The 263,249-nt window shown below is 40.2% G+C and overlaps 4 protein-coding genes across 7 annotated transcripts in view; 3 read left to right on the top strand and 1 right to left on the bottom strand.

Annotated features, from left to right (window-relative positions):
* Nucleotides 1-5,584: 5,584 nt before the first annotated feature.
* aff2 (AF4/FMR2 family, member 2) lies at nt 5,585-174,020 on the top strand. Its single transcript, XM_073487330.1, has 27 exons — nt 5,585-5,637; nt 54,486-54,606; nt 63,016-63,226; nt 63,263-63,700; nt 65,281-65,714; nt 99,740-99,784; nt 103,685-103,771; nt 106,161-106,197; nt 108,595-108,658; nt 115,638-115,692; nt 128,621-128,658; nt 147,264-147,381; nt 148,791-148,896; nt 149,008-149,155; nt 149,323-149,538; nt 151,356-151,563; nt 155,974-157,011; nt 157,161-157,276; nt 161,447-161,684; nt 162,313-162,443; nt 164,058-164,121; nt 164,723-164,859; nt 167,172-167,243; nt 169,397-169,490; nt 171,682-171,734; nt 172,624-172,853; nt 173,899-174,020. The coding sequence occupies exons 1-27, from the start codon at nt 5,585-5,587 to the stop codon at nt 174,018-174,020; spliced, it is 4,674 nt and encodes a 1,557-aa protein (XP_073343431.1).
* Nucleotides 174,021-197,941: 23,921 nt separating this feature from the next.
* Nucleotides 197,942-210,346, bottom strand: ids (iduronate 2-sulfatase). Its single transcript, XM_073487233.1, has 13 exons — nt 210,135-210,346; nt 209,448-209,584; nt 209,169-209,346; nt 208,833-208,921; nt 207,651-207,851; nt 204,303-204,473; nt 204,086-204,212; nt 203,416-203,589; nt 202,915-203,021; nt 201,012-201,128; nt 200,556-200,666; nt 200,233-200,358; nt 197,942-200,153 (listed from the first exon to the last, which is right to left on the bottom strand). The coding sequence occupies exons 1-13, from the start codon at nt 210,208-210,210 to the stop codon at nt 200,073-200,075; spliced, it is 1,695 nt and encodes a 564-aa protein (XP_073343334.1). The 5' UTR covers nt 210,211-210,346; the 3' UTR covers nt 197,942-200,072.
* Nucleotides 210,347-211,263: 917 nt separating this feature from the next.
* dcps (decapping enzyme, scavenger) lies at nt 211,264-214,158 on the top strand. Its single transcript, XM_073487182.1, has 6 exons — nt 211,264-211,475; nt 211,715-211,865; nt 211,970-212,115; nt 212,200-212,313; nt 213,016-213,126; nt 213,489-214,158. The coding sequence occupies exons 1-6, from the start codon at nt 211,269-211,271 to the stop codon at nt 213,753-213,755; spliced, it is 996 nt and encodes a 331-aa protein (XP_073343283.1). The 5' UTR covers nt 211,264-211,268; the 3' UTR covers nt 213,756-214,158.
* Nucleotides 214,159-216,152: 1,994 nt separating this feature from the next.
* LOC141013065 (uncharacterized) overlaps nt 216,153-263,249 on the top strand; it is a 49,904-nt gene continuing 2,807 nt past the window's right edge. The window contains exons 1-16 of one of the 4 annotated variants that reach the window (XM_073486603.1): nt 216,173-216,259; nt 238,085-238,134; nt 243,204-243,286; nt 248,609-248,783; nt 249,695-249,821; nt 252,218-252,358; nt 252,461-252,520; nt 257,107-257,262; nt 257,580-257,682; nt 258,461-258,752; nt 258,842-259,361; nt 259,567-260,911; nt 261,092-261,195; nt 261,904-262,066; nt 262,182-262,300; nt 262,618-262,714. In XM_073486603.1, the coding sequence (XP_073342704.1) occupies nt 238,085-238,134; nt 243,204-243,286; nt 248,609-248,783; nt 249,695-249,821; nt 252,218-252,358; nt 252,461-252,520; nt 257,107-257,262; nt 257,580-257,682; nt 258,461-258,752; nt 258,842-259,361; nt 259,567-260,911; nt 261,092-261,195; nt 261,904-262,066; nt 262,182-262,300; nt 262,618-262,714 (3,535 nt within the window). In that variant the 5' untranslated portion in view covers nt 216,173-216,259. Of the gene's footprint in view, nt 216,260-227,306; nt 227,920-238,084; nt 238,135-243,203; nt 243,287-248,608; nt 248,784-249,694; nt 249,822-252,217; nt 252,359-252,460; nt 252,521-257,106; nt 257,263-257,579; nt 257,683-258,460; nt 258,753-258,841; nt 259,362-259,566; nt 260,912-261,091; nt 261,196-261,903; nt 262,067-262,181; nt 262,301-262,617; nt 262,715-263,249 lie in introns of those variants that run through there. The other 3 variants (XM_073486601.1, XM_073486602.1, XM_073486604.1) reach the window with 3 other exon arrangements.

Below are 263,249 nucleotides of genomic sequence, written 5' to 3' on the forward strand. Positions count from 1 at the left end.
GGATGATCGGGATAAAAGGCTATATTACAAAGCTACTGGGCACAGTGACAATCAAGAGCCAAGGCCAAACTGTTCTGTTCTGGCTCTGCTGACGAAACTGAAGCAAAACTCTTGGAAATATAAACGCTACCAACACCCATGCTCCAATTCCCAAATTGTTTTGTCGAGATTGTATTCACACCATGGACACCGGGTCAAGCTTGTGCACCCACTTCAGATTCTGGCTTTAAAAACAAGGTGTTAATAACATCTTTTGAAATCAATTTGGGATCTCGGAGCTTCCAGCTTACACCGAAGTCTCCATCTACTTCAGTTGCATTGGAGAATGCTGCAACGCTGTTTTGCTGTGAAGCTCCAGAAATAGTTTGCGGACCACGAAACTTCCCCCGACTTTCCTTCGGCATGGAGGTGAGCAGATAATGCCTGACTTTTCATTTGAATGTAATTTTAACTTAAGCGATCTATCCTTTTTAACTGTATCGTGCATGGTGTAACCTATGCTTAGTAATTTGGAGGATCCAGATACAATGTAAGCCAATATGACTGAATTCAATAAGAATCGGATGACATATGTTTGAGTAATAAAACTTTTTTTTTTACTTGCCTCCAAAAAAAGGAAGATTTAAAGAACGGTGACACGCTTCCCAGGCGTCTTACGTGCTTTGCCCTGGAATGATGACTCTGCTGGTCTCCTGTCCAACAGCACAGAGGAGAACCAGAACACAGGTGGGACTGGAGATAAAGAGCAGGGTGAAGGTAACGGTTAAGAATTAAATGTTCCTAATGGTGTCATGAAAAATAAGACCTCACTGAAAGTTTCTTTCAAAGCGTACTACTTCTTCTGGGCCACATGGGGGCGCTGTGGTACTGTGCTGATTCACTGCTGCTTCATGTACCAGAGATAGATAGAGGGAGAGAGAGAGAGAGAGAGCCTGGGCACATATTGAAAATTCATGACACGCACTTCACAACTTCTGCAAGATACACAGCAAGTATAATGAGCTCAAATCTGAGAACTTCCTGACTATTTTATCAGTTTGTATTTCTTCTGGGCTCCGTGTCTGTGTGTGAAACTCTAACTCTCTGTGTCATCAGTGAAATATAAATGACTGGCACAGCTGTGGCTTTAACAATACTGCAAACGACACTAACGAAGAAGAAGATGACAAAAAAAACCCAAAAAAACAAACAGCCTCTCTGGTCGCGGTAAAGACTGCGTAATGAGTTGGAATTGAATTCACGCGTGTCGCTCTCTGAATGTTTGCCCTTAATTACATTTTATCTTAATGCCGCTCTATCTCCCCCTGTCATCTCACTCTCCATCAGCTCATCCTGCAATTGCTTTTTTTAAAAAAAATTCTGCCATATCTGCCTCTATCCTTTCCTCTCCCTCTCTCTCTCCAGTCATTCTCTGTCTCGCAGTGTCTGACCTAGTTTTGGACAGCCTTTCTTACACACACACACACGCACACACACAAAACCACACACACACACACACAAAACCACTGTTCCCGCAGGTGCTTAAAATCCTTGAAAATTGTTTGAATTTCTGTGTGGTGTTTTTAAGGTCCGGAGATGTCTGGAATTTTGATTTGTGTGAGGCTGAAATGGCTGGAATTGATCAAGGTCATGAAACAGCACTTTCAGACAATATTGCTCATGGCTGGCAGTGTTTTATTCCCATCATGCACTCTGGTTAACTCTCTTCTCTTCTCTTCTCTTCTCTTCTCTTCTCTTCTCTTCTCTTCTCTCCATCTCAGGCTGCTGTTTGTACTTGTGGTTGTGTGATGCAGAGCAGTGCTGGCATGTTGCCCCAGACCAGACCAAAATACCCACACACACACGCACACACGCGCACGCACACACACGGCTACACACCATCCAAAACAAAGACACACATAGAGCCCGCAGTGTATCTTCAAATGTTACTTCCGATACATTTGGACTTGTCGTCTTCTCCCATCACGGGTATAAACATGCAGCCTTCTTCTGCGTGGGAGGACTTTTCAAAAAAAAAGGAGAGGACGGTGATGTCACAAAGGAACCACAGTTACAGCTACAGCACATGCTGAGTGAGAAGTTTCAACCATCTGGTCAATCATTATTCATAGCGAGGCGTAAACAGCAAAACGTGCTGCTGGGCATGTGTTGCAGCAAGTGTATGATAGAGAGCGAGGATGGTGGGCTGCTAAACTGTTGTTAACACGCCGCTACCTCGGATGATCTCACACAAAGGTGAAGTGGCAGGAGAAAGATACGGAGGAGGGTGAGGGGTGCAGTTTGTGAGGGGTTCAAAGATCCAGAAGAAGGAAAAGACAGATCACACGCTGCTGTTCAGGAGGCTAAAGTTTAGAAGGCTACAGAGAAGCAGCTGTTTGGACATCCAATCCTATATTTAGGCCAGGTGCAGGGAAGCAGATTCAGTGATGGGAAGAGCAGAGTAACCACACGCTGGATTATAGCTCCTGAACTCTGCTGGACTGAACCGGCAACGTTTAGACACCGGCCAGCTGGAGCTCAACTGGTTCGCACTCAGAGTGAAAAACTGTCTTTTGCAGTGTCATTCTTCATCCAGGAGATTAGTAACAAGCACTAATGTGTCTGCTGATGTCATTTTCACAGCTCAACCTGCCGTATGGTTTAAACAGATGAGGAGTTTCGGGTGATCGTTATTTAAAACAAATCAAACACTATCATGGAAACAGGGCTCACAGAGGACATTACAAGGCAGAGATGTGACGGTATATGAAACCCGAGGGTATAAAAACATGATCTGTCAGAATTAATGAGTGGAAACCAGGTTACGGACTGCAGATTTCACTGGTTTAAACACACAAAGAAAAGAAGGGTGAGAATGGTGGTAAATCATGACATCGTGCTGGCACGGACTCCACAAGTTGGATCGAAAACCCTGATGACTCATGTTGTCCCAGCGTGATCTGACAGTGTTCCACAAAGCTTCTTGTGATGTCACAGAACGCTTGGCTGTCGCAGTCTTCAAGTGTTCCCGAAAATGTTCGATATGGATGTGACTGTGGAGGAAAGTCCATGAAATCCAGGACTACTTGTGGAGTCCATGCCAGCTCGAGTGAATGATTTCATTAAAGCCAAAAAAGGGGGCATTTTAAATACTGAGATATGTTTTTAAAGGAGTCAACTTCTCACTCAAATTGTTAAGCTGAAATGATCACTCAACACAGTTTATAGTCCAGCGTCCTTGTCAACTTTGGCCCACTTTACTTGCCGTACTTGTGAGCTCTGATTTTCTGTGCATTTGGTGCCATCTATTCCAGTTTAACCTACTTACAAAGCAGCAGCTCATTTACCAACATTTTTCATTCTTCCTTTCAACTTGTATGTTTTTCAGACCGTGTGTGGTTGCTGCCCAGTTGGACCTATTTTTGGCAATGTTGCCGCAATCTCAGATCTCAGCAGTTACTTTGGTGAGTTCAGATTCAGTGGAAATGAGGCACAGAGAGTGATTCTTTTCAAGGAAAAGTGTGGAAATGTAAGTATTGCAGATGACCAGCCACATCACAATACCGAGCAGTATTTCAACACATCTACTATCCAGAATCCAGTAGAAGGTTAAAAACAAATGTAAGACCTCAGGATGACTTCCTTCACTTTTGACGAGAATGTTTCTGTGCATGGAAATATGTCACAACCTTATTTCCTCAGACTATAATGTTTGTGCTGCAGTCTTACTTTGATGTTTAAACTGATCAGCTAGACGTAGATTTGCCTCCACAGCTAAAGAAATTATACTCCTCTATCAGGGCCACAGCCTTCACAAAAGGACACAAATATCACGTCCTCTGTGTTGCTTCTGTGAATTTTGACATCCTTAATTTACACATAAATTACACAAGGTGGATTTTTAGGGCTGTTTCTGGTCCAAAGTTGGCCTGTGAGGTAAAATGCTCTTAAAATATGTAGGATCCCAATTTAAGGATTATTTTTTGATTATTTATTTTGATTTTTTCTTTACACTTTGGGTGGGGTGTCAGTACATTTAAGGGAACTTGGGATCCCAGTACCATTTTGTATCTTAACAATACGATATAAAACTAGAATGGCACTCAGTAGAGCACATACCTTCACCAAGGCCAAACTGTCCCCTTTAATTCAATTTCAAACTCGATAATACTGTATCACTGTATGATTTGTTTTCAGTCAAGAGCCTTGCATTATTCCCTGAGAAATTAAAGAAAATGTCAAAAAACATCATATCTCACAATGTTAAAGCAACATTATGTAACTTTTTTTACAACATGTTGCTGGTACATTATCTTGTAATAGGGTGAATGGTGTCTCTGTCTCAGCCACTCCGCCCCCCTATCACTTGTTTCTGCACTATGTAACTTCAGTGAGAGGGTAGGATCACAGTGTTACATACATGTTCACTTCAACACATAACATTGTTATGTTAGAAACTGTGGGGGGCGCCAAATCACACAAAATGCTAATTTCTACATAATGTTGCTTTCAAGAAAGTGAGAGAGAAATTCCTGGATCTGTCCCTTTATCAGCAAAAGTTATTGTGGTCTATTCTGGGCCGAGATCCATCCTACATCCAAGTTTCATGGAAATCTGTTCAGTAGTTTTTGTGTAATTCTGCAGACAAACCAACCAAATGACAAACGTCTCCTTGAGACAACATTAATACAGGTATGGAGATGAGATTTAAAGAAAAGATTAATGAAGAGATAAATTAATAAATAAAAGGAGGATTTTTTGTGCGGTGGCCAGTCCAAATTTTGTTTTTTGGGGTTTGCGCCTTCTTCCCTCTAAAACCTCGGCTACGGCCCTGCACGGTGCCCCACACCATATACCAACAGAAACCCTATAACTGAACAAGGACTCCTCACACAGCTCAGTGAGTGAGCACACTCACACAGGCTGCTGTCTGAATCGACGCAGAGAGAGACGGCATATAGTCTCATCGGCCCGTGACTCATGAGAACATATAGCACATGAGAGACGATGGTGACTGACTGAGCCCTCGGAGCAGAAAGGTCAGATCACTGACTGAAACATGTGGCTTCCTGATTATCCTGATAACAAGTCATCTCTGACAGACACTGAAATCCTTCTCCAGCTGTTGCAAAGTCACAGATTCACATCCAGAAGCACATTTCTGTATATTCCTGTCAGACCCCTGCAGTATAAATAGCTCCACTTGTTATGAAGGAAAATGTTTGCAGTGACTATCTCAGTGTGACTTGTCCTCCACAGTGTGTGTGTGTGTGTGTTTGTATATGTATATGTAAGTGTGCTCTCTCTCTCTCTCTCTCTCTCTCTCTCTCCTCTCTCCCTCTCCCTCCCTCCACCTCTGCCTGCCTGTCAGCCTGCCTCCACCACGTAGCAGCTTCCTGGCAGCGGCAGCCGCTTGTGTCTACTCTCCCTCCTCTCTGACACACACTCACACTACTCAGTAGCCCATGTAGAACCACGTAGCACCAGCTTTGGATTTTAACCACCACCAACACCACCACCACCACCAACGGCACCAGCAGCACCAGCAGCGGCGGCAGCGGCAGCAGGAGCAGCGGCGGCGGCAGCAGCAGCAGCCGGAGCGGCTATGGATCTCTTTGAATTCGACTTTTTCAGAGACTGGGAGCTTGAACAACCATGGTAAGTCCTGCACACGCTGCTTTATCATCCTCTAATGTGCGTCTTTAATGTGGACTTGCTTTAAAGGGGGGATGAGCGGACATGGCATCCCAGCTTTTTTAAAAAAAAAAATTTTTATCATTGAGATGTAGAGGCAGTCAAAGTGAGTCCGGGAGAGATCGTGCAAACCGTCTTTCTTTGTCACCGCTGATGCTTGAGACGTAGCCTGCACACGCACACACACACGCACACATGCACATACACACGCGCAAAGACACACACGCACGCATGCACGCAGCGCACAGCCGGCTCTTACTGTCTCATTGTGATATTAAGGAATGTTTGATTCGACGGTGAGGGCGCACCGGGTCGTGTGACGGAGCGGTGACACGGTGATGTAGGGGGACAGAGCAGACAGCGTCGGGGGGGGGGGCAGCGCAGACAGAAGTTTGACAGCGCCTCAGAGGCTCATCTGATCCTCTCGGTAAACAAGAGTTGAGGTGAGCTGCACAGATGCTGCCGGTCGGGCTGGTTCACGGGGACGCACGGTGGAGGAGAGAAGTTGTGTGTGTGTGTGCTGAGCATGAGGCGCTTGAACTTGACGTGCCTCCTGTTGTACGATGATGCTGAGTAACTTCATTTAATGAGTCATGGGCACTGTGCTGTAGTGGCCCCTGCTCAGGCTGACATGCTGCTGTCTGCAGGCTGGTACAGTGAGTGGTGTCTTCTGGAGTTGGTCAGATGATTGGTGGGTACATCGATTTGTTGACTGGCAAAATTGATCAGTCAGTGTTTAGGTAATCTGCCGATTGTCATATTTTTAAAGGGGCACTGTGTAGTTTTTGAGAGGAAATTCAAAATCGGAATTTTAATATTTACAGTATTAATGAGGTGATAATACAAACTTATTTATTTTTTCATTATCTGAATAAACAAGCTGTTCTCAGAGGAAAATGAGGTCCCCAGAACACTGTTTGAAGCTTGAAAGGTGGCAGGGTCCGCCACATGTAAACAAAGTAAAACAGAATGAAACTGTGTTGGCCTTTAAAGGAGCACTGTGCAGTTTTAGGGAAGACATTTTAATCAGAAGAGAAAGATCTTACTTTACAGATTTTTTTGCCTAAACAAACTAAAAACACAAACTATCTTTGTTTTCATGACTGAATAAACAAACTGACTTGTTTATATGTGGTGGACCCTGCCACCTTTCTAGCTTCAAACAGTGTTCTGGGGACATTATTTTCCTCTGAAAACAGCTTGTTTAATCAGTTATGGAAAAATGGAAATTATTGGTTTGTATTATTGCCTTGTATTATAGAGTTTGTTTATTTCGTTTGTTTAGGCATAAAAAAAATAAGTCAATGCAGATCTTTCTCTTCAAATTACAGTTTTTTTTCACATAGTGCACCTTTAAGTTAACAGTTGTAGATCACAGTAAACTGATATCTTTGGGCTCTAGACTGTTAGACAAAACAGGACATTTGAAGTTGTCACCTCGGTCTCTTAGAACTTGTGACGGGCAGTTTCCACGAGAGCCCGGCCGATATAGTGGTTGGCTGATATTGCTATTGATTCCCAGTGACATTTACTGTTTTAGTGCAGTGATGTCATCTTGGACAACAAATGTTATTGTTAAAGTATCCCCTATTTGAGGTTCCAAAAAAATTTTTTATATCGGCCGACAAATATCAGTATCAGAATCTTTTTCTGATATCAGCCTCCAAAATTGAGTATCACTTGGGCTCTCATATCCACTTTTTTGACATTTTATTGACTAAATTATTCATCATAAAATAAAAAAAAATCAGCAGATAATAGCTTGTTACAGATATATCTCTATCATGCATATGTTGGCCGATAAGTAACAAGGTTTCAGATCATTTCACCATTATATATTTTGTCCACCAGAGAGCTCTGACAAGGTGATTGTTACTGTGTCAAACGTCCCACCAGTATGTATCATGGTCACGATAAAAACTAGAGTGGCGCCCAGTAGAACGCGTGCACGATGAGTTATGCACGATACGGATTTTTTTCAGCTGACCGATAACCGATAATTACCTGCTTCTCATGGCCGATACGATAAGATAAATAATACTGATTCACATTTTTGTGTTGTAAAAAGATGCTTCTAAGCTGTAGTTTATGCACACCTGAGGGTAAGAAAAGGCTAAGTTGTAGTGAGCAAAGATGGTGGACTTGATATTCCATATTCTGCCTCTTTTCCTTCTCTGTGTTTACTGGCAGATCGCAAACCAACTTTCACCTTGCAAACAGCCACCTGCTGTATCAGAGTTTGTATATGCTTCATATTATTGGCTAGAATTTCCCCACAAATAAAGTATTATCAAATTTTAGCCGATAATTTATTGGTCTGATATATGCCTTGCATCCCTACGTTTAATTCAGTCAAGCCTAATCCAATATCAAACTCAATATCCCTGTATCGTTCTAAATTTTAAACCTCCCATAACTACTTAACCATAATTTAAACTCACCAGATCGAGGATCAAAATCCATGCATTATTCCCGGAGAAATTAACGAAAATGTGGAAGAAAGTGAGAAAAAAAATCCCTGGATCCGCACTAAAAGTTAACTGGGTCTATTCTGGGCCGAGACCCATCCTCCATCCAAGTTTCGTGGATGTCCGTTCAGTAGTTTTTGTGTAATCCTGCATACAAACCAACAAACAATTGGCCACGGGTGAAAAGATAACCTGAAATATCTCTGGGGTCCATATCAAGATTGTTTGTTTACGTAGAAAACAATTACACTTGTCCTTTATATCGGTATCAAACATTTTTTCAGTATCAGCATAAAAAAAATCAGTATGAGTCGGGCTTTGTTCTGTAACTAAAATAATTGTTAGTTGCAGCTATGATCCATACGGCACAATCTTACATTTTCCTACATTACAATGTGTGAGAGTGAAGTCGCTTCACATGCAGCAGAGGAACAAAGACTCGTGTGGAGAGAGATGCTGTTTAAGGCTTTTAACACCAGGAGGCCAAAAGACGACCGAGAGGCTGTCAGCTGACAGAAGTCAGATATAATTTTGTTTCTTCACATGATCTGGACTTTATTACAACATTTGTACAGAAATTAGACGTATTGAAGGTGAAAAAGCAGAGCAGCTGGTCAGCAGCACCCTTGGTTGTTACTGTCTAGCTCCCACTGTTATATACTGCTTCAATCAAATCCCTTTACAATTCAGCCTCTCATTCAGCCATTTACTGCCAACGCTGAAATCAGTGGACGACTCATTCTACCTGCTCAGCCACAGCCACTTTACTGTGTGTGTGAGAGGTGATGGGGAGTCCATGTATGCTCAGGTATAAATTCCCTCTGGAGGAATAGAAATGAGAAAAGGGCAAGGCATGACTAAAACCATTCAAACACGGAGCATGAATGTGATATAAAGTGATGAAAAGTCCTCAGGAAACTGCTCTGTATTCACTGAATAAAAAAATCCACGTGTCATGTTATGAAAAACATTATCAGACCTGTTTCCTTACAGGGTTTACATGCTGTATAAATACTGTATTGAATATGTTTTGGGGCTGTAAGCTGACTAAATAATGACGAGGATTGTAGGAGCAGCCTTTCTACTTCAGCTATGTATTATATTGGGAGCACAATAACTTGGCAACCGTGTTGCTGTTTTGAATGCGTATATTCCAGCGGGGAGAATCTGACACACACTGCTGTCCCTCAGCAGCCACCATGGAAGGGCCCTGGAGCAAGGTACTTAACCCCCCGCTGCTGGAGCTGAGCTGCACGGGGCTCAACAGCAAGCTCAGGGTGTCTACACATGTAACCCTCCCCCTGCCAGCACTCCATCACACCGCTGCTGTCAGTTGGTCCAAAACATAAAAAAAAAAAAAAGAAGCTTTATTACATAAAAGAAAACACAGAAAAGAAACAGCTGATTTAAAAAGAGAAAACAATAAGCAGAGCTGCTGTTGGCTTGATCAGCTGAAAGGTGAAACCTGAAGACACGAAGACCCTCCTTGACCTATGATTACAAGGGTCTGGCATAGTAAAACAAGGTCTATCTCCTTTAGCTGTCCTGAGCTCGTAGGGACACCAGAGAAATAGAGCACTGCCAAGTTCAACCAGCTGCACCACTTGAGACCGTCCTCTTCAGAAAAATGGTAGCATTGGATGTTTGCTCAAAAGCCTAAAACAACCTGTGCTTATGTAGGATGCTGAATGATGTTTTTCCACACTGTTCATAGCGTGGAAACCATCTCTTTTATATCTCTGGCTGTCCTGGATCATTGGATCTCAGGCTAGGTTCAGGACTTCAGGAGTCACAAGATAAATCCAACACATCCTCATAACTAAACTACTGAACAGATGAATTGTCAGTGTAAGTGTAAATACTTGGTTAGGTTAAGTCAAGAAAACTGTATGGTAAGGTTTCATGAAAACATTGTGGTTTTGGTTAAAATCACTACAGTCTGTAACTATTGTTACCTATGTTACCTAAATAATTTACATTACGTTATTTAACTCCCTATACCAACTTTTTTTTCTTTATAGTTCTCCTCCTCACTTCCTCCTTTGCAGCTGTAATCATTACTACAGCCTCTAGAGGTCGCTGCCTAACAACAAACGTAAATATGGGTCAGAATGAGCTGCTTTCATTTGAGATATAAGGTTGTTTCTCTGATGAGGACGGGCTGAACACTTGTAACATTTCTGGAAGGAGATGACAAACACTGTAGTCCAAAGAGGCACCAGATCATGAAATGCTTACATTAGAAGTAAGAAGTTGCCAATTTTCTGCCCAATAAAATGACTTTTATTGTTTTATCATGGATGATATGGTTCATGAAACTAAGGGCTTTCCGTTTGCTTCATGTCTAGAGATTTTTGGATCGTCAGATTGTCTGCCACCTGCACCCCCGACACCTTTCTGACGCAGTTTTTTAAAACTTTCAGCAACCGACAATCACACCCACTTCACACAGAAAATCAGCCAGGTATGCAGAAGTGTGAAAGACAAGTTTGAGCTTCTTTGTCAAGCTCTCTTTTTACGTTCTCCACTCAACCACCTCCGTCACATTTCATGCAGTATGTGCAAACAAGTGCTACACCACAAAAGCTTTGGAGTGGAGTCTGTCTGAGACTTATCTTTACTTGTATGATCCATTGTGTTGAGACCACAAAGACTTGTGAAAGAAAGATTGTGGAAGAGTCTTTGAGCGCGGCCCTCCGGAGAGGGTACAAACACTTTCTCCTTTAAATATGGTCGACTTGAATAAACAGATTCATTTCAAGCATACTGAATCCTAAAACCAGCCAAATAGGAATAATACAATAAATTCAGCCGTTCCTCCACGGTCAAGGCCAAAGGAAACACGATGAAATGTATTTGGTCGGGAATGGAGCCAGTTCAGCACAAGATGTTGCTGCTCCAAACCGTCTGCTCTCATCCAGCGTCTTTTAGCAACAGCTCTTTGATGTAGCTGACACCTCAAAATGGACTCAACTGTCCAAGATTATAAAGAGGAGAGCACTTCTGCTGTAGGAAGAACACCAGAATTAGAGAGAGAGAGTTATTTTCAATTGGACTTATTTTTCTTAGATTTTACAGGCACAAAAGCTGACACACACCTTCAATAGAAGCCATGAAAATCAGTCAGATTGGAGTTAAAAGTCTGTCACTCGCCATTGATGTGCGGCTCCGGTTTGACAGTGGATTTTCCCTTTAAGGGAGAGCGAAAACAATCTTGAAGCTCCCCACGCCTTTGTTAAATCTGAACGAATCCAACACTGTAGGTCTCCTCCTCCTCCTCCTCCTGAAGAAATACCCTTTCATCTCCTCTCCTCTTTGTTGCTCTTTCTCCCTCCTCCTCCTCCTCCTCCTCCTCCCATCTCGCTCCTTGTTTCATTCTCTTGCTCGGAGATCTGAAGGCTTTGTATAATTGTAATAGGGCTTGCATTGAATGTTGCGCACTCCTCGCTGTAATTGCCCATCATGTAGCCGGCTAATCATGGCAGTGGAATCTGGGGGAGATCGCTTTGAATGTTAATTGACACTGATGGTGATTGGTTGAACCATTTAGGTAGTTAATTAGGGAATTGATTACACATATCGTCAGCGTGGAATTGTAAGATTCCAGCTGCGCGTTTCGGAGCTTAAAAGTTCACATCTGCGGGAAGACTATTATTATTATTAGTTTATTTTTAATTTGTTTGGTTTCTTTTGTATGCTGCTTTAAAATGTACAAATTGGATTAAAAGTGTTGCCGTCGCAGTCAAAAGATCTGCAGGAAAAAGTGGTGACAGAGTCAATTTATAGTCAGTGCATTCAGTGTTCAGTCTCACGGTCCAATATTCAATCTGCCCGTCAATCCTCGCAAGCTCTCAATCAGCGCCGTCACACATGTGAGCTCTGTTCGCACAAAATCATTCATCACACAGAAACGTCCATCCTCGCCAAACCAGCTCCGCTCGATGACACTTCACACCAACATCATCAACAGCTCACAGGCTGTGAAAGGAAGCTGTGTCTCATCCCAAGCTGGAACAAACAAATGCTCCAAAACCAACAGCAGATAGCACTGAAGGAAGCTTTCTATCTGGAAGAAATCCTTTTCATCCCTCACTGCTGGGACAATTATCCCTCAGGGCTGTGCAATGGAAGCTCTGTCAGCAGGTGTGAACCACGGTGAAGAAGCTGGGAAAACCAGTCCGATCAACTGGAGGCCATTTGGGAGGAAGCAGGAGCTGTCCGTGGTCATGCAGCCTCAAAACAAAATATGCATACATTTTTTTATTTTACTTTTAGCTGTATTGTTGTGCTTTTAGTCCTAATTCTACCTTAACTAATTATAAAGAGAAACATATCAAAAACTACCATTAAATGAATATGTTCACAACTAAAATGTTGCTAGATAAAAAGAGGTGATAAACTCAACGGGTTGGAAAAAACTTGGAAAAACACTAACATTTTATGAAGGCACGGGCAGAATGAAAAAGGCTGAATAAACAAAACAGAAAAAAGTGATCCTGGGTGTCAACCCATGAGTAATTCAAGATGTAATATGTAGGAATTCTGAATTCAAATGTGTAAAAGCGACAAGACATTTGTTATGTATTTGGTTACTCGTGTACTGACATCGTCCTAAATGTTTCCAGCAATGTTCAAACCAGAGAAATTCACAAGTTTGCTCAAGGTGTGTTTGCTTTTGTTGCCATCGCTACTTCCAGGATAGGGAAGCCAGCGAACAAGACTGAACAAAACTTTAAAACATTAACCTTGTTCGTGAACATTTTTGCCTGAGTCACATCAGATAGAGTTTCATCAGCAGTGGTGGTTGTTTAATTGGGTATTCAAGTTTGACTACAGGATAGATAGATAGATAGATAGATAATTGTGTATTGTAATAGTTTGTGTTACTCACGCAGTGGTTATCTGTCCCTAAAAGCCAGATTAAGGTGTGTGTGTCTGTGTGTTTAAATTCAGGTCAACTCTCAGTGAACTCAGCACTCACCAGATATCCTTGTTCTCTCTCTTCTTTTTCCCGTTTCCTCTCTGTAACGTTACGTCCATGAAGTAAAGTACATTCAGTGGTGGTTCCTCATATGGGCAATATGGGCAGACGCCCAGGGCGGCCTTTCTGGAGGGGCGGCATGAGCGCCAGCCAAAAAAAAAAAAAAAAAAGCGAGCGGACATTCGCCCACAGTAATCGGCTCTGTAGCGGCCGCCTCTGGGCTTATCTAATCTCGGCGGATGCCAACCCGTACCGGCTGCCTTAAATTTGTTTGCATTCATTTCATCCGGTTTTTGTATTGCTCCTCCTGTTGGTAAACAGCTCTGGATCAGAGCAGAATCAGAGGTGACTCTGGGTGTTTACTCCTCCAGAAGGTCTGGCTCTGCATCCGACTCTCTAGCAGGCTCTGAGTGGCTGCAGCGGTCGCACCGCCCAGCGGTTTTGTTTTGTTCTGATAGCACCCTAGCCGCAGAAGTTATATATTGTATATTTAAGAATAGGGCTGCAAAAAAACAATTATTTCATTAGTGATTAATCTGTAAACTGCTTTTCTGATTTAAACAATGCGTTGTTGAAAACAAAAGTATATAATTCCAGAATATAGTGACAATATATGTCAACATTGCTCAGAGCCTTTAAAGCTTTCTTGCTATCTAACAGCTGACAGCTACAGATAAAAACGCAGCTCACGAGTACTGTGAGAATCAACCAAAACGACATTTCAGAAAGTAAAACAAAAACAGTGAGCTGAAAGATGCTGCAGATGCTGGTGAGTCTCTGTGGGTTCATCACACAGTTGTTTAATTCCTGGTCAGTAAAAAGAAATTGATTGGAGCTGCTTTGAGAGAGTGTTTCCAGATTTAAAAAAAAACAAAAGAAAACTGTCCGGTTTCATGTGAATTTAATGTATCCCAGAAGTATTTATTCAATTCTGTGCCAAACAGCAATTGTGAGGGATTGTCGGTGATCCACTGCAGACTTGGACTGAATGTTTTTCCTCGCTACAAAGGATGTAATATTATACAGATGTGTCTTTCCAGCTGTTTATACATTTTAACAATCAAGTCTAAGTAATAATGAGACTGGATCTCCAAACAAACTTAAAATATTTTTTCAGTTTCTTTTAGGATTTAGATCCAGTATCACCACAACATGACACGAGGCTGTAAACAGTCGGTTCAAGTATCACATCTGTGACACATTAGGATTATAAAAGGGTAAGCGGTGATGTCAATTGTTCTTACAGATGTCTTTCACATGTCAAAATCACTCGGCAGCCTTCGTCGCAAAAGATATCCGTAGAAACACAAGAAGTAAAACAGCTTCATCAAAGCAGAGGAGGAGATAATAAAATGCCTCAATTTCTGGAATCTTTAGAAATCATAATTAAGGAGTCGGAGCCTTTGAGGGAATTGTTCAGCAGACACTTATATTATCACATCACACACATTCAAAACGCTTTTTATCTTCATGCTTTAAAATCATTTTTGATAATTAGGGTAAAAATCAGTTGTAGAACTCGTTTAAGACAGAGGTCAACTGTTAAAACTTTATCATTGAGTAAATCCAGAGCCTATGTGTGGATGAGAGAGTTTGCACTTGCTCCACATAAAGAGCTAAGCCATCTGTTCACTTTCCTATAAGAAAATGAAATATCAACCATCTGGATGGGATATAAAATCCTCAGCAGAACATTTATCTTCATCAGTAAAAGTTTGCCCAACCAAGATATAAGGAGAGTGCATCCCCTCCCCCTCTACCAAACTTCAGTTCACATGTTAGCGTGCAGATGGCCTGTGTGAGGATGTGATTTTGAAAAAAAGGAAACAGTGGGCCATTAACGACAAGAAGAAATGAGTGATTATACATATAATAAGAGTTTACTGCTCTGTATGTTTTCTATAGCTTCATTAATTGCAGGCAGAAATAAATGAGTATGAAGGGAACTAAACATAGCAGTTATATCTTCATTTTACTCACTAAGCACTTATAATTCATGGTTTATTCGAAGGTTTTGTCACATTTTTCCCTGCTGTACCACCACGTTCATAGACGTAATAAAGAAAGAGCTTTTTCCTTAACATTTCTTCAGCAGATGTATGGTAACCTTGCATAATATAAGTGATATTAAATACCATACCAATGTATCTTTGATAGAATAAAGCAATAAAAAGGGCAACCTGAAACGAAACCAAACCACCAATAAGAAACTGAGCATTTCAACTTCAAAAAATCTGAGTTTGCCTTTGATAATTCAAATAATAAAAACTATCCAAGCCCAGAAGACTTTATCTAAAACTGAATGTGAGGCTGATCCACCCAACCTCAGTCGTCACATCACAGTCATTCCTAAACTAGCGTATGAATATAAGCGAACCATATTAAGGAATAAACGATTCAAACCCATGTCCGAAATGTCCAGAAACATGCAGTCAGCCATCTGTCTCATGCAGGGAAGATTTGAATTCTGCGTCTTCTTAAGGGGTGTCGAAGGTCTTGGAGGCTCCATCAGCCATAATTTGCACCTCAGCAGGATACAGTAACGCATATGTTCTGTTATATGCTAGGCTCCCAGAGCATCAACTTCACCTTGTCAGACTTTACATGGCCCTTGTTGCAGAAATGATGAAATCTAATTATCACTGGCCAAGGGCATTGACTGATCTGATCTAGCTGTGGGTGTGATTTACCCGCTCTAGCATAATGTGCCCTCATTTAATCTGGTAACCAGTTCTGAATGAACTAAGAACCCCTTTTACCGCTTCAGAAATCCCAGTATTGTGAATACCGTGACCGAATCTGTAGTCTTGTGAAGTTTCAAGGTTCAAGGTGATCTGTTTGTCATTATACAACACGCAACGGCTTGATATGGGATGATGATGAAAACAGGTCTCTGTAAAGATGCAGGCGGAAGCTTTCACATGGCTTGGCCAGCCTGAGTCCCATTTTTACATTTCATTTTCCTGTGACCAGACTTTTGCCAGGAGCAGCCTCAAGCTTAAACTGGATTAGCATGACTCCCATCCTGTATGTCTTCCTCTCCTCCCTTGGGTGGTCTGGCTGGTCAGGTTGGATGGTGGAACAATACAGTGGGCAGTGATGGGTCCACTGCTCTTAATCCAAAATCCATGCATGCTTACTTTTCCAATTCTTCAATTTCCAGAAATGACTTTATTATCAGTGAAATTCATGCTAGCTTTGGCTGAGGATATCATGTAGGGCTGGGCAATATATTGATGTTATATCGTTATCATGGTATGAGACTATTTATCATCTTAGATATTGGATATCTTTATATCCTGATGTATTTTCCTGGTTTTAAAGGCTGCATAACAGAAAAGTGATGTAACTTTCTGAACTGACCAGACTGTTGTATGTTCTAATACCCTTTGACAGTGCTACTGCCTGACTGTTTTTAAAAATACACATCATCATTCACCGTTGTCAGTGACACACATTTCACTTTTAGTTAAGCTAGCTAGCAAAGTTTAACAACATGGACATAAGGAAATGGCTCAAAACCACATCCACACCTTCAGAATCGACTACAGGATTTACTCCATCAAACTCAGAACATCCATCAGTTTCCAAAATCCTCCAGGCTCCATCAAGGGCGACCAACAATGTTTCTTAGAGTTTTGTGTTGCTGTTTAGGTTAGGTTAAGGCAACAAAAATACTTGGTTATGTTTAGGTAAGAAAATACCTGTTTAGGTTTAGGCAACAAAAGTACTTGGTTAGGTTAAGGTAAACATGGTTTGGGTTAAAATAGACTCTTTCATAACGTTAAACATGAAAGTATAACTTCTCCTATGTGCATAATTTTTTGGCCCTCAACCCTTGCAAAGTTTGACATTATAAAAACTTGATTTGTCAGTTTCAGTGATGGTCCTGGAGCAATACAAACACAGTGATATCAGATTATGCCAATATAGCTATAAGCTATATCACCATTATTATGGATAGGAATTTATTTTAAATGATTGCATAAATTGGATCAGTTACAATCAATAAAGTTACAGTTACAGTTAGACTGTAACACACACTTTATTATTTATAGTCAATAAAAAAGGGTAGATTTTGATTTTGATTTATTTGTAGTGTATTAAAAAAAATTAAATGAACTTAAATTAAGGTACATTTTAAACATTTAATGAAGCTACAATTAAGAAAAATCAACATGAATACACCCACAGCAAATAAAGATGACAAACATCAGACTAAAAGACCCAACAGGCACTCAGTGGCTCAACGAGGTGCAATAAAAAGTCACTCATGAGTGCAGCTCGAGTACTTAGACTGAGGTATGTCTCTCTGAGCTGCAATATCTTTATTAAAAACGACTGATAGAAGAGAAGACAGAGTGTTCCCTGGATCAAAAGCTGTTTAAAACATTTCACTTGTTAGCTGCCAGTTTACCAAATAAACAGGAGTGGAGAGGGCTGCTCTGTGTTGAGATATTATTTTCTGTTAATGGTGTGCAAAAATGCAATTGCCTTGTCAATAGATGTGACTAAAAGCCTTGTAAGTACTAATTAGACCATAAAGCAGAATAGCTGTACTGTGCCGGATCTTCCCCAAGGGATCAGATCACCAGGCTTCTGTTGTAGCTGCTGTTCTAATATTGGCAGAGTTTCCCACCTTTTAATACTTGTATTCATCTGTGTAGTTATTGCTCCAGAGTCCTTTTTATGTCTTTTTTTTTTAAAGATTACTTTTGGGGTGGTTTTCTTTATCAGAGAATACACAGTGGAGAGATAAGGGGAGGCTTAGCTGTTGGAGAGTTTTTGAACCACATTCAAACCCACAAGAAGCACAAATATGATGTGGAAATTGGCAAAGATTGTAATATTAATCAAACATGTATCAGCATACAGTAGCTGGATATTTATTTGGGGGATTTTTTCAATGATATTTTATTTATGTGGTAATGCATGTATTTAATTAGTAAACTATTTGTCTCAGATGATGGTCCTCATTTACTGTGAGAATTGAATTAGGAATGGGTCAGATTAAGTAATGAGGAGCTTGCTCGAAATTACATTCCTAATTTGTTGTTAAAACTAATTAAGAATTACTTTAATTAGTTAATCAAGTATTTGCTTGAAGTGCTGTTTCTTTAATTTGTTGTGAGACATTAATTAGTGATTAGTTTAATTAGTTAATGAAGTACAGTGTTTACTCTGTAACACTAATTCAGACAGCAGACATGTGTCATGATGATGTTAATTCATTATGATGTGATTGTGCGTGATGATAACTGATTTATTGACCAACCACTTTTACAACCACTGCTACTCTTTCTATCACTGATATTAAGATCATCGTCTTTACTACACTATCTTTGAAAAACTCTCTTAACTGCTGTAACTTATTAAAAAACAACATTCAGTCTCATACATAATAGAAGTCGTGACTGGGCAAGGCATATCAGCAAGACTGTGTGTGCGTGTGTGCGTGTGTGTGTGTCTGTGTGTGTGTGTGTGTACGTGTGCGTGTGTGCGTGTGTGTGTGTGTGTGTGTGTGTGTGTGTGTTGGAGGGTTTCGAGAAAGAGAGAGCACAAGAGAGCGAGAGACTTGGCAGTCAACACCAGGTAGCTTCTGCCCTCGTGCCCCCAAGATACCAAGACAATGCACACACACACACACACGCGCACACACACACACACACACACACACACCCCAGGTCCCGAGGATGGCAGAGCCATCTGCCAAGAGGAGCATGGTGCTGAGGAATGATAACACATGCACATAAAAACACACACGTGCACGCACACACACACACACACACACACACACACACACACACACACACACACACAGTCTCTTTCTGTCTTTCTTTCTTTGAAACACACACACAAACACACACACATGCACACACACTAGTTCTCTCCTCTCTGCAGCAGTTGGCAGTTGATACTGCTGATACCTACTTTGTGGCTGTATATCTGTATAAATGTTCACAGACATATTGGAAAGCTGTCAGGCTGTCTGTCAGAGGGATGTTTTAGCCTTCTGAACTCAAACGTTTGAGCAGGTTCATTTAGTCCAACATCATTACGGTGAAAACACCAAGAGGTTGTGATGTTTCTAGCACAGGAGTGCTGCACATGTCCCCCCATGCCTGTCCTGGACCTGCAGTAAATATTTACAAATAGATAAATGCAGATTGCAGAGGGAAAAGCTTCCTCAAGGTTTCCATCAGACCAGTGTGCACACGGCATGCACAGGTCAGGTACCACTGAGGACACTGAGGTCATGTCCTCCACATTTATTCGTGGGAATTTTAAAAGGTTGTCTCCTGGCGGTGAATCTACAGTGGAGGTTACAGTTTGTCCAATAATAAACTAAACTGTAAAGCTCCTGTGTCTTGCGTTGCAGCTGCTGAATTAAAGTTAAGGTGACGTCTGTGGGACACAATCTCACACTGCTCCATCAGCAGTTGCAAATGTAGATAAACTGTGCTAGTTGTGTAAGCACCGACACTGCTCTGGTAGTCCGGCTAGCTGCACAGCTAACTGAGCTAACAAGCTAACAGAAGCTACAGTCATGGATGTTTAAAAACAACACAGTCAGCAGCAGTTAGCAGTTACTCTGTTAAGTATTGATTCAAGGTGGCCAACTCTTACGTATTGCACCTTTAATAAAAACATTATGTTAAACCTTATGATAGGACTTAGACCTGAACTTCTGATCAACCCAGTTCTATCGTGGTGAATTTTCATCATTGGGATAATCGTGAATTTCCTCACATGAATAACTTGAAAAAGCCCTCTACCTTGCTGTCATACAGTCCTATACTGTTTTTTCTTGTTTATTTTGAAATCCCTGTCACCATGGCTTGCACATTGTTAAAGTGAAGGTGAGTAAAAACTGTGGCTCCAAACTAAAAGACGACAGATAGATGGGGTTACCACCATTCATTTAGCCTTCATCTGTGCAGGAAGACCTTATGATTTATGATTACTTATTCAGGATTCTTTGATTGTCTTTCACTTAAAAATCTGTGAGGCCATACAAATATTTGTTTCCAAACAGTATGTAAGGTTAAAGTGATTCCAGTATGTTTCAGTGCAAATTTAGTTTTATTTTAAAGTTGTAAGAATATTTTGATAATTATTAAGAGGCTTTGTCTTTTTCCAGGCCACCATTTTAAATAAGAACTTGTTCTTAACGACATACCTGCTTAAATAAAGGTCAAATAAATTACATAAATAAAATAAAACTATCGAGATGGTATTGTGAGCTGTGATGATGTTGGACAAGATAATCATGACATGACATTTTAATATTGTCCCATGCCTGGTACAGATACAGTACAGATACAGATAACGCTGTACTCGCTCATCTCTTATAAATATATTTATTCAGTTCTGTATATCGCCCAACAACCTCGCAATTACATGCGTATCGTTGAAAAATAGACTTGAAGCTTTATAAATGCTTCAGGTTGTGGTCACACCAGTAAGACGCATCTAAGACGCAAGACTGCACAGAGCCGCTGCACACAGCTGCAGTGATTTGAAAGTGAAAAACGCGACTGATACTCCTACAGTTTAGGCATGGGGTTGTCAAATATTCAAAAATTTGAATCCCGGCAGCGCTTTACGATTTGGCTTGTGTGTGTGTCTGACTGGACTGACTAGAGTGAGTTGGCCTCACAGAACAGCAGATTAAATGCTGAATTCAAAATTAAAGGGAAATAATAAAAGTGACTTTGAAAGCAGGGAGGCACTGAGGAAGTGAGAGCGAGGCGGAGACGGAGAGGGCTAATGACGTAGCTTTTCTAGCCGAGGCCAATTTACTGTGAGGTTTCCAAAGGTCATCTCCTACATGGAGGCCTGTCTGTGACAAATTACATTATTTACAGCGGGTAGAAAGAGGCAGCGAGACCCGGAGAAACACAGAGAGTAAAGAAAGAGGGAGGGAGGGCGAGAGTGTGTGTTTGACTGTAATTGGTCTACAGTGTTAACACGAGAACCCTGAAGACATTTGCTAACTCTTTGCCTAATGATGCTCTTATCAAAGAACAACACCTGCATTTTTTGACACGGGACTGCTTCGTCCTACTTGCCATAAAGGGGTGTTTTACAGCAACATTTTGATGTTTTAATTTTGAGCGCATGTTGGACTGTACACTGCAGAGTCAGCTGATTCAACCGGCTCCTGTGGGACCGTTAAAATGACTCGTTTCAAAAAGGAATTTCAGGTAATTATCCGACAGCATCATTGCTTAAACCGCCGTCTCTTTTACCTTTCTCTTTCTATGAGACAGAATCTTTTTAACTGGCTGCCAGTTCATCAAAGCTTTATAACTTACTGCCATAAACACTTGATGTCATGCAGGTAAATCTTTTCAGAGAAAACCCCTGTGGAGCGGAGGAAGTGATGTGTTTGATGTTTCCCATTAGCTTGTCTTGAGGAGCGGTGGGTATTAAGCATGAGCAGCGTGGCTGGACAGAAAAAAAGGAAGCGGGCGCCACCTACAGAAACTCCAACGGCAGAAAAACCAAAGAAACAGAGATCACATGCACTTTTTGACTGACAAGTGAACTCTGGAAAGTGCAGAGCAGAAGCTGTTTGATTGACAGGGAATCCATGGAAGCAGCCACAGATGGAGACAAAACCTGCGTCAAACCCTGAAATTTGTGAGATGATATAACATTTACAGTCTGTTACATTGTAGTGCAAGATGACGACGTGTTAATGCGTGTTTTATCTCGCGCTCCGTAATGATAATTCCTTTTGTTTCATTTTCTCACTACATACAACAAAGTCGACCACCAGCCGGTGAGATGAAGACATTTCAGTGGTTCTTATTCCCCCTGAAGGAAAGGACCCAGTTCCCCAAAGACCAGATTAGTGTGTATGTACGTCTGTGTGTCCCCTGGGCTATCCAGAGAAAGGAAGAGCCAAAGGGATTAGTAGTTAAATGGTTTGGGACTAGGGAATGAACAGAAATATTAATATTTAGATTTAACTTCTTCAAGGAAATGTCTTACATGAATAAAGCATAATATTTGATTAACGTCCCACTGTAAAAGCACCAAAAATTTACTTTTTTGTTATTACCACTGCAGTACCCGTTTAAAATGTGCCTGTTTGGAACAGGCAGGTTGGCTTCAGTTGAAGCAGTTTTTCTTTTCTTTTTTTGGTAAAACTTATTTACAACACAGCAATATTACAACGCGTTTTAGACGTGTTGGACTGATGATAGCTGTTTTCTCTCTACAGACAATAGCTAGCTTAATAATGTTTTTCGATTCTAGCTAGCTAGCTTGCTTAGCTTAGAACAGTAGTAACCATATGTGCTGCTGTTCTTTTTTTTCTGCAAAAATGTTAAAGGAGTGGTTTAGATATTAAGTCTGCACCAACAGAAGCTCCTGGAGGAAAAAACTGCTCCTGAAACGCCTCGTCGGTAGTCCCGCCTTTAATTGCGTGACTTTGTGACATCACACTACGTCACAGAGTCACACACTTGCACTTGCAATTTAATTTATGCCTAGCAGGTAGTTTGGCACAGAATAACTGATTTAGCACAGGTGCTCTGTTGTTTGTAGCGGTGCTGGCTCAGGCGTATGTGAGCTGACCAATCAGAACAGACTGGGTATTCAGGAGGGGGGCCTTAAAGAGACAGGAGCTACAACAGAGCGGGGAATATAGTGCAGACTCATGTGTTCTTTCAGCATTAAAACATTTAAACCTATTATAGTAGGAACCCAAAATAAAGGAACCTGAAAAATATAATATATAATGAAGTAATTGCATAATGAAATATGTCTCCTTTAACTCAACATTTCACACGGCATTACATTGCTTATATCCCTGCAGGAGAAAATCAATTCCGATCTAATGACAACACTAAGCTTCTTAAGTGTCGTTCACTAAGGTTAATAAATAAGAGAGCTAATACCTTTTTATTGATACTCAAAGTTGATTGTCAAAAGGATCCCGGTCCTTATTTTCTCCTCCACTGCTCCTCTGTGTCCTCTGTCTCTGTCACTCCTGCTCTCCTTCAGGACATTTAGTACCTCTTTATCAACTAATTCATAATTATCCCGTGTCTCTCTCTGCCTTTTACTTCAGTGTCTCCCCTCTCTTTCCTCTTTCTGTTAACCTTTTCCTATCTCTCTCACCCCTCTTCCTCTCCCCTGCCTTCCTTCACAGGCCTGCTAATACATTTGTTATCAACCTACTCCCTAATTAACATGCCCCCTCTCTGTCTGAGGCGCTCCTATCTCTATTACTCTGTCGAGATGTCTTATTCACTCCCTCCTATTTCATTCTGACTTTTTTCTCCTTTCCGCATTTTCCCTTTCTGTCTTTCTCATTTTTTTGAATAGATGAATTTCAGGACGGCTCCTCACCTTCACTTCTGAGGCTCTATTATCTACAGACAGACAATTTGTCTGTCTGAAAGCCAGCAGGACACAGAGATCCATTTTCTGTGTGAATGTGGGAGCTTGTGTATCTCGATCTCTCATGGCTTCTCTTGCTTTGGCGGTGTCTCTCAGTATGTCTGTGTTTTTTTGTGTGTGTGTGTGTGTGTGTGTGTGTGTGTACCAGCCTAGTGGTTCTCAAGCTGTGGTCTGAGTCTCAGAGTCCTTGGCAGGCTCCCATGCTGGGTTCATGGGGCGTCTGTGTGATAGCTATTAGCATTTGCTTTAAATGTTGACCTATGACATCTCCTCCCCAGTGGTATAGCTCTTAAAGTCCTATATCTACCCTTGAAAAGAAAGGAAAATCTCATTTGTTTTGTACATTTGACATCAGGAAACAGCTCACAGCAGAAAACACTGAACGTTTGTTGTAGAGGAATTATTTTTACAGCCTTTAACTGACATCAACATTGCTAACAGTGCTACAAATGTATGCTTTCTTCCCTACACCCCCCCCCCACACACACACACACATCCAGTCTACACCTCCAAGCATGCCTGCAACTATAAACACACACACACACACACACACACACACACACACACACACACACACAGACGCACACACACACACACCCTCAATCGAAAATTCTGGTGTTTATCCAGCACATGAACAACAGTATTAAATTACAATAGAGCCATAGTTCATAGCTGTGAGTACAGACTGGGAGTGTGTTGTTTAGTCTGCTGCCATGCTCTGGACTTGTCTACAACTGCTACCACATTGTGTAACTCTTTATTACTCTGCCAGCGTAAGTCAGGCGTGCCAGTCCATTACTTTCCAAAATAAAGTGAATATATTCTGGAAAACAATAGAGCAATTTAGTAATAGTTCAAACCCTTTTGGTGTTAGTGTTTTGTGGCAGTGCCATTAAGTATTATATAGTGCAGTGGGGATGTGTTGGTTCTGATGTTGAATTGTGGTATAAGGCCATGTTAGCTACAGCTATTTCATCTAATAAGACCATTGTGTTGCCATGGTGGGGTGTCAAAATCAAAAATCTAGGGTCGTCCTGCAGAAAAGCTGCTGTCTTAAATTTTGCTGCTGTCCAGTGTGATGTCATCCGGCAAGCGCCCGAGTTGGCCAATCAAACTAAGAGTATACGAACATGCCTGCTTGATTATTTGTAACGTGAATGCGCTATAGTTCACCATTAAATGACCGTCGAACTGGACCTTGTGTTATTGAAACAGTATGTTCTTTTGGTAATTTTATGATATATCATATTTTTCTGGGTCCTTTCCTGACAATATCTTTTGACAAATAACTTAACTTTGTGCCCAAACTTTAAAAAAATTAAGTGGTTTTTGGTTGACTCTGGACCATCCTGACCAGTTTTCTCTCAGCAGCACGGGATAGTTTGTGTTTTCTTCCTGATTGTGGCAGTGACACAACCGTGCCATGCACTTTATACTTAAACAGCTGTTTGTACAGTTGATCTTGGGACCTGTAACTGCTTTGAAATGGCTCCAAGTGACTTTCCTGATCAAATCGATACTGTGCTCTTTCAGGTCAATACTGATTTCTGACTTTCCCATTGTGGTGTTTGTAGCTGAGTCTAGTGGGTGAATCAAACAAGCCCCATTAAAATGGGCCCAGAAAAGTCACCAAGCTGTTATCAATCAGAATCACTCAGAAGAAGTTCAGAGACCATGCTATAAAGAACATTTGATTCACAAAACTTTCTATAATCACTAAAATTGACTGTTCAAGTTACTGTATGTATACTTTTGATCCAGCAGATTTGGTAACATTTTCAGAACACTTATAATAAATTCAGGTTTGAACCAAACTTCATGAATGTTTTTTATGAAAAAGCAGTGTGTGTTCCTCTCTTTACAAGTGTAAATAAACTTTTGACCACGACTGTACATGCATTTGAAAGTCCTGTGCTCCATCCATCCCTGACCTCCTCCCTATAGAGAGGTGCTGTCCATGCGAATGATGTTGATCTTGCTAAAACGGCTAGCTGGTTGCCATGGTAATGGATTACGTCCAACTATTAACTACGCCCCAGTTGTCTGTTTGGAGAAAAATGTCAACTGTTAAACAGGAAGTAACATTGGCTGGAGTGGGGCTATAACTCTGAACACCTGCTGAGCATATAGAGAGCCAAAGTGAAACCAGAACTACCAGGATCTGTCCCATAAGTGGGAAAACTTTTTGCAAAAACAAAATTTACTAAAAAAATAAACCTTGGACAACAATATGGTTGACTTTGCAGCCTTTGACAAACACGACTTAAAAAGCCCTAGACTATCGCAGATTACATATTGTATTGTCCGTGGCCAAATCGCGGGGCTGCAGTTATTTCAGACATGTTCATCATAACAAACAGAGACGTGCTAACAGTGAGTTACAGAGGCGAGTGGAACAGAGGCTGACCTGGACCTGACAGCTGGGCTTGACTCTCAATGTTTTTGACATTGGTGTCCCAGGTTCATGTCCCAATATGAACCTTCATCACACTTAAGCTTCAACACATTGTATTTATTTGTATTATTTGTATTGTGTTTAGGGATAATTATTAAGGCAGTGAATATTCTGCAGATATAGGTTTTGTGTTATATCACAAAGGAAAACTTCAATGTTGCCTCGTAATTATATTTTACTAACGCAAAGTAGTTTATTGCCGTAACTTGAACGATAATCCTAAACTATCCCTTATTTATAAGTTAAAAAAACAATTGTCGCAGTAAAGAAAAGAAGTTAACAGAAACTTTTTTCCTCCATTCTTAGTTTTGTTTCTCAGTGAGGACTGAGCATCATTAGATACAGTATTTGTTATTCTACCATCCTCGACAAAGAGGTGTATTCAATAATTGTGTGTAATCCTGACTACACTACTGCTAAGCCCAGTAGAGAAAAGAAAAACAACCTTAGTTGAGCCTCATTAACCTGTGGATAGATGGCAGTGGTTTGTTGAGGACAGACTGTAAGCTGTAAGCCTTCACTCTGCCTGCACTGCTACTGGAGAAAATGGCTAACAGGGAGCTCAATCAATACGCAAAGTGTGTGCGTGTGTGTCTGGCTCGTGTGTGTGTTTGCATTATGTGAGTCTGTCTTGTGCACGAGGCTGTCTAAATGAGTATTGATCCCGAGGTGTTGTTTTGTGTATCTGATGGTCTGCTGTGTTTTAGTTTCATTAAGTTTGCCTCACACACACAAATGATGACAGATGAAGTCAACTGAAGCATGATTTTAAAAAGTAGTCTCGGGACATTTTTCAGCTCTTGGGAATTAGAGACCTGATGCATTTTGGGTAGTGTGTGGATTCCCAACTTGAGTCTTTTTTAGTGCTTCAAGTACTCTCACACACACACACACACACACACACACAACAGGACGAGGAGAGACGGAGAGACGGGTCTGTGTCAATACTTGTACACACATTGAAGGCTTGTATTCAACAGAGATTCGATCGCTTTATCCTTGAGCTCACACACACACACACACACACACACACACACACACACATACACACACACACACACACACACACACACACTTGTGCGCTCAGTTGGTCTGACTGTTTGTGTTTACTGTTGTCCAAAATCCCACGTCTATTCACTGGTTTTTCTTAGTTTGTCTTTCAAATGATCTCTTCGATGTGCTCTCATCATTATTTTCCTCTCATGTAGCTCGTCGTGTGTTATTCAATAGATGTCTGGAGGAGAAACACAGATCTTTGTTATGCTTTTTCGGTTCTGCTCTTGAAATAATTAAATATCATTTGTCTCACTCAGTCTCCTGAGATGTGTTTGATCCTGATGAAATAAATTCCTTAACCAGTAACTGCAATGTACTCTGTTGCCACCAGATCAATATCTACTCAATACATCAGTCTAATAATACCCTTGAATTGCGATTGTAGTATAATTGTATGGCAAAGTATAGTGAGAATACAGCAAGATGCATCCGAGGGGCCATTTGTTTTTTTAAAATTTTAAATCAAATTTTCCGTTTATTTTATTTTATATTTATCATCATTTTTATTGCTTGTTTTTATCTTTTAGTATTTTAACTATTCATTTTATTGCAATTGGTTTGCCTGTTTTTATACGTTACATATATGTTCAGTCACTTGTAAAGCATTTGTTTGAAAGCTGCTATATAAATAAAGTTGGTTTGATTGATTGATTGATTGATTAAAAGGAAGTTAAAATTATGCTAATTTTTTCATTTACTTTTGAGTGTTACGCTGGATACTTTCTAGACTTTCTAAAATTTTAACTTTCAAATGACACAATCTCCTTAGGACTTCCCAGTAAGTGTTGTAAGTGAATGTCCCTCCAGGCCCCTTGTTATAATAGCCTGTGCCTCAGGAGACATATAGCACAAAGGCACATATTGCAGATTGATTGCTAAAAAAAAAAAGTGTTACATTGTTCTTAGGCGTTTAACTAAGTGATATGAGTTGTAACAGAATTGTGTTATTATAACAGAGTACCACAAAAATATCACTGTTATGTTTTTTCTATAATTGATTGATCCTGCTTTTCTGAAAATATTGTAAAAAGTAATTTTTCTTTTCTTTTTTTCTTCACTATTTTATCACCACACTGTTTCATTTAAATGATCGTTTCATTTGAATTGTGTATTTTTTATGTAGGAGGTCATATGTCAAAGAATGTTCCGCTTTGTAAAAAAGAAAAATTAAATAGAAAAGTTTTTAAAAAAAGAAACAAGTTTTCATAAAATCTGAGAAGGAACTGATCACAACTCGTGTTCACAGTGAGGCTACAACCTGTGACCAGGTAGACTCTGTTTCATTTTAAGGGGCCACAGATGAAAAGGTTGGCAACACCTGAGATCAAACACGTTGAAGACTAAGGGACTGTATTAAAATTAATGGTGTGTTCAGGGGTCCGACTTGAAGTTTGACTTTTCAAATTCGACTCAACCCAGAGTAAACGTCTTTGAGAAAAACATGCAACACCTTACTTCAAATTTCACAAACAAGTACAGCAGTACTGAATTAGTACCATTTAAGGTAACACTTTACTATGAATATCAGTATTAAATGATTAATTCATTGTTAATTAACTTTAGTTAATAGTTATTTCACTGAAATGTTTTATAAAAAAACATTTATTAAACAATTGTTGCAAAAGTTGCAACTGATTTTAATACTTTGTAATACTGTGTATTGTGTATAAACATTATTAATGTTGTAACTGATGCTTATAAACCTTTACAATTGCTAAATAGTCTATAAAGCATGTGACTGTTTGTTAAGAGTGAAATAACTATTAACTTAAGTATGATTAACTATAAATGAACTATTTATTAATGATTCAGAGTCAGACAGCTTCATTAATCCCACCAGGGGCAATTTATTTGATCAGCTTGTGCACACAAGAGAAAACACACAGTAACATGTAGAAAAATAAATAAATAAATGAGTGAATACATAAATATGCAGAGGAGCTCATTGGAATAAAAAATAGATAATGTTAATAAATAGTTAGATCAAATCATTAAAATCAATAAAAATGACTACTGAGCCTTTAACAGAAGAATTGCAGAGGCTATAAAAGATTTCTAACAGGCAACAGAGAAAAGTCACCAGCAGGGAGGTAAATACTTTTCGCTGTCTGGAGGATGTTTATTATAAAGTGTCACTTTTTTAATGAGTATGATTCGTCCAGTATTTTAAATGGCGTACCCCGCCTCCACTCATAATAATTTGTAAACAGTCCCTAAGCAGGTCTTATGTATTACTTAGGTCTGGGTCAATAATAATTACCACTTAATGTTAAGACATCAGAAGCTTAATAATCACCTACTGTCTCGAAGATAATCCCATAAAAATGAATATTTAAGTCGTACACATTTATATTTGGTGGGTTTTGGGCTCTCAGCATTATTTTTAGCGCCACCGTTAGACAAATAGGAGCAACATTTGTTTGAAGTATTTGCACATCATTATTAGATATGTAGTCATACACAAGTATCCAGGCTCCCGGGGGGGAATTGTGAAACAGCTGGAGGAGAATAATAAGGATGATAAACCTGAGCAGAAACAATGGCGCCTCACACCCTGCGGGGCTTCAACCTCAAAAAGAAAGAGAGAGCGAAACCAGGTCAAATTGTTAATGCTACTGTAAATAACAACACATAAACACAAAGCCTAACATACACATCGCCTCCCACAAGTTCTCGCATAAACACATAATTCCCACCGGCTCTCTATATGCTGTTAATTCACTCCTTTCTCTTCCTTTATCCGTCTCATTTCTATGTCTTATTCTTCTTCTCTCAGGTTTTCTTCTTCTATCGCTCTTGTTCTCTCGCTATAATCACCATGTTATCAGAGTAAATCCTTCAGACTGAAGTCGTTTGGCTTCATGGGGATTTGTAATATTTTCCTCATTTATTTTATAATATCATGCTTTAGTTATTTTAGTCAGAGATAATGTTCGACTTTCCTGTTTCCAGAGACTAAAAGGAGATCTCCATAATGTTACACAGCGCTCTGCAGAGACTCCAGCTGTAATTACTTTTGGAAGACTTTTTTCTTTATCATCTCGCCGAATTTTTAAGAAGTTGTTAGCGAGCCCTAAAAAAGTCAGACAACCCATTTTTAGATAGTGTGACACGTGTGGTTTTACTTCTGAACTCATACATTGTGTTTAACCAGTGCTCTGTAGGTGATACAGGGATTGAACGTTCAAGTTTCAAAGTTCCTGCTATTTTTAAGCTTTAAAAAATTCTGAATCCTTCAATTTCAACAAAACGGTCATCAGTCCTGCTTTGTCTTCTCTGCCTCTGTTCCCACTCCATCACTGAGACAAACTGTGACCTGTGGCCGGTGCTTTGAAAAAGCCGGGGCTGTTGTTTAGCCGCTGCCAGATTCACTGCTGCTTTGTAGCCTCTCAGTAACCTTTGAGATGTGTGGGGTACTTGCAACTTGCCCGCTCACAACTGTCAACAGCTGTCTTGTCGTGTAGTAGTCTGAGTGATATTTACACTGATAACCTCTGGTGTGAAGTTCCAGATAAGTAGTTTGTGGCAGTGTTCAGTACCTTAGAGATTAGAAATGTTAAGCAATGAAGCCAAATCTGAAATCAGCACTGTCCACCTTCTGTAAAGGGTTTCTTTGGAAAAACAAACTGAGGGTCTGAAGATGGAGGGTGCTGTATGCTGAACACATTGTGAAGTCCTGGAGGCAAATTTGTGATTTGGGGCTATATAAATAAAATTGACTTGAATTATCAAGCTGCATTTAGATGAAGTACTTGGAATTAAGGATCATAAAATTAAAATGGTAACACAGAATCTTTTTTTATGAAATGCTGTGAGATAGTTGCATTTGAATTAGTTAATGAAATAATTTGAAACTTTAGGAAAACACTGAAAATTGATACCCCTCTCATTCAAGGATGTTACATTAAAACCTGGAGACAGTGTTGGAGGCAGAGCCCCATCCATGTGAAAGCTGTTCAGTGGCGCAAAAAGCCAAAATGGTTTGACTTCCCGGCTATAAAATGACCTGGATCTTCTGTGTTGTGGGGCCCATAGAGCGTTTGGACTAGCAACTTGACTGAATGGAGATAAAATCATTTAATCTAATGGCTCTTTTAGACTTACTTAATTTTATTGGACTCACCTGACGCTGTAACCACTGTTCCTACAGTGGCACGTAGTCATCATTACTAGTTAATGTTAGCTAGTTGTTTTGAATTGACAAACTTCATATGTGTGATACACGGTACTATTCAAAAGGGATCCAGAAATAATTTGTCTCTTGCTGCTCATTATTTCACATATTTTGGATTAAAATAAGGTCCGATGGTGGTCCACCGGCAGGGGTATGATTTGCTTGTCTTACATGAGAGCATTATCACTCTTCTCATTTAACTCTCAGCAAGACAGTGAATAAACATATTTCTCAAAACTTGAACTAGTCCCTAGAGATTAAAATCCTCCCTTTATAGCATGGATCAATCCGACTCCATCGTGCCAGAGTGATCACACTGACTGGACGGTATCCAGCTTGTAATAGCAGGACAATGTCTGCCCAGTGTATTGACAAACTGATCTTTCAGTCTGACTCCACACTAGTGCTGTATTTTTTTCGTTTGGAGCTGGCTGTGTCAGTGTGTAACGCCACATCACCATGAGCCAGCCTGTGCCTGCAGAGGGATAACAACTGAAAACAGATTCCAGGTCCCGTCTGACGTTTTCACACTGACAGAACACAAAGTCCCTGTCTGTCTGAATCTGCTGAAGAACGAGGCCTCTCAAAACATCATATCCCCGGTGTAGCGACCAGGTACGTGGGTGGCCTTGATGGTCTGCCATGCAGGGAGAACTGACCTAGAAAACAACGGCTGTCCTGTCAGGCCCTTTTCCTGGAGCCCCCAGATACTGCTCCACTAGACAGACTGACAAAGAAAAAGAAAGAAAGAACGAGTGTTTGTTCCTCTGAGATCCCTCATTTAAATGTTTTGATGAGATGAAGCACATGTCTGAGTCGTCGTGTTTTCACCTCAGCTCATATTCACAGTTTTTCATCGTATTTTGACATTCTTTTAAAAGGTGACTTTCTGTTTTCTGTTACTAAAAGTCTTTTATCTTCAGGTCAATAAAAGCAGTTTGAGCCTTGTACTGAGGTTACTGAGGCACATTTCTTCTAAAGCTGGGCTGCGTGGGAAAAGTCTAAACTCAGGAAGAACCTGTTGTACAAGAGATTTATATAATTTTATCACACATACTGATTCTCTGAAGTATTTTCACTGCTCTTATTTTTAGTCGTTGTAGTAACTGATTGAAGAGAGTGTTCATCTTAACACTTTAAACTTAACAGCTCATTTTAATGCAAGGTGTTTAGCTTGCGTGAGCTAGTGGAGGGAGCTGTGAAAGTCCTTGAAGATGAGCAGGAGGATTCTGGTGGATGTACATTAGCTCTGTTAAGTCAGAAACAAACTGCTACAGGGTCGTGGTTATCTTTATGCAGAGATATCTTCTGAAGTTAGCATGCTAACTAGCCATCCCCGGCCCGCCTAAACCTAACCTAACACTGTGACAAGAGAAAAAATGAAGCGAAAGAAACATAAAGTTTTAACTTATCTGAGTAAGCTCTACATTAGCTGTGTGTTAATTTATAAATGCCCTGCAGTGCATCTGACCCACCGTGTTCTCTGTTGCCCTTCTAATTAATTTGCTTATAGGTAGAGATGCATGATAAGGATTTTTTTTCAGTCGATATGATAATTGTTAATTAACTGCTTTTCATGGCCAATAACAATAAGATTACTGATAATTTCACATTTTTATATTTTAAATGAAGTTCATGACCTCTAGTTTATGCACACCTGAGGGTAAACAGGCTAAGATGTAGCGAGCAAAGAAGATTTAATATTTCATAGCTCTACTAAGACTGATAAGACTGCAGCGTGCAGATGCTGTGCTTGTTAAGTTGTTAAGTGAAAGCTATTTGGCTTTATCATCTACAAATCTTACAGATACCGAGATATGGAAAATAATAAACATTTCCCAATACGGAGCCAATATTATTCCATCTTTATATCCATATTTATATATCGTGCATCCCTACTTATGGGTGTCTGTTAACGTAAATCAAGAAAACTAGCAAGCCATGCTCTATAAAATATAACTAATAACTAATATGTGGAAGAATTTTTCAATCAACACCATAGATTGAAAGCTTGGATTGGTCGGAGTCCAACATGTAATTTTTGACTGGATGTGATCGCCAGACTAAACTAAGTGATCACCCCAAAGGCAAAAATGTTGTATACTTTTTTTTTTCTGGCATTACTTGTACTCAGTTTATAATATGTGGTTTCAGTCCGCAGGTCCTGTTCAGTCTTTTCGCAGAATAATTTTTGGTAGATTGCTGTAAGGTTTGGCAGATCTTGTCTGACGATTCTTCCACTAAATGTCTTGTTTGTGGCTCAGACAGAGATTCAAACCAGGCTATGATGTCAACCCTCAACGCTATTCTGGTTAAACATCTGTTGAAGGCCTGTGGCACAGGAGTTTGCAAATATAGACACCTGCATTTTCTCAAGAAGAGCCTCTTCTGGCATTTTGAGAGGATCTGTTCATCATTGCTCTTTAAACTGAAGCCCTTGGCCAGTTACAGCGCTGAAGTACCGACACTCATCCACCTGTTCGATGGCCTGGCTATCCGCTGTCAAATTTGATAGGGGTGTTAGGTTACACGGGAAGTCTATAACCATTCCTTTTGTTTTGGATGCTTTCAGATGGAGGTGATTGCTTTTCCTCCAGGAAGCGAAAGCACCAGCGGCACTCAGGAGCCTCTTAAATGAGTCCAGGATTACAGTGTCATCAGAGTATTTCAGAGCGAACACATCGGGCTCTGTACTCCTGCAGTCATCTGTATGCAAAGTAAACAGCGCCGGTGATAACACAGAATCTTCAGGGCTTTTTCTGTAGCAATAGATCTGATAGTGATACAGTGTGTAGAGTCCATTAAATCTGACCTGCTGTTAGCAAAGACAGAATCCACAGGATCAGCGGAGGGTTTACATTAAGCAGCTCGTGGCCCACAGGACGGCTGCACACTACATTTTGAGTGCACTTGAGAAGTCAACAAACACCAGCGTGGCCTTGCCTTTATATAGGCAGTAAGCATGGTGATACCTCCAGCACCCACACAACACCATCTTAAATGTAAATACACTGAAGTGGGTCTACAGAGACACCGGCTTTGTGATGTGTGTATGATTCTCTTTAAGAAGTTCATCGCAGCTGAAGTTTGTGCCGACGGGTCGGATTGCTCCTGGGAGAAGAGAAATGATTTCCATGCATGGTGTGTTTCACATGCTCACACAAGATCCCCGACAGCTGTGTGTGTGTTTACAACAGCCACCTGATCAATCTATCTGGATTCAGGCGCTTAATTGAGGTTAATGTATTTCAAAACTATATATTATAATATTGTGACAGATAAAAAATGATATATGTCTGGTTGAAATGACAGGAGTCCTGGTGTTTCTACGTCATACTCAGTCTTGTATTTTGAGTTCAGCCGCCTGATGATGGGAGGCTGTGTTGTCTCCAGGGTTGACATAATAGGACATGAATGTCTTCAATTGAAATGAAAAAGCATTTTCTGTATCCTGCTGCTCAGTCATAATTCAATTTAAGCTTTTAAGGGTTTTTATTACTGCGTCTTTAAATTAAATTCATATTTATATTACATCTTATGCTATGTGATAATTGCACTGATAGAGATGACAGCTGAAAATGAAATCAAGCTTTAAAGCTGATCCTTTTATTATTTTATTTGACATTAGCATCATATAACTGTGTGCAATGTTAAAATTGTTGGTCATAGTTACAAACTCACAGCAAATGATGTGCTCTGTGGAACGTTTTGGTGTCTTTCAGCTCATTGTTTTGATTTTACATCCGTCCAGCACAGCCCACCGACAAGGTCAGCGACTAGCTGGAGAACATGAGGCACCGACATTAATAAGCCAGATTTATTTCCCTCAGGAGTTGGTGGAGACCAAATCAGAGCTAAAATGAGTGCTTTTACTTATTTATTTATTTATTCTTATTGAGAAAATTTCAAAAATCTTTTAATTTATACACCACAGACTTTTCTCATTTTATTCTTTAACATATAAGTACCAGCTATACAAATTACAAAAAGATTACAATGGAAAAATAAAACATACAAACAAACAGTACGAAATAAATGAAAAAAATCAGCTGAGGATAAGTGGGAAATAGACAACTAGTCCACAGCATAAAATCATCACTTTAATGAAATTCCTTTAAATGACATTATTTACACCAGAATAATACAAATAACTGGGTTCAGAGGCACTCAAGTATTGTCTCAATTTAACCCAATATGACTGAAATATGCTTGTGTATTAATTTGAATTAAAAACCTCAACTGGCCAAAAACATGATACCAAATAAATGCTAATAATCTTATCTTATCTTGAAGACCAGTATCTATCCAAATAACAAAGGAGCAGGATACCTCAGTCTATTGAAGTAAAACTTAGCTGTTTGCTTTTGTTGTTGCTTTTGTTACTAACAAGAATAAATAGGCTGCTGCAGCTTTTGGTCAACAACTTACTGACTGCAATGTCAAATAATGGTGATAAGGTACTTTTTGAGATGTTGAGAAAATACTTAAAATTGCTTGAGCGGCACGGGCGGCACATAATGACAAATAAACACACGCCGACCAATTCTCAGAAAGTTTGCCAAAAGATGTCGATATATTGATTCTGAGCTACTGTAATAAACCCTGGTTTATTGATTCTGACACTTCATGATATATGAGTGTTGCAATAATCCATTCATCCATTATCTTTAACAACTCAACCTTTGGAGGGTCGTGGGGGGCTGGACAGGTTGCCAGTTTATCACGGGCTGACATATAATGACAAACAACCGTTCATGCTCACATTCACACCTTCACAAATGTAGAATCACCAATTAACTGGCTTGCCTTTGGACTGTGGAGGAAAACATGCAAACTCAAGCACAGAACATCCTCGCTGTGAGGTGAGAGTGCTAACCACTGTCACCTAATCAATATTGCCATATTGTTCTACCATAATGACTCATAAATCAAAAATAGTAGGAAGTGTTTTACTTCCACAACATATATTTACTCAGAGCCAGTGAATTATAACACGCAGTGAAATATTAACTCTGGCTCATCAAAGACATACAAATTAAATAAGTCAAATTAAATTAAGAGTCACGCAGATATCGATCCAGAGTCAACATTAATACAGTGACAATGAGCCCCAGCATGGTCAGCTGGTATGTGGTTAGTCAGACTGTGTCACACTGCTGGCATGTAGTGTGTGTGCGTGCTGGGACGCTGTTATTGCAATTTCCCACAATGAGAGAATGCTATTTCACATAGTTGGCATACGTGTAACGCTACAGAATAGTGTGCAGCGATTACAGCCAAGACCAAATGGCTCGAGGTAAAATCTCTGTGGTACAGACACCAAGCAGCTGTTAACCCTTCATGTGCTGGGACCGGATAATTGGCTGGAAAAGCCTTTGTCTGAGACTGAGAGCGAGCGAGAGAGAGAGAGAGAGAGAGAGGAAGGTGGTGTGGAGGCATGTTTGCAGTGTGTGTGTGTGTGTGTGTGTGTGTGTGTGTGTGTGTGTGTGTGCGTGTGTGTGTGTGTCCTTGGGGGTCTTTCTATCCATCTTTCTCGCTCTCACTCTCTGGTCCGGAGCTTGTTACCATAGCAACATAGAAGAAGAGGTACTGCTGCCGGAGTCCCAAAAATTGTATTATCTTTTTCAGACACACATACACGCACACGCACACACGCACGCACGCACACACACACATGCTGCTCCTTCGTCTATCTTGCATATATACAAGCTGGCAGGCAGTACTGTGTGTGTGAGTGTGTGAGTGTGTGTGTTTATCTCTGTGTCTGTGTGTGTCCAGTACAGCTTGCTAATGCTGGCAGGCAAAAGCATCCACACGCATACACACACACTCACACACACACTGAGAAAGAGAGAGATTGGTTGAAGGAAAAGGAGGACAGGCGGAGTGTTGCAGCAGCGTAGACGAGGTCATATACGAACAGCAGGGTAGTTTATTTACACAGCTGAAGGGGGATAATTGGCTTTTGCCCATTCATTATTCCTTGTGTTTCGTCCTACAACTACAACAGGTAGTTTTCACTCAGCAGGGTGCCATCAAGCGTCGTTAGCCTTATGACAGTTCTGCAGAGAGTACCATAAAATACCACAAAGCTATCTGTGGCTTTACTTTGGGGTAGTTTGTTCTGTTGTTGTACACGGCGCAGTGTATTAGGTTTAATGATACCAATGGGTAGTTTTAGCCAGTAAAGCTGTCAGTAGGTGATATTTTGTGCCAATGTATGATGAACCACTATAATGCTTCCAAATTAGAAATATACAGTAGAGCCCATACTGTTTGCAGTTTTTAGGGCAGATGCAGATACCGATATTAGGGAGTAAAAAAGTCCTATATTGATATATCAGCCAGTATATACCAATTTTGTGCAGTGATCCCTCAAATGTGGTTAATAAACACCGACAAAGATATGTAATATTATTTTTTTCTTTGAAACCAAAAAGTTTTCATATTGGCCAGTATGTACGCTGATATATTTGTAAATGGCCAAACAATATGTTGGTCGGACTCTAGTATTGCAGCATTTAAATGCCACCCTCTGCCCAATTAGGGCTGAAATCAGCCTTGCAAACATATTTAAGCCTGTACAATATCCAATTTTATACATTTTTTTACAATATGCAGAAATGTTGGCCTTGTCTGAGTCCAAGTAAATTGAAATTTCAGACAGATTATTTTGCATGATCACAAAGGTGTAGTGGTCGTGTAAATCATTTCCCAAGATTCAAGTTTATCCTTAAAGCTGCACTAATCTGTGTAAACAATGGAAAACATGGGTGTGTGAAGACTTGAAGAAATGAAACATATTCTTTTATCAAACCCATTTCCAGCTCTCTTCAGAACAAAGGTCAGAGCTATCACCAAACAGCCGACAAAGTTAGCGACTGGCTTGTGAACATAGTGGAGCATTAGCAGCTAAAGAGCAAGATATTTCCATCAGGAGGTGGCGGAGACCAAAAACGGAGCTAAAAGGAGAGTAAATATTGGACTTACAAAAGAAAAGATTACTTTTACAACACAAAGTTATGATATGTAGTCCTTTTATGATACAACTCAAGACAGAAATGAAATGGATGGATTAACAATGAGTCATGAAAAAAAAAGAAAAATTAAATTTGAGTGTTGAGGATGAGTTCAGGAGTCTCACAGCCTGGAGCTGCTCTGTAGTCTGGTGGTACGGCAGCGGATACTTAGTCTTTTGTCAGATGGCAGCAGGGTGAACAGACTGTGGCTGGGGTAGGTGTTGTCTTTTAGTGTCCTTTGGTCTCTGTACAGACATCTCACTTCACTGATGTCACTGATGCTCTGTAGATGGTACCAGTGATGTTCTGGACAGTTTCAATCACCCGCTGTAGAGCCTTCCTGTCCTGGGCCGTGATGAACCATGTCAGTCCTATGCTTTCTGTTGCTCCTCTGTAAAAGCTGATGAGAACGCTGAGCTTTCTTAACCAGACTAGAGATGTTTGATGCCCACGACAGGTTCTCTGTGATGCTAACATTTACTAGGTGGCCAGAGACAACAACTGCAAATTAATGTTGCTCTGTATCTGCTGGATATGTAAACAGATAAACTGTTCGCTTATACGTTTGCCCTATCAACTTTATAACCGAATAATATGTAGTATGTTTATGGCTCATTGTGTTGCCTCCACTGCTGCCAACTAGCTGCCATTAGCTAGTTAGCTCAGTTAGCAGTGCAGCTAGCAGTCTGGACAACGAGCTAGGCGCAGGGGGAAGTGTTTTGTGTCCACTGCTGGCACAGGAACTTTGGGCTGGATGGGGCTAGCTGGTTAGCATGCTAACAACGCTTTTCAACCAAAATTCTTACATGTCGTACCCATACAGACATGATCATCAGGTGATACCTGATCTCTGACATGCCAAAATGTCAGACTTAGCAATATCTATCTAAAGTTTGCTAACCTTACTAAACACTGGCTGTCAAGTGGCTACTGGTCGTGAGGATAAATTGAGCTAGGGTGTGTTTTGTCACATATAAATTTAACATAAATTATACTTAAACTATGAATTACAGTTATTTCTTCTTCCTCTAAGTAGTTCCACTTTAAAGCTTGAGTCTACCAGACTGCATGGCTCATATAAAATTGGAGTGGATAGTTCAGGAGGAATTTGAAAACACATCCAGAACGGTCACCTGGAGAGAGCTGTCAGTCATCTGCGTACTACCCACATGAAATGACTAGCAAAGAGTCTCACAGACCGCAGTAACAGAAGCAATAGTGTGATTTGGCAGTGCAAAATGAGTAAACGCCCTTTAAAATGAAAATTGAACACAGGCATATTCATGCCTACCTTGAATATTTTATCAAAACATTGATCAATTTTACAACAACATCAGAAAGTCAATAAAAGGTAATTAATTATTCTGCTTATGAATCCACTTTTCCACTACCTGCTGGGTTACAGACATCACAACACAAAACAAATGTATGCATCTACGTGGCCATGTACACACATGTAAATGAGTGAGATTAAAGCGTGAGGATTACACGCCTGTCTTTTCAATTACATTTTCAGAATCTCATAATACCTCGACAAGAAATGTCAACAGCGTGTGAACGGCCGGTGTGTTACAGGAGTGAAGGGGACACTGTCAGAGGATCCCAGCAGCATTGACAAGCATGTGACATCAGCGAAAATGTCTGCGACAGAGATCATAAGCGTGATAATGGCTGTGATTACATTAGTAAAGCTATTATGTTCTAGATGACAGATCTCATTAACATATAAACAGCCTTAAACACTGCATTCACTGTGGAAATTAACGGGCCCACACACACACACACACACACACACACACACACACACACACGGCCAAAAATGTATACATGCGGGGATATAAGTGAAGGAGATTAAAGCACAAGGATTATATGATACAGATATTAACAAACATAATGTCATTAGATCTGGAGGCACACACACACACACACACGTACACACAAAAAAACGCAAAGTTCATGTCAACCTAATCTAAATTTAATTCCCCCAAAACCTTTTTTTCCCTCTGAGTCATTTTCTGGATATCGTGCTAACACACACACACACACACACACACACACACACAGTGTTTATGTTCCTGTGAATACCGGGATGGTCTCTAATCTTTCTCTGTCTCTTCCTGCCCTTATGATAAACTGCCTGTCCAACATTGTTTTCTTATCGCACTGTGTGTGTGTGTATGTGTGTGTGTGTGTTTGTGTGCACGCCAATGCAGGCTTGTTGCATGGTTGCGTGTGGGTTTGTGCAACTGCATGCCAAGTGTGTGTGAGTGCATGAACACCTAATGAGTGTTTTGGAGAAAGACGTTGAGGGACACTCTCTGTGTGTGTGTGTGTGTGTGTGTGTGTGTGTGTGTGTGTGTGTGTGTGTGTGTGCGTGTGTGTGTGTTTGTTTTAGCCAGACTATGTCTCCAGAGCTCGGCTCTTGGAGCATTTGGAGGCAAACATTAACGTCACCAGATGCCTCTGCCTGACTCTCCGTCTCCCCCTCTCCTCCCCCCATCTCTCTCCATCTTTTGTCCTTCTCTCTGTAACCTCTTATCTGATAATTTGCTGTGTCTCTCTCTCTCTTTCTCTTTTTTTCCCCCCCGCTCTGATTTCACAGAATACAGGATGTAGTGAAGTGTGTTCATTCATTATCTAATTAACTAAATTACCAAGCGCTAATTCTTTCTCATCAGTTAATAGTCTGCAGATTAAGTATGGACGTGTGTGAGGAGGGGGTTTGCTTTTTGAGTGTGTGTTAAATTATTAACCCCTCATTATCAGGTGAAAGTCAGGAGAAAAAGAAAAAGCCCTTATCAGTGATCCGGCTAATCAGGGAATAATCAGTTTTCCTTTCAAAAGGCAACAGTGAGCAATCAGGTTTGTCTTCACACCATCATTTATGATTCTGTGTCATTTGTTGTGTTGTCAGCTGGAGAAGCAACCTGTAGCCTTTCAGCATGATTCATTCCTGTGGAATACTGTTAGGAATACAGTGTCATTGTTGCCACTGCACACCCATATCCCCCGGTGATTCACATCGTGCTGTTTTTCCTTTTTTTCGGAGCAGTTTGGAAGTCATTGGGCCTGCTGCCACATGAAAACACCCTTCAGGCAGGCTTGGGAGTTGCACATCAAAGGCAGAGCGGAAAGAAATCTTGAAATCTGATGATGGGAAGGAGCACTCTGTAGCGTCAAAACATTAGCACTGCTGGGTGTAATCAGAGTTCATTGAGAGTCTGTGCGGAAATCACAGTGAAGGCAGAAGATACTGTGAGGGAGTGCACAGAAAACTTTAGTAGGGCTGGTAATTCACTGATAATTATTGGTAATTACATCAAATCTGTTTTTGATCTGTAAAACTATGTGTTCTACACACTGCACTGCAGGTTTAAAACCACACCTACAACAATTTCAGCTTATCCTACTGAATAATTATTGGGTATGGAAAAATGTTGCGGGTGAAAGTAACAGTCCCAAAACCCAAAAATATTGAATATGTGACGATACCAAACAACAATTGAGTAGCTGGAAACAGTAACTGCTTAGGGACTGTATGGATGTTATCAGAGGGGGAGAGGTCAGCAGGAGAGGGGGAGGGTTATGTCTATTTTTTTTTGTTTGTTTACTGACAAGCATGGAACGGTTTTATTTTCAAAATGTTTCTCTCATATTTTATGTTGAATTTATTGCGACTTAGCACGTTTGATTTATGTATGACAGACATTCATGAAATCCACGGCATCATGTGATCACATTCATATTTATTTCATTAACAAAATATGAGCATGTGATGTGTTAACGTTTAAACTCACATTTTTGCCCACTAGGAGCGCTATAGAGCAACGTTTTTACACTTGGTGTTCCTGTTTTGCATACACATGAGGACGCAGGGACATGACTTTTAAAGGGGCTCTGGAGCTTTGTTGTGCTGGAAGCTGGTCGATAGTTTATATTAGCGGACTCCATTTCTAAGCTAACGTTAGCTGTTGTTGCTCTCTGTTAGCGCAGACAGGACCGCCTCTTTATGGAGTTCTCTGTCCTGATTGGATAAAGTGGGCAGGGATACAAGAAAATTGATTTGGGTTACTGACCAAACACTGTAACAGTGATTATTGTTGGAATAAAGAGCTATTTAACACTTTAATTTAAAAAAAAAAAAATCACCCACTGCAGCTTTAATACATGTAAATTGCCCCTTTAAACAATGCACTAGATCAACTGCTTTTGAGTACACGATTAGAGATATCGTCAAAAATCTGCTCTGGAAATGTTTCATGAGGAAGGAAATGCATCGAGCACGTTTTGTTTAAATAAATATTTATATTAAAAAAATATTTATGAGGCATGAAGTCCAGCTCTTGTCCCCACACAAATCATTTTTATGCAGTCCCTTAGCAGTTTTGCTTTATAAATTACCTAAACAGTTAATCAGTCATGAAAAAATTTGGTTGATCAGCTAATTGTGTCAGCACCACTTGTTCTGATCAGCATGAAACACGTCCAGCGATCCATTTTACATATAGATCATTTTCAGCAAATGTAATCCTCAGTGATTGCTGTCCTTTGGTGTTATCAAAAAGTAGAGGATGTAGAAACAGATGTATTTTAATATTGATCCGTTGAGTGCTCACATTATAGAGGCAACACCAAAGAGCTTTCAAGCCAAATGCAGGATATTGTCTCACGGGTACTTTGAAAAATGGTCATGGTCTCTAATAATTGAAAAACTGAAATCATGTTTTAATCCAAAATGATGTCAGTTCATTTTAGTCATCAATCATCTGAGTAAAGGGATGACACATTGAGCTTGTTGTGTTTTAACAGCAGCGCCACAGTAATCCAGAGGTACAGTCAGAAAGACGCCTCTCTCCGCTCCGTCTTAGTGCATCTTTGTTTTTCTTAAAAACCTGTGAAAATCCTTTCCTACATTTCATCTGGTTATTTTTCAGCAGCGCCTAATTAATAAAAGGGAGTACATGTTCCATTATTAATGAAAACAGTATGAATCTTCACACCTTAGCTGTGAATTATCGCACATCTTTGACAATGCTCTTCTTGTAGTCTGAAAGAAGAACAGGTCATCATCACAGATGTGCAATTGGACTAAGCTAAAAAAGACTCTTAAGACAGATTCAAACTTTTTTTTTAAATCATTACTTTTGCCTCCTACCACTGGAAAAACTATGAAAAATATCCATCACGCACACCTAAGGCCGAATAATTGAAGTTGTTGATATATTTTAGAGGGCATGTCATCGTGAATTTAATCAGTTAGGGGTCATTTCAGACATTAACAGTTCTGGTGCGTGATGGCTGGAGAGAGATGAGATGGCGTGAGAACGGCCTCTGGAGTCACTACAGTCCGTGTTTGCCCCGACAATCATTCTACTCAAAAGTGTTTGCACTCAGAAATGTGCCTGAGTGGCCTGTTTCCATTGTATCACACACACTCCAACATCCCTCTCTCCCTCTGTCTTCTCTCGTTGGCGCTCTATCTCTCGCTCTCTTTAATCCTTTGTTTCACCGGGCTTCAAAAAGCCATTATGTTAGAGTACCTAAATCGAAAGAGGCAAATGATTTAATATATGCTCACACACACACACACACACACACACACACACACACACACACACACACACACACACACACACACACACACACACATTTTTAGCACTGTGTTAAGATATTGGTGTTCTCCCTTTACCATATTGCAAACTCACTGAAGAAATGGTAATTTACCGTCATGATAGATTTAATGACAGAACTTTGGTCTGTGTCTTTGTGACTGTGGTCACCACTGTCCAAATGAGCGACGATCTGAGATGATAGAAATGTTAATACAATCATCTAACTCGCCTTCAGTTATTACTGTTCGCTCAAAAGCTTAACGAGCAAAAGTGATGACAGCTTTTAAGGATTTTATTGCCCTGGGTCCAGCCTCTCAGGCTACACACAGAGAAACACCACAGACACTTCTCAGGGCTGAAAAAAGTTATAAAAAATATTAAATATATATTTAAATTTACAGCTTGTATTGTCCTAAAAAGAACTTAACATTGGTAAAATACCTTCTTGCATTGTCTGACATTATCATTCTGGCAGAGGCAAAAACATGCTCTGGTGGCTGGTATCTATGAGTGAGCACAATTGGATGCACATCCAATTACAATCCAGATCTGGAGGATTTAGATATGTTTTATCTGATATTGGATTGGACTTGATTGAATTAAAGAGGACTGTTAGGCCTTGGTGGAGGTATGCAATATCAATTTTTGTCTTGCAAACTTCTGCAGTCTGTATTTTTTGTCCCCAAACAGCCAATGAACCAACCGTATAGACATTAGCTGTGGCTAGCTAGCAATGTACAAATTGCATCGACAACATCTATATAGGCAAATTCACATTACATCTTTGCATTAACGTTAAATGCCTCTAAAATTTATTACGGAATGGATTACATAACTCAAGCAAGTTTCATAAGATTATACGGAGCCCGGGAGGTGACGTGGATGTGTTTATTTAGTAAATCGGTGTATGCTAGCCATGTTGATGGACGAGTTGTGGAGGTAACAGTAGTTTGGTAATAATTAGTTTATGAAATAATGTTGCAGCAGTGACTACTGCCAATCAGGACAAACAATTAACAATGAATGCAAGTGCATATAGTATCATATCGACATGAAAGTCGTGACAGAAAACATATATTTAGTAAAAGACCTTCGCAAGTGCATCGTGTGCACACAGAAAGCGTGCACGATAGGATTGGGATTTTGTGCGTGCGATTAAAAAAAACAAACAAAAAAAACAACACATCGATGTCACCTCCCGGGCTGCTTAAGATTATCACATTTTATGTAAAATTAATTTAAATCAATGGCTACTTGTAACAAAGTACATCCAAACATCTAAAACCCACCACCATTGTTTGTCAGACGTATAGTTGTGATGTAAAGTGTATGGTGCCTGTAGTAAATTTCTATAACTTGCCAATCAATGTCACCAGACTTTAAAGACATTACATCGATACTCTTTAGTATTTCTGACTCTTAACCTGTCATGTTTTTGTGCCGTTTCTGAAAGACAAGGATATCGGACACATTTTTCACCGAGTAGATTTGAGATCGCTGTTTTCTAAGCACAAACAAAAGACAAGAAACAAACGCAAAGAAAATATGTACATATGTAAATGAGAGAGCTCTTTCACATACTGTGTGATTTCTTTATGTTTGCGTGTCATTGTTAGCTCTCCTGCAGTATGATGTGACACACAAAGCTGCAGAGTCCTCTCTTCTTCCTGCCCTGTCCTCGCTCTCGGTCTATTTATCTATCCATCATTGTCGAGTACACGGCTGTGTGTGATGTGCATTAAAACAAAGCTGGAGGTAACAATGTGTTTGAAGGCTGTGTCTCATTATAATACCTGCTCTCGTGTCAGACAACAAAGACACAAAGCAGTGATTTCTGATATCCTCCTTCTTCTTCCCATCCACCTACAGAAACCTAAAAGCTGTATATTTTCATATTGAAGCCATCCTGGATCTTCTTCTTCTCCTCCTCTGTCTATCCAGGAATGCCTGCTGATATTTCTCTGATGTCTAATGCCGTCTGAATGAACACACCAACCAGAAAACACACACAAACACGCACCAAATGCGTCGTTGAACTGACACTTCAAACAAAGCTTTTGTCTGCTGCCTGACAGCTATTCCTCTCTCCTTCCCCCTCTCCTCCTCTTCCTCCTCCTCTCATTATCCCCCTCACTTCTCCCTGTCATTCCAAAACACTCGTTCTACCCCCTCATCCCTTCGCTCTCTCCCACACGCACACACACACACACACACACACACACACACACACACACACACACACACACACACACACACACACACACCGCGAACGCGTTCAAGGGCTTATTCCTAATTGAGCTGCCTGGTTAAATGCAGGTTAAATAAAATACAAAGATTGAAAATATGAAAGGCTTATTATAACACCACTTCAGCTAACGGTATAATAATCAGCAGTGGTACAGTTTTTAGAAAAAAATGATTAATAAGGTGATTTATTTTGAAAGCAATCGTCATAATGGCTACATTATTGGCCGAGGTGTCACTAATTAAAGCATGGGTTACATGCTTACAGTTTTGTTTCTGACGCTGATGTAATACTGTCTGGAACAAAAGCACCAACGGGCCGGATCCATAAAACTCTGTTTGGAGTCAACACCGAAACTGTGTGTACGCAAAAAGACAGGTTTTCGTGGTAAGTAGGACGTAATTATCAAGCAACATATTTAAAATTTGTTTGAAATTACCCCCAATTACCACAATAGTTACTTAAAATCTTATTGAAAATTACCCCGATGTGTTTAATAATAATATTCTGATATTTTCCAATAAGCAGTTAATAAATAGCTGGTCAGGTCTTTAATACATTTCCAGGAAACTTCCAACTTTCTGCTTCTTATCTGCTGAACCTCTGCTGACTATGGCATTTTAATTTCCTAATGTTTTGTTGTTTCAAAATTCAAAGAGTGACATTTAACTTAAGTGGTGTGACGACTGTATTTGTGTACAATTCTGAGGTGTTTTTCCTCAGTTAATCCATTTTCTGCTACTTAATACTTCCACTCCCACATTTAGCCGATAACTTTAGCCACTAGTTACTTTGCAAATTCAGATGATTCGGTGCTGATCGGCTATTACTTTGGACATCAGATGGTGTGATGGACACTGAGATCAAAGAGTGGTGACCATTAACAGAGAAAGGATGTTGCGTCAGAACCGAAGCACTGCATTTTTAAAATGTATTTATTTGATCGGCAGTCAGACCCAAAAAACACAGATACTGATAATCAGAGAAATGCTGAATATTGGCCCTGATAATCCGCCAGACCGATAATGGGTCTACCCCTAATGTAAATGGTTATAAGAAATGTACTTAAACTTTCAGACCAGCAGAAGTTAGACAGAAACTAGTCAAGCTGGACCAACTCACTGCAGTTTAGTGGTCTGTTGAGGGGAAGTTAGAAGTTAGACAGGTGCATGATCAGCAGAAGTTAAGCAGAAACCAGTTGGCAGATTCCTGGAAATGTGTCAAATAAATTAGGCTACCAGTTACTTGTTAACTGCTTGTTGGAAAATTGCCAAATATTACACTAAATCATGTTGTTGTTTTCAAGAATTCATTATTGTGTTAATATGGGGGTAATTTCAAATAAATTTCAAATGTGTTGCTTGGTAATTACCAGCTTGCACACTGAGCTGAACGTGTCTTAGTGTTCCATTGTGTTTCTAAGTGTAAATCAACAATACCAAACATACGACGTAAGGATGAGGTTAGGGTGGTGGAGGGAGCGGCGTTGGGATGAACAAAGGAGGAGTGTAAAGTTATAACGGCTGCCTGTACACCTACATGAATGTGATTGGAAGAAACCTGTCAGCTGGTAGCCACACAGCTGAGAACGAGCCTGTGATTGCGAAGCGTGAATGAAGCAGCTGATGTTAATCAGCTAATACAGGCTTAACTCCAGGGCTGTGCCTGAACTCATGCTACGCTACACAATGTTCTCATTTGTTTACAGGGCGACTAAATCTTTGTTGCACATGAGCAAAAAGAAGACTCTTGCCTGCTCATCTTGTTACAGTGCAGGTGACCTCAACATGTGGTAACGAGCAAAGTAATTTACAAAATTAGCTGTGGAAAAAGTAATTGCCGCAGGTCTGAGGTAACGCCAGTATTAAGAACTTGTTATTGGGAAGCCATTAGTTCACCACGATTCAGATACACAGATACAGGAATGGTATATCTTGAGTAGAACTTTCAACTCTTTGAATCAGATCTTACCAGCATAATGTAAATCAATGTGTTACCATTACTACAAAATAATTTAAGGATTTTGTTTTTACGGTCGACACTTTGACTTGTCAAAGCAGCAAATGCACAGGTGGAATTTATTACATTAATGACGGCTGCATTCCATTTAGGTGAGCTACTTCCAGGGCTGAGTCTTAGCTTAGTGGGACACTTGAAAGAACGGAGCCATCTTTAACATCTAATTTCCGCCGTGAAAATGCTTCATTGGCAAACACTGGATTAACGGAAACGCTCATCAACTCGCATGGACACGGATAGAAAATGAGCTTGCTGCCCCCTTTGGGCGAAGAGAGTCATTGTCACATAAAAATGTACTAAGAAGTTTACCAGCAAGCATGGATGCAAATCAGGTCCTGGATCATTCAGTGGAAGCAAGGATATTTTATTTTCTGAGACAATCCATCAATTTAAATAGGAAAATAACTATGTTGTGGGAGTAATGGTGGGATAAGAACATATTAAAGTAAGTGATTTGTATAAGACATTGAGCTGAAAGGGACTAGAGGGAATTTTAGCGACGTATTTATGATGACAGCTGAATTCCGTTCAGGTGTTTTTGGATCCTGTTATTGCATGTGCTGGCTCACTGCCACAGTTAATGTTATTAGTAACACCTGTGCGGCCTATTGGGACAGTTTGCAGCAACATAAAAGCCTCCATTTAACATGTTCATCTGAGCTGCTTCTAAAAAATATACCCTTTTAAACTACACATTGTGTTATTTACAAAACATCAGTTTCAGTAAGAAGCAAATGATGAGTTCACTTCAGTTAAAACATGCTTTGATTTAATCTATGACTGTAAAATGCCACAGTAGCGTGAGTGTCTAGGTTGGAGAAGCCGATTGCACATGACCAAAATGTAGAGAAAGCTTTGCTCAAAGTGTCTTCATGGCTTCAAATGAGTTAAAATATATTTCCAAGCGGCTGCCTTGAACTGTTCTGACAGTTATTCCCATAAGACACAAATGCAGCATGAGTCCACAAAGTCAGGCTCCAGTTGATTTTCAATGAAGCAGCTCGAGAAACTCTCTTGATGACTTACACAGACTGGAGCCTTTCTTCCTACTGACGACAGAACACAGAAACTTCAACATGTTCAACTCAATCCACTGACCAGCTTCAACATCTGGCTGCTGCTGCCGCTGTGTTGGGAACAGCTTTCCGTTTTTACTGGCATGAAATATAAGGCTTCCCGAAAATTAGAAATTAAATGAAACCAAATATCATAATTTCAGCACAGTTCCATAGATGTTAGTATTAGAACGTATAAATTGTAATCTACCATTGCACTCTTTTATTTCTCGTATCCTAGTACTATATAGTCTGATTTCCCACAATAACCCTCGCTATTAACCTTCATTCATCAAAGATAGGGGTCAGCTGCCTGCTTCCACAGCCTGCTCAACATGATATCACGGGATGCTGTATGATTAGCTCGCTACTTTTAAGGACATTTTGCATGTCATGTTGCGCATTTTAAGCTTCTAACTTGCCATCTAACGCTGTCTGTATTTTATATGTTTTGGACACGCAGGAGAGGCTGTCGAGTGACCTTAATCATGAACATCTTCATGGTAACAATCAACATAATGATTATTGTTGTGAAGTGGTTGCTGTTCGGTTAGGTTTAGTATACGACACTACTCAGTTGCAGGTTTGATGCCTTGCTAATGGGCACCTGAATAGCAGTTGTCGGGGAAGAGAGAGAGTGTTACTGAAGTTGTGTGCGGTGAAAATGAATGAGAGGGTGATGAGGCTGTGTGAGAGAAGCTGGTGTGTGTGTGAGCGTGTGTGTTTAGTTATCAGGGGAGCACAGCATAGCTCTGCTGAGATTAAATTCCCAGAGCTTACTCTGGCTATCAGCATTACTTCAGGACACACACACACACACATTAACACACACAGAAGGAAAGCAGAGTCGTAGGAAAGAAAGCTGCCATTGCTACATTTTCATTCACATAAAAATATCAACATCGACAGTATGCCGGCTGCTGATATCACCACTGCTATTAATCCTCAGCAATCCATCCATCTGTCCGCCTATCTGTCCATCATCTTTCTTTCTTTCTTCCTTTCTTTCTTTCTTTCTTTCTTTCTTTCTTTCTTTCTTTCAAAATTGTTCGTTTTACCACAATCTGTCAGAAGTGCAGAAAAACTGACCGACCCAGGTGCCATCTCTGAGCTATCAGAGGTATAACATCAGGTGAAAATGAGGTCGAGAAAAATATCTGAAATCTATAATGTTGACAGTTCAGGGTGCAACTGAAATGTATATGTCCTTCACTGTTGAGGGAAATATAAACTTTGATGATAATGTATTTATCATATCTATCCATCATATTTTAACATATTTCTAAAATGGATAAACCTGTTTTTGGACATATTTTTGAAAGCATCAGGCGTCTGGGTAACGTTTACCATCACAGCAGCTGACAAGACGTACAAGACCCGCTTTTCCCTTTTTTAACAAGCACACATAACGTTATATACATAACGTTATATACATAATGTTATATACATAATGTTATATACATAATGTTATATACCATTTATGTGGCACCTGCACAGTGGACGCTAGCCAGCTGTGCTACTAGCTCTAGTTTGCTAGCATGCAAGCATTCTGTGACATCACAAGACGCTTTGTGGAAAACTGTCAAATGTTTTTTTTGCAGTATGATATTAAGTTTCCCTATAATACAACTTATAACAGTTTATCTCAAAAACCTTGATTTCATAACAGAGAAATTCTGTTTCGCAGCATTCACGGCAGTACAGATTCTTTCTGACCTGGCCGACCACGGCACCGTGGTTCAAAAACTTGTAAAGATAAAAGAAATAAAATCAGTGAAGTGTAAAAAGGCCGAGTAGTGGTGTAACCTGTGTGTGACAGGTAGTGTCGCTCTCTGTTCCTGCCACATGCTGGGAAATAAATCCTGGATGTGTTAATTACCTCGTCTGACCTGGTTCCCTCCGTGTGAATGTCTGCGTGACAGACGGAGACAGAGACAGTGATCTGTGGCATGGGACTGCAGCGCTGTGTGTGTGTGTGTGTGTGTGTGTACTGTATACGTGTGTGTGTTTGTCGTAGTGACAGCTCTGTCAGTTATCTTTCTGCACTGACAGACAATGCACATGTCATCCAGCAGTCCCAGCGCACGCAATGATCACATCGATGTATACTGCTATAACACGCACACATACACACACAAACGCCTCACCTGTCAATCATTTTGTCTGGTATTCCCACTGCTCACACTGCTTTTTGCTCCTCCCTCCTTCCTCTTCTACCTTCCTCTCCCTATCCCTCCACTCTGTCTTTCATCATTCTGTTATTTTTCTTTCCTTTTTAAAGAAACTGTCTGTTGCCCTGAAACTGGGTCTTTTTTTTCCTCCCATGGGTCTCTATGATCTCCCCCCCTTTCCTCTCATTGCCTCTCCACTCTTTCTCCCTCCCACTCACATCTTGCTGACGGATTAAGTGTTGAAGGCGAGGTCTGGTAGAGGAAAAGAGAAAGTCTCTTTTAATTGTCTTGATCGCTAATTAGCCGGCCTGTCTCATCTCTCGGCAGTGGATGTGGTAAAACAGGATGCCCTTTCCTGGGTCAGCAGGCCACAGCCTCATGCATAACTCGTACTCACACGCACCCGCGTTACTTTGTACTTCTGAGATTCGAGTTTAGCTGGCAGCTTGTAGATTTCTCAGAGGAGGCTGGTGACTGAAAAAGTTTAAGAGGGCAGGGTGAATCGGTAACTCTGCAGTAAAAGGGGTCTTTGCTAAAAATACATGGTTATGTAAGGAAAAATGTTCCAAAAACCTGGGTTTCACCACCACTTTATTCCCAACAGAGCACTCTCCCTCGCCTCCCATCATTCTTATCATTGTTTACCGTCAGCTGTCTCGTATTTTAAATGCCACAGAAAACAATCTTGAATCATATCCGCGAGCAATAATTCTGACTTTCACGACGGAAAGCCACAGTATAAACACTGTGAGTATTTGTGTGTGAACGTTGAAAGATTTAAGAAAAATGATTGGGATCCATCCGGGGACACTGTGACAGGACGTAAATGCATCTGTCCTTTGCAGTCTGTTGTGGTTCATTGGGTACAGCATGTCATAAACACTGCCTGGATTAGGACTCCAATTCCCACTGGGCCCACCTACGTAAAAAATGAACGCACTCATGAATGAAAGTACCCTGCTAATGGCATATGTTACATCATATTGACCTTATTATAAATAGAAAGAACTGTAAAAGGCTTGCCTTCAGAGCCTCGGCTAATATTGTAGGAACAGAAGATTTATTGTCCTTGCTGTGTTCAGCCCTTTTTTGTGAGTTGTTTCCCCTCATAGATATATAAAGACTTATTCATCATCCCATTCATTTGATTTCATTATTTACTGTTGGACCATTGAGGATGTACAAAGGAACAGATAATATCTTTAAAAGATAGAAATAGGCTTGTTTGGTGTCTTTCAGAGAGTTAGATAAGAAGATCAATGCTAATTTTATATCCTTGCAATAAGCATTGAATGCAAGGAGACTGGAGCCAGGAAATGATTAGCCTAGCTTAGCGAAGGGGAAACAGCTATGGCTCTGTCAAAACGACAACACATTCTGACAGCGAAATGACTGAATAGGTTGTCAGTGTCTGCCAACACAACATATATCACCAAACAAAATGGCCATTGCAGCTTAACAGTGACCTCACTTCCTCCTTTGGAGCTGTAATAACTAATACAGCTGCCAGAGGTCGCTGCCTAACAACCAACGTAGCAAAGGGTTGTAATGACCTGCTGGATTTTTTTTACCTATATGGTTGTTTTTCTGAGGAGGACAGGCTTCAAAAATACATCTGTCAACACCTCTAAAGCTCACTGTTTAATAAGTTCAATTGTATCATTTTTGTTTTATTGGGGACGTGCTGAGCGGATGGAATACTTTTTTGTCAGGATATAGGCTAGTTGCCCGCCATGACTTAGCTTAAAACGTCAAGTTGAAATGCCATGTTTAAATTTCTGTTTTGTACAGAAATGAGATACAACATGTTGTAGTTTTTGGTTGCATACGTTTAACTTTAGTGAACGTCAGGATAGCTGTCTCCTCCTTCTATTCTTTATGCTAAGCTAAGCTAACTGCCTCCTAGCTCCAGCTCCGTGCTGAACACAGACAGTGGTATTGAACTAATATGTGGAAAGTAATTATTTCCCACAATTTCTTTATATCCCATAGACACATCAGACCTTTTGCAGCAGATTGGAAGACTAGCTTCAAATAAAATCTTTGTTCTATTCCTCATGAAGTTTGAAGCATTGGCCTTGGCTGATCTTGTTTTGACAATGAAAGTATTTTCTTTTTAAGTCAAAGTGTTTCCTGCAGTTAAAGTCACAGCAAAGCTATGGGTGGAAGCTTTTAGTAAGTTCTGGATGACATAAGGGTCAGTAGTACTGTAGCATGGGAAAAGCATTTTATGGGAGCTTTGAGATCAAGCAGCCTTTGCAAATCAAATTTAGGTCCAGTCCAGAGTAAAAATAAGTAACTACTAACCTCAGCGGTGCGCTGATGCAGAGACAGAAGATATTTATTCATATAAACTGTCAGTGCAAACACTTAGGTCACAGTTTATTTGTTCAATGGGGAAGGGGTTATCTGGATATTAGTTTCAATGGAAGACGGCGTGACAGTAAGACAGATTTGATAAGTAGCCTTTGTCTAACAACCATTCAGACTGCAATATGTAAGAATTTAAGATTACAACATTCAAAATAATTAATAACTAATTAGAATTATCAACATAAGTTGAAGGGAACATTTTTTTTAAATTATATCAAAGCTGTTTAGTGTTGCAGAGATATATACTGAAGTTAGTATGCTAACCAGCTAGCCCAGGCCCATCCTATTCCCTAATACCACTCCAAACATGCAGTCTGGACCACTAGCTGCATGGCTAACTGAGATAACTGAGCTAACTAACCAATGGCAGCAGTTAGCGGTTGCTCTGGTGATATGCTGCTCCATTTGTATGAATTGAACAGATGGCTAATTCTAACATATTGCACATTTAAGTTTCTTATCCTCAGCATTCTCAGTACATTCAGTTTTTCTCTCAGTTTTCCTCTTTCGTCCTGGCCGGTGTGTTCAGTGGAATCTGAGTCATTTTTGACAGTGCAGTGACATGATTTACCCTGTTATTTTCCTTTACCAGCTACCCAGCGACTCTAATCACACTGCAGGAAGAGAATTTCTGCCAAATGCTCTTTGCAGATCCAAAAATGACTTGTTAGCAATACTCATTAGAAACCAGCAGGTCTCACTGGTGCCAGGCAATGTGTCTGCCTCAGTGGGGGATGCTAACAAGCTTTTCTCTTTGTGTCCTTGCAGTCATCTGGAGTCAGAGCGCAGCGCCTTGAAGAGGAGAGAGTGGGAGAGGAGAAACCAGGAAGTCCAACAGGACGAAGACCTCTTCTCAACTGGATTCAACCTGTTCGGAGAACCTTATAAAGTAAGACTGGTTGACTAAATACATTGTTCAACATTTTGGGAAATATGCTTTTAACTTTCTTTCTGATGCTAAGATGAGAAGATTGATACCGGCCTTGGACGTGTGCACTCAGTGAGCTTGATGCCGATTAGCCTAAAGTTGGCATAAACTAAAGATTGGAAGTTTGTCAATATTTACAGCTGAAGCCGCATTTTTACATTTCTGTTCATGTTCAAATCAAATAAATGAGATACAACATTTTGATTATTCCACTTTAGATGTGTTGGGAGGTGCAGTAGCCATGCTAATGTTAGCTAATGTTTCCCCGCTTTCATTCTGAAGCCCCACTCGGACTGGATTTATTTCTTTAGGAGAGACGAGGTCATTTTGACATTACAGTTGCAATTAGCTACTGTTTTTTGACGTCCTTTTATTTTCGAGTTTTCACACGTTTCTGTATGAAGAGCTGCTTGTCCTTTTTGCTCAGCTCAGTGTGAAAATTGGCTTTTGTGTTAGTTATAGGAAGGTACCTGTATTTTTTGATGATATGGCAAATTGGCACCATTTATTAACCGAATTAGCTATCCCAACATAGTCTGGGACTAAAATACACAGTGGGAGTATACACACACACACTTTAATAGTTTTCTAGTCATGGTGGGGACATCTCCGTCACATTTTCATTAAAACTCCCCTGGGTCTTGACATCCTCAGGTGGAAGTAGTTTTCTGTTCACTCCTGCAGCCAACAATAGAGCCGTTTACGTGTTTGGCTCTTAGCTTTGTACTGGCCCTCCGCGGTAACATTGTTTGACATAATGCTAGTGGGAGAAAAATAATGGCGGACCATTGCAAAGGTATGCTCTCAAGTCGTGGGTGGACATACTCGGTCAGTCTGGTGGAGGTATCATTTAAATAAGCCTCCCATTTAAGCAAGAAGGAGGGCAAAATCTGAGGCAGCCTAGCAAATACTTCATTCCCCTCTTCCCCCTGTAATGTTAAACTCGTCCGAAACAAGCCACCAGGAGGAGCGCCAGGCTTTGGTAGTGGCCAAATCGTGTAATTACGTCACGTGATGCACGAGGGCCCTAAAAGACTTTTTCCATAAGCTTACATTGTGAAAGAAGCAGATTATTCTATCATTTTATTTCTATTCAAGTTAGCCAGGCGCTAAATCGGAAGATAGCCTGCTCAGTCGGCTGAAGTCTCTAGTGCGAACGCTTCGTGGGCCCCACAACACTGAAGATCTGGGTAATATAGGTATAGCCAGGAAGTCGATCCATTTTGGCTTCATGCGCCGCTGAGCATCTTTCATAGGAATGAACGGGGCTCAGTCTCTGACACAGTATCCAGATCTTAATGTAATGTCCTTGGTCTGAAGGGGGTTAAAGGTCTCGCTCTGTGTAAAACAACAGCTGACTTCTCCTCTAAGTCATTAAAAAGAAAAGAATGAGCATATTATTAACTATTTCTTAAACATTCTGGATCTAAAACAACCAAAAAATTAATTGTTTAATCAATTGTTAAATGGTTTAATTAAGTGTTTGCCTATCATTAAATGCTAGGCAAACAATAACCTTCTATCTGTTCAGATGTACGGACTGAAACACAAAGCAATCCTGTAAGCTAACATTAGTAAGTTGCACACTCTTCTACAATCTTTACAACCTGGCTGGGCTGTGATTGTTTGCACTGAATGCTGTTTTCTGCTCACAGAGTGCTCTCTCAGTGCTGTTAAGGAGACAGTTTTATACTTTGCTGGGAAGTTTTGATTGATCTGTGGAGAAGAATGGACATCCCAAGGATTTCATTTGGGCAAATGGAGTGAATTTACGACATCTTCATCAGCGAGGATGGCAGAGTCTCCTCTAAAGTGGCCGTGCTTTGTTACTCGGGCTCATATGAAACAGTTTTGCCTTGTGCAAGCAATTAATTTAAAACTGTTATTGCTAAGCAACTATTATCCAAACAATTTTTTGTTCCATAATGCATTTTGAAGATAATCAAAGCTGATGACGGCCTATTGATCGTTAGTGTTGCATCATCCAGCACAAGGTTCTGGTCGGTTCTGATCTGAGGCGCTTGCGATGCCATCATTTTGTTTCTTCTTTAGCTGAAAGTAAACTAGCCATGCATGAAATCCATGGCCACTCTCCGGCCCCTGTGTATAAAATTGATTTTGGTTTGTTAACTCCCATTTGCTACTGACGGGCACTTCACCACTTGGTTATGCCGCCAAGTGTATCGACCTTGGGACAGACTGGCTTTGAATCCTGACGGAATGTGTTTAACGGCTGCTGTGTCTGAGCGCAGAGGACAACGGGGCTCCTCAGTAAGACGCTGCTCGAGGTTCGGGGGTGATGGCAGCACATGAGAGGTTGTTCCCATAATGAATCTAATCCGAGGTGCCTCCATGCTCCAACTAATTGTTTCCAACTAATTAATGGTGCCGAGGTGAGGTCAAGATGTGTGTGCGAGGAGAGAGCGAGGATGACTGTGGACAGGGCTGTGTGAAGGGGGATATTTCAAACACCACTGGTGCTATTTTGATGAATCCTGAGGATTTGATGCATTTTAGCATTCTGTTTAACTTGAGAAAGGAGCCAAAATGAAAAGATTGTTCACATTTTTTGTTTATTTTTGCATTTTTTTGGGTACTGAAAGAACAAATACTGGTCATTCCATGACAACTAACCAAGGGCCTCCCAGTTCATGTCATGGATTTTCTTAAAAAAAACAAAAAACAAAAACATTTTAATTCTTAAAAAGTATTTGGCATACAGCTATATTATTTTGCAAGTTCCCATGAATTTAATAGAAGTCTCAACATGATTTTGAGTTTGAGTTGGCGTTGAATGACCCATACCGTGTTTAAGGTGTACCTCATCACGCTCGCTCGTCAATATATAGTTTTCACGTGACGTCACGCTCCCAGGGGAACGCCCGCCAGCATCACAGGAAGCAGGTGATACATTTCGTTTGGAACAAGTTTCGCAAAATAAATGATTTGGAAATTCCTTTACACCTTTAAGCTTGTGTTTAGACTGCTAAACTTTTTTTTTTGGTGATGTCCAGGGTACATATACAATATTAATATTAACACAATAACGTTCAATATCTAGTGTTAGTTCATTAGTACTCACCTTTGCTTTTACAATGAAGAAGACCGAGCATTCAATTAAAGACGTATTTCGGCAGTTTTGTGGCCTCGAAAACTCCTTCACCTCAGCTTTTGTAAAACATCATTTTATATCACTATATATACTGAGAGTGCTGAAACAAGCTAAAAACAGACTATATATATTCCAACCCTGAGTCTCGACTGCAAGCTTGTCAGACGCGTTTTTAATTTGGACGTCCTACGCAACAGATACACTCTTATTTTAATCCATTCATGTCTCTGCAGCAGCTTCATGCAGGCTCACAACGCTGAGCTGTGTCTCAAGGGTGCAAATGTGGCCTGAAGCCTTGAAGGCTTTTTTTTTGACAATACTTGAGCAGTTGCAACGTTGATGCGTATGTGGTTGATCTCACTCTCTCAAACACACACTCACTACGACCTACGGTACTCAAAAGCATCAATCATATCTATCAGTGTTGATGGAAAAATATATCAGGAATACTGGCAGGAAAACTTCTCACTGCACAAAAAGTTTGGCCGCTCCTCGACACATTCTTGGACCAGATAAAAGCATGATCTAATATAAGCTGTGTTGGTGTTGGTCATGTAACATCATTAAAACTGACAAGTCACGTTTTTTGTAATGTCGTAGCCTTGTGACTTGAGAAAAAAGACTGTGAAAATCCAACTGGAACCTAATTCAAACATGTGTTTAACATTGCGAAAGGGTCCATTTTATCCCAAACCATCTTTTCCTAAACCTAACAAGTATTTTTGATGCCCCAGTCCAAGAATTTTAGTTCCCAAAACCTAACCAGATAGCAACAGAAAAAAGACAAAAAATAATAAGTGAACAATAAAGCCTATTTATATGTTCCAAGTGGGATACAAACCCCAGTCTTGTGAGTGGGAGTCCTGTACGTAACCCACAAAGCTACGACGGCTCGCTGCAGAAACGGTCTAATGTTTCAGGAATGACACCAACACGAGTCGCAAATCTATGACACGACAAAATCCTGTGTTTGAACTCCTTCTCCAAGATGACTTAGTGGCTCTTTAATACATGAAACAAATGGAAATGTTGTATTAATTTGTGTTTTCTACATCATTTTTCCCTGTTTGACGTTTCCTCTATTGCAAGGGTATAATGGTTTTCAGACTCATCAACCACTTATTTTAATACACCGACTCCTAATAGTCGCATTAAAGCAGTCATTTGCAGAGTTTCTCGAAATGTGCGTTAAAATGTGTGATACATTTGAATAGAACCCTGGATAAAGTCATTTTATCCATCGTCACTTTATCCAATATAATAATGTTTATTGTGAGTGTACAATCTAGACACGGTAGAGTCATATCTAACCTACGCTCACTGACAATTAGTTCAGTTCAGAATTAATTTCAGATCTCATTTTGGATTCTTTCAAATAGCAGCACCTGACTGTGCAGAGCATTTCTCCATCTCTCTTTAATTACAGTGATTAACTTAACAAGGGAACCATAATTGATAGTAGAAATTATGAAGATATAAAACTCAGAGTGATGATACTTCTTGTAAGTGACTGTATAGAGGACAACATGTTTTGCTTGTTTTATATTTCAGCTCTGTCCAACTAATCTTTTTCCTCCACTCCTTCCACTTCCCCAGTTTATCTCTCAGCGCTGCTAAACTTGAAAAACAGCTTTGGCACACCTTGCCACTTTCTTCTGCTGATTTATTTGCCACACTAACAATTTCTTTTTTTTTTTTTTCTGAGGTTGTTGCTTTACTTCATACAATTCAGTGGATTTACCACGGCCTCCTCGACCTATCTGCACTCTCTCTGTGTTTAAGTGCTGACTGAACTTACTGAACTGCTCCTTTACAGATCTATATCAGCCGCTTTTCATTATCACATAGGATTTATAGAACTTTTATCATTCCCCGTCGCTCTCTTCCTCGTTTTTTCTCCCATCTGTCTCTCTCTGTACCTGTATATCTATCATGTGTCCGTCATTCTCCTTCTCTGTCTTTCCCTCTTGCTCTCCAGTATTCATCCTCTCTGTCAGCTATTAGCTAATCCCTCTTCTAATCCTGTTAAAGAGCGTTATACTGTTAGCAGCTATTTGGGATGATCTATTCACACACACTCATACACTCATACACACACATAGGTATTCATCCTCTCTTTCTCCTCTGTTTTCCATTTTGCCTCTCTGTAAATGTGTTTTCTGTTCCTCTTCAGCCACCAGATCTTTTATTCATGAGCCTGAGATGGAGAAGAGATGGGCTAATTTATTCACAGCTAACTTTGGCTCGCCACAGTGTGTAGTGTGTGTGTGTGTGTGTACACACAGAAATTACATCTGTTAAGATTATTTGAAGGCAATTCTCTCCTTTCTTATATGAATCTTTTGTAAATAAGGCTTTATTCCTTGTTCTGTTCGTTTTTTTTTTGCTATTTTCATGGTTTTCCTGAGTTTACTAGAGTGTAGAGACGAAGGATACAGTGAAGAGAGACATGGTAGAAGAGATGCATGTTGTAGATTACGTAGATTTGAGCTGAGGTTTCTGTAGACCACACGACCACAAGGATCTCTCATTTTGAAACCAGGTCTACCTGGGGCTCACAAACAAATCTGTCCACTCCAGTTTAACATATTTTATACTCGTCTATATTGGAATCTCAATAATTTGAGGTTGCCTTTTCTTCCTCGTACAGGCTGAAGATTGTGTAAATTGCAGTGTAAAGCATCAGTGAGAGCTTTTAAAGCATATTAGGTGTAAATTCAGAAGACTCATCTGGTGCTTGAAAAAACAGCACTTGAGAGGCAAAGTAGAAGTTATATCTCAGCCACTAGATAATCTTTTGGGGTTTGGTTCGTAAATTTGAGTGAAACACAACCGTCCATTATCTCACACAAATGCACTCAATGTAACATATTGCCTCTATGGGGGGAGTGAGATCATTTAAATCACATGAGGTCCCCGAGGAATTCATCCAATGAATGGGGCTTTACTCTCGAGCTTAAACAATTAGTCTACATAATATTGATGCAATATTGATTGTGTCTATTTTATAATTCATTAATTGTTTCTGTAACTTTTGGCCATGCCTGCACTGTGGCTCCATTTAAAAGCAATGTCTCTCAGGGGACCACTTTGGTCCAGACTGAAATACTTTATGAAAACATCCATTGTATTGATTGCTTGCTGCAGACATTCATGAATTCAATGAATTTGGTAACTCCGTGGATATAATAGGGAAAAGTCTTGATATGGCGCCAGAGGCGGAGCTCCATTCATTCCTATGAAAGCTGCTCAGTGGCACATGAAGCCAAAAAGTTCAACTTCCTGGGAGTAAAAATACCCAGACCTTTGGCATAGCTTCCTAATTGTTTAACCCTCCGCTAACCTGAATGGAAAAATTAGAAAATTTGAAAAAGGTCAAGGTCATGCTATTACGCTAAACTACTCACTAGACATGAATATGTTAACATTGTTAGTGTTTTCACATTTCATAGAATAAACAAGAATGGTACTCACTCTCTCTTTAATTCAGTCAAGCCGAATCCAATATCAAATTAAACATATTTAAGTCCAGCAGATCTGAAATTTGAGTTGGATCTGCATCAGATTGTATTCCCTGAGAAAATGTCAAAAAATGCCCTCAAATCTCACAATGTAAAAGAAAGTGAGATAAAGTTCCTGGATCCGTCTCTTAATCCAGATCCACAGCAAAAGTTAATGGGGTCTATTCTGGGCCGAGACACATCCTCAACCCACGTTTCCAAGAAATCTATTAAGTAGTTTTTGTGTAATCCTGCTGACAAACCAACCAACCAACCAAGTTACACGTGAAAACAAAACTTCCTTGGCGGATATAACGATTAATCAGTTAATCTAGAAATAAATGGCAGATCTCATTTAAGATCACTGATACTTAAATGTTCCTGATGGTCAGTTTATAAACTATCAAACCAGTCTGATTGTGAAAAAGGGGCATCACCACATAGCAATTAGCATTGAAAGATGCTTACATTACCCTCAATCAGAGCAAAGGAAGGCAAGGGTGGTGTTATACTAATGTGTAAGGTTGAGAAGCCTCTAACACACACACACACACACACACACACACACACACACACAGTCAGCAATCGGACCTCTCCACGGATCATTGCTTGTTATAACAGTATTACGTTGCTTACTGAAGTTGTTATACACAGGAACACAAGAAGTGACGTGCAAGTGATTTAATTCTTCTGACCGCTGTGAGAATAAATGTAGTGTAGGGATTATTCATTATTATTACATGTAACTTCATCCTCTTTAGAAACATTGCCTAAGATTCGTTAAGCTCCTACTTCCTATGGACATACATTCATTATTCATGACTTCATTAACCTCTCCAAATACAGCCAATTTCACCTCGTCTTGAAAATTAGAAAAGGGTTTTATTCACTCCCTTTCCTGCATTTAACCTTTAAACCTATCGTGGCTTCATTTGACATTACCACTTACCACAGGGGTGATTAGCAGAGTATCGACTGTCAAACACCTCGATCTATTGACCGAAGCACAAAAGTTGTGTGCATTTAAATTACAGTCCGTGGCTGCGTTTCACATCGATCTTACTCAGTGTTTCCAGTGTTCATCATTTGTCTGTAACTCTTGATGAAATGTCACGATTAAATTATAGGCTGCAGCTCTTGCATAATTCAGACTTGGCTCATCATGATTAATATTTGCTTCACAATTTGTTGCTCAGGTAGAAAAGAAATGTCAGAGAAGTGGATAGAAATCTACAGGTCCTCACTTTTCCCTCTCCTCTTTCATGCCTCCAAGAATAGAACCACTGAACCCACTGCTGATTGCTCTTGTCCTTTCAAAAATGCCAAATGATCAAATCATGTAGTTTCATCATTAAAGAAGCTGTCAGTGACTGACACAAAAGGTACTCTTGAGCTATTCTGAGGAACATCTCATGTAGCAGCTGTAGGTGGTATACCGTCATATATCAGTAAGGCCCGCACTGTCCTCCAAGCGATGATTGCTTGAGAATCTGGGGTCAGGGTAATAATGATTCCTGCCCCATTAATTTTACTGCTGCAGCCGGGACTGGACCCTCTTAAGGGTGGCATGTGTTTAATTAATCATCTCATCCTGATGTCTGGTCAGTGGTCACCCTATCCGTCTCTCACTGTTCCTCTCCGGATGAATAAAGAGGGCTTTTCATCAAGTGCAGAGAAATGGAAAAATGGAAGACTTAATTAATACTCTTCTCTCTCTTCCTCCCTCTTGTCTTTTCCTTCTTTCTCCTCTCATTTCAGACTAATAAAGGTGATGCATTGGCCAGTCGCGTCCAGAACACGCTGGGCTCCTACGAGGAAATGAAAGACCTGTTAACCAGCCACTCTAACCAGAGCCACTTGGTGGGAATCCCCAAAGGCAGCAACAACCTGCAGACTCCGACCACTTCGACAACAGAGAGACCCGCCATGGAGTCGCAGCTTTTCACCGAAGCCCTGAGGGGAGGACCAGGTGGAGCAGGAGGAGGTGGAGGAGGAGGAGGAGGAGGAGGAGGAGGAGGAGCAGAGGGAGGTGGGGACAAGAGGATGGGAAATGCACCCTCTGCATCTTCAACTTCCATGCAACCTCCTGCTTCGACCACATCGTCATCAAGCGCCACAACGATACAGCATCAGAATTCCAAAAAGTCCCGAAGCTCCATGGACTGGTCAAGGGCAGGCCACGGACAGAGTACCCAGGGAACAGGCCTCGTTCTGGGGTTAGGTCAGAACGGGCAGGGGCAGGTCACAGCAGCTACTAGTGGACGAGGAAAAATGTCTTTATCAGAGGAACAGAGGCACGAAGAGCTGTTTAGCTCACTTAAAGATGAACTCGGTCTCAAAGGCGACTCAAGCCCTTCTTCCTCCTCCTCGTCCTCGTCTTCTTCTTCCTCTTCTTCACGGAGAAGGCACTCCTCCCACACCTCCAAGCCCGTTCCTCTCCCAGGTGAGTCCTAGAAAGAAAAGCTACAGAGGAATGAGTAGACATTTTGGAAAATACACTTATTTGCTTTACAATCTAAGGGTTAGATGAAAAGTTTGATACCACTCTCATGTCTGCATACTAAATTTAAAGCTAGAGGCAGTTAGCTTAGCTTACTCAGAAACAGATGCATTGGTGAGCTCATGTTTTATCTGCTCTGGCAGATGCGTCTGTTATTCCTCCCATTCAGACAGATTTTCCTCCATCCTGGTTTCTGTATATTAGATAAACAAGGCCTGTTGAAAAGTTTGTCAAAAAAGTTTGACTTTCTTAAGGCAAGGGTGCTACTGCACTGCCAGTGATTCGATTCAACCATTAGATTGCGACATTCGGCTCAATGCATTCTGTGGTTACCATGAACAGAAGCTAATAGATCAAGTATTAAGCTGACAACATTTTAAAAATGTCAATCCAAAGCAGCAGGTGTTGATTCACACTGCTATTTGTATTACTGTAGTTAGCTAGCTTCCCTAAACTGTGCTAACAAGCTCACGAGCTAACAAGCTTACAGTTCTTCTTTGCTTCGAGATGTACTAGCTTAGAGCTACTTCATAATTTCGTTGCTCTGAATGGTTGTAGGTCTATCGAATTGTACTTGGGCGTTTTGGTCTTTGCTAGCAAATGATAACATTCCTAACACTCGCTAGCTAACGTTAACATTGCTAATGCTAATATTAATGTTGCTAACGCTAGCTAGCTAATATTTGGACAGTACAGTATGATGGGCACATACTGGGCCATTTTTAAGTTTTTTTCCACAAACTGGAAACTACCAAGACTCTTGATCGCTGATGAATCGCAGATACCACGTGATACCAACACCGTTGAACTATCGGCTCACAAACCTTGTAATCAGCTGGAACCAACTGTCAGATTTCTTGAACAGAGATAAACAAACAATTATTTTGGACCAGAGAACATTTATTAAAATATTCATCATAATATTGTTTTGAAGGTAAATTCTTGCAGCTCTCTACAAGCTCTGTAGATGTATTATTTTTTATTCTTGATTTGTCTACATAAAAATGTTATCAATATGACCTTTGAATGTTGTTGTGTTTTCTAAAATGCGTCCGTAGATATCTGTCTTTTCATCCAACTCTAGTGGAGAAAGAGAATATGCAGTGTAGAACTACTAGTGGGGACTATCTCACAGTTTGGTTGATTAAACCTGCCATTCACACAACAAAAGGGGACTTCTCATATTTTGATATTCATGGAAAATCATTGTATTTGCTGGAGCCCTAAGTGCTCATGAATAATTTCAGTGCAAAACAGACTCTATCACCTTTTGGGCGGGTTTTATGAAAATTAACATCTGTATCCGATGATAAACACATCTTTCAGCTGATTTCTAAACCACCAAGCAACACATAATTTGCTTTGATTGTGATGGGCTCCATCCATCTGGGAGAGGGAATTTTTGGCATTCAACCTTCATTAGATCTGACAGCACAGAGCACAGCAATATTCCAAAATACCAGGTGCTGCTTTGGTTTTTTTTCACTTTTTTGTTTTATATCCTTTCTCCTTTTCTTTTACAGATGGTGGTAATTTTCGATCCTCCACCATGGACGGTGGCCATTTTAAGTCTTCCACTAACACAGAAAATGGTGGACATTTTAAATCCTCCCCGTTTGAGAATGAGACAGGTTCTCACCTGTCTACGTCCTCCTCCCCGCTGGCTTCCACATCAGTTCTGACGACGCCTACTCCTGGTCTAACCACTCCCACATCTGGACTGACTACCCCGACCTTCCCGCCTGGCAGCCTATCAGGGAAGCCGATCGCAGTGCAGCAGAAGCCCACAGCGTATGTTCGACCAATGGATGGCCAGGACCAGGCGCCTAGTGACTCTCCCCAGCTTAAACCCCCTCTGGTGGCCACAGAGGGATTTAACAACAGTCAGGCTTACGTGGGAAACTCCGGGAACGTGAAGAATAAACTGCCAAAACTGAGTCTGGGCCATACAGGGGAGGTAAGAGAACAACCTGCATGACTTGGTATTTATATCAATGAACACATCAGCTGCAAAATGTATTCAGTTCAACAGAGGACCAAATACGACCATACAAGTCGTTTCTATTAATAATAAAGTTTAGCAGAGTGACTGGCAGTGATCAAAATATCCTCAAATAAAAAAGAAACTAATTCTCCACACCCAATCAGTGATGTAACAACATTGTTTTTGCTTTTGACTCGAGATCTCAGCTTCTGCAGTGACATCACTAATCAGGTTGTGGTCAAAATTACAACACTTAAACCCAAACAGAGGAGTGCCACAGCACTTTTCTATGCCTTGATTCACAGTAGGAGTGTCAGCATATGCCAGTATTGACAATAACTGTGATGTTAAAAAATTAAATATTGATATTGTGTCAATAGCACACCAGCGTAGATGTTAGACTTGTGGATCCATATGTGAAAAAAAGTAGTATAAAGCCTTTTGTGGCTCCAGAGGAAGCTGCATGTAATCTGATAAATTTGGGGTTTTGAAAAGTAGTTCTCTGGTCTAGAATTTGCTTCCACCTTTGGACAGTAAACCTGACGCCTACATCACCCACAATGCAATTTCGCCACTGATGTCACTGGAGGCAATTTATCAGATTACTTTCAACTTGCAAGTGTTTATACTACTTTTTTCACATATGCAGTAATTATCCCAAAATCCCATAAACACACTTTAATGTGTAAAGTTGGTGGAGTTACCCTTTATGCGTATTGTTCCTTTGTATGATGTATTAGAGTTCTGGCTACAGACTCACTCCACCTCTCCGCTCTACTATTTTAAGTGCAATTGATTTGCCAAAAAAAGACAAAACACACGATAAACAACATTCAAGATGAATTTGACTGATGGCTTCGTTTTTTTTTTAAAATATAGACATCACAACGTTATCATTAACACAAATGATAGTCATGGAGTGAAAATCTGTTATCGTGACAGCTTTAACTCACCGTTTATGTACATTTCAGGAAGAATAAAAACGGAAAGCAAAAAAAAAAAGTTTCATATATTAAAAGTTTAGACACTGTTTGGTGATCTCATACTGCATCGGCAGAAATAACAACTTCAACCGACGGAACAATTGATTTTTGCACAATCCCACATTTACCATCAAGTGAACTTTTGTCCACATATCTGATCAGTTTGCACTGAACGATCCCGCCTGGCATCATTCTTTCACTGCAACAACTTTTAACACAGAATACATTACATTTAAAAAAAAAAAAAAACTCTTCCGATTCTTTTGGACGTAAACACCTCATGTAACTTTGTTAATTAAAATGAATAAAAATAAATAATGCCTTATTTTGCATTGTTTGATTGACAGCCAAGATATAGTTTAATTGTAACCAGCAGAAAAGATGTAATTTACAAATAGATAAAATGCATTATTACAACTTTTTTCGAAGGAATTAGTACTTAAATGACTGAATACAGTGTTACTTATGGAGACATGCATTCTGAAATAAAACCCTACTTTCTTACAGGCACCAAACATTACTCTGAGGATATAAATAACACCTAGCTGGTAAAAATAAACCAAAAACGAATGTCTGGTTGGGATCGTTAACTGTGACACATACTGTCTGTGCCTCTGATGTCATGGGTGTGAGTGCATGTTTGCATTTTTCCATAACAACACCAACTCCCTCTCTTTCAAATCCCGCACTCTGCATTGCATCGTTAAATGATATCATGGTGAATATTCACACATTTAGCTAATTGTAATGTCAAATGAATCTGACAATAAAAACTCCTCCACACGTCCCTCGCTCGCTCTCTGACTCACTCACTTAACTCTCCGACCTGCTCCCTCTCTCTCCATCTATCTCTCACTCACTTTCATTTTCAAAACGGCAAGAAACACCAGGCCTGATGATGTGTGTGCGCCTGTGCACTGCATGCGTGTGCGTGAAACTGGTTGACAGGCGAGTAGTCATCCATATCGAGCAAGCCAGCTGTTCCTGTGCTTTGATAGAGCTAGTGTGTGTGTGTGTGTGTGTGTGTGTAGCACTCCAAATGAGCCCGAGATGGAGCTTTGAGCATATGGCACCGAGAAGGAGAAAGCAAGGGAGACAACGGAGACAGGGACAGAATTAAAATACACTTTACTTTCAACACTTTCTTATGGGGAGTGAGAAAAGAGAGTAAGTACATTCATGGCCGTGAGTGGTTTCTTTCACTTTGTTTCACCCACACATCCATGGATGCTCCGTTATCGCCTCCTTACCGTTTAGTTTTCACTCCTCTCATATTTATTCCGGCGAGAGTTTGTTGGAAGGAAAACGTAAACTCAATACTGACTGAGGGGGTGGAGGAGAGGGGATACGGGAGGAAAAAAGGGGAGACTGATGATGAGAGATGGAGTGGGGGAGGAGGGGATGAGGCAGGGAGAGTAAGGAGGGATAGAGGAAGACAATGACTGACTGATTACAGCACCTTATCATCGCTGTATTTGTTCTGGTTAGATGAGTTATTGGATGTGTTCTGCAGCTTAAACAGCAAACGGCAGCAAGCAGACCGGCGCTCTTTTTATGCCAGCAAACAAGGATAAAATGTGCACATTTTACCCTTTGATTCGAATGAATGTATGAACTGAAAGTTTAGCAACACAGTGAGAGTAGTTACAGCGGTAGTCCGAGTGTGTCACGTGAATCCGAAACCAATGAAATTAATTCCTGTGGAGTGAATCAGCACGATTGATTTTCCATTTAACGGTTTTCAAATTAGTTCAGGTGCCATGAATGTGTTTGAAACACTCAATATCTGGCTCACAGTTCTGTTGTTGAGTGTTCAGTGATTTTGTGTGTGTGTGTGTGTTAAGACTGTGTGTGAGTGTGTGTCCATGTGTGCAATAAGCCTTTAAACTGCTGTGGAAGCTTTCTGTTAGCACTATAGAATTATTGATTCGAGCCCATTATTCCCGAGTGTGTGTGTCTGTGCGTGTGTGTGTGTGTGTGTGTGTGTGTGTGTGTGTGAGGGAGAGAGAGGGGCAGGGAGAGTGATACTGTAACACTATTGATCTTTTCCCAACAGTTACACTAGGCTTGAATTTACTGCTGCACGCACACACACACATACATCCACAACATTTAGTTGTTGTCAGCAGCTCAAAGTGTGAGGTGCTGCAGGATTTTACTTGATCCAGTTTGATATATTATGATGTTGAGCTATTACTACTCCAGTTTCATTACACATACAAGTAACCAGCAGCATGTCGGTATACAAAAAAACCCACATCAGGCAAGTATAGACTGCTGTAAGGCTAACCCGGAAGTGAGCATTGCCCTTGTTCCCTTGACAAGAAGCCTCTGGGATTTTACAGTTGGATTTTGGATTATTGCAGAAAATAAGCTCTGTGGCAAACACAAGTTTTTGATTTTCTAGGCAAAAAATGCAATCACCAGAGGTGAAAAGCCAGCATTAGGCTATAAACTTAACAACTAAGTGATCAATCTACATTTTGTATATTTAGAGTTAGAATAACCAAAGTGTAAAGATGGAGTATGAGTAGATGAGTCTCTGTTTGGTGTAATGACAGTTAATGTCAACAACCTCTGCAGTCTCATTTAGCCACTTGTTGGGAAAATCCTTTTTTCAAGACACGTAAACGCTTTACAATTCAAACGTGGCGTCTTAAGCTTGTGTTAACCAATGCCCAAAAACCCATTCATCCAGTACGCTCAAACACAATACACTTTAACTCTCTGTTAAAGTCAAAAATCAATTTTGCTGATTGTAACTTCACTGTGGTGTTTGTGCTTTACTGTATAGAATGATGTACATGCAGAGTTTAACACTTTATCTGCTGAAGTCTGATGGTTTCTCAGTGCTCACCTTAAATTCAATTTCAATTCAATTCAAACCTTTATTTAAGTCTCAAAAATCATTGGGGTTTCCCTCATTTACAATAATGTCAAGAAACACAAAAATACACAGAAAAATACTCAGTGAAGACAATTGCACAGTGTTTTAAAATCATCTTTAAATCTCAGTTTAACACCTGAACGTACCACCAGGATGTATGTCGTCACTACTTGGAACCAATCATGGTCCAGTATGATTTATTTTTTGGTGTATTTACAGTAATAAGTATTGAATGACTTTGCTCGCTCGTGGTGAACTTGATCTTGATGTCAGCTGTTGCATGTAATTGTGAGTACGCCTCAGCTATGAATCATCATGTAATTGTGGGCTGTACTTGAGCACTAAGTCACTTTGTGAGTGTTGTGTCCTGAGAAAGGTTTTGCTGACCAAAATGTGTGCAGGAATTCAGATTTTTTGTTGGAATTCAGTTTTTGGTGATTTGATTCGTTGTACCATAAGACAACAAGTGGTGTGTGTGTTGCCTTGACCATATGAAACTTCAACAAGTGTGACGTGGGAACTTGAAACCTACAGTGCTCATAAACTGTGAATGGAAACAGGACACGAAGTAGGAGACATCTCTAGTGTTTAAACTAAAGATATTTGCGTTTTTATGGATTGTGGATTATTTTAATGAAGGAAAATGAGAAGATTAATGAAACGTTTTTGGTAAACTATATGAGACACAAATTATTGTTCTGAGCTGAATATTTTTATGTCTTAAAATATGTCCAGAGAGGATCTTTAAATTATTTATTTAGATCATTGAATATGCATTACTACACAACTTAAATCAAAGCATCTTTCCTTATTATTTATTAAGAGTTCAACAGTCGAAACTCAGCTAATCTGTTTCATCAGGACTGTGTGGGTGTGGGTTGGTCGGATTTTATGATCAGCTGTCATCAGTTCCTGATTAAAATGTTCTAAATCCTGATTGGTGTATGGAAGTACTTTATTTTTCTAAATTAGTTCAACGTGTTCATGTTGGACCCCTTAAATCATAGTTCATAGCTGTTTGTGAGAATTGGTTGACAGGATCTTTTTTACTTTTTCTGCCAATTGGGGACTGTGGAACAACAATCTGTCAAAACAAAATCTACCTTATAAAGCAAATGTGTTGGAAAACAGTTGCATATGAAGACCTTCAGCAGACACAGAGCAACATTATCATCATTTGCAGTTGTGTTTCTGGCCCCCTGACGAATGTAAGTCTAATATTCACTCTCCTTTTAGCTCTGTTTTCTGTCTCCACCAACTCCTGAGGGGAATATTTAACTCTTTAGCTGCTTAGTGTTCCACTAATGTTACCAGCTAGCTGCTAACTGTGTCTGTTTTCTCATTTAGTACTGGTCAGGTAGTGTATTGTAGCTTTTTCACTGAAAACTTAAGCAGTGAATGAAAACAGGGATGATGTGAACAGTAAAACTGAACCGAAACAGTTTAACTTTGGGCTATAAAACCAAAACAATGAGCTGAAAGACACTCAGCTGGGAACTGTGGAGTTGTAACTCTGAGTGACCCAGTCCATATTACATGATTGATCCATTGTTCACATAGAAATATTACTGTTTAAATGAACTAAAACATTAGGCCACAAAACTATAAACAAAATCTATTGTATTGTCTTTGAAAATTCACCTACCATGAAACAATCCTTTCTAATTTATTGACTCATAAGGTTTCACAAAGTCACATAAACTCAATAGGTTTATATTGATATTGTAATAAAATAAAAATAAAAATCTTTCATCCTCAAAGGGGGAAAAGAAACAGAAGAAGACTCCAAAGCACTTCAGAGAAACGTTTATGCTAAAACAGAAACACTTGCTTCAAGCTGTCACTAAGATTTTAGTGACATTCAATTGCCTTCAGTCTGCACTGCATTGCCATTCAGGTAAACAACATTCTAGTCAAGTGGATGTACAAGTATATTTGTGAGGCCCTGCCAGCGACGCTGCCAGAAGGTAAACATGGAGGTGACAGGTGACATTTCCAACAGCACTGTGACAAGTTTCATTTACATGTAGTTCAAAGTATAGAGCTGATGTAATTTCACAGTGATTTGAAGGCCTGCTGTGGTGTTTCCGTCAGGCGCGTGTAGAGGTGCACACAGCGCTTCGCCTCTAATGTAGCGGTAAATAAGAAGCAGGGTAGACTTAGACCTCCAGTCAGTAATCACCACGAGGCTAACACCAACCAAATCAATTCTGCTCTCAGAGAAAGCATTCTTTCATGGCTTTTTGCATGAAAAGATCCTGCCTTTATATAACACACTGGTTTGATAAAAGTGAACGTGGGAATATATGTTTCTAAAAATTGATGTCGGCCTGAGAAACTGGTTAAACTGAAATGGGATGGACGTGCTGTGTATGACATATAGCTTCTTGCCCTGTGAGGGCTGTTGAAAGTCTATGTTTCAGCAGCATTGGGTTTATGTAAAACAGCAGAATACTCTTATGCAATATTACAGGTTATGTAGGGAAAGCTGGCAAGAAAAAATACCTTTACAAGGCGGTTTGAAACCTGAAAGTGATGCTTAAAATGCTTAAAATTGTTAAAATAATGTAGAATTGCCACTCCCTCAGTCAAATGCATATTCCAAAATGTACTTTTTGTATTTTGTTCCTACTTTAAATGATGAAAGACAGTTGTGCCTAGATTTAACAAATCCCATGTCTTTCAGTTTTTAGACACCTGAACAAAATAACAGATTGAACAAAGTGCAAAATGATGCGAATGTTCCCCGAATTTTCCTGGAATATTTTAGCTGCTAACTTAAATTCTGGTAGGTAAAACCCATAATATTGAGATCTGTGTCGCTGACACTTGAGGGAAAGTAACTATGAATGTGCTGAAAGTTGCCAAATGATGTCATATGCTAATTTGCATATTAATGTGCTGAATCAAGTATCTTTCAGTTAGACAAGGCGTAAATCAGCATCAGCTGCACTGATTTATTGGCAGATGTTTAATTTGTTGAATTAAGATTCCTCTGCCGTGGTTAGGAAAAGACTGGTAGGAGTTCAGCACCAATCCAAACTGCACTGCAAGCTTTCTGGAATGAAGGGTCATTTTAAAGATATTAATGTGTAAAAAATTCTGCATTAAGATTTAGAAGAATGACTGGACCTTTGGTATATTTTGTTGGGTTGTGTACCAACTAATTATCCCAAAATTTTGCCAGCAATGCACAAACCCAGAGGTGTCTGTAATTCTTAACGGCGATTAAACAATAAATGATTTTTATTAACATCCTTAGTCAAAGAGTTTGCTTATGACAAACCCACAGAATTATCCCTCAACGTCCTGTAGTTCCTTTAAGCACCTTTCAGCTCATTGTTTTGGTTTTACAGCACACATCTTAACTGTTTTGGTTCAGTCTCACTCTCACATCAGCTCTCTTAAAAAACAATTTCATACAGATGTTTTTAGTGAAAAGGCTCAGATAAAAACTTCTGTGTACAGCCACCAAGCACCAGGCAGCAGACAGACAAAGTTAGCAACTAGCAGGTGAACATAGTGAGTTAAAAGAGCAGCTAAAGAGCCAGATATTTCCCTCCGGAGTTATTGGAGAGCATAACAGAGGTAAAAGGAGAGTGAATATTGGATTTAAATTCATCAAGTGGACGCAAACACAAAACACAACTTTTTGATAACATGTTAGCAATAGCATCTTTATACAGTGATATTGTGTCAGTCAGCTTTCTCCAGCACTCCAAAAAATTAATAACACTTAAGATGATGTTTTTCACGCATAATTATGAGCAAATTCCACTAAAGAATATTAAAACAGAGGATAAAAATAATGTATTTAGATGCTTTACCTACATGTTGATGAAGGCTCTCAGTCATCCAGGTCATGGTATTTCTAAGTGCTGTATCGTAGGCAACTGGACTAACTAACTGGAGGGGAGTTGCAGGCTTTTAAACGCTGTATGGGAGTGTCCTTACAGAGTTTACCTACTTGCTAAGGGAAACACCCATCAGGTCATGTTTGGCACAGATTTGAGATCATCAGAGGAGAAGAAAAAGGAAAGAAAGATAAATATACATGCATTTTATTATCCTAGCTAAGGCTTTTTGATTTGAAGTGTAGGGCAGAGTCAAAAGTGAGAGATGAAGGAGATATTGGAGAGAAAATGCAACAATACGGACAGAGGGTTTCTACTGACTGACTGAAATAAGGTTGCTGCAGTAAATATCTGAATTAACATGAGACCTATTCATGGAAAACTGTTTGTTTTTCAGGCAGCCTCAGAATAATTTACTCCACACTGTAGAAGTCAACAAATGCTTAAGGAAGCTTTCCTTGTTCGTACATTCATTACTGTAACAGTGCAGATGGATAGTCAGGCAGACACGGGGGGATAACGCTAAAATGCGGAGAGGAGGGTGTATATAAAATTACTGTGTATAGAAATACCTTCTCTGAGGAAATAAAGAGGAGGCGAGAGAATGTGGCGACGAGGGAATCGGGGATAAAATATTTTCTCACTTGCAGCAGAACTAGAAGAGAGTTATGAGGAGTCTGCCAATGCAGCAAACAGCTGGCTTCATTTGCATAATACCCATCAGGCCTCTCTTTCCCTCAGGCAGCCTGTCAACTCACGACCGAGACATACACGCATATACACACTCATGACACCACCATTCACTCTATCAGTACCTATATATGCATAGCACCTTCTGGAAACTTACTATTAGAGTAGTGATGCTGTATCGGTGAATTCAACGCTCATCTGTGACTCAGTGGAAGCTTTTTAACGCTTTAATTTATTTGATTTTCATAAAGCAGACTAATTGCCCCTGCAGAGAGAAGGAGATGAGACGATTTCGCTTTTATGCTGATAGTAAAAAGATCATAAAATCGTCTTTTAGAAACAAAGAATACACTCCAATGAATCAAACCACTCTTGAGCGGCTGCAGTACGACAGAGAAGAGGGTGCTTGGGGAGAAATGTACTTTAGCCGAATCACAGAAGGGAGGTGTCCCATCAGCAAGGTGCTGCTGGGGTGTCATCACAGCAATGCGAGAGATGACAGGGGAGCAGCCCGGGCAAGTCCCTGTGGGGTTTAACAGCTAAGATCATGTGTACAAGATGACGTGGAGATGGCAGTGCTCTGTGATAATGACTTCATGTGAATGGTGCGGCGTTGTTGTGTCATGTAACATGACGACAAACAAGCAGCAAGAAAGCAAATAGTCTGTCAGCATCAGCCGAAACATCGCTGACAAAGTCTAAAGTACATGGCTTCATTTCTCTTTAGATGGCTTTGTCCTAAGAGAGAGCAAGTAAACACACACACACACACACACACACACACACACACACACACACACTTGTACGTACATACTTGTGAGGAACCCTAATTGACATAATGCATTCCTTAGACCCTTACCCTGACCTTAACCATCACAACTAAATGCCTAACCCTAACCTAATTATAAACAGGGGTGGAAGTAATTAATTACATCCACTCAAATTACTGTTATTAAGTCAGTGGGGTAATTAAGTTTGGGGTACTGCTATTGATAATGCATTGAACATCAAAGATTAAAAAGTAACTTATACTCTGAGTAGCATTTGAGAAGAATACTTTGTATCATTTTAAGTAGTTTTACCTGTAATTGAGTGACATTTCAGTAATATAACTGTACTCGTACTAGGATACAGATTATCAGTACCCTTTCCACTGATTATAACCTAACCCTTAAAACCAAGTCTTAACCTTCAAAAAGCCCTTTATAGTCGTGACAATCGGCCAAAATGTCCTCACTTTGTTGTTCAAAACCTTGGTCCTTACTATGTTGCAAGTACAAGAACACACACACACACACACACACACACACACACACAGTATGGTGGTTTTGTATGATAGCCACAGAGCCGTTAGTTATGAAACAGTGCTGTTTTTTAAACAAAAGATGATTCCAGATGACTGTTTACCCCGAGGATTAACAGTAGCCTATAGCTTTGTTGACTGGATTAGTCGTAATGATCAGCATTGATCTCTGCCGTCACTAGAAGAGGCTGATTGTGTGTTTTATCGCCCCTCAGAGTGCTGTCATTTCGCTCTTAAGTGAATCCTCCTTTAACACAATCTGAATTGGACATTTTTCAAGATGAAAATTTCCAGCCACACAGCGCTGGTGTATCTGAGGTCTGCAGTCTGAGCGGGGGGCAGGACCGAGCTCTTGACACACTGCGGCTCCCGGTGATCGCTGGCCGGGGGTCACAGCAGTCAATCCCTGCACTTTAACTGCAGCTTCCTCTTGGTCTGCTGGAGTGATTTGGGGGCTTAGTGTGCCGGCAGTGGCATGTACCTGATGTCATGGGTTCGCACAGTCAAGACTTTAATTCATAGTTTAAAGCCGGAGTCTGTGACATTTTAATAAAGAATTCTGAGGACATGGAAGAAGTGTTCAGTAAAAGTAGAAGTCCTGCATTCATAATCTTAATTCAGTAAAAGTACAGAAGTATTAGCAGCAAAATATACTGGTGATACAGAATGGCTAGTTTGGAAGCTTATATTATCATTTAAAGCATGTGATTGATTTATTATTGATGACTGGAACATGTCAGCAGCATTTTATTGTTGCAGCACGTCTAGCTCATTTTGCTGTGTATTTATCCTTTTGCCTCCAAATCCCCATTAGGCCCAGTTCAACCAGGACTCATACGCCGGAATAATACTTCATTTGTGATAGTTTTGATAATTTATGCACAATGTGAGCACCATAAAAAACAAAATAATAACGCTCTTACATTTAATATTGACCCATGCCTTGTCTGCGAGACAGGTCCACAAAATGATGTCATTATGCACCTACCTTAGTCAGGGTTGGGCACTGTTAACATTTGAACTGATAACGGTACCCATACCTGGAATTCGGCCTCGGCACCCAACAGTACCTTTCTTAGGAACTTTATTCTCTAATAACATAAAAGGTAATTTCAATTGTTAAAACTAAGTCACCAACTATGACCGTTGCTGCTTCAAAACTGTTTTTACTCTTTACTCTTACTTAACTCAACCTGGAGAACTGGACTAATATCAGCACAGGACTATATAAATAAATAGTGTCAAATATACCGTCGTATACTGTCAAAAGGACTGTCTATTCTGTCTAATCCAAATAAGAAGAAACACCAGCATTTTTGTTATGTTGTTGTTAATACAGCAGTGCTTGCATACTGTAATATTAATAATATGCAATTCACATACTTTAAGTTTCATAGTGAGGTTTCAGACATATTAAAAAAAGCTCACATATTGTTTGAGCGTACTAAACAGCATGTGGCTGAATTTTGGCTAACAATAGTAAAAATGCTAAATATAGTTTCAAGCCCAGTTATCTCCAACAACAACTTCTCCAATCAGCTAATTGATTACATAAAGGTGTTGCTGAACACGATGATGCCTCCTCGTCCATGTAGGAAGACATTCTGACCTGGTCAGCTTCGTATTTCCCATTGTTAATATTTCCTTAACAATTTTGCAATTTTGAAACTCACCAAAACCAATCGTCTTTATGTCGGTCTTTAGGTGAAGTTTCCTACTTTGCCCCGTTCATAATCCAACCTTGACGATAACAATATGATTTGATTGAAAACATTAAATCTGTAACTTAAAACTGTGAATAAATGTAGTGAAGTAAAAAGTGCATTATTTCTATTTGAAATGTAGTGAAGTGGAAGAATCATTAAATTAATAAATGACCTCAAAATGTGCTGAAGCTTAGTAGATTCTGTGTTGATTGTGGATAACAGCTAATATGACGTGATACATAGTGAGGCTTTGAGAAAATATATATATCCACATTTCTAGCATTTCTTTCTGGCCCTTTATGTTCATTATACTCCACTTTATCATCTCCTCTGATCTTGCTGGAGCTGCCGGTCCTGGAAGTACATTTATTCTTTTATATGCCCACATGGTGCCAAATAAAGTGGATTGCCCACTCTCCTCTAAAATATAGCTGTTTTATATTGTTCCAGTGGTAAGTCCATGTATCATGCTCTTATGAGGCCTTGAGGCCACTTCACATAATTCATTGCTGAAATTAGTGTTTGATTGAAACTCCTTATGTAGTTTAATCAAACAGGGATGTCTTAATTCCTCAAGATTACTCCAGATTACTGCCTAATTCAAAGTTCTCTTATGTTGTTCTGTGCACATTGCTGGTATGTGATAGATAGTGACATAATAAATATAATAAAATAAAATAAAACATCAATAATAAAACATCCTGGTTAATACTTATATATCATGACAAGTAAAATATAATGAATTACTATGCAACTTCATTTTAGACAATAAAAAACTGGTCCCAGTATTTCGTAGCAGCTTATGTCTGCTGCCCATAAAAATATGGTAATAAAAATCTTTATTGCTCTTGGCATTACAGAACAATACATGGAGAACCCCTACTGCTAGCTCTTTAGTATTATTCATTAGGTTCTGATACAGGCCAGTGGCTGCTCCTAACTTTGTGTATGTGTTTGTGTGTGTGTGAGAGTGTGTATATGACTGTGGTAGGGCCTTTTAATAAAAAATGCCCCGCTGGGCTCTGCGTTGCCAGTTTGCCAATCAGAGCATAGCCACGATATGCAAATCACACACACACACACGGAGGTAAACACACACACACACACACACACAGGAGCGCACACGCACACACACACATACAGGCACACACACACACACGCACACACACACTAACACACACAGTGGGAGAAGGAGTGTTTTGATCTACCAGGGCCATTACAGACATTTTAAAATCCTATGAATATAAAAAAGAGAGAGAGGGAGAAGGATGGAAGTGAGAGGAAGGAGATGAGAGAGATGGGCGAGAGAGCATCAGAGAGGGAGGGAGGGGAAGAGAGAGGGAGGAGAGATACGGCCGGGGAGGAAAGTGAGAGGAAACAACATTTTCTGTTCTTTTTCTGTTTATTATTAAGTTCTCGGGGAGACTGAGCGAGAGAATGCATCAGAGAGATTACACGGGAGATAGACGATTAAATGGCTCCCTCAGTCGTTCTTTGCCAATTCCTTTGCATTTTTCAGGTTTGTATATTGTTCCTTGATATTAAAGGAGTCTGGCAGCGAGAAATGAGCCTTGCCACGATCAGCACAGAGCCTGAGATTAATGCAAAATGCTACGGTATCAATAAACATGAAACGCGATTTGCTGATTGAACAAAAGGCATTGTGCAATCAGAACAAATGCCTTGTCATTGTTAGTCATGTGTGCAGCAATTGACATTAACATCAGGAGAAACTTACGAAGTCAAACAACCACGACTGACAACTATCAAGACAGTGTTATTTGGTCCATGTGATATTAGACTGAAGGCACAGAATCAAAAACAGTTTGGTCTCGGACCTTGACTTTTCCTTCAGAGAGGAGAGGAGAGGAGAGGAGAGGAGAGGAGAGGAGAGGAGAGGAGAGGCAGCTAATAGGGTGATTAGGGGGGAGGAGAGCTGCTGTTGAGAAAAAGACTTTGTGTTGGATTATTTTCTCCTCTTAGGAGCTTACAGAGAACCAGCCGGTGTTTTACACCTCAGCTCTTAACACCCCCAAATCCCCTGATTTAGACTTAAACTGCACAGAGAGGGAGGAGAGGAAGAAGGGAGCATGAGGAGGAGAGGAGGAAAGAAAGAAAAGTGGGGGAGATAAAAAAGAAAGAGAGGGGGAAACAGAATAACAGGGCCACACTGATGAGACAACAGAAGAGGAGTCGAGGAGGGAGATTAAAAGAGAGAAGTGTTCATTTACAGTTTATACTCGAAGTAATCACACGTTTTCAAGCACACAGGAAACAACATGTTTGGAATAAAAAGAAGAAACAGTCAAAGAAGAAACTTTCATTTTTAATGAATTTTAAGCGCTCAGGTGAAAGAGGGATTTTCAAAAAGTGAGAAGTAGATGAATATTTAGGTGTTATTTCCTGCTGGTGAAGGAGAGAACCGAGGCTTTGAATGACAAAAGTGTGTAGTGTGTGTCATCCTGCGAGTGTGTGTGTGTGTGTGTGTGTGTGTGTGTGTGTGTGTGTGCACCACTATGGTGTGAAATACTGCAGCAGTGCTTTTGGCTGCAGTGTAAACACACACAGCTTACCTGTGAAGTCACACGGGTCTCACCTCATTTTATAGCTCTGTGGTTGTCAGCGTCCGGGCTGAGGGCCAACGCTGGCACCTGCGATGGTGCTGAGATGTCTCTGCTGGGTAACCTGTGCAGCTGGAGCCTGTTCTTTAACACGTTTTATGGTCCTTCTAGCAGACAGTGGAGAGAGAGAGAGAGACAGAGGAGGAGGAACACAGTAAAGATATCAATGTGGGACCAGGACACTGCAAACATCATGTATAGATTATGATTCCTCCTTCTTTACAAAATCCTCATGAAAATAAGGCATGGAATTGTATTTAAAGGTGCAATATGTAAAAATTCTAGTTCAAAAATTTACCAAAATTATCAACAAAACTGTAAGACACTATGAATTCAGTTAGTGTCAACACTAACCTTGGTCCCTGAGCTCCCAGTCTGGACTGCTAGCTGCACGGCTAACTGAGCTAACAAGCTAACGACAGCTACAGTTAGCAGTAGTTAGTGGTTACTCTGTTGATATGCTGCTCCCTATTTGTTTGAGTATGAATTCATCAGGTAGCCAACTCTTACATACTGCACCTTTAAAAGCCAGTAATAACAAAAATCTAAATAAACAAATCAATAGTAACAGATAAAAGAGCATTTAAAAGACAGTAAAAACAAAAGCAAACAAATGAAAAGTTACAGAAAAAAGAAAAAGAAAGTTAAGAATCTATTTATTGAAAAGCCAAAGTAAACAGGAACATGTGAGCCCTGATTTAAATGATGTAACAGTCTCAGCAGACCTCAGGTATTTGGAAAGCTTGTTCCACAGGTGCGGAGCATAGAAACTAAAAGCTGCTTAACTTCACTTGGTTTTGATCCTGGGAACATTGAGTAAAGCTGTCCCAGATGACCTGAGGGTTCTGGATGCTTCGTTATGTACAAGTAAATCAGAGATGTGTTTTGCCCCGAGACCATCTAGTGCTTTATAGTCAAGTAAGAGGATTTTAAAATCTATCCTGATTTAAGGAACAGTGTGGGACTCTCTTTCTTTTTACTGAGACCTGTAAAGACACCATTAAAATAGTCTAGCTCTTGAAAATAAATTCATGAACAAGTTTTTTTCTGTATCTTCTTTAGACAGAAATCGTTCGATTTTTGCTATATTTTTAAGGTGGTAATAGGCCAGTTTTATCATTGATATTATGTGGCTGTCAGAATTCAGGTCCATAACTACAACAAGATTTCTGGCTTAATTTGTTGATTTTAGTGCCACGGATTCCAGGTGCACTCTGACTTTTAATATTCCTTGTTTGGGGACAGAGACAACATTTGCAGTTTTTCTCGGTGTTCAGTGGTAGAACATTCTGGCCCATCCACTTACTGATTTGTTCCATGCACTTACTCAGCAACTGTAAGGGACTGTAGTCATGTGGTGACACTATTATGTAGAGTTGTGTGTCATCTGCATAAGTGTGGTAGGAGATGTAATAGTATTACATACTCCGAGCGAGGGGAGCATGTTGATGTTGAAAAGAAGAGGCACAGGAATAGAGCCTTGAGGAACTCCACATGTGATTTTTGTTTGCTCAGATTGATGATTAAAGACAGCACCATTGTTGAATTTAATGGGCTCTATCTTACACTCAGCACAAAGCATCGCACAACGCAGCACAAGTGTCATTGGCTAGTTTCAGACTGACGCAGTTGTCCTTTTCACGCCCAGCACCAACGTTGAGTAAATAGCAAATGTACTTGCGCCCACCTGTGCACCTCTGGGCGTGTTTCTTAAAATGAGGTGTGGTGAGACGCACTGATTGCGGATTGCTATCTTGAGGCAGCAGAAAGTGACCAACAAAAAGCTGGTCTAAAGTCAAAAGCGGAGTCTGATTCCTGCTATTTAAAGGACACATGAGATGCACCTACACAAGTGGGTTCACACCGTTTATACGCTCTGATTTTATGATTAGAAAGGCTGCTTTCAGTTAATTTATTGTTACTGAGCCATTTAATAATGGCTGACTTCTTTACTTGTTCTACTGTAACACTTTGTTTTAACATGTTACGGATAAAAATTCAATGACGAAAACAAGCGATAGACAGAAAATTCATGACCAGGAGAAACACTTACTGCTTGTGGCCACATTTCTCTTCCTGTTCGTCAAGGTATGATGATGTCTTTTGAGCCAGCGGTTCCCAACCTTTTCAAGTTGAGACCCCCCCCATAACAATCGGGTTGATGTTCAGAGCCCCTAGCACTGGGATTTCTAACTCACAACACCCTGAAAGTGCCAAAATGAAAGAAAGAGGGTTTTTTTGGGTGCCTGTCCATCCAGAACTCATGTGCACACACACTTTGACTCTCACAAACACACTCAATAGAATATATATCGTTAGATGTAATGTAAAAACTATTCCCCTGTCTAAAATATGTTATTTTATTTTTTTTCCACCCTCTGGCAACCCCTGGAAATTAACCTGCAAGCCCCTTGGTGGTTCTGATTCCAAGATTGAGACCCAATGTTTTAAGGGACTGACTCAAGAGGGCCTTGGGAAATTGAAGGAAATTCAAGCGCCTTTCCACTTGTGTCCACACTGGCCAAATCCTCACTTTAAGATATTTGAATTAAAAATGAATGAAAACAGTTCTTTATCTCACTGACATTTTTATTTGACTATGGAGATATCCTGTATTTTCATGCTGCTCATTCCACCTCAAAACAACTTCATGCACTGTGCTCTGCATTTTATTACAGGAGACAAATATCAAACTCATCGCTTTTTACTATTTGAAAGAATAGGCTGGGTCTCAGTAGCAACAAGAAGAGAACTACAGTACAGGCTATCATCTTTGATTTTAAACGTCTCAGACTAAAGCTGCGTCTGTATATCACATCTCCTGTCAAATGTAAGCTGCAGTTCATCCGAGCAGATCCCAGGACAGGTGAACTCTTAACCCACCACTAAATGCTGATCTTGGGAAGACTGTCTTCCAGTACTTTGCACAGCAAAGAAGGACATTGAAGTCTCATCCCCTATTAATTTTAAACATATTTAGATAGACATGTTTATGTGAAATGACACATTTTTCAAAAGCTCTCTCTTAAATATTTGTTTTAAAATGCAGCCCTGATTTTTATTGAAATAATAAAATAACATTTATTCATTATTAGTGTACGTACCTGTTCTCCCTCCAGTTCAATGTGAAAACTGACAATGAATATTCAGCGGTGGAAAGAGTGCTGAATATTTGTACTCAAATACGAGTACAGTTACAGAGCAAAAGTACAAAGTATTTTGCTCAAACACTACTCAGAGTTTTAGTTACTTTTTAGCCATTGATGTTTAATGTATTATCAATAACAGGCATCAATCAAAGGGGTTTCTGTTTCTCCTAATCTTCAGTCTAAATTACTCCCAGCTCCTGCTCTGTTCTGCTCAGTGGTCACGCTCACCTCTCCAAACCTGCTGCACAGTTTTTTGTTTTCTGTCCATATGTCAGGGTTTTCATTGGCCCATTTGTGATCGCAGAGCCTTATTGGCTACAAAAGTGCAGATGAAAGTAACTAAGCAGATTACATGGTGCAATCCATACTTAATTATGAGTAAAATTACAGACTTGAAAAAATACCCAAAAGAATGACTTAATTACAGTAATTTGAGTAGATGTAATTAGTTACTTCTGTCCCTGTAAATATTCTCAAAATATTCTAGAATTGGACTTGAATTTAATTTGACTACATTCAGATGTTGACACAACTATGAGGCCACTTCAGCACACTGTACATACCTGTAGGACTGAATCATAATACAAGTTAGACATTATGATGTTCTGGACCTTCGCTTAAGGAAATTGAACTTGACTCCTTTGAATTTAAATTGATTACCCAGCTCTACATGTGCACTTAAATTAATTTAGCACGTTGAGCATGTGTCTTGTTATTTATCAGTCAAAGATTAATGAGCCAGGTGTTAACTGGTTGCTTGCTAGCCACTTACTAACGAGGAGGATAAAGAAGACGATGAGCCAACAGCTTGTCTTCTGCTGCTGAATCGTCGTCTAAATAAAACACTTCATACATCCTGATTTAAACAAGCTGCTTTGTCTTTGTCTTCTATTCGAGATGAGACGCTCCAAGGTGAAAACACTACGCATGTCAAGAGAGACAAAACCTCCAGAGATACTGGTGGCAAAAGTTCCACTTGTTAGCAAAATGCTAGTGGAACCCAACTAAAGTACAATAAGCATCAAAGACGATGCTTTGAATCAGAAATATTTTATATTTGTCTATTACGCTCCAGAATTACCATGCTGTTAATTTTTTTCATGAGGCCAAAACTCCCACACTGCGTTTCAATGGGTTGTTTTTTTTAAGATGTGTAATCTGAATAAAATGTCCCATCACTGTAAGAAACAATAATTTTGTTGAAGTGATGCCATTGATTTTGCAGACAAAGGGATTTATTCAGTCCTCTGGGAGTTATGTATGTGTGTGCGTGGATAAACATTCAAATTGTCGGAGGAACACACACACGGACACGCACATCTGATGCCCTATTGTACTGCGGAGGAGCCCTCCACCCTCTACCCGTCGTCCCCCCTCTGAAGAGGCACTTATTTAGTTGGTACACAGACGTCATGCTGAGAGCCACACACAGACAGACCACACACACAGCCAGCACAAACACACACACACACACACACGCACTCAAACACATCCTGCCAACAGAACAAATCAAATATACACAGCTTGAATTTTGCCTCTGCACACACACATGCACACCCACACACACGCATACCTGTCAATCATTCTCTTTTTATTCTCTAATTAAAACAGAGTGTGTGTGACCATATAAAGCCCTTTTCTTTCCATTAATATGGCTGTGTGTGTCGTGTGTGTTTTTCAAAGGGGTTTTCTTTTTCGATGAATGTGTGTGTATGCGACATAGAGAGAGAGTGTGTGTGTGTCCATGTAGGAGGTGTTGTGTTCACAATTAATCACAGTACCGGATCTCCCTCCCCTTGTCCTATAATATAGATGTCATCTACAGCAGTAACTCCACAGGGTGGTTACTTGGCTGCATAAGTGGTCTAAGCAGTATTGTTTATCTTAATAGAATTTAATTAAAATTTCTTAACATTATTATACTGTACCATATTACAGCCGTAGATTGTATTGACAGTTTTACAGTACGGGATAATAGAACAGCTCACAAGCCTGCTGGGTACCAAACTGAATGCAGCTTTCAGTAGTTTCTTGGAGGCTGAGCTATTCAGGAAATAGAGGGCTGAAGGGAAACTGGAACATCCAGGATCTGTTCCAGAAGTAACAAAACCTCATTCAAAATCACATTGACATTTGTACCACACAAATGACTGAAGATCCAGTCTTAGAACATCACATTACTCAACAGTATTTTGTGTGGTTTACTCTACATGTCAACACAATGTTGGCCCAGCTACAGATGTTATTTACTACTCTGATGCTTGCTTTTCACTGTAGTTTGAACTATTTCACTTTTGTCTATGTTCACAAGGCAAAATAGAAAAAATAACTAGAATGCCACCCAGTAGAGTGCATACCTCTGCCAAACCCCAATAATTCCCTTTAATTCAATCAAGCCTAACCAGTATTGAATAAATATAAAATAAATATTTAAAGCAGCTACATCCAGATTTGTATTTGGATCCACATCAATCGTTACTCACACATGCTCGAGATTAGGGGTCGACCGAAATAACTTTTTCAGGGCTGATGCCGATTATTAGGAATCGAGGAGACTGAAAACTGATATTTGGGACTGATATTCATTTGCAGTAAAAATGACATTTTTTGTGTCAAAATTTCGAACAACCACTGATGGAATGAACCCAAGTACGATTTACTCAAGTACTGTTCTTAAGTACAATTTTCAGCTACTTTACTTGAGTATTTCCATTTTATGCTACTTTATACTGTATATTTACTTTATACAGCTCCACTACATTCATTTGTACAATTAGTAACTAGTTACTTTGCAGATTTAGATTATTTAATTGTTTATAGGCTATCAATTGTGACGTGTTACCAATCAGATATTGTTGTGAGTGGGACATTGTGTGAGAGGATGATGCATCAGAGCCAGAGTAGAACATTTTCAAATTAGTTAGAGACTAGTTCTTGAGGTTAGGCTTTGATACGATACGATACGATACGATACGATACGATACGATACGATACGATATATGATGTGATGTGATGTGATGTGATGTCAAGTCAAGTCAAGTCAAGCTTTATTTATATATAAGATGTGATGCGATACGATACGATACGATACGATACGATACGTGATGTGATGTGATGTGATGTGATGTGATGTGATGTGATACGATACGATACGATACGATACGATATGATACGATACGTGTGGTCTATTGGTGCTAGGAGAGGCACTTGGCCCGCTTCATATGGCACTGCTGCAGCAGTACATTTTCAGCTTTACACCTAAATCATTCCAAATATGAGGTTTGGTGAGGTAATACTCACATGATTCTGGAAAATGCTATGAGAAGAGATCTAATCACCCAGAATAATAAATAACACCTATGTGAGAGTGAACTCAATTAAAGACAATTTAGCAGTTATGAAAAACTACACTCAAAACAACAGCTGTGCAATATAGTCGTGCAATATAAGCATGCGCTGCTAATGTAATCTAATAAATACAGAAACAATGAAGCATGATTGAACATGGGCAGTTAAGAACTGACAACACACAGCAGCCAACCGCGTGGTGAAATGTCCACGTAACAGCGGGGACTAATGGTTCTTGAAGTGGATGTTTTCACTTGTCACAGATCTGAAGTATTTTTCAGAGGAGAGCAGCCAGAAAAGATGCTGTGATGTGGAGAGAGTGAGCTGGAAACTCTCGTCTTGGCACGCTTGATGGTGCGCTAGGTGAAGAAATGACTCAGTGGAAGGTCAGTGCCAGTTATTGTTGTTGCTGTGGGAATAGTGCACTGTAGTTCAAATCGATGTGTGGAATCGAGCTAAGAGAAGAAAAAAAGTCTGTTGAAAATGCAGCGAATTGAGTCGGTTGTATTTACTGAAAAGAGTGACTTCTGCTCATAATATCAAGAACAAAGAAAGAGAAGGCTTTAAGTATTTTGAGGAGGTTAATGCTATTCACCAGTTGTTCTTTCTTTAAACATAACATTTTAGTTATCAGTCTATCAATCGTGTAGAAAACTTTTGCTAATTTAAGTGGCACGGCTCCAGTAGACGGATGACTCTGGGTCGTACTAATACAGATTGAAGCGTTTAGCTTGGCTAGCCGGCTCCAGGATGTGATCCATCAGAAAACAAGGCTAATGTTTTCAGCTAAACCACTCCTGGTGCAATTATATGGTCCACTGGCATTGATCATAGCTCCTCTTCTTCAATCTATTCTCCTCTATCCCTCTCTCGCCCCCTTTAATGGCTAAGTCAGTGTTAAATGTTTGATAAATGAGTTTTGAGACCGCTTTCCCATGGATTTATTAAAATTCTATAAAAACCCTCTTTTCAGTGTGTGTGCGCTCGAGAAAGAACGTGATGGGGAAAGGTAGACTATTAGACTCTTTGTGTGTATGTGTGTGTGTGTGTGTGTGTGTGTGTGAGAGAGAGAGAGAGAGAGAGAGAGAGAGAGAGAGAGAGAGAGAGAAAATCAAATACTCTGGTTAGAGAACAGGCTTTTTCAGACATGCAGCCCTGAGATATCACAGTGTTTGTAGCAAACAGTTGTCTATTTTCACAGACAGCAGACTTAGAGCAACACTTGTATTAATTATCGTTAATTATTTAATCAATCATTTAATTTTTAATATTGAGCAAAGTAATGCTTAAGTACTGCAGAGCATTTGTACTCCTGGTCTGATTGGCTTCAGTTTTTAAAAGTCAAACCACTTCAGAACAGATTCTTTTTTAAAGCCTGGCTTTTATCCAGCAGCTGTAAGACAGCAGAGGAGCCTGACATCACAGGGCTGTGTTTGACGTCAGTCAAACTGCGCGAACGCGGGTCAAGTGCAGGTTAACCTGTCACCGTCTTTGCTGCCTGCTACACCCAACAGGGAATATTACGAGTCACCACAAAGTCACGAGCAGATTAAGGTGGAATATGATGGAAACGGCACAGTACGTGAGTCTGTGTGCTACTGAGTCAATCATATTCTGTTAAAGGGCCAGAGTAGAACAGTTTAGTTTCTAAGTTAGATAGACATTTTAACTGAATTTTACACCAGGCTACATCTCAGCCGTGCTGATGTGTCCCATAATGTACCACACACAAACATACTCTGTGTCCCAGATTTAGTTTGTTGGTATCTGGTCACCTTATCTGTCACGTGACAAATGTAAATTCAATACTCAAACTCCTTTAAACTCTGTTTCAGCCACTAACTCCTGAGAAATGGGCCTGCTTCATTAGCTATTGGCTAGGTGTTCAACTGTCTTGACAAGTTAGGTGCTAACTCTGTCTTTCTGCCAGTGGAATGAGTCCTAAAACCCAAATAAAGGCAGCATTTTTGCACTTCTGGTACCCTCGTCTCAAAGTCAATGAGTTTTTAAAATAAGGTCTGTGGTTACCACAAGCTTAAGAGATTTTCACATTTTGTTCTGTGACATAAAATACGCCAGTAAGTATCCCACGCTTGAACTATAAAGTGTTTTGTGTCTTAAAAACAGTGGTTGCTAACACGAGGCTAAAGACTCATCTACTCACTAGTCCGTCTTTCCAGGTCAACTTAAGTTGTAAACTATTTTAACTCTAACTTTAGAACTTTAGAGTAGATGTGCGTTCTCGAGTGGTTGAGGAGCTGGTTCTCAGGTATGGTCCGGTCACACTGGAAGAGGAGGAAGGCAGGGTTAAAACGCTGGCGATTGAACACAAGAAGGCTTTCTAAATACATAAACTCAAGAGATACTGAGAGTGATCAAGTACCACTGGAGCTGGCGACAATAATCTGGCACCGTGCAGAGGGAAGGTCCGGGTATGAGTGCAGGTGCTGATTATACTCAATGTGCTGCAGGTGTGTGGACCGGCACAGCTCCGACCAGCAGCAAAGCCTCGCCCAGCCTCACCAAGCACCTCTGAAACCAAAAGCACAAAACAAGGACCACAAACAGGCCACCATAAAGTCCAAATCATAACATTCTGGCTGCGAATGGCTGCCTGCAGCTGCTCGAAACACGGTTTATGTGAGAGGCAAGACTAAAGCGAATAGAAGGGTGCTTTAAAACCATAACAGTGAGCTAAAAGGGGGGATAAGAGCTAGCGTTTTAGCCTCTAAAGAGCTGCAGAGTTTGGTGATAACTCTCTCTGGGTTTGTGACTTTGAGTGACCCCTTTCATGTGCAGTGGTTCAGTTTTTATAGAAATAAAAAAAACATTAATTACCGGAGCTTTGAGCTGTTTTTAAAAATAAAAAATGATAACTTGGCTCAGCTGGACACTCGAGTGTTTAGAAAAGAGAAGAAAGGATTGGTGGGAGGCACAGTACGATGGCAGAAGAGACAAAAACAACCACACGTACAACTTAGTTTGAACTTAAAATGACCCTCTTTTAAAGTGGCGAGCAACCACAGTCTGAATCTGCCGGTCCTGAGTAAAGCACAAGATACACACAGAAAGACAAATGCACACACGCAACGGCACGCACACACATCCTAACACGTGCACGTGCTAGTGGAAGGCCAATTAGCGCAGGGTGAAAACGACAGGCTTTTTTGAAGCAATGTTTCAATGACGACATTTAATTGGATGGTAAATCAACTCCTTATCTGCCTCTCCACAGCTTGGTGCGGAGAGAATGAGATGGAGGAAAAGAGGGAGAGAGACGGAGGGAGAGAAAAAGAAAGAGAGATGGAAGAGAAAAAAAGGGGATTTGGAGGAAGAGGGGGACAGTGAGTGAGTAAAGAGGCAAAGAGAGGGAGAGGGAAACTGCTGCATGTGTATGTATGTGTACAGTAAGGTAACTTTGCCAGTCACTTATGCTAGAGAGGCAACTCTGGGACTTCGTAGTGGTCACATAGGAGGCTATTAGTTTAGCTGACAACATCAGACCATGAGCACAGTGATGGATGGGCATCAAGGAAACCTACAACAAGTGACGCTAAAGTCAAAGTAGAAGACTAATATTATCAGCAAACACACTTTTTGCCACAAACAATGTCGACATGCCACAGCAGGAGAAGCATATGGATCTAAAAATGGCGTCATTCTAGTGAAGTGTCACAGTTAACCACTGGGCAAGGCAAACAGGTTAACTTATACTGAATGCATCACATCTTAAAAACCATTACACATGTTATAAACCCAATCACATTTTGGCACATGTTATACTGGACGTTTGACATTACATGAAGATGGCAAATTTGTTTGTGACATTATCCATAAAATGTGTCACATTATTTTCATTATCAGTTTATCACCTGTGTTTCATGTCGGGATGAGGGGGGGAGACGGTGGAGAGGTTCAAGTATGTGTTTCAACATTTGTAAGTGTGACACTACTGGATTTTTTTAAGGAGGCCTTGGGACAATTTCCAGCCATGTTCGTGGCAAAAAATATATATTTTTAGTAGTATTTTAAGCCAAAACATGATGTTTTCCTAACCCTAACCACGTGGTTTCTGTGCATGAACCTAAGCACAGCATTGTGACAAGATAAAAATTGAAAATTCAACATAAGAAGAGTTAAGTTGTAACATATAGAGGCGTAATGTTTTAACCTATCTGTGGTTCTGCTGAGACATATTTGCTGTTTTCATTTATGTTGGCAGATATGCAAATACTCAGAACATTTTGGCCACCGCCTGAGCATCAGTGTTTCACAGCTCTCTCTGAACTGTGATGTGGGTGAAGTCCCAGTGTGCTGACACACCCACACCCTGTACATTACTGCAGTTAGACAAGCAGAGATAGGCAGATTTTCAGATGGTCCTAAGTTTCTCTGTAAAATATCCTGTGTCCTTGTACTATCTGTAAATTTGAGAAAATCTAAAGCTCTGGCCTCGAAAACTCTTATTTTCCCCTGCAGGCTATAAAAGCAGTTGATATAAGTTTCAAGAGCAGCCGGTGTAAATTCATGTTGGTTATGTTGGTTGCGGTGGATTGCACTATACTGTAGTGACAAAAGAAAAACCGCCCCTGAAGCAAAATCCTCTTCCTGCTCACTCACCCTTATGTTCCATTCAATTACAATGTCAAGAATATATTGTCAAATACTGTTCGTCCATCAGAGCTTCAAGGCGATAGCACAGCAACACACACAGCTGTAACCATCACTAGTAAAGGCCAGCATCGTACACAATAGCGTGAGTGCTGCAGACAATGTTTGCTGTTCAATCACAACTGAGTGACTGAGTTGTATTAAAGTCCTTGTAATTTTGCATTAAAGATAGACTAGTGAGTACACGAGTCTCCGTGTTCGGTGTGATGACGTTTAATGTCCCCAACAATTTCTGTAGTCTCATTAGCCACTTGTTATCAACCGCCGTTTTTAAGACACGTAAGCACGTTATAACTGAATAGTGGGACATTAGAGATTATTTTATGTCGTGGAAGAAAACTTATTTCAGGCGTTTAACCAAAAAACAAATTCAAAAACCCATTGACTTTGAGACTGAAGTGCAAAGATGCTAACTGATTCCCAGGTTTGAGGGCTCATCACTACACCACTCTGTAAGCACTTATCACAAAGACCTTATTGTCAAGTGTTACCAAGATTAGAAAAATTGTGTCCGACATATCTTCAACATTAGAGTAACGACTATAGCACTAACAATATGAAAACCACTTTAGTGACAAAGACTTCTCTTGTAGAAATAATATGTGTATAAGTGCAGTTTACTTGAGCACCACAGGACCTAAAATACAAGCCAGAAAACCAGCTGACCTTTTATGTAAGAGATGTCAAGTCATCTCATGTCAAGAAAAAGTGTCTGAAGAGGCCACATGAGGTGACAGATGTACTCAACAATCTTTAGATTATTGGGCAGACTCATACACAAACATGCGCACTTATCAGTGTACACACTGAGTCACACCGCTGCACACACACACACACACACACACACACACACACACAGTCTCCTCTGAGGGCAGTGCTTGTGATCTATCCAGCATGCTGGTAATCCCAGTGATGGCGGTCACTCCAGCTCTGTAAACAGCTGAAATATGGATGATAAAAGGAGCAGATGAAACTGAATAAACGAGAAGCCTGTGGACAAAAAATCCTTGAAGATTTTCCAAACCCTGTTGGACTTCAGTCTGAACCGTACACGACTCGAAACTTCAATCGCGCCGGACTGGATGATTGGCAGTATTCATTTGACTTTGACATTTTTCATGACGGCAGAGCAACAGATTGCTCTCTCTGGTGTGGAGGAGGGCCGTGTTAAAAGATGAAGTTCACTTACTCTGTGTAATTCAGCCAACAGAGTAAACCTTCTCCTCATCTTGCCGAGGAAACGGTTCTAAAATAAAACAGAAATGGGAGCGGATGAGTTAATAGCTCTCAGTGGACAGTGCAGGAGAATGTGTTTACATTCATCAGGCTCTAGATTTCATTCTGTTTGACTTTGTCTTTGCACATCGCTCTGTTTCTTTGCTCATTACCATCTCTCATCCTCTCTTTGCATCTCTTCTTTTCTTTCTCTCATCGTCTCCGTCTGCCGATCTCCAAGTCAAATGTTACCGTCTCTGTGTTATCATATATATGAATAGACTGTATTTCTTCCAGGGTGTTTTTATTAATGCATATTTTGTCGTCCCGCATGCTTTCACTTAGTCATCCATCTCCCTCACACACACACACACACACACACACACGCACACACAGAAAGAGAGAGAGAGATAGAGAGAGAGGGAGAGGAGCCTGTTTCTGCGGTCTCAAACACATTACTATAATTACCTCTTAATGATTTTTAATTCCAGTACAAAAGAAACAAGACACTCTGGTGGGTTGGAAACATGAAAAGACACAGTTATAGAAAAGGAAATCATCTGAGTGGAATCACATTAAATGTGTTTGTTGTGCAATTTGAGAGGTGGCTGCTTGTGGAGTGTAAACTGGCTCCTCGCTAATAGGACAAATAGATCTAACGAGGACTTATTTAGCCAATCAGAATGGAGTGAGTGGCCATAATTCATGCTATCTGTGGGACATGTTGCTTGAGACAGATATCATCAATAAACCACTGTTGTTTATCTCAATGTGTCAGATTGTTATCAGCTCTTCAAGGATTCAAAGCTCAACAATTAAACATTTTTTTAAAAATCAAGGTATTTCAAATGTATTTATTGTAAAACCACAGTCAGCATGAGCATTGAGCATTTCCCAATGTTTTGTTGCTCCTGTCAAAATGTCTGAAACATGTTGCTGCAATCAAACTATTATTAAACTACTTTTATTATACTATCCACCTGCTGGTCAAACTGTTAAGGTAGAGATCAATATAAATTGCAACATTTACGGGTAACACAGGTGCACATGACCACAAGAGTGTGGGGATTTTCCCCGACACATCAGGAAGTGAGAATGAGATAAAACATACAACTACCGCTTCATGTATTTTAGCAGTTTCCATTAAAACTAAAGGCAGTGTAACGACAAAACACGAGTGAGCTGTCAGTCCATGCGACTCCAGGCTTGGATTTCATTCAATCAGGAGCTACTTCTTTTCAGTAAAATTACCATTGTTTTTGATGAGTCCTTCTCAGTGCGTTATTATAAAAAAACACTGCTGACAAAGTGCTTTGTTACCTCCGCCAAGAAGGGTATGTTTCCAACCGTGTCCATTTGTTGGTTGGTTGGTTTGTCAGCAGGATTACACAAAAACTACAAAACGGATTTCCACTAAACTTGGGTTGAGGATGGGTCTCAGTCCAGAATAGACCCCATTAAGTTTTGCTGTGGATCCAGATAAAGAGACAGATCCAGGACTTTTTTTATCATTGCGAGGTAGGGCTTTCTCAACATTTTCGTTAAATCTCAATGAATATTGCGTTGATCTTGACTGTTAATTGACCAGTTTGAAGTGGATTCTAGATCCGGTGAGCTTGAATGACGGGTAAATAGTTATGGGTTGTTTAAAATGTTGATACAGGACTGAGTATGACATTCGAATAGGCTTGGTTGAATTAAAGGGGACCGTTGGGCATAGTTTCAGGTTTGCAATGTAATATTCTGTGTAAGAAGTTGTGTTCATCATGTCTGACAGAGGTTTCACCACTGCAGTAGAGATCAGGCTCGGCACTTGTGCACGACACAGTTATAAAAGATACATCTGCCATGCGAGGTTATTATTACAGTGCGTGCGTGTGTGTGCAGGTGTGTTTATGCGTGTAGAGCTCAAATGATGAGTCGATCAACAAAGAAATAACATGCAATTATTTTTGTTTTCTCATCTTGAAAAAAATAATCATCAACATATTATTCCATAATGGAAGTAGGTTAGTTGCATCACCGTGTGTGCGACTGTGCTTTTGTGTGTCCCCATGCATCCACACGGACCTGTCTGCGAGTGACTGAGTGTATCCGCCTTTAGGTTGGCACATGTGTGTGTGTGTGAGAGAGAGTTGGTGTGTTCGTGTGCGTAGACGTCTATCTATCTGAGCAGCTATTTCAGAGAGAAAGGATTTCTGCCTCAGTAATTGCCTCAGCTATATTTTCCACCCCAATCTCTCTCCCCCCTCCACACTCTCTCTCTTTCTCATTTTTCTTTGGTGTCTATTTTCTCTCTGAATTCTGTCCTCTCTCCTCTTGCAGACTTCCTCTCCGGCTCTCACTCATCGCTCGTTTCTCTTTTATATTCCCTTCATTTCTTAGTCCTTGACATTAACCGTGATCTCACATTCAGATCAATTAGGGACACACACACACACACACACACACACACACACACACACCACACACGGGGTATATGTAAGTCTATTAAAATCCATTAAAGTCAGGTTCTATTCACTGAGCTGGGAATAGACATCTATCTATAAATGACTAAATGGTGCGATGTTTATTATAATACAAACAGTGTGCCATCTGGTTTTGAGGTCCACACAGCAAACAGGAGTCTGACACCCAAACCCTGGTAGTGTCAGCGTGATGCTCCAGTGAACTAAACACAACAGTGATGGACAGGGATGGTTAAAGTGAGGCGGGGAGAGACAGATGTATGGACGGATGGATAGAGACAGAAATAGACAGAGTCAGCGAGCCTGAAATCATATGAGTGTTTCCATTTTTTGTCTGTCAGCTGTGTTTTATACTGAAGTGGGAAATCACATTTAAATGTCCTCCAGCACCTTATAGTGTGAACCCATTAGGAATGTGACACAGGAAGAGTCGAGTAGTGCACAAATGGCCTAATTCTCATTGGTTTGGTACGCAAGTGTTTTTTATTAAATAGCTGGTACATTGTTAATCATTAATGGGTGACACCTTGGTATAACACTATAATGTATATAATGTTTATTCATTTCTATTTAAATGTACAATTTAAAATGTATATGTATTTGTAATGCGTATATAAATAATGTAACGTCATTAGCATATCCAGGTGTTATCAGAGCAAATCCTTCAACATTGATTAAGAAAATCAAAGTAAGACTTTTAAAGAGAATAGATGTCACATTTACTTTCTTCTTCTATCGACACTGACTTCACTATTCTGAGGAATTATTAAAGCTTTTATTCTCTTTCAACTGGAAAACACTGTCAACTTCCTGGTTTGTGCTGTAAAGCTATCTCCTTTTGTTCCATAATATATTTCTTGCTGTATACAAACCATGCTATGAGTACATGGTGTTATTGTAACATGATTGTACTGATGTATTGAAATGCCACAATGGAAACAAAGTTTTAATGCTACACGAAGCTCCATTGCTATTTTCTATTTTTATATAAAAAACGGAAAGCCAAAATAGGCAGCTGTTTTGAGTAACAAAGCTCTAATAAACCCTGTCCAGCACCATCAGCAGATGCTCAACATTAGCAACTAGCTGGTAAACATAGTGGAGCAATTAGCAGCTAAAGAGCCACATATTTAACCTGAGAAATAAATGTTAATCCTCAAATTAAATGGTAATGTTGCTTGGAAATTGTTCGGTAACAAATTCGCCCTAACAACTGTACTGATAATATGTCAATGTTTTGTGGCCAAAAAAATCAGTTATGGCAGATTCAGAGTAACACACCGTCTGTTTACTCAATAGGCCACTGTTGTGTTTACCAGCATCGGCACATGTCAACTCTTAAGAAGGCAGATACATTTATCACATTTTTTTCCCAAATTGGTTTTGTGATACAGACACTCTTCACTCTTCCTGCTGTGCGCCCTGTATTTGTTGCACTATAAAGGGATCCAGTGAGCGATTTGTGTGTTCCGCTAAATAACATCACTGCAATCACTCCAGTGGCAACAGTGACAGCAGGATGGATAATTGGATTAAAGATGTTAGACAGTGGTCCCCAGTTAGTGACTAAGGTACCTTATACTGATGGTGATTTATCATCATTCAGATTCTACATATCAGACAATGATTATGACAATAGTCCTTTAATCAATAATGGGGAAATACGGAAAAACTTCACTCTCTGCCACATTTTAAATGATGTAGAAGTACAATATAGAAGTACTGTAGGTAAAGTTAATGTATGAGCTAGCTAGCATAATCCAACAAGAACTACATTTTATCATTACAGACCAGTTGTAATAATAATACTGTAAAACAAACTAGGCCTTCTCATAAGTAGGGTGATTTTTTTTTACGATTTCTGAATCGACACTTTTATTCCTGAATCGATTTTGCTAGCGCTTAGTCCGTTAGCTCAGTGCTAACACGGGATGGGAATTACCATTAAAGCGCTTAAGTTAGTGTTTCGACCGCAATAACACTATCTTAACAAACAGTCCATTTTACTTAAGAGTCACCCCAAGTATCCTGACAATATCGAATCAGTAGATAGTAGATTTTTACATGATGTAAACATTGTATTTCTGCTTTATTGTGTTATACTGTGTACATTTTATACATTTTGGTTAAAAGTAGCCTCAAATCTTTTATTGGAAAGCACACGTTACCATCCTCCCGATATGGTTTTCCTTCGACTGACTGTCCTTTTAACATAATGTCGACGTAGACTAATGAGCTCATGTGAAAGTACAGCTCATGTCTAGAAACCATTCAGGTGGATGTTTTGTTGTTGAGCTCAGGCAGGTTTGACTCTACCACACACACACGAGCCGACTGGGATCACTTTTATTGTTCTGTTGTTTTAACGGTCAGTGATTGAAGGCAGAAGATGATGTCATCCTCCTCATCTTGGTTACTAAATTGTTCCTCTGCTCATGTTGGTGCTTTTACTAATGGTGTGTGACAGAGGTTATGGTGCTGTAATATGTTAGACATGAGCTCTACAGTGAATTGCTCTCAGAGTCTCTCAGTCTTCCTCCAGCTGTTCCTCGCTCTCTTTCTTCTTCTTTAATGAGTCTGTTTGTTGGATTGATCTAAGCTGAGATCTGGCCCGGCGAGCTGCTTTATTATGTTTTCAATTACTTTTTGGAAGCGATAATTTGGCAATGGATATTTATTCATGTGTCTTGTAGGTCTAGGCTAACAAAATCATGGGTTTCCAGCAGCGGCAATAACGGTTTGTTTGGAATAAACAGAAGAATAGCTCCGTAGTTTGTATTAGCAGCAAATATGCACTTTGGCTGAACTGACGAAGCAGAGTTCCAGCAACAGAGACTTCATTTTCTGATTAGTGTTTGATATTTGAAGGTTGAGCGTTCACCGTTTGACATTGATATTTTATTTTGGTTTCACCTTCCATGACTGGTTCAGATAGTGTCGTGAGAGTTAAACACCTGTCTGAACTGACAGTCCAGGCATCTGGGGTAATGTCACTATAATGTTCAGTCCAGATCACTGCAGTTCAATAGGAAAGACTTTATTGACAGGGACACATGTTAACACAGATTAGCAGTGTGTAGCAGCTGAACTGTTAAATTCAATCAGAGTAGTTGCATATGTTTAAGGTCAAACAAGCCTGTTTCTTTCTCCTTGAGTAAAACAGTCAGTCCCGTGCTGATTTGTGGAGCTGAAATGACCCTGTGGTTAACATCACACAGGCCAGACCACAGGCATTTTATGGCTTTTTTGAATTTGAAAACTAAAACATGTCAGCTGTCTAAATGTCCCTCCATTACTTTTCTCTGCCCACACACAAGCCAGTTTTTATAAATCATACTAAGGGTAAATATAATCCTAACCATTTTATTGCATCATCTTAGACAGCCAAATGTGCAAATGTTCTGACCTTGACGTGTTAATATACGTAGATTTACAACACAAGCTGTAATTCTGCATTTTAAAATGAATGTTTCAAGTTTGATGAATGTTTTGACGTTGACCCAACAGATCGCCCGATCATAACTTAGTAACCGTAACTTGGCATGACCTGGCAAGCTTTGGATTTGTCCGCATACCAAAGTACTGTGGGCTGTAGCGAGAGCAATCCTTGGAATATGAAACATTTGGACGGGGATGTCTGCTTTTTCTAACTTTTCCCCAAACCAAAAACATACAAGTAAAATTCTAAGGAACAGTTTAAACAGTGGGTTTTTCTGCTCTCACGCGAGAAGCAATCCTCAGACTGGCTGGCTAACTAGCTTACTACATAACCCAGAGTAGTAGCTGATGGTTACTTGCATGGCAAAGGAGAAAACACTTTATTAACCAAGTAGGGGGCATTAGTTTTGGGGGTAGCAGGTTACATTAAAATAAAGTCCCTTCCACAATAGCTTGTTTGTGGTTAAGTTTAAGCTAAGCGATGTCCGGCTCTTTAAACTCCAACAAGCCCAGTGACATCTGAAACAACCAACATTTCACTCAACAAATACATATGAGTGTGAAGAATACACTGTGTTGACAATATGCCAAAGATATCTGTGTATTGTGTTGTAGAGATGTCTACTGAAGTTAGCATGCTAACCAGCTAGCCCCAGCCTGTCGTGTCTTGTAGCACCAGTTTGTACCGCAAGAGGCAATAGTCCTATCGCCCTCGTGGCTTCAGCTGGCAGCTGTTAGCGTAATAAATGAATAAAATAAACTCAAAAAATGTCAGTGTCTTACTTCTATTTTCCTTACTAAAAAGTAAAAGACAACCGTACACCTTCTGAATCCTAGTTTCTCTCTTTTACTGAACTAAGACGAGCTCAGTTGCCTCTTTAACTCATCGTAAAAACACACTGCATTCAAACTGAACATAAACTAAATTAAACTCACCAGAACAGTCTCGGGTTTGTTTTTCCACAATCACCTCTGGTTTGGTTGAAAACTCAATTCACAGAGTATGATGTGAAAATGTTCTGCATGTCGTTTTCACCCGCTGATTATGCTCCACGGCTAACTGAGCCATGAGCTATATTAGCTAACTGTAATTGGCTACATCAAAGGATAGCTAGCAAAGAGCAGCAGTTGTCGGTTCCCCTGATGATACACTCCCCCCGGTGTTTTTAGAGCTACCTTTGAATTCTGGCAAATTACACCTGAAAGACCTTTTGAAAGGGTTCAATCGTTTAAAGTTGTAGGCTAAACATTTAAAAACTGAGCCGGAGACAGCATTTTTAACCGAGTCATGGAACGAATGTTAGCTTAATTAGCTAGCAGGACACAGCTGATAAAGACTGCCAGTTGCAATCATCGTTACAGCGGCAAAACAAACGTTCACTGTCTGGAAATGAGAAGTCTGCGTTTGTCTACCTCACAGAGCCATTGTTTAAGAAGTGATTAAGGAATCTGCCTCAGATATAACTGTAAACTGTACTCGTGCTGTGCGAGAATGTAAAGCTCGACATGCACAGAATTGGGCACAGCGAATGGTCAATTGTTGTGTATTAATCTGCTTTACTTTTTCATTGTTTATAACTTTCTCTGTTTGCAGTTTCACATGGAGCTATATTTAGTGTTTAAGTCAGTGTCTCTCTCTCTCTCTCTCTTCTTTGTTTTATCCAGGTCAGCCTACCAAATGACTCCAGCTGTGTTGAAGAGATTTTGCGGGTATGTTGCTTGGCACACACACACGCACACACACACACGCACGCACGCACGCACACATAATTGCACTGATTATCAGCTGTTTTGTGTTTGCTCACAAAGACCTCGGTCTCTCTCGAGAGTCTGGTTTTAAGGAAAAAAAGGACAGGAGGAGGAGAAAGGCAGCGATGGAGAGAAAAGCAGAGGGAGATCTGTTGGCTCAGGTCAATGATTATACAAGTTTTTGTTTTTGTAGGATGACTTCATGCAGAAATCTTTTCCACCATTTTCTCCTCTCCTTTACCCTCCTTTTCATCTCTCTTTCTCTCCATCCTCGTCTTTTCCTATCTGGATGTCATCGAAATTACATCGAGCAACACATTTTTTCCACAGTTCCCCTTCCTTTGTGTCCCATCCTCTCTTTTTTTGTTTTGTTTTGTTAGTGTGTTCCTTCGGATTGATGTCAAAACAGAAATGTTTTCCTGCAAATCTTCTCTCCAGTCAGAAGATTTGCAGGGACAAGGACCTTCTCTGACTGCTTTATGTCAAGTTATCTCTTCCCCTCACTCTGTCCCCCTCTCTGTATTTGTCTCTATCTCTTCTCTCTCCTTTGTCAAATCGCTCACTGTGCCAGCTCTCTTTTTCGCTCCCTGTCTGTCTTCCTCTCTTCATCCCTCTCTGCCCTTCTGTCATTCACCTCTCTCTCCCTTTCACAAATCAATATGCTGGCCAACAGGCTGTGTGACAGATAGTGTGCTGTGAGCTGCATGAAAAGCCTTTGTCAATAATATCGGTGCACTATTGAATTCAGTCTGTGGTTTTTAGCCGTGTCAAGTGGAAAGATCAGGGAGTTCAAAATGTGAGGCGAGGTGAATCGGAGCGTAGGCCTGCGGTTCATTTTTCCCTTTCTGTGACGGCTCAGCTACAAGACGGTTGTAACAGGAGCATTGTTGTTTTGGATGTTTTCACAATTCGAGATAACAGCGTGGATCATAGATATTGTGTACAAAAGAAAAGCTGCACGAAACCGACTTCAAACCACCATCCTTCAAGCATGCAAGAGACCGACTCCTCAAGTATTCGGACCACCTTTGTCTCTTATACATGTATCCATGCCAATACTGTAACATGTGGCGTGCTGAACGTTAATGCCTCCATTGTGTCTATTATTTTCTACATTAAGACACCTCAGTACATGTCGCTGCTCATTTACCTCTAGTGGTATCCAGCCATGCAGATGTGTACGTCGAGGTTTCAAGATACGATGCTTTGCACAAATTATGTTCGCAACTTCAGGTTTTTTTACACCATGGCCCTATATTTATATGTTTCTGTGTACACGTACCAAATGTTTTGGAATCGGTCCACGGCTGCAGTGTAATCTTTTGGGGCAACTCCGACTGTCAGAGTCACGTCCACTAAAAGTGTTTGTTTTTGCCACTGACAGGCTGATGTGTGAAACAATTGCCACAGAAAATTTTTGTTAAAAAATACAAGAACTTTTTTGAAACCAGAAACACAAGTTTTGGTGAAAAAGCAGTCTCACTCTGGAAGGAGGGAGCAGTTTAACTTGAGGAACTGCCAGAAAGAATTTATTTCCAAAGTCGTCGCTGTCTGTTTAACTGATCTGACAGTTTAACTCTCCAGATTTCAGAGCGACAGTTCGCCTTGAATGTGACTTGTGTTTCTGGTTACAAAATGGATCTTTTGTCTAACAAAAAGGTCTTTCTCTGCATTAATCATTACTGTCAAGTTGTCTAAGCAGTAACAGTAACAACCTCAGCCTGTCAGTGGCAAAAACAAGCACTTTTAGTGTTCATAACTTTGGCGGTCGGAGTTGCCCCGAAGGATTACATTGTGGCTGTGTGGCGGCTGCCAGCTGAAGTGATCTGCTGGACCAATACCAAAACTTTTAGTACGTATGAATCATTTACACACCACAACATGTAGACATGGGGCCCAGGTGTTTCTCATTCGACTTTATCGAGTGAATGCTCCTGACACTATTATTATTGCTTAGACCACTTGCTTTGTTTCTTACACTAGTTCCACCGAGCACCGTGCTTGAAGTATTTGATAGAAACCTACCAACCGATCAGAACTGAGAAATATTTAGTTATTGTGGACAAATTTCAACTCTAACTGTCCACTGGATGCGACTTTGTTGCACTGTGTCTTGGAGACATTTGAGAAGTCTCCTCCTCTTCAGAAGACACATTTAAATAAATACACGTTTGCTGCTCATTTATATTCAATTTGCTTATACACACACTGTGCTTATACCTTCACAACAAGAAAATATAGTTTTGCTACATTTCCTCAGGGACAACAAATGAAAAGCATCTTTAAATATAAACTCAGGCTGCTCTGGCATAAAATAGACCCAGTGTGTAAAGATAGTGGAGAGAAAAATGTGAGAGACCACAATGTGGACATTCAGGGTAAATTTACATTTTGTGTATTTGTGTTAAGGTGTAATTATGGTTAATACGACTAGTAGATAATAACTGTAAAACACAGTGACATGTGGCTCTGTGTTAATATCTGTGTGTGTGATAGGGTGACAGACTGAGCTAATCACATACAATGGCAGCAGCAACACATTTAGAGACACACATACACATATTCAAATACATGCACACACACACACACACACTCACACACACCATCAGGGGTGCCGTCTGTCAAAACACAGGAACTCTTCTAAGAGGGACGTGATGATGTCAGAGAAGCGTTGCCTAGCAACGCTCCGTATGTCATCAGGCCAAGTGTGTTACAATTGCAGAGAGGGAGAACACACACATGCACATAGACCTTACTCATACTCAGGAATCTTCAATAGGCTACACAACTCACTAAAACACACTCTTAACCATGGAAACATGAGTCATCTGATGAATGTGAGTCATCCACCCCTGAGGGGGTGAAGAGACGCATGATGGGAAATTGTGATGTCAGTGACCTTTGAAGCCCTCTGACCTAGTGACCTGCTGCTGTACGGCAGCTGTGCGAGTGTGAATCAAAGTAAATGCAACATTTACCAAATAATTAATTCCGATGTTGGAATTGTGTTGCAGATATGTACAACTATTTGCAACTTACAAAGGATTTAACTTTCGAGTGAGTGAGTGTGTGTGTGTGTGTGTGTGTGTGTGTGTGTGTCAGTGTCAGTGTGTGTGTGTGTGTGTGTGTGTCTGTGTTTGCAGAGAGGGCATGAAAGAGAGAACCCGAGTTTATGCTTACATGAAAAATTAGCTGGTGGCTTCACTTTGCCTTGTGAGCAGATTTCCCATACATGCAGTCCCTCTCCACTGTTGGTGAGAAAGAGAAACAACCTATACCTAACAGATCACGTAGCTATGGTACACACAAACACTAACACACAGGCACACACACATATGCTTATCTTGTTAACTAATGGGAGCTTGAAGCTACATATTGATGCTGGAATTCAACTAGGGAGACTGCGCGATTAGAATAATTGAAAGGCGATGCTGCTGCTGCTGAGGAGCCGAGCTTTAATGCAGCCGACTGGACTCAGCTTTTATTTTGGTAATTCAACAACTCTGCACTCAGTTCACTCTCAGTACAGTGATCCCTGGTGTGCCACTAACTCCCCGTGCTCCTCTCAGTTCAAACTCTAATAAAGTCCTCTCTGATGGGGGACGCTTCAGCACAACCTTGATTGAATGCTGACTCAACTCCTCTGCATCAGAGATGTTGCATAAGCAGTCCCTTTGCTCGAATTTGCTCAACTTTAGTCATCATTATTATTCAGAAGGTACTTATCCCAGGAGGGCAAAACTACAGTTACCGTGAAGCATGCTGTATTGTGTTTGGACTGGAGCCAAATATGCAAAAATATCAGATTATTTGTGTAATGTTATAAAAAAGGGGTGTTTTTGTGTGTGTGTGTGTATTTAGGAGATGACACATTCCTGGCCGCCGCCTCTCACAGCTATACACACTCCTGGGAAGGCTGATCAGACCAAGTTCCCCATCCCAAGCAAGGTGAGTATGAGCTCTCTGCCTTCGTTCCACTCGTCTCTAATTCACCAGAGTAAAAGCTCTCCGCTCACATTGAGGTGTAAAAGTGCAAACTAATGTCACGTATGCTTCCTTAAACTTTGTTATCACGTTCTCTACTTGAGCTCTGACTCCACCGTTTCTCTTTTATTTGTGCATGAGTCAGTGAGTGGCGGAAAAAGATGTGACACAGATGAAAAACCTTCACTTAAACTCCTACACTTATCGGCGGCTCATCACCAAACTAACTGCAGTCTGTCACTGAGAATCTTCAGTCTGCTAATTAGATCTGATTCATAAATTCACTGCGGCGCTGATTGCTGTGATTGAATCAGATTACTGTTGCCTCATCCTGCATAGTGGCACAAGTGACAGCCAATGAAATTAAAATGTTAATTAAGTATTGCATGTTTAATTCCCTTCCTGCGAGGAAGTGGACATGAAGAGAGCCACTTTCAGTCTGCAGACGTCTGAACTGTCGCTGTTAATATTTTTTATATTAAATCTTTGGGTAGAATTTTTCAAACATGACACCTTTTTATAAATGTTTTTGTAAATTGTAATTTATGACTTTATTCATTAGTAATAAATCTAATGCTTCAAAGTCAGTTGTAAGCCATTAACAAAAGCACATTTTGGGTTGCCAGGTTCAGAAACCTCTTCGGCTGGTTTAACTTTCTTTGTGTTTCAGTGCCCCAGAGTCCATTTGGTAGTAAATTTTCAACATTTAATTTAAAATTGTATGATTAACATAAATCAATCACACACAATGTACCAAATTTTGCTGTAAGATTATTGGAACATAAGAAACCTGTGTTGTTCAAATTTATGGCTTATTTGTAATTTCCAATTTTCCAATGAAATTTAATAATTCCTCTTTTTTTTTGCATTGATTTAATAAAAAAACGGTTGATGACTCGTCCTCAAGATCTTTACTCAAGACACAAGACTCACAAAGTGACTTAGTGTGTCAATACAGCCCACAGTTACCTGACGGTCCACAGCTGTGCTGGAAGTGTGTTCACAATTACATGCAAGAGGTCACCAAATCAAGATCACCCTGAGCTAGCAAAGTCATACAATATCTATAAAAATAAAATTCTGTACAAACATTTTTCACTTTCAATATTATATACACATCCACCCAACCTTACAATTTCCAGAGTACGATATTTCCACATTCTGTTTGGTATGAAAACCTCAAATCATGTAAAAACATCAAACACTTTTGTTGGCAACCAGTGCAGCATACAAAAGTCTCACCATGATTGGGTTGTAATTTTACAAAAAGAGACATTTCTGGAACTTATCCAACAAATACGTTCATCCTCCTCTTGCTCTTTCTTGTATTCATTTATTAGAAGAAAAAAAATGCCTCTCAGACGGGAGCTGGCTTCCATTGTTCACTTAAAGGAGCCGACTCAGAGCGACCTTCACTGATAAAGGACACCATATTACAAAGTTGCACTAATAATGTTTGGCTCCTGTCAATCTTCTCCTAAAGAAAAATTTCAACCCACTTCAAGCTAAAGAAGGCTTTTTCATTTTCTATTTTTTAAAACCTCTGATTGGTATCTGGTTGCTGTTATGTTGTTTCCTGAGAAGAAAAAACCTGCGGTAGGCAAGAGATGATTTCCTGTTGATAATAAACAGAAATAAGTGGGTTTTTTAACATGAACGGTGATAACAACCAACAAAACATCACTTACAGAAACTTCAACAGAAACTTCAAGGAAATGACACTGTAGCACCACCCACACTGTTTGTTTGACAGGTTGTGTTTGAGGAGTGAAGTGCAGAAACACACAGTAATCAGCAAAGACCGAGACACAATAAAAGCGGGGACTAAAGAATCGCCGCTTCAAAAGATGGATGGCGGTAAAGTTTCTCCTGCTCCGACAAAAATGCTTTATGACAGCTCAAATGTAAACGGTGGGAATATTTGTCACATTAAAAGCAACATAAATGTTATATTCAACATTTATCTCAGATATGGCAGTAATATTCTGACTGAAACAGCAGATGTGTTTTCTTCTTCTGCAGATTGCTTTTATGAATCGCTTTTAATATGCACAACATCACACTGGTGCTGATGTCGAGAGAAGCAGCAATGTAAACACTGAGGCGCTGAATCTGACCCGGTAGTTAATGAATTAAGAAAGACTGTTGTGGCGCTTTCAGCCCTAAGCGTCACACTAATCCTGCCAGGGAGTTTTTAAGAATGAGGTGCGGCGCCGACGCGGGGAGATGAGAGGATCTGAATTCTGTTTAATGGCATCGTTGTGCTGCTGTGAAATCAATAATGACATCTGTTGGTTTATTCATTCAACTCATCGCCCTCTGGCTTTCTCTCTCCCTCTCTCCCTCTCTCTAGGAGTCACAGCATGTGACCTCGGGCTACAACACCCAGAGTAAGTTTCCCAGCATCAACACTCACCTACTGGCTCCGTGATAATTAACACTGGTGAGGCCATAAAGGCAACACCGCTCAGAAGTGATGTGAGAAAAGCAGCTGATGTTCAAATGAATTCATAGCCCCGAGAGCATCATAGTCAGAAAACCTCTCCTTTATCTTTCTGTGTTCGTCTAAACAAGTAATCAGACAAACATGATTGTACGCACGCAGCTCAGTTGGTTCGATTGATTGTGGAGGCCATGTCTTTTATTATTAATAGCAGCGAGGATGCTCACACACAGGAACACAGACATTTATTAACAAACACACACTCAGCACAGACTGGTTTTAAAGGGGCACTATGTAGTTTTGGAGAAGAAATTCAAGCTCAGAATTTGAGTATTTACAATATTAATGAGACAATAACTGGGGCTGTCAAAGTTAACGCATTTATGCTAATTCCTCTTAAAGCTTGTTATGACCCTCGGCCCGCCCCGTAGTTTGGGAAATAAGAAAGCAGTGTCAGTGTCAGCAGTAACATTGCGGATGCCAAGCAGAAACAAACCTCCCTGAGCAGAAATGGATAAAGGAAAGGGTCTCTAACTGGCTTATTGAGGCGGAGGCAGGCAGAATATTGAAAATGCTTATTATCACCAGGTGTAAATGCAAAAGGCCTGTACATCATAATTCATTATACAGATAATTCATCCAGATACAGATCTTGTTAATACCTGGTGGAAACAGTTCAAATCAGTTAATTTAACTCAATTTTTTAATGAGGCCCTCCCTGGCTGGTTATCAGCCATGTCTTTTTTTTCAAGTTTTCAAGTAAAAGGCCAGATAACAAAAAAAAAGCATGTTTCTCGCACAGCAGTTGAACAACTGTTTTTACAGGTTTGGTGGAGTTACCCTTTAAAATGACAGTATGTAATTTCTACCACTAGAAGCCTCTCAATCAAAACAATAACGAAAGATGTAGTTTGATGATGTCGTGAAGTAGTGTGGGATCATTGAGACAGTATTGTTGTCTTCATTGTTAAACAATCACTATTGCTGGTGAAAATCTATCTGACGTGACTCAGACATTAATGTTCCCAGACGAGGTCATGTCGCGTTATGTTTAACCACGTTCCCCAACTTCCTTCCTCACTTTCGGACTCTCTCCTGTAAGTGACAGACGATAAAACATTTGGGATAATGTTAGTACACAGCTTAACCAAATATATAACAACGGTCAAGTTGTTCTCAGAAATCTTACATATGAGCTGAACACAACTAGAGCCCGGCCAGTGCTGGATTTTTGGGGCCCATGCCGATATTGGGAGAGAAAAAAATATTGATACACACAGAATATTTACATAAATGCACTTTTTTAGTATTGATCCCTCAAATCAATCAAACACTTATGAGAAAGATGCGTAAGTACTGGACGCAGGATGTTTTACAGTTTAACAATTAACTCTAATGTACAAAATAAATATGAAGAATATAGAAGAAGAAGAAAAGAATCATTCATATCAGCACATACTGGACAACATATAGACCAATACCTATATATCTGTGCCAACATCGGCCAATTATATCGGTAGGGCTCTAAACAAAATGTATAACAAAGTTCTTGTTGTTTTTTGATTTTGTTTTTTAATGCTGAAATGTCCCATTTTATATTGTTTAAATACTTGACAATTGAAGATAGTTCATCACATTGATGCAAAAATACTGAAATCTGCTCACTGATTTTTGCAACATTCCCCATGATTGTCTCACACAAGAGGACATATTGAAGGGATTGCTGCCTAAACAGTCATACTGTACATGTACTGTATCTAAATGTAGACCACTTGAAAGAATCTCATTTGTTTCATCATATATATCATCACATTGCCCAATACTGGATTTGTACATTACAGTAGTTCTGACTCACACCAGATCTTCAAAAGCTCCTCTGAACTTGTGCTCTTTTGTTAACCCCATCGTGTAGTCTTTTGAGATGTTTGTGATGTATATAAAGCTGAAATGTTTCCCCACTGGCAGCCTTTTCTCTCTGAAGAAACGCCGCTGACTAGAATATAAAATACAGTGAAAGGGTTCTGAAAGTCTGTATATCTGTGTTGGAGGAGAATTCATCACCTCAAGTTGTTGTGGTTGCACAGTGTATTTCAGTTTGAATTTTATTGCAAAGGGACATTTGCTTTGTGTTTACACCCAAACTCCTGTTACCACAGTGAAGAAAACACACACATGGACACACACTAATTTAATAACACTGGAGCAGGGTGTCATGTTTTCCAGGGTGGCACAAGTACCTCACATCTACAGTGATTTGAGTCTGGCTGCTTGTCAAACAGTAATCACTCTCAGCCAAAGACGCATGCAAAACAGTGATACTTGAATGTCCTCTGTTGTGTTGCAGAGCGATGTACTGTATCAGCTAACAAGCCTGCTGCTGCTAAACCACCAACTGCACCACAGAAGTCGTGAGTATCTCCCTCTCTGACACACACACACACACACACACACACACACACACATAAACAGAGAATTTCTGACCCGCTGCTGCGCTCGCCTCAAGGTAAAATTAAGCTTGACTCTTGGATGAAATTCACTGCTGGTAGGAGGAAAAAAAGATTGTGTGGATCAGAGCGGGAAAGTGCAGCTACATTAATTTAACGTGAGCCAGGAGCATATTGCAACATCTCTGGCTGCAGCCCACTCCACTTCACTCACAGAGCTGTACAGCAGGATTCATGGCGGGGGGAGATTGGAAAGGCAGAAATCTTGGCTTGTAAATCCGCCTCACGGCCCTGATTCATCCTGAGCCTGACCGAGACAAGCATAATGATTTTGTTTTAGAAATTGACAGTTCGCTGAAATGTCTCTCCGCTGAACAGTGATTGTCCACTCACAGCTGAATTACTGTAACTACGCAGCAACGGCCTTTAGCATTTACAAAATCCAAAACACAAGAGGAAGAGTGCAGGAAGTGGATTAAACAGTGTGTTTATCTGCTCAGCTGTAAACTTCAGCATATTCAAGTTTACCACTGACAGAAGTGGTCTAACGTGACCCAGCATCATTAGGAGCTTTATTATCTTATAACATGTTGTGGGGTTAAGCAAAAACAAGTCTCATTTATAAAAGTAAAGGAACTGTGTTTGGAAACTGGAACCCAACGCTTGCCCACTACATCAGAGTGTGACATTAGCAGCTTTGTCCAGATTTTTTTTTTTTGCTTCAGCCCCTCTGAGCCGAGCTTGTTGCCAGAGATAGCGCTGCATTAGCCAAACACTGGTTAGTACTCAACCTAAGTGCCTTTTGTCTTGCAACAATAAAAGTGACACATACTTTTTAAAGAATGGGGGAATGTATGTAAGCTAAGCTGCTAAACAGTTTTATCGTATCGTACTTAAAGCTACACACTGCAGTACAAGAACAATGGCGCTCTTTTATCTCCATACCATCACTAGTATCACAAACCTTTTTTTCTGGGACCTCTAGCTTTAGCCACAGTCTTGTAGCACCGCAAGCGTGTCACCATCGAGGGCATTTAGGACTCCTTCTGTTTTTTAAAAAGTCATGCTGTCAACATTAGCTTTTTTTAGCTAGCTAGCTACAGCTGTCATTTCAGTGAGCAAAAAAGTGTAAATAAATCGAGTCCTGCAGGAATGAGTCCCAAAACCCAGAAATCAGTTAGCATTTTTGCACGTCAGGATCCCTCATCTCGAAGTCAATAGACTTTTTGAATGGTCTGTGGTTAACGTAAGCTTAAGAGAGTTTAATATCGACATTAGACGTTACTAATAATATTTCAGTAATATATTATGACAGTTATGTCACGTAATGCGTTACAATCCGCGTTTCCGACCAAAGTGAAGCGTTTATTGTTGCTTTTTTAAGAGCCTGTACACCACGACCATATTAATATAGGCTGTGTGTGTTTAATATGGCCGAGCCTATAAGTTCTTTGTTCAGTCTCTGTGTGACTGAAATGAGTCATATTTCATAGGACAGATGAAGACTAATCCTCCGAGTGCACTTTAATTTACATTCTTGAATCACACCATGCATTCCTTGTTCTGTGGACAAAAATGTAAAGGCATATTTGTCTTGTCATGTCATTATAGGCTACATTATAGAAGGTAGTTTCATATGACTGAGCCTACAATTAGAAATATTTATTCCTATCTCATAATATCTCTCTTTGATCCTTTGTCTGCCTGCTCATCCCTGTGTCCAAGGCCATTCGTTGATTTATAAAAGATCTAGGTTATTAAATTGTTCTAGAGGTTATTTGGGCATTTTGTTGAAAGTAACTACAAAGTAGTATAGTAATCCATTAATCTACGCAGACAGAAATATTGTTACGTAATATATAACTTTAAATTGAAGGTAAGTAGAAATATGTAATGTATTTGCATTTTTAATCTAAAATCCCATAGACTTTTTGTCAAGGGAACCAGGGCAATGTGATCTGGGTTATCTTACAAAAATGGCCTCCCTACAGCGCTCTATTACCACTAACTAGAAACAAGAAGCTTCAAGGCTTTTGTCTACATGCTGAAATCACGGACCCATTGTTTAAAAAATCGGAATAAGTCATCACTGTAAAGGACATGAAAGAATGGATAGTGGCAACAATAGCTAAGGGTTTTTTTGTCATCTATCCATTTTGGATGACAGTATTTCAAACAAATGACAGAGGTGATCACCAAACTGTAGAACACTGATCTATTTGTTGTATCAGAATGTTTTTTCGATGTAAAACAAAAAGCTGTTAGTTCTGGTGCTCGTACACATTGTGCTTGTTCATGTTTAATTTCTTTCCTCATCTGGGGAAGAGGAATTTTTGCTCTATCCACAGTCATATTATCCCTTTAACATTAGTTCAATATGACAACTCCTGTGTTACTACCTCTAATGAGAGTTTTCAAGTGCTAAGTGCCATGAATTATTTATGCATTTGATGAAAGCTCATTTTAAAAAAGGAGAGAAAATGTGGCAAGCGTAGTGTCAGACAGAAGCTTTTGAAAATGAAAAAGACTTGATGGCCAAAAGATGATGCAAAAATCCTGCAAGTTAAAAAGATGTCAAAGCAGTCTGTAGTCAGCACTAATTCAGCTCGTTTCATTAAAATTCCAGGTCAGCATGTAAACTCTCATTTCCTCCTCTTTAGATATGTGTTTAAATAGTTAATTGTATCTCCATTAGGATGATGTCTGCCGGAGCTGCACTGCTTTTTGTGGCTTATTACACTATTTTGGTTCCAAAGCCGATAAGCCTTTTTGCTTTTGATTACTATTGTCTGCCCTGAGGTGTAATTTTTTTCCCATCTTGTATTCAAGCATAAATGCTGCTTTGTTTATTAGGGTGAAATAATTGTTATTGGTTAAAAACAATGCCTGTTTACTGCAGCCATTAGGCAGTTCTTTGTTTTTACTGCGATGCTCAACAGCGTAAAATGTTCGGGATAATGAACACCTCGTCTTATTCAAGAGTAATTGTGCCGTTGAGGCTAATTGCTATATTCTTTGCCGAATGTTTACAATGTCCGACCATTACAGAAAACTCATCTGACAGTAATCCCTCTCAAACAGGCTCTGTGCATTAATGCTACATAGAATATGTTGTGTTTAATTTGTTTATTTGGTTAGAGCAGAGAGTAGAGAGAGATACCCTACCCTCCTGCTGCATGAGGTTCATTACGCTCGGATCCGCTCACATGATGCTGAGACAACTGCGTGTATGCAACAGAGCGGAAGAAGTGAAGAAGACTCGTGTCTAGTCGGAGCAGCTTCGGTGGTTGCTCAGTCGGCAGTGTGGTCGTCTCACCTGCTGGCAGCAACAGAAACCCAGAGTGCAGTTTAACATCCTAGACACAGAGCGGGGCCTTAACACTGCCACCTACAAGGTCTCTGTTTGCTCAATATGAAAAGAATACTGTCAAAACATGATGCTTTGTCAGCACCAAGTTACAGGAGGCCAGTCAGATGACAATAGGACAATAAGCAGCCAAGTGTTATTGTGATGTTATTGAAACATGTTGGAGTGTGAATGCACTCACTGTAAGTTGCTTTGGACAAAAGCATCTGCCGAGTGAATGTAATGTTAATTTTGAATGAGATTCAGCAGCACTAGTAACACATCTGCTGTGCAGGTGCATGTTCAGATTCTAATGCATCCTGTGTTAACAAATATTTATCTTCAATAATAAGACACAACATGAGTGACAACAACCAACGAGCCTTGCGTAAGAGCTCAAACTGAGAGCAAAAATCTGACACATTGCATCAAAGATACCAATTAGGGTTGTGCAATGTCAACCAAATTGGCATTGGGCGATGTCAACAGTGAAACGTTGTGATGGACGATGACACAGTTGTGGGAGGACGGGGGTGTTGCTATGCTTTTCTGAATTTGAAGTAGCAATCTCTGACTGTGTCAGCCAGCCGCCGACATACATCCCTGATTTGGAAAAAAACAGAAACATAACGTTCTTCCTTTAATTTTAATTCCTACATGTCACAACGACTCCGGGCGCCTTTTAAATCAGCAACAGTACAGGATTCAGTACTCGATGACTTCAGCCATGTGATGGACGATGGCAACCTCTATCACCCAACCCTCATACCAATTCCTTTTTTTTGTGTGTTTGGCAACATGAAAAATATTGAGTGCATCTCGTAAATTCTATGATCAATTTTTGAATAACCTTCCAACACAACAAGAATGCACTGACATGTGTGTTTGTATCAGCGCTTCACAGAGACACAGTCTGCAGGAATAAATATAACATGACAAACCTCAAAATGACGACGACTTCAAAAGCTTGTTGAACTACAGTCTGCTCACGTGTCTGTGTTGTTCCTGCAGAATAATGAACCACAGTAATATTCAACCTTTGCCTCCTTGCACTAGACCAGACCAGCGGTTCCTAATCTTTCAGACTTATAACCACTTAAAACAAAACACTGTCTACTCTCAACCCGTTGTCACTGGATGCATGTCTTCCTCTCACAGCCAGTTCAATCAAAGAGAGATTTTTTTTCACTCTTGACTCATTTTTAGAGGTAAAATGATCCGGTGATTCACAAAGAAAAATGCAAAGATTCAAAGAAAGCCTGAAAAAGTTAACCTAATTTGTTACAGCAGGAAACTGTTTTTTCTGCTTTGCTGTTTTTAATGATCTCGTGACCCCCAGGTTGGGAACCACTGCCCTAAACAAACCGTCTGACTCACAGATAGTTACAGTATGTGGTTCGCATTGTTGGCATAGCTTTTGAATGAAGGATGGAGTTGGTGTGAGCAGTGCTGGCCACCATAAAAAGCAATGGAAAGAACAACACATAACAGAACCTGCATTAAAAGGAGATCCAAGTGCAGCAATGATCGCTAAGAGCCAAAATGGAGTCATGAAATGATAAATGAGAGGATATTTTCCTGTTGAACACAGAGGGACAAGAAGCAGAGAAGGACAGAGTTAACGGAGACATTTTATCCTCATTTTTAGGCTCATCATTTTATTTTGGGTTACTTCTAGAATAGGTTTACATGATTTAATGTTCAAAAAAACACATCAGTTTTCTCATACTGTCCAGTGCTGCAGCTCTGTATTCCCCCTCTGTCTGAAACCCTCCTCCTTTAAGGCCCCTCCTCCCAAGCGCCCAGTATCGTGATTGGTCAGCTCACACATGCCTGAGCTTATAACAGCCGCTTACAACAACAGAGTAGATGTGCTAAATCAATTCTTATGTGTCGAACTAGCCGCTAGGCATAAATTATGTAAATATGTGACATGGTGATGAAGTGTGATGTCACAAAGTCACAGAATTAAAGGAGGGACTACTGACGAGGCGTTTCAGGAGCAGTGTTTTTTGTGGGAGAGAGGAGCTCCTGTTGTTGCGAACTGTCAAAATCTTTTACATGCACACGGACATTTAAAACACTGATGGAGAGGGAAATAAAAAAAAATTTAAAAAGGTCTCCTTTAAGGCTGTGAGCTGGTCTGAATAAGTTTGTCTTCATTGTGGACGACGATACAGAGACGCTGGCAGGGAGCTTGTTCAGCTTGAGCGTTTTCCCCCTAAAGCCAAGTCAACTCAAGAGAAAGATTTATGCGTGTGTTTTGTTTTGCAGCCGGAGTTCATGTGCATCTGAAATGCTGTGTTGAGCAATTAGTCATTAGCTGAGCGTGGCTTTGATTTAGCTTCGGAAAATATTAACATCCTCTCAGACAAACTTCCGCAAGTAATGGAGCACTGCTCGCGCTTTACTTTGAGAAATAAAAAGACTCCGTTTTATGAAGGCAATTAAGAGCCTTGTAGAAATCTGATGCCGTGCTTTCCAAGCTGGATGCTTCAGTCCATAACTCATTTATATCTGACTGCGTCTGTCCTCATGGATGCTTCCACTCTCTCTTGCATTTTATTCCTTTCCCCTCCACGCTTCCTCTATTGAGTCTCCATCTCCCTCTCCTCCGTCGCGCGCTCCCCTTCTCCTCTCTGTCATTATCATCTCCATCTCACTCACTATCTCCCTCTCTCCATCTGTCCCTTCTTATGAAATAAAACATGAATCCATTATTCATTCATTCAAACATATCTATCATCGCTGCGTGTGCTGCACTGTGCCCCGCTTATCTGCAAAGCTTTTTTCTCATTGTGCTTCAGTTATTCACCACTCGTACGGTCCCATCTGAAAACACCACAACACTGGGGAGTGTTTTTTAGCGGTGCAAGCACTGACAAGAGTGGTTCGTGAGGCAGTAAAAATCCCTTTAGGGGATTCTCCTGTCATAACAATAGCAGTGCCAGCTTAAAATAACAGGAGTTTGTGTGGAGGGTTTATATAAAGCAATAAAACACAGGAACTTGCCAATGCACAGCACATAAATACTGAATAATTTGTGCGGTAAGGAGCAGGTGATGCTCTGAGGGAGGTCATGTTATCGACTGTGTCTTGTATATCTCTTTCACAGCCTCCGTACATCTATATTGTTAGCATTTCATCTCTAGCGTGGTGAGAATAAACGAAAGCCAATAAAAGCGACAAGCAGGTCCTTTTTGTAATTATTAGCCCTCTCCAAAGTATCCGTGTACAGTCCTGACCAGGGGACTGATCTCGGCCGAGCACGTCCTCTTTGTTTCCAAGGAATTCTTGGCTGTAGGTCAGCGCTTGTCAGACAGAAAGTTTCCAGGTGAAAAAACAATCTGGCTTTCCTCCTCCGAGCTCGAAAAGCCGAACATCTGGTAGGTTTTAAGGCAGCGAAGTGCTCCATCCACTGTCCACCTCTTCACTCCCTAACATGAACCAGCTCTGCTTCTTCTGCTGTGTAATTAATCCGTTTGCCAGAAATGTTCATGAAAGGGAATCGCCGACCACGACTCGGCAAATCCGACCTAATACGAGCAGACAGGAGGTCAGGACTGCAATAACACGTGTCTCTTTGTCTCTGCGCAGAATGTTGGAGGATGACCTGAAGATCAGCAGCGATGAGGAGGAGGGTGAACAAAAGGTGAGCTCCCCCTGCAGTCTGTCTGATCATTCATTCTTCTATGCACACATTCCCTCGTTCCAGCTTAGTTAGTCCTCCAGTCAGCCGTGCATTCACATACATTATATTAAAGTCAGTTTTCGTATGTGACATGCACTATGCACTGATTCACTCATCTGTCCAGAAGTCAAAATCAGTTAATCCATAAATCCAACTACCTTCAATCAGCTGTTATTTAGCATATACCTTCCCAATGAGGTATTTATTTACCTCAATGTGTGAATATGGATAAAGCAAATCCTTATTTTTCAAAAAAATGTTAATGTGTTGGATATGACAGCTCATTACCGAACAGTAGTCCAAGTAGTCAGTGAAATCAGTGAGTTTTGTGGTGAAACTGTCTGCATCTATGGGCTTACAACAGCGTCTTAACCAATAATTAACAGGACTAACTCAAGGCACCCCGGTCACATCTCCTGTGACTTCATAGGGGTCCACAACACCCCTTCCAGTGTGCTGCTTGGCTGTGAGCAACACATCCTGGGCTAGCTCTGTTTCAGTCCTACTATGTGTAACTGTATGTCTAGTAATTTGTGTATAAGTTTCTTGAGCGGAGCTGCCGGAGGATGCAAAATGAATTTTAGTGTAAATTGACAATAAAGTTGTATCGTATCATATCGTATCGTATCGTATCGTACAATGTGAATAGTACACCATAACCAAAAACAGGCAACTATAAAGTAAACTCTTCTCCAATAAATTATAAAACGTTGATGCGCAAATGTTGTATTCATTTATTAGACAGTTGACTGCAAAGAGATATTGGGGGGGAAAAGAGGAGCGAGAGGTGGAGACATGCGACATGGTCCCCCGGCTGGATGCAGATGTTGCAGCTGATGTTCAGTGTTAACCTTCAGACCACCAGGGAACATCATTGATATGTCGACTGATAGTGAGATACACCAGTAGGTTCACGTGCAAAGCCTCACCTAAACAGTGCACAGAACACCAGTGTTCTGCTGCGACTGACAGCTATTTACTTACAGGTAAATATTTGGAAAGATCAGTAATCACAGTCATCAGGAGGCACGTGTATGTAAATGTTTTCTTTCGCATTCTTCTTTTATTCTTCATGGATGACACAATCTTTCAAACACAAATGGTGTATCTCACATAATGTGAAGTAAAATACAGAAAGCTTAAGAAGACCTTTTGTGGTCCAAATGCTGTCCTGTTGAAACAAATAGCACGCTACCAAATCATTACAGCAACTAACTTGGTATATTAAACACAGCTAGGAACCAGGCTCGAAATAATTCTCGTTAAATGATTCAGCTGAGGTCATGAGAGGTTCAGGCTGTAACAGCTTGAGTTTCACTGTGTAAATACTACAGAAAACGACTCCTCTTCCCTGCAAGTACCTGTCAAATATCCACCAGCATCAGTAACTATCTTCTAGTGCTGTGAGTGTACTCCAGCTGGTCGAGGTGTATACTATGTATCAATCAAAGCAATACTTTCCTGTAAATTAGTTGTTTTTTTCCCCCAAGTAATTGTATGGTGTAGCCACTGGGAAAGGATTTATAAACCTTTTAAACTTAGCAGGGACGTGTAAGTGTTTTTGTTCTCTTTGAATGGGGTCCATAAATATTGAAGTCAGGACCTCGAGTCGTGATTATCAAAGTGATTGCTTTGTTGATGTTTCAAAGAGCTTGTTATTTATAACAGCAATTGCTTATTATTCTTTCAGTCATGGGAGGACTACTGGAAGAGTAACTTTAACTTTGAATTGTGTTTAACTATATCTATGATCGATCATCAAATTTAGAAAAGCAAGCATACAATAATGAATCCAAACGTAGCTTAAAGCTAGAGCATGCAAGATTGCTGCATCGAAATGGCTTAAGACCTCACTTACATGATCCCAAACGTTTCCAACAATGACAGCCTGCCACTATAACTTCCGGGAGAGCACCAGAGAGAGAGGGAAAGTCGGTGAACGTGAATAAAAGTCTATGAACATTTGTGCTTGAATCATATCAGATAGATTTTCATCAGCCGTGGTGGTTGTTTATTGGTTTGTTTACCACAAGTGAGGCCAATTTCACCTAGCGTTGCTCTCATCCTACTCGCACCAGCGTTTACCCACCCCAAACAGCCAAATTACCTTACTGTACTTTAGCTAGCGTTAAGCTAGCGAACAACAGCACGCACCGATTGTGTGCATCTGCGTGTTTAAATTGAGGTCGACCTCTTCACCCCAAGTGAAGATCACTACGCTACGCTAATCCATGTTTTAATCCAAAAAAGTTACAAAGTAATCTCTGAGCTCTCCTCTCTTTGGTAAGTGGCTCTGGATCAGAACAGTATCTGATATGACTGGGTTTAGTGCAGTTCATGTGATAGAATCGAAAGCTCCAGAACAGCTACTAAATGGACCTTGTGGGGAAATTTTACTTTTGTCATCCAAAAGTTAATTAAATTTGCAATCAATTCTTTCATCTTTCTGTCTTTAAATGATGATGGCGCCTCTCATATTAAGTTTGTTTGTTTCCTGCTTTTACATTTTACGGTTTCTATTTTGTGATCACTTCGATGTGTACTCTGTGTGCCGCCCACAAATTAATTAAAGTCCAATCCACAGAGTAGCGGACCTCTCCTTCTGTTAATGATTTTTGTGTTGTCATTTTTTTTCATCATTTAAATGCAAATGAAATTAATCAAGTTGTAATAGCTTTTTTAAATTGATCAAATTATGAATTAATTATAATTAAACACGAAAGTCTATAGTTATTCAGGTGGCACACTTTCAGGCTCTATAATTTGGGGGCTAAACAACAACTGTCAAAACTCTGAAAGGCCATAGCTGCTACATCATTGGTGTAATACAGACAAGCCTTGGAGGGGATTATGCAGCATGTAGCTTTTTATCCAAAAGGGGTGTTTCAACACGGTTAGTTCAGTGTCTGTGACTGAAGAGCTTGTGTTTGTCACTCCGGGGCTCTTTGCATATGAGCTAGCAGTTGTCCTGCTCCTCTTGTCTTGTTTTTCTGTATGAAAATTGGCATGGTGGCCCTCTCTCCTCTAATCACTATCATCATGCATTAATGATGCCAGAGATGAGTTCAAAGCAGTCAGTGGGGGTCGTGCTGCTGCCCCCTCCCCTACTGCGCACACTGATATCAGCGCTCATCAAAGAGTCCGTGAGATATTTTCTGTTAATGAAAAGATACCAGTTTCTCTCATCCCCTTTTAACTGGCCTTCTGATTGTATAATTACCTCGATGGTAGATATTATAATTATAGATGATGGCAGGTCATTTATAGTGGTTTTAGTTATTATAATTATGCTGAAAGTAGAACTGTTAATTACAGATACTTAGTGTGCATTCAGAATTGCAGCAAGTGGCTTCCTTAATCATAGGGGTTACTTATGATTATTCTCGGTATTAGAATGAACAGACAGGATGAAGTAAACTATGATTAATTCTATCTTTGTCTTTCTCTCTGTATCTCACTTTTTCTGTGTGAAATGCAACTACGTTCTTTCTCTTGCTCTGTTTCCTGCTGTGTCACAATACCTTAATCTGTCACTGTGACAGGAAACCTCCAGCTATCTCTCGGCCTATGCCAAATATACGATAAAGATACCAGTTTGTAATGTCATTTTGATGAGTCATCTTAAACTTTGGGAGTGTATACATATACATTTTATTGAGTCAAATCTGATTTGTGGCAACTAAACAGACCTGCCAATCATATAAAACTGCACCTGACTGTTATCTAGTGGGTCGTAGTTGATATCAGAGCAATCTCTGAGATGTGAGTTTCAATTTGAGTAGGTGAAACCTTTCGTTACACCCTCACATGTGTCACATTACTATTATTACTACTTCTGCTTCACTGAGACTTTAAAATGAAGCAAATAACTCCCCTATGTAACTTTTACCTGCTTACCATAGTTGTGCAGCCTCATGGTTTTCCTCTACAGTGAGGGATTGTTGCTGTGTCCAAGATCTCAGCAGTTAGCTTGGCAAGTACAATGTTATCATAGCCAGCAGAACTGATTGCCCAAGCTCCAAAAACATAACCCAGGTTGTATTTTACTGCAGTTTTCCTACTGCAGTAGTTGAATTATCATAACATGTTGCAGAGCTTCTGGTCTCTGATGATGTTACCAAACTTGACAAAAGGGTCTCTGCAGCGAGCTGTTCGCGAAAAAAAGAAAGAAAAAGAAGTAGCTCTTGCATGTAAACCACCCATAACACCATTTTATCACCATTTAAAGTTTTAGCTTTGTTGAGATTTAAAGGATAAGTTCACCCAAAATGAAAATTTGTAGACCTCAAAACATTTCTGGACCTTCACAGCAAATAGGCGTTGCAGCATTCTCCTATTTTAAATTGTAAAAAAAACTACAGAAAAAAAAAAAAAACATAAAATAGCTCCATACAACCGTTCCAGCGTAATCCAAGCCTCCGTGAGCACCAAAATCCTAAAGAGGACGTTATCTACACTCTTTTTGAGCCAAAATCTTCAATGTAGCAGCGATACTAAAAGCTCAAACGTCTGAAGTGGGTGCACAAACTTGCGTGTCAAGGGTGTAAATAACATCTTTTCAAGCCAGTTTGGAATCTTGGGACTTCTGGAGACTTGGATTACACCGCACAAGCTGAATGGTTTTTTTTTCAGTTGTTTTTTTTACATTTTAATACAAGTCTCCCTCTACGTCAGTTGTTAAGGAGAACGCCGCAGTTTTGTGAAGCTCCAGAAATGTTTTGTGAAACTTCATCCATCTTTACATAAGAATTGGGTGGAGTAGATAATGATTGATTTTTTGTTTTTGAGTGAACTCATCCTTTAAGCTAGCCTGGAGATCCAATCACGTCATCACGTGCTGATAAGACATCACTCTGCTAGGTATGGTTTCATACGATGGGGTTTGCTAGCCACGGCAAATTACATTTAATTGGATAAATGTATGCCCTTATGACCAGGGTGAGTCATCAAACAACATTTTAATGTTTTACAGGAAGAATAGGAACAATAAAACATGTTCGGTATATGCCAGGAGATAACTGAACAATTCTCACAGGGACACAGGATAAGAACTTGTGGAAACGTATTTTACTGTTTCCCAAAATGTTGAACTATTCTTTTAAAGTCTCCACCACACCTTCTCTCTTTGTATTTTTTTTCTTGTCGTGAATCTCTCTCTCTCTCTCTCTCTCTCTGGATGACTGTGCGAGACAGACACGGAGAGTGATCAAAATAAACAGAGGAGGAAAGTGAGAGAGAACGACAGAAAGCATGAAAGGAACTGAAAGTGAATAAGTTAGTGGGACAGAGAGGAAGACAAAGACAGACGAGACAGGCTGATAACAATGCAGACGAGGCGAAGATAAAGAGGGAAGGACGGAAAGAAAACAAGAAGGCAGAGCGAGAGACAAAGAGGAAGAATGAGAGCGATGAAGAGAGAGAGAGAGGCTGAGATGAATTCAGTGGCATTTTTCTGTGCATGCTGTTAACAGGCTTATAGCAAATGAGTGCATGGTGTATTATCAAGCTTTTATAGCCTGAAGTGAAACACACACACACACACACACACACACACACACACGCAATATCAAATAAACAGACGTGCACGTATTACACACATGCATCAGTCCACACATACACGCACATACAGTGGACCCATGCCGATTTATACTCTGAAGCATTTACGCCAGCAAACACATAAATAAAAACACATGCTGACAGTCTTCTAACACACACAGACACACACTGCCATTAGTATTCTGTGGCACAGCGCTGTGAGGGCAGCAGAGGAGTATGATGAATATGTTTTTGGCACCGAGCAAAGAGACGGAGGAGAGGAGGGAATTGAAAGAAAGAGCAGGGGAAGGAGGGATGGAGGAGAGAGGGGAAAGAGGAGAGGAAACAAGAGATAGCAGGAAAGAGAGAGATGTTCCTAATGACTTTAGAAACTGACAGAAAAACAGCAACCCAATTACCGCTGCAGGACTTTCCTTTGTCTCTCTATCTGCCTGCATTTCTCTCTTTTCTCTCCCCGAGCTTGTGATGACAGATCACCTCGGTCAGAGCAAAGTCAAGCTTAAAAAGCTCTGTCTTTATATAAAAATACAGCTGCAGCTGGTGAAAGTGTCCAGCACACTGGGGACCAAAGTCATGTCTACACACTGTTTCACAGTCAGCTAGATGCAGAAATATTTAGACAGGTTCTCTGAGGTGTTTCCAGACATGTGATGTATTCATACTGTTATATGACATTAAACTTGAGAAAATGTCAAAGGAGCTCAGTTTGAGCTGTGTAGCTTCGAGACAAATCTCTGGATGACGTCACTGAAATAAACATAATATAAACATGATAGCGTGCAGCTTTCGCTCCAGGTAACTGGTCGGCAGAGGTGATCAGTAACCACATCCAATCACAGCCATTGATTAGTCCATGTGGTCAATGTCGACCTTAACAGCAGATATTTTGCCTTGTCATATTGGGAAAAGCAAAGGTTTTGTTATTAACTTGGCTCGGTTCTGGTCCCACTAAATGTCAGTGTGACAGTGAGGCAGCATGCACAATAACAACAGGGCCCTGAAACTGACGCAGCTAAATGGAATTCAGCCATGAGTAATTTATATATATATATATAGTTGTTTAAACTTTTTTAACTTAGCCATTTGTCTTCTTTTCCCACAACATCACTCCGGCGCCACAACAGAGTGGGCAGCACGACACAGAAGCTCCACTTTCCTAGTTTTTTTGTTTTTTATATACTGTTTTTAACTTTTGAAGTTTAGTTTGGGGAGTTTAAGTACTTTTAACCGCCTCAGACCATCAGCCATCAGACTGCACAACACCTAGCGTTGTACCTAGTACCTCCCAACCCACTTAAGACATGCATCACTTATAGTTAACGACAGATATTGCACATGTATGTATATACAAACAGCCTGTGTAAATGTACACACTGTATGTATGTCTCAGGAAATGATCTGCACATTTACATGAACATTGCACACAGATCCATCTCGTGTATATAGCATTTCTATTCTATTGTACTTTATCCATTTTTTTGAGTATATTTTTAATTTATCCTATTTTATTTTTTCTCTTTGTCCACTCCTACCTTGTGCTGCTACTTTTGTATTGTTTTGTATTGTTTTCATACTGTTGTTCCTGTTTGCTACTGTGCCAAAATTGAATAAAAAAGAAGGTACATTTATCTTATCTTATTTTAAAGCAGTGTACTATGTGATCAACCAATCAATTAACCTCTGAGCTGAATTAGACAGATCCTTAAGCATCACATGTCGTTATCATTAAGTAGTTACTAGATGACAGTTTAAACAGTAGCCTCAATCCCTTGATAACAACAACTTTGTCGATTTTCAACCAGCTTTGTATCACTACAAGTTTGGTAGTTTTTTTTCTCAGTTTCCTCCGGTTATGGAGCACTAGATTTAAAAATATTTCTGTTCTACTGCATAAACATGTTTGTTAAGCTGTCCATTCACAGCCCTAGCAACCCACATGAAGGCCAGTTGGGTCAAGAACTCACAAGTGGCTCTAACGATTGTTAAACGAGGGTTTAAAGCCTGCAACTTCCCTCCAGTTAGTTAGAACTGAGGAATCCTCTTGGATGAGAGGTGAAACGGCTTCAAGAAACTGAAAAACGTCCAGTTCCCTTCGATACAGCACTTAGATTTACCATGACCTGGATGACTGAGAACCTTCATCAACAGCCCAGTTTTATGGCCCAGATTTAAAGGCCCATCTTTCCAGTATTGAAGCACTTCTTTAAATATGTGGCATTTGCTGTGTGATTAGTGCCACTGCTCATTTTCCCTGACACTCAATAAGCGTGACATGATATTTCATAAAAATGTAATAATTCCCTCAGACAATATGGCTCCACCACTTAAGACCCTGGTATAATATCTGTGTTCTTTATTTAGGATCACAAAATACAGTTCATTGTGTAGGAATTAGTGGCAGAAATGGAATATAATATTTATAATAATGTTTTCATTAGTCCATAATCACCTAAAACTAAGAATCATTGTGTATTCGTTAAATTAAAATATATTTTTTTGTGTTTTTAGCATCCACTGTAGGGGACAATGAGACAAGGGTATTCTGTTTGTTGCAATCTACAACCACTAAATCCTACAGACTGGACCTTTAACAGTATACTGTGGAGGTTTCGACCACTAGTAGCTCTATGGAGCAATGTTTTCATGCATGGGTTCTCATTTTGTTTATACGTATATAAGTGCTGGTTCACTATAATACAGGTACTTGAATATTTCCATTCTATATTACTTTTTACTTTAACCCCACTATTTATTTAACATAGATGTTTTTATGGCTTTTTATGTGAAAGATCTGAATACTTCTTTTATCATTGATAGAGCCTGTGGACTGTGCAATACACTTTCCTACTGGTAATGCAGGAAAAAGAATTGAAGATGAAAAAGATTGCTTGCTTAGCATAGATATTAACAATCCAGGACCAAAACATAAAAAATGAAATACAAGAGTTGTTGAGTCCAGTGTTTTATGAAGCAGGAAATATATTCAGCACGTTTGTCAGCCTTCAGGATGTACACTGTGTGTTTTTGTTGAGAAACAGTGTAAACAGAACTGTGCAGGGTGCATTTAAACATGTGGAATCTGCATCTGCTGGAAAAAATGTCCATAAAGTGAGCGAGTCTGACTTTTCACCAGTTCCATGGCAACCTTCAACTAAGCATCTAAAGCATATAGTTAAAGACTGACCTCAAATCACAGTTTAGGATGGCTTAAATGCACAGTGGCAAAAATGTTATATAAATAAGGAAAAAAGTGAAGTGTACGTGGATGTTTGTAGAGAAGGACACCAGGGCGAGAGTCAAAACACAGCATGAAACACATCTTTGATTAAAGAAGCTCAAATCTGAGTTTTTTTGGCAGAATTATCTTATTGTTTTTGCTGTAGTGAGTTTGTTTTATTGTCTGTATAATCACCTGTTTATGCCGGGAAGTCTCATCATTGTATTTCATTACTGTTAAGGTATTTCAATCAAAACTTCATTTAAACTCGTACCATTGAGGCTGCAATGATGTCGAGTTACAAACAAGTTAAAAATTGAACAAAACACAAATGAAAATCAGTTAAATCCCATATTATGGGGAGATTGCATCTTTGCAGTTGCAGCCCCCAAACTCTGGAACAAGTTGCCTCTACACTTTAAGCTGCCCTCTACACTGCCTGTTTTTAAATCCTGTCTCAAAACACATTTTTATTCCTTGACTTTTGATTCAGTATGAGGGTTGCCTTTCTTGTTCTTATGATCTTTGTGTTTTATTGTGTTGCTTTTTGCTGTTTCTGACTTTTCAGCACTTTTGCCAACTGTTGTTGTCTTAGATGTGCTTTATAAATACATTTGGATAGGATTGGACTGGATTGGATTGTAGAAAGTGAGTTTTCTCATATATTTTGACTATAAGGTAGGTCTAGGTGGTATATAAATACTGCAGAAGTATCAAAACGCTTAAAGGTGCTAAATGTTAGTTAAAAAACATTTTTTAAAATCGACTTAAATTATCAACAGAAGAAACTGAAGAACTGAAGAAATAACTCTTTTGCATCATGTCAAAGATGTATATGTCTTGTGTTGCATGGATATTTGTTGAAGTTAGCATGCTAACCAGCTAGCCCCTAGCCAAATTGTAGCTCAAGAGGTGATAGTCCAACAGTGAACAACACTAACAGTCCCCCGGTGCTCCGAGCTCCCAGTCTAGTCAGAATCAGCTAATACTACCGCTAGCTGCTAGTTAAACGAGCTTACAAGCTAATGGCAGCTATAGTTAGCTGTAGCTAGTGGTTACTCTAGCGATATGCTGCATTTGTTTGGAGAATTAATTGTTAAATATTGAACCTTTAATCCACAGAGAAATGAGCCGACACAAGCCGTCAGGACTTCTGTAAGGTTGTGATGTCACAACTATACAGTCACTGCACTCAGCTACCTCCTCATCACAGCCGGCAGGATGATGTAAAAACATGATGGGCTGTGCCTGCTCAGGCCTGTGAGAGCTGACCAATCAGAGTAGACTGGGCTTTTTGGGAGGGGCGTCTTAAAGAGACAGAAGCTAAAACAGAAAATAATAAATAAAACAAAAATAATGTGTTTTTGAACATTAAAGGATGTAAACATTTTGTGGCTGACACCTAGATTCAAAATATGAAGCTGAGAGAAATAAACATAATACGGGACCTTTAAAGCAGTTGCACATGTTAATGTCAGGCTTGCGTCTCAGAATTCAGCTCAGTTTGTGTCCATTTGCATGAGCTCAGATTAACTGGCTGTAGTTTACACAGTCTTCTGCAGAGGTGCAGCATTGTATCTCAAAAAGAAAGCAAAGTGCAGAGGCTACTGAGTGACCTTGAAACAGAGATAACTTGTAACAGATGGTCAGAGCAAACTCCAGCAAACAAGCGTGTGCAAGGTATAGAGAGGCATTGATCAGTAAGATTTAAAAGTGACTGGAAGGGGTGAAAGTGACAACATGGGCATAAAGGCAGCTGAGTAAATAGAGAAATCTCATATCTTGGTTGACAGGTGAGAAAGGAAAACATTTGTTCATTTTGTCCGCGAGCTACCGCACACGACTGGTGAAACATGTGTCACATAGCTGAGGAGAAAGTCGGGGATGAGTGATCGTGTATCTAATCGTGCATGAATATGTAATTTGGCTCTGAAAGATTAAAGATTCGCCTTCAATTCTAAAGACTAATATTATTTCTGTACACAGTCAGGTGTCGATGAGAATACAAAGGTCTTGAGTGAACTAGCTGTGTTAAATCCAACTGGCAGCTGATGGAAAGATGCTAAAAGTCGGGATGTGGAGCCTCTTTGTTTTGCACTAAATCCAGTAGCTGCTATATTTCCAGTATGCAAGCTCTGCGCAAGAGTTGCATCAGAAATTCAGGATTTTTTAACCCACTGTTCAGGTGTTAGAAATGCTTTATAAAGTCTCTCACGCGAAGTAAAGCGACATTGTATAGACAAGCGAAGAATTCATTGTTCAGTTACTGTTCAAGATGGTGCGGGGGTGTTTAAAGCCTTGTTAAAACTGCATCCAGCCAGGCCTGATGTGCAACACTGTGATGTCTTGAGAAAGAAGGGAGATGTGGGATTTTACGGATAAACATAAAACATATACAGAGGCATTATGTCTAAAGCTTTAAGGTCTGAATTGTCTTGCTTTGGGTAAAACAGCTTGTCCTCTATGTCAGGAACAATACTTCCAGCCGTGTTGAAACCGAGGAGATTGTGTGAATAAATACTGGTTGGATTGTTCTTTATTTAAATCCAAGTAAAGCCACCAGCTAGCTAAATATATTCACACGTAGATCCTTTCCACAAGCCCTGCAAGTCTCCCAAAGCCAAAGATCTGAGGAGGTTTGTTGTTGTAGCCCGCAGCTACACATCGATCTATCAGAAACTTCACTGGTCCAGTTAATCACCTTATTCCTGGAGAGAGAGAGAGAAAGACAACAAGCCAGAGGCGAGAAAAGGTCCTGATTTTGTTCCAGTAATTCATTTTAATTGTCGGGTTTCAGTGCTTGAAGATGAATTAACGGCTGATATTCTCAGAAATTGAGTTTACTGTTTTTGTTTTGTTCTCATAATTGATGTAGTCATGTACAAAATTGACTCAGGGTTGACAGAGGGAGGAGAAGAAGATGAGAGGGGAGAAAGGGAGGGAAGAAAGGCTTCACTGACAAACCTAATCACCCCATTCTTTTACTGAAAGGAGGGAAAGTATGAATAGAAATAAATGAGTGAACAGAGGCTGGGGTGAAGGGAGAGGGCAGGGAGGAAACAAGGGATAAAAGAAGAGAAGATAAAGAGAAAAAAAGAGGGTTTTTTTCTCGCTTTAATGACAAGAAAGCCTCGGCGTGGTTCTCTAAGAGGAGACAGGAAAAAAAGTGAAGGTCTGAGGAGTCGAGGTTTAAATGGGTGAAAGGGAAACGCTGGATAGTGTCTTCAAGTTGTATTGATTGGTTCTATTTATTTTGTGGTTTTTATTCTCTGTGAAGTACTTTGTTCAGAAAAGGCTATAAAATAATGTTTTATGTTGCTGTTCCTGTCAGTGGTGTCATTTCTGAGGACCAAGAACCCCAAAATAACATACTGTAACAAAACATAATTATATTATGACTGTATATAAGTGGCTTTTTTTTTTTAACACTCACAACTTTTTTCACAAAATCTCACATTTCTTTTTAATATCCAATTTTTGATAAGCTTAACAACTTCAATAACTCACCTTGACACAGAATGTGAAAATGTTTTTCTCTTTTTGTTTTTGTTTCTGCTGCTGCTGCTGCTACAAAGACAGATCCTATTTGTACAACTGAATTTACACATTTTTTAATTGTAGTAATAGCATTTAGCAATTTTTTTTTACATTTTCTTCATTATTTCTATTGAACCACTGAATATAATCATTAATCATCAATCAGTTGATACTGTCAACTGACATAAGTTACCAATAATATATTTAATAAAACTATTAGAGGCTCGATTTAAGCATATTTTTTGTTACTTAATCTTCACTGTCTGTCAGATATTTAACAAGCAGCCTCACATTTGCTCCTGATGAACATGATCAGCCAAACAAGAAGCACAAACACTGACACTCATCATCATGTTGGTGTCGTACGCTCTTATATCACAGACACATTCATTGTATTACAATCTTTGATTCTATGGAAAAACCTCCTAGTTAAATCCTGTATGTCTGTAACGTTTGTCCTGCCTCCTTTAATTACTGACTTCTGCGTTCGGTTAAATAAATAGTAAAACTGTGCTGAAAATTCAAACTGAATATATGAACATACTGTAACTGATGGTTTCTGTGTATGTGTATTGACAGGTGTCTGACAAGCCCAAGGCCAGAGGCACGGCCATAAGGTAAGACAAACAGCCACATTCTGCGTCGTAACATAGTGGTTGATTTATCTCAATGACATATTTTTTGTGATAAACTGTGGTATATAACAAATTGTTAAATGTGAGAGAAATGCAATTTAGGTAAAGTCAAACTCAAGCATCATCCTTCTATATAGTCTGCTGGTCAGTATGTCTTTGGCAGACTACAGAAAGTCAATGCAGTATGTTCCTTTCAACATCAACCAAACAACACGCTGTAAATAAATGCTCTCTGCTCTGAAAGCACACATTTTGAGGCAGCCATGGTCAGTGTGTTGGATGAGTCTCTGGCCTTTTTTCTGTAGTTGTTATTGGAAGAACTGTTAAGGTCAGAGATGTCACTGGAACGTCCAGAGACACATAACCTTCAGTGTGTGTGCACAGATCTACAATTTTTTACTAATTGTCAACCTATGATCTGTAAGATGGAGAGGCTCAGGCTAATGGATGCTGTTAAGGAGTCTGAGTGTGGATCAAAGATTCTGTCTGGGATTAGTAATGTTTGAAGGTTACTGCAGAAACAACCACTATTAAGCTTTCTGGAGGTGTAGTGGCTCTAATTCACTGAAGCATCTGTGATGGCAGGTGCCCACTTGATAACCCCAGTCACCAGCCTGCACTCACACACTCGACTCTGTACCACTAGAAATTAGGCAGCAGATGTCTTCTACACTCACTATTAGTTTGTTAGGGCATAAATCTTTCCACATGCTCCTGCGTGCTCACACGGGATTATGGTTCAAAGGAAGAAATATAAAATCCTGTGTGTCTTTATAAATAGTGTAAATGTACATATGCCGTATAATGAGACAAGGTCACTACGTAAGGTTTCCTTAGACTTCTTTTTACTAATTTTAGTCTCATTATAGCTTCACACAAATTTAACATTTGACGTTCATCCAAAACAGAGAGCATGTGGTGAACATACGGGGGAGTATCAAGGTGGCGTGTTGTTGAAATAAAAAGCTTAACTCTGGCTGCAGTATTAGATTTTTAATAAACTTGCTTGTGTGTGGAACCCTTTTCTTTAACATTGCTTTGAGATAAAACAGTATTAAAGATAAAAAAGTATTAATATTTTTGTGCTAATTTCTGCTTCTATTCCACTACAGTTCAGAGAAAAAAGGACTTAAATGTATAGTTGTGGTAGTTATTTGGCTGATATTCTTGCAGATTGAATTACAATAAACAAAGCATGTCACACTTTTCTAAAATATGATAAGCTCCACCTCCACTGGTTACAACATTTAAATTTGATATTAGATATTAATGCATCTATAATGACATTTAAATAATATAACAGTGTAATGGGGGAATACAGAGCTGCAGCACTGGAAGGTATAAGAAAACACATTTTTTAACATTAAAGATTGTAAACCTACTCTAGCAGTAACCCAGAATAAAATTATGAACCAGAAAATTAGCATAATGTCTCCTTTAAATAAAATTGTAAATGCAGGAATATTACTTGTAATTAAGTGTTGTTACAACGTAGCATCACTACTTTTACTTAAAGTTGCAGTTTTTGATCTTTGCCCACATGAGGTCAGAAAAATCAAGCTATAAACACAACTCTGGCATATTGGTACATTGTAAACGTAATATAGCAACTTGTTTCCTGTTTACACATCAGGCAGATACAGAGCAATATTTATTTATTCATTTGGAGTCATGTTTCTGTCCACCTGAAGTACAATATCCACTCTCCCTTTAGCTCTGTTTTTGGTCTCCTCCAACCCATTGAAATATCTGGCTTGATAGCTGCTAAATGCTACACTGTGTTCACCAGCCAGTCGCTTCTTGTCTTTCTGGTCTGTTTGCTGTAGAGCAGGTCGTGTACAGTTGGTTTCTCAAAGCTTGCCTGCTATAAAAAAAAAAACCCAAAATACCTGCTTCTTTTTGCTGAAGGGGTTGATGAGAGCATTGAGAGTGAACCCAGTTTGGTAAAGCTGTGGACCGTTAACCAAAACAATTAGCTGTAAGACACTAAAATGTTCTGTATATTGATAATGAAAATTATTGATTTGAGCAGCTTTAAGTCAACTATCTGAGTACTTCTAACTTCAGTTGAGCAGGTCTAAGTCAGGGTTAACACAGAACTAAATTCACGGCCGCTCCTTTCACAGCAAAGGCTATAAAGACAGCCAAAGAGGCACATCTATGGCAGTCTGAGGGTATTTTATTGTGGAATTTAAAAATTAAAACTGGCAATCTAGACTTGATTTGATGGTGAATGTAAAATATTGAACACACCTTGGGGGTTAGTGACAGAGTAGAAGATATTTCAGATCATCAAGAGAGCTTGAGCTGTTGTAGTGCATGTTGTAAGAGCTACTTTTATCTTATTGGTTGCAATGTCTTAACTTCATTACCCAGAAATCATATTCTTTGATGCCAATCCATGTTTGGAGTCCATGTGTGTTTATACTGACACAAGAATCTCATTTAAGCTAATACGTCAGCTCTTCATCATCTAATTTATGGATAATTTAGTTGAAAATAAATCTAACAAGCTGGAATGTAGATTTAAGACTGTTTATAATAACCGTTCTTGTCTTTGTGAATTCTGTCATGTCTATTTCCATTTTCCACAATCACATTGTGTGTGGGCTACACATTGTGCTACATTATTGTCTCCCTGTAACATCTTGGGGGAACATGTCACCTAATTAATCATTAGAAAAAATGTTAGCTGCATTTGTAACATCACAGAACGTTGGTGAGAATTCATGTAAACAGCTGATTTTGGCACCGAGATCAATTTTTCACAAGTTCATCTTTTTGCTTGGATTGTGTTGTAAAGCCCAGACTGGCGCATAAGAATATAAGAAATCTTTTATAAATGAGGCTCGTTGTGTTCACAGTCTGAAGACATTAGTATGCAAGTCTGGAGTGTGACTGTGTGTGTGTGTGTGAGAGAGAGAGAGAGAGAGAGAGAGAGAGAGAGAGAGAGAGAGAGAGAGAGAGAGAGTGCTGTGTGTCTGTGTGTGCCCCAGGCCATGTGTTACTCTGCTACCGCTAATGAGCCCATTCACTCTGCAGCCCAATCTACTCAACACCGCACACACACATACACATGTCCGCGGGGACGCTGGGACTAAAGATGCTGCGAGCGATCCACTGGCTATATCCCCCATGGAGCAACACACACACACACACATTTTCACACACACACACACACTCTCTCTCACCCACACGCCTCACACCATCCATACAGACACACACGTTTTTTTTTTTTTAAATCCTCGCTCTGACAACCTCACCCACATACCAATCGTTATTCTGCTGCCACACACACACACATGCAACCACCCACCCCATCCATCCCACCACCATAGTGTATATTCAACCCTATCATTTTTATGTTTCTGCTCAATAATCTTTAAATCTCTGTGCGATCTGCTGCTCTGTATTTTCTTCATTATATCCGTGTGTATCTTTTATCATATACACTCTGGTGAGGAAAACTGCTTGGAGTCATGTAGATTTGTCTTCTTACTCTAATTATTTTAGTACAATAGAATTAGTTATAGAAGGAGTAAGAGTTGAGTTGGTAATCATAGTGGGAGTAGTATCATTATAGTTTTATGATTGATGTTATTTTAATCAGTGGTGCTGTGAATTATATTGAATACAGTGGATGTTGACGAAGAATCCATTTATAGGCACTGTGTATCTGTCAATGGAATTAGCACCGGAAATTTCAGTCAAACATGGTTCATTTAGGAGATGATATAGTATAACTCAACAGAGATTACTGTGCTGATGTTCATGATCAATAATAAAGAACAGACTGGTACAAGTTCAGTCAAGTCAGTGTGTCCTGAGCTCTGAACATCAACAGCAAAACTTTGCAGAATGTTTTTGGAATAGAAGAAGAAGCTAGTTTTAGTCAAGAGTAAATGTGATAGTAGTAATAGTCAAGTCAGTGTAGTTTCTGGAGATGAAATTCAAACTCAGAATTTTAATATTTACAAAATTAATGAGGTAATAATACAAACCCAGAAATATTTATTTTTTCCATAACTGAATAAACAAGCTGTTCTCAGAGGAAAATAAGGTCCCCAGAACACTGTTTGAACTGTGTAGGTGGCAGGGTCCGCCAAATATAAACAAGTGTATCAGTTTATTCAGTCATGAAAACAAAGTTTGTTTACTTAGTTTGTTGAGGCATAACATTATCCAGTATTCAGCATTTTTCTGATCAGTGTTTTGTTTTTGTTTTTTAAATTTGATTGCAGATAAAGTACATTAATTTAGAAATGTGCCGCTTTGACACTGATGCAGTCCGTAAAGCAACTAGAGTATGTTCAACATTTCCTCCAAGATGTATTGGAGTTGAAGTACAGCAACAGAAAGTACTGTAAAGTACTGCAAAATTGCACTTAAGTACAGTAAATGTACATTTCATCACTGCAATTTAGCAGGCTACCAAGTGTGTAATGTAATGTAAAATCATCCTTTTCTCTCAGACATATAAAACGATGGTGAAAAACTCTATACAACAAAAATTACAATAAATTGACTTGAAGAAAAAAGCGAAAATGTACTTCCATGGCCTCGGGCACTTCTGAAAATGTCAGCAAACACATCACAACTTATGAACTTGGAGCTTTCAGAAAATCTACATTTACCAGGTTGTGAATACCACGAGGGGGGAGCGTTCATAAGGACTCTTCTGGTGAAGACAGTAAACACGACCCGACTGCGGCAAGAGACCCAGCACACTCGACTCACACTCACATGGTTGCTGCATATGTTGCTAGCAAGCTAAAACTACTGTTTGTAGCATCAGTACACCGGGGTTCTGAGGCGAATAAACATGAAGTCCAAAAACACTTCAGTTTGTTAAAAAATAACATAACACACCTTAACCCCTGGTCTCTTCAAGCCTGGTGATATTGTGTCAGTTTACTGTAGCTAACTGCTAACAAGTCAGTCAGAAACATTCGAGCACTAGCCTGTCACAACAACTCTCCAAGCTAACTGTCCTGTCAACTCTCAGTTAACTAACGGGCATTTAGCATAATAGCTAGCTTGGTTGCTAACAGGACAGTTCACATAATGTATTTAATTGACTTATTTTTACCATTGACTCTGTCGTAACTGCAGACTATTCCTTTTTTTTAAGCATCAGTTTAGACTCCAACAGCGACGGCTAAATAGATTGTAATTGTGCAACGCAGATGCTAAGCTATGATAGCTTCCTCTGTTTAAAAAGATGAAACATAAAATGTATCTTACTTTTTTCTGAAATGTGTCTGTTTAAAGCTGGTGTGACTCAACCTTTAAGGTTACGTTTACTGTCTCATTCTTCTTCTAACCAGGTGGTGTTGATAACTGTAAAACAGCAAGGACTCATGGGTAAAATGTTGACCAATTCAAGTCCACACTTCTTAGTATTTGAGCAGCACTTTCATATACCAGATATGATACCGGTGACAAATAGAAGTTTACTTTTTAATCAGTAATGTATACGTAGAATAAATTTAACTGCAGGAAAGAACAAGAAATATCATTGTACTTCTGCTGTAATGTAACTTTGTTCACAGTCATGATCAATAATAAATACCAACATGTTGCCGTGATAGACACACAGGCAGGTTAAGCCCTTGGATGCACCCTGCCAGTCAGGGGCATCAAGTGTGACACAAGTTCAAATGTGATGCACTTCTTCAAACACCGTCACTCCTGCTGCTGCCAAGGAGCATTACACTACATATGTAGCAATGGAAACCTATTATAGCCTTCCCCACAGTACTGCCCCAGGCAAACACACACGTACACACACAGAATCACACACACAACCACAAATACACTCGTGCAGACGTCGCAGATGCTGAAAAACCATCCGCAACTGTTCTTTTGAAAATGTGCAAAAGTTTTATTCATAATTCTAAATTCATAATTTATGACACACAAGTTACCATCTATAATACATGCACTGTATGAGTTTGTCTGATGTTAGGGTACAATCTTGTTATTGTATGTTCAACTTGACTAATTACACAATAATCCCCAATGCAGTGTGCAAGACGATTGATTTCCGGGGTGAGATGACTGAAACACATGCACACACACCTTACACAGATAAACAATGCATTCATATAGTGAGTCTATTTCTGCCTCGAGTTGTACAGTACGGAATAATAACCACACTTCCCATGACTGTCTTTCAGTATTTTATTGCAAGGCACCAGAAATTACATCAGCATGACTTCCCTGCAATTGAAAACAATTTATTCACAGGGTCTTTCTATTATAAATGCCCTGTGCAATACCAAGAAGGGAGTCACAAAATGCTCCCCAAAGGTGGGTGCAGGTACACACCAGCCGTGCAACGCAGATTTCTCAAAATGTCAAAATGTAAAATTAGAAATATGTTCACCTAGTAACACATATATGTGCATATAAGTGCAACACATATAAGTCATATTATGAAACGGTTGCTATTTCAAAGTACATGAAAGACCGATATCCCATTATAATATAGTCGGAAAACTTTGGAAATCATCAACATAACACTTGTTATGTTAAACTGTATTTCTGCTTCACAAAGACTCGCAACACTGTAGAATGGCCCTTTAAAAACGACATTAAAGAATTATATTTTAACCCGATTTACACCTAGTATTAAAAAGAGATCTCCATCTGGATACATTATCAAGATAAAACACGATCAGATCTTGTCTTTGTGTTTACCCCTGGTATGTTTAAGACATTACTTTATCCTTAATCAGATGGGATCTCTGTCCTCAGTGAGGATTTTGAGGTGGCTGCAAGTCAGCCCCAGACTCCCTTTACAAAACATGAAGTTTTGTGGGTTGTTGAGTTAGGGGAAACTTTATATACTTGTGAAACTATGGCTGCAACATATTCATAATTATTTGTCTTCTCTTGTAAATTCGGCATATGTAATACATTAAGTTATTCCTTTTTTCATATAAAAATATTGAGTCAGATTGTCCAAGTGTGTCGCAGTATGTTTGTGTAGGCTACTCTGTGACTAGATAAAATACATACTTTGTTTACAGCAGGTCAGCTGCACAGATGAGTCACACACAATTTCTTACTGTATGTCATTTACTTTCCACCCACATCACTTTAATTTTTAAAAAGCAACTTTTGTCACTTTCGTGGCACATAATAGATGTTTTATCCATAACTAGAGCCATGTTTCTTTCAGCTTCCTGGCTTGCTCACTCTCTAAATGTGAACACCCACCTATATTTTACTTAGCAAAAAACAAATATCTGTATCAATGTCATGATGATCCAATCACATTCTGTTCACGACGCATTCAAAGCTTGCATTATCATGCATTTTCCTTATCAGGATAACGTGATATAGATCGCATTTAATTAGGTGTAAATGGTGTGTTTGAGTCCAAATTGTCTCTTCATGACATGCAGAGATGTCAAAATGACTCCGGTGTGTGTCATTGAATAATTAGTCTCAGTCTCTTCCATGGGTGTTAAACTGCGCCCTTCAAAATAAGAGTTTTTGCTAAACCTACCTACCTAAATCTTTGAGAGATTTTGAATAATTAGCGCAATAACATACACACTATGTACATATAACACACATGCATACGTTGGAATATAATCATGGATGTGATAATGATTGATGTGTGAATGGTATTCCTCCACCTCTCTCACAATTACGCACCAGCGTCTTGTTAATGGGTCAGATAGCTTTATATATTTGGCACACTGCGATGGGGTAACATGATAAATCTTCTCAAAATGCTCCACATATCACAGGTTTACACGCAGCCCGGAGTCGGATAAAACAAGCACACACGCGAGTATGCATGCAAACACATGCACACACACGCTGGAGTGTTCACACACATGAGAGTGTGAGTGATTGAGAGAGAGACAGAGAGAGATTGTAAAGCCAGCTGTGCAGCGGGAAGCCCTGCCAAGTGGAGGGCAGAACCAGCGAGCTGAAGGCAGATGATAAGATGACAGATGAACTGAGCCCAGATGGCCTCCACATCTTCACTTCACATTCCTGTAATACCCTTGTGATTCTACATATTCTCACTCAGTTCTTCAGTCATCTTAAGAACCCATATTTACCTGTTTTTGGGCCCGATCCTCCTGCTTCAGCTGCTTCACACTCTGTTACACTGTTACATCTTGTCTCTTCTGGCTGCAGTTTATCTGAGTCACGGCCTCTCTGGCTCCGAGCCACCCGCTCCATTGTTTTTAGAGGCTGATCAATTCAGTTTTCCAGCAGCAGCGATTGAGAGGAGGGACAGAAACTGTAACTGTCTATTGTCTGTTGATTGTCCTCCTTATGTTCAATTTCTGCTGGTTAATTAATGGTGACACAGCCCAAACTGAGACATACAGTGTTACACAGATGGACCCTGGAGGGTTTAAAAGAGCACACGAGGAAAACATAACGATTAAAGGATGCTAATATCGGCTTCTTTTATGAAACCATGTATGAAAAATGGGGCAGTACAGTATGAATGAATATATTTTACACATCCATCAATATATTTTCACACTTTAACCAGGGATCATAGCAAACAACCTCACTGAGAGTGTAATTAAACATTCATATATGCAGGGCTGCAGCCAAGATTTTAGATAAAGCAAGGTCACGAATTCCCCCCTAGCACAACCCCACCCACCTCATTCATTTTTAACTTGACTCATTCATTCTTGACCACACTCTTTAAAATTTTACAAAAATCAAAAAATGATGGACTATATTAACGTTGTATGTAATTCTGGAAGACAATACTAAAGAATGTTATGTCTTTACCTGTTTCTGTTTGGTTGGTCGGATGATTTATTGGTTAGTTGGTTGATCGGTTTGTTGATTGGCTGGTTGGTTGGTCAGTTGGTTGGACCATTTGTAAGAAACCTGAAACCTAAAATATTACAGAGGACATGAACTTAGCAACAATTGTAGCTACAGCTTCGTATGTATGTTATAATAAAGCTACTCAAAACAAACTGAAGCAGAAAAAGTTTCCTTTTCTGTAATCCTAGTTCAAGTGTCCCTGTTGGGTTATGTTACTGTTATATTTTTGGCTAAAGGTAGCTTAATATATAATCAAATCCTGCCATGCGTAGGAGCACAGGTTTTCACCATCTTGTTAATGTATTTTTAAAGAATTTAAAATCAGACCCATCTTGATCTTCAAGAGATATTTTCTTAAGAAAACCTGCACCATCCCTGGTGCAGGTTGAGGAGTTCACCAGTGAGGCAAGAGCCTTCAGGACACAATCAATAAATACAGGTGGTAGATGAGAAATGTGCTCATGTCAAGGCTGAACATGCAAAGCATCAGACTAAAGAGGGAAAATGGTCCTGACATCCTGTCTCCGGTGACCAAACAGTCCGCTAAAGTCTGAGGAGAGGAGCAAAGTGGAGGGCAAAATCTGCCACGACCTGCTACCACATCCTGTGAGATGAAGATTGAGTCAGTGTCGTGACGAGCTAGCAGCAGCTCTCACTTCATGTTTGTTGCAAAAGAAGAAGAGGAGTTATAACAGTGACAGTCTGATGTTTGGCCGTTCAGTCCTCTTTTCAGAAAATGATATTAAGGTATTTTTCTTTTTCATGGTCAAAAGGTAAGAGTGAAATTTACTGTTCACTTGAAAATAGAAATGAAAAAAGGCCTGTTTCATATTCTGAGACCGAATGTGATCATTTACAATTACAAGCCAAGAACTTCATATCTAGGATTGCACATGTGGCAGACAGTGTTGATTTAGCCCAGGCTTAAATGTCCTTGGAACCTGAATCTTATATGATTTTAGAAATGGCTAAACAAAGAAAGTTTGACTCAAATTACAGTATACCATTCATAATTTCCTCAAGACTGAGTTTTCTTTTCTTCAGGACGACCACGACTACAACCATGTGAAATTGGTTTATAGCCAACAGTTTTAAATCAGTCAGTCTAAAATCATATAAGAGTAGGATTCCAAAGACATTTTAGCCTGGACTAAACAACACTGTCTGGCACAGGATTCCTCCATCTGGTGCTCTTGTCTTGTAAATTACCACATTTGGCCCCAGAATATGAAAAAACAGGCCTTTTTTTCATTTCTGTTTTGTAGTGTTTTTTTGTTTTTGTTGAACAAAATGGGAAATGAAAATGATTTATTTTTTTAAAGATTTAGCTCATACCTTTTGACCATGAAAAAGAAAAAAACCTTGTATTACAATTTAAATTTCTGTATTTTAAAACCTTTTTTGTCTTCTTTTTTTTTTTTAACCTTAAAACAGCTTCAAAACCATTCTGATGGTACGGTGTCTTGTTACAGGGTGAATGGTGTCTCTATCACTTGTTTCTGCTCTGTGTAACCTCAGTGAGAGGGTTTTCAACACATAACATTTTTATGACGTAATGAGTTTTATTTGTAGTTAGCACCTACATTACATCTGACAAACTGTTACAGACCTGGGATTTGTATATACCACAGTGGTGTTGCACTCAGAAACTGTGGGGGGGGCGCCAAATCACACAAAATGCCAATTTCTACATAATGTTGCTTTAATACCCACTCAATTTTTCAAGTTTCTGAAAAGAAAAAAGGAATGTTTCATCCAGTGTATCATACCATTGTTTATTTTTTTCTTCATTATTTAGTCAAAAACTTGAATTAAATAAGATTAGCCTATAATATATTTGTCTGAAAATGCAGACTGGACCTTTAACTCCTTATAGTAATGAACAGTTTTCTATGTAGGTGTACTTAAACAGTGACAAGAAAGTTGAATTCACTTCATTTCAATGTAATCTCCTTAAGTTCAGTCCAATTCAAGTAGACCATAATGAGGACTGATGAGATAGGGCAGAATGGAAGGAGCAGGAAATGTAGCTGAACGCTGACTTGGTTCAAATTTGTGCTGACTCGTAATCTTATTTAATTATTAATCTCAGTTGCTTTGTTAAATTGCTACTTGCTAGTTTGCAGAGTTATAGAACCACATATCAATCAGTCTTTTGAAGCTCATAATGTTATTACCAGGCATTCAGACTGAAAGCGGATGAATGAAATATGATCCGGGAAGTCCAGCCTGAGTGATAGATTACTGCACAGTGGTTTATAATGCTTTGAGATAGGTAGTTATAGCAGAGACAATCATTGAATCCTCTGTTTTGATGATTATGAGGTGAACAGTAGAAATTTGATTGGCCAATGAAGGTGATGTTTTATTTCCTTGGCACTCCTGCTGCATCATACCAGTTGCCTCATTGAAATGAATGACAGGAGTGACTTTACTTTCAGGTCATTATCCCCTTTAACTGATAACACAAGTGAACTGACCTGCATTCAGACAGCAGTAACTCTCTCAGGTGTGCTGTAAAAAGTGACTCGACCTTGTCAACGGTACCAACCATGAATACCAACAGATTTAAAAAGTCACCGTGTACCCCGAGTGTTGATGCTAGCTCAGTTGCAGTCCGTAAGTATGTGGGTGTCGTGTGGATCTTGTGAGGCCCACTGGACGTATCAAGCCAACAGATCACTTTGTTAGGGCTGTAAGGCTTTCATTTCCCCTGTTGTGCTTGTGATTTTATCACACAAATAAACAGACAGACACCAAAGCCTCCACCGGAGCCTGAAGATCTGACAAAGGCTATTTTGTAAGTCTTATCTGTGTTACTTATGCAACATTGACACAGGCGTACACACAGAAAATAGAGAGTGAAGGCTGTGCGTCCCAAATAAGCAAAAGACCTGCATTGATGTGTAAGATGTAGACAAGACAGGAAGGCAGCTGTATGAAACAGTGAAGAGGAAATTGTTTTTGATATATTGTTTATATAATGTTTGTGTTATGTGTTTTCCTTTGTTTTTTATGTTTTTACTTGCAGATAAACAGAAATTTTGAATGCTTGAATGAGGAAACAAAGCATGTCAACAATATGTGGCTGATAAGGAAATGAGAGCTAGATGAAAGATCCAAAAATACCTTTTAACGAATGTGCTAAACTTTGCTTTGTGGACAAAGAACTACAGTATAATAGCCCAATAACTGATTACAAGGACAATATATTTTATATAGTAAATAGGCTCACTCCTGGATGAAGTTTATATGTCTTAACTTCAACCAAACTTCACAGAAATGCATCTAAAATGTCCAGTAAAGAGCCAGTCTGTCAGTCTGCACCAGCTGGCGCTGCATTTTAATTTGGCACCGACTCCGGCATTAAATTATTTTCGACGGCTGATGGCTGATTCCTGAGAAGAGGAAAAAAAGGAGGAAAGCGAGCCAGATGTAATGCTTTCACTCACACACTCATCTCCTTTCATCTTGTTCCTCCAGCACATACTGTTTATGTTGCCAGAATAAAATAGGCTAGAGAGCACTCAACTGAAAATCCCATTGAGAGGAAAAGACACTCACGCTTTCGTTTAACTTCACACAGCGCTATTTAAACAAAAACATATCAGTGTGGGAAATACGGGTTCTTTTCACGCTTCCAGTCAATTTTTATTTTTTGGCAAATGAAAGGATGATATGAAATGGCATAAAAAGAGAACCATCAAATGTATTAAATGTGCCTTGCCTGATTCTGTCTAGCATGTACAGCACATTGGAGAGTTCCGCTCATCGAGTTAAAGAGGCATCTAATGTTGTAAACATCCAATAATAAGACGGCGAATACACCAAGACCAGACTTATATCACTCATTCTACTAACTGCTCCAGGCTCACAGGCTCATACAGGACAAAGCTCAGCAATCAGAGAAATCCTTTCTTATCCAGCTTTTGCAGCTCTAATGACAAGTGAGAGCAGCTCACTTCTACAGAGCAGACACCTTGATTTCTTGCCAAATGTCTGATCGACAAAATGGGCTAGCCCACCAGGGGAAGTGATTTGTTTCCCAGAGTTAAAATGCAGGCACTCATCAAACAATAAGGTGCTTTGGATGAAAAGTATCCACCAAATGGTGTTATTTTGTGTAGCAGTTGGACTGTATCTGTGAATCATCGACTGGCTGCACGTCCTCTCCCAATTAATGTGGATTCAGTTGAGGAGAATTTCAGATCATTTTTATTCTCCAGTAATAAATAATATGAAAACACTCGGATGTTGATGTACCGAGCTGTAGCTACCGCTTAAGACACCGAGGTCATGTCTCCTGTATTATTGCTATTTTTTTAAACTCTCGGGGTTTAAGGAACCCTGAGGGGGGCGAAGGAATACCATATCATCTCAAAGGCCACTACTCCTAATGCAAAACCTGCGCTTCTTCTCCAATGCTGATGAATGTATTTCTGTCATAGGCAATACGTGTTGCAGCAATAAAGCAGAAAAAATAACAGTTAAAAACATAATTATATAGTGAAATTAGAAGGAGCTACCATCTGTTGCATCTGCATGTGCTGCCGTTGCCATAGTGCTAATTTGAAATGCATGTAAAAACAGATGGATAGAAACGCTCTGACTGCTGCTGTTCTCAACAGCAACACAAACCTGATAAGCATTTTGGCTCCAACTGTTTGTCCAAAAAGCTCAGTCAATTTAAGAGATGAATAAAAATGTTGCATACTTTAGTTGTGCCACAGTCTGGTCAGTACATTCTCTTGGATTTGAATCACGAACAGTAACAAGTCTCTGCTACAACAGGGAGCTGCTGACTCACAGGGCTCTTGGTTCTCTTTAGTTATACATCAAAAGCCTCTTTAAAGGCACTGAGGGACATGAACAACCTACAGGGACATAAGTCCAGGAAATGTCTCTTATGGCCATCTGTCTGGCATCTCTACCTCAGTCTTTCTGCAATCCAACAGACTGTTCACCATAAAAACCGAAACAATGTTTGACAATCCTCGTATCTCAGGGATTTTAACATAAAATGAGTCCAGTAGAAAAGATATTATACTTTTATAACAGCCCCATCACCAGAGACAAGAACATTAATGGGGAGTTTTGGTATTTGCAAGTATTGTAATAACTTACGCACTGGCAGCACTTTCAAGGCTTTAAAAGCGTTAGCTAAGTGGACTGAGCAATAATAACAGAGTTAGTAGTATTCACTCTGTAAGTTGCCAACATAGATCTTCATGGATGAATCATATGCCATAGCAATCACTCTAAGAAAGAGAATTAGCATCCTGTTACAATGGAAAATACAAGTTGTTGTGAAAGGAGAATTCCTGTATTTTTAAACTCGGGCTCTATATTTGCATGTTTTGGTGTGTAAAGGATTCATACTTACCAAACATTTTGGAATTGGTCCAGTAGATCACCTCTGCAATGGCTGCAATGTAATCCTTTGGGGCAACTCCAACCTACAAAGTTATGTCCACTAAAAGTGCTTGTTTTTGCCACTGACAGGCTGAGGTACTGGTCTGCTTTAAAACTACATTTATTTAAAGCAATATTTCTCACACTTAATTGGATATACGATCAGTGCTTAAAGTGCTAGATTCTTCTCTTAAGGCCAACTTCTGTTATATTTCCTTGCCCTGCCTGTAGTGATATTCTGCAATTTTTTGTCTTCATGTGCTTGGCCTTGTCAATAATTTCCCCGGGATATTTAGAAATATTGTGGATGAAAGATTTTAAAATTCTGCTGCTCAGAGAGAGAGCTGAATGTAATGAGCAATAACTTACTGAATGTGAATCGCATCTCTGATTATATTACTTGTTTGATTGTGATGCTGATTTACCAGCCTGCACTAGCAATGAACACTGAAATGAAAACTCAGACAGACAAGATGTTCCTATCCTCTGTGGCTACTTGCATTGTTGAGGAAAATCTGAATCTAACTGGCTTTCTGATATTGTTCAGAACAGTTTCTGAAGCTGCTATAATATGTTTTCCAAACACATGGCTGTGTGGAGGAGGGTCTGCAAAGGGAAGACTAAAATACACATATAAACATACACACACACACTCACACACAAACATGTATACAAGGAGTTTAACGCGATGCTTTGCCAATATTGTTTCAACTGCGATGCTAATAGAGCAAACTGAGGTGAAAATTCAATTGAAATTGAAAGAGAGAGGGAGGGAGAGACAAAGAGAAGAGATGAGTAATGATAGAAAAAGAAAAACAGGGCAGAGACTGCGTTATACAGTATCTGTCACTGTGTGTGTGTGTGTGTGTGTGTTTGTGTGTGTGTGTGTGTGTGCTGCCTGCGGAACAGTTGATGGATTTGCTGCTTGACTGCTCACACAGATTGGTGCCTGCTGTGATGGCAGCCTTGAACTGAAATTACGTGTACACTCACACACACACACAGACACACACACACACACACAAAAGGAGGACTACACATAATTGCAATTTCTGTGTGTGCGAGTGCATTTGTGTGTATTCTTAAGTTGGGACGAGCGGGTGTGTTGCCTCCAGGAGGCCATTTCAAAGCTCTGTGGAGGGATGGATGAACACAAGGCCATCGAAGGCACCAGAGAGGATGAGACAATTGAACAGGTTCAAAACGCTGTGTTTATGCGTTTATTAGCAGCTTTATTATACTGAGTTGGTAGACTCATTTTTATTGAATCAGTAAAAGGGTGGCTGACTTCCCCAATTATTATCCTTTTTTAAAATTGGTGAAATGAGACAAAAACACAACAGAGCAGATAAACAGAGATTAATTCACACAGCTTAGAGAGAGATTTTTACTTAACAATCTGATGTTATGTTCTGCTATTTGAGCCAGATGGAGTCGATAATGAAATATCTTGATCTTGTCTTTGATAACAGTGTACATCATTTATCCATAGATGAGGTTATTGGTTTGTCTTAAAATATGTAAAGATGTGTGTTTTGTTCCAATGGGCCGCAGTAAAAGTCCTCGCCACTTGGCAGCCATCTCAGGAAAGCCCGCAACCAGTTATTTTCAGGCTAACAAGACCAGGCCCTAATCTAAATAAATGGGGAGAGAGCCTTACATTCACTTTCACGTACTTTCAGACCTGCATGTACAGAATGACCAGTCAAATCTGATTTTAAAAAATGCTTAAAAAATGTGATGACTTTGTCCCCAAATAAGGTTTAAAAACACTTTCCTCACAGGTTATACACATATGCACAGTTGCACAACACCAACTTATTTGATGGCTCAATCCAGAGTACCATGACACCATCAGCTCATTCAGCACTTGAACAAATGCAAGTTTAACATGTAATGTTTGAATAATATCACCTTTCTTGGAAATCCTAGTACATTCGTGTGATATCCTCCTCTTCAATGTATAATCAAAGTCTGTCATCAGCCACATTGAATTGAATTAAACTATTGTGAGTCTCAACTGTGCACTTATGTCAGTGCAACAACACGATTGGCTGATATGTATCCTGGTACAGCTGTGATACATATCAGCCAATTGGCTGCATATTGGCTAAGGCAAAGGGACGGGATATGTGTCATACAATCACCCTCTGTAGTGTTGCAGACTTTTTTATTCAAACTGATTGGTGGTGGTTTGTCTCCTCTCTTTTACTCTCATTTATGTGGCAGTGTAGAGGAGATTTTCTTAGCAGCAAGGTCAATTGTGTCAACTAGGGGTGTGTGTACAGATGAGGATGAAACTTCACCACAGGAAATAACATTAGATAAGACTGAAGATACCGTTGTAAGTCTTATGAACTGGCTAGAGACGGAAATGCAGGCACTCAACGATAAACAATTTGATTGAAAAATGAGAATAAATAGAAAGAACAATATACATCTGTAGTAACGGGAATCAACAGATTCATTGAAAGATTTCATAAAGTATTCTTTTTAAGGTATATCCACAATATACAGAGAAATGACATTACCCAGGATCTCTAGCATCCCCAAAATACCAGAACTTTGGAGAACAACCTCATGCTACACCACATATAGCAAAATATATTGTTGTAAAATATACACCAGAAAAACAGCAGTTGTACTGAGACAGACTGTGCTGTATTGCCACACATTCAATATAAACAAATCAATAACACATGTCCAGTACCTTATTTACCACTTACCAATGGCAAACATTTCAGTTCATTCACAACCAGCTCACTCACAAGTCAACTCATTCTAACTAGACTGGTAGGGAAGCTGCAATCAACAAAGAAGGGGCACAAGAGAAATCCATGTCCCAGCAGGTGCCTCAAATTACCCTGACAGTGATTGAAGGTAAGTGTCAGGATGAGTCAGTAAGGATGACAGAGCTTCATTTTATAGCAATGAAGGAAACGTGCTCCCTAACACGTGCAAGTTTTAATCTATCAGCTGTTTGTTTCCAGTACTATCCATCAGGGTGTCCAGGAAAGTCCAGGAAATTAGAATGGTCTTGAAACAATTGTAATATTTCATATTTGTACCTATAAATCTTGTAATTGCAATATTTTGGTGGGGAAAAAAATATACACAAATAGACAGTGTAAAAAAAGTTAAAAAATGACAATTAAAAATATGACATGATGTTCTAAAGATACACATACATACCAAATACTACAAACACTAAAAAAAATTAAACGTTTTCATTTTGTAACATAAAACAGCAAACATGAAAAACATGGTCAGAACAATACATGATTGGAAAAGTGAGCTGTCTTTGACTCCAATACTCTCAGCACTGTCTTATGCATCACAGCCAAATGGTGTCTTCACAGAAAAGTTGCTAGTTGTGCAATACATAAAAACACATTAAGTTTTTGTTGTGATATCTGTATTGTATCTGTCAATTAACAAATAGTTGTATGTAACTACACAATAGTTGTAAATGTAACTACAGAATCATAACTTGTTCTGTTAATGGTCAAAACTTTGTATCTAATTTAATACATGTAATTATAGTATTAAACGTCAATGTAACATTAACAAGTTTTTAAAAAATTGAAATTTAATGGTTATTCACACTTACAGATTGTTCATGTTATTTTACAATACACATGTACATTCACAGTATATTTTTGTAATTTTCTGGATCATTTCCTGTCTTTCAAAATACTGTGAAAATCAGTAAAATCAACAAGAAAAATTCTGATCACATATTTTACAGTGTAGTGAAGAAAATAAAGGTGTAGAGTGGACAGACAGATTAACTAGTTTTCCATTACAAAGTTGAAATAATCAAATTAAGTTAATTTGGTTATACTATTTTTGGAACCTATGTAAAGAGGTTAAGAGTTCAGGAACATTTTTCATTCTAGCACTACAATGTGACTGAGATACAACTCAGCATTGACCTTGGGTTTTCAAGCATAAGTAGTATGCAAATTTAGACCTGTTGATGATGTATTTAGAGAGTGAATGATGCTGATTGCCTCCTGAAGTGAATCTTGAAGATTAAGTGAAACATCATCTGCATAAAGTTGAATCTTGTGCTCTGAATTTGCAGACAGAATTCCTTTTTCTTTTCAGTTCTAACAGATAGAGCTAGCAGGTGGTCATTTAAAATAATAGTAAGGGAGAGAGTGGGCATCTGTGTGAGGACCCCCTGCTGAGTGTGAAACTGTGATTTAACCCTGTTAGTAGTGACAGTGGCCATGGATGTGTTTTCTCACCGAAACTATAACTCTTTGTTTTGTGATATGTCTTTTCATCCTTTCTTTCTTTCTTTCTTTCTTTCTGTCTTTCTTTCTTTCATTCTTTCTTTTCGTTAGCGGAGCATCAGGGAGCAGCAGTGAATCAGAGAGCAGCTCAGAGTCGGACACAGATGAATCAGAGAGCAGCTCCAGTGACAGCGAGTATAATCAGGCCTCCCGCACACACACACCAGAGGTAGGATGACAAGTGTGTCTCTACATGTGAATGTGTGTGTGTGTGTGTGTGTGTGTGTGTGTGTGTGTGTGTGTGTGTGTGTGTGTGTGTGTGTGTGTGTGTGTGTGTAACTGTACACATGAGTTTATGGATGTGAAGCTACAAAAAAAAAGTTTTGTGGAAGAAATTTCATTGGATTCATGGATTATTCCCATTGTTCAATAAACAGCCTGTACAGTTGCCATATGCATGTTTTTAACCCCCGCTTGGAGACATCTGATCATTACTGGAGTTATGCAAGGTTTTGTTTATGCCAGCCATCAAAATCTAATTTTGCTGGTTCCCTTTTTATGTGAAAGGCAGAGGTAACATTAGCTGTTGTCATTAAGCAATCATTGAACAACTGGCAGTGAAAAATACTGATGTCTCCATCTCTGACAAATGTCTCCAATTTTGTTTACATTTCATAAAGAGACAGATGCACTTTCATTGCCTTTTTTATTCCCCCTGATTCCTCACTGTTCACTTCACAGTGTGTCTGACTGCCTGTACATTAAATGGTCTCTTCCCACGGTCTCTGGGTGGTGCTCTCAAAGTCATAAAACTCCAACTGCAGAGAGCTGAATTATAACATTATTTATCACATTATTTTAATGGCTCAACGCTGCCTGGTTTCATAGGCTTATGCCGTCCTACCCACTGAGAGAAAGAGAGAGACATGCAGGGAAAGAGAAAGGAAATTGTTGAGCAGCATGCAGCACATACGTAGGCAGCTTTATGTGAAAACAATCCACAACACAGGAATAAATAGAGCTACTCTCAGATCAAACCAAACAAAGTTCTTCAATGAGTTATGATTTTAAGACAAAATACCTTTAAAAGGTCCCATATTGTAGTGAGATTGTCTCTCATTTTTGATTATAAAGCAGGTGTGGGTGCTTTATAAACACTCTGAATGTATGAAAATGGTCAATTCACGGTAAAATCAGCACAGCCCGTATTCAGAAACTCTGCCTTTAAACAAGCCTCTAGTACTTGTTCTGATGTCACAACTATGCCATAATCGACCTCAGCCCTGCAGGGCTAAAGCAGAAACACAGTGGGTGGTGCCTGCTCAGGCCTGTGAGAGCTGACCAATCAGAACAGACTGGGCTATTTCAGGGGGGAATCCCTAAAGAGACAGGTGCTTAAACTGAGCGAGCATTCAGATATGGATGAAGGATGAATGGAGGTGCTGCAGCATTGGACAGTATGAGAAAAGTGTTTTTCGAACATTAAAATATGTAAACATTACCTGGTAGACATCCTTTGAGTTTTTCAGACCAAACACTAGACAGACACCATGGATACAACCATCCTAATAAAAAGTGTTGCAGAGTGTATTTACTTCTGAAATATATATTAATCTTTAAGTTGTTTTCACCCTATAGCCTGAGCCTCCCTCCACCAACAAGTGGCAGCTTGACAGCTGGTTGAATAAGGTCCAAGCTCAAACCAAACCCCTGGTTCCCCTACAGCAAGAGCATCATGGCACAGGTTAGTATGGACAGTTATATTTACTGTGTCAAACAGCAGCTGCATCTAAAATAAATTAAGCATCTGGTTTGTATTGGAATACTTATGCTGGGATAATGGTCCTCTGCCCAGGCTCCATCACACAGGGTCCAGAGACTTTCTCTCCAGGGAGTGAAGCACCAGGAGTGGGTACGGCCGCCAAGACCAAGCCCTGCGGATCCAACAGCACCCCTGTTCAAGCTGCAACAGTGGAACACAAGGACACAAGGGGAGCCTTATGGTAGGAGCTACAAGTGTATTTGTTTGGAAATTTGTAACCTCAAAAGTAATTTTTCAAATTCTATCTGTTCGACACTGACAGAAGGGTGAACAATTTGCAGGCAACAATGGATAAAAAATTTGTCTCTGACCATGAAAGAAAAAAAAATCAATTCTCACTCCTTGCAGCCCAGGCAGAGAGAAGGCCAAGGCCAAGCTCAGCCAGAAGGCGTCAGGGGAGGGCCAGAGGTCAAAGATGAGGCTATCGCCAGGCCTGTTGTCTGGACCAGAGGTCACGACCCCGAGGAGGAACACCACAGGGAAGAAACAGCCCAGACGGACAGACAGATCAAACAGTGTGGAAGATAATCAGAACCAGACATGGACCAGAGCAAACCAGCATAGGTAAGGATGGGACCTCATTAACATTTTGACTGAATTGTATTTGTTGAACATCTATTAGTGGCTACATCCCAAAAGTATACTTAACTATTATTTATTTAAAATGTAAAACTATGAGTGATTGTTTCCTTGTAGCAACAATTTGTTGCATTATTAAATATTGATCCACTGCTTACCATTTCACCTAAAAAGTGGTGATACTGTTCTTAGATTGATTAAAGTGGCCATAACAGACCATTGTACAACAACAAGACCATTGTATTGTGTTGATAAAATTATGACAACCTGAGTGAGTAGGAACTATATTCTAAGAATTATAAATTTCTTAGGGAGACATGTTTTAATTATTTTTGTATTCTTGGTATCATGAATATGTACCAGGTTCAGATTTATATTGGGAGGTAATTTGGATACAACCCAAGACAACTTTTTTGAGCAGTCTGAAGCTTTTTGGATGAGCCATGGAGAAAATGGCTTTGTGGTCAAAATTTGGCATTTAGCCAGTGGTCTTATGCTTTCCTGGTCAGCAATTTAGTGTTTTAGTGCTTTTGGTGCCATGGCATTTTCTAAGAGCTAATTATCTTAAATCAAACTAAATATTCTGAATGTTTTCTCAGTTTGATTTACATGTGAGGGTTTTTTTTTTTATCAGAGAGCCAAATTTCAATATATTCTTTACTTAATTCTTATCTTTATTGAACATTAATAAAGATTTTAAAAAATAACTTGTAATACAGTATATCATAAAAAGAATAAGGGCCCCAGGACTCTTCCCTGGGGGACACCGCAAGTTAAGAGTTTAGATCCTATTCAGCTTTTTTTGTGTATTGCTTATTGATCGCTGCTTTACTGAAAGCAATAAAATATCATGATCACAAATAATGTAATGTTGACGTATAGCCTTGTAAGAAGTTATTATGGTAACACTTTATTATACAAGTTCAAAGATTTCATGGTAAACAGGTTATAATTACAAGCAACATATTTGAAATTACCCTTAAATTACCATAATAATTACCTCAAATGTTTTTGAAAATTACCCCAACATGATTTAATAATAATATTTAATAATAATATTTGCTGCTATTTTCCAACAAGCAGTTAATAGATAGCTGTAAGTGACCAGCTTTTTAGTAACAGCCTATTGGAGCAGTATTACTATGAAATAGTATTGGGGTGACTTTCAATAAATTATGAGCTAATTATTGTGGTAATTGGGGGGGGGGGGGGGGGGGTAATTTATTTATTTATTTAATTTATTACAAAATAAATGTGTTACCCTTTCAATAACTATACAAGTTACATGTCACATGTTATTGGTATAAGTACTACAGTTACTGTTAAGACTACATGTCACTTGAGTGTTCACAGGCTCCACTGGAGCACTGAGCTTCTTGGCAGCTGGCCACTGAACACTGTCACTCCCACAGCTGTTGTGAAAAATGCTCAGACTGAGTGGAAGCCATCCCAAACTGGCTGCTCAGCGTGAATTTAGGCTAATTAGAAGAAAAAACACTGACTTCCTCTCTTCTTTTCTTGATTATTTTCTCCTACAATCCCTTCTTCCCTTCCCCTTTCCATTTTTAAGCTTTTCACATCCAAACAAGTTCAGCTGAATACATGCTGTTTTCAATTATTTCATGCTGTCTCCTATTTTTTTCCATTTTAACACACATCCACCCCCTGGAGCTGGCCACTGCAAACATTATCCTCTACTGCTTGTTGGTGTCAAACTGCACTACAGTCGCAGTGCCTTGCTCAAGGGTGAATCTAACTCGGATTGTGACGCTCCCTCTTATTCTGTTCATTCCGCACTGCAGCCCTGCAGCGAGGGAGAAGGACCTGTTGCCTCCCCCCTCCCTGGAGCACCAGAACCCCCCGAGGCCACGAAGCAAACCCCCCAGTGGGAAAACAGCCCCCAGGAAAGAACCTCGCAGTGCTACCAACTCAAACAACAACAACACAGTAACTCCACCAGCGGCGCTACAGCAGACACCTGTGCCAATACCTGCTGTCAGTGTAAACCAGGTTAGTTTGTGGGGGTGGAATTCATGTGTGTGTGTGTGTGTGTGTGTGTGTGTGTGTGTGTGTGTGTGTGTGTGTGTGTGTGTGTGTGTGTGTTTGCGGGGGACGTACTGTAGAGACTTTCTCCATATTTCTTCCGACTATATTCTCAGTGATGGTTGCTCCCTATAATACAAATGTCTCAAGGTTAATCCAGAATTTTCTTTATTAGTGTTAGAAAGTGGGCCATGGTCCTTTTACCGATCAACATCTGGAATATGTAAAAACACAGTTTAAAACCAAGGGCTGCACACATGTAACAATGGCCATGTATTCTGTAGTGATCACCTCACCTGTATAGTCTCTGGATGATTTGTCAAGGTCATAAAATTCCAAAGGATAAAAACTGTATTATTACATGACTATTAAGGCTCAACACTGACTGGTTTTATCGAAATATGGAAAGTAAGAGAGGAAGGCAAAGAGACAGACTTGAATCATTGACCATCTTCTTAACCTATAATGAGTTAACACCCTGTGGTTTTATGAAGATTATGTAGTTTCAAGGAGAAAGTAAGAAAGAAAGAAAGAAAGCTGTTTTTATGTAATATAGATAGAAAAGAACAAGAACATTATATGATGGTTACAGCTTATTCAGTTTGATTTAATAATGCAAATTCATATCATAAAATCAATAGGTCAAAATATTAAGAAATCAACAGGATTGTTAAAACGGTCTGTAATATTGAAATAACACAGAGCCAAGAACAGTCTGTATTCATAAAAACATTTTCAAATGTTGACCTCATGTAACCTTAGAGAGAAAAAGTTGGAAATCTAGTGAAGTAAGGTTGACATATGAGAAAGATGAATATCTTTGGAAGAACAAAAGAAGTGAACATCAGCTCACACAGCGCTCTCTTGAATTTATTTTAGGACGTGCCATGTTTTGATCCTTGCTGATCTTCATGACACTGGTGCCTCACGTCATTTTATGTGTTTGCTCTCCGTGCTGTTTTTTTGCTTTCATTCTGAAGAAAGTATGCATGAAAAACTCAGCTGCTGAGATAAATTAGCTGACAGCTGGCAATTATACTGAAGCATTGAAAACTGCATTTTGTTATCGACAACTAGCAAACCTCAGATCATTTGCCATAGTCCAGAACAAAACCAAGAAAAGCTTAGAGCTGAGAGCCTGACCCTGACATCTGCCACCTCTTCAACCGCAGGTTCAATCAGCCTGACAGCCATTCAGAGCTTTCTCTTCTCTTCATTCTCACAATACATTTAAAGCCTACTCATCAACTCGTTATGGGTTTCTTTTCCCTGTTTTTTTTCTTTCTTTTTAACAATAATATGCTTCAGTGAAAAGATGTAACTGGTTCTACATGTTTTGCCTTCATCAACCATGATAGAAAATTCCACTAAATTGATGTAATGGATTTAAGTTTAAGCCTCAATGACTGTTATTTTACAGGCATTGTATAAATATAGATTTTACATGATTAACATCAGAGGTCCTCAATGTTTGTCAGCCAAGGATCCCTTAGCTGATGAGAGCAGGAGCAGGACCCCCTACTCCATACATTGTAAAACATTATGTTGCATATTAAACTGGGCCCACAATAGTGTGTATATATAATGGACCCATAGTGACTGACTGCTGCTAGTGACATGTACAAACATTCTAGCAGCAGTTATAGCATGGCGAATGTCAGGCAACGATCAGGTTAGCTTGATCACACAATTGCAGGAGGAATCGTGTGATTTTTTTTTTCTTTTTACAAATGTGTCTTTTCAGAATTTTTGAAAAAATAAAAATCACTCAGAGGACCTCCTAGGGGCCACGGACCGCCTGTTCAAGAATCAGGATTTACATACAGGGGTGTATTACATAATCGGATGTCAACAACCTAAAATTCCTCCATTTTGCCAAAAAATAACCTAACCTCTGCAACCTGCCCTGTGGGTGCTGTCACGACAGCTGATCTGCTGCCAGCAGACTGGCTGTGCAGAACAGCTGGCAGAACAGTTAATGTTAGTGTCAACAGTGAGAAGAGGAGAACTTTCCAGAAAACACTGCTGAAGACTTCTATTCAAGAAAGGACAAGTTTCTGACTTTAGTGTAAATAAGCATTTTACAGGGTGCAGTTTTTTTTTTCTTCTTCATAAAACAGAACATGGAATTTACTGAAAGTGAATTTTGTAGATGCTAACATACATTGGACTGATTCCACAAGCTGGAGAAAACTGTTCCTTTGTGTCTGCCAAGTGAGTGGGTTTAGCTCAAGACTGGAAATGTTAGTGGTGTTTTCTTCATCTACCTCTAGTGTTGCTTTCTCGTGTTGATGTTGCACATGAAGCGCAGCTACTGACATCATTTTGTTTCAAAAAACAATAATTGATCAATTCACATCTAAAATCAGGCATTCAAAATCTGAGGGACAATTTTAATTGGATACAAAACAAGATCAGAGTTGCAGCTGTAATGCGGCAGAGCTACCAAGAAAATAGACCCGGCAGGCGCAGGCTGGTTCTGATTGCTGGCACATGTCCTTCACACAACAATAATGTCAGGCTGACAAACAGCTATAAAACTGTTATTTCTTTCAAAGTATTAGGCTGACAAATAACTAATATTTTTTATATTGTCAACAAATCAAAAGACGAAAACCAACAATGAATACATTCAAGTATCGATTTTGTAGCTGAATGTCTTCCTCTGTGCAATAGAGCCCCATTGTTTCACTAGCATACCAAATGTGTATTAATCCACAGCTGAAAATAGTCCCAAAAAATAACATTATTTCCTATTGTTTGAGGATTTTTTTCTGAAAACTACAGAGCATGGCTGTTTTAGGAAATTAATGAGCCTTTTTAGATAATATACTGCGTATAAATAAATGAATATCTTAATGACATGTTTTTCAAAATGTACAGCACTTCTTCAGTAGGAACCAGTGGTTTTGGGCTGAGCCACAGAAAGGGTGGGGAGGTTCTGAGAGAAGGACTAACATGTTGTTGGTGTTGGTATTGTCATGAGATTTCCTCCGTGCTGTTGACAATGCAGCAACCAAGGCTGAATATCATTGTTGCCATCAGTGAGGAGACTCTTTGGTCGAAGACTTAATGATCTGTGATAAAGGTACTCTTTTTCTAACTCCATTAGACCAAAACCTTTTAATCTGAGAAAGAATTCTTATATAAGAAATGTGCAATACATCTTTTCGTTTGCATGTGACAACCATCGCTGCTGCCAGCTGCCTGTATTCAATAGTGACTGGTGTGCAGTGTTTATCACTGATGTACAAAATTAGACAGTCAAACAGGTTTCATTTCATTTCACAGATTGGAAGAACAAGCCTGTGCTGCATAATTTGCATGATGTTATCACATGAGGTATATCTTTAGCTTGACTGATTATACTTCCTGTCAACTACAGGGTATTTATGCAGGGGGTTAAAATGCAACAGCAGCTGGCATATAGGCCTTTGTATCATGGTAGTAGTTCAGTAATTTGCAGAGAGATTATAAATTACATGCGTTTATGATTAGCAGCTACAGTGATTCACATAGGTTGGCGCATGTGAATAATTACATTATGTTGCAATATTCTAGGTGGTCAAATGAAAGCATTCTCAAAAAATGACCAGAGGCATCTTCAACTTAAACAAAGGCTGGCTCCAAACACGGGATGGGGGAAAAAACAAGGGTGGATAAACTCTTGGTGGCAACGAGGCATTATGTACCCTTCCATCGCTTTAATTTAATGAATTCAACAATATATTCATATTTTCGAAGCTTTGTTGTTCTGGATTACTCAAGTATTACTTTTTCCATTTTGGTTGTTGTAGGCGAATGCAATGTCATATTTGAGTACACTTAAAGATATGTTAAAATAATCCTTAGGTTAAAATGAAAGTTACCCATACTAAAGTGCTGAAAGTACTTTAGTATTTACATGTATGTATGTACTGTATACTATGGGTCATCAGTCTAAGTGTGGAGTAAAAAGTACAATATTTGCAATATAGTGAAGTATAAAGTTATAAATTTAAATACCTCAAAACTATACTTAAGTACAGTAATTTAGTAAATGTACTTAGTTACATTCCATCACTGCCCATCACATACAGACCACTGGTGGAGCATCAGTTGCAGACAAGCTTACTTTTGTGGTTGAAGATTGGCTTCAATTTTTTGGTAAATCCAACATTTGTGAGAAATCTTAGAAAACATAGCTGTACGCTGACTTTATTTTTCAGATCATATTTTATTAATTTTAATAAAGTCTCTAATATAAGCCTGGTTCAAATAAAACCCGGTACTCTGCAGCTGAGATCAATCAAAGCGCTTGACACAATGAGAGGGCATATGGTATGAGTGATATTATTCAGTCAACTTAAAGCTCTCTCTCCTTTGACTTCAAAACAGGACAAGAGGAAACACAGAGGTCCAAACACCAAAATCACACCCAAGTCCAGAGAATTCATCGAAACAGATTCCTCCTCCTCCTCCTCTGAATGCCAGTCGGACTCAGAGGAAGCCATCAAAATCCCTGCTCTGCCAGCTCAGACGACACGCGCCGCAATTAACACACAGACTCTGTCCAGCACACACATACACACGCCTCTTCTTCCATGCCTCGCCTCTGTTGGCAGTATGGGAACATTTGGAGGGAAGGGACTTCGCGTCAAAGATGGTAGCAATGTGACAACTAATGGTAGCAGCAGTAGTAATGGTAGCATCAGCAGTGTAAGTAATGGCAGCAGTAGTAGCTGTAACTCCCTAAGCATTAGCAACATAAGTGGTTCATTCGGCACTTCTGTTCCTGATCCTGGAGGGTTAGGAGGACAGTGCAAAGAACTGGAGTCCATGTCACCACCTTCCAACATGGGACACGAGGTGCCTCTCTCCCCTCTGAGGGAATACCAAGAGATTCAGAGTTTATGGGTTAAAATTGACCTGAGTTTGCTCAGCAGGGTACCTGGCCAGGGTTTGGGAGAAAGATCCAGAGTCGGAATTACGGAGAGGGGTGGGAGTGAAGGGAGAGACAGAGAGAGACAGGTGGAGAGAGAAAGACAGAAGCAGGAAGCAGAGTGGCCAGCACTGAGAGAGAGGCAGAAGTTACCCAAAGGGGAGAAACAGGAAGAGGAAAATGAGCGATTAGTGCAGGACAGAGAGAGGCAAGGTGACAGAGACAGATTAACAGAGAGAGAGAGGCAGATGGACAGAGAGGACAGAGAAAGATTTGGGCTTGGGGAGAGGGAGAGGACGACGGGGAGGGACAGAGAGAAGGTTTGCCAAGGTCTGGGGGTCCTGGATAACCCCCCAGTGCAAGAGCAGAGCAATCCCAGGCTGGCCGGGAGGACGGAGAGAGGAGAGAATGGAGGCAAACACAGGAGGCAGGCAGCTGGAAACATAGTGGTCCCAACAGAGAAACACACCAGCAAGAGCAAGAGGAAACATAAGGTGTTTTTTTTTTCACTCTTTCTCACTGAAATTCCCCTCACATTCCTCTCCTATTTCACTTACTCCCAACCTCCAAATATGTGTCCTTCCTCTCTCAAATGTTGATACTGTGCTTAGATAGAGTTTGTTTTCTCTCTTCTATATTCCAGTCTGACCACAGTGAATCCTCAGTCAACGGCAATAAGAAGCTGCGATTGGACAAAGACTGTCAGCTCCTCCCACCATGCATCTCTCCAATACACAACCACAAGAACAGCTCCACAGAGTGAGTATGAACGTCCTTTAAGCACCCACTACATGAGCTCCCCAGAGGCCTGAACAGAAGGAAAAGTAGATGATACAGTCATGAAAGTTTTTTTGTGACAGTGTATTAATGAGGTTCAACCCTAAGTGACTGATGTGTGTATTGTGATCAATATCATATACAGAGGTTGAAATAAAAAGTTGTTTTTTTTTATTCACTGAAAGTTGAAAAAATGTGTGTATACATTGAGGCCAAACAAGTCCATTTAATGTACTAAAACAATATTTTTTTTACATATTGTGCCTTTGAAGTGTGTTTACAGGTCTTGGGGACTAATGCATATATGAAAAAAGTAGTATAAAGCCTTTTGTGGTTTCAGAGGAAGCTGCATGTAATCTGATAAATTGCCTCCAGTGATGTCTCTCAGTGACTAGTTGCACTGTGGGTAATGTAGTAATGTAGGCACCAGGTTTTGAGAAACAGTCCACTGACTTAACATTGCAGTCCTATAACTTCTTTCTTTTGAAAAACCTGGTGCCTATGCTACCGACAATGCAACCCAACCACTGCGTGACATCACTGGAGGCAGTTTATCAGATTACATGAAGCTTTCTCTGGAGCCACACAAAGCTTTATATACTACTTTACTCACATGTGCAGTAGTACTCCCCTGTGAATACACTTTAATGTGCAAAATTGGCAGAGTTACCCTTTAAGTAGTGTCAGTGGGAGTGTTTCCAAACCATCTTAGTCAATAGGGAGGAAAGGAATTCATGCTTATTGTGAATGAAGATTTAAACGACCCTACCTAAATTACCCAATAAAAATGACTGCATGACATGAAAAAATGTGAGAGCTAAGTTATTACTGTAAGTAATAAGTACTGTGTTATTACTGTCCCCATTCTTACCCTCATACTCTTACTAAACACAATATCCCCATGTGACTGGGACAAACACTGACAGAGGAGGAGTATTTTTAGGAAGGCTTGAAATTTTTAATGTGGTGATGAAGTCATTGGAGAGGCAAGTTCAATTCACGCTGTGACATAGGAATGACAAATTGTGAATTTCAGCTTTCCATCTGAATTATTAAAAACAGACTAAGCTGGCTGTCGCTATAAATAAGCCTCAACCTGACAGCTACAGAGGAAATATTTTTATAGCATTTCAGCGTTATCAAAGAGTACACAGCAGGGAAAGGTGGGAGGGAAGGAGCGGCTGACCTGGACTTGAACCCATGACATTGTTCAGCAGACGTCTCAGTGTCTCTTTATCATCCAAGAGGCTTTTTATGGAAGCTGTAAAGTGGATGATGTGTTCATCCACCTCAGACTCAAACAGCAGTTTCTAACTGGTGACTTTTGACAGTTATTATCACCCCGTTTTAATCAGTGAGGTCATATTTTGACAAGAGATAATTAGAAAAGACATCGAAATTAATTATTATTTTTTCAGCCTTTGTTTTCTTTGCCCACTTTTGTTGAGAATTTAAGCGCACACATGAAATTTAAATTAGGGCCACAAATAGTCTTTAAGTCTGATTGTAATAACAAAAGTAAAAACAAAAGTTGTCTTTAGCAAACTATCAGAATTAGCCCTTTTTTCTCAGCCACATGGAAGGCCATGCCCGTGTCCACTTTGATTGACAGCAACTGGCAGGCTGAGCACAGGCAGGGGAACAAAAGACAGAGTACACAAACTTATTGTAGCACACATGACAGACAGACAGTATTAACTGTGGTATTGAAGAGGAAGAACCACATCTAAACAAACCAAAATGACATTTGCAGGCAAGTTTACATGTTGTTTAATGTGCTGCACCTGACTATCGCTAGCTCATAGGCTAGCTAGTGTTACTTGCAAACTGATTAATGTGCCTGTCAGACTGAGCATGATTTTTTCTAGAGCCCAGTGGTGTCGTTGTCTCGTTGTGTCTGAAAGGCCCTTTAAGCAGCACTTTTCCCAAATGTTTGTTTGGTCACTTGTTCAACAAGCTAAGGTGCAGGAGTTAAAAAGATAACGAGGAGACTCTCAAGATAGAGACTGTAATATTGTTGTTGTTCAGAGTCACTCTTGTGTAGCAGGCTGCTATCTGGCTCAGTGTGACCATCTGCTAAGCTTGTGAAAAAACGCTGACGTTACTGCTTTGTTAAAAGATTTGATCGGCTGTATGGAAACAAGTTCCCTATCAGTGTAGATGGAAAACTAATGATATCGCGACAAATTAATGCAACAGTAGGGGGCACCATCATGACACCAGCATTTTCCCATTTTAATTTTTAATGTTTTTTTCAAAGGAGAGCACAGGATCGGTGATGTGCAGAGCCAAGCCAATAGGAAGTGTGCTGGGCTTTGAAGCCAATTTGACATAGTAGCCAAACTGTGTAATTACAATGTCATCCGATGCTAAGTGGCCCAAAAAGACCTTTTCCATAAGCTTATATTGGGAAAGAAGCTGCTGTAATTTGATGGATAAATTGACACACCACTCACAAAATGACTTGATTCACTATAAGAATTTGAGCAATATGGTCTGAAAACATTTGGCTGCACTATTAAATCATTGTAGCCCGTTTAAAGTTAGTGAAGTTAGCCTCTCAGCCAGCAAAGTCTCTTGTGCACACGCTCCATGGGCAGCACAATGTGGAAGATCTGAGTCATTTTATACCTGGGAAGTTGGAGTTTTTTGGCCTTATGCGTGAACTGAGCAATTTTCATAAGCGTGAACAGGGCCTCACCTCAAACGCTGCATCCAGATCCTCCTTAATACATCCATGTGCAGAGCATATCTGTGTGCTGTAGTAGACAAAAAAAGCTATTTAATTTCAGTTGGACATTAAAGCCACAAATCTTCCCACCTGACCACATTACTGTTGAGTCATTGCAAATGTATTGCAGATGAATATTTGGCAGATATACTGTGGCCATTTTGTGCTGTGAGGCTGTACATTTTCTTAACTTATTATCCCCTTTAAAAGAAGTGTGAGAGCTCTCAGATGCTTTCCTGCGCACACACCGGCATCCACTCAAGGATAGACCCACACAAAGGCACGCGAATTAGCATAGTCATGCACACATCAATTATGCCGTACACAGACACAAAAGCACACGCACACACACACACACACACTCACACCGCAGCAGCTAATTAGTCTTTGTCTCCCTGGTTTTGTGTATTATCACTAATGTCGGGGCTCGGGGCGTTGTTCTGCGAGCTCAGCAACTTTTCTCGCTGCATCAAACCCCCAGAGTTTCCAGGCAGAGGAAAAACATAAAAATATTATCTGTTGTGCTGCAAACAATATGAGACACAAGAGCTCCAATAAGGCAGCTGAGGGAATAATCGTCGATGCTCCAGCCGGGAAGGCAGAATTACAACAATTTTAGAAGGAAAATATTATTCAGCAGTTGCAAATGAAGTCACAACAAGATAGTTAGACACTATTAGCCTAGCTTATAGAGATAGGATTTACATACTGGATGATTGTGTTGTTACCTTTTATCTTAATTTGAAGAGACAGCCCCTTCCCAGATGTTTGGCGGTCCAAAGGAGCCCTAGATGGGAAAGTGTACAGAAAGTTTTAACAACAGTATACAGTCTAAAAAGAAAAATAGAATAAAAAAATAGAAAAGTAATCTTAGATTGCAAAAGAGTTAAGTCTCCGAAAGTAAGTCCATGAAACAACTTAAGCTGTCTTTTTAAGTCATTTTCTGACACTAATTGCAATTTAATTTAATCTATTGGCAGAGTGAGATGAAGTACCTCACCATAAAAGACCAAGTAATAATAATATGAATAAAAAATAAATAAAAATGCATTTTTATATTATATTGGTGGTTTTATGTTACATTTAACTATCTATGAGGTACCTTGAGGTTACAGTGGGTTTGGCATTAGTGTTTATATGAGATTTTGCAGTCTGCTGAAGCTGACAATGTCTTAGACATTAGGAATTACAGTTTCCTTCTCACCTCTTGCATCCTCACATGCCACTAAGGTGTTAATTAAAACAAGAAAGTAAATTACACTTTATCAAAAGCCACAAGTAAAGTGACTAATTAAAGCTCATATCCTAAATAAACATATACGTTGTTTACACTAAATAAACGAAAAATGACCTTGTTTCTTAATTTGTGTGCCTCTGTGTGTGTGTGTGTGTGTGTGTGCGTGTGTGTGTCTTGCCTTCAGTAGCTCTCTAAACAGGAAGCAGTCCCGAAGGCGCGACGAGAAGCTGCTACCACCCCTCCTGTCCCCCCTCTCAGACGATCCCCCTCGTAAACGACCCTGCGACAGCACTTCCTCTCTCGGCCAGGAGGGCGGCACCGCTGGGATGCTGCCCTGCTCCACCTCTTCCTCCACCTCCTCTTCCTCGCACAGACACAGGAGAGGCGAAGGCAAGGCGTCATCGCATTCAAGAAATGGCAGTGTAAGTGGTCAAGAATACTAGTACAAATTTTACAAATTCAACCAATACACAAAGTTTTCAAGAGAGAATACTGATGATAACTTGGACCTGACAATAATGCATATCCCCCAGGTAGGTTATAGGCTCTGGTGCATCATTGTGCATACTTTGGTACACACTATGTTTGAATTAGTAGGCTAGTGGCTTGCTCACCTGACTCTCTTCCACAATTAACGCTTGAGTCAATGGCATGCCATTTTTTAAAACATACCATTCTTCAGCATGATACACATCTCCGCTGGTGTGAGTCATGTTTCCTTACCTACAATTAGTTTCAGGAGCCAAATTCACTAAAATGTCCAAGAATGATTTGTTGTACGCTGGCAGGTAATGCATTGCAAAAAGCAGGGCAGATGCATTAAGTAGTACAATCGATAAGGACAGCTTCCAGTAAAATACTAAATGTTGGAGTATTTATAACATCGCATTAATACATTTAAAGAAATAGTTCATGATTGTCTTTCAACCACTCCTCAGAGCAGTGACCGTAAGACTGCTAATTCAGTCTTCACTGTGTATGAGAAGCCAATAATAACATTAAAAAGCCACACATTGTAAGACCATGGATTTAATGCCTTCTCTCCTACAGGAAATGGATCCCCACAGCGAGAAGCCCAGTGGAGACGGTTACCATGCCAACGGACAGTCGGACTCAGAGGTGTGGTCGGAACCAACAGAACCCGGCGAACCTCGCAGGCCAAGACTGTCATTTAGCGACACGTATGTAGAAATACAGTGTATACGAAACACACCAAGACACATATTTTATGTCTTTTTAAATTTGATAAGTCATCAACAGATAACTATTGACACATTAATTGTGTTGGAGATGTTCTACAATGCTGCCTGATCCCCTCTGTTCAACAGCATGATTTATTTATAGTTATGTTTTTATTCCAATCATCGTTGTTGTTCATCAGAGCCTACAGACTGTACATAACTCCATTAATTCATGTGTAAGTGATTCCCAGATTTTCTTTGGCAGGAGACGGCATGGGTTTCCTCTTTACATGTAAATGTAAATGTGATGTATCGTGCATCCTCATTATTAGATTCACGTTATTTATGAGTCCTCTCTCTCAGCTGAGACAAGTAAATGTATTTCTCAGAGAGTTCTCTTTATTCAAGTATAATTACAGTAAACACTGCATTTTACAATACAGCCTGCCAGGCTGAGTTTGACAGATATACTGCTCTGTGACACAAACCAAAATTGTTTTATGGTTCACTGCTTTTCTAATACAAACACTTAAAATGTTCCGTTTCTGGCAGATGGTACCAGTACCAGTCTGCTACTAGCTCCAACACTAATTTATATTTAGAGTAATTCATTAGAGGAATTTATGAGTCCAAAGTTTTGTGCCTGCTTTGTACTGGACCCCTACCCAAACCTCAAATGTATGAATTGCCTGATTTATGAATACTTTAAAAAGAAGAAGAAGAAGAAGAAGAAAAACAGGATGCATTAATTGATTTAATAACAATTCTACATCCTGCGTCACAGAGTTGTGTACCTGATTCGCATTGGCTGTTTCGTCACTTGTAACTTCAAGCAAAGATGATTTTTATTTTTCATGATCATCGCTGTTCATGTCCCGTATGAAATCAAAAGTGAAGCTTGTCATTTTAATCCAGACCATGATCTTTTCCTAAACCTAACCAAGTAGATTTGAAAATGGAAAATTAGGTCAATCGCACAAATTATTAAAAGCAACGTGCACTAACAGCATGGGCTAAACCGTGCACTGCTACATCCTGAAGAACCTTGCCCATCCGGGTGAAATACCACGTTTTCAGTGAGACCCCACACGACATGCATGAAGCTGACAGACCTAAACCCAACGTAACACTATTTAAAACCAACTCAGGTCCTTGGTTGGCGGAGTGGACCCATGACAACCTCTAATGCATTCTTATGTCTGTCTTATATCTCAACTCATCTTCACTCTGTACGCTGGATGTTTTCAAACAGTACACTCACAGGCTGGCTGAATGCTGGCCTATGGGCGTACTGTAGGCGGGGTAAATATCAGTAACTCCATCACCGCTGGTCCAATTGTGTTGAAACCTGGAAAGATGATGCATCTTGTTACTGACTTGCCCCATAGGGTCCCTGCATTATTCATGAACAACATGTTTTGTTGTTATACTAAGGTTACACTAAGCCTGGGGTGTGTATAACAAAGTAGGCTACTGTATATAACTCACTGCGAGCTACTCGTAGCCAGTGATTATGTAAATCACTCCAACCTGCAGTTTTCATAACTTTTTGTTAAACGACGTGTCGGTGCAAACTTGCTATTTATGTCCTTGCGTTCACTGTGCTGTTCACAGAGTCCACAGTGCAGACTACTACATGCAGGAGGCCAAGAGACTGAAGCACAAGGCTGATGCTTTGGTAAGATGTTGTCCTCTGCAACTCTTTCTGCAATCACAATCACACACACACACATTTACACCTCTGAGAGATAGCAGAAAAATGATTTGAAAACACACAATGTTAACATCTACAGTCTAGACCATAATTATGTGTGTACTTGTTCAGACGTGTGTGTCATCGCTCATGTGTGTGCACAGCGCTTCTCCGAAGAATGAAAATCTATTTCATATCAGGGACTGTACTGTATAATTTGTGTTATTTATTGCACCATTTGTCTCCAAGAGAACATTGCATTCAAGGAGTGATGATGTCTGCAAGATTATACAATATCAAAAGAATTATCTGATCTCCCTCCCCCCCAACAATGAAATGAGATTTATTTAACTCGTTATTTATCTTATGTTTACGCATTGTTTTCTCACATTTATCTGGGGATTTACATCTTCGCAGGAGATTATTCTTAAGAAGCTGCTACACACTTTGTTTATTCTGTCTTATTCACGTCTTCTCCGTCTATCCTCTGTTACATTTCTGTTCATTTTTCTCATCGCTACATTTCTTCTTTTCCTCTGTCGCTCATTATGTGTCTGTCTTTTCTCTTTCTTCCTTCTGTGTGTAGATGGACAAATTTGGCAAAGCGGTGAACTACGCAGACGGCGCCCTCTCCTTCATAGAGTGTGGAAATGCCATGGAGCGTGATCCGCTAGAGGCCAAATCACCGTACACCATGTACTCTGAGACCGTCGAGCTCATCAGGTACAGTACTGATGGAGAAGTGAAAAGAAAAAACAGTGTTGGTGAACACTTGATTTTACAAAGTCTCTATAGTTTCCTGATGTTTTTGTAGAATGAGAATAATAATTGATGTGTTTTCTCAATATGTCTCAATTAGTCTTAATTGTAGGGAAATGAAGACAGTGTTAGATCGGCACACTTTTAATTATTTCCAATTGTGCTGAGAAAAAGTTACTTTTTCTAAAGATGCATACTAAATGCTTTAAATCATTATGCTTATCTCTAACAGACATTTCTGAATGTTTTACACAATAGTTGAACACTCGCTTGTGTCCTTTTTTCTTATTTTTATTCAGGGACACTAGAAAATTCCTCTGAAACACCTCCAGAATAATGGAGCGCCTGATAGAAAACTCACAACCTTTTCTCAAAGTATCAACAACCATTACTTCAGTAAAGGAAACATTAATAAATTAAACCGATGCGGCTCTAAATTTCTGCACACACTGCACGAACAATACCTATATTAAATTTCACTACGTCTCCAAGGCCATGCCATTCAATGAAAACTCAAGATTTGAACTTTTTATTATCTTGAGATTGCCCAGGCAAAATCTGAAGATGATCAGGTTAAATTTGTAGAAGGAGTTTATTATGAAGTACAACTCGTGGAAATGGCAAAAAAATAAAAATAAAATTGCACAGTAAATTCAAAATGGCTAACCTCCTGTTGGGTGTCAGATACAGTGTGGCTCCAGGAGGCTGTTTCGTAACTGTGACACATCTGCCCACCGAACTTCATACATGTAGATGAAATGTACTGTGAGGGATCATTTGTAGAAATTTTGTAGAGCGTGTTATCGAGCCATTTTGCCAAATATGTACATTTGTACAATGCGTAACACGTGTGCACCGCTGACTTTTAGAATTAATTTGTATAATGGGATGCAGCGGCACCTTCAGCACCCTCATTTCCTGTGCCCTTAAAGTGTAACCTATTCGGTCAGTACACGAGCAAGAAAATTAACATTTGTGAAAACTGTAAATTGCATAGCTGTAAATTACCGGCAATCATTCAATTCAACAGCCAATAGAGAATAAGGTTAAACAAATATTTAATGTAGTTTAAATTGATCTCATTCTGTCATTTTAGAGTCATTAAGACTCTGCTTATAAACTCTACCCGGCTATGCAGCTATTTTTTACTGTAATCCCTTCATTCTTTACTAAAACTCAAATAAATGAGGCTACTTACCATGTGCAATATCTCAGAGCATTGTATCTATTTCCTTTTAATTACCTCTCATGAAGCATTACCCTGGACTCATATGTGAAAAATCACACCTTTCTTATCACTCCAGTCAATTAGCTTCAATAATATTCAGTGGTTACACACTGTATGGTCACCTCTCTGCCCACAGAAAATGACAAATTAAAACTTAGAGCTCTAGAATGAGAACTAAATCCTAATTAGCATGAAGCCGGTGCTGTAATCAGTGATGTCTGGACTCTCCAACGTGAAATGTTTTGCCTTTTCTGTCTAAAGCCTTTCAGACCTGCAGGGTTGCTAATGAGCGTAGTTTAACAAGTGTTGCATTACGAGATCTCTGCTGTTTTCCAGCCGTTCAGAACCACCACTGTGTGAGAGTAACAAACGACTGCTACCTCTGAAAGCAGACGGGTTGTGACAGCAGGTTGCTGTAGTGGGAGAGAGTCTTTAAACTGAAGGACTCCGGTTCAAGCTCTGCCCGTCTGAGCTCATCCATCCCGCTGAGGTGTCCTTGAGCAATACACTGAAGCGTCACGATCCTTGACTCTGGCTTTTGACCTCCCTGAGGAGGGAGCAGAAGAAAAGCACAAGGTTTTTCCTGCAGAGATCAATAAAACATAAAGGTGTAGCTTCTCTCCTCCGACTCACCTGCCACTGCCGAGAGTCATTTTGACTGATTAACCACTCGCTAAGCAATCAGGCGGGTCACTGAGGGCAGCTGATCCTACAGTGTTTCTTTAAGTACCTAATCAATAACCAAAGGAGAGATGCATCCTTCCATAGGGTCAGATAAAGCTGACCTGTAGCTTGTCCTGCCTGAGGGCACTTCAGCACAGCAGATGCTGACTGTCAGCAAGCTGAAGGAATTCATCACTAACTGACTGTTTATTATTCTTTGTGCTCAGAAAGCGCAGCGCCTTGACTGATTTTAACCTTGATTCTCTAATTAAAAAGAACCTTGAGTATACATGTATTCACGATCCTGAGAAAAATAAAGCGTGCTCTCATTTCATAAGTCAGTGGAAATGTCAGCAGATGAGTAATGAGCGTCTCTCCCCTGCAGGTATGCCATGAGGTTGAAGAACTTCGCCAGCCATTCAGCCACCGTCGCTGAGAAGAAACTAGCTGTGTTGTGGTATGATTCTCATTTTTATGTGCATTACAACCATTATTTATTTTTATGAAAATTAGTATTATTTTTTAACAGTTCAATGAGCTGTTAGATAAGGTCTGGGTGATTGTCCTGTGGATCTGAGGGTTTAGGATGTTGACCATGTGGTTGCAATATCTCCTGGTGATACGATCTTTAGTTGCATATCATACCTTCTGTTTCCCCCCATGTCTGTAAACTGTATAGATTGTTTTGGTGTGAATTACAAATTTCAGAGAGATCAGCCTTAGAAATGTCTGCCTTCTCTCGAATATAATGGAACTAGAGGGCAGTCGGCTTATGGCGCCCAAAAAATTAATTCGGAAAACTCAGCAGCAATGTCTCTTCACAGAAATCATGACCTCGTTACTCAAGATAATCCACATGTTGGGAGCAGTTTCATGTACGAACTGAGCTGTAACGTTAGCTAGCGTATTTAGATTAGTAAGGTACCCCCTCTTTTTATGCCCTCTAGTTTCCATAAATTCAAAAGAAGACAGACATCTCTATGGCTGATATCTATAAACTCACACCAAAACAATCTAGATGGATGAACAGCACTACATAGAAGAGAAAAATGTGAATTTAAACCCTTTAGGGCGGTGTTCCTAAATCCTGGTTGTCTCGTCGTGCATGTTTTAGATGTTTCCTATCCCCAACACGCTTGATTCAAATGAATTGGTTGTTATCAGACTCCAGCAGAGCTCGGTAAAGAGCCTATCGTTTGAATCAGGTGTGCCGGAGTAAGGAAACATGCAGGGCAGAGGACCCTGACAACCATGATTGAAGAACACTGTTTTGGGGTCTACTGCAAGAACATTTCTGTATTCTTAGTCTAAATCTCCCTTACTCTCACTTGTGTGGGGTTTACTCTTACAATTGTTGCAAGTTTGATTCAGAAATCCATTTCAGCTGCACAAAGTTGTCGTAAACTCCTCGTTTCAACCTGTTCAGGCGTAGCTGTGCGTTCATGAGATGCGATCGTTGGCACAATAAAGACCCTCAAACTCCTTCTTAAGGCTACCTGCTGTGCTCTATTTGTGGATACGTTTCATTCACAAAAACACAACCCGAGAGCTGCTGCAGCTTCATGCCGTTAAACATCCATCAGCAGACGAAAACAAATTTAGCCGTGTCGGTAGCTGCATTACGGGACCCAAATCAATAAGCCGTAATGCCGTAATTATGGCTGCTAAAAACCGTCCTTCTAAAGAAAAGTGTTTAATCACTTAGGTTGTGAATATTATAGGCTTGTAGAAGGAGATGATACACTGTTGAGTTCAGCGACCCGACATTAACCCGCATAAAGACTGTGAGGCAACATTTCAGACCTGGAAATGCTGCTTCTGCTTCACCTGCCATTATAACTCAAATCAAATGCTTTTCTTTTCTCTGTTTCTCTTACATTACTAAGTGCCTCGAATTAATTATGGTTTTCATTTTGTACTCTCTGACATACATGCATATCATGATGAATTCTTCTATAAAGTGGAGCGAGTCTACCTGTCGTGTGACAGCAGGGGGTGAGGGATGTTCGTTGTAGGGTGGGAATGTTCTTCTCGCAATTTATGTAAAATATGAAATTTAATTAAAAGAGCTGTGGAAGAAAGAAAGAAAGAAAGAAGGAAAGAAAGAAAGGCTGTGAGGCAGCTGCTGGAGTGAGAAACTCCACACTCATTCAGATAAAGGTTCTTCAGTCAAATCTGTTTATCTGCGGAGACAATCTGTACACGACTTCTACGGCGTTCTGGGCAGAGAAAGTTGGCGATTGTGACAAATTCTCTCTCGATCACTTGACCGTGACATTTAAAAACCAGTCTGTTCATACAAGAGGCCTCGCTGAATACACTCAAAATCTTTGTCTTTAAGTGTTTTTTTCTTCCTTTGTGCGCTCTGTGAATTAATTTAACTGTGAACTTACGACTCAGAAGAAAAAGATCTGAAGTGGATTTTTTTACACTATCACATAGTAGTGGTATGCATTTCCCACATTCTTTACTTCACTGAAGTTCTTCCTAATCCACGAAGACTTGTGGGGCGTGTTTGAAGTCCGGGTGCATTTTGTGTGGATGACATGGAGCTTTAAAGAGAATCTGTACGGAGGTTTCATCTGCCGTCTAATGGTTTTGTTTCCATAGTAACCGCTGTCTGTCTCTGCTGTATCTGAGGATGTTCCATCTGAAGAAAGACCACGCTGTCAAGTACTCGCGGTCGCTCATGGAGTACTTCAAGGTAACACGAGCGCGCGCACACACGCACACACACACACGCACACACACACACTTGGACTTTATTTCCTTCCGTTCTCGCTCATTTTCTCCCTCTGTGGCTGGAAAACATGAAAAGCTAATTACAATCCCTCAAATACATTTCATATTCATTTTCATGGTGCCTGTGCATTAATTTTGCATGGCGTTATTAAAATCCATTCTTTCTCTTTGATATTAATGTATTAATTAGCTCCATCAATCATCACAGTGGATTGTTAGGGTTTAATGTGCTTGTTTTGATTAATTATGTTTAGTGTAATTAATTACTGAGTATGTCATTATCACAGTGCCGCATTTGCATTGATGGGATTGGATTTCTGCAAAGGGACTGGCTGGGGGTTTAGCTGTGTATGTGTGCGCAGGCTGTGTACATACAGTATGTGTTGACAGAGGGAGAAAAAAATAAGTGAGATCAGTCGGAGCCGTTCGTTTTAAAAAAGAAACGGCACAGAAACACTCAGCAGTTCTGCAATCCACATGACACATTAATGTGGATTTTAAGTGCTTGTCACTGTGTAACATTAAAAAATTTAATGATCAGAAATCACAAATACTGTACGGGGCAAACTGGTCGCTCAGTGGGGTTCGGCTCATGTTATATTAACAGGTTTTTGTCTACAGTGGCTTTACATGTCACTGATTCAATTAAGGGTTTAAACCTAAAATATATAATAGATTTAACCAGTCTGTATTTTAATCTACTGTATTATTGAAAAAATGTTATTTGAAGGTAATTACTGCAGAGTTAATCCAATTAGTTGAGCTTTCATGCCTTGTTTTATCACTTTACGGATTGCAAATAGCCTTTTGGCTAACTCTGGTGTGTTTACATCAGCGATTATTAATGTGTGCTGACCTTGTTCAAGGAGCAACTTGTGAGATAAGGCCAGAATTTAATTTTAAAACATTCAAAAAGTCAAAAACTAACATTATCAACAGTGTGAAGAAACAACAGAGTTGACGTCATGTCAAAGACGTCTACACATTGTGTTGCAGAGACATCTACTGATGTTAGCATGCTAACCAGCTAGCCCCGACCCGTCCTGTTTCCTAATACCACTTTGAAACAGTCTGAAAGCCCCTGTAGTTTCAGTTGGGAGATACGTATATGAGCTAATTAGCTAACGGTAGCTATCTACAGCCAAGAATAGCTAGCAAAGAGCAGCAGTTGTCTGTTACTCTGGTGATATACTGCCTCCTATAGTTTGGACCTTTAAACCCATAAATAGATAAAGAGTTGAACACTTGTTGAAATATGTTTCACTGTATTGCTGAGAGTCAGAAGAAAGGATTGTTTGTATTGTTCTGTTGTTTGTTAATCACCCACGTTGCACCCCTGTAGTATTTGATTGTATGTCTTCACACTATACGGCACTAATATTAAAAAAAAAAGAAAAGAAGAAAGGATTGTTCCCCTGATCTGTCTGTTAAATATAAGCTACAGTTTGCGGGCCGTTAGCACTGACTAGTAGTTAAAACATCCGCAAATCTGTGTAAAACCACAACTTGTCATTTTTACACTTTACACAAATGAGATATAACGTGTTAGTAATTGTGCTTTAGAGGTGCTGGTACTTAGATTCTGTTACCGTCAGACAGAGCTAATCTAAGATAATCTTCTCTTGGCTGTAGCTTGAAATTACACAGACATTAGTCAGACTTACCAGATATAGACTGTTGGTATAAGGCCTAAAATTGGGCGGCTGTTTCAGGCTGCATCCTACAAGAACCCGAGCACCCGAGCTAGCAACAGACACGCTGGTACCCAAACTCTAATCTGGTCACCAACGGTACAAACTTTAACAAGCTGGCAGCTGTTACCTTTTCTTTGCAGGGATTTAGCCATTTTAATACCAGGACTTGCCTCCCTATGTGCAAAACAAGTTCACCCCGACACTAATATGCAGGGGCATTGTCACTGCATCCTGGGTTTAGCGCCGCCTAAGACGATTCTGATTGGTTTAAAGTAGTACAAACTAACCAGAGTGAGAATTGGTGTGGCCAAACCTTTTCCAGCACTGACAGAGCAGGCTATAATCTGTAAAATATGACCTCTGGTGCATGCTGTCACTTCTGCCTCACACTCTCCTGTAAAGCAGATACCGTAAACCATAAAAAACACGATTTAATAAATTTGTCTTTTTGTGACCCAGAATTCCGCCAAGAGTTCCCACCAAGCACCCTCTCCCTGGAGGACCACTGGGAAGTGAGTATACACAAACAGACATGCAGTCCCCCCCCTTCATCCACATAGATAATTGAGAATGTATAATTCACCGGAGCTTTGCTGCAAAATACCATGCAGCCTCTGACAGCCACTTCCTCAAACAAACCCCTCAGGAAGCAAATAAAGGGATTGATTTGTTGTAGATGTGTGTAGGAGAACACTGGAGGGGCTGCCGAGTGCCGGGGTGAGAAGGAGTGATGATAGATGGAGGAGGAGAGGGGTGGAGGAGCTGTGGATGTGAAGCTAATGAGTTTGGACAGCTCTGACACTGCACAACAGCAGGACTGGAGCTCGGCGTGTGTGTTTGGCTTGTCTGTGTGCGCGCAGCACTGAATCAGGCACAAGTCGTTGGGTCAGCGAGGGTCAAGGCCACATCACAGACATTACATCACTGCCACAGCCACACGCCCAGCTGTGCGAGGCAGGGGGAGCAGTTTGTACCAACATGACTGATGTTACTTTACAGTGGATGTCAGAAGTGCCACACACCCTCTCACCTTTATCACTTTTAATAGCCTTAAGGCTTCGAATGATTACTCCTTTATTACATTTGATAAAGTTCCTTGCAAAGTCAAAGCCAAAACAAAAGATTTTTACCATCACTAATGTGCAACATTATGAACATGTGCATAATGTATTATCATTAATGTAGTTGTGATTAATTGATTTCACCAACTCTGGTGTTCCCCTCAGTTCATGAGAGAGTTTTAGTGTCTTTCAGCTCATTGTTTTGGTTTAATGTCTTGGTTCAGTCTCAGCACTCTCATCAGTGTTGTAACTGGCCACAGCAAGCAGCTGTATAATTACAAAAGCTGTGATCGCCCCACTCTCTTGTCACTGGGACTCACTGCCTCTCATTATTCTCCAGGGTCAATGGGACTCCATCCCCCCTCTCACTCAGCCCCTCTCCAGCCAGCAGTGGAGGAGGAGGTGGAGGAGCAGGAGGAGGATCGGGAGGTGCCCACGGCTCGTCTGGAAGTGTGGCTATTCCACAGCGGATTCACCACATGGCTGCCAGTCACGTTAACATCACCAACAACATCCTGCGGAGCTATGAACACTGGGAGACGGCTGACAGACTGGCCACTGACAGCCAAGGTAGGAATACAACTACATTAATTTACATGACTATATGCATCTTAAGATCAATTTTTAAACATTGCCATTGAAAAATCTTTTTTTGCTGTGGTTTCAAGCTCACTAAAGATCTGTTTATGAAGTTTTACATGGTCCCCAAACCACAGCCCTCTTTAACTGCACCCACACGTCCAACACAGCCCTCTGTAGCAAGTTATATTCAGTTTTGTCCACGATAGCCGTCGCTAACATTATCAGCTAACAGCCTTCTAGCAAACAACAACCAAATAACAACATGTTAAGCTAACTAGCATGCTCCTAACATGTCAAGCTAACCCTCATGCTGCCCAAGCCACCGAATAAACCAGCGTGCAGATAATGTGTTTAGCTAACTAGCATGCTGACAGCATGTCAGGATACCCATCATTCTGCCTGTGCAACCCAGAAAAACAAACATTTAAAGCTAATTAGCAAGTTCAGCTATCCTGCTGCCCGAGCCACTATATAAAGCTAATGATTTAAAGTTAGGGTTGAATTCTTACAATAAAAACACTTTTACTTTACTTCATTAAAGGTGCAATATGTAAGAATAGGCAAACTTTTAAATTCATGCTAAAAACAAATAGGAGGCAGATTATCATCAGAGTTACCGCTCCGCTAACTGTTGCCAACTGTGCTCACTAGCTGCCATAAGCTAGTTAGTTCAGTTAGCCCTGCAGCTAGCAGTCCAGACTTGGGGCTCAGAGGATCGGGGGACTGTTGGTGTTAACACCACTAGCTCGGAGGCTTTGGACCGAGACAGGCTGTGGCTAGTTGGATAGCATGCTAATTTCAGTATATATAACATCAGAACTGTTCAAATTCTGTTGATACACATACAGTACAGTACACACAGTAATTTATGGAAAGTGTTGGACAACAAGGTTATGGATGAATGACTCACCTGACTCAACAACAGCACCATCAGAAAAACCATCCACACTCTATTACTGTGTCTCTTTCCAGCACAGGCAGCAGCAGACAGAATAACCCTCAGTGACTGTGTCTCTTGTCCACCCTCCTGTAGAGTTCTTCCAGGAGCTGGACTCGGTGATGGAGCCGTTGAGTCAGCAGAGCAGCATGACTGAGCTGGTCCGATACATCAGACAGGGACTTCACTGGCTCCGCATAGAGGCTCACCTGCTGTAAGGATTGGACTGGAGCCAAACATTTTTATAACAAAAAAAAAAAAAGGAAATGGGCCTGGGAGCTAGAACTGGGATAACAAGTAAGATGAGACTCAGGACGATGCTTCAGTTCCCGCAGGGATCCTTCAAATGACCCAACACCACCCATGGTAAAGTAACGGCATAGACTGGGTCCATTAATTGAGCTGTAATCCACCTGCAATTAGGCCTGAACAGTAACTACATTTGGGAATTTCAACTGTGAATCACACAATACTAATTAGCATACTAAAAAATGTAGCTGATGCTCAGTGCAGGAAGCTTTAATTCCTAATGGGCCGAATAGATGTTACAAACCTCCCTGTATAGAAATAAGAACCAGAGATGGAAGGGAAAAGGTATTTTCAAAAAAGAAATCTGAGAGGCTGATGTGATTAAAGAGACTGAAGGGAAGGAAGGAACTCAACAGAGGCTCATCTGCTCCTGCAGTGGCCCAGAAACATATCTGTGATTGGGACGAGAATTAAAGCCTCAGGTTCATATCGATCCAAGTGGAGTACCGGTCCAATCCATCAGATACGGACCACGCTGGTCAAGGAAAGGGCTCCGTAACAACCACTAGAGCTGAATTGATAGAGACTGAACTTCGTCCTCTGCTTCTATTTCAGTTAGAAGCTAGAAGCTGCCGGTGTCGTGTTTTCCTTCAGAAATGTAACAAACGTCACAGAGACGCAAAGTGGCTTCTGAAGAATCACTGCTGAAAAGTCACCATCTGTTGTTGACAATCAGTCAAAAGTAACTTTTTAAAGTAAAAAAAAAATCTTGATCTTTCATCACATCAAACTCAAGATTTGATACTTTCTTTATGGCTCACATTTATTCTGCTGTAGCTGTTAAAGGTGCACTATGTAGTTTTGAGAAAGAAATTTGAAGAGAAAACTCTTCACTTATTGATTTTCATGACCGCATACAATGAATGAACAAACTGCCCTCATCGGACAACACAGTTTCATACTTTACTTTGTATATGTCAGTAGGACTCTTCTACATAGCTGCCAAACAGTATTCTGGGGACCTTATTCCCCTTGAGGACAGCTTGTTTGTATAGATATATATTAGATAACCATTTCTGAGTTTGTATTATTACCTTATCATTATTGTAAATATGAACTGAGTTAGGTTTTTCTTTCCGAGATGACATAGTGCACCTTTAACTGGATTTACTCTTGTCAAATAGCCTACCTGTATTCTGTCTCGTCACTGGTGGAGTCCTCCGTTTCTGCACTGGATTCAAATGATATGCACGTGCACTAGGGATCAGTATTATAAAGACGTTAGCTTTACCACCAGTAAACACAGGTGTCGCTAAACCAATCAGGTATATAGATGCAATATATAAAGAAATATAAATATGCTTTTCTAAATACCCCTTTTCATTTTTATTTTAGTAAAAGACGACAGAGTTCTTTAAAGTTGTCCTAACAGAAAGCAGCCATAAAATGATGGGCCATTTTTAATTAGTTAAACTATCTAATAAATAATTAATTTGACCAGACCAAGTCCAAAAAGGTGTCGGGGTTTGACCCCTAACCTATTCATGTAATGAAACTAATATTTTTAAAGCTTCAAAAGCATCTATGATTATCAGGATAGCCTCAGTTTGTCCAGTTTCCATCAAGAAACTCCCATGTGACCTGAGTCAGTGGTTTGTTTAAATGGAAGCTGTAAGATCTCACATGTGGAGCCTCTCAGTACAGTCCAATCAAGATAACCCTACCATTAAAATGTGTCGAGGTAGACTGAGGATTATAACGCCTGGTCGAGTTGCAGTCCGGAGGAGTTAACAGCTCAGCAGAACAAGCACTCAGTTCCCTGGTCCTACAAATGAGGTCTTTCTTCCATCAGAAAAAAAGGCATTTGTCTGGTTCTTCTCTTACTGGTAATGGGCTTTGGTGAAATTACACTCAGTTCTATTTCCCAGAGTATCCCGCCCACTAAGGTGTAAAACACTTACAGTACAGGGGGGAAAAAACTACAAGATTCAGTCTGATTTGGCTCTAATTAAGCCCCCAGCCATGATCAAGCGCAGATCAAGTAAACAGGGTGAAAATCTCACATTGGCTTTCCTGCCCTGATGTCAAGACGTCTGCGCATCGACAGCGACTTTGTACAGCGCTTAATGAGATCAAATCACCTGTCGGAGATCTTGTAGTCATTTCCCAACATTTGTCGTGTTGTGTTGTTAGTGTGTATACATGTACAGCTGATTGTCAAGTCTATTTAAATCATTACCTGACTGGACAATAATGATGTTTGTGTACCATAATGTACAGACTGTGACTCCTGAAAACAGTGTTTGTTTGTATTTTTTAGTGTCTTGTGAATGAATCAATGTGAATGAATGAGGAATTGAAACAAGAAGATAGGGTATCTATATATGTGTGTGTGTGAGAAAGAGTGTGTGTATGACTGTGTGTCCATGCACAGGCTATGGCTGCATTTACACAGCACCAAACATAATCTGATTTTTAACCCTTTATGGCACATACAAACAAAGGGAGACCATTTTGTGTCCATGCAGTGTCTCCTCTGTTTTCACATGTGCTATCAAGACTTAAAATTGTAGATTTATTTTTTCATGGTCTCTGTAAATCCAGCGCATCAAGCATGAGTTTTTAAGTTTTGGATCATTTGACCATCGCTGAATGTGTATGGAAGACAATGCGGATGTGAAAAGTAATTTTCACTTTGACAAAAAAAAGAAACTCAAGTGCCTCTATTTGTGTCCAGTGGGAATTGCTCTATTTATTTAAGAACAAAGAATTAATCTAAATGATTTTCCATACCATATTGGTATAAATATGAGATTGTTTTTCGTAAAATCAAATGTTTCCACAAGCTTTTTACTGGCGTTTATGACGACACCAGGGTTTGGCTTTAAGAAAAATGTGTGATTTAACATGTCAAATTTGCATCGGTTGCTGTTTTATTTTATTATATTGATGATTTGAGCAAGTATGGGTTTGTCTGAAATGCCTGAAAAATTTAAACCATCGCATGCAATAAATGATAGCTTCAGACCAAGAACTACTTGTGTCCATTTTGAAAAAGGAAAAAAAAACAAACAGTCAATGTATTTCTTGTCACAAAGTCATTTACAGTGTGAATGTTCAACATCACCTGAAAATACGGAGCCACTTCGAATGCACAACACTAAAGCTAACAACTAAGATGTTTAAGAACATCAAGTCAGTCAACAGGAAAAGTTCAACATTTTAAACACTCGAATTATCTTCTTACAGAGATTAAGATGAGAGGATTGATACCACTGTCATGTTTGTATGTTAAGCATTAAGCTAGAGCCAGCAGCCAGTTAGCTTAGCTTTGCATAACAGCGGGAAACAGTGGGAAACAGCTAGCTTGGTTTTTCTAAAGGTAAAATAAAAATATCCACCTACTAGCACCTTTTTTTACACATTGTATCTAGTTTGTATTGGTTCAAATTAAAAGGATTCATTTCAACTTTTTAAACAATGTGTAAAATGTTGCATTGTGACAATCACATTATTACACCCTGCTTTAAAGGGTTACTTTCTGTCAGAAGGTAACGTAGGTGTTAGCTGCTACTTTATTGTTGTGAGTCATGATAGTCCCGTCAAATGTCATTTTGATTTACTGTTTTACAGTAGTTAACTGTCATGATGGCAGGTGGATCTCGAAGTGAATGGGACAGTTAAAGCATCAAGAAGTATCAAACACAGTCTGGAGCATTATGGTATAGCCTGCGTTTTTTGATGATGTTTCAATCATGTTTTATTTAGGTTTCATTCTTCCTGCCTTTCGTAGATGAAAAAATACATATGGATCGAGATTTTATTTGTTTGGCCGTATCAAACGGCATAACCCTTTCAGCGTACCAGCGATAGGCATATTGGACCTTCACGGTATGCTTGCAGTTTGGTTAGGTTTAGGAAAAAGTCGTGGTTTGGGTTAAAATCCTTATGTCACTTCTGTAAATTCTCTTACACTATGTTACATAAGGAACTGTTACGGTGCGTTATGTAACTTCACTACGTTTGTAAGTTGAAAGAACTCACAGTTGACCTCTGGTTTCAAACTGGACACGAACTGCGGTCTCCTAAATGAAATTGAATTAACCTGACATCTATTCCTGACCTCATTACTATACACACTTTTTTTGCTTTTAGTGCTACTTCTCCTTACTTCCTCCTTTGCAGCTGTAATAATTACTACAGCCACTAGAGGCCGCCATTTAACAACAAACATAAATATGGATCGTTATAAGCTGATTTCATTGTCCACCTCTATGGTCGAGGATGGCCTGTGGTAGGCAGATTTTGTAAACTTTGGACAAGCTAGCTGTTTCCCTCTGTTTTCAGTCTTTGTGCTAAGCTAAGCTTACTGGCTACTGACCCTAGCTTCATATTTAGCACGCAGACGTGAGAGTGGTAACTATCTGCAAATTAGTGCATGAAAATGTCAGACTTTTCCTTTAAAATGGACTCATGGTTCTTTATCTGAAAGCCTGAAAATGTTTACTGGTGAACATTTTGGATAAACGTTATTCCCTGTGTTTTAACAAAAATGCCTTTTAAAGTTGTTCTTTTGTTGTTATTTAAAGCCAAATTGTCCCAATAAGCCAATGAACTTCTACAACAGCCAACGAACAAAACCCACACACTGTTTCTGTTAGACCTCAGTCGTCTCTAGTCAATAGTTGATCCACAGTGTTGCACAGTCCAATTCAATGATGTTCGATGTTGTTTTGTTTTATGGTGAAACAGTGATGTTACTATATGGTTATTGTTAATTTCACACAATGGTCCTTATTTTGGTTATACGCAGCGGTACAATATACTTATACAATATTTTGCTGTAAAATGTCAAAAACATTGCATTGGTGACATTATGGGAAGCATCGGTTTCATCCCACTATGCTACATGTCACATGATGGTTATGGTAAATGTTGAATTCATGCAACAGTTCATTTGACTATATGCAATGTCAATATACTCTGAAACATTTCAGAGACAGACTGCCTCAGCATGGCCTTTTATTCTGCTGACATCTTATTAAATCTCTCATTAGCTCCTGTTACATTATCACAGTTGTCAACTTGTTTATCAAGAGCAGCAGTGACAGAAACAACGTCGCCGCTGTGGTGATTACAATAGAGAGCAAAACAGACTGATTTATTTTTTGACAACAGATGGTTACAAGCCGATAATACGCTGATAATCTCTCCAGTACTGATGAGTGTCTCTAATATTTGTTTGCATTTCAGAAAATCACAGATACACTTGGATTGTTGAGGATATTGCCAAAACCGCCTCACACAGTAAATGAACTAGCAGTATTCATAAGGACAATAAAGGGGTTTCTTTCTTCTTAAATTCATATAATCTACCAGAAAGCTGCTTTACTTTCTAGTTTGTTTGTTTTTTTCATTTGATTGTCCTCAGTTGTACTGTCGGAGTCATGCAACAGTGTTAGGAAGATATATCTGAAATAAGTCTAACTGTCCAATAATCATTTGTTAAGGTCACTGGAGGGAGACAATAACATGCTTTCACAACCACACAGGTCAGCTTCAGAAAATGACTGCTAACATGTTACATAATCATTTATGCAGTATGACTAAGTAGTGACACAATCATCGGTCCTTTTCAAGTTCCTTAATAAAATCTTGCAATATTGTTGGACAATTTTTATGTTCAGCTGTAACAGAATATACCACTTTGGCAATTACGCTTTTTATGCAATTTCTTTCCAAGAGTTAGATAAGAAAATTTAATGAGTGCGGACCTAGATCGAAATAGAGCAGACGGGGAAGCCAGTTAGCCTAGCTTAGCATAAAGATTGGAAGCATTAGGAAACAGCTAGCCTGCCCCTCTCTAAGTTAAGTTAAAATATCTGTGTAGCACCTAAAGTTCACTAATTAAAACATACCTCTTTTGTTTAAACCATACACTAAAGAAAACTACTAAAAAAAAAAAGCAGCGAACTCTCCCTAAAACTCTCCCTTTAGATGTGATGGCTGTTGGATCACTGGACTTTGGAAGGACCAGATTAGCTGTGTCACCTCAGAGTTCTCCATACTTAAAGCTAGTAGTTGTCAGAAAAGTTGATTGATTGAGTTTCATTCCCAACTTGTCAAAAACTTTAACACAGAAATGATAGTGGTACCAAACGTCAAATCAAACTCATGGAAAAAAGTGAATGGGCGAATTACCCAAAATGTTGTGCGATTTCTTTACAGAGTACTTAACACAGAGCCATTTTGTTCTGGTAATGTCATCCCATTTTCATAGCCAGGTTGTCAAATACCAACACTGCCAGAAAGCAACTCTAACGTAGTTAACTTTGTGAAACGGTTGCAGTTTGGTTTGGTTAAGGCAGCTAAACTACTTGGTTTAGGAAAAGATCCTACACTCTTGGTTTCACATGGGAGCCAAACAGCAATCTCTCTGGTAAAGTCCTGTGTTTGACTCATTCATCCAGCCCAACCACCACCCTACACACGCTTTGTCGCTCTTCAGACTATGTTGAGTTAATATTAGAGTTAATGACGTGTTGGAGCAGTTACTCCCAGCAATTAATATCTAAAGGATGGGTTTACAAAGAGTTTATACAGACACCAAAGAGTACCTTGTGTGTCTGAGTTTCCAAGAGGTGTAACAAAAAGTTGGTATTTGACCCCTGGGAATGAGAAGGAACTGGTAATGTAGTTGTAAACATTAAGTACTGTCCATTATTAAAAACCTATTTGTCAACTAATCTTAGACAACTTGTTCCCTATCAATTTTACAGTGATCAAGACAACTTTAAAAAGCAAGCATGATGATTTTAACTAGTCAACCAGTTTGAAATCATGTTAACCTCTAGCCATGGTTGGTTTGATTTTGTAATAGCTATTATTGTATCCCTCCTGGGACACAAGACTGTAAAATCATGCAGTGATTCAAAATGGCCCAGGTGAAAACAAGCCGTAAAACTGCCGAGTTAAAAACTGTGTTGACTCTGAGCACTTTCATGTTTTCAGTCAGTCAGTCTGTTCCCTGCAGTGAGAAACTGTCAGCTGATCTCAGATGTAGAATAGGCTCCGATCAGTTAACTCCACAACTCTGAATTTTGTCTTTAAAAGGTGCAAAGATTTTCTAAAACTCGTAGATTTCTGTCATTAGTCTTGATCTACTTAGGTTATCTCAATTATATAACAGAATTAAAATTCATGTGGCATTTATTGATATTAAAATAATACACTGTAAGTGTTGGGCATCCAAATATGGTCAAATTAGCATATTTCAAGACAGATTTTGGTGGTTTGGAGAAAGGCAGCAACACGTGCCTCTGATTCAGCCTGACAAATCTGTCTGTGGTTCTGATGTACATCACTGGCTAAACACAACATGGTAAAGATTTCTATAACAGTAACATCTGAGAACACATCCGTCCAACATGGATTGCATTGTATTTTTAAATGTGTTGCACAACTTCAGCCGTTTTTCTGTTTCTATCAGTGCTATCTTTTGGCCTTTTATATGGTTCTTTTTATAATGAAGTTGTTCTATGTGATGATCAGAAGTTGTGATGCAGTTCCATTGTTTTTAAATATTTAATGTCTCTAAAATATGGATTAAAATCTGTTTAAACCAGTGGTCCTGCTGTTGTCGTGGTCTTATTTGTGTCTTTATGAGAAAGTACACATCAAAATATAGTTTTTTCGCGTTCTGGTCAATTTTGGGCGAAACATGTCTTGTTTCAGGCTAGTGGGAAGAAAATGACCAAAAATACACAGATTTTTAGTTTAGATTTCAGTTTTGAAAAATGAAAGCAAATGTATGTGTATGTATATCATTTGCATATTTAAAATATAAAATAATTCTGAGAAAACTGCATTTAAAGATATATCTTGTATAATTGCATTTTCAGATTTAAAAAAAGGTGAACTAATGATTGCTTATATTATATTAAGACAATTATTCTTGGAATAAGTTTTCTGATATTTTATTGGTAACAATTTTACAGGAGCACAAATTTCATGGTAAGTAGGTGGTAATTTGACATTTCTTTGAAATGACCCCCCAATTACCACAGTAACTACCCCAATATTATTTAATGATAATATTCTGCTATTTTCCAACAAGCACTTAATAAATAACTGTTAATTTCTTTAATACATTTCCAGGAAACTTCCAACTGGTTTCTGTCCATCTTCTGCGGGTCAGTGAATTGAAGTACATTTTATAACCATTTACACTTTCACCTGTTCAACAATCAACAATCTTGGCTCTCTCTCTCTTTCTCTACCAATCTCTCTCTCTCACTCACGCACACAAACACACACACACAATTATCTTACACAGGGACTTCATAAATATAAATAGAGTGGCATTTAACTTGAGACTTCAGAGTTTTAAAATGGGAAATTGGTCACTTCATTTGTTGTATTTGTCAGTAAAGAGAAATGTATGGTGGCTAACTGACCTTTAGGAAAAATGGTTTCAAAGTTGGACTGATCTTCTGAAATTATAGAAATTGGTCAGAATGTAAAAACAAAACCAAAAATGTACTTTAATTGACTGACCTGCGGTAGTTAGACATAAAACAGTTGGAAGTTAAACATGAGCCGTAAATCTCCACTTCAGTAGGACTGACATACACTAATCTTATTAAAGTTAATTATATAAACCAGAATACAAAACTAAACAGTTATTATATTCTGGAGGTCTTAGAGTGCTTGGTTTATTATCATTCATAGACTGAATTTTTTTCCTAAAAACATGGTGTTTTTTATTTCTATTTATAGAGTGATAGAAAAGAGACATCCAAAATTCCCTCTGTAACTTTTGACTCTAATATATCAACAAAATGAAATGCAGATTTTGAACCTTGCTTTATCCACTGTTAAGATTTCTGTTCTGAGGATGTATGCAAATTAGTGCACATTTTATAATGCTCAATTTGCATATTTAAACAAAGTTTCAGAAAAACTTGTAATACAAAATTATGCTAAATAATGTAATTTTTCATGGTGATATCTGTTAGTTAACATTTTATAATCTATTCACCTGCAGTGTCTCCCTTAAAAAGCAATACTTTACAGGGCTGTGCTTTTTTGTATGGTTTTATGAAGATTTGAACTCATAGGACTTTCCAGCCCAACATCTTTAAATTCATTGCAAGAAAACATAAAACCCTCCTACATATTGCATTAAGTAACTTCTTATTTATTAAATGTGACAAGCATATAGACTTTCCTGTGTATTCAGACCGTAACTAGACAACACGTGCGCTCTTACAATAAGATTGAGTTCTGTTAATGTATAACATTTCTCAGATTTTGCACTCAACAATATTCTTTATAAATAAGACCTTAGCCTTTGAGTGGCCTTCCTGTATTACATTCTAAGAGCCAGGCTAGTCTTCTTATTAGCACTAATGGACTCTTATTTCTACATCATAACAACTATTAGCCTACTTTATCATGCATGATTAATTCATTGAATATAGCCGCACATTAGAATTCAAGAGGGAAGGAGAAGGCCGCTTGAAAAAGTAAGAGAGGCGGTGGAAAAGAGCTCGATGGACTTCAGAGTGTGGGAGAGAAATGAGAAGAAGAAAGACCGAGACAGACAAGGAGTCCCGTGTTAAAGTCCAATTTAAAGTGTTCATTTTCGGAGAAATATAAATCCCATCTAATTAAGTATTTCCCTAAATGTATCAGGAGGTGGAAAGCTTTTTTGTAGACCCTGAGACATATTAAGTCAGTGTGTATAAAGGCTTGTGTGTGTCCTTGGTAAAGGGCCAACACACTGACAGCCTAGATTTATAGGTTTAATTGCCATAGGTAACCATGCAGTCAAATAAGCTCTCAGAGATATGGCCTAGCATCACACACACACAAAACACACATGGACACAGAGACTAAAATGTATGGATGGACACACACATATTGAAGCAATAAGTGTCGATTAGCCCTGATGGGAAATCTGACCTGATTCTAATACTGCAGTCAAAACTATGATGACTTTAATATATCACTATTGTCTTCTACTAAAATAAGTGTCAATAATTGTAATGTCAAATAAGTGTTCAACAGTGTTGGGTAACATTACTTTTAAAAGTAACTCATTAAGTCACAAGATTACTGCCATGAAAAATTAACTTGTTATGTTACTGCATTATCTACTGAGGAAGTAACACATTAGAGTACTTTAAAGTTACCGAAAAATTACGGTAATCCCTCTGCGACTCGTTGTGCATGTCGGGTATATTGTCCAGACCCCGTGTAGCCAACTGTACATGTACATTTTGTAACCCTCTTTACAGCCCACAGTCGGTAACTCACTAACTAAATAATGGATAACTTGAAATGCAGAACTAACGCGTTACGTTACAACTAAAAAGTAATCTGAGTACTCTAACGGATTACTTTGTAAGAATTTACCCCCAACACTGGTGTTCAATAATTTAAGTGTTAATAATTGTAATGTTAAAGACATGTTCAATAATCGTAAAGTTAAGTAAGTGTTAATAATTGTAATGTTAAATAAGTGTCACATAATTGCATCTCCACATCCTCTCAACAGCTCAGCTAAAACACACTGGATTTATTCTTCATGACGTTTCAAAAGTGTGTTTAGACAGCTGGGTAGAAACACAGCTAATGTAGCATGAGCACTAGAACCTCATGCGCACTGCCGTTATTGACTTTTACATGTGGACTGGCGCTGTGATCAAGACGGCCAACGTGCGAGTTTCCCCCAGTGTGAGCAGGCTGGTTGAGCAGTCCCAACACGCTGGCAGAGTTTTAAAGTTGTCAGAAGCTCATTATCCATTCCCATGGTATATTCTCACAGACGATGTGAATAAAGAACTCTGCATCAGGCTTTTTAAATAAAGTGTCTGATTGAGCAGTGGAGAGTTGATTTTAAATGGATATGTATTTAAATCAAATGCAAACGCTGGAGTCTGGAGTCAAGATTTTAACTTCAGATCTTCGGGAGTGAAACAAATACTAATGAGAAGAGATTTTAGAATAAATATTACTGTTTTTGAGCAGCAGTAAAAGGCTGATTTTGCCTGTGAATAGGTCAGCTTTGGTCAGAACTTAAATTAATCTCTGTAACCTGGCTACATAAAATGCTTATAATCTATCAAACACAAGCAAATAGTGAATATTATGGCAGACAACCCCCTGTGACCACCGCATGATGAGATGGATGAACGGCTGAAATGCCTGTCTAGGTACATCTAAAGTTGAAATAAGGTATAATCAACATGTAAACCGGTAATTGTACATTTTCTTGCTAATTAAGGCTACAGGCTTGATATAACAAGATAGAATGATATGATGGGGTATTTTGTCTCTATTTTCATTTTCATTCCTTTTTAGGTCAGAATGTGAATGGTTGATCAGCAGAAGTTCAGCAGAAATCAGTTGGAAGTTTCCTGGAAATGCATTACAGAAATTACCAGGTTTTATGAACTGTTGGAAACTGGCAGAATTAGTATTGCTTTTATTACAATGGGTAATTATTGTGGTAATTTGGGGGTAATTTCAAAGAAAGAAAGAAACTACCTCCTGACCATGACATTTGTGGACCTGTAAAATGAAGTGCAACCAATTTATCTTGTAATCATGTGGAAAGGTTTTACATTTAAAGGGTTTAATATATTTAAAGGTTGCACAAAGCATAATATCAAATTGTCTGATTGTAATAAATGATTTCCCTGAATACTCACATGAAAATGTATTAATGAGTCCCTGCATACCTCCAACATTGTAGACTTATTCTCTCCTTCCTCTTCCTCGGTCTGTTGGCTCTTCACATGACCAGATCAGTCCTGACATAAGAGGTTGTACATTTAGGTACAAGTTGCTTTAGATGCAAAAATTTTTTTAAAAAATAATAAACTGAGTGAACTGTATGATTAACAAGTGAACTTGTCATGCTAGTAGTTTGAGAAACCAAACATCGTTTTAAGCTTCTTGTGATGCTGTAAGCACAAAAGCTTGGATCACTACTGAACACGGCACCACTCCTGTATTTAAAATCTGATTTTTCTGATGATGTTTTAGATTCATTCTCCAAAGTAGCCTGTAATTGCTATAATAGACATTTCACTAAAATGCATTTTACCCTATTTTCAAAACCACAGGTTTCCCTCACCCACTACCATCAAAGAGTTGATTACAGACATTCAACTTCATTAAAAGAAACCCAATCAGAAAATTAATTCCCCCCCACCCCCCCCTCTCTCTCCCTCATCGTGCAGAGCGGCAATTTTAATAGATTGCCACTCATTCTTTGCCGCATGTTTAACAGTCCATCATCCATTAGCTCATAGCTGCTTATTGTTGAGGGTCTTGGGAGGGGGCTGGAGCCAATCCAGGCTGGCATTGAGTGAGAGGCAGGTACACCACGGACAGGTCAATCACAGGGCTGACACACACTCACTCACACCTATGGGCAATTTAGAGTCGCCAGTTAACCTACCAATCGTCACAGAAAGGCCCCAGGTCCAAAACCAGAGCCTTCTTTCAGTGAGGCGATAGAGCAAACCACTGCAGAGGTGATTGTTAAAACAGGGGGGCTTTCTATACAGCTCTGTGGTTCACAGCTCCAGCAGAGCTAATGAGGGAAGAGCTCGTCAGCTCTAATTGAATGACTCCTGATTAGACTGGTTTCACATTGGCAGCCAACATATCACATCTTGTCTGACTTCTAATTGGTTGCTTCCTTGATGCTCCACGTGCTCTGGAGACACATATTTCTTCAGTGTGGAAAAAGACAGTGGTACAGAGAGAGACAAAACATTCTGGCTTCCTGCAGAGGACAAAAAGACACAATATCCTGCTGATAAAGGTTTTGTGTACATCCTGTGTGTGTGGGCCCTTCAAAAGGAGTGTTTCAATATCAGAGCTGCTATAGTCAATATTATTATAATAATGTATCAAATGAGACATGAAAACAATCTTGTAGCTTGCACATAGTGATGAACCTACAGAGAATAACCACCTGAATCAGCAGCTCCCCTCTGCTTTACAGAGCTTTGGAGCAACTTTCAGCATAATTATGGTTTAGCTGTCTGCTGCCAACTTTACTGACTTGGTTCCTCCTCATAGCAGCAGGCAGCTGTTGTCACTCGCCTGCTGCGGGTGATTTAAATGCATCAGGCAGTAATCTAAAGTCCAGGGTCCAGAAAGTGATATCACAGACACCACGTCCATGTTGTTGACAGTCTTTGTGTGGGACAATAAGACACTTTTAGACCGAGCATGTTTTTAAGCTGAGAATTTGAACTGTGCGGCATTTGTTCTTTTTTAGCACTTATCTTTATTAAAACAAGAGCATAACCCCAACAAGCTGGCCAACCCCAGATGGCAAGGATTGTTTTCTTCGGAAAATAAAAGCATTCCTCCCTCATTTTTTCTCACCGCCATTTTGTGACAATAGCCATTTAAAGTGTTGCATTTCTATGCGCTCCTCTACCAGCTTCCACTGGCGACAGGGTTCGCCATTCAAAGCACTGTGAAAGTAATGCACATACAACCACGGGGGTATATCAGGGGGAACATGACCCCTAAAAATCCTGGGAATAATATGATTTCCCCCAAATATATCACTGAAAACAAGACTGTAATTTCAACATCACATCACATCCTCCGCCGTCCATCACATCCTCATACCTAAACTACTGACTAGGTCGATTGTTAGCATCTCCTGTAACAATATATATGACCGTTCCCAAAACATGACTATTGCAACAAAACAGCGACAGGACCCTCACTGTACAGTTAAAGTTTGGTTAGGTTTAGGAAAACACTGTGGTTTGGGTTAAAATTATTACATTACTTCTGTAACTTCCCTTTACAAACGTACCTACATTACCTAAGTAACTTTGCCTTTGTTACGTTACCTAAGTGACGTAACTTCACTACGTTAGTGTGTTAAAAGAACTCACCATTGACTTCTGGTTTCACACAGCTGTCTCCTGAATGAAAGTCCTCTCTCAGGAATTGCTCTTTTAAATTTCATGTAGTTGATATCACCTTTTCGCCCCTGCATACAGCAAATGACACGTGGCTTGTAAAGAAACACTGTATCAGCACATTCAATTACTAGACGGTGTTAAATGCAGCTGCTGTTACGGACCTTACATGTTGACCTGTTGGTCGCAGGTGTAACTAACAACATTAATTAGGGCCCGAGCAGGGAACCTGCGAGGTCCCTATTGTTTTTCGAATGATTATTATTAGGGCCCGAGCAGGGAACCTGCGAGGTCCCTATTGTAATTGTAGTGATTATTTTTTTTTTTTTTTTTTTCCTGCCAAAATGATCGCATTTTTCACTGCCTGAACATACCCCAAAACTTATCAAACTTGGAATATATGTCACACCTGGCGAAAAATTTTATAATCTGTTGTCGTTGTGAACTTTCACCACTCGGCGGCGCTATAATCAAGGAAAGTGTGTTTTGGCTAATAACTCCCACATACTTTGTCGCACATTCAAAAACCTTATATTCACGCGTTCAGTGAATTGTGCTGAATCTCCTGATATAGGCCACGCCCATTTCCGCCTACCGTTTTTTTTCGCTAGCTCGCGAAATGTCGAAAACCTACTTTTTCGAACTCCTCCCAGGCAATTTCACCGATTTGCACCAAACTTTGCCCACAGCATCTGTGGACCCTTCTGACAAAAAGTTATTAAAAGAATTTTGATACGCCAAAGAACACTCAAGTTATTAAATAACAACTTCCTGTGGATTCGGGTCACAACAGGAAGTGTTGCATATCTCCACATTGGTGTGTCCGAATGACGTGAAACTCAGGACACTACTTCCCCATGAGCCCCTAAGGCTCTGTGCAAAATCTTGGCCCATGACCACTAGGTGGCGCTATTTAAATTGAAGTATTTTATATCTCAACATCGGTTGGTCGGATTAACACAAAACTTGGTACACTCATTGCCAATGCCCTCCTGAGGACAGCTGACAAAGGGGTTACCGATCTGACACTAGGTGGCGCTCTGGTGGCAGTTTCTTTTTATATTTGGCACTGTGCCCACACCATAACACTTATGGATATGAAATTCATAGGGGTGGTATAGACTGGCCCCTGTAACTCACACACCAAAAATGACCAGCAGGTGGCGCTATTATCAAGAAAAAATGTTTTTTGCTAATTACTCCCACATAATATGGTGCACATCGTTAAACATTATATCTATATGTTCCCTGAATACAGCCGAACCGTGTGATGTAGGCCACGCCCACGTTCGCACTGAATTTCCATTCGCAAATTCGCCAAATGTCGCAAACCTACTTTTTCGAACTCCTCCCAGGCAATTTTTCCAATTTGCACCAAACTTTGCACACAGCATCTGTGGACTCTCCTGACAAAAAGTTATTAAAAGAATTGTGATAGCCTAAAGAACGACCAAAATATAAAACAACAATTTCCTGCACGTTGTGGTAAACCACACAGTCTTGCATATCTTGATGAAATACAGTCCGATTAACACAAAACTTTTTTGATTTGTCTTCCATGCCCACATGAAGGTTTGTGCCAAATTTGGTGCAAATCCACCAATAGGTGGCGCTTTTATTGCTAAATGACGAAATGACAGCTTGACTGCCTTCACTTTCATTTCCTCAATGGAAGTTGTTGCAAGTAGAAGCCCCGACAGCAGCATGTCACGACAGCAGCATGCCCCGACAGCAGCACGCCCGACAGCAGCACGCCCCGACGCGCGTGGACTGCGAGGGCCCGTTCATCGCTGCTTGCAGCTTTAATTAGGGCCCGAGCAGGAAACCTGCGAGGTCCCTATTGTAATCGTAATGATTATTATTATTTTTTGTTTTTATTTTTTTTCTTCTGCCAAAATGATTGCATTTTTCACTGCCTGAACATACCCCAAAACTCATCAAACTTGGAATATAGATCAGACCTGGCGAAAAATTTAATAATCTGTTGTCATTGTGAACTTTCACCACTAGGTGGCGCTATAATCAAGGAACGCGTGTTTTGGCTAATAACTCCCACATACTTTGTCGCACATTCAAAAACCTTATATCCATGCGTTCAGTGAATTATGTTGAATCTCCTGATATAGGCCACGCCCATTTCCGCCTACCGTTTTTTTTCGCTAGCTCGCAAAATGTCGCAAACCTACTTTTTCGAACTCCTCCCGGGCACTTTCACCAATTTGCACCAAACTTTGCACACAACATCTGTGGACCCTTCTGAAAAAAAGTTATTAAAAGAATTTTGATACGCCAAAGAATACTCAAGTTATTAAATAACAACTTCCTGTGGATTCGGGTCACAACAGGAAGTGTTGCATATCTCCACATTGGTGTGTCCGAATGACGTGAAACTCAGGATATTACTTCCCCATGAGCCCCTAAGGTTCTGTGCAAAATCTTGGCCCATGACCACTAGGTGGCGCTATTTAAATTGAAGTATTTTATATCTCAACATTGGTTGGTCGGATTAACACAAAACTTGGTACACTGATTGCCAATGTCCTCCTGAGGACAACCGACGAAGGTGTTACCGATCTGACACTAGGTGGCGCTCTGGTGGCAGTTTCATTTTATAATTGGCACTGTGCCCACACCATAACACTTATGGATATGAAACTGATTGGGGTGGTACAGACTGGCACCTGTAACTCACACACTAAAAATCACCAGCAGGTGGCGCTATTATCAACACAAAGCAGTTTTTGACTAATAACTCCCACATAATTTGTCGGACATTGTTAAACCTTATATCTACGTGTTCCCTGAATTTAGCTGAATAGTGTGATGTGGGCTACGCCCACGTTCGCACTGAATTTCCATTTGGAAATTTGCGAAATGTCGCAAACCTGCTTTTTCGAACTCCTCCCAGGCAATTTCTCCGATTTACACCAAACTTTGCACGCAGCATCTCTGGACCCTCCTGACAAAAAGTTATTAAAAGAAATGTGCTAGTCCACAGAACGCCCAAAATATAAAACAACAATTTCCTGCGCATTGTGGTCAAACAGACATTCTTGTGTATCTTGATGAAATACAGTCCGATGAACACAAAACTTTTGGCAATTGTGTTCCATGGCACGATGAGCATTTCTACAAAATTTCGTGCAAATCGACCAATAGGTGGCGCTTTTATTGCTAAATGACGAAATGACAGCTTCACTGCCTTCACTTTCATTTCCTCAATGGAAGTTGTTGCAAGTACAAGCCCCGACAGCAGCATGTCACGACAGCAGCATGCCCCGACGGCAGCATGTCCCGACAGCAGCACGCCCCGACGCGCGTGGACTGCGAGGGCCCGTTCATCGCTGCTTGCAGCTTTAATTAGGGCCCGAGCAGTGAAACTGCAAGGACCCTATTGTAATTGTAATGATTATTATTTTTAGTTTTCCTTCCTCCGAAATGATCGCATTTTTCACTGCCTGAACATACCCCAAAAGTCACCAAAGTTGGAATATAGATCAGACCTGGCGAAAAATTTTATAATCTGTTGTCATTGTGAACTTTCACCAGTAGGTGGCGCTATAATCAAGGAAAGTGCGTTTTGGCTAATAACTCCCACATACTTTGTCGCACATTCAAAAACCTTACATCCATGCGTTCAGTGAATTGTGCTGAATCTCCTGATATAGGCCACGCCCATTTCCGCCTACCGTTTTTTTTGGCTAGCTCGCGGAATGTCGAAAACCTACTTTTTCGAACTCCTCCCAGGCAATTTCACCAATTTGCACAAAACTTTGCACACAGCATCAGTGGACCCTTCGGACAAAAAGTTATTAAAAGAATTTTGATATGCCAAAGAATACTCAACTTATTAAATAACAACTTCCTGTAGATTACAGTCAAAACAGGAAGTGTTGCATATCTCCACATTGGTGTGTCCAAATGACATGAAACTCAGGATACTAATTCCACATGAGCCCCTTAGGCTCTGTGCAAAATTTCGGCTGATGGCCCCTAGGTGGCGCTCTTTAAATTGAAGTATTTTATATCTCAACATTGGTTGGTCGGATTAACACAAAACTTGGTACACTCATTGCCAATGGCCTCCTGAGGACAACTGACAAAGGTCTTACTGATCTGACACTAGGTGGCGCTCTGGTGGCAGTTTCATTTTATAATTGGCACTGTGCCCACACCATAACACTTATGGATATGAAACTGATTGGGGTGGTATAGACTGGCATCTATAACTCACACACCAAAAATCACCAGTAGGTGGCGCTATTATCAAGAAAAAACGTTTTTTGCTAATTACTCCCACATAATATAGTGCACATTGTTAAACATTATATCTATATGTTCCCTGAATACAGCCGAACCGTGTGATGTAGGCCACGCCCACGTTCGCACTGAATTTCCATTCGCAAATTCGCCAAATGTCGCAAACCTACTTTTTCGAACTCCTCCCAGGCAATTTATCCAATTTGCACCAAACTTTGCACGCAGCATCTGTGGACCCTCCTGACAAAAAGTTATTAAAAGAAATGTGCTAGTCCACAGAACTCCCAAAATATAAAACAACAATTTCCTGCACATTGTGGTCAAACAGACATTCTTGTGTATCTTGATGAAATACAGTCTGATTAACACAAAACTTTTGGCAATTGTGTTCCATGACACGATGAGCATTTCTACTAAATTTCGTGCAAATCGACCAATAGGTGGCGCTTTTATTGCTAAATAACGAAACAGCAGCTTCACTGCCTTCAGTTTTGTTTCCTCTACGGAAGTTGTTGCATGAACAAGCCTCGACAGCAGCATGTAACGACGGCAGCATCCCGCGACAGCAGCACGCCCCGACCCGCGTGGACTGCGAGGGCCCGTTCATCGCTGCTTGCAGCTTTAATTATTATTATTATTATTATTATTATTATTATTATTTTATTCCTTCGTCCAAAATGATCGCATTTTTCACTGCCTGAATGTGAATGAAAAGTCGATTTTATTTGGCAAAGTCATTAGGCTTGGCGAAAAATTTTATAATCTGTTGTTGTTGTGAATGTGCACCACTAGGTGGCGCTATTATCAAGGAAAGTGCGTTTTGGCTAATAACTCCCACATACTTTGTCGCACCTTCGAAAACCTTATATCCACGCGTTCAGTGAATTGTGCTGAATCTCTTGATATAGGCCACGCCCATTTATGCTTTGCGTTTTTTTCACTAGCTCGCGCAATGTCGCAAACCTACTTTTTCGAACTCCTCCCAGGCAATTTCACCGATTTGCACCAAACTTTGCACACAGCATCTGTGGACCCTCCTGACAAAAAGTTATCAAAAGAATTTTGATATTCAAAAAAATAATCAAGTTATTAAAAAACAACTTCCTGCAGATTTCGTTCCAACCAGGAAGTGTTGCATATCTCCACATTGGTTTGTCCAAATGACGTGAAACTCAGGATACTACTTGCTCATGAGGCCCAAAGGCTCTGTGCGAAATTGTGGCCGATGACAACTAGGTGGCGCTATTTAAATTGAAGTATTTTATATCTCGACATCGGTTGGTCGGATGAACACAAAACTTGTTACACTCATTGCCACTGCCCTCCTGATGACAGCTGACAAAGGGGTTAGTGATCTGACACTAGGTGGCGCTCTGGTGGCAGTTTCATTTTATATTTGGCACTGTGCCCACACCATAACACTTATGGATATGAAATTCATAGGGGTGGTATAGACTGGCCCCTGTAACTCACACACCAAAAATGACCAGCAGGTGGCGCTATCATCAACACAAACCATTTTTGGCTAATAACTCCCACATACTTTGTCGCACATTCAAAAACCTTATATCCACACGTTCAGTGAATCTTGCTGAATCTCCTGATATAGGCCACGCCCATTTGCGCCTAGCGTTTTTTTTCGCTAGCTCGCGAAATGTCACAAACCTACTTTTTCGAACTCCTCCCAGGCAATTTCACCGATTTTCACCAAACTTTGCACACAGCATCAGTGGACCCTTCTGACAAAAAGTTATTAAAAGAATTTTGATACGCCAAAGAATACTCAAGTTATTACATAACAACTTCCTGTGGATTCGGGTCAAAACAGGAAGTGTTGCATATCTCCACATTGGTGTGTCCAAATGACATGAAACTGAGGACACTACTTCCCCATGAGCCCCTAAGGCTCTGTGCAAAATCTTGACCCATGACCACTAGGTGGCGCTATTTAAATTGAAGTATTTTATATCACGACGTCAGTTGGTCGACTTAACACGAAACTTGGTACACTGATTGCCAATGGCCTCCTGAGGACAGCTGACGAAGGTGTTACCGATCTGACACTAGGTGGCGCTCTGGTGGCAGTTTCATTTTATAATTGGCACTGTGCCCACACCATAACACTTATGGATATGAAACTGATTGGGCCGGTATAGACTGGCATCTGTAACTCACACACCAAAAATCACCAGCAGGTGGCGCTATTATCAACACATAACCGCTTTTTGGCTATCAGTTAAGACATGCGCGCACAATAACGGGGCAATGGGTCCGGGTAAGGAGCACGCCTCGACAGCAGCACGGCCCGACCCGCGTGGCCTGCGAGGGCCCGTTCATCGCTGCTTGCAGCTTTAATTGTGTTTGCATCTCATTTAGGCATTCCAGTGTCACGGTCCTGCTATCACATAAACTGTCTCACTGACATGGCCTACATAGAATTAAAGCATTAATTACTGTTAGCACAGCACAGGTCTGTTGCCTCCACCTATTACATGCAGCAAAATGGCAACAGCCCATTATATGTGTACAGTGTTGTTCCTATACAGGCTACCATGTGAACTAACAAATAAGGATCAGCCTTTTATAGCTGAAATACATAAATGTATGTCTTAACCTCATCGTGTTGACTAATGCACTAACCACTTTGTGTCCATTTAAAAAAACCTTACATTTGTTGTGTTCACATTCAAATGCAGACCATGACTGTGTCTCAGTCCCTTACTTTGAGAAACAAAATGTATAATTTCATATGAAGCTTCCAGCTGTGGCATGCTATGACTTTCCTACAGCGTCTCTACAATGTAAAGCTGGCCAGATAAAATACTGTAAGCAGCTTAGTCACCTCAAAAGAAGGAGACAGCTGAGTCTACAAAATTAATTTGGCCATTGAAGAGCATTTCTGGTGAAAAACAGCTCCTCTGAGAAAATACTCTTCTCAAACCACTTCCTCAAGTCCTTGGGAAGCGAGTACACTACAGTTTTGTTTACTATTCCTGGATTCATTCACGTATAATAAACACACACACACACACACACACACACACACACACCCTTGAGACAAACCCTCGTCATGATGCAGCTGAGCTAAGCGGTTTCTGCACACACACTCTGTCTCTCTCTAATGTAATTGTGTATGTCGCCAACATTAACAGAAAGGCAGTGTGACCTGCCAGAATATGAGCCCATAGCGGTAATGCGATTACTAGCGTATGAAACATAATGATAGACAATGAGAGTGAGACAAAGATAGAGTGGATTGGAGAGAAGGATCAGGTAGGACAGAGTGAGAAAAAGGCAGGGTAGCAGCAGAGAAAAAACAGTAGGTAAACAGTAATGTAATTGCTATTAGATCAATTTGATCGCGGTCAGAGATCAGTGCTCGTGATGATAAATATTGATCTGATAAAACCACTGAGGCAGAAATACGGGCTGACATGAATACAGCCAGAGTAGAGGAGAGTGGTAACAGCTGCACTGACCCAGACCTCCATCTCAAAACATGACCATGCCACTCTGATAGACCTGCTGTACACCACCTGCTCAGCACCGAACACCCAGCACACAAAGTTAGCGGCTGGATGGTGAATAAAGCGGAGATTACAGCAGCTAAAGAGCCATACACTGTATTTCCAGCAGGAGCTGGTGGAGACCAAAAACAGAGCTAAAAGCAGAGTGAATATTGGGGTAACATTAATCGAGTAAGGAAGTGTGTAAAAAGTCAATCGTTTTCAGTGCTAACAAATTTGACATACCTACTTAAAAGGTGCCCTCTAGATTTATCTTGGAAACAAAAGTTACAATTCTGGTCTTGGAGGCCCCCTTCCATGCATGTTTTAGTGTTTCTTTGTCCAAACACACCTGATTCAAATGAATGTCTCGTTATCAGGGTTCAGCTGAGCCCAATAACGAGCTGATTATTTGAATCGGGTGTGTAGGAGCAGGGAAGCATCTCAAACCTGCAGGGCGGGGGGCCCCCGAGGACCAGGACTGAAGAACACCGCTTTAGACAAACTTGTCCTTTGCAAAGCTGATATCCTTGTTTACCTACCTTCGTTTATTGGTACACTGCTATGTGTCTGCGCATTATCTCCAACAGCTGAACATTGTCAGTGGTGGAATGTAACTAAATGCATTTACTCAAATGCTGTACTTTAGTATTAATCCAAGTATCCAGGTATTTTTGTACTTTACTTAAAGCTCCAACAAGGAACTTTAATTTTTTGTTGATTCTGGCGGCCCCTGTTGACAACAGTGTGATGAGCACCAACACTTGTGTCATCAGGATCTTGATCTGGCAAGCACGAGCATTTACTTTGAAAACGCGTGAAAGACAGCTGTTTGCAGGATGCCTGGTGATGAGGTATCAACTGTAATGTGACTGTGGTTAAACAAAGTAAACTTGACTTGCCAGACTACAGAGCAGCTTCTGTCCTGAGGCTGTTCGACCCCCCAGTCACAGGTGTAGTGCCGGAGCCCACTGGAGCGCTGCCCAGCCAGTTTATTTCTGTGAGGAGATAACATTTTCAGTTTGCATAATCCAGTTGAAAATCACATACATTTTAAGCGCTTGAATCGGTTTTTAGTGATCCAATCATCACTAAAGTGTACTGTCAACAAGAAAAAACAAGCGGAATGGTCAAAGAATGTTGAATGTTAGCAGAATATAACAGGAAGAACTTGGAACTGAAGAAGCCTCTTGGATGAGAGGTGAAACGTCTTCAAGAAACTGAAACACATCCAGTTGCCTACGATACAGCACTTGGAATAGCAGGAAGCTGAAGACAGGAATGTGTGTGCCGCCGTCTTGCTACACAGAGAACAGGGACCGATGATAAAATGTTGCTCCATAGCACTACTAGTGGTAAACAACTCCATAGAGTGCCTTTACAGGTGACCACATGTCAGTGTTGTGTTGCCAATGAAATCACTCCCATGTTTTACAAATATGTACAACAATCAAATATACAGATACAAATAGATCATAAAGAAACGAAGGACTTCGCCCCTTGGCGCACATGTGAATGTTGACGTGTTCAAAGGATGCAAATGAGACCTAACTGGAATGAAAAGCACTGAAGAAATGATTGCAAGAGGTGAAATTGGCAGGGTAGGGATGTCAAGTGCTTCCCTGGTCTTTGGGAAATTTTTGACTTTTCATTTGTAGCACACAGACTTCACTTCAACACATGGTTCTGCATGATTGCCCAGAAATTGAAAATGGTGAAAAACTCAAAAGGCATGAGAATGAATTCATACCATATTTCAAAATGCAATTACAAGGCTTTTAACCGTTTGTGTTGCCCGGACAGACTGACTCTGTGGAATCACGCACAAATTAGGAAATGCTCAGTTTGGTTTAAATTCTTCCAGCACCAAAGAGCAAGGCATTGCATTATCTGCTCCAGAGGAGAGAAGCTACAGCAGGAGGAAGGAGAGAAAACACAGAATAGACTGGAGAGGTCCCTCAGGAGACCCCCCACTACTCTGCAGCTTTACACGTCTGCTGTGGGTGAGCACAAAATGAGTTACAGCAGAGTGGTGGGGTGTGTGTGTGTGGACAGGCAGCAGAGTGTACAGTGTTTGTGCAGGACACACGGGAATACAGACACAAACACTGGAGAGGAGGTTGTGATCATAAGTTACTAGAAAAGGACAAAGTCAACTTTTGCTGCAAAAATACTTTATTTTTTTTGCAAACCAATTGAAAGAGACATAAATATATTAAGAGTGTGTCCTTGCCAAGCTGTAGATTTGAATTATTTCTGCAGCATTTATTTTTTATTTCCCTTCAGAAAGCTGGAGCTCGAGCTTGTTGAGGCTGTTCTGACGCAACTAAACTCAAGCATAAGTACATCTATCCACTGTCAGTATGGACAGTTTACATCACTGGTTCTATCCATTGTTCCAGATGTTACTGTAAACCGTCACAAACGCATCGAGATCACCAGGGGAAGGAGCACAAAAAAGGGAGCCAATTCATTTCCATCTTGAGAATTTATCAACGTCCTGACTTGTGATGGAACCACACTGATTACATGATTCATCTGCATCCCATTAACACGAGGAGATTTGGTCTGTCAACTTTTATTGTCGGCTGCGCTGGCTTCCAGTCATTGTTGGACCTGAAATTCAAGCTGTAATTGCCTTCCTCTAAATTGCCATGGCACAAAATGTTCATGCATTGGAACAGCAGTAAAACATGGCTGCACGCCGTTTCATTTGCATTGAATTATTATGGGTGGCTTTTACTCACTCCATTCTGGGTCCACAAATTGATCTGAACTGACTGTTTACAAGGAGGGAGGCAAATAGCTGCAAGTGACATCAAGTGCAAATAGAAATGTCACATTGTTTAACACTACAGTACAAAACTGTGCAAGTCCCTTTTAGCTGTTGTACTTCAGAGTACACAGACTCCACCTGAAGCAGACTGGATGATCAATAGTACACTCATAAGCACTTGTTCCAAAAAGAGAAACTGCTGTCGCTATTAATCAAAAGAGCTAATTCTTCAGGTTTCCTCAATATTCCTTCAGACTAAAAGCCTTGTTAGCAGGTAACAGCTTGAAAATTGTTATGTTATCACTTTCAAGGAGGCAGTACTTTCGTAGCCAATCAGACGGGCCAATCAGGAGTTCTTGCTTCCAAGTAAAGTCGTCTGGGTCAGCTGCTCAGATATCTGTAGTGTGAATCTTCAGATAAATACCACCGTGTTAAATACAAGCCAACTGGCAACAAGCTTAGCTTAGCATGACGACTGAAAGCAAAAGAGAAGGGGTTCTTAAATAAACATTTAAAAATATATGTCAACCTTATTTCCTCATTTTTGATAATTAACAAGTTTTAGCTTTTTTTGTTTGTAAACAAATCTGAAAAAAAAAAAAAAAAGTTCTGTTATTTTGGGTAAGAAAGTGCTGGAACTTTCCGTCCGGGTGCAGTGAGCTCTTGGAAACCCGACTTGCCACAGTCGCATTTCTGTTTGCACACACATGAAAACATGTTAATAATTTAGCTTTGAAGAGGCAGGCTCCTCTGCTTCCAGTCTTTATGCTTAGCTAAGATAATTGGCTGCTAGCTAGCAGGCAGCTAGCAAGGCCACCTTCATAGTTTACATACAGGAGAGCTGTATTTATTATGGAAGAGGACTGGGGCCATTGTAACAAAAATAAATAATAAAATAAATTCTCTCTCTGTTTTTAGTTCTGAGATAAAAGTCAGACTTCCAAGGAAAAAAGTCAGAATTGAGAAAAGAAAAGTCAGAACTCAATGTTTTACAGTGGCCCTAATCGTCTTTAGTAATCGATCTCATCCAACTCTCCAGATAAAAGCACATAAACTAATTACCAAATTGTAACTGGCTGCTCACTTTGTAGTGATGTAAAATGACAATGATCAAGTTTACATAGATGTCAGTGGCAGGAGAGAAGATGCCAGGCAATGAAACATTGGAGTAGTGTTTAGCAGCAGAAAGACAAACCACATATGGATGTTTCTGTTTGTCAAAAATAAGCTACACTGAAACATTAACTCCTTTGAAGGGTAAAATGTCTTTCGTATTCACTTAAACTACTCGTGTCGAAAACCAGATCTGCCTGCCAATGACTTCTTAACAAGGAACATTAGCCTGAAGAACTGAGGCTGAAAGATTAATAGCTACACCACATAATACTGAATCAAGTATGCATTTCATTAAAAGAAATATTCAAGAAATTCTCCCTTTCCAAGTGAAGTTTCCATCCATCTTCCCTTTGTACTCGTCCCTGACCGTCCATCTGTTGTGTTTTATTTCCGTCATCACGCCTTCCTTCTACCCGTCTTCATCCCTGCTGTGAGGTAGAGGAGCTGCAGCCTCATTCTCATCTGCAGACTCACCGTCTGGACAGAAACCACAAGTCAGAGAAGAAGTAAACAAGTAAATTAGTGAAAAATGAATAGAATTCTAAAACAAACTCACATGAGGCAGGCTGGCCATCTTTGTCATGATCACGCTGTGGTCAGAGTCACTGTAGATGTTCTTGTCCTGACCGGGGTCGTCTGCTACCATGTACAGCTCTCCAGCGTGGACATCGGACACATTCACCTGGATGGAGAGACAGATGGATGACAGACAAATATAATCCGTTACTGTCATGGAAGACGTCTCCACCATATTGCGCCAGACAAGATGGATGATATCTCTCACACTCACATGCGCATAACTCTCCAGCTTGATACATTCACACAGAGGAAAATAATGAAAAGAGACAGTTAAAGGAGAGATGATTGTCATGCACCAACCTGAAATGTTTTAGGGTTGAATCCCAGCCAGAGAGTGTATCTATAGTCCCAGGAGCGTAGAGAGTATCCCATCACCTTTATGTCTTTAAGGTTGGGGAGGTCAGAGTTCACCTAAAACAAGAACATTGGATTAAAAAAAAAAAAAAAAAAAAGTACCTTTATACTGTAGAAACCTTTCTGCAGTGCTGTCAGATCCACAGCTGCCGACTCATCCTGCGAGATGAGCCGACCAGCTAAAGTCAGGCTGCCAAACAGTTCTGACAGAGATTAACCTACAGCAGGTGCAGCACTCATCTGGATATGTTAATTTTAAGATCTTGTGCTTGTAGCTGGCAGCTCTGGTACAAGCAAGCACACATGACCTTCACTCATTCTGACATTTTAAATGCACCTTAAGATCCATTATAAGTAACCACATAACATGCCGGCGTGCAATTATTAGCTTGTCTCTGGTACCTGTGGTGTATCAGCAGGTCGAGGGTACTGGCTGAAAGATATGGCCTCTTCATCCTCTCCTCTCTCTCGGTGTCTGAAGGTGTGGGCCAGGTTGTCTCCTTCTGTGCACAGCTCCTCCTGAGAGCATGAAAACAGGCCGAAGAGTAAAGGAAATAGATGTCAGAGTCAGTTAGTTCACATTCATCGGGCATGTTTGGGCCGGTTTATGGAAAGTTTACTTTTGGATTTACTTTGTTTGGCAATGTCAGTACCATTGCAGTAACTGTTCAAATATGCCTGAAAGGTCTCAGTTCTCTGACTGTTCATGTGGTGCAATTTGTAGAAAATAAGGATGTAATGTGAAGAACAGGAAATAAAATGACACTGAATTACATGTTGAGCTTATTTCTAAGCTTTAGATAACAATCTTTGCTTCAACAGTTACTCATTTACTACAATGGCTTCAATGTCAGTAGACAAGTTTTTGCTTTAACCCACCATTATGAAGTAAATACTGATTGTACAATGTAATTGTTCTAGAATAATGACACAATCAGCGTTTAGATTGGTTTCCTATAAACCTTTTACTAGGCTATTTTCTTTGCTACTGGGCATAAAATCTCCTGGGAAAATGAAGGCTGACTGACCATCGAGTCAGGCTGGCAGCCTGGCACCACTTCCATCTGCTTTCATCTCTCCTTTATAGACTGAATGAGTGAATAAACTCAGATTTTTGACCCGTGTTGTCAATACTCGAAGGACAACTGAAAGCAACCTGGTTGTCTGTGGGAAGTTGTCTGTTTCCACTTAAACTAAATACATCAAGACTGAGGACCAATTCCAATGCCCCCCCTGAGGCCTGACACCCTGAGCCCTCACAGACTTTGCTGACGTCACCTGGTAAGTGTTTGGATGAGTCTGCAAGGGGCCGAAATGGTATAATAAGTGCTTTGTGACGTTTCACTTTACCTTGTAGGTTTAAGACTTTTTATTTTACACTTAAAAAATGTATCACTTTTGTTGTTTGAGAAACTGAGTGATTAAAGTAAAGAATCAGTTCTGGGAGAAAATGTCGATACTGGGTAGTGATTTAGAAAAACTCCGTTTGTGAATAAAAAAGGCTGCATATTGAATAATGGATGCATCCAGATTATCGTTATTTTATTTTTTTTAAAATTGGTTTGTTTTTTTATAAGCGTTTTCAACGGTTATCACTATACTTACACTATTCCCTTAAGCAAAGTGTGCAGACTTCTGGAAATTGTCTGCAAGAGTCCTCATGCACTTAATTTGACAGTGTGTCGGCCCTAAACCCTCACAGTCTTACCAGGAATGCACCTCAAAGTCTGAGTATGACTGTGTACATTGGGACTGGGCCTGCAACTACAGTCTGGAAGACATGTAATGATCGCGGCATCAGTCCTGTGGTGCTTCGAGCTAAAAGCTCAGCATGCCCACATGCCCACAATGAAAATGCTAACATGCTGAATTATAATGTTAACCATGTTCACAATGTAATTTTAGCGTGTTAGCATGCTTAAAGTTACCATTTGGCACAAAACACAAAGCACAGCCGTGGCTGATGGGAATGTCATTAGCTTTACAGGTATTTGGTCAAACCTGCTGATCATAACAGATGAAGAGAAAGAGGTTCACAATATTCAAAAGGATTCCTCCTCTAAGCACCGTCAATATCTGCACTAAATTTTATGGCAATCCATTCAATAGCTGTTATTGTTGAGATTTTTCAGACAGACTGACACTGCCTTCCCTACAGGGTTGCCGCCAGCGTTGCTAATAAAAAATGCAGTAAAATGAGTAAACTTGGCTCAGACAGAAAATTCTAGTCGTAAGTATAATTATAGTTTAAATGAGTGAAACATTTCAGACTCAGGCAACATATTTCATTTTCATCCTTTTTTACCTGGAAAGAAATATCAGGACAAGGTTTAGGTGCGGTGCCACCAGCCAGGTAGGAGACGGTCGGAAAAACATCCACCAGCTCCATCACGTTTCTTATTACTTTGTCATCTGGAAGAGAGAGGGGTCAGCCAATTAGAGGAAGTCTTGCATAGCCGCTGACAGCAAAATAGTCATGATATCCACTAAAATTTACTAGACACCCTGCTCTTAAATTTCATCATCATTGCACCATTTGCACTTGATGTAAAAACCGATGGAGGCGAAATATCAAAGTGTGTCCCTGTCTAAATACTTTTGGGATCTCTGTATATCAGAGACTTCATTAAAGTCAAGCTGGCATAATGATACATGTTCCAACAAGGTTTATATGAGCAATTAAGGCCAAACATGTTAAATCAAACCAGAGTTCCCTTTGTGTCTTGATGTACATGGTGCTTTTAAATGATAAAAAGGATGCTACATGCGTCATGTTCATCAATTTGTCGTCAGTGAAGGGCCTTACTCTTAAAACTGAGCTCTGATTTGGTCAGAGCATCAATATAGGGAAAGGTAGACTTTCCCGACCAATTACGACGGTGATGGGTGACGCCAGGAACGTAGAAGATGAGAGGGACGCGTGTTGCCACGTCAAAATTAGAATATTTAGCCCATTCGCCGTGTTCTCCCAACGACCATCCTGCAAAAAGAGGGAGAAACGGAGATCGTGAAAGATGGTCGTTCAAAGAGACTGAAGCACGTGGAAGAAAAACACAACTAAAACTATGAATCTATATCATCCAAACAACATTTTAGAAACAGAATCCATTTTACTGATCCTTTTCCCAGTCATCATATATTTGAAAATGATGGCTTTAAATTGAGCTTCACTGGGAATATATCAAACAGTCATGATAAGGATTCACTCCAACATCCTCCACTGAAGGAGACATTAAAAGAAAGTGAGTTTCCGAATCACAAAGTTTTTTTAAAAAAGGAGACAGCAGAACTATGGAGGGAGGTAATAGCACAATATTCTGTAACAACACTGTCACCTGGTGGTGAAAGATCATTAGAACAGCCAAACGTCTGCAATATTTACTTGAACAAAACACTCCACTTCCTAAATAATGTGCACTAAGGCCTTGAAACTGTATTTCTAGTTATAACACAGTCATTCACAGTTCCACACTGACCGTGATCTGAGGTGAACACCACCATAGTGCTGTCAGCCAGCCCCAGCTCATCAAGAGTGCTGAGCAGCCGCCCAACTTGAGCGTCCATGTAAGACACAGCAGCATAATAGTGCTGACGGATACGCAGCTGGAAGACATGATACAGAACACTGTTAGTGTGTATTTCAGGGAGTGGCAACATGTGAGTTTAAAGGTGTTGAGAGCAGCCAGATCATACCTGGAAGTCTTTAGGAATGGGTCCATAAGGGAAGCTAATATTGAGTTTTTGGACGTCATCTCTCATCCTCACGTCAGACCAGGGGTTGTAGGCCACAGGTGGAAGGAGTTTAGGGACATCGGGGTCAGGGGCCAGAGTCATTTGGTCAATGGGATATAAGCTCAGGTACTCCTGTGATAGACAAGCAACAAGTTTTAAAATGATGTTTAGTAAAAACAGCTACACATAGTACACAATTTAATTAAAAAGATGGATTTGCATTGTGACAAAACAGAAATGATTTTCTTTGGCTCAGACATTGTGATCATTTATTTCAAATGATTAAAATTTAACTGGCTTGTCTGCCCAAAATGCTAAAATCAGAAATAAAAAAAAAATCTCCATGTGAAAGCACTCACCCAGTCCAATTTTCCCCCAAACAACAATGTTAATGCCAGACTCAAACAGAAGTCCATATTTTTATTCAAACACCTCAACCTGGGTAACCCTTGTTAGTCCGCCTCAGCAGATCTGCTCTGCCTCAACTACAGTAACCTGCCAAAAACTCTGCAGTGAGGGTTTTAACAAAAACTCATTCAAGATCACACATTTCCCCACGTTTAGCTTTTCTTTATTGGCTCCCGTCACTTTTGGGATTGATCTGATCATTACATAGTCAGGGTCCTCTGACTTCTAGAGGAGGATCAGATCATCAGAGCAGGGACTTCTGGCTGTTCAAGGTTTAAAACTGAAAACACAAAGTGACGGAGCTTTTTGTGTTGTTACTCTTAGAAAAGCCTCCTGCTATTTCCCAGAGGCCAACCACTCACATCTTTAAAAAGCATCTACAAGAAATGGTTTCCTCTTGATTTTACAACCTTCATTTTGTTGGTTGCACATTTAATTCTCTCTCCTTTAACTATTGCCTTTTGTCTTTTATCTCACGCTTTCCTTTTTTCTGTTCACTTTAAAAGACTAAACTTTTTTTTAAAAAAGGGCTTGCTTGCATTCTCCTATCCTGAATCACAGTTATTACATTAAAATCACTGCAGTCGTAGCATTTAATTACAATTACATAAGGTATTACTTTAAAAACGTAAAATATGTAACTTATTAATAAGGATAATGTATGTAATGTAGTCACTTTCAAAAGGACTTCAACTCCTCAGACCCTTGAGTATTGCAGATGTTCTCAGAAGTCTTCAGCTTCATTGACTTTCATCATTCCTGAAACTGCATTTTTTTAAATCTGGCTGAGAAGACTGTGTCCAGACGATACGAGGTGAATCACATGTAGCAAACACATCACATGCCGACTGAGACAGTTGGCTTGACCTTTTCGCTCATTTCATCTCTCGACTTACACTTAGTGGCAAACCCCTTTGCCTCTGATCCATCTGTCTCCGCTCTCATTCGGCTTCCACTTCATCATGCCCTCTTCCTCCTTCATGCTGAATTGAGTCTTTCATAAATCTAGATCAGTTCCCTTTAAATTCACATCACATACAGTACGGTTTTCCATTCCAGCTTTCAGAAGTTCCTTTTTATTCTATTCCCTTGTTTTTACACACACAGCCTCGCATCAAAACTAGTTCCTTGTTGGGTAAAACCTTGTATTTTTAAAACCTCAATGCTTTTATTGTCTACTGGCCCAGATGAGTTTGTTCCCTTCATCAGCCAGGCTTAACGCAATGTTCTTTGTGGCACTTGTTCCTCTTATGCTCTGCTCCTCACACGTCATCTCCATGTTAACACTATGATTCATCCTCATTCTGTTATTTTCTCCTGACAATCATGGTCCTGTCCAAGAATACACTGCAACACTGTCATTCAAAGCTGACTTTCACTTCTCCACTTCACATACTCGGCTTTATTGGTGCCAGTGAATATACAATCCGATAAGTAACAAAAACATTTAGCACAGGTATGGTTTAGGTCAACTACAAAAACTGTCAATTACATCCACCACGCCAAAACTTTGAGGAACCCTCAGTAAAAATACTTGTGTTTAATGTTACATATAGTATACATTTAAAAAAGGGAGAAGCCACCAGGATAAAATCAAGTTGTTGCAAAATACCCACAACTTTTTAAAGAATTTGAAAATATAAAGGACTTCTGTTGGGGCATAAAACCAATGATCTGCTAATATTTACAAATCAGATTTAATAGCCTACAACAACAGAGCCGTTAGTGTTGATAGAAAATGTAAACATTAAAAATCAACTAATCAGGGATTTGGAGAATCATCACGCCCCAAACTGGCACCCGCCTCAAAAAAACCAGTAGCTGTTCGCTTTAGTCTGCAACTAAAAAGAAAAACACATCTAGAGATTACACATGTACAGCATGTGATCATCTGACAGGAGATCGATTAGCCACGCACTGCTCTTTTACACTGCCACAGTAAAGAGCTGTGTCAATGAACAAATGACACCATTGACCACTGTGACACTTAACTGTAGCTCCGATACAGTCGGCTGATACAGAGATCGAGCATTTTACCAGCTGTTCCATAAACATTTGGCCTCATGTAGCAACTTTCTCTTATATTATTTTTTGTCAAGAGAAAAAATAAGAAGTCATCTATAGATGCACCAAACGTTCTAAATCTGCACAATGATGAACTCTAACTCTAATGCCCACTAAACACCATATAAGGGCAGATGTTGAGTCGTGTGCAAAAAGCCAACACTGGCACAGTGATTGGAGAGATGCCACCCAAAAAAGGGATAAGAATAATAATGTCAGCAGCAGTGAAATTGAGGTGTTGTTAAAATCAAATAAAACAGCATCAGCACTGGCATTACAGAAACGTCAAAAACAGTTGTGCGCGTGCGGGTGGTTGCAAAAGCGCTCCTGTCTGGTCTGGCCCCCCACTCCAGCCATGGACTAAAAACATGACACTTGGTTCAGACATGGTTCGGGACTTTCAAGTGTGATAACACCCATAGTTAACTATTTATCTGTTAAATAGCTCTGTAAAGCTTGAGTTTAAAATTTGTAATCACAGTATATGAATTTTTGCTATTGATATAGTTAGATATTGTTAGATATAACCAATCAGACAAAAATCGATCCTTCACTGCATTTATACACACCAAACATCAGAAGAAAAAAAAAAAAAAACACCCAAGAGCAGCACTTTAATACTGTGAAAGTCAAAACCTCCTGAGCCTCTTGAAACAAGCCAGCATCACCTCTGTGACTGGGCTGAAGCCTGAGACAGCCACCTGCAGCCATCATCAATGCTGGTTTTAATGAAATTACTGCGTCAGTTTAACTATAATCTAACCATTATGCTACATCATTATGTTACATCGCAGGCAGTTTACAGAGGTTGGACAGGTGTTGATAGAAGTCATGTACCTGTGGTATCCTGAAGGGTATGTGTGGTTTGTGAAAGCCCACAGCCAAGAAAAAAGGAGCGTCATCGTCGACCCGACCCTTCAGTAACCTGACTGCCTCGTCTGTGCTCTCCAGGTCAGGGAGGGTTCTCCCCGGCTGCTCCGTCACGTTTACTGCACACAGCAAGTTGGTATGGAGTTCACCATCCTCTCCTTTACACAACTGGAAACAAGGTTATTATACAAACTATTAAAAGTCACATTATGAACAGTTCCTGCTGGGATTTAGATTTCAGGTTATCTGTTGGCTGTAATAATTACAGACTTGGAGTGGCCACTGACTTATATGATGGAGTCAGAGACACAACTACTCCCAGAAATGAAAAGTCAGGAACTGCTGCTACTTCCAGTTCTAACAAATCCGGCACAGCTTGTTTTACCAATTGTCAAGTCAAATTCTATTCATATAGCCCAATTTCATAAATTTGCCTCAAGAAGCTTTACAATCTGTATAGCATACGACTTCCTCTCCACCATGAAAGTGCCAGTGATGACAGAGCTTCAGCTGTTTCTGGCTCCACTGACGGACCTTCAGCTGGCGCTGGGTCAGCAGCCGGAGCTGCAGCCACCACTTATTCTAATGATGGAGCTGCAGCTGCACCTGTTTAGCTGGACGATGTCAACATTGACCCGGATACAGTCCGGCACAAGTATCTGTTTAAGATCTGCATTTCTCCCGCTTAGTGAAATTGAGCAGTGATTTCCTCCTTCATAAGGACCATTTCCTAAATTTCCTTTACACTAAAAATTAGACCCAGACATACAGTAACGACTTGGGGCAATGTGGTGCTCATCTCAGGGCAAGAAGGTTCTGGGCCTCTTTCTGAGGGGAGTTTTTATGTTCTCCCTGAGATTTTCAGATCCACTAAGCTGGATCATATTTAGCAAATAATTGGGAGATATTAAGTGAAACGAGGTCAAGAAGCTTGACCTAAAAGCCTGGCCTTAATGAACAGAAAATTGTTATTCTACATCATGCTTTCAAATGCAAGTGTTGATTCTAAAAAATCTACCAGTTACACTAATAATCTGCGAGGCAGAGTTGTAGGGGTGAGGAGTATGGTGGCATCCCTTCAAGCTACATTTTTATGTAGCTAAAGTGACACATCATTAACTTACTCTGAATAGTCTTTCCTAGTCATACCTTTTTTTTCTCAAATCTAAACGAAGCTGGGTGGTAGGCAGGGATGGACCAGCTGTAGGGGTAGTCATCAGTGTGGTTAGAGGCAATACCTAAAGAAAATACAACACAACCATTGTTAGCACTATACAATTGGATTGACAAAAATGTCAAGACTTTCTCTCCATAAACAATAAATTCTTGTAGTGTGGGTTCTTCTTAAAAATGCAGCTCAGCGGTAAATCTGTGCTTCTCTCTGCAGTTACAGCAGCAAACACTGAGCAGGGATCCGTTTCCCTTCCTAAATGTGCCGCTGTGTCCACTTAGTCTTTTGTTAAAAATGCATATTATTAATCTTACCTGGATGGAATACCTTGCCCACAGACATGGTGAAGTATCCCTTAGATTTAAAGTACTGCGGCATGGTGGTGTAGTTTCCAGAATGGACTCTCCAGTAGGAGTTGAAGTCGTAGAGCCTGGTCGTGTCTGGTCTGCGACTGGTCAACATGGACGTACGACTGGGAGCACACACAGCTTGCTGGAAGAGGAAAAAAACACTTTCAACCATTCTGATGACACAAAACGACCAAATTAGTCACTCATCTGCTTTGATGATAAACGCAAACAACACCAACACACCTGTGCATATGCGTTGAGAAAAACTTGGCTTTTGGAGGCCAGCTGGTCAATGTTTGGTGATTTTGCCACAGTGTCCCCGTAGCAGCCCAATGATGTCCGCAAATCATCTGCTATGATGAACAGAACATTTCTCCTCGCTGAAAGCAAACACAACCACAGTTATATAAATGTTTGCCATATATTTGTAGCTTTTAAATGAACCTACGAAGGAAACAGTTCAGGAATAGTTTCCAGATTACTGCGAAAAAAGGTTTAATTGCAGGTGAGGGTAAAATCATCCTAGTAAACTTAAACAAAAACACCTAAATACAGCAACAGATGTGTACTACATGAAAGTTAGACAGAAAATGTATAGCATAAACACCACAGGCAAAAGTTGGAAGTAGTATCAAAGTCAACAGAAAAACCCAAAAGCAAAACGTACAAAGAACAAGTGAGTGAGTTATATGAAAGTTAGCTCTCTCTAGCTACACACTGAATAAACATAATAATTGAATAAAGACTCATTAAACACTAATGTGAGTCAGTTACTGAGATTTACTGTTCAGACAAGCAGATAAACAAATCTACAAGTCAAGAAGATAAAAGGACAACCAGTCTATTTATTATAATTCTCGTGTAGACCTCACATATAATGACACTTTGTCAGGTTTTGCTAGCTAGCTATTCAATATGTGCCAACTCTACCTCTTCGTGCTACAACGCCAAGAGCAAGTGTGTGAAGAACCTGGAGGAGAAGCCATACTCGGAAATAATTGTACATTTTCCTTTGGCAGAGAAGACTAACGATGAGTTGTCCTTGAGGGAAAGTTTCATTAGAAGTTAATCTCGCATCTCTTCTACACTTTCAGCCGTCTTCCCCGCAGTCTGGTACCAAAACAAACGAGCGTGTCGTGGTCGTCTTTAAATAACTTCCTGATTATCACATCGCCCGAGTGAAGCGTTCTCATTGGTCCACTCAGCAGTCGCCCCGCCCCGAAGCGCTAATCATATTAGTTAAATGATGTGTCAATCATTTTAATAGCATCTATACTTGATCTATTGTTGTCTAATTTAGCTTGTAGCTTACATGTAGCCTAGCTTAATTTAAACAATACGTCAAAGCAATGACATACGATAGGATAGACAAAAGCACCTCACACTGTAAATGCAGAAATGTGAAATTATTTCTGCACTTGCTACTGTGGAGTAAATAAGCCACATGAGTGATAGTATAGACTCTGCAGCTATATTGACAAATGTTAACGGATGTTGTGTGTTTTATTTAGTCTAACTTGACACTGCTGTAGCCGAGAGATGGTAGACGAGGTGATGTCTCACTCTGTATTAAATTGACTATAGCTTTCTCCTGAACTGTTTTTACCTAAGCGTTGTTTTATCTTATCTTATCTGCTGTTTTGAGTCTATTTTATTTAATTCTTCTATATTACTTTCTCCTGATGTTTTTTTTTTTGTATAACCTAATGGCTGCTTTTCTTGTTTTATCTTGTCCTATCTTCAGTTTGATTTTATTCGTCGTTTTTATTGTTTTTAAATGTTTTGATAATCTGCTGTTATGTGAAGCACTTTGTGTTCCATGTTATGCATGGATTGTGCTATATAAACACAGTTTTATTATTATTATTATTATTATTATTATTATTATTATTATTATTATTATTATCAACATTTGTTGTCGCTGAAATACGGTTTTTTAATATTTTACAATGTTTCCTCGCATGCGTGAGGCTCCTGGTCCTCGTTGCACTCGAGGTGGCTGTTGAGTGAATCATCTTCTTATACATAGACGATCTCTGGCCACAACACCAGCACACAGGAAACATGGCAGACTCGGCGGCTAAACGTGAAATCGACAGTGATGAACCTGATGATCTATCTCTGAAAGTCAAGAGGGTGAAGACTGACAATGAGAATGGTCGAGGAGAAGTTGCGAAGGACTCTGAACCTAAAAATATTCTGTCTGGCTTTAGCACGTCCAAAGTGTTGAAGGATTCTGCCCGGGAGAAAAACATCTTCGTCCATGGAAAAGTAAGGCTGTTGTAAAGTTAGCTAACTAGCTGTTAGAAGGTATTTAGCTAACTGTAGCTAATGCGTGTTGAGTTGAGAGCAATTATTTGTCGAGTGAAAGGTTTTCATTGTTATATTCATTCAAAGTGGTGTGAGTAGGTTTGTCAAGGAAAGATGTGGTACTGACTTCCTGTTTGATGTTTCAAAATAAGAGTATGCTGTATAAGTACACATGAAACTGTTGAACGTGTCATCACCAGCTCGCTGATCAGGAGGCCGTGATTATCCTGGAGAAGACTCCCATCAGAGAGGACACCCTGGCGGAGCTGCTCAGTGGCTCCACGCTGACGCTGGAGTTAAAGAACGACATCTACAGCACATACCGGTTACAGGCTCCCTCTCATCTCAATGGTTAAAAAAACTAAAGAATAAACTGATTGAAGATATTGTGAGGAGTCAGGGGCAGCATTGGCCAGCTAGAGGAAACTGAGGTCACGTACATTTCTTTTTTTCAGAGATCAAGACGACACTGGTGTGTCCAGCTACAGAGAAGCATGTGAAGAAATACCAGCGTCAGGAGAGCTCCCTGGTGGAGGAGACGGGCGAGGACTATCGATCCATCACTCTGCCCTACATTCAGAAGCAGAGTTTCAGCGTGCAGGTCAGTGTTAACTCATGTACTGGCATCCTAATGTATCCTTCTGAATGTTTGACAATCAACTTAATTTCACTTTCACCTCCCCAGTGGGTCTATAACATCCTGGAGAAGAAGGCAGAGGCTGACAGGATAGTTCATGAAGATCCGGACCCAAAGGTTGGCTTTGTCCTCCTCCCAGACTTCAAATGGGACCAGAAACAGGTGAGAGTCCACAGATAATGATGTGAAAAGATAGATATAATATAGGTTAGTGATTTGAGACATGTATACTCTCAGGACAACAATCTTTTCTTTTGGTTTGAGAAGGAGTTGTTATGGACCACCGACAAGTTGTGCACATGCATGATTAGGAGTGGACAATAAACATATGTAATTAGCTAAAGACTGTAACCCCACTCCAACTGATATCATTTTCAGATAATTATGTAGGTTTAACTAGGAGACAGTTACAGCATTCTCCTTCTGTCATTAAGAGACAGCTTCTTTTGCATTTATCCCTTCCAGTAAGAAAATGAACTTTTATTTTGACAAATTGCTTGCCTGAGAGCATTATATACTACATTATATTTTGATTTGTCACCTTGCGCCTGAATTTAGTGTTTTCCTTTACATAAATAAATTTTACTGTAACTTGGTGGATAACAATTCACCAGAATGCTGGAAAGGAAGTGTCTTTGTTCAAAATGTCCATGTCTTAATATGTGTCCCCCACAATGCTGAAATTAAACCTGCACCCCTGGCCATGTGGCAATAAGTGATGGCTTGTGTTTGATGTCCTGACAGCTCCAGTCCAAAACACTGATGATTAAGTTCAGATTCAACCGTCTCATCTACACAAAGTGAGAATGGAACAGAACAGGCTCAGTCAGTTACAGTTCCTCAATATGTGTCTTCTTCTATCAGGTTGATGATTTATACCTGATCGCCATCGTCCATCCGAGAGACATTAAGAGTCTCAGAGACCTGACCTCAGAGCATCTCCCACTGCTGCAGAACATCTTCCAGAAAGGAAAGGTGAGGTCTATTTATTTGTTTATTTGGTAGGGACAGTGCAATATGTACAACATCAGCAACCACAACAATAACAATAACATTTAAAAACATTAACTTCAAAGCATACAAGTGACATGTTGTTAACATATATACTAAATAAACGAGGTGCTAGGATTGAGCCTTGCGGGACACCAACAGTCCTGGACTCCATCCATTTGATTGCATCCACAGAAAAGATTAAACTGGTTACGTCATTGTTATTTTCCATTTCTGAGAGCTAGGACGAGACATAGCACTTAAAAATTGGAGACAAAAGCGACAAAACCTTGGACCTGTTCATGATGTCAAGGCAGAATGACAACCCCTGTTTCATTGTCTCTCAGGAGGCCATCCTGAAGCGCTATGACCTTCCAGCCAGCAAGCTGAGAGTCTACCTGCACTACCAGCCGTCCTACTACCATCTCCACGTCCATTTCACCAAGCTGGGCTACGAGGCGCCGGGCTGCGGCGTGGAGCGGGCCCACCTCCTCGCTGACGTCATCCAGAACATCCAGTCTGACTCCCAGTACTACAAAACCAGGACCCTGTACTTCCCCCTGAGGGCAGACGATGGACTGCTCAGCAAGTTCAAGGAGGCAGGGAGGCTGTAACGGGCCTCATGCACCTACTATAATTGTGTCAGAATAAATCCAATCTTTTTTTAATCAGTTTTTGTCGATAGATGACTGTTTCCTCTGTCAACAGGAACAGTGCGAGCCAGTTCATTACTGTAGGTGTACAGATTGGTAGTTTAGCTTCAAATATTATGTCTGTCAAAGTGATATTTTGCAATGTTCCAGAAAAATATAGGAATATTTCACACTTCAACTGATGAATATCACCGTTTTCTGCATATTTTATACATATTTGGATACATAATTTCTACATGATTGAGTCTGATTCCTCATTGAGACGTTTTCAGCCAGTGGATCACCAGTGCTCATTCTGTTCCAATGTTTTTTATGTGTTTGCAGATTGTCACAGACTGAATTAAAGACTCATTTTTTTACCTAGTCTGTTTGTGTTGTGTGGAATGTTTCAGACACTTGTTTTAGCTTTCAAACACAGAGGCAATATCAAGGTTCATATTCAGAAATCATTTCCAGATACAGCGAGTGCTGACAGTAACCCAGCCACAACACTAGATGGCGGCATAAATCCTGAAAGGGCCCCTCTGTTTTTTTCTACTATGAAACTCTTTTAATGCAAAAACAAACAAACTGTGGATTCCAGTAAGAAGCTGGAGTTTCTGTTGGTCTCCATTTACAGAAAGAGAGCTAGTTGTATGTTAGATGCTATAGTTTTGCTGCTCATGTAAACACAACACTGTCTTTTTCCACCAAACTATATTTATCCTGTGACAGCTTACATACTTTTGGAGCTGAAGCACCATGTTTAGTTGGATTGATAACCACAATCCCAAATGCATAAACACTCCTCCTCCTCCTCCTCCTCCAGAGACAGACTGGAAACAGACAGATTGTGACAGAGCTGCTTCTTAAAAATAGTTTTGATATTTAACTGTACACTGTTTTTTTTTTTTTTTACTTCTCAAAATGTTCAGATTTGATATGTGATTAGATTGTTAATGAGGACATTTCTTACGGCGGACATCATTGTCTTATCTCATCCGAAGTCTGTTGGGCGGTGCTCCGCTTTGTGTTTAAGGTGCCTTCAAGTGTTCTTCGTAAAAATGAATACTAACAGGACCCAAACCTGAGAGGATGGACTATTCCTTAAAAATCAGTGTATCCCAGCACTCACTTCTTAAGGTTCAAATATATAAAAGATGTTCGCGGAAGTTCCAGGTTTACAAGATCTGATACGATTATTTTGATGGAGGGAGAAGCCTACGTTAAAATAAAATATGGCAGTTTTTGAAGTGTCACTATTTTATATATATATATTATTCAGATTTGTGGATTATAAAATGTATTTATTTTGACTATAGTACTCACACAGATGTTGTTCTATTAACTAAATTCCACACTGTATCACAGTAGTTTTGGAAACACTGGAATGCAGCTGGAGTGTGTTTTTTAGCCTTTTCATCTTCAAATAGCTAAAAGTCATATATGTCAAATGACAAATTTTGTTCTTTTTTGTTTATTGCCATTGTCAGGCCTCTCTATGATTCGGTTCCTCTATGTGTACATTTATGTATTTGAGAAAGTATAATTTTTAAAAGTGCTTATTTTAGTGAATACACCACAAAGAAAATGCAACAGAATCAGAATCAGAATCAGAATCAGAATTCCTTTATTTATAATCATCATAGCTCGATCTGCCAATTAAAGGATCAGTATGCAAGATTTTAGTTGATGAACTAAAATCATCAATAGAATGCGAAGAAATAAGAGTTTTGACGTCATTACGGCTATGTCTTGTGTTGCAGAGCTATCTACTAAAGTTAGCATGTTAACCAGCAATCCACCGCCCGTCTTTGGCCAAAGCGCCTGTACTCTTCCCCGGCACTCCGAGCTCCAAGTCCAGACCGCTAGCTGCACGGCTAACTGAGCTAAATAGCTAACTGCAGCAGTTAGTGGTTACTCTGGTGATATGCTGCCCCCTATTTGTTTTGAGTATGAATTCGACAGGTGGCAAATTCTGACATATTGCACCTTTAACATTTCATTAATTTAAGGTCACAACTAGCATTAGCAACCTGCTCAGAAGTAGCCTTGCCTTAATGTAAGGACATTAATTTGGACTATCAGATGGCAAACGAGGTGAAACACACTATATATTCCAACTCTTTATTTAATATTCTGAAAATTACTTTAGGATTAGTGACGTGGACCGTAAATCTAAACTCATTTGTTTCATGTAATTATACTCTGCAAGTCACAAGCCTAAATCTACAGTGCCACTCAGATTATTTGATGCACAGTTGCGTTGTAATGATATGCAAGTCACGGGTTCCCTTTATTTTTTCTCTCTCTACTTGTGGGCTACACTCCGAGCCGGCCCTGAACGCAGCAGCGTAGAGCCTCGGACGCCAGGGCAGGACTGAGACAAATAATCCAATCATTAATGCACTAAGAGCGCTGATGTCTTGGTTTCAGTCTCTGAGGGATGACTTCACTCTGAGACCGTTTGAGCTACAGCCGACACAGTAAGTGTTCACGGGCTTTAACTGGACTGTGGCGGAGCGACTTGAGCTGTGTTAGAGCCGACATGAGTTATTGGGCTGCGGGGAGTGTATGATGTTGGACTGCTGATCGATACATGCGGTCGATACAGTGTCCTGCAACGCTTTGCTTTTGTTTGTGCATCGGTTTGAGTTGTTCAATGTGTTTTCTGTTTGGTTTATGATGAGTTACTGGCAGCACTGGGGCGATGTGTGTGGGCTTTAATTATTCTGAAGAGTTCTTGGAAGTCAAATTGTGAGTTGTTAAGGGTTTGGTTGAGAACAACTCAACTATATTCCAGCTGAGAATTGAGTTTGCTATTATTTATATTTACCAACTTTCCAGAAATGTTCTGTTTCAACGTTGTCTGAACTGTAAATGTGTTTTTTTTTTACTGTTAGACAAAACTTTACCTGCAAAAGAATGACTTTTAAACACAGACAAAAAATAGATTTTTTAATTTCATTAGTCAACACAACAAAACTGTGCTAGGTCAGTTTAAAGTTTACTACTTATTATGATTTATTCTGTATGAATTTAAGTCATTAAAATGTGTTTCAGGTTGAAATATATTGCACAATAAGGTTTGGGGTGAACTTTCTTAAATTAGCAATTTCTCAATAGGACCCTGGTTATCTTTAAATTGATCACTTTCTCCTCATAGTAGGTCATTTAACAATTAACTTGAAGTCATATTGTACCCTTTTCTCTACAGTCACCCATTCTTCAACATGCTGTAATACTGTGACATCACACACACACACACGCTCCCTCGATGTGACAGTTTGTGTGTGTGTGTGTGTGTGTGTGTGTGTGTGTGTGTGTGTGTGTGTGTGTGTGTGTGTGTGTGTGTGTGAGCTCAGTGTTTGGTAGAGGCAGGTCAAGGACAGTCCAGATTACACAGTTATTTTTCAATGTGTGTGAACCACCGTAATCCAGAACACAGACAGTGAGTGATTCAGAATAGATTCATGTTGTGTGTCAGCGTGAGAGGATGAAAGGCTCTATTGATCAGGACTCAGCTGACCCGAGCCTCATACTGTAGTAGAGCAATACGTCTGATGGCAGAGTGTCTTTGTGCTGTAAATGACGATAAAGCAGATCTTTTCAAAGCCTCCTGATAAATGGTAGATGATAGATGGTGGACTGGTCTTTTGCAGTAAATTGAGTTAGCATTATCACACTGGACGAGGATACATGAGCTTAAGGGCATCAGAGTAGGTAATCTGGCTGAGAAGCTTGATGAATAAATATGCCTGTGTTTGCGTGTGTGGCCTGTCAACTGTCACTGCCTTCCTGATTAGAGGGCTGATCAGGTCATCTGTCACTGGGTCATTGAACAAACCCGTCGAGGTCTCACAGACGCGTCCTGTTTACTGTTCCTCTCTGCGAGGAAATCCCATCATGATTCTTCGCTGATACACAATTAGTCAATTAGACATGTGGCTCTGCTGTCAGCGTGTCCTGCTCTGTGTCTGCCCGAATGCCCTCGGCTACATGCATGTTTGTGGTTTGTCCCCTGCACTGTGTACAGCCTCTGTGGAAGCCGATTTGAGACTCTGAGTCCAGAACTGTTTCCTGCTTCATTATAGGGCAGGTCAGTGTATTTGTCATGGCTACTACAACTAAAACCTGTTGGAAGAGATCCAGAATCCAGCGACTGGAGTTGCCCCTACTGGCCATCGGAAAGAAAACAAATGTTTCCACTCTTCTCTTGACTTTGAATTACCAGCTGGCTCCCCCGATGGTCGCATTCCCCTACTACTCACCCAGGATAGACGGTGATGAACACGGTTCATTCAGACCCCTACCAAGTATTTTTTGACAGTACCTGCCCTTTTTCTGCCCTTTGCACCTTCCCTTCATGGCTCTGTACAACAAACCATCTGGCACATAAGATTACATATACCAGGCAAGGAGGGTCAAACAAAATTAAGTTGTTGGTTGTATTATGGGGAATGTAGCAGTTAAGGTTCAAGGTTCATTTTAAAGCACATTGTATTCCTTTTAAAGGTCCAATTTGTCAAAACCCAACCTACAATCCCAAAGCGTCAGTATTTGACGAGATGGGAATAAGACTCAAAAATCAACTTTCTTACAAATTGGACCTTTAATGCTACACTAGAAAAAAAGACTATTTTTATGGTGGAGTGTTGAGGATGAATTACTGAAGAGTCTCATGAAAGAAGCTGCTCTGTAGTCTGGTGGTACGGCAGCAGATGCTTCTGTATCTTTTGTCAGAAGGCAGCAGGGTGAACAGACTGGCTGGGGTGGCTGTTGTGTTAGCATCCAGTGTTTCTGGAGCTTGACCCATACAACGAAGTAAAAGTAAGAATATCTCAGCCTCTGCTGCACAGATGTTTGTCCCTTGTTAGAGTGCCTCTTTAATAATGGGTTGACACGTTAAGTATGTGTTTGCACATGCCAATTTGAATCTTGGTCACGTCAGGAAAAGTGAATGTTTTATTGTCTAAAGGTACGGTTATGTTAGTCCTCTGTTCGATGACATTTCCCTGCACTAAATTCGGGACACATGTCACATTTCTGATGTGGGCATCAAATGAATATTGATCAGAACGATCACTCAAGCAGTCTGTATGAGGAACACTGGAGTTTGCAGCCAGGTGCTATAACGGTGTAGTAAACATAGCGGTGAAACATGCTAGAAAAACAACCATTTTCAAACACACTGTAGAAGGTGAGCTCTGACCTGCGAGTCAGCCTGAATTAGCTGGAGATTGCACCGAAACAGGAGACACATGCTTGAAGTGACTATATTTGGATGAGAGGGTGGAGCTGGCGAAGATACTGATTGGATCTGACTGAGAACCAGAGGACACACTGTGATAGCAGCTTGTCAATGGTGAAGTAGCCCTGCCCTAAAGCATACCCTGCTTTTTTAATTTATTTAATAAATGAACATCATGCTGTGTTGAAGAAGACTTGAAACTAGCGATTAAGATCATAAACTCATTAGGAAAGTATTTTCTGAGGTAATAAATCAAGCATGAAGTAGCATCATTTTCTCATAAGCCTACATGAGCTACAATTGAACTTCTTTATGCAACCAGTGGAGCTGCCCCCACTGGCCATTGGAAAGAATGCAGATTTAGGGAACTTTGACATTGGCTTCACTTTTTAGACCCAGAAGCTCCATCTGTATTTTATACAGTATACGCTGAAGTGAAGGGGAACAGGGCAAACATTCATAGGACTCGTGTGAAGCAACTATCCCTTCAGTGTGTGGTGAGTATAGAGATAATGACTGGATGATAAAAGCTTAATTTTTGATATCGAGTCTCAAATTTCTGTGGATGTGCGTCTCTCTCAGTACTGAGTTTTGGGTTTTCCAAGCGTTTTTGCAATCTTACATTTACTTGACTCAAAAGAACTGAATAGAGAATACTTGGCAGTCGCCTGTTTATTTACATAGACATAAACAGCATTTATTGCCCAGAGACATCACCAGGAGGTTAGATCATAGTGGAGGAAAGGAGAGAGGAATGTGTAAGTCCTGATTGTGTCTCTCTGCAGTACATAACCTGAAGATACCGTTAAAACAAAGTTAACATACTATTGTATATGAATCTGCCAGGTCAAAGTCGGCTGTTACCATAAAAATTCAACCCTGCTTAAACCTGATGACGACAAGAAGCATCATCTGTGTCTTGTTGCTCAGTTTAGGGTTATTAGGTCGTCATCGCTCAGTTAAACACTTTGAATCAACTGGTCGTGTCGCCCCTGTGGCTTCAACACACACACACACACACACAGAATAGGTGTGTGAGCGAGCAGAGTCGAAGACAGTTGTTCTGTTTTTATCGCCCCATAAAGCTCAGCTGGGACCTGAGATGTGGAGAAAGAAGAAGAGATCTTAGCTTGTTGGAGGAGTGTGTTCTGTGTAAGAGCTCGCTCACACACACACACACAAACACACACAAACACACACCACCCAGTACGGCAGACTGAGGGAAGGAGTATGATTACAGGGCTATTTACATTACAACATAGAGAGCAAGCGAGAGAGAGAGAGGGGGCGAGAGTTTGGCAAAAAGAGAGAGAGAGAAGATGGTTTCCAGATGTGAGGTGGAATTCAGAGAGCTCCCCTCCTCCTCTGTACAGAGAGAGATCTGGATCAGCCTGTGCATGTTGTAATGGAGAGAATAGGAGACAGAGAAACCACAAAACAGAGGAGAGGGAGAAGGCATTGCAGGGGTGAGTGAGAGGGACTCCAGCCAGCAGAGGGAAAAGAAGTGATGGAGATGAGGAAGGGGATGGAAAGAATAGAGAAGAACGAGGAGAGGGAAGAAAAGCACGCATGGCCTCTTTGTCGACCACAAGTTCAGAGATCTAACTGGGGGAATTCAGGCGGTAGAGGTTGTTTTAGTGTCGGTGAGCGAAAAAATCCACCACAATTAAACACTTCTGTAGAATCTGTGTAGAAACAAAATGCAACGTTCTGCCTTTCAAACGTTTGTAGCGGTCAGGCTTTTATCAGCATCATATCTGAGGTTGATCCTGGTCTCTTAATCACACATGAATTTATAGGTCATGGAAAGACAAACGGAAGCACTGTGTGAAAAATAAAAGTCCCTCGTTTGTTTCAATGAGGCCCCTGCATCGGCACAGCGGGGGTTTGTACTGTTTTGTATCTAAGAATGAGTGTTAATCTGTTAACCCATTGATGAAATATTGGCCTTTTTATTAGCAGACATTTTGGAGTGTAGTGGGAAAAGCGAAGATGAGACAATGAGCCAGTTTGATAAATACTCAGGGCCAGTTTCACAAAGATTGTACTGCATCTTAAAGGTGCAACATGTAAGAATTTTGGTTAAACATTAAAAAATTAGCAACTATTACCAACAGAATGTGAAGAATTAACAGTGTCGACATTATGTTAAAGACATTTATGTACTATGTTGCAGATATATCTACTGATGTTAGCATGCTAACCAGCTAGCCCCGGGCCTGAAAACCTCTTTCTCCAAGCGGTCCAACGCTCCTGTGCTAGCTGTGTAAACACCAATACTCTCCAGGTAGTCCAGCCAGCTGCACCGCTAACTGAGCTAACAAGCAAACAGTAGCTGCAGTCATGGATGTATAAATAGAATACAGCTGGCAGGTGAGATGCTTCCCCTGTTTGTTGGGGGTATAAATTCAACAGGTGTCCAATTCTTACATACTGCACCTTTAACTAACAATCAGATTTGAAATAGCCGTCTATTTAAGAATTGGTTACCTGTCGAATTCATACACAAAGCAAATAAGGAGCAGCATATCCCGGATGTAACCACTAACTGCCTCTAACTGTAGCTGCCATTAGCTAGTTAGCTCAGGTAGCCATGAAGCTAGCAGTCCGGACTGGGAGATGTGTGTTGGCTTAGCATGGTAACTTCTCTGCAACACAATAAACAGACACCATGACATCAAAACTGTTATTTATTCACATTCATGATTTCAGTTCATTTTTTTAAATGTTTTTTTACAAAATTCTTACGTATTGCCCTTTTAAATAGGACTACTTTGTCATGAATTCTGGGTAAGTTAAAACTTCTTAAAACATTACTGGCAGAACAGCCACATCACCCCAAAATTATGAAGAATTTAACAGTCACAAGGACATTTGAATGTAAAAAATTAGCAGAGTGAAAATACAAGCATTTCCATTTGCCTTAAACCTCAGTGTAGCACAGACCTGTAGCAGAGCTGAGCTGCGGTGGAAGTGCTCCATACTTCTGCCAACTCATCAGTCAGGCTCGAGATGGTTCCCTCGGTTAAATGAAAACCACTGGTGATTCCTCACTGCTCTTTATTTCCAACAGGTCTGTATGCTCTCTCAAAACTTGTTCCCTTCTCATTATTTGCTCCACAATGTTTTTGACAAAACCACAAATTATGAGCTGTGTTTCCTTCTATTTTGCCGGTCAGCAGGTGTCAGTGATTTTTGACTCGGGTCATGGTGCGCCTGGGGGAGAGTACCTGACTTTCAGAGCAAAAGTGGCCTCAAACTATAAATCAGTCTAAAATATCTGTGTGGAACTGGCCCCAGGACCTTAAACTGAAGCGGCTAAATGGAATCCAGCCATCAGACATTTTGTTGAGAAGAGTTGTTAGACTTCTACTGGCATTCAAATTGGTCTGCTCGTGACTATTTGTATGTCATGAAGTAAAAAACTGTGAAGTGAATCAGCTTCACACAGATAAGGAAACGATAATAATTATTGATAGGACAGACGTGCAGTTTGTCTTCCCGTTGGTGTCACCCCCCCACCCTCTCTCTAATTTCAGTGGGTCCAGACTCACGGCCGTTTCAGGAAATACCAACATCCACTTTTTTTTTCTTCGCAGGGAAACCGACCGACATTCCTCTTGGCTCTATAAACAGAAAGCTGTATGATTGATACATGCATACACACATTTACACACACACACTCATGCACATTTACACATATAATGAAGAATTGCACCATGCTCTTGGATTCGTTTTGAAGTGTCAACATTTAGAAATTCGTACGCGTACCCAGAGACATGGATGTGTTTTGAAAAAGTCCTCCTGTTGATTTTTGGAAGGGAACACGAGTGAGGAACCAGGTGTTTCATATACTGAAATGGGGGTCATAAATCTCCCTCCACAGGGGTGTATTTAGATTCCTTCGCAAAAGAGTTCATTTTCCCACTTTGAAAGCAAAGCAACATGCCTGGGTTGGGTGTGCTGTGACTGATGCCAATGGGTCAAATGACTACGTGTAAGGCGAAAGAGGTCGCTCATGGTGGGAGACCTGCAGATAATCTATCCAACTGTGCAGCTCCCCTCAGTTGTGCACAGCTTTGTGGCACCTTACAGTTCAATGTTCAGGTTTCTACAGCCGACAGCTTTTTTGGTTTAGTCTCACTGCTCTCAAGAGTGTTGTTTTCAGCCTGTGAAACAATTCTGATTAACTCACTGTACACTACCTGCACTGCACCACATGATATACAAGACGTTAGTAACTGGATAATGAATGCAGTTTAGCATTTAATATCTAAAGAGACACATGTTTCCTAGTTTGCTAACATGTTCACAGTAACGGCTTTTAAAGGTGATAATAGGTCAATGACGTGTTTACAGCCACCTTGTGGTCACAAATCAAAAAAGCAGCTTTAAAATGTTGTTCCATACAGGTTATGAGACTTGATTGCATGATGTACAATCGTGTTGTTGGCTGGTGCTAAAAATATTGCATTGATAGTAGTGTTATAGTTCTCGAAATCAGTCATGGTCTCAAGACCACTTTTTGAAGGTCTTGGTCTCGTCTCGGAATCAGTTACGTCTTTGCTCGGCCTTGTCTTGGTCTCAAAAAAACAGGAATTTATTTCAAAACCAGCCAAGACCACAACTGTCAGTGTTATCACTGTATTGTATGATTGTCTGATACATGCTGTGCTTAATGGTGGTTTATAAGGGAAGTCAAGGCAGTTTCCTGCCTTGGTTTTGGTCTTGACTTGGTCTAAACCCTTCAAAGACTTGGTCTTGATACACTCTGGGCTTGGTCCTGGTTTGGGTGGTCTTGACTACAACACTTATTGAATTGGGGCAATGTAAAGCTGAAACTGTCTGACTTTTCGATGTAAAGTTGGATGGATGATGAATGCGTGCTCTTATTACGGCTGCAATTTATCTAATCAATTTATCATTTAATCAAAAAACTGGTGAAAAATGGCCTTCACAATTTTCTAGAGCCGCTGATGGTTTCCTCAAATAGTTACGTTTTATAAACTTGAACCCAAGAGCGTCGCTTGATGACTATAACACCTTGATTACATTTAGTTCCGAGTAGCTTTCTGTCAGTTCCCTAATAAATTACTCCACCAAGTGTTTCAGCACTTGCAGGTTGCCTCATTTGGTAGTGATGATTCATACTTATTCAACATGGTTGCACCAGTGATTTCAGACATCAGTGAATCTTTAGTGTCTACCTTTGTTTTTATTCAGCTAGCTAGCCTCAATAGAAGTGACAGTGCAGATCCTGATATTTTGCATCTGAATACATGCATCAGTCGGTGGTGTGTTGCTCAATCAAACCTCTGCATCACTGCCTCCTCCTCTGTCTGGCAGCCGAACACATCTTAACCTGTCTAATTAGTTTGACCCAGTTTTATGTGAGACTGGATGTGTTTGCCTTTTTCTTTGATTTTGAAGCTTTTTTGTTTTCAGAATATTCTCATGTTCTCATCTTAAGTTTCTCTTTCAAATCTGTTCCCTCAGGCTGTTATAAAAATCAATACGAAGTACAACACATCACTCTTGCTGCAGCACCGAGCAAAAAAAAAGTAAGAAATTAAAGTTTGTATCCTTCTGAAACGGAAAAAAGGAGATCATGTACTCTGTGTAGATTTATCTGACAGATTTATTCAATTTCCTGAGTGTCTGACATCCCGGCTGCAGCGAAGACGAAGAGATTCAGAATGGGAAATCCCGAGATCCTCGTTCCTGGAATTAATCTCAAACGAAGCCGAGGCGACACCAAACGCATTGGTGGAAGCACTGATTAGCACATACATTAATATAGTGGAAATCCTCTGTCAACACTGCTTCACCCTCAGATGGTCCTTCCTGGCTGTTTCTTGGCAATGTCATGTGGTAGACGTTTCTATAGAGAGCAGTGTGTGTGTGTGTGTGTGTGTGTGTGTGTGTAGGAATTTCTCTATCACAGCGTGCCAAAACCGATCTTAGCGACTGTGTGTTTGTGTATTATGCTGTTGAAACGGAGCTGCTGAGCTCTGGAACTGATACACACTGACTCTGTCTTTGTTTACACTGACACATTCGTGCACATGCACCCACCCACACACACACACACACACACACACAAATGCTCAAGTGACTTGGCCAGCTTCGATCAATTTCAACATGTTTGAAATAAAATAAAAAAATGAATCACACAGACAACATTCAGTCTGGGCATGTTGGGATTGAGAAACTCATTCCACCATCACCACTCGTCCATGAATGCTCTGATGATTAATGTGATTTGGATGTTTTTGTCATGTTCTCAGTCCAATTAAGATGACGCTGTCTGTTGTTGTGTAATAGGATTCAGTTCAGACGTGCTATTGGGTGACAAATCGTTTTTTCCAAGAGGTAGATCTTCCAGCTTTCACTGAAAATCTCACTAAGACTATTAAAAAATGTAAAGCCAGGCCCTGTGGTAGATGATAATTTAAAAAGTCTGATTGATCCTACGGTGATCGTTTAAGTGAGCTGGCCAGGTAGCTAAAATGACTCCTTCTCTTGATTGTATGTGTCTGAGAGGATCTAGCAGCAGGGAATCTCATGATCAGCCCTTGTGTCACCTCGCAGCCACACACACATAAGTACTCGGGGCTGTAGTGGCTGTGGGTAGATAAGCTCCCTGCTTATAGTGATTAGCTGCGACAGGCTGTTGCGCGACCGCTAGGCCCCCTACTGAGACAGATACAATGATTAACATGAGGCTCTGTGACATGCAGGAGTGGGCCAATTGACTTAACTCAAACAAGCTGCACAACATATCAGTACCTCCCTGATATCAGGGAGGTACTTCTGATGAAGGCTGTCTCTACTTTTATTCAACATTCACTGCAGCCTGCCATCTCCATTATGGAGGTCCCATCACACGCATCTGTCAACTGAAAGAATCGATGCTGTCATCACTAAGTGCTCAATATTGATTCATTTTGAAAATGCTAATCCATTATATGAAAGTAGAACAACACAATGTACCAGGATGGTCTATACTAAATGGAGCCCAAGGACTGGATCCAATCCAATATGTCCCTGTATGGCTGGAACCAGACACAGTTCGCCCCTCCCAACAATAGCTCGAGTGTTTTCTGATTCGAGGCTGGTCTGAACAGATTAATCTGCCCAAATGATCCTGCATTGTGATGGGTTTTACAGACATAATCTTAATGTTACCGACTGGATCAGAGACTCCCAGGTTTCTAATCCTTAATATCGATATTGATGACTTGAAATCCTGTAGCGTGAAAGGAACGGCGATGGGATACTGAGAAGAAACCTGAGAGAAATAGCCAATGAGAGTGAGCTGCCTGTGAAGCGTCATCCACTGGATAGTAAGCATAAGCTGTTTTGTGTTTTCTTAAATAGCCTTAACTCTGATCAGAAACAGAACAACAAATCGTTCTCAAGGTTCATCAATATACTGCACTTCAGTTCTTCAGGTGATGGATACAGAAAAAACAACGTACACAAATACTGTACTCTACATCTTGCTTCAAAAGTCCAGTAAATAGTTGCACAGGTGTCTGTATAGCCTACTGCATATTAGCGGACGTTAGCGAAGTAGGCTATTGAGAGAAAGGTGAATAGTTTGTCCACATTTGTTAGAGCAACTGCCCTGTTTAGCTGGAAACAATGCTGATGAATCAATGAGAGTGATTCAAAGCAGGAAAGTTATTGGCTGTAAAACCGAAACAATGAGCTAAAAGATGCTAAAACACTCCATAGTGCAGAGGTGAGTTGTCGTCTTACGAGTGACACAAGTTTTTTACCCCTAGTAAGAGCACCTTTAAATTGTTACTATAACTGATGTTAATGTTAACGTCAACATTCAAGCTACTGGCCACATTATGCTAACTGCTTATGAAGACAGTGGTGTCAGCTCACTAGAACTAGCTAGCGACAAGTTAGCTACAAATATACCTAAAGACTTCCCACGATAGGCTACTATTGTCTAGCTAGCATGGTCCGCCAATATGGCCGTCAAAGTTACACACCTCCAAAGATTTTACCGTTGTGCACCCACACTTAATGCATTTTCACCAGAGAAATAAAATCTCGCCATCAGTCAGTTTACAACAAACATCATTTTGTACAACACTAACCCTAGAGAGGGAAACAAAGAGGATCAGGTCATGGGGGGCAGTCTCTTGTTCACACTTCCCTCCTCCCTCTCTCCTCCCTCTTCATCCTCTTCCCTCCTCCAGCCCTCCCTCTCCTGCATTACCAGTAGTGGTGGCCGCGAGGAGAGGAGTGAGGCATGCAGCAGCCACTCACTCAGTCATTTAGTCAATTGTTTTCCCTCTAGCTCTCCACCATATTGTACCAATCCAGGGATTTTTTTTTACTATGCTTCCTCTGTGAGACACAATCTTACAGGAAAAGCTTTTTTCCTGTTTGTGAGGACACATTTGAAGAGAAGATTCCTGTTTTTCCAACTTCTGTTCCTATAATTCAGTGCTCCTTGTGTGATATTCTGATCCTGTTATAATCCCACTTTGGCTGCTGTTGTATGTGAGCACTGGCGTGGTTAAGATTGGCTTGCTGCTGTGCCTCTGCTGCCAGATTTTGGAGAAGGGAGCTCTGTATGAAGTTTGACTTTAGAGGAGCTTGAAAGGGGGAGGAACCTCAGGACATGGTTTGACTGGGAGGAGAGGACGATCTGTTGTGGAGTCTTCAGTCTTTGGCTTTCAGGAAGCAAAGGGAGTCTGATGTGGAGCAACACCTCAAGGTGTTGGATCTGAAGGTTTTATATTCCACTCTTGGACAAACCAGGGAAAAGGCTTTTATTTTACAAAGGAGGAAGAAGTGTTTTGTTCTGGGAAAGACTCTTCTTCACTTTTACAACATGGCTGGGATGTATGGATGCTTCAAGAGCAGGAAGTAAGTTATTTATTGAATTCCATTGGATTTTTAATTGCATTAGGGTTACCAGTAGATACCAGTACATTATACAACGATGAAATAATATTGGTTGGTTACAAAATCAGCCATAAGATGTTTCCTGAAGATTGCCAAATCTTGCTTCTGCATCACACCTGACAATTTGATATTACTCACCTATTGCTTCATCAAACCGCCCGTTCACATAAGTACGAACATGATCTGCAGATCTGTGTCACAGGACGGGGGTGTTATTTGTCTCTTTAAAGGAATTTTCCGTTTTCAACACATCATTACATCTTAATAGAAGCCAGGCGCTGCTTGTAGTATTAACAACACAACATGTGTTAACAGGCTGTTACTTAATGCTTAATTCACAACTGGCCACTTCTTGTTCTGAAGAGGAATACATGTTGACCACAACTAAGTGCTGACAATTTGCATGTTGGGGGTTTTCCCAGAGTCCTTTGTTGCAGCTGTCTAATCAAACTTTTGTTTCTCTTTTGTTTATTGAGACAATTGATGGCTTGTTGTTGGAGCTGACAGTCAGCTGTATGACTCAGAGCTGATTGACTGAAGAGACTCAGTTTACTCTGGAAGCGAGTGATGAATCCCAGAACTGAGTTTGCTTTTGTTTTGTATGTAGGAGAATCTGGAAGACGCGGGATCACGTCGTGTTGTAGCTCCACATTAGACTTTTTCCTCATTTAAATTTGAGTGAATGTTTTCTGTTACAGCTGATAGAAGTCCTCAGTGATTTTAATGCTTTGAATTGGTTATATATAGGACTCCGGGCTTGGCAGTATGATCGCACCACAGAGGGTTAGCATAATGAGTGCCTTTAGCTTTCTGACTACAGTAAAGTATCTTTTTTTGTACCAGAGCTGTGGAGATGTGGTGTTGGGCGCACTGATACCCCCTTCTACTTTCTTTGTCTGTAAGGCTTTCAGACTCATGACGTGACAACAATACAAGCTTTTATGGCCCACTCACTAGAGTTGACTTAGACAAACATTTTGTTTGTGTGTGTGACACAGACAAAGAGAGTGAATTAAGAGAGGGGATGTGCTGCAAGACAGCGACACACAGATCCAACTGAAGAACCACAATTGTGCTCTCCTGGTATCAGTTCATACTGAAACCATGAGTGATTGAATCACTTCCTATATAACTTATAAGTTATAGTGACGATCACTAACTTCTACCTTTTGTCAGTACACAGATAAATGCAACACAGGAAGTGGCTCCATCATATGCTTGTTATTTAAAGTTGCTGTAAGTGATATATTTTCTTTAAAGTAAGTGTTAAATAGCTCTATATTCCAGCAGTAATCACTGTTATAGTATTTGGTCAGTATGTCTCTCCTCTCCCTGCTCATGTAGCATAACAGAAAATACATTTTCTGGTATCCCTGCCCACTTAAACCAATCAGGACAGAGAACTGTGTCTTCATGTGGTTACGTAGGGGATTTATACTGCAAAACGGACAGGAAGTTAGCTAAAATGATGCTTACAGCAACTTTAAGTGGGTCACTAGACAGCTCTGTCAGGCTATAACATTACATGTTCAGAAATTATTTCCTTCTTTTGTTTGTTTCAATGTTGTGTTCAAAAATGACTAACAAAAAAAAAGACAACACGTCCATGGGTTAGCATCAGAAAATGTCCACTCTTAAAGTTGGGATACTTTCAGATGGACTTTTCACACAATCCCACTTGAAGGCAGCATAAGTCTCACAGGGCATTAACTACTTCGACACTACTCTCTATTGGCTAAAACTTTACTAAATCCCTCTGCCACTAAGCTAACGTAACTGCTAAACAGGGTTGCTACAGCAGCATGGGGCTCAAGTATACACAAAATACAAAGAGTTTGGTTTGGCGGTGTGTAAAGCACTGTATTATCTGCTCTAATGTTAGCTGCAAATGTTAGCATACCTGCTGACGACCAAGTTAAAGTGGCTATGTGCCAGCACGTAGGCTAATATTAGCTTACTTCTGAGACTACGGTGCAAATCATTAGGTCATTATTTTGCTGGGTTGCATAGTATTTTTCCTACTGTGTGGATTTTACAATTATCACAATCTTCGTGACGATAGCAATCCCAGTCAACCTCATTAGGCTAGTTAGCATTAGCCTGTGTTTGAACTGCACTGAAGAGGCCTCGCTCTCAAAACCTTCTTGTTTCCTGTTACAAGTAAAACAAACTCTTAAAAAATAAGTCCTCATCTGTCTACTAAATCTGCTTACTTGCAGAGTTACTGTGAATTTAGCTGACTAGCTGGCTAGCTACAGTTGATAAAATCTGCTAGCCAGGGCTGTGATTTCAAAATAAAATTGATGGTCGCGAGCCAAAAATGAGAGGCCTGCGTTTTTCTATTGTTAAAAACATATTATGAATTTTTAGCAACATATCTGTCCCTGTTATCACCGTAAACTCAAAATGTGCTGCACAAGCAGGGAAAGCTTTCCAGGCAAAACAATAATGGCTAAAGGTGCTTAGCGAAGCAGAAACACAGTATTTTAGTCTTGATTTATTATTTTGCAAAAATTGAGGCAGGTTAATTTTCAGCCCACCGGTGGTTCAGGTCAGTGTTGGCAGACGATGACAACTTTGTGTTCTCACTTTCACACCCGACCCCATCTTTCCCAAAGCTTCCCAGTCATTATGTAACCACGGGAGGTTGAGTTTGTTCAGCAGGAACGGTGATGCAGCTGTAAGTGAATGTAGACGGTGCAGAGTGACTGATGAGAGTGTTTGGGCAGTTTCTGTCTTCAGTCCATGTAAGGCTTGTTGCTAAGAGCACAGCCCCATCTCAAACAGGAGGGGAAGAGATGGAGGAGAGGCAGAGAAAGGACAGCTGGAAGACAAGAGAAACCCCAAACCAGAAAGAATGGTTTCTAAACTTCCACCAAACCTCAGGAATAAAAAGCTTGTTGGAGCTATCTGGACTGTAATTGAATTTGAGCAATAATTTCAAATCTGAAGATGACTGAGAATTTCAGAGCTCATTCAGGCACAGGGATGACAGCATATACTTTTGATCACAGCAAATTCTTTTGAAGCTTTAAGGATATTTAGTTATAAACTACTCAAGCATTTACTACTTTACCCCGACTGTGTCACAGCTCTTTAGTTATAAGACCCTGGTGGTGGCCAATTACTCTTACCATGCTGGTTTATGTTGTTCCTGCTGGATTACTACAGCACCAGTCCAGATTAATACAGTCAGGCATGCTGGACTAAGAAGCTAATCTCCTTTTTCCACTTTTTCTGGGATCTCTGAATTTTTTTTTACAAGCAGTGTCTGGTTTTGTTTCAGTCACAGTGCATCGCTGCTGCGGTGTTTGTTTTGCATTTTATAACTGTGACTTCTACTGATTGTCATTTTGTTCACCACAATTGGAAGGAGATGTAACCAATACTTCTCCCATTTTGTTTCTAAATCTCAGACAAACAGAAATAACAGTGTTGCAATTTTAAATCGCTCTTCGTACATCTGATAACCAAGGCAACTGTTTATCGGTACTGATTCGTACAAGCATGTGCTGCATCATTCTGCATGTTGGAGGTCATTGTAGTTCACTGGCACTTTATGATGCTTGATGGGATTAAATCGGAACTGCTTGAATGCTAAATTCGGTGAATGCTGGGAATTTCAGAGTTCATGCATCAGGGCAAAATGAGTTGGATGTTTTACCTTTTTCCATTTACCAACCATCCAGAATGCACGTCCACCAAGGGGGTAGAAAACACATTAGCCTATCGCAGTGTCTTCATAGCTTGATGAAGGACAATTTCAGAGTTTAGACTTGGCGATCGCAAGATGCAGTCACGAAACTTTACAGGTGTGTAGTTGAGATCAAAATGAAGACCGAAGTTCGAAGATGGGTGTGGTCTCATGGAACAATGTAGTTTTCAGCGCTGAGCACGAAAACATTTTTTATGTAGGTCGGCTGTAGGAACTTTTAGTCCAAGTACACAACAAAGATTGTGCTAAAAGTGTGCCATGTTATATTCATTCTGATCCATGTAGTTATTAACAATGACACACCTGGGAGGTCTTGGTGGCCTGTCACAGATGCTGTCTTCGTTGTGTATTGAGTTTTTAATAATGACATGCAGTAGCTCATCTTAAGTTATGTTTTTCCACACCTTTAAATCAGTAACTCTAGAAGTAATACTAGGGTCATTTGAGTTATAGCCTGCTACTAAGTACTGTTACTTTCTCAAATCTTTTTTTTTTTAAGTCATGGGAAAGTCAAAGCAACAATGACATTCCTTGGAGTTCAGGACCGAAATTTAATGAATAATTTCCTTCGTAGTCACCGTCTCCTGCTGACCGTGCAGGCGTTGAATAGTTGAACTGGTCAAGAGGAAATACCACGGTTGTAAAGGCCGTGTTCCCAGTTAGGTATGTGTGGTTGGACAAGAGACAGGAACAGACAAAGAAAGAGAGGAGGGATGGTGAGAAAATGAGACGGGAGGTAAAATGAGCGAGGAGACAAAGAGGGGAGGAGGGAATAAAGAAATGTTGTTTAGGAGCTGTTATCTGGCCACATTCTTTATATATTTCTCATATCCTTTTATGGCCCTTTGGCTCAAATTGAGCTCCTTCAAGTAATGGAAATGGCTCAGTCAATAACAAAAGTCATGTTAAAGCCTTTTAACATCCGGGGATCGAGTTAATAGGACAGTGAAAGATGTTTATCCTGGAAGGATGCTGCCTTTTTTTTTACACACTATTCCCCATTAATGTTTTATTAGATAACATGCAGAGAGACATGTGACGAGATGGCACAAGGAAACAGTCAGGCTGGACTTTGTGTAGCGATCAATAGTCCAGCACAGAATGAACCACAAGGACTACCTCCCCAGTCTATTGATGCAAAACTCTGAATCCCTGATGTCTCCTTTTTAAAAAGGTGTTTAAAGGGACCCTATGTAACAATTGGTAGCAATTTACATGTATTAAGTCCAAGACAGACTAACACATTAGCATAAAGACTGAACTGACAGCGAGTCTCTAGGAAGTAACTGGACCAGACAAGAAACAGTTTCAGGACGTAAGCCTTCATAACACCATTGATTTTCCGTTTTGGTTGGAGGCAGCATATCATTAGAGTCACCGCTAACTGCTGCTAACTAGCTCAGGTAGCTGTGCAGCTAGCTGTCCGGACTGGGGGGCTCGGAGCTCGGGGACGAGGGACGTGTTGATGTGTATCTTTAGCGCAGGAGTTTTGGACCAGGACAGGCCTGGGCTAGCTGGTTAGCATGCTAACTTCAGTAGATATCTCTGTAACACTGTCATAATGTAAAAACTGGTACTTCTTCACACTCTGGTGATCCTTTTAGTCAAATTTTACATATTGCATGTAAAATCTGATTTGATAGTTATATAGCTGCGCTTCATTGAACTCGGCACCTGACTAATGAAGGCGGTCTAAAGAGAAGAAGCATATAACTTTGTGGAAGTTGACGCCATCAGCATGCTAATCCTTGAACGATCATAGCATGTGTACAGTAGAGATGAAGAGGGGAAAGACAACCAGAGATTAAAGCTGATTTGAACCTGAAGTGTCTTAATTCTCTATAATGTATCTTCTTTATTCCAGCAGGTCAACAAGAATCTCAGGTTGCTTTAAACATATGATGAATAAACATCATATGACAAATGTACACCTCCTCAATTTGCATACATACTTTATGTCGTGTACACACTTTGAAGTAGTCACGCATGCTGCTAGAACAGCATGCCTGTCTATAGCTATATCTGTACTCAGGGGTTCAGCCCAGTTTATCATTTTAGCAGACCGGAAAAATCCTTCTCCCTCGCAATCCTTTCTCCATTCATTTCTGCATCTCCCTCTCTTCCTCTGTGGAAATTGAAGGCTTGCGGCTCGTCATAGATACACTAACATCATATTACTGTGGCCAATTCATCTGCGCTCCCTCCGCTCAGCCTCTCATCTCCTCGTTCTCCGCCGGGATTCAAGTTAAGGACTTGTATTTGCGTCTCAAACATGGGGAATAGATTCTCTAGTTCTCTGGCCAAGCACTTAGAAGTAGGTCTTTGACTGGTCTTTTAAGGTTTCCCACATGGATTTCACTCCAATATATTGACAGTGATCCTTCGTACTGAAATAAGAGACTGTGTAGTTAGCAGTACAGTCTGAGTCTGAACAATCACTGTGTTGATTTTCATTCACTTCAGTAGATGATACTAGATTTTGCCGAGCATTTAAAACCTGCACTGAGTATGAGCAGCCGGATTTTACGATAGAAAACAGAATTTCATTCAGGAACCGTTTTAGCTGCTCTCACAGCTCTCACATGACTGAGGTTGAGCTCTCTGTTTACTGTGTACGGCCACACAGCTGAGGGGTTTGTTCTATGAGTCTAATGGGAAATCGTTACTGTAATTTAATCAAGTTATCGAAGGCAGAAAGCTTTACAAGGTCTCTTGAACGAGTCGCAGTTAACAGGCACTGAAGCTCTGCAGCAGTGGATGTCAGATTTCAGTGATTACCGTGTTTTGCTCAACAATGTCAAAATATCTCAGTTAAAAGCTGCCGTGCAACGTACATTAGTGCCTTTCTAAGCTCTCAGCCTCTTCGTCTGCTGCTGATTCACTGTAAATCTCTTACTCTGTGGGCCCTAATTGCTGTAGTAATGTAATCGGGTCCATATTAGCCCAGTTTAGTGCTGGTGGTACAGCAGGATTAGGACTGGAGTGGTGTGGATTTGTGATGTAAAAGCTCAAAGTCCAATATGGAAGCTACTATGGAAGCTTTACTAGATCAGATTATCCCTTTTAGATAGACAAGAGGATCTACAGAGATCATTTTAGAATCATGAAGGGGTTTGTTAAATATCTAAAGATTATTTAAAGCTTATTTCAATATGATCTTCAGAGTTGTTGCAGTCAGACATCTGCATGTTGGTGCTGACAAGAGCCAATTACTCAGTACAATTAGCTTAGGTGCAATGAGTAAGACTGGTTCCATTGAGGGATTAAGGCTGAACTAGATTAGATTTGCTTTACGTCAGAAGGACAAGAACCCCGTGGACAAAGTCAGGTTACAGTCATCTAAAAGAGCTCAGTGTTCTTTTCTGCCATCGATCGTGTTTATCTGAATTTCCTTTTTAAGGTGCAATATGTAGGAATTTGAAAGAATTTATAACATTTAAAGTTAGCATGCTAACCAGCTAGCCCTGGCCTATACCGGTCCAAAATTGCTCTGCCAGGGATGTAAACACCAACTAGCTGCACTGCTCACTGCGCTAACTAGCTAATGGTAGTTACAGTTCGTGGTAATTCTGGTGATGTGCTACCCCCCTACGTGTTTTGAGTATGAATTCAACAGGACGCCAGTTCTTACATATTGCACCTTTAACTTGCATCTATACAGTTTTGTCCCGTGTCAATCAGCAGGGTTCCTAGATGAGGGTTGTTCTTACCGTGTGGACCTGAACACTGTTCAGTCCAGTCATTGATTTGTGTTGTCTGGTTTACAGCAGATGGCATGAGAGTGAGGTTACTGTAGCATGTGTGTTACTGTAACTTATTTGTGCGTATGTACGCCTCATTTTAGCACAGATTTAAGGTCATGGACAAATATGGACATGTTTATCTTCAGTGTGTGTGTGTGTAAGTGTGCGTGCTCACTGTATGTGAGTGTTAATCAGGTTATTTCATCCGTCTATTAAAGACAGAACCCTGCTGGTAGGAATACCTGTACGTGCTAATCCCTTGTTATGTAATGAGGCTGAAACACACAGTCTCACTCTCTGTGCGTGTTTCTCATGCACAGACACACACTCTCACTCTCTCTCTCACACACACTTGGTAGCTTCCAAATAAAGCTAATGATGTGCCTGAGAGTGTTTACACTGCAGTGCTGCAGAAGGATTAGTATCTTAAATAAAGCCAAGTTTATAAACCACTGCCAGAAAAATGTCAGGGAACAAGGCAAAATGGAAAAAGTATATCATATGAAAGTGGTTGGAAAGAAAACAATTGTCAAAAACAACGGACAAAAATATGTTATTAAGGCCAGATTGCTGTTGTGGTTTTGCGTTTTATTTTAAGGCTCAGAGCTACAAAATAATGTAACTTGCTCTTGTATATTAGAATATGAGGAGAGAAGGAGCTCCAGCTTGTTAAGTGTCACGCTGTGGCTGTGACATATAGTCTGAAAAGACTCTTTGCAGATTTACAAGGTTTCCACACCCTGATATAACTGTTTCTAAAGCACTTTTCAAACATAGAATACATCTATCTGTTAAAGTTATAACTTTGTAAAGTAGACAAAAGTGAGACATAGAGAGAGATAATTGTGGTGAGCTAAAAATATGATTACAACAGGGAAGAAGAGTTGCAATTATATATACTAAAAGTAGGCAATGTTACAAGTTGCACATTTAATCTCTTTCTGTGCGTCTCTTGCTTCATACTGCTGCAGCCTGTGTGGGATTTTGATGTTGTTCTGTGTTAAAAGTGACAGAGAAATGTTATCAGGTCTGTCTTTATACTCTGTCCCGCTCATTTACATGTAAAAAGAAGAAAAGAATATCTGAAACACCTCTCAGACAGCATTACCAGGTCTAAAATAACTATTGTTATTATACATAATGTAGCTCTTTGTCAGATAAACGATCAATAGTTCATCAATAGTCATTCCAACGAACCAGTTAACTTTTGTTTGCAGATCTAGGGTCAAATCCATTTCTCATTTTCTTTAACATTGCCAGATAGGGTGTTTTCCTACATTTTTTGTTAATTTCTCAGGGATTAATGTATGGATGGATCTTGATGAAATAATCAGGTGGCTGGTATCTGTGAGTGAGTACCTTGGCAGAGGTATGCGCTCTACTGAATGCCATTCTAGTTGGTGATGGTTTATGGCACACAAATACTGCCTGTTACAATTTTTCTAACAATAAATGCTTGGGTGCATATTGTGTATCAATGGATGAGCCAGTGGATGTATTGTGATGTGTTGTGCAGGATAGATTGTGCATTGCAGACTGAGTTTGAAAAATCCTAATTTGGTCCTTCCTGTCCGGCAAAGCTGCTCTACATGTGAAGCACAATAATAAACAGCTTCTTACTTTGTTGACATAAACTGTCAACAAAGACGTGAATAACTACAGAGCTGCTGTATGGGCTTAAATTAGTTGGTACAGATGTTTTGTGTATGGCGACTCAGTGTAATGTAAACATGACCCAAAGCTTGTAACAACATACACTTCATTCAATATATTAACTTCACCTTATCAATATAAACTAGCTCTGAGCAGGCAATTAGGTGTGGTTTCCAATAATAGTGGATTACCTGAGGGCATCTAGGCTACACTTCTAATCAGCCATCTTATTAAAACCTGATGAAGTTTACATGAATAACTCAGAGATGGGCTTCATGGCTCTGACACTACTTACCATTGCAAATAAATGCTTTCTTTTTGGATGATTAAATTGTCTGGCTGATTGCAAAAGGCTGAAACCATGTGTTAGCTTCCAGAACCAGATAATGAAGCCTGCGGCCACATTACTTTTCTTTACACTCATTATTCATAAATCAGTTTGTCTTCCAGTCATTTTGTTGGATGGGAAAATAACTCATCATTTATGTAGATTTTTGTCGGAAATCGTGGCCATTGCACCAGACAGCTAAACTACATTTATTTTCTCTGTCAGAGTTTATTGTCGCTTTGCCTTTTTCAAGCAATTTGTTTGCTTATTTAAGTAAGTGAGGGTGATAATATAATTTCACTAAGAGCTTCTTACCATCTTTGGTTGAAAACTACACCACTGCTGTACACAGACAGGCCTCTATGTTTACTGTAAGTCTGTTTTCTCTTTTGTCCCTCTCTTCTTCCCAATATTCGTCTGTTTATCTAACTGACTCATCTTTCCTTTCATGCTGCTCTTTCCCACAACCCCTCTCTCTGACCCCTTCCCTCCCTCTGACTTGTGTTTGTCCCCGTCTTCTCTGTTTTCTCACTGTCTCCCTTCACTCCCCCTTGCTCTTTATTTTATGTCCCCTCCTCATCCTCTCATCTATAATTATCTTCCCCTGTCTCTATCTATCTTTCTGCCTGTCTTTCTGTTTACCTTCTCCCTCTCCTCCCCCCTGTCATCCCTCCATCCTTCTCATAGATGAAGCGGAGGATGTCACCTTGGGGAGCTGGCTTTGGAAGTGGGCACAGGTCAGTCATTTTGCCCCCTGACCATCTGACCGTGAACTTAATACTTATCAGTGATTTTAAAATATTAACCTTTAAAGGTGCAGTATGTAAAAATTGGCCACCTGTTGAATTCATACTCAAATTCAAACATCATATAGGAGTAACCACTAACTGCTGCCAACTGTAGCTGCCGTTAACTAGTTAGCTCAGTTAGCCATGCAGCTAGCAGTCCGGACCGGGAGCTCAAAGCACCACAGAAGTGTCGGTGTTTACTCTGCCAGCACTGGATATTTGGACTGGGAGGGGCTCAGGCTAGTCTAGTTAGCATGTTAAACATGACTAGCAACAAAATGTACAGATACCATAACATCAAAATCACATTCTGTTGATTATTTTAGTTAACTTTGACTTTTTTCAACTAATATTCTTACATCTTGCACCTTTTAAAAGCCCAGTCCACTTTTTATTAAATAAAAAGTTGAGCTAGCTAGTTGAGCCAATAGAGCCTAACTTCGACTAGTAGCAGGGGGATTAGTCAATATAGCCTCAATGTAATGACAAGTTGTGGTTTTACAGGGTGTTTTGTGTTGGAACCATTTCTGACCAGCACTTAGACGCTGTGGCCTTCTGGAGTCTTGCTGTCACTGCGACGTTAGCAAACAACTAGCAGAGGCTCCTTATTAGCCTAAAAGATGACATTTCATTTCAGTTAATGTTTGCAATAAACAAAGAGACATCATGATTCTGTATTTGTTAAGCTCTAGAGCTGTGTGTGGGTGGATTTCTGAACTTTAGACAAAGGCTAGGCTAGCTGTCTCCTCCTGCTTCCTGTCTTTGTGCTAATTTAAGCTAACCACCTCCTAGCTTCAGCCCCATAACGCACAGACATGAGAGTAGTCTTAATCTTCTCACGTAGCTCTCACTAAGAATGACAATAAGATCATATTCCACAATTGAGCTATTCCTTTAAAGTAGCTGTAGTATATATCAGCTTATAGAGTCATTTATGAGATATTAGCCTTATCTAGAACTGTACTTTATTACAAGCATTTCACTGAAAAGCAGACACTTCCATTGACGTTATGGACCTGTGTACAGGTTGAGTTCAATAATGTCAATACTTTTGCCTTCATCTGTAATGGTATGTTCAGTTTTATAGCACATGTGGTGTTATTGGGTGTTTAGACTGTTTTTCATTCTCTCCCTGACACTTGATTGTTTCCTGTGTTCATATAATAGACAGCATGCTTTATCATTGTCTGTGTTTATCTGTATCTGTTTCCTAGAGATGTTATTAAGCCTCTTGAACCAGCGTGTGTGTTTGTGTGTGTGTGTGTTTGTGTGGTGTAGGCTACTTTTCTCTGCAGTGTCTTCCTGTAGCATCAGACAGGAAATGGATCAGTCCAGCACTGTCAGCTCATAACAGCAACATCAGCAGCGCGTGTCTTTGTTTACGGCCTTGTGATGCAATAATGCAAATACCAGAGTTTACGGTTTATTAAAGAAGTGATGTTACAGGCTGTTAGAGTGGAGTTGTTTCTCTCTCTGCTGTACATGATTAAAAAAAGTAAGGCTGGAGATGATGATGATTCTCATGACTTTAACAAGGGTTAGGACGAAGATAATGGCACATGTTTATGTAATGGCAATACTGACGAAAGACTCCAGCACGTCAACAAACCCTCTGGAATTTTCCGTCTGCTTCTGAAACACAAACTCACTGTAAACACAGTTGACAAGAAGCTCTCCAGCTGCGTCTTTAATAGAGAGAAAGGGCATGTTCACACCAACAGCAAACATGGAAAACATGTTTTTTTCCCTATTACTAGATTTGAGATCATACCTCTGTAGGAGGAAAAATGAATTCATCGTAGCTATATATTTATGGACAGTTTTACAATGACATGACATTTTTGAAATGGTTTCATCCCTCTCAATTTTTGTGTCATTTATCTTTTTCCCATTTCCCAACAAGCCTGTAACAGTATTGCCCAAAAATGTATAAATTTTATGAAGTGTTTGCATTTCATGTAATTGTATAGAGCAGTAATGAGGTTCTGGATGTACAGGAAATAAAGTTTAGTTTTAGCTGGCACATGTAAGAGGACAATAAAACATTAAGAATAAAAAAAAAAAAGAAAAAGTTTTCCCAGGGGGTATTTGATAACATTGTCATAGTGGAATATAGATTTTCTTTGGCCTTTGTGAAACCTGTATTTTCCCTTTAAAGACAGTCTGACATTTAATTTGGTGTCAAGGAATTGTGTTTTATTCTTTCTTCTTTGTGAAGCTTTGCAGTTTTCATCAACAGGACTTGTCACTGCTCTTATAGAAATCTTGAGGAAAAGGTCAATTTCCATTTTTGGGGGGCTGTTTAGTGCTTTTTTTTGGTAGGATAGCTTGAAGAGTTGACAGGAAAGTGGGGAGAGAGACATTGACATGCAGCACAGGGCCACAGGTCTGATTCAAATCCTGGGCAGCTGTGGCAAGGACACAGCTTCTGTACATGGGTTGCACACTCCACCAACTGAGCTACTCACTTTACTTAAGTCACTTCAGTGCGACATAAACACAGTCTTTATGGTATCACACATCTGTACTGACTTGTAATATATCCCGTCACAGCTGTTCTGGAGGCTTGATGGTTTCAAGCTCGTTGTCATCTGTTGTAAATGAAAAGATCCTGAAATACTTTTCTGAAGTTTGGCCTCAGAAAACATTTCCATCTCTCCCCTCACCAGGTCTATTCTCATGACGTCCATTGATTCTGTGAAAAATAACTGCACCACATTCACGTTGACACAGCCACAACTATTCTGAGATATCAATTCACTGAAAAACATATCAGTAATACTCAGCTTCCTGCCAAACTACACAGGAAATCTTGTACATAACGCGCATAGATAATTGGATTTGAGCCTAGAATAGCGAGTCGTGAAAAACTTGGTGAATTGATGGCGTCTCTGTGTGAGACAGCAGCTAACTGCCTCGACATGCTGGAGCTGAACTCTCACGTGGCCTCCGGCTTCCTGTCAGCTGGACGAGGCTCATCGATAGTCCTCGGAAATAAAGTGAAGCGAGCGATTGAAAACTCAAAATGAAACTATGAGTGATGACGATTACTTATGAACGTTATTACAGTATTGAAATGTATCCGATGCTAACCTCTGATACTGTTGTACTTAATGACCTCCATGCTGCTGCACGATGAGAGCAATAAAAAGACATCAGCCTGTAATGTGATTTCATGTCTGTTTGAGTTTGTGTTAGCGGTTGCTAAGAATGAGCGTTGCAGCTGAGATAAGTGGATGGCAGAGCTGAGCACAACACTGGAAACATAGCTGAGATGCCTCTGTCGGTGCTGTTTGGATTGAAGTGAAGGATGATTGGTTTTAGATCCGACTGTAACATAACAGCCTGGATTTTAAAAGAAGTTTAAAGAGCACACTGAAGTTAGTCTGAAATATTAAAGGCACACCACACCTCAACTTTTAAGGAATGTAGAAATAGATGAGTGTTAATGCATTTAGCAGTTTATCCAGCAGGTATTTGGATGATTTTATAAGAGAGTAGCTTGTTACAGAAGACTGTGTAATCCTTCAGAGTGAACCTGCTCTGACTGTGATTTCACATTTCGCCACCTGCTCATGCCAAGACACTTTTAGTAGAAGTCATGACACTCCCAAATGGGACTTTAATCACATTGTAATCCAGCGAGCCTGATCACATTGCAAGTGGTCAGGCCGGCATATGAGTGAAATAAGGAGATCGAGGCAGATTAAGATAAATACAGGCACAAATAAAGTAACGGAGCCCAGGAGGTGCATGGAGGCAAAATAAAACTAATGTGTGCTCTTGTTTTAGTAATTCCTTTGGGCACATTGCTTAGTTCTTGATTTAATATTGTGTTTGGTGTGACACACAGAGACAGACAACATGCGAACATCAGGGCTTTTTTCCGATATTCAAGCTCCGAGACATAAAATGCAATTTATTTTTTTCACAGTCTGTGTTATTTTAATACATTTTCCCTTTTAAGTTCACATGTCACTGGTTATTCCATTTATTATGCCTCCATATCTGCCACAGCCGTGGCTGCATTCTTGTGAATGCAATAACATAAGAACGCTGCGAGGAAATGTATTCAAATTTTGGTACAAATGTCCACTATGACACGAGTATAAACTGATTAGATTGTAGTGGCCATAGGTCAAAGGTCAAGGCCACTATGACCTCATGAACACATTTTTGGCCACAACTCAAGAATAAAACACGACACACAAATGTCCAAAAGGATAAAATGATGAAGTTGACATTTGATATCCAAGAGGTCGGAGGTTAAATGCGCTGTGACATCATTATATTCTGCAAAAAAATGTTCTGGTCATTATTGAACGCCACAGCTCTGGAGCAGTAACTTGACTGGTGCGCGGTAATTCTGGTTCATATTAATCATCATACCAGCCGTCACAAAGCAGCAAGAACAATCCGTCCAAATTAAGAATGGGTATTTTTAAGCACAGTAGCTGTAACATTAATTATTTGTAATTATGAATAACCCTGTCACTGTGACACTGTGATCAGTAAGGGGTCCAGAGTTTATCCAGACAAATCTTTTGGAACAAAGCAGCCATCCTGCAGTTTTAATCAAGTTCAGTCATGTCAGTTTATTTATATAGCACATTTAAAAACAGCAGTCGTTGAACCAAAGTGCTTTCCAATTACGGAAGATGGGCAACAATCTGCTGCAACAGGTACTGTATGTACGATCAAAATAAAAGTAATACAATAGGAAATGATGAGAAATACAACCAAAACCAAATAGCAGCAAGAGGACGTTAGAAATTAGTTAAGAGGGGACTTGTAGGGTTGGGGAGTTCATACGTAAGCTTGTTTAATTTTCCCCAGATTAAATTGGTATGCATCGTTGTGGAGAAGTCATGAGCATCCTCACCTTGACCTTTTTTAGAATCTATCAGTGGACTGCCGCACTGCGCAAACAGTATAAATCAGTCCAATTAATCATGTTATTGCACAAATGTTGTTTTGAGAAACAGCTCTGCTCATCAGTGTCTCTCTCTGTCTCACAGCAGTGACAGCGCTGCCATGGCATCAGGACCTCCAGATGTGACGGCCAATCAGGAGCCTGCTGAGGTCGTGGAGGAGTGCTCAGGTAACAATTTGATTAAATGTTTAAAAAAATGGTGTGATTTCAGTGAAGAAAGGTGCTCTGAATGTGTAATAATGAGCAAAATTAAACATCCAATTAAATCATGCTGTGCTCTTACATGTTTTTAGCCTTTTTGCTTAAATAAGGAGTTTACAAAGCCATTGTGTGAGCACAGTTTAAGAAAATGTCCTTTATGGCTGATCTGAAACATCATTAGATCCTCGATCACCTGTACACTCTCCCCAGGTATAATTCATATGTACGTACAGTAAAGCCTGACCGATGTGACCCCAGCCATTAAGGGTTTATTCATGTTGTGAAAATGAAACAGCTCAACAAGTTTATTAAGAAAGAATGAATATTTGTTTGAATTTCAAAATGTTGGACACAGTACGGTGTTCTTCAATCCAGGACCAGGGTTGAAGAACACTGACCTTGTATATCCAGTGACCTTGACCTATCTGCTCATGATGCACCAGCGAGTTTGGACTAAATAAAGTTTTAAATATAATAATAAGTCATCTGCATACAAATAGACGTCAAACAAATGCAAAACGTGTAGTTGTTGCTTTCTATAGGCTTTATTTTGGCAGCTCCATGCAGCAGCAAGTGACTGAAATAGATAACTTTTCAACTTTTCCCTCTGGTAGTTTTTCCCTGTGGTATTACTGTTGGCGCCGCTGTCGCAAAGATAGCACTAGTAACATGGCTACCGCTAACGTCCTGGCTACTGTCCAAAGCAAAAAACAATCGTAAGAGTAAAACGCTTTGTTGTATTAATGACTAGGCAGGGTTTGTTACTTACTGATCAAGTACAAAGAATGCTTAGTTTGAACCGTCTCAAGTCCCGCTGGTAAGGGGAAACACATATCAACAGGGGAACAGACTTTGACACGACACCAGCGCTCTCCATCAGGTGAATGCCCGTCCTGTCACTCTTGTTTTACTTCATTTTTTTATCACTCTCCCTCTTGCAGTGTAGAGTTTCCACAGTTTTCAGTTCTTCCACCGTTACCTGGATAGTGACCGGGGAGAATGATGCCTCTTCCTGCTTTAGTCGCACAATGGCAGACGCGCTTCACTTTGTGCCATAACTTGACCTTTGTTTTCAGAAAATCAATCCTGGTGGCAGACTGAATAGCAACGTGACAGCGAGGTTGATAGGTAACCAATCTACAGTGGATGGATTTCTCTAGATCCATTACACTGTGCAATGATATGTTAAAGTGAAAGGTTGTCTCTTGCTACTTTAACTACCGAGAAATACTTTTTGTTAGGAAGATGTAGAGCGACCTCTACACAATGCACTCGTCTACAGTACATCCTCCCAGCTCCCAGTGTTTTGTGTGAGATTTTGTGGTAGATTTTAATATTAACATCTTAAACTCTGCATGTGCTTTAAAGTCAGAATGGTTTCTCGAGGACCTGCTGTCTCTAACTGGGAAAACAATAACAAACTATATTGGTGTCAGAATAAGGTGGATCACAGTATATGGAGGTCTACATCGTATCAGCAATGAGAGTTTGTACACACACACACACACAAGATCAGGCCGGCTTTAACAATCTACATCTCCCTGCTGCTGTTGGCAGGAAATGAAGGAGCAGAGAAGGCTATCATCATCTCTCAGTCATACACACACACACACGCACGCACACACACACACAAACACACAGATGCACACAGTCTATACAGATGGATAGCTGGTGATATAATGGGAACTAGGAAGAAGAAGAATTGCTTTGGGAGGTCAGAGAACGATGAGTCCAACTCAGTGCAAACTGTCTTTCATCCCTGAGCTTTAGACAAGGTCCTCTTTTAATTCTGTCATTTAATTGAAAATCTTATTAGATTTGTTTCAGGAAGTGGACCATTAGTACTGAGTTTGGTGAGTCACTTCTGTTTGACTCTTGTGGGATTGTTGAACGTCAGGCGTGACTCAACAGATCATGGAGGCTGCCAGTCATGTCCATCTCAATCTGTTGGTATTAACCCACTGATGGTGCCAGACAGGCAGCTTATCTCTGATTGGCATCAGAACGCACCGTGTGTTGAAAGTGTTGAAGTCTTTAAAGAGAAGCTTTTGGCCTCTGAGGGGACCCAATACTAAACTAGGGACAAGTTATGCTAACAAGCTCCCTCTTTCCAAATGGAATCGGAGCTTGACAGCAAAATAAAACTCCCACAAATGTATTTTGTATAAAGATGGACAGCTGAAATCACTCAGGGTTGATCACTAACGCTGTTGGAAATGTGTTTCTTTACTTGCTAGCGCACCGCAAGGGTTGCAACCAAAGTTAATACTGTGTCTCCTGGCAAAACTGTCTCTTCGCTATGAGTCAAAAAATGTCATAAGAAAACACCCAATCTGTCACTCCAGACTGAGGCTTACATGATTTCCCACATCCAAAACATCATGAAGTAATACGAGAAAAGGAGGAGAATTTCAAACATCATTTAGACCTGCTGTGTCAGGGCTGTATGTGTGTGGTTCGACCAGTTTTGATTGATAGTGGCCCGATCTGATCTGTTTTAAATATTCCTACGTTTTGATTGGTGCACAGAAAGATGTGACATCACCTTTTTTTACTTCATGATAAAGTTTCACTCCAGCTGTCCTGACAATGACCACGTCATGACCATAAACATTTTGTTGTTGTTCCCTCGCCTCCTCTTTTTCACTCTCTTCATGGCATTGTTTTCCTGTCAAAGGTCACCGTCTTCTCACTGAGAAAGCTGAGTTCAGTTCCCCCTAATATTGACCTTCGACTACCTTGAAATTCCCACAATGCTATTCAGAGTGTGTGCGTATAGTTGTGTTTATAACTAAAGGAATGTATATTAGGGAATAACATTATCTTAGACCTACAAAGGCCATAAGGCTCCTCTGACCTTCCATTGAGGCAGTGGCCTTTTTCAGCTCTCTGGGTGCAGACCTTTAACTTAACAGTGCATTGTGCCTGAAATAGCACAATAAATGGCCCCGTCGACTGGTGTTTCCCCCTGATTCTTCATCTTGGCAGTGCAGAGTGGACTCTGAAGTGCTGTCAAAAGCTTGTTGGAAGCTCCTCAAGTAGTTCACTTCAAGGTCCAGACAGAAGAGAGGAGGACTTGTAGCCAATGTTTTTTCAGAGAAATTGGATGAAAATGGACGTTATGCTCTCTGATTATGTGACAGGGGCTATATTTGGCACTCCATGTGACTGCAATTAGATTTTGACTTGTGCTTATTTTTGTGTGATGTTTTTAGATGTCTTAAAATTCATCAATAACGCACAATATCTCTCTGTATATATATCCACAACAAGGAAATGAACCAAGTCCAATCATTTTGTGACATGTTCTTTAACAAATGACCCAGATATTTCAAGCGTCTTGGCCCTGGTACCAGGTTTAGATTCCAGACATTTTTCAGCTGTGATTCAGCTCCAACCAGAAAGAGTATTTTTAGAGAAAAGAAGGAATGCTGAAGGATTCCCCACAGGGTGAAGGACAAAAATTACACCGCTCGTGTATAAAGAATGTGTCTTTTTTAAGTCTCTTCTGAAGCATTTCTATGGCCCGGGGAGGTGAATTCTCAAAATAGTTAGGTAGGATCACAGTTGTTTTGCATTTCTCTCAGCTCATTTGCTTTTTTGACTGTCCCTATGTTTGCTCCTCAACACTCTCCAGCCTCTGGGGGGTTCATATATCTGTACATTGGGATAATATATATGTTAATCTCTCTACTTGTAAGGCTCCAAATTAGTTTTGGAGCCTCAGTTTTGGAGATGTGTCCATCTGTGATGAGGTTGTTGTGACTTTTGTCTGCATTGGAATGCTCATTTACAACACCCACTTAGGTTTAGGGGTCCAGCATAATGCAATGCTTATGGTGCCTGCATTACCCACTCTGCAACTTGACCGCAAGGATCTGACAGTTTGGTCAGAGATTCAGTTATGGTGTGTTATGTTATGCTAGTATGCTAGCAGTTATGCTATGGTTTGCTAGTAGCAGCTAATGTAGCCTCGAGCTGCTAGCCTCAAGCAGAGATGAGTAGTGGGCTACAGAGAGCTGAGCTCAATTCTTTCTAGGTCTACTTGGTGGTCTCCAGAGGATGACTCTTACTGACTTTGGTGATCTCTAGTGTCACTAGCTGGTCAAAGCTTTTTTGTCCAATATGTCTACAATACCTGCTTAATACCATCTACAGAGCATCAGTGATATCAATGAAGTGAGATGTCTGCACAGAGACCAAAGGATACTAAAAGATAACAGCCACCCAGCCACAGTCTGTTCACCCATCTGGCAAAAGATACAGAAGTATCCACTGCTGTACCAACAGACTACAGAGCAGGCTGCTGTGAGACTCATCATGAACTCATCCAAAACTCTCCACCATAAAAAATATGTATTTTCATTGCACAACCCTGGTGTTGTAAATGAATATTAAATAAACCTTTGAAACTAATGACATTCCCATTAAAATTCTGATGTTAGCATTTAGCTCAAAGCCCGATATGTGGTCAAGTGCAGCCTCACAGAGCCTTTAGCACGGCTGCAGACTCTTACAGCACTGCATTAAAAAAGTTCAAGGGGCTGTGTCGAATGAGGCACCAGTCAGATCGGAAATGATCTGCCTTAATTTTTTTATTTGCCATAATCTTGAAAATCATAAAAATACATTGAGGAGGTTCAGTTTGAGTGACTTATCAGATATCGAAACGCTGTCGAGCCATTTGGTGAACTGTGAAAAAACAAACCTGTATTCTTGGTACAAAGTTATATGTGCACTTGCATTTATTTGATTGGCCATCGCCATCTGCAGTTTTCTTAAATACTGACCCCTTGACTTAAATAGAGAACCAGCCGACCGTGGGCATTTCAAGTTCTGGATGAGCGCCGTGCTGACTGAGAGCAGTGAAAGCTGTTTGTAGCTGTTTGAGGAGTTATAAAAGAGTTGTTGAGTTTTTCCACTGCGGCGCTAATGGAGGTGGACTCACTGGGGGGGGGAGGGTTTACGAGCACACGAGTGTGTGTTTGTGTGTGTGTGTAGCTGTCTTCGTGTACGTCTCTGTGTAAACACACATCAGTCCTGGTGTGTAGCGTCTCCTGGGGTGCCTACCTGACCCTTTACAGCCAACACAGGGCTAATTGCTCAAATAGAGTTCATATGAGGGCTGTGTGTAAAGATGCCGTGTGTGTAATTTTCTCATTAATATAACACTGTGCAGTTAGCTGTAATGATTCACTGTGGTGCTGTCAGGAGAAGGTAACTGTGAGGGGTGTTAAACCTGTTTCTATAAAAGTCTTTTTTTCTCTTTTTTCTCATTTGGCTTCACAGGAAAGAAGAAGTCCAAGTTCCAGACGTTTAAAAAGTTCTTCGCTAGGAAGAAGAGAAAGGAGCCGCCAGCCGCAGGAGCAGACGCCGGGCTCAAAGCCAGCCAATCAAGCGACAATGTCAGCAAAACATCCGAAAATAACACACTCACTCGATCAGAGAAGGAAAAGGGCTCTGGGTAAGATCAGACACATGCAGAAACACACATGTTAACTGCGACTGCAGCACCTTAATTGAAACACTGATACAAGATTCTAATACTTCTGTTTGGTTAATGGGGAAATGTGCTTGTAGTTTTTTGACTTTTGCACAAAAATATTCTCAATTCCCTCATAATTGTATTCATGTGAGTGTAGAAAAGCCTTCGAATGACCATTACGGGACACTAAAACTCAAGCTAATTAAATCATTTTTGGTGGGTTGGCAGACACCTAAGTTGAGTTGACCCACCCTAATAAAATATGAATCCAATAATATTTTGGCAACATCACCTTGTTTTCCAAAGATATTACTGAGCCCTCCACTTACTGGACACCACAAGAATTTGAAGGAGTTCGCCAACAAAACAGCCATTCGTGGTTGATACCAGTGACCTCCCTGCAGCCCAGTATTGTTTTTCTACCCAATTTGTTGGCGTTCCTCTGCCCATTTAGATAAATATCTCCTTTTGTGTGAAAAGGACAGAGACAATTTGAGAAAGGAAGATCATGTTTTAACATCCATCTCCTGGTCTTCCTCAGCTGGGACTCATGGTTTCCTGTTTTCATAACAAGTATAGTGGAACGTGTCTTCCTGTGGACAGTCTTAATTTCCTTTGTTTTCTAAGCTGTGCCACTTCCTGCCTTGTCTACTCTTGACGTTTCCCTGTTGTGTCACAGTATATATCTGATTTAATTTACTGAAGCGATTTTGTCTTCCTCCTCGTAATCTTGAGGGGAGATTTGTTGAAGAAGCAACGATGTACAGAGAAGAGAATATCGATTTACTTATGCCAGCATGCATTTCTCTTTATTTCGTTTGTTTTCTTTTAAAATCTGTGAAAAATCACTCTCTGCTTTGTTTATTTCTTCCACTTCCTGTTTCCCAAAGGTCAAAGATCAGCCTGGGCAGCAAGGCCTTGTCACACGACTCCGTCTTTGTTTCGGACTCATCGGAGGCCAACGAGGCTCTGGGGGCATCTCAAGACAGCATTCATGGGAAAGTGAAATCACTACAGGTAAATACACATGAAATATATTGAGGAAGCTGTGTTGACCCTGACCTCTGACCTGTGTGTGGAGACAGACGAGACAAAAGAAGATTTGTCTGCATGTTTACGAGTAATAATAAACAAGGATCAAAATATGTGTTTGGCTGAGAGGATGTCTATGACCCTGTGTTGTCCTCAGCTGTCATAAGCAGTATTTATCAATAAAGGAGATGATGGAGAAAGACAGAGCGGTACCAGCTGATCTGTGCTATATTTAGTCAGACGGGCAGAGCTGGTGTTTATCACAAATACAAGTTAAAAGTGAAGCGCCTGTCAAAGCAAAATGAAGTAGCGGTTGATGAAAGAAACGCAGACAGACAGAACAAATGTCTGTCACAACAACAGGCTAAAACCGGAAGACATGAGACCCAGACAGACGAGCTGACCTGCAGTTAAACTGCTCCACTAAGCTACCTACAGAGGAGTGAGAATTAAACAACGTCTAAAAGGGATTTGCTTAAAAAGAAACTTTCTCCTGCAGCTAAAATACAGAGAAAGGCTCTACTTTGGGTCTGTTTGCAGACCAGACAGCAATCCCACAGTGAGTGTGAGGGAACAACAGACAGAGAGACATGGGGAATAATAATCAATGCATTCATATTTAAGAATATTTCACAAGTAGAAGTGTTAAATAGGAAAAAGACTTTGAGAGAGTATATACCTTGATTTAGATAACTGAATTTACTGTAGGACACAATCTGATGGACATTTCCTGACCTTAATCCTCACTGTGAGCTGGACTCTGTTTGATAAGCAGGCTGATCGCTCCAGAGCCAAATATAAACACACTATGTAAGGATCAATATGTTACAGGGTGCATATAAGAACACAATGTACAGTGCTACACTGTAAAGTGGGTCTAACATGGTGGTCACTCTCTAAAGATAATGTAGGTGTTAGCTTGTAGACATCCCAAAAAATCCCCAAGAATGTTTGACTTGCCACAAAATGTCTGAATTACTTCGTTTTACTCTTAAATTGTATTTTCTGTAAATCTTATGTAGAAATAGCAAATCCTTTTATTTTCCTTCACGTTTAAGAATGCTGACTCTCAAACAAACAAAAAAACAGCATGTAATGGTTCCCCTTTCTGTAGCTAACTGAATTGGAAATGCTAATTGCTTTGCGAGCATATTCACAGTTCACAGTTCAGATATTGAGATATTCATTAAACTCAGTCACTTGATATGAAAATGGAAAATACACAGTTGAAAAAGAAGAGAAAACTACTTATCTTATTAAAACGCCAACGTTGCTATTTTTGATGGTCATAATTATCCCACTGCATTATTAACAGGGAGACCGGGGGCAGTTGTAACGTCTCAAATTGCTCGAAGCAGAAGCGATGCACAGCCATGAAATTCATAATGCAGATGGTCTTTGATGATCCCTCTTTGCCTGCCAAAGGACAAACTGATGTCTCATACCTGTCCAAGCCTCTCGGCCAAAACTCATTTTTGAGATGTAAAATCTTTTTCATCCTTTTTTCCCCCTCATACGCTCGTAACCTTAAATGTCTATGAACTTAAATCTGTCTAGTTTTGATGATCATTCTGTTGTCTCACACTGGATATCTTTGTTGTTTCTAGCCATTACAGTTGCTCCACATGCTGTTACAATCGCCCCTGCACATGGGGGCAGATGTAACATCTAACTTCTTTTCTTTTGTCCTCTCTGTTTCTCCACGTTTTAGAGTTACTGTAATAACATTAAAATATTAACATTGAAAACCGCAGCGGTCAATGTCTCTCCCTCAATGACTCGGTGTGTGTGCCAGCGTCGAGCCCGGCCAATAAAAGCTGTATTGTCCTCTGTTTGCGTAGCACCTTGAGTCCTTGTGTGACTGTTACAGGTAGATACGTAACTGCCAGATAACAAATCTATTAGTTTGAGTTTCTGTGATACCTACCCCCCCCCCCCCCCCCCCCCCACACACACACACACACACACACACGCGCGCGCACGCACACACGCACGCACAGCCTAAAATAAACACTTTCTCTCTTGAGTGCCAGCTGCCTGTCCTCACAAGTCATTCTCTGTTAATCATACTCTACACTAGTGAGGAGTTGCAGACTTTAAAAGCAAATAAATGTTAGAAAAACACAAAATGAGCACTCGTACGCACCTTTATTACCCTTTAATAAAGCAGTAGTTTATCAAACAGGCTCACAGTTTTGGCTTCTCTCCATCTCTGACTACCCAAACACACACAAAACCTGGAAAACCCTTTCACTTCCTGCTGCTGTATCTCCAAGTGTGGCTATGTTCCCAGGTTTTTTGATTCTTTATCAGGCATTTTGATTCCAACATAGATAAGGCATACAAAGACAAGTTGTTAATTTAATTGTGTTTTTCTGCAGCTCCAGCTGAAGCAGGCCATCAGACTGGGCTCTCCTCCATCCCTCATGTGTGTGAAGAGGATAGAAGACGCTGGAACCATGTCTGAGGATGACGGCCTGCCGTGTAGTCCACCTGAATACACGACACTTCACACGGCCATGGTGACACATATTATTGAACGGTGTCCCACTCTGCAGCACATTACATTCAGGTGGACCACAGAGTGTGGCGCTAACACTGTTATTCTTCTGTCTGTGTGTCAGAATCAGGCTGAGAGGAACAGCTCGATCAGTCTGGAGGGGATAGACAGTGATGACGACCAGGTAAACAAACACCTAAGAGGACTCTACCTTTTTAGCATTGTTTCAAAATTGATTCCACAGAGCCAGAAATATTGTCTTTTTATTCCATACACTCTTCTTCTTCCTTGTCAAAACCCTGCACCTACATTACCCACAATGCAACTCGGCAGTCCAGTGAGAGATTCAGGTGTTGTTAAGCGAGCTTGATTTGTTAGGGTTAGTAAATCAGAGGCAGAGCTGTGGACTCGGGCTGGGAATAAAAACACGTTCTGCTAGTAACTTTAAAGGTTAATTGATAACGGCAGACATTTTGACTTGTCAAAGCAGCAAAAAACCAAGGTCTGAGCAATAACGTTAACAATGGCACCATTCCTAAGTAACCCAGTATCTCGTGTGAGCATGCACAATACCAGAGCACAGGAACTGGCTCACCGAGATGGAATGCAGTCATCATTAATGTTTCAAATTCCACCTGTGCTTTTCCTGCTTTGACAAGTCAAAGTGTCTGCCGTGAAAAGGGTCTATTCACTGCGGCCGCTACAGTCAACGGATTTAGTGACATTAGTTAGCCACTAATGATTGGAATAATAGCCCAATTAGAATAAAAGGCCTCATGTAACCACCTCAATCTGAAGAGACTGATCTGATCCAGCCTGATCGTAAGGGATTTTCAATTTGATTGAGAGAGGTGGTGTACACCTTTTGATAACCGTTTCGATAGGAAAATATTAGCGCCCAATAATCACGTAAAGGGTTAATCCACCTGTTTCTCTCTGGTAGCAAAACATATATTGTTTCCAAGAGGGACAAAAAACATTGTGAATGTATAACTGAACAACACCTTTGTAAAAACTTTTACTAATCACGTAGAATTATACATAAATTCGTAAGAAGTATCACTTACAGTACGATAATAAGTTTTAGGGGTTTGTCTGTTGTTCCCACATTAAATTTAACCAGACAGACATTCTTCTGAGAGGCGCTAGATGATAAAACGCCTATAAAAGTTGAAATTGTGTTCAATCAGTTGTTGCTTTGTCCATAAGACGTATGCCACGTTTTTAAGAAAACCATGCTTAATCTATTGCTATAATGTTTCCGACAGATTAGATACTTCCCAGCAGGCAGAACCGCTTTTCACATGTCAAAAAAATTTAATACTGAGAATCAGAATGATTTCAATCGGGGTAAAGAAATATTGTCCATACAGTATAACCCCAGCTAACGTCACTTCTACACTATAATGCTTAAGTGCTGCAGGAGCCAGACTGAATCCACAACTCCTAAGCTCCAGTACATGCTTCTATTGTAAAACAAATAGCCTCAAAGCAGCATGGTGAGTGAATTCCCCCTGTCTTCAGCCAAACAGCCATTTAAGTCATCTCTTGGCATGATATGTGGTTTACAAAAGCGTAAAGGAACCTTCAGGCTGTGTGTGATCGTGACATTTCCTCTCATGTGACTCTGATGGTAAAAACATCTCATGATCTAATCTAATCACTGAAACACCACTCTGGTTCTACATAAAGGCCACCTTCATGCTAATTGACCTCTTTCTTTATTTTGTCCCCTCCTCTTTCTTACAGTCTAATTGTCCGTCTCTTGACTTACTGTATGAGTGTTTGTGGTTCAGCCCATTAAATGTTCCATATTCTGCCCAACGACGCTGTCAGTTAAAACAATCCACTGCAGATGGACAGAAAGGAGAGCCAATTCGTGATAAGACAAATGTCCTAAAAACCTCAACTATCCACTTAGTCTCGCTGACTATAATGTGTAATGCGGCCTTAAAAGCATAGTCAGCAAAGTATGACAAATGAGCATTTAATGATAGTGCCGTTTTAGCAATTTCAGAAGGGTTCTGGCCCGTCGTGTCCCCGCTGAAAAGAACCACAAATGGCCAGCTGCAAAGACATGCGAACAAAAACCTGAAAATATCCCTTTTTAAAGTGCATTCCACACACAGGAACGAGGTCAAGGAGGACTGCAGTGACTTATGAACTGCAGTCGCACCGGCACTTTATGGAGCTTTTCCATTCACTGAGAACTCACGACAGACTTCGTGGAGACACAGAGGAGACAGCTCGTCCATATGAGTGCAGACTGGATCATCTGTCAGCTTTATTCTTCAGTGTGAGATTTAAAATATTCCAGATATAAAGAACATCTTTCAGCTCAAGTTGATAAAACTGCGCTAATCAATATCTTCATATTACCGATGGATCAATGGCTATGCATAATCTGAGGCGTCGTACTGATTAACTAACAGAGAACGATAACCCGACTCTTCCTCTGAGCTCTATGCATGGATAAGTGAACAGGCCTACTAGGCACAGGCACAGGGGCCTTAGGTGTCAGGGGGCCCCTTTGCCAGAGAGTCTGTTTGAAGTGACTGTTAACATGTCTTTTGGAAAAGTCAATTATACACCTACAAAGAAGAAACAAAATGAACAAAAAAGAGACACAACACAACTACAGAGGCACACAAGTACCATAAACACAAACAAAGGTACCACAAAGCAACTACAAAGAGACACAGAACTACCATCAAGTTACACAAAAATGGCACAAAACAGCTACAATGGGACACAAAGGGATACAAAACTGAAACAAAGAGACACATAACTACCAAAACGTTAAGCAAAATGACAACAAAGACACACAAACTTACCACACAGAAACATAAACCTACCACCAAGACACAAAATAACAGAAAATGGACAGATAACTTTCACAAAGAGGCACCAGACGTCTTCAAAGAGACAGTGGCTCTGCCAATCTGGTTGTGCTCCAATAAAGGATTGGTGTGGGGCCTGTACATGTTTGTACCTAAGGTACATAATCCATCCTTGGCTCCATGAAGCACTTTGGTTTCCTTTAGTCTAAGTTTTGGTTCGCCCTCAACACTCTCCTTACCAGGCAGCTGTTTTCAGTGTAAAAGCTCTGATAAACTGTCTGCACAGCATCTTGGTTTGGTATCCATGCACTTACTGTAATGTCTGTCACTTTGGATAACAGCGTCAGCTAAATGAACGTCATGTTATTTAGGACTTAACACTGTCCTGCAGCTCTGATTCATGCACTAAATTCACAAACACAAGAGCATACTGTGTCTGTAGTACAGTAAATATCATGCTGTCATGTGCTTTATGTGTGATGCTTGAAGAGGGACCTCAGGGTGTGTGTGTTAGTGTGTACATGTCAGTGGGTGTGGTAACAACCCTCAAGCTGCTCTTCAAACCTTAAATGGAAGTCTGGTCCCCGACCTCTTCTTCCTCTGTACGTCCCTGTCTCTCTTCCCTTGTCTCTGTTTTTCTGACCTTCTTTCTCTTTTCTCTGGCCATAATACTGCACGTGTTATTCTACTGACCCTGTGTGTGTGTGTGTGTGTGTGTGTGTGTGTGTGTGTGTGTGTGTGTGTGTGTGTGTGTGTGTGTGTGTGTGTGTGTGTGTGTGTGTGTGTTCAGAGTGCATTCCAATGGTTTCTCTGGCAGTCAGCGTGTCTGCTTGTAGTTATAGCGTTTAAATTCTGCCTCAACCCGCCTCTCTCGCTCTCTCTGTCCCTCTCTCTCTCACACACACACACACACACACGCACACACGCACACACACAGACCTAAAAACTCCATAAACAAACCTCTAGATGTCAACATAGGAGACTGTGATCATATTCCTTCATGTGTTACACGATCTCTCAGTCGTTCTATGAGTTTTGCTCGCAATCAGACAATAATGTGAGACTTAAAGGGTCATTTCACCAAAATCATGAAAACAAACCATATTTCCTGGATGAACTCTGGTGCAAATACTTTTGGTTTCATTTGCTGATGTTTAGAGAGATCCATCTCTGAAACTTGAGGTTGAGTGGAACTCAAAACATCCAGAATTATATTTGGGAAAACTTAACAGCACAGGATCTTTCTTTAAACTTTAAACAAAGTCTTGGTTACATGAAGCGAGTTGGACCTCACTGTGGACAGTTTGAATTTTGTTTTAGTGGAGAATAGAGCTCAAACACAGAATTGTGTCAACCCAAACTGCCCAAGAATGCGTTAAAAGAATAATGTGGACCTTTCTTTAGTGTTTTCTGATGGATTAATGAGAAGTGACTTTGTCCAAGGTGAGAGAAGGAGATTCTTCCACAGTGATGACAGAGTAAGTGTTGGTCCTGGCGATAAGGACAGCTAATATTTATACAGCTGGACTCCCTCTCTTTGCTGGTCTAGCTGTATTTCCCCTGGTTTCTTCATCTGCTGCCTTCATCATTTTAGTGAAAATCCTCTGTTTTGTCGTAATCAACACACTCAACTACACAATCTCCCCAGTGTTTGGAACAAGACTAAGAGCAGTGACTCAAATCTGTGACACAAGCACCTCTGTCTGGACAGACAGACCTTGTGGATACAATCGCATGTGGCTATAATTTTCCCAGGACACGGGCTGACAAAGCCCAACTTTTATGAATGGTGCTGACATCAGAGATTTGAGTGTTGGAGACGGTTCTTTTACCTGTATTCTCATATGCCCGAGGGTTACTTCCTCTGATAAAACATTTATATTTGTGAAACATCTTTGTGAAACCTGTGTCTGTCTCCTTCTCTTCCCAGCTGTCCTGTGCTGCCTCCAGCAGGGCTGTGAGCCCCCTGGTGGTTCCAGGAGACTTCAGTCAGCCGGCCAGCCCCTTCGGCTGTCTGGATAACTCTGCTGCCAAACACAAGCTGGGCCTGAGAAACAAAGCCTGCAACAGGAGGAAACCTGCCAGTGTAAGACATTCACACACATACAAACACACCAAAATGAACATGTAAAGTCTAATACACCCATTACATCTTCTTTAAATGATCATTCTGATTTATAACGCGTTCAGCTAAGCATTTATAACATGCTACAGTAGGAAATAATAAATACTGTCAGATAATAAAGTCAGAGATGGAACCAGTGTTCTGCTCAAAGGCACTTCTGCAGGAGAAGTGATGGCTCATGTTGTGGCTCTGACCTAAAGGAGTGTGTTACAGGATCACTACATCACCATGACCATCAGAGTCTTAACTGTTATCGTTAATGTCTTGTGTCCCTGCAGAGGCTGGAGGTGAAAACAGAGGGAGACTCTGTGGTGGAGAAGAAACTGAACATGTCCATAACAGAAGCTTCGGAGGAGAAAGAACAACAGAAGACAGCAGAAGGTCGGCACATTATTCAACTCTTTTCCATCTCATTTTGACTTTAAACCAGCAAAGCAAAGACTCTGCATGTATGGAAGTCTCTGACTGCCCGATGTTAAATATAAATCATGTGGTTGAATTGAAATTCCATGTTCCATCTGTGTTTGCATAATGTAAGATGAAATTAAAGTAAATCTTTTATTATTCAGTTTTCATTTTCAGGTTTGAAACTGCATAATTATTCCAACATTTATGATTAAAATAAAAACTAATTTTAGTTAAGTGATTTTAAGTGGTTTACTCCTTTTACTTAATTGCTATAATGAAAAAGAAGTTTACTCTGAAATGTATTTTTTAATTTTCAAATTTGCATTTTAACCCTAAACTTGAGAATGAAATAATTAATAAAATGGAAATGGCTATTTCATTTTTTTATTTAAAAATGACAATGGGGCCTGACAGGCAGCTAGACTCAGGATAAGGTTAAGATTCAAAGTTTACATTTTGTCCAATAAATTTAAATAAAAAATAAAAAAACATTTCAAATTAAATTTCATCGTCATTATGAAAGTAATATTTATATACATTAATTTGGTTTTGGCAAACAATGCATTTTTAAATATGAAAATGAAAATGTTTATTTGTATTTAGACATCATGCACACACAAATTGACAATGAATCTTTTATTTGGTTGAATTATTTAATAAAAAAATTGGCCTCCATAGGCTTCCATATACTTGCTACCACTGTATCATATCAGGTTGATCTCTGAGACCTTTGCTTCTGTTTCTGATCCAGTTGAAAGTGCTGATGAGCTAAAACCAAAAGTGGAGAGGGAAGGAGAAGAAGATGAGGAGGAGGAGGAGGAGGTGGAGGAGGAACAACCACAGAATTTGAGACGATCCCTGTTGAGTGATAAGGAGGAGAAGGACGAGGGTGAGGATGAGTCGGAAGCAGAACCGGATGTTTCTCACGGCCCGGATACTTCCTCTCCTCCTGAGCTGCGTCTCTCAGAGGAGGAGGCTCCAGATGCCCAGCCCCCGCTCTCCTCTAAACCCAGCTCGAGAGCCTCCTCTCTGGACAGTCCCGGGTGATTAGATCATTTCCTCCTTGTTTTTTCCTCCTGCTTGTTTGTGTTTTCTCCTTCTATCAATCTGACCTCTTGATATCTGCTTCCAGAGCCACACCAGAGCCCCCTGCTGGTCCAAGAGAGTACCTGATGGACCCTCCAGGCATCGCCTATGGAGCAGAGGAGCACGGGGCTGAAAGTGACTTGGTGCTACAAGAAGAAGAAGAAGATGGAGTCCAAGAAAAGATGGAGGAGGAGAGCTCCTTCTTACAGGAGGTGCTGAGCTCCTTGAAGACTCCCCTGGCATCTTGCTCGTTGGGCATGGAGACTGAGGGTGTTGTCCTGGAGATAAAAGAGGAGGAGAAGAAAAATGATGGAGAAGATTTAGAGGTAAAAGAAGAAGAGGAGGTGAAGGAAGAGGTGGATGAGCCTGTCAGTTATCAGGCTGCTCCTGCTGGTTCCCACCTGTCAGACCAGACCAACGAGGAAGAGGAAGATGTTGCCGCTTTGAGCATGAGCAGTCCTTGTCAAGATGTTGAAGAAAAGGAAAAAGTTGAAGAAAACGAAGAAGAAGAAGAAGCAGTGGAGGAGGAAGAAGAACAAGTGGTTGGACAATTCAGTCAACATGGTGTAAGTGTCTTTGATTTCTTTGTGATACGCAGTATGAAGCAGTAAAGTTACAGGTTACAGTCATGTGAGCCATTGCCAAAATAAAAATATTGACTATAGTTGCTTTATGTCAAACAAGTGTGGAGAAAGGACTGTCTGTAAATGACTCGTACAGTTTTTGACCACTAAGCTCTTTTCTTATTTTCCTTTCTTCTTTGTCTTTCAGCAAAAAGAGGAAGAAGAGAGAGAGGAGGCCGAGGAAGTCAAACCCGAGGAACCAAATGATCTGCTTACAGAAAACACTGTCAACCAGGCAGGGGAAGGAGGGAGAGGAGGAGAAGAAGAAGAAGAGAGTGAGGGTGAGGAGGAGGCGATAGAGCTGGAGAAGGAGCCCGAGGCGGAAGAGGAGGGACGGGAGAAGATGGAAGAGGACGACGAAGAGGTGGGGGTGGAGGAGGCAAAGGAGAGAGTAGAGGAGGCAGAGGAAGCGGTAGAGGACGAGAGGGAGGAAGCAGAAGAGATGACGGAGGTGCTTCCTGGTGCAGCAGATGAAGGAGTCCAAATGGTTTTGTCGGAAGCGGATGAGGGTGTGGATGTTGTGGTTGGAGATGACTCTGTACACAGCACGCAACACACAAATGATGACGAAATCCCCGCCGAACTGGGAGATCAGGTCTCTGCTGTCGTGCACGAGAGTCAGGAAGCTTCCAGTCAAAGCTTTGGAGAAGAGGGAGTGGAGGAAGGCGTAGAGATCGACCACATGGAACAGAAAACAGACCAAGAGGAGGAGGGTGAAGCGAGCCAACCTGATGCAGATCAAACTGAACAAGATGTGGAGCAGGAGGGTGGAGAAGTACCGCATTTGGACATGAAGCAAGTGGAAGTAGATCCAATTGAAGCCACAGAACAAGCGTCCAAGCCTCCTTCTTTGTCTCTGCCAGAGTCCCAATATGAGACTCAGCCACAAGAGAGTGGAGCGATCTCTCCCAGTAAGACCAGCACCACCACTCTCCACATAAACCTGCTCTCTCCAAGCAAAGACAAAGCCAAATCTTTCTTTCAACAGTCCCCAACTTCTGCACATCCCAGAGAAAATGAGACACCATCTCATGACGTTGCAGCCACAGAAGAAGAACCAGCTGAGTGTGTGGAAAGAGTAGAAGAAGAAAAACAGTCCTCCCTGGAAGAGGAAGCTTCACCTCCTGCCTTTTCTGAGAAAACAGACCAACAGCCGTCTAGCGGTTCAGATCAGAGTAAAGTCCGCTTCACTATCACCCCCGCCTGGCAGAGATCCATCTCTGTAGAAGACGTCAAAGAGAGTTCGACTCCTCCCTCCTCCCCACCCGCCTTCGACTCCGCCGTCACAGGACCTGGAGCTGTGAAGGTGGAGGCTACAGTTAAGACGGACCCCGAAGTGAAAGCAGAGCCAGCGAGTCCGGCCAAGGTTGAACTGTTGTTGAGTCCTGGTAGAGTGAGGAACACAGGGACCACAACAGCCAAACAACAGAGCAACACAGCATCGCCTCCATCCCCCATTAAAACTCAGACCTCAGCTGCTGCGGGCTCAGAAGGTAAGGATGCTGAGCGGGGTCAAAGGTTGGCCTGTTTTAGACCTAAAATTATTTCCAGTCATGTTTTCTGTTGTCTTTTCACTACAAGCAACGAAAGTAGTCTGTTCTTAGTCATGTGAGGTTATTTTGCTGTTGAAGTTAAGATAAAGTTAAACCACAGACTAACTTTTCCACATACAGAGAGCGCCGTCGTAGTGGAGGGAAACCCCGACAATCCATTTGGAGTTCGGCTGAGGAAGACGTCTGTTCTGCACCGCTTCAGCTCGGAGGAGGAAAACACAGAGGTGATTACTTTTGTTGATTTTACTTTTGTTACTTTGTTACAATTATTTTGTTTTCAGCTGCAGCGGGCAGCTTTTTCCAGCACAAAAGCTCTAAAACACCACTGACCGTATCAAATATGGACTGAGCTTCAAAGTTTGAAAAGTGAAGCCGACACAGCAGTGCCTCAAACCTTCATTCTTTCTAAATGCCAGCAGGGGGCGACTCCACTGGTTCCAAAAAGAAGTCTGACTGTATTTAAGCTTATGAGAAACTGACCCTACTTCTCACTTGATCCATTACTTCAGTAAACAGTTCCCTCATGAGTTTTTGGTCTCAACCTCTGGTTTCAAGTCTCCTTCAATACAGCACGATGTTCGCTCAGTAAATTATAGTCAAAGTTGGAGTAAAATAGACGATGGAGCAGGGTATGCTTTGGGATGTGGCTACCTTGTGATTGACATGGCGCTAACACAGCTTGTCCTCGGGTTCTTAGTCAAATTCAATCAGGATATGGTCACATCTGGCTCCCAGGAAACAAGATGGCGAACACTATAATGCCAAAGTCAAAACTCCAAAACAGTAGTCTACAAATCAGTGGGTTAACAAAAGCCAAGTGTCAGTGTTGTATTTATGGTTTGTCTCTGCTGCCCCCAAGTGGCCGAAAATAATTTCATGCAGCCGTAAAGGTGTTTAATATTGAATTTTGTATTTATTTCCTGATTTTTCAGCCTCCCACTGAGTCACCTGCTCAACAAAGCAGCTGTAAAGTCGACTCACAGCAGCCAGTCAGTGTAAAGCCCACCTTAAGTCCGCCAGTCAGCAACAAGCCCGCCCTCCCTAAGAAACCAGATGTGCATGGAGACACCGCAGGGAAAAACAAGCGCATCTCAGGTGTGTATGCACACATAAACACACAGCATTTCCTCACAAACTGATCTTCCTAAGTGCACAAGGCTTACAGGACAAAAGTAAATAGCTCCTGATTCCCACTGTGTTATTGATTCAGACCCAGCTGCAGCTCGTGGTGTTTCTGCTGGATCCGACTCTCCCAGCTGGATCTCTGTGGCCAAACAGAAACAGAAGATCTATAAAGAAAACTCGCTGGAGGAGATTGCTGTCAAGAAGGTAATCTGGAATGTGTGTGTGTGTGTGTGTGTGTGTGTGTGTGTGTGTGTGTGTGTGTGTGTGTGTGTACACATGTACATGGGCGTCCACTTCCTATGAGAAGCAGAATATATCAGTTACAGTGACTGACATGATGACAGGCAGAAAAGACATTTCAAATGTTTAGGTTTGATTCTCCAGCAGTGGTTCAGATTTGCACTTGGATGGTGTGATTGTACTTCCTGTTTTGGTCTTCTTATTTTCCCCCTGCTTCCATGTGTTTACAGTACATCAGCACACATTTCAGTATAATTGACTGTACTGCTCTTTGTCATCAGGAGGACCAAGAGAGGAAGAGTTCACTGCCGATGTATGTCAGCTCAGCTGTGAGCAGAGAGCACAGCACCAAAACAGCTGAGTCCACCACTGGCAAAGGTCAGAACAAAACAAGCACACACACACACACACACACACACACACACACACACACACACACACACACACACACTCACACACGGTCATGTGAGACTTGAAAGTGTGTATTCAGCTCAACATGCTGAATCACTGTACAGTAAAAGTACACTAACCGTCACCTTCCTGCTGTTTATTCTGTACCTGAACTTGTTGCATGCAAATAAAGCTTTTCACTGCTGCAATGCTGCCCTCATCTGGCCAAACTGTGCTACTGCAACTGACCCAACACAATTCGATTCACCTCACATTTTATCATTCATACTGTTGTTCTCTGAGGTCCATGATGTTTCAATTACTCACAGGTGACAGCTGGTTCACACATATATTAATTGGTCAAGATTACAGTCTATCAGAAATACAGTTGTGAAGTTCTGCAGAGGAATTTTAAAAAAAATTACAAATTGGATATGTCAGAAGAGGAAAACAGTGCTGGTCCTGAGTAGGCTATGAAGAGGCAAAACAGTATTATCTATTACATATTATTGAGCTATTCCAT

This window comes from Pagrus major, chromosome 18 (genome assembly GCF_040436345.1).
Source record: "Pagrus major chromosome 18, Pma_NU_1.0".
Lineage (NCBI taxonomy): Eukaryota > Metazoa > Chordata > Actinopteri > Spariformes > Sparidae > Pagrus > Pagrus major.

What these genes read in the sequence shown, in the direction of transcription:
- aff2 (XM_073487330.1), top strand. Translation starts at nt 5,585, where the DNA reads ATGGATCTCTTTGAATTCGACTTTTTCAGAGACTGGGAGCTTGAACAA. An exon ending in GTGTTGAAGAGATTTTGCGG is followed by an intron (nt 99,785 to 103,684) that starts GTATGTTGCTTG and finishes GTGTGTATTTAG; the next exon opens with GAGATGACACATTCCTGGCC. An exon ending in CACAAGAACAGCTCCACAGA is followed by an intron (nt 157,277 to 161,446) that starts GTGAGTATGAAC and finishes TCTTGCCTTCAG; the next exon opens with TAGCTCTCTAAACAGGAAGC.
- ids (XM_073487233.1), bottom strand. Translation starts at nt 210,210, where the DNA reads ATGTACAATTATTTCCGAGTATGGCTTCTCCTCCAGGTTCTTCACACA. An exon ending in CCATTCCTAAAGACTTCCAG is followed by an intron (nt 204,213 to 204,302) that starts GTATGATCTGGC and finishes CATGTCTTCCAG; the next exon opens with CTGCGTATCCGTCAGCACTA. An exon ending in GACCTGCTGATACACCACAG is followed by an intron (nt 200,667 to 201,011) that starts GTACCAGAGACA and finishes TTCTTGTTTTAG; the next exon opens with GTGAACTCTGACCTCCCCAA.
- dcps (XM_073487182.1), top strand. Translation starts at nt 211,269, where the DNA reads ATGGCAGACTCGGCGGCTAAACGTGAAATCGACAGTGATGAACCTGAT. An exon ending in GGCTCCCTCTCATCTCAATG is followed by an intron (nt 211,866 to 211,969) that starts GTTAAAAAAACT and finishes TCTTTTTTTCAG; the next exon opens with AGATCAAGACGACACTGGTG. An exon ending in TCAAATGGGACCAGAAACAG is followed by an intron (nt 212,314 to 213,015) that starts GTGAGAGTCCAC and finishes TTCTTCTATCAG; the next exon opens with GTTGATGATTTATACCTGAT.